The 229,226-nt window shown below is 38.4% G+C and overlaps 1 protein-coding gene across 1 annotated transcript; it reads left to right on the forward strand.

Moving 5' to 3' along the window:
* Nucleotides 1–3,049: 3,049 nt before the first annotated feature.
* On the forward strand, nucleotides 3,050–228,486 carry LOC150097118 (dynein beta chain, ciliary-like). Its single transcript, XM_090407588.1, has 13 exons — nucleotides 3,050–3,193; nucleotides 40,362–40,558; nucleotides 40,610–40,725; nucleotides 53,005–53,240; nucleotides 80,408–80,507; nucleotides 94,742–94,956; nucleotides 115,298–115,444; nucleotides 123,458–123,625; nucleotides 177,464–177,723; nucleotides 185,893–185,964; nucleotides 200,805–200,931; nucleotides 227,549–227,801; nucleotides 228,476–228,486. The coding sequence occupies exons 1-13, from the start codon at nucleotides 3,050–3,052 to the stop codon at nucleotides 228,484–228,486; spliced, it is 2,046 nt and encodes a 681-aa protein (XP_090263714.1).
* Nucleotides 228,487–229,226: the final 740 nt, after the last annotated feature.

A 229,226-nucleotide genomic window follows, 5' to 3' on the forward strand; every position in this document is an offset into this window, starting at 1 on the left:
CCGCATCTGCTCTAGTTTGACTGTAAACTTATCATGAGGTACTCTATCAAAAGCTTTTGCAAAATCCAAGTATATTACTCTGTATCGTTCTCCTCTGTCCAAGGAAGCAGTCACTTTATTGTAATAAGTAAGTAGATTACTAAAACATGACCTCCCTTTAGCAGATCCATGCTGTCCATCAAAGATAATACCATTGTTGTCAACCCAACTCTGGATTCTAGTTCTCACAAGCTTCTCCAACAACTTAACCACAATACCTGACACAGAGATATACCTATGGTTTGATGCTTGAGTTCGATCACCTCCTTTATGAAGTGGCACAATCTTGCCCTCCTTCTACTCTTTAGGAACTTGACCAAGTGAAAGACTCATATTAAAAAAATATGTCAAGGCAGGTGTCAACTCTCTGGTCCATTCCTTCAGAATATGCGGTGATATATTATTGAGTCCCACAGCCTTATTACATCTAGTTTACTCAACTCCCCCAATCACCTCTTGCTCACTTACAGTCAGTCTCTCCTCCCCATCATCAACTGCTCTCAATCTCTCCTTGAAGTCACATTCACAAGATTAAAAGATCTTTATGAACTGCTCATTAAGTATCTCCACCACACATTCTGCAACAGCTGTCTTTATACCATTTTCTCCAGTCAGTTTCATCCTTCCATAATCATTCTTTCTTTTGCTAGCTACATATCGAAAGAACTCCCTAGGATTCTTTCTGCCTTCATTAGCTAACTGCTGTTCATACCTCTCTTTAGCTACTCTCACCAACCAAGTCACCCTCCTTGCCTGGTCTTTGTAGACCTCGTGAAATTGGTTATTTCCACTACTCTTATGCTGCCTCCACAATGCCCTTTTTCTCTGTATCGCATGCTTAATCTCTTTATTCATCCATCTCACACCTACCTTATTTAACCTTCTCACCCTTGGAATACATTTAGACATTGCATCTACTAGATAGTTTTTGAAAATCCCCCAAGCTGCATTGAGCTCTTTTCCAGCTAACTCCTCATTCCACGCTACACCTGCAAGCTGTCTCCTGAGCTCTTCATAATCACCCCCCCCCTTGTAGTTCCACATATACCCTTTTCTCACAGGGGTTCTTGCACTACTGGCACCCACCCTAGGTAATCACCTCATAGTCACTCTCACCAATTGGTGGATGAATTGACACCTCATTTATAATTACATCCTCTGATGAGATGACCAAATCCAAGACCCTTAATCCTCGTGTGCCCTCTGTTACATACTGTCTGAGGTAGTTATCCCTCAAAATCTCAAGAAACTCATTTTCTTTACTTCCAGTTGCTATCTCATCATTCCAGTCTATATTGCCATAATTAAAATTGCCCATAATGATCACTCTTTTCTTATTTGCTTGACTAATTTGACTTTACATTTCACTATCACCACCATCCACATTACCAGGTCTATTACAACATCCCACCAAGTATTTGATTCTATTCACCTCTATCTCACACCATACTGCCTCAAAACCACTGGCCCTATTTCCCCTCTTGGATCTGTACTTTGTATGGACATAACTCTTTCTCTATCATCATTAGCACTCCCCCTCCCTTTTTACCCCTTCTATCCTCATGAAACATATCATACCCTTCCATCTCTATTCCTGTGAGGATGTCGTCCTCATCTAACGATCTCTCACTTATTCCGACAATCTTTGGGTGAACAGATGCAATTTGTGCAACCATTTCATCTGCCTTGTTTCTTATACTTCTAGCATTGGTATACCAACACAACAGCTCATTTCTGAATCTATAGCTAGTTCCACAGATACCACACACTCAATGTGATCTCTCCATGCTAGGCAGGGGCCATTTCCCTTTCTTCTTCTTCATTTTAGAACCCTTTTCAATTCCAACTGTTTCCTCTTGATCCCTGGTCATTCCATTCCTTTCCTGCCTATACATGCTCTCACTTCCTCTTGGAGTATCCACCTTTCTGACACTGTGTACCCCTGTCCACCCTGAGCGTCCCCGTTTCCCTGCTCCTCTTGCACACCCATTCTATCATTTTCTATACTCATACCACTCACTATCCCATTCATATCCACTTCTTCAATCTCTCCTGTCTTACTCTCCTGCTCTTCTACATCACTCCTCTCTTGATCTGATTCATTCTCTCTATTCACTTCTCTACCTTCCAGCAGCAGTCTCTCCAAGCGACTCACACCATAACCACTCAAATGCAGTCTATTGCTCCCATACAGCTCGCTTCATCCCTCAAACTCATTCCACTCATTAACAAACTGTATTCCCATCTCCTCACACATTTCAGCTCACATATCATTCATAATCCATGCTCCCCACCTCATCTCACCACAGTCATACCAAGGCAACATACTTACTACCCTTCCTGTTACACTTTTCTGTTTTATCCTTCCAAGCAGCCTCCTGATATACATTCTGACATGCTCTTTGTTCTCTCTCAAATCATTTGTACCAATTAATACTATTAACTCTTTTGCTCGCTCCCGCCTCATATCCAATGCCTCAATCACTCTACTCATTTTACTGCCTGTAAAACATACCTTTAATAATGGAGTCACCATACTACGCCACTAGCTCATCTTTCGTTAACTCTTTCATGCCATCATGATTTATTTTAATAATTTTGTCCTGAATTCTCTTAATTTCATTCCGCCTCCATTTCATTTCTTGCCTCATCCAATCCAATTCAACTTCGGAATCTCACGACACATTCTCTCTATCATTAAATCTTTCTAACTTTCTAACTCTCGACCCCCTCTTCTCACTTTCACTCTCATTCATCCTTCTTTGTTTCCGTACTTTCGGTTCAACATACGTCCAACTTTTGCTATCATTCTTCTCACTTTCACTCTCATTTACCTTTCTTTGTTTTCATACTTTCGGTCTAACATGCATCCAACTTTTATGTTCTGACATTGCTGTGTGTGGGAAGATGTTGCAGATATTTATGTAGTAAATTAGAAATTTTGATGGGCCATGAGGCTTGCTTAAATATGAGTTTAAATACAAGTAGGGAACATGGTGTCATAACTGACATGGCATTTGAAGATTATACAAATGTTCAGAGCGTGTGTGGAAGTGACAGAGAGAAAAAAAGTTCTATTGATGATAAATCAGGGGATAATGATGTTGAAAAATATAATGAAATTAATGATAAAATGGGCAGAGTGCAATTATTGGTAAGGTGGTGAGTACGGTTAACAAGTGTGTGTGACTGGCAATAAAATATGAGAGTGAATGATAGTGATAAAAGGATGCAAGATTTTAAAAAGCTGAGTTGGGGAAGATGTGGCAAGAGATGAGGTGGATGCAGAGTGAAATAAAGAGAATTGGAGATATGTATGGAAGAGTGAAGAAGATGAAAACAGATGCTGTTGGTATGAAAAAAAGGTCACAAAAGACCTCTGAGTGGCACTGTATGGCAATTCAGTTATTAGAAGTGTGGTAAATGAGAAGTTGTATAAGGTTTGTTCTCCTGGAGGTAAAATGAATAAAGTGATTAAGACAGTAGATATGAGCAGTAAGCAAGCAAGCAAAGGAGTCGGTAGTGGTAATAGGGACAAATGACTTGACGGGAAACAAGGAAAGCGTAAGACTGAATATCAGGAGGTTGTTCAGAAGGATAAATGATGATAGTGTGATAGGAAAGGTAGTAAGTGTGTTGCACGTAAGATGAGGCAGAGAGCAAAAGTTATTAATGATATTTTAACAGAAATGTATGAAGAAAAAGGTGTGCAGTTTGTTAATGTGTGGAATGAGTTTAAAGAAAGAATTGAACTGTTATAAGTGATGCACTTGAATGGTTTTGGTATGTCATTTCCGAGACTGCTGCTTCTGGAAGGGAGAGTAATGAGTGCAGAGAATGAATCTAAGCAAGTAAGTGATGTGAAATGGCAGGAGAATAAGCAAGGAGAGATAGAAGTGGTGGTTATGAATGAACAGGTGAATAGCATGAGTGTAGAGAATGATAGAACAAGCGTGCAAGACAAACGGTGTAATGGTGAGACCCAGGATGGAAAGAGGAAAACAGTGTGAGAAAGGTTGATGCTACAAGAGTATATGAATGCTGCTTGTGTAGACAAAAAGGAAAGGGGATAATCTGGAATGTAGGGAAAACAGCCAGATTTGAAGAAGGTTCTGTGATGAGTAAGGAGAAAAAGAAATGGCTCAAGGAAAGTATAGAGAAGTCACATCAAATAAGTGGTGTCATTGAAACTTGTTATAGATCCAGTAATGAGCTGTTATGTTTGTATACAAATTCTGGAAGTGTAAAAACAAGGCGATGAAATGTTTGCATTGATTGAATCGGTAGATACTTACTAATTGAAATTAGTAGGTATCTATTGGATACTGCATGAACAAGGATGGGCTGGCAATTTGGGACTTAGCTGAATTGTACTCTCTATTGGCTTAAACCACAATGCACATGATGATACAGCATGATGAGATTTCATGCTGGCTGGGGCATTCCTGGTTAAACAAGGCCCCACTGTTTTCATCAGGGAATCAGGGTGAACAGTGAAAAGTCAGCTACTTGAACATGTTCCGACTCTACATCTAGAAGAAGAAGAAGAATAAAACTGTATAAGGAGGGTGTGAGTAAGGGAGTGAGAGGCAGGTTTTTTTCGTGCAGAGTTGTGAGTGATTGGAATGCCTTGCCTGAGAGCGTGGTGTCTGCAAGTAGTTTGAATGTGTTTAAGACACGGTATGATGAGATGTGTGTGTAAGATAAAAGGACCTCCTAGATGAGTCTTTGACTCCATGAGGTCTTGTTTAATAATAATAATAATAAACCCAACATCAGAACTGAAGATAGGAACCATCGTTATAAGGAGTATTAATGGAAAGGAAATCAAACTTGCAGAGCACTTGAAAAAGTACCATGTGGACATAATTGGCATTACTGAGACAAAGAAGACAAAAACAGGTGAGATCTTATTAAATAATAAGCATAGGACATCATTTTCAGGCAATAATGATCAAGGAAAGGAAGGATTAGTGATAACTTTCAACATCAAACATGAAGATAAACTTCTTAATTGAAAGGAAGATTCAAGTTATGTGGGCAAACTTCAAAATGGGGACATGGACAATGAAACATATTTGTGCTTATCGTCCCACAGAAGTTTCTTCTAAGGAAGAAGTGGAAATTTTTTGAGTCATTAGAACAGATAGCTGACATAAAGAAAATGATAAAAGTGGTCCTTGTTGAAGATTTGAATAGCAGAGTAGGAAATGAATCCCACCAAGCATGTAGGAACATTTTGGGAAAATTTGGAGAAAAAGGGCAAAGCTAATAATAATGGTAAGTATTTACCGGACTTCTGCACAGGACATGAACTAGTCATTTACTAACACCATGTTTCAACAACAACAACAACAAAAAAAAAAAATGCACTGATTCACATGGAGAGAAGATTCAAGAAATAAGAAAAGCCTCATTGAATGTCATGTTCTTTCAGGATACAAGAGTGTACAGAGGATTTGAAATTGAAAGTTACCAATAATTAGTACTAAGCAGGATAAAAATGGATATCACATTGAAAAGAACACTATGTAAGAAAATTTTAAAAAGAATTAAAGTTGAGCTGCTTTGCAAGTAAATTGTCGACTTGACTATACAAACATTATTGAAGAAAAAAATGAAACAAATTGAAAACAAGAACCAAACCTTGGAGTCTCAGTGGCAAACTCTGAAAAGACATTGATTTATTCAGCTAGGGAGGTAAGTGGTGAAATTGTCTGCAAGGATGGGAAAAAAAGAACACCATGATGGAGACAAGAAGCAGTCCTAGAAAAGAAGAAAGTATACCAAAAGTTTCTAGCAAATAAGTTGGCAGATTCCCTAAAAGAATACAGAGAAAAATGGAAGAGAACAAAGTAGCTAAACAAAAGACATGGGAAAAATTTGGTAAGAATATGGAAAATAAGTATCAGGAAGGTGGCAAAATGTTCTGGAGGCTACTGAAGTAGCTTATAAATGGAGGAAAGAGTGCTGTAAAAGGAATCAAACTAGATCAGCATTTCTCAACCTTTCTAAGCTCAAAGGACCAGTAAAATGCCTAAAACAATTCTATGAACCACTAAGTTATAGAGGCATAGCTGGGGGATGGGGGGGCATCCGCCCCGGGTGACACTTTTTTTGTGTTTAAGAAATCTTGCCATACTGTCCTATAGCAATAAAACTATATTGTTGTTCACTTCACCCCTCTTTATTATCAGCCATTTTGCCGCTACAAATTTAGCAGCAGAATGACGAATAATAAAAGATGGATGTAGTGAACAACAATATAGTTTTATTGCTTCTGCCTTTGAACATTCTGATGATATTTGTTGGGCTTTTTTAAGTCTCCATTTGATTTCAATAATTTTTACTTATTTATTCAATTTTAATTTGTTTTGTTTGGATATTTTAAAATATATATTTATTTAATTAGCCACCTGTCTCATTGTCATGGACCACAGGTTGAGAAACACTGCACTAGATGATAAAGGTGACATAAAAGCTGACAATAAGGATGTTGGAAGTTTATTTTTCACTTGGTTAGACTAACCCCCCTCCCCAGCAGCATCCCAGGCGACAGGTTGGTTGGGAGTAGTACTAACAAGAAGTCGCATCTAAGTAACACGCGGACCCTGCATAGGAAGCGGGAATAACGCGTAGTGGAAGAAGAAGATGGTTAGACTATAATAAATTTAGTTTAATCCTTTATCCAAGTGTAAGCAAACAAAGTTTGTGCCTGTTGCACTATCTTACCTCAGTCCTGAAGATACTTTCAGGTGCAAACTTTGTTTGCTTACACTTGGATAAAGGATTAAACTAAATTTATTATGACAATAAGGATATCCTAGATGTCTGGAGTAATTACTTTGAAAGACTGTTAAACAAACTAAGCAGTGACAGAACAGCAGTAGAAAATTTGCAGGAGGAATGGAAAGAAGGATACATATCAATACTTGAATAGAAAAAGCTGTCAAAAACTTGAAAGTGGAAAGGCAGATGGAGTAGATGATATTAAACCAGAAATGCTTAAATATGGAGGTATAAAGGTTTTGCAGTGGCCACACTGCATAATTCAGAGAGCCTGGTGAGAAGGTTGAATTTCCAATGACTGGAGTAAAGTTCTCATAGAGCCATTTATAAAAAAAGGGAATAAAACTGCATGTGAGAATTACAGAGGAATTTCTCTAGGAAGTGTTCCAGGCAAGATTTATGCAAGCACACTTGAAAAGAGGCTGAGAAAAATTACAGAAGAGAAATGGGAGAAGAAAAAGCTGGATTCAAGCCAAATAGAGGTTGTCAGGATCAGATTTTTACTTTACAGCAAATAGTTGAGAAAGCATGGGGAATATGACAAAGATCTGTACTTAAGTTTTGTAGATCTGGAAAGGGCATACAATAAGGTGTCCAGGGAAAATATTTTCAAAACACTAGTTATATAGGGTAAATGAAAGATTATTATTATTATTATTATCCAGGCCTCCATGAAGTCAAAAGACTCATCGTGGGAGATCCCCCCTAAGAAACACAAAGTCTATCATACAAGACAATATATAGTTTATATTTAAGTTGTAAATAAGTAGTTAGAACTGAATGTAATGGAAGATGGTTTGATGTAAAATCAAGTGTAAGACAAGGATGCACATTATCTCTACTCTTATTTATTATCTATATGGATAACATTATGAAAGAAAGTGGCCTGATATTCAATCTCAGGAGAGTGGTTAAGTTATTGGAGAAAGACAGAATTCAAGACTTTCTGGATTGGAATATGATATTCTATAAGAGACAACATGGTTTTGTGAAGGGAGGTCTTGCCTTAGTAACTTGCTTACTTTTTATAATAAAGTGACAATGAAATTACATAAAGGAAATGGCTACTTGGTGATATTGCTAGATTTTGCAAAGGCATTTGACAGCATTCCATAATGAACTCTGGATATGAATCTGATGATTTGGACTAGTGGGTAGCTGATAGAAAGATATCAGTGTGGTTTATGGAGGTCTTGAGTCTAAGAGAAGGCAGTTGTTTGCCATTGAAGTTTAGGAAGCATATTGCCAAGATAGCCAAACAGCACATCAGAATATGTGCTTGTTGAAGAATGCGCTAACAAGCAGAGATGTTATCATTCTCTGATATATGGCTTTAATAAGGCTACATTTGGATTACTATGTAGATCCGGACCTAGATTTCATGTGGATGAAGATGTGGTGGAGAGGATCCAGATGCACATTGACAAAGATTGTGGCAGGTCCATGAAATGCTCCCTATGAGAACAGATTGATGATTTTTGGGATTCAAAAATTAGCTGATAGGAAAACAAGGAGTTATGATAGAAGCATATAAGTTATTAATAAGGTTTTATAGGATTGGCACACTAATGACTTTTTTTTTCAATAGATGGCAGGAAGAGAGAGGACAAGGATGGGGGATCACACATTGAAATTATGTGAGAGCATGGTTAGCAAGGGTGTTGGGACCCATTTTTTTTTGCTTGTAGGTGGTGAATGGTTTGCGAGAAGTGATTGTGAGTTTCATCAGTGACAGATTGCAAAAACCTGACCTATCTCTAACAAATCCATCCTGCTAACTATCATAGAAAATATTGCTATTATCAACCCATTTCTGAATACTAAGTATCACCAACCTCTCTAACACTTTCCAGAACACAGATTGATCTATAATTTGTACTATCAAGCTTATCCCTCATTTTTGAAGTCAAACAATTTTTCCCACTTTCCACTCCTTTTGGACTTGTCCTGTTGCATGACTTATGTTAAGCAGGTGTGCAAAAGGTGCCATTAATTCCCTAGAGCAGCGATTTTCAACCGGTGTGCCACGAGAGGTCTACAAATGTGTCACGAGATTTATGAAAACAAATTAATTGAAAGAAATAATTTCAGATAATAATTTCAGAAGGGCATTTCAGATATGTGGTGATATTTGTTGTCTTACTGCCTTATTAACATTGATTGATTCTGATTCTCTTCTGTCAAGACAGGTTGAGTACTTCATGAGTCAGCATCAGAAGAGTTGATAATAACCGATATGACATCTTTCCCACCAGTTGGAGACAGTGACCATGTGCTTTTGACTTGGAAGATGAATAGACATGCAGGGGTATCAAAGAGATGGGAAAATGGAATTATAATAACGTGTGGAATTATAAGGCGGGTGATTATAATAGTCTTAGACATGAACTTGGGAAAGTTTCATGGAGGGAGGAATTGGAAGGCGGGATATCATTAGTGCTTGGGAAATCGTGAAGGAATAGTAAGTTGTATTCCACAGGTGAAGAAGTGGACACAATTTGGTGCAAAGTGGATGACAAACGATATCAAACAGGAACTGCATGTGAAGAAGAGGCAGTGGAAGTGATATAAGGAGACAGGTGAAGAGCAGATGCATGAAGAATATAAGACACAGGCCAGGAAAGTGACTAGTATGGTAAGGAAGGCAAAACTGGAATATGAGAAGAAATTGGCCCTAAGATCCAAAGAAAATCTTATGGAATGTTTTAGCTCTGTGGCCAGTAGGAAGAGAAATGACTGTGGAAGAATGACATTTTGGGATAAAAATGGGAATAGAGTAACTGATCCAGAGGACATAGCTGAATTGTTCAATGAACACTTTATTGGAGTATTTCATCCTGGAGGAGTCAATTCGAATACTAGAGGGGTAGGGCAGGTTCGAAGTTTAGAAGTGCAGGAGGAGAGTGTGTTCCAAATATTGAGTACTCTGGATGTCAGTAGAACTGTGGAACTGATGGTATTTCACCATGAGTTTTTAGAGAATGTGCTAAAGAGCTGACAGTTCCTTTGACCTGGCTTTTCAGTGAAAGTCTGGCTACGGGAAAGGTGCACAGGAAATAGAAGGAAGGTAAGATACTGCCATTGATTAGACTTCCAGTCTAATTGCAATAATTCAACTTCCCTTATGCCATTGCATAAGGGAGGTAGCAGACTGGAAGTATCTAATTATAGGTGAGTTTGTGTGTCATCAGTAGTTGTTAAGATCTTGGAGAAATAAGTGAGAGACCGTATACAGCATTGGGCAGATGAGGGTAATGTTATCTGTGAGAGAGTCAACATTGAATTTTGAAGGGGCGCTCTTGTTTTAGTAATATGCTAGCCTTTTATAATTTACAAGAGCGGTAGATGACGGAAAGGCATATACTGCCATTTTCTTGGATTTAGCGAAGGCATTTGACAGGGTGCCACATGATAAGCTGATATTTAAGTTGCAGCACATGGGTTTGGATGTCAGGTTCGTCAACTGCATTCAGGATTGGCTGTCCGATAGGTATCAGAGAGTTGTGTATGGTGGGGCAGTTTCAAGGAGACAGAGGGTTACAAGTGGAGTCCACAGTGCTCAGTACTGAACCTATATTGTTTAACCTTTATATCAATGACATTGTTAGTGGATTGCAGGGGGGATATTCAGTTGTTTGCTGATGATGTGAAGCTGGTAAGGGTTATTAGTAATAGTGCAAATAGTGCAGATGTGGTAACCCTGCAAGAAGATTTGAATAAGTTAGACAGATGAGCAAATGATTGGGGGTTCGGTTTAATGCAGCAAAATGTAAGGTCTAGCGGTTTGGGACACTTCGTTAGGTTGCTGCATACTCTATTGGAGGAGCTCTACTGGAGGAAGTAGGGAAGACAAGAGATCTGGGGTTGATGATTGATAGAAACCTGAAATTCAGGGGACATATTGCAAAGGTGGTGAAAGTAACACAGAGGATTGCTGCAGTAATGAGAAGGATTCTGACCTGCAGAGATAAAAGAGTTATTGTTCCATTGTATATGAGCCTGATCAGACTACACTTAGACTATTGTTCTCAAATTTGATCCGCAGGATTTGAAGGGGATAAATTAACTGTTGAAAGGGTACAAATGTGGATAACAAAGATGGTTTCAGGACTGTACAATGTTAGTTATGAGGATCGGCTGAGGGAATGTGGGCTGCAGAGTTTGGTGAATAGAAAAAGGAGAGGTGATATAATTGAGAATTTTAAACTGTTGAGAGGTGGTCACAGGGTTGACACTGTGGAGTTCTTGCACTTGGTTGATCAGCAGGAAGGAGTCATGACAAGGGGCCATCCCTGGAAGTTACAAAAGGGAATTGTGAGCAAGAGGGTGGTTTCTTTGTATGGAGGGTGGTTGAACCATGGAATGCATTGCCTGATAGAGTGATGAGAGAGAGAGATCGGTCAATGAGTTTAAGGAGTGGTATGATAGACTTTGTGTTCTAGGAGGGACCTCCCATGATGAGTCTTGATAGATTTTGCGTTTCCTAGGAAGGACCTCCTGCGATGAGTCTTTTGACTCCATGGTGGCCTGAATAATAATAATGTTTTTCACTCTTCTCTTAATAAAGTCTTTCTTGAAAGATCTTGGAGGCTGTTGATCTTAGCAGCTTTCTTGATATTAATGATCCAGCTTATCCTTGGTCTGACCCTTGTCCATTTGGTGGTTTTCCATTCCTTACTGATAAAAGATAATCTCTGTTGGTTCATTCTGTTTACATGCCCATACCATTTTAAACGCTTTTTATTTAATTTGTTTAGTATTAGTCTAGTATTCTTTATAATTTAGTTCATTCCTCATTATTTGATTGGTCTTTTTCTCAGTCCAATTAGTTTGGTTTATTTTTCGTAAGTTTTTGGATTCAAACGCTTGTAATTTTATTTCTTCTTTTTTCTTTGTTATCCAACTTTCAGATCTGTAGAGGACCACAGGCAGTACCATCGAGTTGTATATTTTTAGTTTCAGCTGTTTACTTATTTTATTACTATTCCAAATTTTATTTAGCTTTCCTATTACAGACCAGCCTAAACCTGTTCTATTTATCAATCTTAACTAGAGTCTATTCTTTTCCTATTATTATTATTTTAGTTTTAGTGAAATTTATGAAATTCTAGATATTCTTCTTCATGTGATTGATCAGGTGCATATACTTGAATTATTTTTAGGTATATGTTCTGCTCTTTTGTTTTGAATCTAGCTGCTATTATTCTAGAAGCTATTGGTCTGATTTCTAGGAGAGAAAATCAGATGCTTCTTAATAATTAATGCAACTCCTTCTCTATGTTGTTGATCTTTTCTACCTGTATGATATATTGTGATATATATCACATTTTAGCTCTAACGTTCCTTCAGCAATTCTGATTACATTCTATTTAAATTGTAGAATTGAAGAAAAAAATCAGAATGGAATGTGATGGGTGCAGTATTTTCATGGAGGATAGAGAAGATAGAACATGGGAGGAGTACTGTTGATGATAGCTGACGTGTTGCAGCCAAAGAAAGTAGTATATCAAGATGATAGACATGTGAATGGAGGTCCATTTACGGTTTGGTGTGAAATAGTGACCAACCAAACCAGATATACAGTTGGATGCTGCTATAGACCAGGGGGTACAGGGGGAGATATTGAATTCATGCATCAGCAAATTAGTGCAATGAGTGCAGGTTTAGTGATTATTATGAGGATTTTAATTATGGTGATATCATTTGGAAGGAGGAAATATCACGTAGCAAAAAGTAAATGGAGTTCATACATCTTCTATGAGATAATTACTTGAAACAGCACATAACTGAAGGGACGCATGGTGTGAGAGTGTTGGACCTGGTTATTGGTTCAGAGGATATATGCATAAGTAAGGTGTCCTCGTTACCTCCAATTGGTGAAAGTGATCATGTGGTATTGACTTGGGAGGTTGCAAAATCTGTGGATTTTTCTGTTAAGAAGGGGTATATACAGAACTACAGGTTAGGCAATTATAACAAGCTTCAGAGTGAGCTTGCAGCCATCCCATGGCAGAACATATTGCAGAGGAAAGATGTTAGCAGTGCATGGGATTAAATCAGCGGGTATCTGAGGAAAGCAATATCAGATTGTGTCCCCATGGTCAGGAAGACAAACAAGGTAGGCATTAGATGGATGAACAGTAGTATCAAGCTTGATCTGCAAAAAAAAAAATGTTATGGAGAATGTACAAGGAGAAATGCGATCAGTACACCCATGAGCAGTACAAGGCTCAAGCTAGGAAGGTTACCAGCATAGTAAGAAATGCTAAATCAGATTATGAGAAGACTTTAGCCAATGAGATCAAGGGTAATCCCAAAGAGTTCTTCCACTATGTGGCAAGTAAAAAGAAGAATGACTTTGGAAGGATAACTTTAGTGGGTGCTGACAAGACTTTGGAAGGATAACTTTAGTAGGTGACAAAATCAGATGTAATAGTCAAGTTACTGAGTGATCACTTCTCAAAAGTCTATCACCCAAGTGAGGATATCTCTGTACCTGTAGTAATAACTAATGTGAGAATTGAAGTTAAGAAATCAGAGGTATTTAATATATTGCAAAATTTAAATGTAAACATTGCTGTAGGTTTAGATGGAATATCAGCTCAGGTGTTGCATGAATGTGCAAAGGAATTGTCAATTCCTCTTACTTGGATATTTAACTTAAGTTTGAACTCTGGTATGGTCCCTAGGGAGTGGAAGTTAGGCAAAGTGGTTCCTTTGCATAAAGGTGGCTATAAAATTGCCGTAGTTAATTTCAGACCAATCACCATCTCAGGAGTAATGGTAAAAGTATTGGAAAAGTTGGCTAAAGACAAAATTCAAGAATGGGTGGATCAGGATATTATTATTATTATTATTATTATTATTATTATTAAACAAGACCTCATGGAGTCAAAGACTCATCTAGGAGGTCCTTTTATCTCACACACATCTCATCATACCGGGTCTTAAACACATTCAAACTCCTTGCAGACACCACACTCTCAGGCAAGGCATTCCAATCATTCACAACTCTGCACGAAAAAAACCTACCTCTCACTCCCCTACTCACACCCTCTTTATACAGTTTCCAGGGATGACCTCTGGTTCACCCCTGATCTCCCACTATTCACTGTAGAACTTCTCCACCATTGATCCTATAACAACCCCTTACCAACTTGTAGGTCTCTATCATATCTCCCCTCTTCCTTCTCTCCACTAGACTCTGCAAATTACATCTTTTCAATCTTTCCTCATACTCGACATTCCAGAGGTCAGAAACTACCTTAGTCAGTCGCCTTTGGACCCTTTCCAACATCTCTTCATCCTTCTGAAAACCAGGTGACCAAATCTGGGCACAATAGTCCATATGTGGCCTAATCAAAGCCTTATACAATGGAACAAGAATCTCCCTACTTCTACACGTCAGTGTCCTCCTCATCATTCCCAGAAGTCTTTGTGTTGTCTTCACAATTTTGGCGATGTGTCCCCTAAATTTTAGATCCTTATCCACTATCACTCCCAGATCTCTTATTTCCTCTACTTCCAACAATATATTCTCACCAAGTATAAATTCTGCATCCCATCTTTGTTTTCCAAATTTTAAAACCTTACATTTTGCAACATTGAACTCACATCCCCATTTGCTTGCCCAATCACTCAATTTATTCAAGTCTTTTTGCAAGGCCACAACATCTTCACTACTCTTTATGGTTCGTCCCAACTTTGCATCATCTGCAAACAACTGAATATCTCCATCCAAATCTTTGCCAATATCATTAATATACAAGTTAAATAGTAATGGCCCTAAAACAGACCCCTGAGGCACTCCACTAGTGACTTTCCTTTTCCTGGATATTGCACCCCCATACACAACTTGTTGATACCTATCAGATAGCCAGTCTCCAATCCAATGCACTAATCTAATATCCAACCCCATCTGCTCTAGTTTGACTGTCAGCTTATCATGAGGTACTCTATCAAAAGCTTTTGCGAAATCCAAGTATATTACTGTGTATCCTTCTCCTCTGTCCAAGGAAGCAGTCACTTTATTGTAATAAGTAAGTAGATTACTAAAACACGACCTCCCTTTAGCAAATCCATGCTGTCCCTCAAAGATTATACCATTGTTGTCAACCCAACTCTGGATCCTAGTTCTCACAAGCTTCTCCAACAACTTAACCACAACACCTGACACACAGATAGGCCTATAGTTTGATGCTTGAGTTCGATCACCTCCTTTATGAAGTGGCACAATCTTGCCCTCCTTCCACTCTTTAGGGACTTGACCAAGTGCAACACTCGTATTAAAAAAATATGTCAAGGCAGGTGTCAACTCTCTGACACATTCCTTCAGAATACGCGGTGATATATTATCAAGTCCCACAGCCTTATTTACATCCAGTTTACTCAACTCCCCAAACACCTCTTGCTCACTTACAGTCAGTCTCTCCTCCCCATCATCAACTGCTCTCAATCTCTCCATGAAGTCACATTCACAAGATTGAAAGATCTTTATGAACTGCTCATTAAGTATCTCCACCACACATTCTGCAACAGCTGTCTTTATACCATTTCCTCCAATCAATGTCATCCTTCCATAATCATTCTTTCTTTTGCTGGCTATATATCGAAAGAACTCCCTAGGATTCTTTTTAGCTTCATTAGCTAACTGCTGTTCATACCTCTCTTTAGCTACTCTCACCAACCAAGTCACTCTCCTTGCCTGGTCTTTGTAGAACTCATGAAATTGGTTACTTCCACTTCTCTTATGCTGCCTCCACAATGCCCTTTTTCTCTGTATTGCATGCTTAATCTCTTTATTCATCCATCTCACACCTAACTTATTTAACCTTCTCACCCATGGTATACATTTAGACATTGCATCCACTAAATATTTTTTGAAAATCCCCCAAGCTGCATTGATCTCTTTTCCAGCTAACTCCTCATTCCATGCTACACCTGCAAGCTGTCTCCTGAGCTCTTCATAATCACTCCCCTTGTAGTTCCACATATACCCTTTTTTCACAAGGTTCCTTGCACTGCTGGCAACCACCCATGGTTGCCAGCAGTGCAAAGTAATCACCTCATGGTCACTTACACCAATTGGTGGATGATTTGATACCTCATTGATAATTACATCCTCCGATGAGATGACCAAATCCAAGACCCTTAATCCTCTTGTGCCCTCTGTTACATACTGTCTGAGGTAGTTATCCCTCAAAAACTCAAGAAACTCCTTTTCTTTACTTCCAGTTGCCATCTCTTCATTCCAGTCTATATTGCCATAATTAAAATCACCCATAATGATCACCCCTCTATATGATACTCTATAGAGGCCAACATGGTTTTGTTAAAGGTAGATCCTGCCTTAGCAATCTATTAACTTTTTATAATAGAATGACATCTGAGTTGGACAAAGGAAATGACTACACAGTGGTTCTCTTGGATTTTGCTAAGGCCTTTGACAGGATACCCCATACCCCATGGAACACTGTTACGCAAATTGGAGCAGATGGGAATGGATACTAAATTGGTGATATGGATAGGAGAATGGCTCAGGGAGAGATACCAGAAGGTGATGTATGGAGGAGCAGAGTCCAGGATGAGGCAGGTGACCAGTGGTGTGCCTCAGGGCTCTGTGCTTGGACCATTGTTGTTTAATTTGTATATAAATGATATACGAAATGGCTTAAAGCGAGATATTCAGTTGTTTGCTGATGATGCAAAGTTGGGCAGCGCAATAAAAAATCAAGCTGATGTTGAAAGTTTGCAGGATGATTTAAATAAGCTGGTAGAATGGGCAAAAGGTAATGGATGTCAGTTTAATGTGGAAAAGTGTAAAGTTATGCATTTTGGGATTAAAAGATTACCAGCTGTGTACTACATTGATGGAACATTACTCCAAGAGATTGATGAGGCTAGGGACTTAGGGGTATTGGTAGATAGGGAGATGAAGTTCAGAGGACACATTGCTAAGGTGTCCAAGATTGCACATAGGATTACTTGGTTGTTGAGGAACACACTGACATCGAGAGATAAAGAGGTTATTATTCCCCTTTATAAAGCATTGATACTTCCATATTTGGATTACTGTGCTCAGGTCTGGTCACCTGGATTACTTGGAGATGAGGAGGCTGTGGAGAGGGTTCAGAGAAGAGTGACTAAGTTGGTGAGCGATGTAAAAAATGCTCCCTACATTGATAGATTAAGAGCTTGTGGATTGCAGAGGTTGGTTGATAGTTAGAGAAATGGGGATATGATAGAAACATTTAAATTACTGAAAGGTTTTTATAGGATTGATGCAGGGGAAATGTTTCAGCAATGTGATAGTGATGGAAGAACAAGAGGTCATCTCTGGAAATTAAAGAAGAGTGTGGTTAACAAGGGTGTGAGAACAAGGTTTTTTGCCTGGAGGGTGGCGAATGAGTGGAATTCATTGCCTGACTTAGTTGTGAGTTCTTCGTCTGTAAATGAATTCCAGAAGAGATATGACAGATATTGTTTTGCTAGTTTGGGTCTCCCGCAATGAGCCTACTGACTCCATGGAGATACCCGTAATAATAATAATAATAATAATAATAAATCTTTCCAATTCTTTCTCAATCATTATTAATTTTCCAGGTTTCAATAGTGTCCGAACATTAATTGTTGATATATGGCTAATAGTTTTGGCAGACCAGATTGTAAACTTCTCAATTGCCTTATGTGGTATTAGAGCAGGCATGTCGATTATCCTGTATGCAGTAGGATTTTTCAAATCTCTTCTAGCTGAACTACTCTTGAAGTTTCAAGGCATGTACTGCAGCTGGCTTGCCACTCCTTTGCTGCGGTGTCCATAATTAAGGTAGGACAGGCACCTGGGAGAGAACGCAGACTGCATTAGGTGGAAAAATAAGAAAACAGGGAAGAATCACCCCTGGCCCTCGAATCCTCTAATGGCATTGAGGGAAGGAGCAAGAACAGAAGAAATACAGGGGGGAAAGAAGAGTAGGGACCGGTCCATAGATAATATAACAGATGTATATTACATGAAGTAAGGCATGGTCCAGATTCAGGTGCCTCAGATTTGCCATGCCTGTACTCACTAAAGTGAGCCCTTGAGGTTTATTAACATTATGTTTACTTAATTCCTCATACATCTATGTTCACTCACAATTAATCCTTCCACCATACACTCTACACTCTCTAGTTTCTTATGATGTTGCCTTCACACAGATGAAATACATTCATAAACTGCTTATTGAATATTTTAGCTACATCCACCCCATCGGTTACCAATCTAGCACACCCATCAATCAACATCATCCTCCCCTAGTCATTTTTTCTTATACTTACCATGTCTCACTAGGATTTTTCTTGGCTTTATTAGCTAGTTTCTGCTCATATTGCACTTTTGTTGTCTATCAGCCAAGTGACCTTCTTGACCTGCTCTTTGTGCCCTGCATGCAACTCATTATTACCAGCATTCATCATATGTCACCTACATAGTGTCTTCTTCTGGATTTCATGCTTAACTTCTTTCATCCATTTTACTCCTGCATTATTTAGGCTTTTCACCTTTGGAATACACTCAGACATTGCTGTTATTACATAGCTCTTGATCAATGGCAAGGAGAATCTGTCTCGTTTCCATTCAATTGCTCTTTCTATGCTATAGCCCCTAGTTGTCAGCTTTTCATAATCACCTGCCCTGTAGTTCTACAATATTCCTTCTTCACATAAATTTTCATACGACTGGCAACAATCCAGATGATCACTTTCTGGTCATTATCACCAACTGGAGGATCATTAGACAGTAGATTCACAAGCACATCCTCTGATCATATGACCGAGTCTAATATTCTCAACCTCCTGTGCCCTGTCTTACATTCTTAACACGTTCATTGCCAATCACGCGATATCGCGTGGACGTCACTATCAAGTTTCTAAGCGGAATAGTATAGCGGCCACAGTGAAATGGCACATAATATTTATATTGGCCACTCAGGAAGGGATTGACTTTCGTGGAGTCGGGATGGCCGCCAGCCATTGTCTTTTGTTTATGTTAGCCAGTGCGCACAGTGGCGGCGTTCAGACAAGGCGATGACGCGACGATTTTGTTTAGTTATTCGTTGATTTAGCGTGCTTGAAGTTTGGTTTTTATTTATTTTGAGTATTGTTTTTGTTTTTTTTTTAGTAAGTTCCCTATAAATGTTGATTTTTGATAATTATTTTTTTCTATTTGTACGTTATTTTTAAAAATTCTATGTGATTATAAAAGACTGATAATTAAAGTTATAATTATTATATTTAAATGTTTTTTATTTGTAAAATATATAACTTATTTGACCGAATTACATATCACGCGATATCGCGTAATAGATATTTAGAGTACATAAATCCTATGCACATAATAATAAAAGCATATAAATAATATATTAACTTATTTTGAGCGCAATAAAAACTAAATAAAAAAATAAAAAAAATTTGGCCACCACACGAAATTCCAATTTTCAGCTTGGCAATGAACATGTTAAGACAGCAGTCCCATAAGAACAAAAAAAAAATAATTTTCCTTCTTCAATGATGATAGCTTTTCATTCTAAACAGTATCACCATAATTATCACTCATAATGATTTACCTTCTAGTCTCCGTAGCTCAGTCAGTATTGACGAAGCTCTTTGGTCGGAAAGATCAGGGTTCAATTCCAGTCCATGACATGAGGAATCTTTATCTAGTCCTTTTCGAAGGTGAGTTAGCAGGTCTCATACAGAGATTGAGGGTTTTTCTTCCCGGTAACATGGGGTTTTCATCCCTCAAAACGTACCCCATGAACACACATCTACAGACATAAACAGGAATTGCATGCAAAAAAGAGGCTTTGGAAGAGATATAAGGAGACAGGTGAAGAGAAGCTGCATGAAAAGTATAAGACACAGGCCAGGAAAGTGACTAGTATGGTAAGACGAAACTGGAATATGAGAGGAGATTGGCCCTAAGATCCAAAGAAAATCCTAGGGAATTTTTTAGATATGTGGCCAGTAGGAGGAGAAATGATTGTGGGAGAATGATATTGTCGGATAAAAATTGGAATAGAGTGACTGATGCAAAGGACATTGCGGAATTATTCAATGAACACTTTATTGGAGTACTTCATCCTGGTGGAGTCAATTTTAATGCTAGAGGAATAGAGCAGGTTCGAGGTTTAGAGGTACAGGAGGAGAGTGTGTTTCAAACACTGAGTACTCTGGATGTCAGTAAAGCTGTGGGACTAGATGGTATTTCACCACGAGTTTTGAGAGAATGTGCTAGGGAACTGACAGTGCCTTTGACTTGGCTTTTCAATGAAAGTCTGGCTGCGGGAAAGGTGCCCATGGAATGGAAGGAAGGTAAGATAGTGCCATTGCATAAGAGCAGTAGCAGACTGGAAGTGTCTAATTATAGGCTCGTTTGTGTGTCATCAGTAGTTGTTAAGATCTTGGAGAAAGTAGTGAAGGACCGTATACAGCATTGGGCAGATGAGGGTAATGTTATCTGTGAGACTCAACATGGATTTGTGAAGGGGTGCTCTTGTTTTAGCAATATGCTAGCCTTTTATGATAAAGTTACAAGAGCATTAGATGAGGGAAAGGCATATACTGCCATTTTCTTAGACTTAGCGAAGGCATTTGATAGGGTGCCACATGATGATAAGCTGATTGTTTAACCTTTATATCAATGGCATTGTCAGTGGATTGCAAGGGGATATTCAGTTGTTTGTGAATGATGTGAAGCTGGGAAGGATTATTAGTAATAGTGCAAATGTAGCAGCCCTGCAAGAGGATTTGAGTAAGCTAGATAGATGGGAAAATAAATGGGGATGTTGGTTTAATGCAGCAAAATGTCAGTTCTTGAGGTTTGGGAAACATCGATGGGACACTGCATACTCTATGGGAGGAGTTATACTGGAGGAAGTAGGAAAGACAAGAGATATGGGGTTGATGATCGATAGAAACCTGAAATTTAGGGGACATATTGCAAAGGTGGTGAAGGTAACACAGAGGATTGCTACAATAATGAGAAGGATGCTGACCTGCAGAGATAAAACAGTTATTATTCCATTGTATAAGACCCTGATCAGACCACACTTGGACCATTGTTGTCAGATTTGGTCCCCAGGATTTGAAGGAGATAAATTAACTATGATAAGGGTACAAAGGCAGATAACAAAGATGGTTTCAGGACTGTACAATGATAGTTATGAGGATCGGCTGAGGGATTGTGAACTGCAAAGTTTGGTGAATAGAAGACGGAGAGGTGATATGATCGAGACTTTTAAACTGTTGAGAGGTGGTTACAGGGTTGACACTGGGGAGTTCTTTTGCTTGGTTGAACAGTGGGAAGGAGTCACGACAAGGGGCCATCTCTGGAAGTTACAAAAGGAAACTGTGAGCAAGAGGGTGAGGAGTGGTTTCTTTGCATGGAGGGTGGTCGAACCATGGAATGCATTGCCTGATGGAGTGGTGAGAGCCAGGACGATCTATGAGTTTAAGGAGTGGTATGATAGACTTTGTGTTTCTTGGGGAGGTCTTAGGAAGGACCTCCCACGATGAGTCTTTTGATTCCATGGAAGCCTGAATAATAATAAAAAAAATAATAATAATAATAAATAGATTTCCCCCAATGTCAGGCTCTGCGACGTCGCGTCATGTAAAATAGCAGACAATGCACCAAGCAGGATACAACATGAGGAAGAATGATCAAACTTCTTTTGTTGACTAAGTCAAGTTGTGTGTACATTTCTTTGTCTTCACCCTCAACATTCCCTGGCCTATAGCAACACTCAACTAAATAAGCATTCAAAATCCAAATAACACCATTCATCTATTTTCAACCTGTATCTCAACCTTTGGTTAACATTATTCCTCCACTATCATCAGTAGCACTCTTTCTTCCTTCCTTCTTGCCCTCTTATCCTCGTGAAAAACATCACACCTTTTCGTTTCTATTCTCATCACTCAGGATATCACACTCACCAAACCACTTCATTTATTTTAACTTTTTCCAACTATATTTATTTTCTGAAAAGTAGATAGGTACAAATAGCAATCAGAGTCAGGATCAGGGAAATGGGATAGCTAGAATAGAGAATGTTAGTACTGGTAAAATGGCCTCTAACACACTGCCATTGTTATGTTTATATACAAATGTAAGGAGTATTTGAAATAAGAGAGTTGAATTTGTTGCATTGATTGAGTCAGTATGTCCGAAGAGAACTGGTACAAGTGAAACTTTGTTGTTTGAGGATGATGTGATGTCAGGAATAGAAATGGAAGGATGTATAGGAAGGTGATGGAAGGGGGGGGGGAGATGCTGTTAATGATTGCAGAGGAATTGTGTGTAAAAGTGTGGAAATTGCATATGCACTGTGGAAATTACATATGCATAAGCATGTTAATTTCAAGTTCACACTTGAAATTAACATGCTAGTATATGTGATAGGATGCTGTTATAGGACAGGAAATAGAGTATATTGATTATGAAAGGTTTGGGTAAATTGCTTGGGCATGTAAAAAGAAGGTGATCTTGATGGAAGACTTTAATTACAGAATATAGAATGGAAGGAGGAGATTGTATATAGGAACAAGGAGAGTGATTTTTTGTTGAAGGACAAATATCTTAAGCAGCATCTGAGTGGAGCAACTAGTGGCTTTAGTGTTTTGGATTTCATGATGTAGTTGTTAATGTTTATATGTTTATATGTTTATACTTCCATTTGGTGAGAGTGATCATAATGTACTTGTTTGGGAAGCGGTGAAACAACAAAAGGTTACTGCTAAAAACGGATATATGTGGAAGTATAAAGTGGATGATTATATAAGTTCTGTAGTTAACTAGCATCAATATGTTGGGTATGAGCTGTGCAGAAATGATGCTGACAGTGCATGGGAATTCATGAGACAGTACATGACACAAGCAATGTATGACTGTATACCCAGAGTGAAATGATGAACAGTGAAATTATTATTATTATTATTATTATTAAACAAGACCTCATGGAGTCAAAGACTCATCTAGGTGGTCCTTTTATCTCACACACACCTCATCATACTGTGTCTTAAACACATTCAAACTCCTTGCAGACACCACACTCTCAGGCAAGGCATTCCAATCACAACTCTGCATGAAAAAAACCTGCCTCTCACACCCTCTTTATACAGTTTCTAGGGATGACCTCTGGTTCTCCCCTAATCTCCCACTATTCTCTGTAGAACTTCTCCACCATTGATCCTATAACAATCCCTTACCAACTTGTAGGTCTCTATCATATCTCCCCTCTTCCTTCTCTCCACTAGACTCTGCAAATTACATCTTTTCAATCTTTCCTCATACTCGACATTCCAGAGGTCAGAAACTACCTTAGTCAGTCGCCTTTGGACCCTTTCCAACATCTCTTCATCCTTCTGAAAACCAGGTGACCAAATCTGGGCACAATAGTCCATGTGTGGCCTAATAAAAGCCTTATACAATGGAACAAGAATCTCCCTACTTCTACACGTCGGTGTTCAACGCATCATTCCCAGAAGTCTTTGTGTTGTCTTCACAATTTTGGCGATGTGTCCCCGAAATTTTTGATCCTTATCCACTATCACCCCCAGATCTCTTATTTCCTCTACTTCCAACAATATATTCTCACCAAGCATAAATTCTGCATCCCATCTTTGTTTCCCAAATTTTAAAACCTTACATTTTGCAACATTGAACTCACATCCCCATTTGCTTGCCCCTAATCACTCAATTTATTCAAGTCTTTTTGCAAGGCCACAACATCTTCACTACTCTTTATGGTTCGTCCCAACTTTGCATCATCTGCAAACAACTGAATATCTCCATCCAAATCTTTGCCAATATCATTAATATACAAGTTAAATAGTAATGGCCCTAAAACAGACCCCTGAGGCACTCCACTAGTAACTTTCCTTTTCCTGGATATCGCACCCCCATACACAACTTGTTCATACCTATCAGATAGCCAGTCTCCAATACAATGCACTAATCTAATATCCAACCCCATCTGCTCTAGTTTGACTGTCAACTTATCATGAGGTACTCTATCAAAAGCTTTTGCGAAATCCAAGTATACTGTGTATCCATCTCCTGTGTCCAAGGAAGCAGTCACTTTATTGTAATAAGTAAGTAGATTACTAAAACATGACCTCCCTTTAGCAAATCCATGCTGTCCATCAAAGATTATACCATTGTTGTCAACCCAACTCTGGATCCTAGTTCTCACAAGCTTCTCCAACAACTTAACCACAACACCTAACACACATATAGGCCTATAGTTTGATGCTTGAGTTCGATCACCTCCTTTATGAAGTGGCACAATCTTGCCCTTCTTCCATTCTTTAGGAACTTGAGCAAGTGCAAGACTCGTATTAAAAAAATATGTCAAGGCAGGTGTGAACTCTCTGGCACATTCCTTCAGAATACCTGGTGATATATTATCAAGTCTCACAGCCTTATTTACATCTAGTTTACTCAACTCCCCAAACACCTCTTGCTCACTTACAGTCAGTCTCTCCTCCCCATCATCAACTGCTCTTAATCTCTCTATGAAGTCACATTCACAAGATTGAAAGATCTTTATGAACTGCTCATTAAGTATCTCCACCACACATTCTGCAACAGCTGTCTTTATACCATTTTCTCCAATCAATGTCATCCTTCTATAATCATTCTTTCTTTTGCTGGCTACATATTGAAAGAACTCCATAGGATTCTTTCTGGCTTCATTAGCTAACTGCTGTTCATACCTCTCTTTAGCTACTCTCACCAACCAAGTCACCCTCCTTGCCTGGTCTTTGTAGACCTCCTGAAATTGGTTACTTCCACTTGTCTTATGCTGCATCCACAATGCCCTTTTTCTCTGTATCGCATGCTCAATCTCTTTATTCATCCATCTCACACCTACCTTATTTAACCTTCTCACCCATGGTATACATTTAGACATTGCATCTACTAAATATTTTTTGAAAATCCCCCAAGCTGCATTGAGCTCTTTTCCAGCTAACTCCTCATTCCATGCTACACCTGCAAGCTGTCTCCTGAGTTCTTCATAATCAGCCCCCCCCCCCCCTTGTAGTTCCACATATACCCTTTTTTCACAAGGGTCCTTGCACTGCTGGCAACCACCCAGGTAATCACCTCATGGTCACTTTCACCAATTGGTGGATGATTTGACATCTCATTGATAATTACATCCTCCGATGAGATGACCAAATCCAAGACCCTTAATCCTTGTGTGCCCTCTGTTACATACTGTCTGAGGTAGTTATCCCTCAAAAACTCAAGAAACTCATTTTCTTTACTTCCAGTTGCTATCTCTTCATTCCAGTCTATATTTCTATAATTAAAATCACCCATAATGATCACCCTTTTCTTATTTGCTTGGATTATTTGATTATACATTTCACTATCACCACCATCCACATTACCAGGTCTATAACAACATCCCACCAAGTATTTGATTCTATTCACCTCTATCTCACACCATACTGCCTCAAAACCACTGGCCCTATTTCCCTCTTGCATCTCTACTTTATATGGACATAACTCTTTCTCTATCATAAATAGCACTCCCCCTCCCTTTTTACCCCTTCTATCCTCACGAAACACATCATACCTTTCCATCTCTATTCCTATCAGGATGTCACCCTCATCTAACCATGTCTCACTTATTCCAACAATCTCTGGGTGCACAGATGCAATTAGTGCAACCGTTTCATCCACCTTGTTTCTTATACTTCTAGCATTGGTATACAAACACAACAACTCATTTCTGGATCTACAGCTAGTTCTACTGATACCACTCACTCAATGTGATCTCTAAATGCTGGACTGGGGCCATTTCCCTTTCTGCTTCTTCATTTTAGAACCCTTTGCAACTCCATCTGTTTTGTCTTGATCCCTGGTCATCCCATTACTTTCCTGTCTATACATGCTCTCACCTCCCCTTGCAGCATCCACCTTTCTCATGCTGTGTACCCCTGTCCACCCTGAGCCTCCCCATTCCCCTGCTCCTCTTGCACACCCATTCTGTCATTTTCTATACTCATACCACTCACTATCCCATTCATATCCACTTCTTCAATCTGTCCTGTCTTACTCTGCTGCTCTTCCACATCACTCCCCTCTCGATCTGATTCATTCTCTCTATTCACTTCTCTACTTTCCAGCAGCAGTCTCTCCAAGCGACTCACACCATAACCACTCAAATGCAGTCCATCGCTCCCATACAGCTCACTTCATCCCTCAAACTCATTCCACACATTAACAAACTGTATTCCCATCTCCTCACACATTTCAGCCAGAATATCATTCATAATCCTTGCTCTCCGCCTCATTTCACCACAATCATACTTAGGCAACACACTGACTACCCTTCCTATTACACTATTCTCTTTTATCTTTCCAAGCAGTCTCCTGAAATTCATTTTGACATGCTCTTTGTTCTCTCTCAAATCATTTGTACCAATTAATACAATTAGCTCTTTTGCTCGCTCCCACCTCATATTCAATACCTCAATCACTCTACTCATTTTACCGCCTGGAAAACATACCTTGTGCATTTTATCCTCTAGCACACCTTTAATAATAGAGTCACCATACAACGCCACTCGCTCATCTTTTGTTAACTCTTTCATGCCATCATGATTTATTTTAATAGTTTTGACCTGAATTCTCTTAATTTCATTCCGCATCCATTTCATTTCTTGCTTCATCCAATCCAATTCACCTTCCGAACCTCGCGACACATTCTCTCTATCATTAAATCTTTCTAACTTTCTAACTCTCGACCCCCTCTTTTTACTTTCCCTCTCATTCATCCTTCTTTGTTTCCGTACTTTCGCTCCTACATAAGTCCAACTTTCACTATCATTCTTCTCACTTTCACTCTCATTTATCTTTCTTTGTTTCCGTACTTTCAGAGTAACATGCATCCAACTTTCGCTATCATTCTTCTCACTTTTACTGTCATTCATCTTTCTTTGGTTCAGTACTTTCGTTCCAACATGCATCCAACTTTCACCATCATTCATTCTTTTTTCGCTATCATTTATTCTTTCGATTTTTTTTACTTGCGATTTCTGCATCACACCATTTCTACTTTCATTCGTTCTCTCAATTTCGTTTCTTTCCGCCTCACTTTCGTCCCTTTTAACATCCGTTACGGTTGCCAAATTGCTCTTTTTCTTTTTTCCTGATTTTTTAACATTTTTTTGCCTCCCTTCCTCACCATCCTTCTCTTTCAAACTTGCACTCGCGACATAATCGGTACTAGCACTTTCTGCCATCAATTTCATATTCGCATTCATCAGTTCCTTGTTCAGGTCACACTTAGCACACACAATTCTTCCATCTGCACTAAACATCCACAAATCATTTATGTAATCGAAGGAATACAATAACAGACCTCACACTTAACGAAACGACTGAAATCTAAATTAGAATCATGGAATGACAATGCCGCTGCCATTTTTTTTTTTCCTCTGCAGGTTACTAGGTCTAATAATAACGATTTTGTAATTTAGTTTAGGCAAGAAAAAACCCCCACACTAATAATATCGGTAGCGTACAACGTTTTCAGCCACTCTTACTTAAACAATTACGCATATATACTTAATTATTTCTAGTAAAACTTATCTGAATCAGGAGTTCTTCAAATCGCATCCGCAGCGCTTGGCCCACTCAAGGGAAATCAAGAAAGAATGTTAAAAAATGAGATCTTATGGAGGAGTTACAAGATAGTCAGTGGCAATCAGATGCACAAGGAGTATAAAGTGCAGACCATTAAGGTGATAAGCATGACAAAGAAAGATAAAGTGCACTAATAGAGGAGATTGGCCATTCAGACCAAAGATAATTAAAGGAAATTTTTCTGCTATATGCCAAGTAAGAGGAAGAATAATTATGGTCAGTTGATGCTGAGGAATAGTTATGAGAGCAGAGCGACCATTGCAAAGAGGTAGTGAAATTATGAAATTATTTAATGAGTCCTTATCATACCAGTGTAAACGATACTATGTAACACGTAGAAGTAAGGCAAGTATTAGAGGTTATAAGAAATAGAGGTGTATTTGGTGTTGATTGGACTAGATGTTATTATTTATTATTATTATTATTATTATCCTAAGACCCCATTGAGTCAAAGACTCATCTAGAAAGTCCTTTTGTCATACACGAAGCTCATTATATCATGCCTTAAACACACTCAAATTCTCTACAGACACCTCCCTTTCTGGCAAGGCATTCCAATCATTCACAACTCTGCATGCAAAAAACCTTTTTCTCACCCCCCTGCTCACACACTCCTTATATGGCCAGGATGCTCTCTGGTTATACCCTGATCTCCCATGTTTGTTGTAAAATCTCTCCAACATTGATCCTATAACAACCCCTTACTAACTTGTAGATCTGTATCATATCACCCCTCTTCCTCCTATTCACTAGACTCTGTAAATTGCATTTTCTCAACATTTCCTCATATTCAACATTCCAGATATCAGAAAATACCTTAGTCAGTTGCCTCTGGACCCTTTCCAACACCTCTTCATCCTTTTGAAAATCATGTGACCAAATCTGTGCACAATCCATGTGTGGCCTAAACAATGGAACAAGAATCTCCTTATTTCTACAAGTCAGTGTAGTTCGCATCATTCCCAGAATTCGTTGTGTTGTCCTTACAGTTTTGGAAGTGTGTCCCCTAAATTTCAAATCCTTATCAACTATCACCCCAAGATCTCTTATGTCCTCCACCTCCAACAATATATCCCACCAAGCGTAAATTCTGTATTCCATCTTTGTTTCCCAAATTTTAAAACTTTACATTTCACAACATTCAACTGGCATCCCCATTCCCATTCACCCAATCTATTCAAGTCTTTTTGTAAAACCACATCATCTTCTCTATTCTTCATAGTTTGTCCCAACTTTGCATCATCTGCGAACAACTGAATATCCCCATCCAAATCTTCACCAATATCATTAATATACAGGTTAAACAGCAATGGCCCTGGTGATGTTCCTCTTCTGGAATATTGCTTACCATATACAACTTGCTGATACCTGTGATATAGCCAATCTCCAATTCAATGCACTAATCTAATAATATCCAACCCCATCCTCTAGTTTGACTAGCAACTTATTGTGCAGTAATCTATCAAAAGCTTTTGCAAAATCTAAGTATACTACCCTGTATCTTTCTCCTCTGTCCACGGAAACCATCACCTTATTGTAATAAGTAGATTATTAAAATATGACCTCCTTTTAGCAAATCCATGCTGTCCATCAAAGATAATGCCGTTGTTGTCAACCAAATTCTGGATCCTAGTTCTCACCAGCTTCTCCAACACCTTAACCAACATCTGACATACAGATAGGCCTATAATTTAATGCTTGAGTCCTATCAGCTCCCTTATAAAGCAGTATAATCTTGCTCTCCTTCCACTTCTTTGAAAGTCGACCCAGTGCAAGACTCATATTAAAATGTCAAGGCAGATGCCAACTCCCTGGCACATTCCTTCAAAATACGTGGTGATATATTATCAAGTCCCGCAGCCTTATTAACATCAAGTTTTCTCAATTCCCCATACTCCTCTTGCTCACTTAGAGGTCAAACTTTCCTACCCATCATCAACTACTCTCAATCTCTCCACGATATCACATTCACAAGAATGAAAGACCTTTATGAACTGCTCATTATCTCCCCTATATCTTCCGCATTAGTTGTCTTTATACCATTTTCTCCAATTAATTTCATCTTTCCATAATTATTATTTTTTTGGCTGGCTACTTATTGAAAGAACTCCCTAGGATTCTTTTTAGCTTCATTAGCTAACTGCTGCTCATTCTTTATTTTTACATTCCTTACCAACCAAGTCACCCTCCTTGCTTATTGTTTGTAATCTTCATGGAATTGATTATTACCACGTCTCTCATGCTGCCTCCATAATGCATTTTTTCCTCTGTATCACATGCTTAATTTCTTTATTCATCCATTTCTCATCTACCTTATTTAACCTTCTGACCCTTCTGCTATACCTGCAAGCTGTCTCCTGAGATCCTCATAATCACCAGCCTTGTAGTTTTCCAAATATACCCTTTTCTCACAACAGTCCTCACACTTCTTTCAACCACCCAGGTAATCACCTCATGGTCACTCTCACCAACTGGTGGATGATTTGACACTTCATTTATAATTACATCTTCTGATGAGGTGATCAAATACAAAACCCTCAATCCTTGCATGCTCTCTGTTACATACTGTCTGAAGTAATTATCCCTCAAAAACTCAAGAAACTCATTTTCTTTACTTTCAGTTGCTATCTCATCATCCCAGTCTATATTGCCATAATTAAAATCGCCCATGATGATCACCCTTTTCTTATTCGTTTGACTAGTTTGATTATACAGATTTGGTCACCGGGTTTTCAGAAGGATGAAGAGATGTTGGAAAGGGTCCAAAGGCGACTGACTAAGATAGTTTCTGACCTCTGGAATGTTGAGTATGAGGAAAGATTGAAAAGATGTAATTTGCAGAGTCTCGTGGAGAGAAGGAAGAGGGGAGATATGATAGAGACCTACAAGTTGGTAAGGGGTTGTTATAGGATCAATGGTGGAGAAGTTCTACAGAGAATAGTGGGAGATCAGGGGAGAACCAGAGGTCATCCCTGGAAACTGTATAAGGAGGGTGTGAGTAAGGGAGTGAGAGGCAGGTTTTTTTCGTGCAGAGTTGTGAGTGATTGGAATGCCTTGCCTGAGAGCGTGGTGTCTGCAAGTAGTTTGAATGTGTTTAAGACACGGTATGATGAGATATGTGTGTAAGATAAAAGGACCTCCTAGATGAGTCTTTGACTCCATGAGGTCTTGTTTAATAATAATAATAATAATAATAATAATAATAATACGTTTCATAGACACTTCCATCCACATTACCAGGTCTATAACACCATCTGACTAAGTATTTCATTATATCCACCTCTATCTCACACCATACTGCCTCAAAACCACTGGCGCTGTTTACCTCTTGCATCTCTTTGCCGGCCTGGTTGGCCGAGTGGTCAGTTTATCTGCTCTCCAGCCAAAAGGCTGCGGATTCGAATCCCACTGTGGGCATGGATGTTTGTGATTGTATGGAAAATACTAGTGGTGATGATGGGTGGTTGATGGTGTTGGTGTAGATGATGATGATGGTAGTTGTGGTTCATTGTAGTTGTTGGATTGAGTGGTGGAGAGAATTGTAGAGTAGGTGCCCTTCCTCGATGAGTCTTTGGATTCCCTGGAAGTGTTAAGTAATAACAATAATCTCTACTTTGTATGGATATAACTCTTTTCTCTATCATGAATAGCCCTCTCCTTCCCTTTTTACCCTTTCTATCCTCACAAAATACACCATACCTTCCTGTCAATATGTCATCCTCATCCAACCATGCTTCACTTATTCCAACAATTCTTGGGTGAACAGACTCAATTAATGCAACCATTTCATTTGTCTTGTTTCCTACACTTTTAGCATTTGTATACAAAGAAAGCAGCTCATTCCTGGATCTATAGCTAGTTCCTCTGATGCCACTTATTTGATATGAGTTCTCTGTGATTAACTTGAGCCATTTCTTTTTCTCCTTATTCATCTTAGAACCTTCTTCAAATCCAACTGTTTGCCCTTGATCCTAGGTCATCCCCTTCTCTTGTTGTCTGCACACATATTCACATCCTTTTGGAGCATCAACCTTTCTCACGGTGTGTTTCCCTGTCCACCATGAGCCTCCCTGTTTCCATGTCTCTCTTGCACACCTGTTCTCTCATTCTCTATATTCATGCCATTCACTTCTTCATTCATAACCACCTCTTTAATCTGTCCTGTCTTACTCTACCATTCTTCCACATCACTTCCCATTTGATTAGATTCATTCTCTGCACCCACTTCTCTACCTTAAAGCAGCAGTCTCTCCAAGTGACTCACACCAAAACCATTCAAATGCAGTCCATTACTCTTATACAGTTCACTTCGTCCTCCTTCAAACTCATTCCACATATTAACAAACTGTACTCCTTTCTCCTCACACATTTCCACTAGCACATCATTCATAATCCTTACTCTCTGCCTCATCTCACCACTGTCATACCTGGTCAACATGCAGCAACCTCCTGATATCCAATCGGACATGTTCTTTGTTCCCAGTCAAGTCATTTGCCTGTATTGCAACTACCAACTCTTGCTTACTTCTCATATTCAATGTCTCAATCACTCTACTCATTCTACCTCCAGGAAAGCAAACCTTTTTGCATCCTCTTGTCCAGCACACCTTTAATAATTGAATCACCATACACCATTCACAGGCCTTTCATTACCTCTTTTACCAATATTATTTGTTTTCATCATTTTCACTCTTCCATACATATGTTGTATTCTCATAACTTCATTCCATATCCATTTCATCTCTTACCTCATCTTAACCAACTCAACTTTCAAATCTTGTATCACATTTTCATTCTCATTTACTCTCAATTTTGTTGCCAGTCATACACACTTGTTTGCAGTCAATGCCACTCGTCACCTTGCCTTTTACTGCATTTTGTTTTTTAACTTCTGCTACATTCATATAATTTTCGTCTTTTCTACCATCAATTGTTAAGTTTACCAGATCGCTCATTCTCTTTTTAAAAACTTTTTTACTATGTTTTCGCTTCTGTTTTACACCATCCTTTTCTATCAGACAAGTCCTCATCTTCCTTGCAGCATTCTTGATACTAACACTTTCAGTTATCAACATATTAGTACTGATCAAATCCTCATTCAGTTCACACTTTGCGCACACACCCTCCTTCCATCCCCTTTAAATTAACACAATTTTTCTATATAATCGAACAAATACATTTTGTTCGCTTTCAGTTTGATTTCAGTCACAAAGTGACTGAAATCAAAATTGAATTCCTGCATGGAGAAAGCAACCACCATCTTTTCTATGCCGGTTACTCTACTAAGTTCTAATTTTAATCAATCCATAAACAAACTTAAACAAAAAATCCCACACCCTAATAATACTGCAAGCACACAAATTTTAAAACAATCTCTTACTCATAAACACACACTTATTTACAACAAATTATTCCAAAAAAAAATTATCTGAAATGGAGAACCTTCCTTTCACATCGGTACTTCTCTTGTGAAGTCTGTGGGAATTGATGACATATCGGCACATTTTTTAAGGAATATGTAAAACAGTTAGTTATACCATTGATCTGGTTATTTAATGAAAGTTTTGCAGTGAGTAAGGTTCCTGAGGAGCGAAAAAAATAGCAAAATAGTATGGCTCCACAGGAATGGCTTTGGGACAGAAGTTTTCACTTATAGATTATTGTATATCTGCAGTTGTAATCAAAGTATTGAAGCAGTTGGTTAGAAATAGAACACAGGATTATATTATTATTATTATTATCAACACCTGACCTTCATGGACTCAGAGACTCATCGTGGGAGGTACTCACTATTGCATACAATGCTCATCCAACTGCGTCTTAAACTGATTCAATGTGTCCACATCCACAACACACTCAGGCAATGCATTCCACATACCAACCACCCTCCATGCAAAGAACCTGCTTCTCACTCCTTTGCTCACACCCTCCTTATACAGTCTCCAGCAATGGGCTCTTGTTCTACTTCTCTCTCCAGTTCTATGAAAAATCTCTTACATGTCTACCTGATAACAACTACTGACCACTTTATACGCCTCAATCATATCCCCCCACTTCCTCCTATTCATGAGGCTCTGCAACTTACATTATCTCAATCTGTCCTCGTACTCCACATTCCAAAGACCACTGACTACCTTTGTAAATCTTCTCTGTACTCTTTGCAACATATCCTCGTCACCATGAAAACCTGGCAACCAAATCTGTGCACAGTAATCCATATGAGGCCTGATCAAGGCCTTATACAATGGGATTATAACCTCTCTATTTCTGCATGTCAGTGTTCTCTGCATCATTGCCATTATTCGATGTGATGTCTTTACAACTTGTTCTTCGTCTATGATCTCTTATGCTTTTAAGCGTCGAGATTTTGCCAAAGAGATTTCCATGCTGTCCTGTCCAAGGTTTGTTGTTTTGCTTCTTTCCAGTTAATTCCCTTCTTTTCCAATTTTTCTTTAATTTCCTTTTGCCAACCTTTCCTGGGTCTGCCTATGTTTCTTTTTCCTATTTTCTGGCTTTCATATACAGTTTTTACTATTCTTCCTTCTTCCATTTGATTAAGATATCCAAACCATCTCATTTGGGCTTGTGTTATGAATGGATTCAGAGGTGCAACTTGAAGACTGTCTCTTATGGTTTGATTTCTTATTCAGTCTAGTCTTGTTTTTTGTGCCACTTTCCTAAGATATTTCATTTCAATTGTTTGCAGTTTATTTGTGTTTCCTGTTGTTAAACACCAAGACTCACAACTGTATGTTAATGTTGGTAGAAACACTGAACGGTACACTGCCATTTTGGTATTCTGGGTGACTTCTTTCTTATCTAGGAGTGGGCCTTTCATTGCATAGAATAGCTTTGTTTCCCCTTTTATCCTGTTGTTAATTTCTGTGTCTAGTCTACCATCTTCTTGTATATATGATCCCAAGTATTTAAAGGAGTGGACTTGTTCCAGTTGGTGATTCTCTATTTTTATTAGGTGTTTTTGTTGGTTTCTAGATATGATCATTGTTTTAGTTTTATTTATATTTCTGGTCATATTCCTTTTCTTTATTTCTTCATACCAAATGTTGATATTGTACTGCAGATCTTCAGCTGTATTTGCTAGAATCACTACATGATCTGCAAAAGCCATTTGCGAAATCCTGGTTTCTTTCAGTTTCCTGTATCCTAGGTGGAATTTTTTTGTTTTTGTTTTGCATGCCTTTAAAATTTCATCCATTACTATGATGAAGAGAAGAGGGCTGAGGAAATACAGCCTTGCCTCGCTCCTACATTTGTTTCAAATTCTTTTGATCTATTATTACAGGTTCTTACATAATTTCTATTACTTTTGTAGAGGCTTTGTATGGCTGCTATTAAGTTATCTTGTATCTTGTTTTTCTTTAATGTTTGCCATATTAAGTGTCTGGGAACTTGGTCAAAGGCCTTTTCAAAATCTATAAAACATGAATGTAGTTCTTTTCCATATTCCAATGTTTTCTCTGATATTTGTCTAAGACTGAAGATAAGATCCTGCATGCTTCTATTTTTTCAAAAGCCATATTGCATTTCATCCAGTGTGTCCTCTATTTGATTCCTAAGCCTCGCTTCTAAAATAAGGGTATATAATTTTCCTGGAATGCTTAAAAGCAAAATTCCTCTATGGTTTTCACATTTGCGGTTGTCTCCTTTCTTAAATATATGGATTATTATAGCTACTTCCCAGTCTTTGGGAATAATTTTCTTTTTCCATACAACATTGAATAGGTGTAAAAGAAATTTTATGGCTTTCGTTCCTAAATTCTTTACCATTTCTGGTGTTATTTGGTCATGGCCTGCTGATTTGCCCAGTTTTATTTTATTTATTGCTGCTAACAGTTCATTTGCATGAATTTCTTCACTCTGATCTTCTATTTTGCTTGTGTGTCTTGCTCTTAGGGTTCTATTTTTTCCGTGTCCTGCATCTTCCAATAATTCTTGAAAGTACTGTTTCCATCTTTCCATGATGTCTTCGGAATTTGTGAGTAACTTTCCATCCTTATTTTTGATAAACTTTATGGGGCATTCTTTCTCTGACCTCATTCTTCTTAAAACTTTTTGTATGAATGTATGAATTCATGTATGAATTCAAGAAGAGATATGACAGATATTGTTTTGCTAGCTTGGGTCTCCCGCGATGAGTCTACTGACTCCATGGAGATACCCGTAATAATAATAATAAATAATAATAATAATAATAATAAAAAAACATTATAGAAGAGTTTTTGATTTCTTTTAAAATTTTGTTCTAAAGTATGTCCAAAGTCTTCCCAACATTTTCTTTTCTCTGCTTTCACTAAGGTTTTAACTTTATTTCTTTGGTTGTTGTATAGTTCTCTATCAACCTGCAGCTTTGATGTTATAATATCTCTTCCGTAATTGCTTTTTCTTTTTAATTTCTTCTTTTAGTTCTTCAGTCCACCAGGGTGTTTTATGTTTCTTCTGTTTATTATTTAATGATACACCACAAATTTCTTTGCTTGTTTCTAGAAGAAGTGTTTTGAACCTGTACCATAGGTTTTCTACATCTTGGTCTTCATATATCTCTTTTTCTACTTCTTTCATCTTCTCTTCTATTTTACTTTTATACTCAATGGCTGTTTCTTCTTTCTTTAGTTTGTAGTTCTTTATGTTAACATTTATTTCCTTTTTCTACATTTTTCAACTTTTATTTTATGGATTGTTTCCAATACTAATAAGTAGTGGTCACTGCCTATTTCAGGACCTCTGTAGACTCTTGCATTTTTTGTATACTTCCAGTATGATCTGCTTATGATGGTGTAGTCGATTATAGATTTTTCATTTCTATTAGGCTCTTCCCTGGTAAATTTATGGATTTCTTTATGCTTGAACATAGTATTCGCTATTACTAAATTATTTGTAAGGCAAAGATTTATTATTCTTTCTCCATTATTATTCCAGGCTATTTCTCCTTGTGATCCCAACACTTGTTTCGTTTCTTCATCTACTTGATTCCCTACCCGGCCATTAAGGTCTCCTAGTAGTATGATATGCCCTTGAACTTCTTCAATTGTTTTTTGTAAGTGTTCGAAGAATTCATCTTTAATTTCTTTATTGGCATTATCGTTTGGGCCATATGCAACAATTACAGTGAATACTTGGTTGTCTGATTTAAAATCTATAGTAATTGTCAACAACTTTTCGTTTATTAGTTGCCATTTAGTAATATATTCTTTGAGATCTGGTTTAATTATGCAAGCTACCCCTTGTTTTCCCCATTCTCTTGGATTTACTCCTGAATAGAAAAGTATATACCCATCTTTCATTTTCTGGAAACCTTGACCTTTCTTTTTTGTTTCTGTGACTGCTAGAAAATCCAATCTTGATTTTTTAAATTCATCTATTAATTCGTTTTCTTTTCCATGTAGACTTTTAACGTTCCATGTTCAGTATCTCATGTACCTTTTTCCTTGCTTTGTCATTAACCATTTAGGCAGTTCGGCTATCTCTTTGTTATTTCTTTTAATGAGTGAAATTTTAAGGTGTGCAGGGGAATAGCCTTCAGCACCCGAGTCTAGTGAGGGTAGCACTATAAACAGGATAGCACTTCCTATGAGGGAAGTGCTATCCTGTTGGTCCCGGGAGGTATTTTATTTCCCTCCTACCCTTCATAGTAAACTATGACGAGCATTCCCCGATCCGCCAACATGGATGTGCCCGATGGGGGTTACAGGTATCCCCACACGGGTTGTGCAATGTGGACCCTGAATTTCAGGTCCTTGTCCACCATCACACCTAGATCTCTCATCTCCTCTACTTCTGTTAAAGTTTCCCTACCAAGTGTATACTTGGCATCTCATCGTTGCTTACCAAATCTTGAAACCTTACACTTGGCAACATTGAACTGACAGTTCTACCTGTCCATTCGTGCAATCTATTCAAGTCCTCTTGTAAGGTATTAACATCAGCCTGACTGTGCATTTCTCTCCCCAGTTTTGCATCATCTGCAAACAGCTGGATATCACTAGTTAAACCCAAACCAATATCATTAACATACAAATTGAACAACAATGGCCCCAAATCTGACCCCTGTGGCACACCACTGATGACCTTTTTCTTTCGAGATACTGCACCCAACTATACAACTTTGTGATACCTATCTGACAGCCAGTCACTGATCCAACACAAAAATCTGATGATGGCCATAGATGGTCAGCATGGGTTTTATGAAGATTAGATTTTGTTTTTATAAATCTAAATGCGCTTTATGGTAAGGTGATGAATGTGTTGGATAAGGGAGATTCATGTGTCATATTCTTGGGCTTTGCAAAAGCATTTAATAGATTATGGTGGGTTAGTGTAGAAACTGCAGAGAATGGGTGATCATTATGGGTGATTTTAATTATTACAATACAGACTGGAATGATGAGATAGCAACTGGATGTAAAGAAAATGAGTTTCTTGAGTTTTTGAGGGATAACTACCTCAGACAGTATGTAACAGAGGGCACAAGAGGATTAAGGGTCTTGGATTTGGTCATCTCATCGGAGGATGTAATTATCAATGAGGTATCAAATCATCCGCCAATTGGTGAGAGTGACCATGAGGTGATTACCTGGGTGGTTGCCCGCAGTGCGAGGACCCCTGTGAGAAAAGGGTATATGTGGAACTACAAGGGGGGGAGGATGATTATGAAGAGCTCAGGAGACAGCTTGCGGGTGTAGCGTGGAATGAGGAGTTATCTGGAAAAGAGATCAATGCAGCTTGGGGGATTTTCAAAAACTATCTAGTAGATGCAATGTCTAAATCTATTCCAAGGGTGAGAAGGTTAAATAAGGTAGATGTGATGGATGAATAAAGAGATTAAGCATGCGATACAGAGAAAAAGGGCATTGTGGAGGCAGCATAATGGAAGTGGAAATAACCAATTTCATGAGGTCTACAAAGACCAGGCAAGGAAGGTGACTTGGTTGGTGAGAGTAGCTAAAGAGAGGTATGAACAGCAGTTAGCTAATGAAGCCAAAAAGAATCCTAGGGAGTTCTTTCAATATGTAGCTAACAAAAGAAAGACTGATTATGGAAGGATGACATTGATTGGAGAAAATGGTATAAAGACAGCTGTTGCAGAATGTGTGGTGGAGATACTAAATGAGCAGTTCATAAAGATCTTTCAATCTTGTGAATGTGACTTCATGGAGAGATTGAGAGCAGTTGATGATAGGGGGGGAGAGACAGACTGTAAGTGAGTGTTTGGGGAGTTGAGTCAAGTAGATGTAAATAAGGCTGTGGGACTTGATAATATATCACCGCATATTCTGACGAAATGTGCCAGGGAGTTGACACCTGCATTGACATATTTTTTTTATACGAGTCTTGCACTCGGTCAAGTTCCTAAGGAGTGGAAGGAAGGCAAGATTGTGCCACTTCATAAAGGAGGTGATCAAACTCAAGCATCAAACTATAGGCCTATCTGTGTGTCAGGTGTTGTGGTTAAGTTGTTGGAGAAGCTTGTGAGAACTAGGATCCAGAGTTGGGTTGATAACAATGGTATTATCTTTGATGGACAGCATGGATTTGCTAAAGGGAGGTCATGTTTTAGTAATCTACTTACTTATTACAGTAACGTGACTGCTTCCTTGGACAGAGGAGAAGGATACACAGTAATATACTTGGATTTTGCAAAGGCGTTTGATAGAGTACCTCATGATAAGTTGACAGTCAAACTAGAGCAGTTGGGGTTGGATATTAGATTAGTGCATTGGATTGGAGAATGGCTATCTGATAGATATCAACAACTTGTGTATGGGGGTGTGATATCCAGGAAAAGGAAAGTCACTAGTGGAGTGCCTCAGGGGTCTGTTTTAGAGCCATTACTGTTTAACTTGTACATTAATGATATTGGCAAAGAAATTGGATGGAGATATTCAGTTGTTTGCAGATGATGCAAAGTTGGGACGAACCATAAAGAGTAGTGAAGATGTTGTGGCCTTGCAAGAAGACTTGAATAAATTGAGTGGTTGGGCATGGAAATGGGGATGTGAGTTCAATGTTGCAAAATGTAAGGTTTTAACATTTGGAAAACAAAGATGGGATGCAGAATTTATGCTTGGTGAGAATATATTGTTGGAGGTAGAGGAAATAAGAGATCTGGGGGTGATAGTGGCTAAGGTTCTAAAATTTAGGGGACACATTGCCAAAATTGTGAAGACAACACAAAGGCTTCTGGGAATGAAGCAGAGGACACTGATGTGTAGAAGTAGGGAGATTCTTGTTCCGTTGTAAGGCTTTGATTAGGCCACACATGGACTATTGTGCCCAGATTTGGTCACCGGATTTTCAGAAGGATAAAGAGATGTTGGAAAGGGGCCAAAGGCAACTGACTAAGGTAGTTTCTGACCTCTGGAATGTTGAGTATGAGGAAAGATTGAGAAGATGTAATTTGCAGAGTCTGGTGGACAGGAGGAAGAGGGAAGATATGATAGAAGCCTACAAGTTAGTAAGGGGTTGTTATATGATCAATGCTGGAGAAGTTCTACAGGGAATAGTGGGAGATCAGGGGAGAACCAGAGGTCATCCCTGGAAACTGTATAAAGAGGGTGTGAGTAAGGGAGTGAGAGGCAGGGTTTTTCATGCAGAGTTGTGAATGATTGGTATGTCTTGCCTGAGAGTGTGGTGTCTGCAAGGAGTTTGAGTGTGTTTAAGACACGGTATGATGAGATGTGTGTGTGATAAAAGGACTTCTCAGATGAGCCTTTGACTCCATGAGGTCTTGGGGTAATAATAATAATAATAATAGTTCATAGTAGTAGCAGCCATTTTTAATACTGAAATCATTTAATTTTCCCATTTTATACAGGTATTATTGCCCATCTTGTGCAATCGAAAAAATCATGATTGCTTGTCAAATGATGTGTCTGAAGATGTAATACACCACATTCAAGATTTTAGGACAGTTCTTTATAGAGCTGTTGGCCAAGCACAAGGAAAAACTGTGTTACCATATCCAAATGACATTCAGATGGTGGAAAACTGCAACTTGGCTATGCTAAACAGGTGTAGTATACTGAATTATATATTTCTGAATGTGTAATTTTATTTTTTAAGTCCAGAAGACAAACTTGCAGCTCTTATTCTTAAAACTAGTATTAATATTAATTTAGACCCTCATGAAGTGATGGCATTATTTGCAGGAGGTGCCCATTCTAGCTGTCATGATGTCTGTCAGTATTGTTTGAATTCTTTTAGTGTTACTGCATTTATAATTTCTTCCTGCATTTTTTGTTTCAAGGGAAAAAATTCTGCTTTTCACCTTAGTCTGGAATGATGTTTTAACTATATAGGAATAATATATTTATGTGGTGAGTATTTCTGTCTGGTAACCAGAAGGTAAATGATGACCAAAATGCTAACGAAAGGAGATAAAGGTGGAAAAAAAAAAAGGAAAGAAGCAATAGTAGATTAGAAGAATGATGAGGTAGTACTGATGAAAGAAATAATGCTCTTAGACAGGCTTACACAGGGTAAACCATAAGTCTGATTGACTGAAGAAACATCTGGTAAGTGAGGTAATGGAGAAGAGAAAGAAAGAAGAATTGCAAAGAAGGAGAAAGGACTATTTGCAGGCTATTTATATGATGGTGTTTATTTGACAAATTGTATGATTCAAATTAAGTGGATAATGAATCCAGCATTATTTCAAAGCCGAATATAGAAACTATAAAGTTTTGGCAGATCCAAGTGTAAGCAAACCTTTCAGGACAGGCAACTCATAGCAAAGGTGGATTAAGCTCTGTTCACTATCCTTAGTATTACCCATAATGTAAAACACATCACCTAAGAGATGTATGATGTTATACGAGTGACCAAGATGATAGCAGGTCTATGGAATGAACCTTATGAGAACAGGTTGAAGATTTGTGGGTTGCAGAAATTAGTTGATAGGCAGAAAAGGGGAGATATGATTGAGACATTCAAATTCTGAAAGGTTTCTATAGGATTAAATCAGAGGATATTTTTGAGATCAGGACTGATGGTGGGAGAACTAGGGGACACCTATGGTAGCTGGGCAAGAGTGTGGTTAGCAAGGGTGTTAGAGCTGGGTTCTTTACTTTTAGAGTGGTAAATGAGTGGGTCTAAAAAACCGGAATAAGCTGCCAGAGTCTGTTGTGGGTGCTATGACGGTGAGTGAGTTCAAGGCAAGGTATGATAGATACTGTGAGAATGTCGTATAGTTGTGATGGACATGATGTTTAGGGCCTCTCTCGATGAGTCTAAGGACTCCCTGGGGTCTCCTGTAATAATAATAATAATACATTATGGGGGAGGTCACTACCCAATTTGGCTCTCTTTTTCAGTTATATGATGGTGTTTATTGTCAAAATCATATACAGTGGTGCCTTGGTTAACAACGGCCTCAGATAACGACAAGTGGCTGTAATAAAAAAAATCTCTTGGTTAATGACACAAGCTTTGTTTGATGACTCTCGATTATGTGAACCTCTATCCAATCTAAAAAACCGGAATTTTCCGATCGCACTCAGCCACGCGCAGGAAGACATTGTCGAATAGAGAATGGCATAGCTGTGAAGCTCAGATATGTTTGACCCATCATAGCCAGTTGTTTACGTTTATCATTTCTTTTCTTGTAGTGTACTGTGCTTTATTTTAAATTTTGCAGTTATAAATGCGTTTTATGATGAAAACGAGTATTTAATCATTTATTTTTTGTATTGGTTCATATAGACAATAAATCGGCTGGTGCGTGTCACTCTTCATTCGCCATCAAAAGGCAAAATCAAATCTCATCTGTATAATAATTGTTGTATCTATAAGCTGCTAATCAGTGTATGTTATGGTAAGTACTATCTAATATCGTCACCTTACATGCAAAATGCAAAGTCTTGCCTGAGAATGTTGCCTGAGAAAAAAAATTGCAGGTTTTGAATTTAACTGTTAACTTTTATTTCCGAAAGTTTTTTTTTGAACTTTTACCTTTATTTTCAGGTGATGATATGTTCTTTGTATCCCTTATCTTAGTGTTGTACAATTTGTAATAATACCGTATTTTACGTATCTTTTTTTTATAGAGTGAATTTTTTTAGCATGTGACAAAATGGGTCCCAAAAAGAAAGCTAGTGAGGGAAAAAAAAAAACAGAAAAATTTTCTCTATTGAACAGAAGAAAGAAATATTATTATTATTATTATTACCACCCCAAGACCTCATGGAGTCAAAGACTCATCTGGGAGGTCCTTGTATCACACACACACACACACACACAGCTCATCATACCGTGTTTTAAACACATTCAAACTTTTTGCAGACACCACATTCTCAGGCAAGGCATTCCAGTCATTCACAACTCTGCACAAAAAAAACCTGCCTCTTACTCCCCTACTCACACCCTCTTCATACAGTTTCCAGGGATGACCTCTGGTTCTCCCCTGATCTCCCACTATTCTCTGTAAAACTTCTCCAGCATTGATCCTATAACAACCCCCTTACCAACTTGTAGGTCTCTATAATATCTTCCCTCTTCTTCAAGAATAGCAAAACATCAATAATAGCAAATAGCAATAATAGCAAAACATCATGAAGGTGTGAAAGTTATGCAGCTAGCTCAAATATATGAAATCTATCATTCTACAATCAACCATTTTGGCTAAGAAAAAAGAACTTATGGTAGCTAAGGTTGCTATGGGAACTTCAAGGTTGAATGTCAGAGTGCTTCTTTTTGAGCAAATGGAAAATCTATTACTAATTTGGATCAAAGAAAGAGAAATGGCATGCAATACTACATCTCAAAATGCAATCTGTCAGAAAGCTAAACAGATTTATATCAAGATTTGAAAAAGAAGACTTCGGGATCAAGTTCTGAGATAGATGATGATTTCAAAGGTAGCAGAGGTTGGTTTGATAACTTTAAAAAAAGAACAGGAATTCATAGTGTGGTCAGATACGGAGAGGCAGCAGCAGATAAATTTGTCAATTTACAAGAATTTTAGAAGAAGGAGAATACCTACCTCAAAAGTCTTCAATTGTGATGAGACGAGATTATTTTGGAAGGAAATGCCCAACAGGACATTTATCACAAAAGAAGAAAAAACGCTTCCTGGGCATAAATCAATGAATGATAGATTAACATTGCTTTTAGCATCAAATGCAAGTGGAGACTGCAAGGTAAAACCAATGTTAATCTACCACTCAGAGAATCCCCGAGCATTCAAAAAGTTCATTGTCTCTAAATCCAATCTCGGTGTTTTGTGGAAGTCTAACAGCAAAGCCTGGGTCACAAGAATAGAATTTAGAGACTGGATTCGCGAATTTGTTTGGACTAACTGTCAAAGCCTATCTTAAACAAAAACAATCTGCCTATAAAAGCCATTTTAACCTTGGATAATGCACCTGGCCATCCAACAGGCATACAAGAAGAGCTACCAGAGGAATTAGATTTTATCAAGGTGATTTCTTCCTCCCAAGATGGATCAGCTGATAATTGCAAATTTTAAAAAACTTTACACAACAGCACTTTTTCCAGGTGCTTTGAAATGTGTGAGGCTACCAACATAACCATAAGAAAATTTTGGAAGGAAGAATTCAACATTGTCATAGCAATTAGGCTAATTGTAAAGGCTTGGCAAGAAGTAACAATATGTCTCAAAGCAGCATGGAGGAAACTGTGTACTTTCTTTGGTAATGAAGAAACTTCAGATGAAGGACACAAATTGGTAAAGAATATTGTGGCAACTGCTCATGATCTTAACTTGGAAGTAGAGGAAGAAGATGTTGAAGAATTATTGGAGATGCATGACCGAGAACTGATTACTGACGAGCTAAAAGAACTTTTCAAGCAGCAATGTGAAGAAAAGGAAATGAAAATTTCATCTGCAGATGAGGATGGAGAGAAAGAACAAATTACGACTGCTGAAATCAAAAATGTTTTGGCAAAGTGGGAGGAAGTTCAAAATGTTGCTATGAAATGGAATCCAAACAAATCATAGCTGCAGATCTATTTAATGAAAAGTCCATGCAGTTTTTCAGAAACATTTTAAAAAAGAGGCAGAAGCAAATAACCCTGGACATGTTTTTTAAAGGTCCATTTGTCAAAAAACTTCGAAGTTAAGCTCAATTGTCCTTCTGGTGAAGATTGATAATTAAAAACTGTTTTCATGAACAATTCATTTTATTAATGTTAATTTTTTTGTAGCTAATACATATACTGTATAATAAATAAATGATATTTATCATATTTTTATGACATTTAAATGAGTTTTATCTGCATTTTAATATGTACTATGGTTGGGGGAGGAGCCGGAACAAATTAATTGATTTTCAATTAAATCGTATGGGGAATTACACCTTGGTTAACGACAGCAATCCTGGAACGGATTACCGTCGTTAACTAAGGCACCACTATATTCTGTAAATGAAGACTGTCATAGCATCAGATGAGTAGATAATAACTGAGATGACATCTTTCCCACCAGTTGGAGAGAGCGAATATGCGGTTTTGACTTGGAAGATGTACAGACATGCAGGAGTATCAAAGAGACAGGAACATATGTGGAATTATAAGGCAGGTGATTATAATAGTCTTAGATATCAACTTGGGGAAGTTTCATGAAGGGAGGAATTGGCAGGATGGAATATCATTAATGTTTGGGAAATTGGGAAGGAATATTTGTTAGCAGCAATAGTAAGCTGTATTCCACGAGTGAAGAAGAGGACACAATTTGAAGTAAAGTGGATGACAAACAATATTAAACAGGAACTGCATACGAAAAAGAGGCTATGGAAGAAATATAAGGAGACGGGTGAAGAGAAGATGCATGAAGAATATAAGACACAGGCCAGGAGAGTGACTAGTATGGTAAGGAAGGCGAAACTGGAATATGAGAAAAGATTGACCCTTAGATTCAAGGAAAATCCTAGGGAAGTTTTAGCTATGTGGCCAGTAGGAGGAGAAATGACTGTGGAAGAATGATATTGTGGGATAAAAATGGAAATAGAGGGACTGATGCAGAGGACATAATGGAATTGTTCAATGAACACTTTATTGGAGTATTTCATCCTAAAGGAGTCAGTATTAATGCTAGAGGGATAGGGCTGGTTCGAGGTTTAGAGGTACAGGAGGAGAGTGTGTTTCAGATACTGAGTACTCTGGATGTCAGTAAAACTTTGGGACTGGATGGTATTTCACCACGAGTTTTGAGAGAATGTGCTAGGGAACTGACAGTGCCTTTGATCTGGCACTTCAATGAAAGTCCGGCTGCAGGAAAGGTGCCCATAGAATGGAAGGAAGGGAAGATAGTGCCATTGCATAAGGGCGGTAATACACTGGAAGTGTCTAATTATAGGCCAGTTTGTGTGTCATCAGTAGTTAGTAAGATCTTGGAGAAAGTAGTGAAGGACTGTATACATCATTGCGCAGATGAGGGTAATGTTATCTGTTAGAGTCAACATGGATTTGTGAAGGGATGCTCCATCTGCAAGCTGTCTCCTGAGCTCTTCATAATCATCCCCCCCCCCCTTGTAGTTCTGCATATATGTTCTAATGCACTAATCTATCTGTCCTCACACTGCTGGCAACCACCCAGGTAATCACCTCATGGTCACTCTCTCACCAATTGATGGATGATTTGACATCTCATTTATAATTACATCCTGTGGTGAGATGATCAAATCCAAGACCCTCAATCCTATCATCCCCCTCTGTTACATACTGTCTGAGGTAGTTATCCCTCAAAAACTCATGAACCTCATTTTCTTTACTTCCAGTTGCTATCTCCTCATTCCAGTCTATATTGCCATAATTAAAATTGCCCATAACGGTCACCCATTTATTAATTGCTTGGCTAATTTGATCATACATTTCATTATCACCACCATCCACATTACCTGGTCTATAACAACATCCCACCAAGTATTTGATTCCATTCACCTCTATCTCACACCATACTGCCTCAAAACCACTGACACTATTTCCCTCTTGCATCTGTACTTTGTATGGACATAACTCTTTCTCTATCATCAATAGCACTCCCCCTCCCTTTTTACCCCTTCTATCCTCACGAAATACATCATATCCTTCCATCTCTAATTACTGTCAGGATTTCGTCCTCTTCCAACCATGTCTCACTTATTCCAACAATCCTTGGGTGAACATATGCAATTAGTGCAACCATTTCATCTGCCTTGCTTCTTATACTTTTTGCATTTGTATACAAACACAACAGGCATCTCTCCAAAAACGGGGTGCATCTTATACGCCAATACTCAGTTTTTTATTACTTTCATTTCTGGAAATTTTCTGTCTTCCAAGTTATGTGGTTTCTTTCTTGTTTCCTTGCAGTGTGTGAGAACATTCCAATTACATTAGTTATGTATTCCAGTTACTGGAATACATTCTAGTATTCCAGTTGTGGATAGATAACATTTGGTCTAGGTGCTCTGGTGGACTGTTGAAGAAGCCTGCCCTGCTAGTAATGGGATCAGTTTCACTCTCACAGAACAGAAGATGTTAAAAATAAACTCAAGGAATTGAAAACTCAGTTAGCTGTAATTCCAGGAGGTCTAACTAGTCAGCTTCAACCTTTTGATGTCTGTATTAATAAACCATTTAAGGGATTTATGAAGGAGAAGTGGAACACTGTATCCAGAAGACTGCTGGATGCAGTCTTCAGATTTTGAGGTTACGCCATCAGGAAGAAGCCTAGCATTTCGCAAGTTTGTGAGTGGGTCAAAGCTTCATGGGATGCTGTGAAAACTGAGACAGTGTTTAAATCATTTAAGAAGTGTGGCATTAGTAATGCACTGGATGGTACAGAGGATAATTTGTTGTATGAGGACTCAGATTCTGATTTAGAAGAGGTTTCAAGTGTCTCTTATTTAGCTCTGGAGATGGATTTCTCAGATTTAACGAAGAAGATTAAAAGGTACTCTTTCCTAGTTGAAAGTAGACCTAATTATTACTTCATATTTGAGATATTGTAAATTCATTATAATATTATATTCAGTAATCAAGTTTTTTTCCTAAAAAATGAGTACAAAAAAGGGGGTGCATCTTATATGCTGGCAAATATGGTAATTCGTAACTAAGTTTAGGCAAAATATCCCACACTCTAATCATACTAGTAGTGCACAACTTTTATAGCAGCTCTTACTCAAACAAATACTCATATACAATTAATTATTTCAAGAATAACTTATCTCAATCCGGAGCTCTTCTTACACACATCTGCCATGCTTGCCTCACGAGCGCCTTCCCATAATGCACAGCATTATGGGAAAGATCACTACCCAGACTGGTTTCGACCTTTATTGAGGTCTCTTCAGTATAACCCAGAAGTTATACCAAGCTTGAAGTAATAGAGAAGTCATTAGCCTCTATATACAAGTTGCCCAGTCATGAAGATACTTCATATGCAATCTTTGTTTGCCTACACTTGGATAAAGGATTAAACCAAGAATATAATTTCTTGGCATATTTAATTTACAGATGGGATGTAGAATTTACATTTATTGGGAATATATTGCTGGAGATGGAGGAAATGAAAGATCTTAGAATGATAGTGGATAAAGATCTAAAATTTAGAGGACACATTGCTGAAATTGTGAGGACAACACAACAAATCTTGGGAATAATGTAGAGGACACTGACTTGTAGAAGTTCTATTGTATAAGGCTAGGCCACACATGGACTACTGTGTGCAGATTTGGTTGCCTGGATTTCAAAAGGACAATGAGATGTTGGAAAGGGTCCAGAGGCAACTGATAATGTTGTGGCTGATCTCTAGAATGTTGATTATGAAGAAAGGTTGAGAAAATGCAATTTACAGAGTCTAGTGAATAGGAGGAAGTGGGGGTGATATGATACAGATCTACAAGCTAGTAAAGGTTGTTATATGATCAATGTTGGAGAGGTTTTGCAGCAAACATGGGAGAACCAGAGGACATCCCTGGAAGCTGTGGGAGTGAGAAGCAGGTTTTTTGCATGCAGAGTTGTGAATGCCTTACATGAGAATGTGGTATCTGTGGAGAATTTGAGTGTGTTTAAACACAGTATGATGAGCTGTGTGTATGACAAAGGGACTTCCTAGATGTGTCTTTGACTCCAGGGGGTCTTGGGATAATAATGATAATAATAATGATATACGCTGATAAAGTGCTTGTTCAATAATTCCACTATATCCTTTGCAACTGTTAATCTGCTGCTGCCAAGATTATCCACCAGTGTTAATTATTATTATTATTATTATTATTATTATTATTATTATGTAACACCTCCAGGGAGTCCAAAGACTCATATAGGGATGGCACCTACTCTACCAACTACAACTAACTGCAACTACACCATTGCCTTCTACTGCCTAAGACAACCACTAGTAGTTAATGTGCCATAATTATTCTTCCTCATGCTTGCCATATAGCAAAAAAATTTCCTTGAGTTAACCTTGGCCTGATCATCCAATCTCCTCTCATAATGCACCTTTTCTTTTTTTATCATGCTTGTCACCTTTCTAACCTGTGCTTTATACTTTTAATGAGTCCGATCACAACTAATTGTCTTGTATCTTCTTCATGGCATTTTCTTTTGCAGCACAGCTTGCTTGTTTTCACTGTTCATCCATTCTACTCCTACTCTATATACTCTCTTAACGCATGGTATGCAGTCATACTTTGATTTTGTGAGATACTGCCTTGTGAATTTCTATGCATTGTCAACATCTTTTTCACTCAGCTCATCTACCTAACATACTGATGCTAACAGACTACAGCACTTTATATAATCACCTGCTTTATACTTCCACATGTATCCATTTTTGTCAGTAACCTTTTCTTGTTTCATCACTTCCCAAACTAGTACCGCGTGATCACTCTCACTAACTGGCAGCAGTGTTAACACTTCATTTAACAACTAGATCTTGTGAAGTTATCACCAAATCCAAGACATTAAAGCCTCTAGTTGCTTCAGTCACATGCTGCTTAAGATACTTATCTCTCAGAAATTCAGCAAACTCTTGTTCTTCTTATTCCCATACACTATCTCCACCATTCTATTCTATGTTCTGTAATTAAAATCTCCCATCAAGATCACCTTCTTTTTACATTCATATTAATTTGCCTAAACATTTCACAATCGGTATCCTCTGCATTCCCTGGCCTATAACAGCATCCTGTCAGATATTCTAACATATTTATTTCAACTTCACACCAGACAGATTCAAAATGTGTGTATGCACTATTAACTTTCACACTTTGCAGACACAATGATTTAACAGCACCCCCCCCACACACACACACATCTTGAAAATTACATATCCTTCTAATTCTATTCCCAACATCACATTCTCCTCAGACAAACAAGTTTCACTTATTCCAATTATCTTTGGGCATACTGCCTCAATCAATGGAACAAACTCAGCTCTCTTGTTTTGAATACTCTTTACATTTGTGTATAAATATAACAGTCCATTTGCCCATGGTATGCATTTCCTACATCAGCAAACTGTGCTCCATTCTTGTTATACTGTTCTGCTAAATACCATTCATGATTTTTGCTCATCACTTCAACTCATCATCGTTATACCTGGGCAACACACCAATTACCCTTCCTACCACACTCACTGCCTTTCACTCTCAATAATCCTATGATATCCATCCTCACATTTTCTCTCTCTCTCTCTCTCTCTCTCGCTTTCTCTCTTGCATGTTTACATCTCATATCCAAAGCATTAATCACACTGGTCATCCTTCCTACTGTTATAATAAATTTAGTTTAATCCTTTATCTAAGTGCAAGAGCCTGAAGTATCTTCAGGACTGAGGCAACTCATGGTAAAGGTGGAACAAGCTCTCATCACTCCTTGCCTCAGTATCTCTCATAATGCAAAGCACATCTCCTTGCAGACATGCATAATGCTATGTATTAAGGGAAGGGCCACTACCCAAACCGGTTTCGACCTTTATTGAGGTCTCGTCAGTGGGAGCCAGACCCAGAAGTGGTGATACTAAGGCAGAAGCAATGGAGAAGTCATATTTACCTATACGAGTTGCCAAAAGGTGCACCACCTTATTATTAAATTACTCTGGATTTAGAGAAAGATGTTGGAAGTTTTTTTTCACTTGGTTAGACTATAATAAATTTAGTTTAATCCTTTATCCAAGTGTAAGCAAACAAAGTTTTCGCCTGAAGTATCTTCAGGACTGAGGCAACTTGTGGTAAAGGTGGACCAAGTTCTCATCACTCCTTGTCTCAGTATCTCCCATAATGCAAAGCACATCTCCTTGCAGACATGCATAATGCTATGTATTAAGGGAAGGGCCACTACCCAAACCGGTTTCGACCTTTATTGAGGTCTCGTCAGTGGGAGCCAGACCCAGAAGTGGTGATACTAAGGCAGAAGCAATGGAGAAGTCATATTTACCTATACGAGTTGCCAAAAGGTGCACCACCTTATTATTAAATTACTCTGGATTTAGAGAAAGATGTTGGAAGTTTTTTTTCACTTGGTTAGACTATAATAAATTTAGTTTAATCCTTTATCCAAGTGTAAGCAAACAAAGTTTTCGCCTGAAGTATCTTCAGGACTGAGGCAACTTGTGGTAAAGGTGGACCAAGTTCTCATCACTCCTTGTCTCAGTATCTCCCATAATGCAAAACACATCTCCTTGCAGACATGTATAATGCTATGCATTAAGGGAAGGGCCACTACCCAGACTGGTTTCGGTCTTGAATGTTCAAGTACAGGTCAAACTCCAAAAATCAGCATTGTTCCCTTCAGTAACAGGCTCACTCTGCCACTGAGAAGAACTCTCAGAACCGGTTGGCTCTACATTGTGAAAGGCTCACCTCACCACCAAGCAGAGCCACTTATTTGCTCATATCTCATCTGAGGGGTAACAGCAACAGCCATGCCTCAGTTAACTTCATGGGCTATAGCATTGCCAATCATTACCCCCCACCTGCCCTGGACCTGGGTGACATCAGCAGCCGAGCCTCAGTTAAAACTTCATGGGCTACAGCATTGCCATTTATCACCCAAGCTTCCAACCAGTTTTGACCTTTATTGAGGCCTTGTCAGTGGAAGCCAGACCCAGAAGTGGTGATGCTAAAGCAGAAGCAATGGAGAAGTCATATTTACCTATACAAGTTTCCAAAAGGTGTACCACCTTATTATTAAATTACTCTGGATTTAGAGAAAGATGGAAGTTTTTTTCCACTTAGTTAGACTATAATAAATTTAGTTTAAGCCTTTATCCAAGTGTAAGCAAGCAAAGTTTGCGCCTGAAGTATCTTTAGGACTGATGCAACTCGTGGTAAAGGTGGACCAAGCTCTCATCACTCCTTGTCTCAGTATCTCCCATAATGCAAGGCACATCTCCTTGCGGACATGTATAATGCTATGCATTAAAGGAAGGGCTACTACCCAGACCGGTTTCGACCTTTATTGAGGTCTCATCAGTGGGAGCCAGACTCAAAAGTGGTGATACTAAAGCAGAAGCAATGGAGAAGTCATATTTACCTATGAGAGCTTTGTCCACCTTTACCACGAGTTGCCTCAATCCTGAAGATACTTCAGGCACAAACTTTGTTTGCTTACACTTGGTTAAACTAAATTTCTTATAGTCTAACCAAGTGGGAAAAAACTTCCAACATCTTTCTCTTAATCTAGAGTAATTTAATATGAAGGTGGTACACCTTTTGGCAACTCATATAGGTAAATATGACTTCTCCATTGCTTCTGCCTTAGTATCACCACTTCTGGGTCTGGCTCCAACTAACGAGACCTCAATAAAGGTCAAAACTGGTTGGAAGTTTGGGTAATGAATGGCAATGCTGTAGCCATGAAGTTTTAACTGAGGCTCACCTGTTGCCGTCACCCAGGTCCTGGGTGGGGCGGGGGTAATAAATGGCAATGCTGTAGCCTGTGAAGTTAACTGAGGCACGGCTTTTGCTGTTACCCTCGAATAAGATATGAGCACATAAATGGCTCTGCTCGGTGCTGGGGTGCGCCTGCCATGTGTAGAGCCAACTGGTTCTGAGAGTTCTTCTCAGTGGCAGGGTGATCCTGTTACCGAGGTGAACAACACTGAGTTTTTGGAGTTTGACCTGTAGGTGAACATTCAATAAAGGTCGAAACCGCTCTCCGTAGTGCCCCTTCCCTTAATGCATAGCATTATACATGTCTGCAAGGAGATGTGCTTTGCATTATGGGAAATACTGAGACAGGCAGTAATGAGAGCTTGGTCCACCATTACCACGAGTTGCCTCAGTCCTGAAGATACTTCAGGCACAAACTTTGTTTGCTTACACTTGGATCAAGGATTAAACTAAATTTATTATAGTCTAACCAAGTGGGAAAAAACTTCCAGCATCTTCCTACTGTTAAATAAATATCATGCATTTTCTCATCCACCATACGTTTAATACTGCGAACTCTATAGAGTGTCACTCCTGAGTTATTCACTACTTCTTTTTAATCACTTTCATTTTTATTAGTTCTCTCTCTCCTAATAGAAACTAAAAACATTTTTAGGAGCAGTATCGCTGATAATCAACTATGTAAGCTAATCTTTTCTATTGAGAGTGTAATCATTGATTGGACTCAAGAAGTGAATGCAGTAAAGCAAATGACATCTGAAGAACCATTTCATGATGGGAAGTTTCTAGAACCTCTGACTGAATTGGAATTTTGGCACAAACATCAGGAAAATTTGGACTTCATTTATGAGCAGGTATGTCTATAAATGTCTTGCATTAGTTTTTGAATTAGAATAACTGAGTGCTGAGTTTTGTTGTCACAGATTTCACATGCATTGATTACCAATATGTTTCACCCAATATAACAGTTTTATCAAGATATTATGCATATAGGCAAGGAAAAATTACTATGTATATATAAATGCAATATAATAAACAACAGGTGTGCTGGGAAAATCACATCCAACAAGTTGCTTGGGTAGGGCTGCTTATAGACTCGAAAGTAAACTGCTGTGTTTATTTACAAATGCCAGGTGTATCAGATATGGAGATGAAATTGTTTCATTGATTGAATTTATTTGCCCCAAAATCATTGGAATAAGTGAAAAATGGCTGAATGAAGATGATATCCTAATGGGAATAGAAATGGAAGGGTTTTTCTCAAGAATAGAAAGGACAGGAAGGGGGGGGGGGGTCTGCTGATGATAGCAAGAGAATTATGTCCACATAAGGTAGACATGAAAGGGGTAAACAGTGAAAATGGTTATTATTATTATTATTATTATTATTATTATTATTTCCCCAAGACCTCATGGAGTCAAAGACTCATCTGGGAGGTTCTTTTATCACATACACATCTCATCATACCATGTCTTAAACACACTCAAACTCCTTGCAGACACGACACTCTCAGGCAATGCATTCCAATCATTCACAACTCTGCAGGAAAAAAACCTGCCTCTCACACCCTCTTTATACAGTTTCCAGGGATGACCTCTGGTTCTCCCCTTATCTCTCACTATTCTCTGTAGAACTTCTCCACCATTGATCTCATAAAAACTGTTTACCAACTTGTAGGTCTCTATCATATCTCCCCTCTTCCTCCTCTACACCAGACTCTGCAAATTACATCTTCTCAATCTTTCCTCATATTCAACATTCCAGAGGTCAGAAACTGCCTTAGTCAGTCGCCTTTGGACCCTTTCCAACATCTTTTCATCCTTCTGAAAACCCGGTGACCAAATCTGGGCACAATAGTCCATGTGTGGCCTAATCAAAGCCTTATACAACGGAACAAGAATCTCCCTACTTCTACGCATCAGTATCCTCTGCATCATTCCCAGAAGCCTTTGTGTTGTCTTCATAATTTTGGCGATGTGTCCCCTAAATTTTAGATCCTTATCCACTATCACCCCCAGATCTCTTATTTCCTCTACTTCCAACAATATATTCTCACCAAGCATAAATTCTGCGTCCCATCTTTGTTTTCCAAATGTTAAAACCTTACATTCTGCAACATTGAACTCACATCCCCATTTCCGTGCCCAATCACTCAATTTATTCAAGTCTTCTTGCAAGGCCACAACATCTTCACTACTCTTTATGGTTCGTCCCAACTTTGCATCATCTGCAAACAACTGAATATCTCCATCCAAATCTTCACCAATATCATTAATATACAAGTTAAATAGTAATGGCCCTAAAACAGACCCCTGAGGCACTCCACTAGTGACTTTCCTTTTCCTGGATATTGCACCCCCATACACAACTTGTTGATACCTATCAGATAGCCAGTCTCCAATCCAATGCACTAATCTAATATCCAACCCCATATGCTCTAGTTTGACTGTCAACTTATCATGAGGTACTCTATCAAAAGCTTTTGCGAAATCCAAGTATACTGTGTATCCTTCTTCTCTGTCCAAAGAAGCAGTCACTTTATTGTAATAAGTAAGTAGATTACTAAAACATGACCTCACTTTAGCAAATCCATGCTGTCCATCAAAGATAATACCATTGTTGTCAAACCAATTCTGGATCCTAGTTCCCACAAGCTTCTCCAACAACTTAACCACAACACCTGACACACGGATAGGCCTATAATTTGAGTTCGATCACCTCCTTTATGAAGCACAATCTTGCCTTCCTTCCACTCCTTAGGAACTTGACCAAGTGCAAGACTCATATTAAAAATTATGAGGTAGTGCAGAGTGAGGTGGAGGTTGACAGGCAGGTATATTTAGTTGGATGTTGCCATAGGCCAGGGAATGTGGAGGATGTCAATGAAGAAAGGTATAAGCAACTCCGGTTAGTGAACAAGGAACAATGGTGAATATTATGAGCAAATTTAATGTCAGTATAGATTGGAATTAAGAGATCGTATTTGGGAATATGGAAATTGAATTTCTCTAGTTGTCTTCTGTGAGGAAAGGATCTATGAGTAAGTACAAGGCTGATGATTATATCAAGCTTAGCAGACAGCTTGGAGGTAGAGCATTAAATGAGGAGTTGAGCACTAGGGAAATAAATGCTGCTTGGGAACTGACAAAGAAATTCATACCAGTATCGATGTATGAATGTATTCCAAAAGTCAAAAGGCTGAGTAAGGTAAGTGTAAAATGGATGAATGAGGGGATTAAGCATAACTCTGGAAGAAGAAGCATAAGATATTTTAGAGGCAGTACAAGATGAATGATGATGATAATCAGTTGCATGAAGAGTATAAAGAGCAGGCTAGAAGAGTAACTCATTTGGTAAGGACAACAAAAGTGCACTACGAGGAAAAATTAGCAAATCAGGCCAAGAAAAATTCTCATCTGTTTTTTCAATATGTGCAAGTAGAAGGAAGAATGATTATTGTAAGATGACGTTAATGGATGAAAGTGGGAGATTAGACATAGTTGAGGTGTTCAGTGAGCAGGATGTTTCATCAATGTGAAATTAGAAACTCAAATGTAGAGAATGAAATGAATGAAGACTTAATGATGAGTGAGCAAGATGTATATGAGGAGTTAAATAAGCTGGATGTCAGTAAGGCAATAGGACTTGATGACATATTATTATTATTATTAAGAGAGACCTTGAGGGAGGCCACATACTACACATATCAGCTATCATACTTGTTCTATATCATACCCTGACCTCATATTTGTTAGCTCAAAAATATCCAACATCTGTGTTAAATAGGTTTTAAATCCGATTCCACATACTCAACATAGACCTATAATGCTTCAATTCAACCCAGCAATTATGCCTTACAGACGATGATTTAATTTCCAAAAAGCTAATTGGAAGGGTTTCATAGAAGATCTTGACTGCTTCATAGAATAAGTCCCTCCAAACCCTCAAGAATAACCCGAATTCATAAAAATACTGAGGAAAATCTACACCAAACACATCCCACGAGGATGCCACACAAACTACATTCCAGGCCTTTCTAGTGACATATAAGCCTGGTATGCTGATTACTTACAACTTTACAACACCAACCCCTTCTCAGAAGAGACTATCCAAGCAAGAGAAAAATTATGCTCAAGATGGCAGAGGAAAAGCATTCCTCATGGAAAAAAGAAATAGAAGCCCTTGATATGACCCATAGTAGCAGAAAGGCATGGAACTTTATCAACAGAATTAGGAAGGATTTCACTAAGCCATATGAGCATCTGCAGGTAACAGCCAATCAAATTGCTCACCAGCTGCTGCTGAATGGAAAATTCCCTAAAAAGCACACAAAAAAGAAGATACTTAGAACCCCAAGTGAGGAACAAAATATGATTAACTCAGATTTCACCATCACTGAACTCAACACTGCCATAAACCTATTAAAACCTAGAAAAGCTGCAGGCCTTGTTGATGTCTGTAATGAACAGATTAAACATTTTGGAACCAGCACTAAAGAGTGGTTATTAAACTTATACAACACTTGTCTCAGAACCCTAAGGATACCAACTATCTGGAGGCATGCCAAAGTGGTGGCCTTGCTGAAACTAGGGAAAACTCCAACAGAAGCAAAAAATTACAGACCTATATCACTACTCAGCAACCTCTTTAAACTCTATGAACGATTAATTTTGAATAGGCTACAACCCCTAATCGAACCCCCATCTTATTGCTGAGCAGACTGGCTTTAGACCAGGCAAATCCTGCACATCACAAATTCTTAACCTCACTCAATATATAGAAAATGGTTATGATCAAAAACTAGCCACAGGAGCAGTCTTTGTAGACCTAACTGCAGCATATGATACCATAAACCATCTCACACTCAGAAATAAAATATACAGAATAACTAGAGACTCTCGCCTTGTCCTCCTGATCCAACGACTCTTGGAAAACAGACGCTTTTATTGAGACCTGGGGATTAGAGAAGTGTGTTATCACCATTACTTTTCAACATCTATGTCAGTGATCTCCCCATCTTTCCAGGAACTAGAAATTTTATCTATGCTGATGACCTTGCCATAGCTACTCAGTCAAAAAATTTCAAGTCCATTGAAACTACTCTATCACTTGCCTTAAATAGTCTAACCACATACTATACCAGCAGTCAACTAAAACCAAACCCCTTGAAAACCCAGACTGGCCCTTTCCACCTTAACAATAAGGAAGCCAACAGAAAGCTACAGATTTCTTGGGAAGGCTCTAATATAAAACATTCCTGGAACCCAATCTACCTCGGTGTGACTCTCAATCACACTCTCATATAAAACCCACATAGAAAAAACAAAGGCAAAAGTGAATGCATGAAACAACATACTAAGAAAGGTTACCTCCTCCAAATGGGGTGCAGAGTCTAGCACACTGAGATCTTATGCCTTGGCCCTTTGCTATTCTTCTGCTGAATACCCCTGCCCAGTATGGTCCAGATCCTGCCATGCTGAAAAACTTGATCCAGCATTGAATGAAAGCTGCTGCTTAATTACAGGATGCCTGAAACCAACACCACTAAAAGACCTGTATACGTTGACTGGTATTGCACTTCCCTTCAATTCAAAGAGCTGCATTCTCAGCTGATGAAAGAAGCAGACAAATGAATGATGAACGCCATCCACTATTCGGCCAGACCGCAGTGCCCCAAAGACTAAGATCCCGACATAGCTTCCTGGCAACTGTTGAACCAACTAAAAACCTCCCAGAGACAAGACTTCAACAATGGCTTGCACTATACCCTGAAAATAATACTGGTATTCCAACAGCCGAACATCTTCCACATGGTGCCCACTTGGACTGGAATACTTGGAAAAGCCTCAACAGACTTCGAATGACAGGACACTGCAAACAAAACCTCATCAAAAGGCTACCTCACTGGCCCAGACAATTCTGAGTGTGGGACAACCCAGTCCATGGAACACCTTCTTTCTTGTCCCTTTCTTCCATTGCCTTGCACAAAAGAGGAGCTTATATCCTGCACAGAAAGAGCAATTGATTGTGCAAGATAATGGAGGAACATCTGACCATATTTATTATATATAAGTTATGTATAGTTTCCTTTTTTTCATATTTAATTATTATTCCCTGTATAATTCACCTACCAAATTTAAGCTGATCTCATTGTAATGTATCCTAATTTGTTGTAAATCATGTTGTACCACTTACTTACTACTGTACTACTTGTGTTTGGATATGAAATACTGAGGCAAGATCTACCTTTTACAAAGCCATGCTTCCCCTATAAAGTATCATATTCCTATCTATCCATTCCTGAATTTCACTTTTTACCAACTTTTCCAGCATCACTCCAGAGATACCAATTGGTCTGTAATTTGCTACTTCTGTCTTGATGCCACTTTTATGTATGTTTCCACTCATTTGGAACTTTGCCAGGGCTGAGACTTAGATTAAAGAACTTCATCAAAGACACTACTAGTCCACTTGCACATTCTTGTAGCACGTAAGCTGACATACTGTCCAGGTCTACTACTGTATTCACATTGGTATTTTTCAATATACAGAAAAACCTCACTTAATGCAATTAATTAATCCCTCAATTAATGCATGCTAAGTGAAATCGCGTTAAGCAAATACAATAAACAATAGGCATAATTATAATTCATTCATCAGTTAGTGTAAATTTGAAAAAAAAAATTATAAGCTATATTAGAGATAAAAGCATCAAAGTTAATAAAAATCAATTGCTTAAAAATTTATTTAATATCTAAGCATTTGATTAAGCTACTATTTTTTTTACAAAAAAAATAAGTAAAGATGTTTGAATAGTGCTCGGCTTTTTCACCTTGTCATGCAATTTGTTCCATATCAGGATCAGCATCAAACAAAATTTCCTTAGCATGCTCAATGTGATTGGAAACTAGCTCAAGTTTGTTTGCAGTTAGCTTCTTAGTCATAACAGTTTGTTCTTGTTTGCACTCCTTATCTTCTTCTTCTTCTTCTTCATATGCACTTTGTTCTTCTAGTTGAAGATCATTCTTACTGAACTGTTCTGAATGGAAATCAAGCAAGTTTCTCACATCTTCATCAAGGTCATTAAATCCAAGTTCTTTTCCAATTGTGCTGATTTCTTCAATAATGTTATCAGATGGGTTATTAAAACCAATGAACTCATTTACACAGTGAAGTAAGACCTTCTGTCACATGGCTGTCATATTGCTGGCAGTGACTTCTTTCCATGCTAAATGAATATTTTCTACTGCTTTTACCCAGGCTCTTGAAGCAATGAGTAAAGAGAATGCAACAAGAGCCTGGGTAAAGGTTCTACAAAGGTAGTATGCTTTAAACGATGATATGACCCCTTGGTCCATTGACTGAAGTAAAGAAATTGTATTTCGGGGCAAAAAAAAACAATCTTCACATTTTCATTAAGATCAGCAAGTTCCCTAGGATGACTGGGAGCATTATCCAATAACAAAAGGACTTTAAAGGTAAGATTATTTTTCTTTTTTTGGTTATAGACTACTGCAACTGAAGGACAAAAATAAGTTGAATCACTCCTTTAAAAGAGTTTTGGTCACCCAAGTCTTCTCATTTGATTTCCAAATTATTGGCAGTTTTTGTTGGTTACATTCTCTTCATGATCTTGGATTTTGTGCATGATAAACTAACATAGGCTTGAGTTTAAAGTAGCTTTCTGCATTGTCTCCTAATAAAAAGTGTAAGATGATCTTTAGATACTTTGTATCCTGGTTGAGATACTTTAGTTTTAGCTAGGAAAGTTTTTGTTGGCATATGCTTCTAGAAGAGACCAGTTTCGTCGAGGTTAAATATGATGATCGTCATAATCATCCTCCTGAATTATTATTATTATTATTATTATTATTATTATTATTAAACAAGACCTCATGGAGTCAAAGACTCATCTAGGAGGTCCTTTTATCTCACACACATCTCATCATACCGGGTCTTAAACACATTCAAACTCCCTGCAGACACCACACTCTCAGGCAAGGCATTCCAATCATTCACAACTCTGCACGAAAAAAACCTGCCTCTCACTCCCCTACTCACACCCTCTTTATACAGTTTCCAGGGATGACCTCTGGTTCTCCCCTGATCTCCCACTAACCCCTTACCAACTTGTAGGTCTCTATCATATCTCCCCTCTTCCTTCTCTCCACTAGACTCTGCAAATTACATCTTTTCAATCTTTCCTCATACTCGACATTCCAGAGGTCAGAAACTACCTTAGTCAGTCGCCTTTGGACCCTTTCCAACATCTCTTCATCCTTCTGAAAACCAGGTGACCAAATCTGGGCACAATAGTCCATGTGTGGCCTAATCAAAGCCTTATACAATGGAACAAGAATCTCCCTACTTCTACATGTCAGTGTCCTCCTCATCATTCCCAGAAGTCTTTGTGTTGTCTTCACAATTTTGGCGATGTGACCCCTAAATTTTAGATCCTTATCCACTATCACTCCCAGATCTCTTATTTCCTCTACTTCCAACAATATATTTTCACCAAGCATAAATTCTGCATCCCATCTTTGTTTTCCAAATTTTAAAACCTTACATTTTGCAACATTGAACTCACATCCCCATTTGCTTGCCCAATCACTCAATTTATTCAAGTCTTCTTGCAAGGCCACAACATCTTCACTACTCTTTATGGTTCGTCCCAACTTTGCATCATCTGCAAACAACTGAATATCTCCATCCAAATCTTCGCCAATATCATTAATATACAAGTTAAATAGTAATGGCCCTAAAACAGATCCCTGAGGCACTCCACTAGTGACTTTCCTTTTCCTGGATATTGCACCCCCATACACAACTTGTTGATACCTATCAGATAGCCAGTCTCCAATCCAATGCACTAATCTAATATCCAACCCCATCTGCTCTAGTTTGACTGTCAACTTATCATGAGGCACTCTATCAAAAGCTTTTGCGAAATCCAAGTATATTACTGTGTATCCTTCTCCTCTGTCCAAGGAAGCAGTCACTTTATTGTAATAAGTAAGTAGATTACTAAAACACGACCTCCCTTTAGCAAATCCATGCTGTCCATCAAAGATTATACCACTGTTGTCAACCCAACTCTGGATCCTAGTTCTCACAAGCTTCTCCAACAACTTAACCACAACACGTGACACACAGATAGGCCTATAGTTTGATGCTTGAGTTCGATCACCTCCTTTATGAAGTGGCACAATCTTGCCCTCCTTTCTTCAGGAAAATTGACTGCAAAATCTTTATCAGCACTAGCAGATTCCTCAGTTATTCTTACGTTATGATGCAATCCATCTCGATTTCTAAAACGGTCAAACTATCCTTAAACTCGCAGTAAAGCTTTCACATTCCTCTTGAAATTTGGTCTCTTTCAGTGATGCAAAAATATTTAGCGTTTTTGCCTGAATATACCGTGTACTAAGAAGTATTCTTTTTTTGGTTACAATCCTCAATCTAGAGTGATAGAAAACGTTCCATCTTGATCATTAAATGGCTTCTATTTCTGGTATCTGCATTCTCAAAGAAGCAGTAGTAACTTTTCCTTGTTCTTTTATTCTTTGCACTTATTTAATATAGTCAAAACTGTAGACTCGCTGTATCCCAGGTCTTGCACAATCTTTGTATTACCAGTGCCAATTTCATGTCTCTTAATGACTTCCAGCTTTTCCTCTAACGTAATTACTTTTCTTCTCTTTTTATTACTGCTGCTTTCTTTATCAGTCTTTCTCTTTTCCATATTTCTCTTTCTTTCTCTTTTTTTTGAGTAGTGAAGATGTTGTGGCCTTGCAAGAAGACTTGAATAAATTGAGTGATTGGGCACAGAAATGGGGATGTGAGTTCAATGTTGCAGAATGTAAGGTTTTAACATTTGGAAAACAAAGATGGGATGCAGAATTTATGCTTGGTGAAAATATATTGTTGGACGTAGAGGAAATAAGAGATCTGGGGGTGATAGTCAATAAGGATCTAAAATTAAGGGGACACATCGCCAAAATTGTGAAGGCAACACAAAGACTTCTGGGAATGATGCGGAGGACACTAACGTGTAGAAGTAGGGAGATTCTTGTTCCATTGTATAAGGCTTTGATTAGGCCACACATGGACTATTGTGCCCAGATTTGGTCACCGGGTTTTCAGAAGAATGAAGAGATGTTGGAAAGGGGCCAAAGGCGACTGACTAAGGTAGTTTCTGACCTCTGGAATGTTGAATATGAGGAAAGATTGAGAAGATGTAATTTGCAGAGTCTGGTGGAGAGAAGGAAGAGGGGAGATATGATAGAGACCTACAAGTTGGTAAGGGGTTGTTATAGGATCAATGGTGGAGAAGTTCTACAGAGAATAGTGGGAGATCAGGGGAAAACCAGAGGTCATCCCTGGAAACTGTATAAAGAGGGTGTGAGTAGGGGAGTGACAGGCAGATTTTTTCCGTGCAGGGTTGTGAATGATTGGAATGCCTTGCCCGAGAGTGTGTTGTCTGCAAGGAGTTTGAGTGTGTTTAAGACACGGTATGATGAGACACGGTGTGTGTGTGTGATAAAAGGACCTCCCAGATGAGTCTTTGACTCCATGAGGTCTTGGGAAATAATAATAATAATAATAATAATATCATGGGTTGAATATAATAAAGCCTTATAGGTATCTAAATTAAAGCAAAAATAAGGAAAGAAAAGTGATTGAGCAAGAGAACAAAGTTTGCACTTGTGTATGCAATGATCATTCCGTTGTATAAGACTCTGATCAGACCACACTTAGACTATTGTTCTCAGATCTGGCCCCAGGATTTGAAGGCAATAAATTAACTGTTGAAAGGGTACAAAGGTGGATAACAAAGATGGTGTCAGGACTGTACAATGTTAGTTATGAGGATTAGCTGAGGGAGTGTGGACTGCAGAGTTTGGTGAATAGAAGAAGGAGAGGTGATATGATTGAGACTTTTAAACTGTTGAGAGGTGGTTACAGGGTTGACACCGGGGGAGTTCTTTCGCTTCGTTGAACAGTGGGAAGGAGTCATGACAAGGGGTCATCCCTGGAAGTTATGAAAGGAAACTGTGAGAAAGAGGGTGAGGTGTGGTTTCTTTGCATGGAGGGTGGTTGAACCATGGACTGCATTGCGTGATAGAGTGGTGAGAGCGAGAACGGTCAATGCGTTTAAGAGTAGTATGATAGACTTAGTGTTTGCTAGGAGGGACCTCCCTCGATGAGTCTTGATTGACTTGTGTTTCTTAGATAGGACCTTCCACAATGAATCTTTTGACTCCATGGAGGCCTGAATAATAATAATAATAACTTTGAGTCAACTGCCGAGTGTCGCCATTCACTTCAGATCAAAAAATCAGCTAACACTTTTTTGTTCCCGTATATAGGGAGTAGGCGAGGCCATTTAGCCCTATCTAACTTTTGGAGACTGAGTGGGCAGTTCAATCTCCACTGGTACCCAATCAGAGATAGCTGGCCCAAAATTATCACTAATTAATCGGTATGCAGTGAAGAAGGTGGCTAGCAAGTGTCGCCATCTCGTGGTGCCTAACCCTAACACAATATTTTTAATGTCTGAAAATAGTGTGGATTCGATGGGCGATTTTCTTGAGTTAGCTGGACGAAAAGCCTGAGTTTCCAGGAGGAAAAAATCCGCTAGCCCGTGACGCAGATCGACTAACTTGGGAACCGGTCGAGAAAAGACCTTGAAAAAGTTCCTCTAGTCTCCGACTAGATTTGAATGCCTTTCGTTGTGTGGTCAAGTGCCGTAGAGTGCAAACGCCACTTCTACTGAGCTACACAGGCTCTTTCAGATTGGTGCCAAAAAATTTCGCGTAATATAAAAAAATCGCATTAACTGATTAATCATTCACTTAAAGTGGGAAATAGTATCATTTCACTCAATCGCGTTAACTGATTATCATGCATATCGAATTCGTATTAAGTGAAGTTTTCCTGTACTGAATACCTCTAGTTCATATACCTCAATGCTCACATCAGTCTCTGTCACCTCAGTAACTGCAAAGTCACCACCTGGATGATATGCCATTGCAAAAGTGATCACTTAGTAACTGAACTATTTCTTCTGCTTCTCTCACATTCCTGCCATCAGCACTGAGTAAAGTTATCTTTCTATAATCATTCTTTCTTTTACTTGCTACATAGAAAAAAATTCTTTTGGATTTGCTTTGGCCTGCTTAGCTAATTTTCTCTCAATCTCATTTAGCCTTCCTCACCATACTAGTTACCTTTCGCTTTTGCTTTATATTGCTCATGGATATGCTAATAAGCTTGTTGTTTATATTCCTTCCACAATGTTTTTTTTTTTTCAGCTCTTGCTTTATATTGCTAGTCACAGTGGCGTAGCTAGAGGGGGCGGTCCGCCCCGGGCGGCACTTTGAATCTTTTTGAACTTTTGCAGTTAATTCTAAAATACAGACTCGAGAACTCAGTTCCAAATATTGTAATACTGCTGTGAATTTTCCTCACAATTGCTGTAAGTGTTGCTAGTTTTGAGAGGAGTTTTTCTACATAAAATTGATTAAGAATTGATTGATTGATTAAGCCTACATTACTATGAAATAGATTTCGCCAATGTCATCGACGATTTTGCTAACAGAAAAGCAAGAAAAATAACATTTTACAATGTTGAAATTAAAGTTTTACTTCAAAAATAAAGATAGTGTTTTAATTTTTTTTCCTTTAAGTCATTTTGACTTTTTGTAGTATTTTTGGTATTGAGAGGGGCTGCAAACTCACGGACCACCCTGGGTGGTAACAGCTCTAGCTATGCTACTGGCTAGTCATCTACTTAATCCATACTCGGTTTATCCTTCTGCCCCTGGGTATACACTCTGATACTTCTTCACTCAAATACTCCTTGACCTTTCCTATGCACTAATGACATTCATTCCATGTTGTTTCATATGCCACGACACTGCTTCAAGTTGACTCCTAAACTTCTCATAATTGTGCTAGCTTTGTAGTTCTGCATAAGCCTTTTCTTGACTGAAATTTCCACATGTTGAGCAACCTCCCAGGACAAGACTGCATGGTCACTTTCCCCGATTGGAGATAGAAACTCTATCTCCAATCGGGGATATAGTCATAGACAGATCTTCTGATGCTATTAACAGATCCAGAGCTCTCAAACCACTGGTCCTTTCCAATACGTGCCTTCTCAGGTAATTATCCCTTAGTAACTATAAATTCCATTTCCATTTCCATTTTGCCATGTGCCCTTTCCTCCTTCCAATCTATATTGTTATAGTTGAAGTCTAATATGATAATTGCTCAACTTGTGCTAATCTGTTGATGCATGCCATTCACATCTTCTTCTGGACTCCCAGGTGTATAGCAGCAACCAACAATATATTTCATTTTATTGGCCTCTATCTCAACACCAGACAGCCTCAAGTGAACCATTTCCATCAAATCTACAATCTAACTTAACTTTTAATTTTAATTTTGTTGGTTGAGGTTCTTCAACTATCATTAATAATACCCCCTCCTCCTGCCCTATTTCTTCTTTCTTCTCTGAAAATGTAACATCCATTACATTCTATCCCTGTAACTACATCATTCTCTGACAACCAGGTCTTGCTGATTCCAATAAATTTTGGCCAATTTGTACTGATCAATTCCAAAAACTCCTCTCTTTTATTTCTGATACTTCAGGTATTCGTTTACATGCATTTCAACATCTCCATGGGCCCTCAGTTACCCTTACCTGTCCATTCAGATTCGAAACCTGGGAAAGATTCACAATCACAAAGAATGATTGTGAATCTAGCTCTTCATAATCATTCCTGCAGTCATGCTTATCTCTCTCAGGGTTGGCTATTTCTGCGCAATCATTCCTGCACTTGGTCACATGGGTTGCTAAGCACATTCTTGATTGTTCCCCCCCACCACACACAATATCTCTGATTTCCCTGGTTTTCCACTTCCGAACTCTTGCTGAACAACTTTCTTGAAGCACAAACTCCAAAACCATTTAAGTGTACTCCATCAGGCATATACAGATTCTTGTGTCCATCAAATTCACTCCGCACATCTATAACTGCACAACATTCCTCCTTCATGATCTTCTCATTGACTCATTAGTAATCATGGCCCTTCTTCTTCTTAATTCTGTCTTATCAAACGGGGAAGCAGACTTTCAATTTTTATTTACTTTTTTACTCTTCATTTTTGCTTCTTCTAACTCTTTCATATGTGGGTGGTAGATGGCGTTGGTGTAGATGATGCCGATGGTAGTTGAGTGGCGGAGACGGAGTTGTAGAGTAGGTGCCCTCCCTCGATGAGTCTTTGGGCTCCCTGGAAGTGTCACATAATAATAATAATAATAATATTTTCTCTGATTGAATATTTCTCACCTTTCAAATCATTTGTGTCTGTCAAAATAATTAACTTGCTTGCTTCTTTCTTCTGCAAACATACAGTTTCACTAACATCCTTTATCTTTGCAACTGGAAATCATGCTTTTTTCACTTTCTCAATTAAGTATGCTTCCTATCATTGAATCTTCATACAGTACTATCACTTTTCTCCCAGTTTCTCACATTTTTTATGCTTTTCCCATTCACTCTCTCTTTCATTTTCTGCCCTTCTGTACTGCACACTAATCATTTCTACAGTTGCTTGATTTCACATTTTGTCCTGTGATGGAGTCTGCATAAGCATGTGATTTCTTTCTGCACTGGCATCTCATCATCCACATTATTACTTTCAACCACGTCCTTCAAACTCTCATTCATATTTCATGCACTATCATTCACTGATTCTATAATATTCTCCATAACACTTCCATAATTCTACCTTATATCCATATTATCAGTCACTTCATTCTTCCATTCTCAACATGACTCGCATTTCTTACACTCACTTATGAAACATTTCTGACAAATATTCTCTCCATTCCCCCTCTCATACCACAAACCATTCACACTATTCATTCATGATCGAAGTTCTTCGTCTATCATTAATAATACCCCTCCTCTCCTCCTGCCTTATTTCCTTTGTCTTCACTGAATATACAATATCCATTATATTCTATCCTTGTAACTACATCATTTTCTAACTGTGGTCTTGCTGATGCCAATAATTTCTGGCCAAGTTGAGTTAACCAATGCCAAAAACTCTCCTTTATTTCTGATACTTCAGCAGATCAGGTTGGTAAAGGGTTGTTATTATTATTATAATTATTAACGTCCGACTTCTTTGGAGTCAGAAGCTCATTGTGGGAGATTCACACTATTGCAGACAATGCTCATCCAACCGTGCCTTAAAATGATTCAATGTGTCTACATTCACAACACACTCAGGCAATGCATTCCACTCACCAGCCACTCTCCATGCAAAGAACCTGCTCCTCACTCCTCTGATCACACCCCCTTTATACAGTTCCCAGTGATGGCCTCTTGTTCTATCCCCCTCTTCCATTCTATGAAAAATCTCTTCCACGTCAACCTGATAATAACCCATGACTAGCTTACGTCTCAATCATATCCTACCTCTTCTTCCTATTCAGGAAGTTTTGCAATTTACATTCTCTCAGTCTGCTCTCATACTCTGCATTCCAAAGACCACTGACAACCTTTGCTAATCTTCTCTGAGCCCTTTTTAACATATCCTCATCACCATGAAAACCTGGTCACCAGAATGCGGAAGAAATTTTTTTTAGAATGGAGAAGGAGATAGAACTAGGGAACATGCTTGATAGTTGTATAAAAGGGTGTGAGCAGGGGGATAAGGAATAAGTTCTTTGTTGCCTGACATTTTGGTGAATGTGGATACATTGAATGAGTTTAAAGCATGGTTTGATGAACTTTTTGTGTGTGTGTGTGTGTGTGTGTGTGTGTGTGTGTGTGTGTGTGTGTGTGTGTGTGTGTGTGTGTGTGCATGCATGCGTGCATGCGCACGTGAGAGAGAGGGAGAGAGAGAGTGTTTGCCTCCTACAATGAATCTTTTCATTCTATGGAGATCTGATGTTAATAATAATAATAATAATATACAAATTCACCAGGAAATTGATATAGTAACTGCCTATGTTTATCCAGAACAAAAGTTCACAGTAGAAGGAGGCTGTGAAGAAGAAATTATACGTAGAATTCAACTTGGTTGGATAGCCTTTGGAAAATTCCATAAAGCACTCAAGGAAACATCCCATAATGTCAAGTGTTATTTCTTTTCATTTTCCAAAGATTCCATTTTGAATCTTTGGAAATTGAAAAATGAAAAGGTGAGAACTAGGATGCAGAATTGGGCTGACAACAATGGTATTATCTTTGATGGAAAGCATGGATTTGTTATAGGGAGATCATGCTTTAGTAATCTACTTACCTATCACAATTAGGTGATGGCTTTATTGGACAGAGGAGAGGGATGCACAGTAGCAGACGTAGATTTTGCAAAAGCTTTTGATAGATTACTGCATGATAATTTGATGGTCAAACTAGAATGAATGAGAAATTGAAAGAAAAAAAAGGTGGCAAACCTTTTGGCAACTCCTATAGGTAAAGATGACCTTGCTATTGCTTCTGCCTGGTATCTCCAACTCTAGGCCTGGCTCCCACTGAAGAGATCTCAATAAAGGTTGAAACTAGTCTGGGTAGTGGCCAATCCCTTAATGCATAACAGTATACATATCCACAAGGAGATGTGTTTTGCATTATGGGAGATACTGAGATAGGAGTGTTGGTTGCTTGCTCCACCTTTGCTACGAGTTGCTTGGTGTTGTACTACTTACCCAGGTAAGATAGTACAACACTGTATTCAGTCCTGAAGATATTTTCAGGCACAAACTTTGTTTGCTCTCACTGGGATAAAGGATTAAACTAAATTTATTATAGAATGGATGAGGTTGGATATTGGATTAATGCATTGGATTGGAGACTGGCTATCTGCTATGTATCAGCAAGTTGTGTATGGGGGGAGCAATATCCCGGAAGAGGAAAGTCACCCATTACATATTTGGTTTAATCCTTTATCCAAGTGTCAGGAAACAAAGTTTGTGCCTGAAATATTTTCAGGACTGGGGCAACTTGTGGTAAAGGTGGTATAAGTTCTGATCACTTGCCTTAGTATCTCTCATAATGCAAAGCACTCCCCTTGAGAACATGTATGATGCTTTGCATTAAGGGAAGGGCCACTACCCAGACCAGTTTCTACCTTTATTGAGATGCTGTTTAAGCAAAGACCTCTCTAAAAATGTCCCACTCCCCACTAGTGACCAAAGGACCATTCATCTCAACGGTGGCTCCACTCAGTTACAGGCTCACCCAACCACCAAGCAGATCCATAATCTCAGCAGTGGCCCAACTCAGAGACAGTCAAAAACCTATCCCCGAGCAGAGATTCTCACATCTCAGGGAAAGCAACCACTTCTGCACAAAAGCACATCAGTGGGGGCCAGACCCAGAGGTGGTGATACTAAGGTGAAAGTAATGCAAAAGTCATATCACCATATACCTGTTACCAAAAGGTGTCAACACCTTATTATTAAAATTCTCTGGATTAGAGATAGTTGATGGAAGTGTTTTCACTTGGCTATGCTACCGATTACATATTTGGTTTATTCTTTATCCAAATGTAAGCAAACAAAGTTTGCACCTGAAATATTTTGACACCTTTTGGCAACTGGTATATAGTGATATGACTTTTGCATTACTTAGACCTTAGTATCACCACCTCTGGGTCTAGCTCCCACTGACAAGACCTCAATAACGGTCAAAACCAGTCTAGGTAGTGGCCCTTAATGCATATCATCATACATGTCTGCAAGGGGATGTACTTTGCATTATGGGAGATACTAAGGCAAGTGATCAGAACTTATACCACCTTTACCATGAGTTGTCCCAGTCCTGAAAATATTGCAGGCACAAACTTTGTTTGCTTACACTTGAATAAAGGATTAAACCAAATATGTATTCGGTAGCATAGCCAAGTGAAAAAACTCCACTAGTGACTTTTAGTGACTGTTTTAGAACCATTGCTGTTTAACCTGTATGTTAATGATATTTGTGAAGATTTGGATGGGATGTTCAGTTGTTTGCAGATAATGCAAAGGTGGGAAGAACTATGAAAAGTAGAGAAGATGTTGTGGCCTTACAAGAAGACTTGAATAGATTGAGTGAATGGGCATGGGAATGGGAATGCAAGTTCAATGTTGCAAAATGTAAGATTTTAAAATTTGGGAAACAAAGACGCGATAGAATTTATGCTTGGTGGTAATATATTGTTGGAGATGAAGGAAATAAAAAATATTGGGGTAATAATGCATAAGGATCTGAAATTTAGGAAGCACATTGTCAAAATTGTGAGGACAACACAAAGAATTCTGGGAATGATGCAGAGGACACTGTCTTGTACAATTAAGGAGATTCTTGTTCTATTGTATAAGGCTCTGATTAAGTCACACATCGACTACTGTGCACAAATTTGGTCACCTGGTTTTGAAAAGGATGAAGAGATGTTGGAAAGGGTCAGAAGTGACTGACTAAGGTAGTTTCTGATTTCTGGAATGTTGGATATGAGGAAAGGTTGAGAAGATGCATATTACAGAGTCTAGTGGATAGGAGGAAGGGGGGTGATATGATAGAGACCTTCAAGTTAGTAAGAGGTTGTTATAGGATCTGTGTTGGAAAAGTTTTACAGAAAATGGTGGGAGTTCATATAAGGAGGGAGTGAGTAGCGGAATGAGAATTAGGTTCTTTTCATGCAGAGTTGTGAATGATTAAAATGCCTTGCCCTTGTGTGTGTGTGTGTGTGTCACAAAAGGACCTCCTAGATGAGTCTTTGACTCCATCTTGTCTTATGATAATAATAATAATAATAAGATCTGGATTACTTAGTAATACCATTCTATCTAGAATGTTATTACAGAAAGTGCCATACTTGGATCAGAGGTCAGAACAAAAAGGGTGATATGATTGAGACATACAATTACCAAAGGGTTTTTACAAGATTAATACGTAGGCAAGTTTTTGGATCAGGTCTGGTTGTGGGAGAACTAGGACGATACTTGAAACTGAGCAAGGGTGCAGTTAGTAGGGTGGGGTGAGGGATCAGGACTAGATTTTTTGCTTGAAGGGTGGTGAATGAATGGAATAGGTTGCCAGAGTCTGTTGTGGGTGCCATGACTGTGAATGAGTGCCGAACAAAGTATGATAGATACTGTGCAAATGTTTGATAGTGCTTGTCACATTGTTTACATTCTCTGTTGATCGGAACAGGTCTATGGCCTCCATGAAGTATTTCATAATAATAATAATGTCTGTTAATCTTCTAAGTCAAAACCACTTGGCCACTCTTTCCAGCAGGAGGCATAACTGTTATCTTAGTTATAATCAAATTATAAGATTATAATCTAAAGTTATACTCAAATTACCATTGTGAAGAACATAATCTTCACAATGGTAATCTTGTTAATAAAAACTGGATAAATCTAACATAAGCATTTAACCCATATCCAGTATGATTAAGTTTACTAAGGAACAAACAAATGTTGTCAGTGGTTGAGTTAGGATAGTCAAAATTCTGAAAACAACTTTACTAATGACAAATATATATATATATATATATATAATTTTTTTTTAAAATAGATGTAATGACTTAAAAATCCGAGATAACTTATAAAGATTTTAATGAGAATAATACAACTAAGAGTGGTACTCTCCTAAGCACAGTGACATTTATAAAAAGAGCTCCTGATTGGGATAAGTTTTCTAGGAATAATTAAATATATATGCGTAATTTTTTGAGTAAGAGAGGCTGTAAACGTTGTGCGCTACCGGTTTTATTAGTGTGGGGGAATTTTTTTGTCAAAACTTAATTACGAAATCTTTATTATTAGACTTAGTAACCTGCAAAAAATGGTGGTGGCATTGTTATTCCATGACTTTAATTTAGATTTCAGTCGTTTCGTTAAGTGTGAGGTCTGTTATATGTATTCTTTCGATTACATAAATGATTTGTGGATATTTGGTGAGGATGGAAGGAGGGTGTGTGCGAAGTGTGACCTGAATGAGGAATTGATGAATGCAAATATGAAATTGATGACAGAAAGTATTAGTAGCGATACTGTCACAGGGAAAATGGGTGCACGTTTGAAAGAGAGGCGAAAAAATGTTACAAAATCAGTAAAAAAAAAAAGAGCAATTTGAAAACCGTAATGGATGTTAAAAGGGACGAAAGTGAGGTGAGAGTGGCGGAAGGAAACGAAATTGAGAGAACGAATGAAACTAGAAATGGCGTGATGCAGAAATCGAAAGTGAAAAAAATCGAAAGAATGGATGATAGCGAAAAAAGAATGAATGATAGCGAAAGTTCGACGCATGCTAGACTGAAAGAACAGAAACAAAGAAAGATGAATGAGTGTGAAAATGGGAAGAATGATAGCGAAAGTTGGATGCATGTTGGACTGAAAGTACAAAAACAAAGAAAGATGAATGAGTGTGAAAATGGGAAGAATGATAGCGAAAGTTGGATGCATGTTGGACCGAAAGTACGGAAACAAAGAAGGATGAATGAGAGTGAAAGTGAGAAGAGGGGGTTGAGAGTTAGAAAGTTAGAAAGATTGAATAATAGAGAGAGAATGGGTCGTGAGATTCGTAAGTTGAATTGGATTGGATGAGGCAAGAATTGAAATGGTGCGGAATGAAATTAAGAAAATTCAGGTAAAAACTATTAAAATAAATAATGATGGAATGAAAGAGTTAACGAAAGATGAGCAAGTGACGTTGTATGGCGACTCCATTATTAAAGGTGTGCTGGAGGATAGAATGCACAAGGTATGTTTTCCAGGCACTAAAATGAGTAGAGTGATTGAGGCATAGGATATGAGGCAGGAGCGAGTAAAAGAGTTAATAGTATTAATAGGTACGAATGATTTGACAGCAATATGAGAGGAAGGGTAGTTAGCGTGTTGCCTAGGTATGACTGTGGTGAAATGAGGCGGAGAGCAAGGATTATGAATAATATGCTGACTGAAATGTGTTAGAAGATGGGAGTACAGTTTGCTAATGTGTGGAATGAGTTTGAGGGACGAAGTCAGCTGTATAGGAGCGATGGACTGCATTTGAGTGGTTATGGTGTGAGTCGTTTGGAGAGACTGCTGCTGGAAGGTAGAGAAGTGAATAGAGAGAATGAATCAGATCGAGAGGGGACTGATGTAGAAGAGCAGGAGAGTAAGACAGGAGAAATTGAAGAAATGGATATGAATGGCGAAGTGAGTGGTATGAGTATAGAAAATGAGAGAATGGGTGTGCAAGAGGAGCAGGGAAACGGGGAGGCTCAGGGTGGACAGGGGTACACAGCGTGAGAAAGGTGGATGCTCCAAGAGGTGGTGAGAGCATGTGAAAGCAGGAAAGTAACGGGATGACCAGGGATCAAGAGGAAACAGATGGAATCGCAAAGGGTTCTAAAATGAAGAAGCAGAAAGGGAAATGGCCCCAGTCGAGCATGGAGAGATCACATCAAGTGAGTGGTAGTATCAGTGGAACTAGCTGTAGATCCAGAAATGAGCTGTTATGTTTGTATACAAATGCTAGAAGTATAAGAAACAAGGCAGATGATATGGTTGCACTAATTGCTTCTGTTCACCCAAAGATTGTCGGAATAAGTGAGACATGATTGGAAGAGGATTACATCCTGACATGAATAGAGATGGAAGGATATGATGTGTTTCGTGAGGACAGAGGGGGTAAAAAGGGAGGGGAAAGTGTTATTGATCATAGAGAAAGAGTTATGTCCATATAAAGTGGAGATGAGATGCAAGAGGGAAATAGTGCCAGTGGTTTTATTATTATTATTATTATTATTATTATTATTATTAAACAAGACCTCATGGAGTCGAAGACTCATCTAGCAGGTCCTTTTATCTCACACACATCTCATCATACCGTGTCTTAAACACATTCAAACTCCTTGCAGACACCATACTCTCAGGCAAGGCATTCCAATCACTCACAACTCTGCACGAAAAAAACCTGCCTCTCACACCCTCTTTATACAGTTTCCAGGGATGACCTCTGGTTCTCCCCTGATCTCCCACTATTCGCTGTAGAACTTCTCCACCATTGATCCTATAACAACCCCTTACCAACTTGTAGGTCTCTATCATATCTCCCCTCTTCCTTCTCTCCACTAGACTCTGCAAATTACATCTTTTCAATCTTTCCTCATACTCGACATTCCAGAGGTCAGAAACTACTTTAGTCAGTCGCCTTTGGACCCTTTCCAACATCTCTTCATCCTTCTAAAAACCAGGTGACCAAATCTGGGCACAATAGTCCATGTGTGGCCTAATCAAAGCCTTATACAATTGAACAAGAATCTCCCTACTTCTACATGTCAGTGATCTCTGCATTATTCCCAAAAGTCTTTGTGTTGTCTTCATAATTTTGGCAATGTCCCCTCGAAATTTTAGATCCTTATCCACTATCACCTCCAGATCTCTTATTTCCTCTACTTCCAACAATATATTCTCACCAAGCATAAATTCTGCATCCCATCTTTGTTTTCCAAATTTTAAAACCTTACATTTTGCAACATTGAACTCACATCCCCATTTGCTTGCCCAATCACCCAATTTATTCAAGTCTTCTTGCAAGGCCACAACATCTTCACTACTCTTTATGGTTCGTCCCAACTTTGCATCATCTGCAAACAACTGAATATCTCCATCCAAATCTTCACCAATATCATTAATATACAAGTTAAATAGTAATGGCCCTAAAACAGACCCCTGAGGCACTCCACTAGTGACTTTCCTTTTCCTGGATATTGCACCCCCATACACAACTTGTTGATACCTATCAGATAGCCAGTCTCCAATCCAATGCACTTATCTAATATCCAACCCCATCTGTTCTAGTTTGACTGTCAACTTATCATGAGGTACTCTATCAAAAGCTTTTGCGAAATCCAAGTATATTACTGTGTATCCATCTCCTGTGTCCAAGGAAGCAGTCACTTTATTGTAATAAGAAAGTAGATTACTAAAACATGACCTCCCTTTAGCAAATCCATGCTGTCCATCAAAGATTATACCATTGTTGTCAACCCAACTCTGGATCCTAGTTCTCACAAGCTTCTCCAACAACTTAACCACAACACCTGACACACAGATAGGCCTATAGTTTGATGCTTGAGTTCGATCATCTCCTTTATGAAGTGGCACAATCTTGCCCTCCTTCCACTCTTTAGGAACTTGACAAGTGCAACACTCATATTAAAAAAATATGTCAAGGCAGGTGTCAACTCTCTGGTACATTCCTTCAGAATACACGGTGATATATTATCAAGTCCCACAGCCTTATTTACATTTAGTTTACTCAACTCCTTAAACACCTCTTGCTTACTTACAGTCAGTCTCTCCTTCCCATCATCAGCTGCTCTTAATCTCTCCATGAACTCACATTCACAAGATTGAAAGATCTTTATGAACTGCTCTTTAAGTATCTCCACCACATATTCTGCAACAGCTGTCTTTATACCATTTTCTCCAATCAATGTCATCCTTCCATAATCATTCTTTCTTTTGCTGGCTACATATCGAAAGAACTTTATTGGATTCTTTTTGGCTTCATTAGCTAACTGCTGTTCATACATCTCTTTAGCTACTCTCACCAACCAAGTCACCCTTCTTGCCTGGTCTTTGTAGACCTTATGAAATTGGTTACTTCCACTTCTCTTATGCTGCCTCCACAATGCCCTTTTTCTCTGTATTGCATGCTTAATCTCTTTATTCATCCATCTCACACCTACCTTATTTAGCCTTCTCACCCATGGTATACATTTAGACATTGCATCTACTAAGTAGTTTTTGAAAATCCCCCAAGCTGCATTGATCTCTTTTCCAGCTAACTCCCCATTCCATGCTACACCTGCAAGCTGTCCAATGAGCTCTTCGTAATCACCCCCCCCCTTGTAGTTCCACATATACCCTTTTTTCACAGGGGTCCTTGCACTGCTCGCAACCACCCAGGTAATCACCTCATGGTCACTTTCACCAATTGGTGGATGATTTGACACCTGATTGATAATTACATCCTCCGATGAGATGACCAAATCCAAGACCCTTAATCCTAGTGTGCCCTCTGTTACATACTGTCTGAGGTAGTTATCCCTCAAAAACTCAAGAAAGTCATTTTCTTTACTTCCAGTTGCTATCTCATCATTCCAGTCTATATTGCCATAATTAAAATCACCCATAATGATCACCCTTTTCTTACTTGCTTGGCTTATTTGACTATACATTTCACTATCACCACCATCCACATTACCAGGTCTATAACAACATCCCACCAAGTATTTGATTCTATTCACCTCTATCTCACACCATACTGCCTCAAAACCACTGGCCCTATTTCCCTCTTGCATCTCTACCCTGTTGGACATAATTCTTTCTCTATCATCAATAGCACTCCCCCTACCTTTTTACCCCTTCTATCCTCACGAAACACATCATACCTTTCCATCTCTATTCCTTTCAGGATGTTGTCCTCAACTAACCATGTCTCACTTATTCTGACAATCTCTGGGTGCACAGACGCAATTAGTGCAACCATTTCATCCGCCTTGTTTCTTATACTTCTAACATTGGTATACAAACACATCAACTCATTTATGGATTGACAGCTAGTTCCACTGATATCACTCACTCGATGTGATCTCTCCATGCTGGACTGGGGCCATTTCCCTTTCTGCTTTTTCATTTTAGAACCCTTTGCAATTGCATCTGTTTCCTCTTGATCCCTGGTCATCCCGTTACTTTCCTGCCTTCACATGCTCTCTCCACCTCTTGGAGCATCCACCTTTCTCATGCTGTGTACCCCTGTCCACCTTGAGCCTCCCTGTTTCCCGCCTCCTCTTGCACACCCATTATCTCATTTTCTATACTCATACCGCTCACTTCCCCATTCATTTCCACTTCTTAAATCTCTCCTGTCTTACTCTCCTGCTCTTCCACATCACTCCCCTCTCGATCTGATTCATTCTCTCTATTCACTTCTCTACTTTCCAGCGGCAGTCTCTCGAAGCGACTCACACCAAGTGAGGTAGTATGGTGTGTGAGATAGAGGTGAATGGAATTGAATACTTGGTAGGATGTTGTTATAGACCAGGTAATGTGGATGGTGGTGATAATGAAATGTACAATCAAATTAGCCAAGTAAATAAGAAAAGGTGATTATTATGGGTGATTTTGATTATTGCAATATAGACTGGAATGATGAGATAGCAACTGGAATTAAAGAAAAGGAGTTTCTTGAGTTTTTGTGGGATAACTACATCAGACAGTATGTAACAGAGGGCACACGAGGATTAAGGGTCTTGGATTTGATCATCTCATCGGAGGATGTAATTATCAATGAGGTGTCAAATCATCCACCAATTGGTGAAAGTAACCACGAGGTGATTACCTGGGTGGTTGCCAGCAATGCAAGGACCCCTGTGAAAAAAGGGTATATGTGGAACTACAAGGGGGGGGGGGGGTGATTACGAAGAGCTCAGGAGACAGCTTGCAGGTGTAGCACGAAATGAGGAGTTAGCTGGAAAAGAGATCAATGCAGCTTGGGGGATTTTCAAAAACCACTTTGTAGATGCAATGTCTAAATGTAGACCATGGGTGAGAAGGTTAAATAAGGTAGTTGTGAGATGGATGAATAAAGAGATTAAGCATGCTATACAGAGAAAAAGGGCATTGTGGAGGCAGCATAAGAGAAGTGGAAGTAACCAATTTCACGAGGTCTACAAAGACCAGGCAAGGAGGGTGACTTGGTTGGTGAGAGTGGCTAAAGAGAGGTATGAACAGCAGTTAACTAATGAAGCCAAAAAGAATCCTAGGGAGTTCTTTCGATATTAGCCAGCAAAAGAAAGAATGATTATGGAAGGATGACATTGATTGGAGAAAATGGTATAAAGACAGCTGTTGCAGAATGTGTGGTGGAGATGAGACTTAATGAGCAGTTCATAAAGATCTTTCAATCTTGTGAATGTGACTTCATTGAGCGATTGAGAGCAGTTGATGATGGGGAGGAGCGACTGACTGTAGGTGAGCAAGAGGTTTATGGGGAGTTGAATAAATTAGATGTTAATAAGGCTGTGGGACTTGATAATATATCACCACGTATTCTGAAAGAATTTGCCAGGGAGTTGACATCTGCCTTGACATATTTTTTAGTATAAGTCTTGCACTCAGACAAGTTCCTAAGGAGTGGAAGGAAGGCAAGATTGTGCCACTTCATAAAGGAGGTGATCGAACTCAAGCATCAAACTATAGGCCTATCTGTGTGTCAGTTCTTGTGGTTAAGTTGTTGGAGAAGCTTGTGAAAACTTGGATCCAGAATTGGGTTAACAACAATGGGATTATATTTGATGGACAGTATGAATGCTAAAAAGAGGTCATGTTTTAGAAATCTACTTACTTATTACAATAAAGTGACTGCTTCCTTGGACAGAGGAAAAGGATACAGAGTAATATACTTGGATTTCGCAAAGGCTTTTGATAGAGTACCTCATGATAGGTTAACAGTCAAACTAGAACAGATCGGGTTGGATATTATATTGGTCCATTGGATTGGAGTCTGGCTATCTGATAGGTATCAACAAGCTGTGTATGGGAGTGAGGTTCACATAAGGAAAAGGAAAGTCACTAGTGGAGTGCCTCAGGGGTCTGTTTGAGGTCCATTGCTGTTTTACTTGTATATTAATGATATAGGTGAAGATTTGGATGGAGATTTTCAGTTGTTTGCAACTGAAGATCTCCATCCAAATGCAAAGTTGGGATGAACCATGAAGAGTAGTGAAGATGTTGTGGCCTTACAGGAAGACTTCAATAGATTGAGTGATTGGGCAAGCAAATGGGGATGTGAGATCAATGTTGCAAAATGTAAGGTTTTAAAATTTGGAAAACAAAGATGGGATGCAGAATTTATGCTTTGTGAGAATATATTGTTGGAGGTATAGGAAATAAGAGATCTGGGGGTGATAGTGGATAAGGATGTAAAATTTAGGGGTCACATCGCCAAAATTGTGAAGACAACAGAAAGGCTTCTGGGAATGATGCAGTAGACACTAACGTGTAGAAGTAGGGAGATTCTTGTTCCATTGTATAAGACTTTGATTAGGCCACACATGGACTATTGTGCGCAGATTGGGTCACCGAGTTTTCAGAAGGATGAAGAGATGTTGGAAAGAGTCCAAAGGAGACTGACTAAGGTAGTTTCTGACCTCTGGAATGTCGAATATGAGGAAAGATTGAGAAGATGTAATTTGCAGAGTCTGGTGGACAGGAGGAAAAGGGGGGGGGGTCTATGATAGAGACCTACAAGTTGGTAAGGGTTTGTTATAGGATCAATGCTGGAAAAGTTTTACAGAGAATAGTGGGAGATCAGGGGAGAACCAGAGGTCATCCCTGGAAACTGTATAAAGAGGGTGTGTGCAGGGGAGTAAGAGGCAGGTTTTTTTCTTGCAGAGTTGTGAATGATTGGAATGCCTTGCCTGAGAATGTGATGTCTGCAAAGTGTTTGAATGTGTTTAAAACATGGTATGATGAGCTGTGTGTGTGTGTGTGTGATAAAAGGACCTCCCAGATGAGTCTTTGACTCCATGAGGTCTTGTGGTGGTAATAATAATAATAGTAATAATAATAACTAGTTTCGGCTTATAACAGCCTTCATCAGGTATTCATAAAGTTAGAGAATAGTAATAAACATTGAAGTATTTAAAAAAGATACTTCAATGTTTATTACTATTCTCTTCCTTTATGTATAACTGATTACAGCCTGTTATAAGTCGAAAATAGTTGTATTATTCTTATTAAAATCTTCCTAAGTTATCTCGGTTTTTTAAGTCATTAAATCTGTTTTTAAAATGTATCACAACAACTGAGTAGAAGCCTATGATCACACACACACACACACACACACACACACACACACACACACACACACACACATATATATATATATATATATATATTCATAGTGAGATGGAAAAATACTGTTACTTTTGAAGCACTTTTTTTTATTTTTAGATGAAGGATCCTAAAATAATTAAAATGGCCAAAATTTTAGAGAAAACTGGTAGCTGTTATCTACCTATCTTCAAGAATTTATTCAGAGATGTTGTAGGAGGTAAGGTATAAATAATAGTGGAAAAAATATGAATTTTTTTTTATTTCTAAGTGTGAAAACTTTTATCTGTTTCCTCCAAAAGAAGATAATCAGTAATTTTTTAGTTTGTACATCAGTAAAAATTTTTATATGATGTGCTAACCAAAAGTTTTGGGAATTTGAATAGCACACGTGAGCTGCTTGTGGTACCACCCTCTGCCACTATCCTGCAGTGCCCTTTGTGAATCACTGTGCAACAGCCAGCTGTGTTCTTGAGTTACGCATGTTTTTGTAACCTCATGATTTAGTGGTTTGTGAATTTTCTTCTTCAAATGAAATGGTGAATTTTAGGAGCAAAGAATCTACATCAAATTTTGCTTTGTCCTTGATAAAACCGATGCAGAAACCCACAGACTAGTTAAGGAAGTGTTTAATGATAAGGCTATGAACCAAAGCAAAACTTGTTTGCTGTACAAATACTTTAAGGATTGACAAAGATGTACGTTCTGAATGACTGTCAACAAGCACAACACCAGAAAAACATATCAAAAGTGCACGAGGCTATTGTAGGAATGTTGTACAGGACCATTCAGTGCATTTTGTTGGACACTTTGAACATGAGAAGCGTTATTATAAAATTTGAACTGAGACTGCTGGATGACGACTAGAAAACACATCGCATTGCTGTTTGCAGGGAGATGACCCCAACTTCATATCCAAGGTCATAATCAGTCATAAATCATGGATTTATGGTTATGACCAGATAAAGCAACAGTTGTCACAGTGGAAGTTGCCAAATTCACCACAGCCAAAAAAAAAAAAAAAAAAAAAAAAAGCATGTCAAGTTTGCAGTAATGTCAAGTTAATGTTGATTTTTTTTTTTTTTTTTTTTTTTGACATTCAAGGCATTGCCCACAAGGAATTTTTCTCCTCTAATCAAACTGTCAACAGCAAGTTTTACTATGAGGTTTTGAAATGGCTAAGGGAGCATTCAACACACAAATGTCCAGACAAATGGAAGCACAACAAGCACTTCCAGGGATGCATGGAGTTATGGAAAGACACTTGATCACTATATACATGTCCAAAGGGACTACTTCGAGGGAGCTGGTAGAAACTAGGGTAAGTAATTTTTTTGCCAGATTCCCCAAACTTTTGGAGCACCTTGTAAGTTGTGTATGGTGGGGGGGGGGGGAGCAGGAGATGAGACTGTCCAGAAAATAATGGTAATTTTAATATATGCTAATGATATTTCTTGTAGTTTTGGTGAGTGTTATAGAGAACGGTATTAATGTTAACTCCCCATGAGGAAATTTTAAATAGACTTTTATCTTTTACAAATTGAGTTAGTATTTCATGAGATTTGGAATCTGAGAGCGATAGTTGGCAATAACCTGTCATAATAAGGAATGGATGCACTGAAAAAAGTAGAGATAAAGATGTGGTTGTACCCCTCTACATGGCATTATTAAGGCCACACAGTGACTATTGTGTGAAAATTTGGTTTCCATTGATGTGAAAACTCTAGATATAGTCCAGAGATAGGTCAATAGGTGATGTCAGAAATCTGGAATATTGGTTATTGAGAAAGATTGAAAGAATCAAAATTTCTTTTTATAGAAGATAGCCTGGAAAGAGTGATATGACAGAGATGTTTGAGTTTGACGAGAGGATTTTATAAACAGGGATTATATGCAGGGTGAAGAATAAGAGTTTTGGCATGAGAGGCTCTCTTCTAAGTTTATAACGTGTGGTGAAGAATTATTATTATTATTATTATTATTATTATTATTATTATTATTATTATTATTATTATTCAGGCCTCCATGGAGTCAAAAGACTCATCATGGGAGGTCCTTTCTAAGAAACGCAAGTCTATCAAGACTCATTGAGGGCAGTTCTTCCCAGGAAACACAAAGTCCATTACACCACTCCTCAAAAAAAATAATGGGAGTGAGAAGTAGATATTTTACATGGAGAGTAGTGAAATGAGTAGAATGCCATAATATTATGAATGTTAGAAACATGAATGAGTTTAATGTTCAATGTTCAGATCTCTGTTCAGATAATCATTGCAGATGACTAAGTATTTGTATAAGAAATTAATTACAGAGATCGTGTTATGAATATATGCTGCTCTGTAAAAAATCTTAGTATTGTCGTCATCATCATCCTTTCAGGAATTTAGGCTGAATGGCCTCTTCCAGTCTTATTCCATCTTTTCCTTGGATGTCTCTGACTTTTATATCCTCCAACAGGATGGTATTGGAGTATTTATTTTCTTTGGGTAGTCTCGAACTGTCCATTCTTTCAATATGTTCAATCCAGTTCTTTCGGTATTCATATACTTTGTCTGATACTGAGTCTGTTGTTAGTTATGTATTTCTTGCCTCTTTTTTTGTCCCAGAGAGTATAGCCTTGTCCTCTGTAGGAATTTAATTTCTCCAGTTTCTATTATTTTCTTCTGCAGCTTTTATTATTATTATTATTATTATGTGACACTATAATATATTTAGTTTAATCCTTTATCCAAGTGTGAGCAAACAAAGTTTGCGCCTGAAAATATCTTCAGGACTGAGGTAAGGCAGTACAACACTGGGAAACTCGCAGCAAAGGTGAATCAAGCTCTCAACTCTGTGTCTCAGTATCTCCCATAATGCACAGCACATCTCCTTGCGGACATGTACACTGCTGTGCATTAAGGGAAGGACCACTACCCATACCGGTTTCGACCTTTATTGAGGTCTCGTCAGTGGGAGCCAGTATTGGTAGTGGCCCTCCCCTTAATGCGTAGCAGTATACATGTCTGCAAGGAGATGTGCTGTGCATTATGGGAGATACTGAGACAAGGAGTTGAGAGCTTGATCCACCTTTGCTGTGAGTTGCCAGTGTTGTACTACCTTACCTCAGTCCTGAAGATTTTCTCAGGTGCAAACTTTGTTTGCTCACACTTGGATAAAGGATTAAACTAAATTTATTATAGTCTAACCAAGTGAAAAATAATCTTTCAAACATCTTTCTCTAAATCCAGAGTAATTTAATAATATGGTGGCCCACCTTTTGGCAACTCCTATAGGTAAGAATGACCTCTCCTGTTGCTTCTGCCTTAGTATCTCCACTCTGGGCTTGGCTCCTGCTGACGAGACCTCAATAAAGGTCGAAACCAGTATGGGTAGTGGCCCTTCCCTTAATACATAGCAGTATACATGTCCACAAGGAGATGTGCTTTGCATTATGGGAGATACTGAGACAAGGAGTTGAGAGCTTGATCCACCTTTGCTGTGAGTTGCCTGGTGTTGTACTACCTTACCTCAGTCCTGAAGATATTTTCAGGTGCAAACTTTGTTTGCTCACACTTGGATAAAGGATTAAACTAAATTTATTATAGTCTAACCAAGTGAAAAATAAACTTTCAAATATTATGGGACACCTCCAGGGTGTCTAAAGACTCACAGGGAGGGTGTGCCAGCAGCATTGAACGATTGAACCTCTTCCAACTACTAACTGTGCTCAAACTTGCTTAACTTTTTGCATGAGCCATTAGTAGCAGAGGCTCTACCATTCGACAAACCTTTGCTGGCACCCTTTATGATCCATAATTTTCTTCCATATAGTAGTAAAGATCTTGCAAAAACTTTATAAACACTTATTCTTGTATGCTTTTGAACTTGGTTAGGTTTGAAATATTACTGATCATTCCTGTTATCTTTAGAAAATTTGAAATTTTGATATCAATGTCAGTTTCTTTTGTATATGATACAGCATATTTAAGTTCTAAATCCAAGTTCATATCCAAGTTGTTCTAAAATTTTATTTTCATTCATGATTTTACTTATGACTGGAGATGGCCTTTAAAAGCCATGATTTTTATTTTATCTGTTGATATTTGCATTCCAATTTTTTGAGCAATTATGTTTAAGGAGTATATTGATTTTTGGAGTTCATCTTCACTCCTTGCAATGATTATCTGGTCATCTGCAAACAAATGGGTATTAAATGTTGAAAGTTTATTTTTCACTAGGTTAGACTATAATCAATTTAGTTTAATCCTTTATCCCAGTGAGAGCAAACAAAGATTGTTGTTTGCTCTCACAGGTGAGAGCAAACAAAGATGTTGAAAGAAAACTTTCAACATCTTTCGCTAAATCCAGAGTAATTTAATAAAAAAAGGTGGCAAACCTTTTGGCAACTCCTATAGGTAAAGATGACCTTGCTACTGCTTCTGCTTGGTATCTCCAACTCTGGGCCTGGCTCCCACTGAAGAGACCTCAATAAAAGTCGAAACTAGTCTGGGTAGTGGCCAATCCCTTAATGCATAACAGTATACATATCCACAAGGAGATGTGTTTTGCATTATGGGAGATACCAGGATAGGAATGTTGGTAGCTTGCTCCACCTTTGCTACGAGTTGCCCTGGTGTTGTACTACTTACCCAGGTAAGATAGTACAACACTATATTCAGTCCTGAAGATATTTTCAGGTGCAAACTTTGTTTGCTCTCACTGGGATAAAGGATTAAACTAAATTTATTATAAAAGGGTATTAAGTACAGCTAGATTGCGATTAAAGCAAGTTTGAATAATGCGATATTCGATTTAGCAAATTGTGAAATGATTCCAGGTTGTATTTAATGTGAACCAAAATTTAGCTAACAGAAGACTAGCACATGTACAGTTCAGGTTAAGAGTTAATATTACCATTACACTGCTACTTCGGACTGCTCATTAGCTTTTGTGATTTGTTTTACCATTTAAGTAGTACCCTGAAAGAATGGACAAAAGCGAGATTCTTTCAGATAAAAACACTATGCTCACCAAAAAGAAGAGGCTTGTTATTACATGAGAGCAAAAATTTGATGTGATTGAATGATATCAATATGGTCATAGGAGCTCTAAAATAGGACGAGATAGCAGAATGCCTAAATCTACAGTATGGAATATTTTAAAACATGCAGGGGAAATAAAAGAAAAAGGTAAATTTGCATCAGTTTTTAGTAGACAAAAAATTTATTTAAGATTGTGAAAGCAAAAAAAAAAAAAAATGAGGTATAAGAAACATTTAATGCAACTGTTGGTTTGATCGATTTAAAAATCAGGTTCAGCTGCATAATGTTAAAAATTATGTAGCCATTAAAAAAAAAATGATTACGGAAGGATGACATTGATTGGAGAAAATAGTATAAAGACTGTTGCAGAAGGTGTGGTGGAGATACTTAATGAGCAGTTCATAAAGGTCTTTCAATCTTGTGAATGTGATCTCATGGAGACATTAAGATGATGGTGATATAATATATCACCACGTATTCTGAAGAAATGTGCCAAGGAGTTGACGCTGTTTTTTTAATACAAGTCTTGCACTCGGTCAAGTTCCTAAGGAGTGGAAGGAGGGCAAGATTGTGCCACTCCATAAAGGAGGTGATAGAACTCAAGCATCAAACTATAGCCTATCTGTGTATCAGATGTTGTGGTTAATTGGAGAAGCCTGTGAGAACTAGGATCCAGAATTGGGTTGACAACAATGGTATGTTGGTTGATAGGTGGAGAAGAGGGGATATGATAGAAACATTTAAATTACTGGGAAAGGTTTTTATAGGATTGATGCAGGGGAAATGTTTCAGCTGTGTGATAGTGATGGAAGAATAAGAGGTCATCCCTGGAAATTAAAGAAGTGTGTGGTTAACAACGGTGTGAGAACAAGGTTTTTTGCCTGGAGGGTGGTGAATTAGTGGAATTCATTGCCTGACTTAGTTGTGAGCTCTTCGTCTGTAAATGAATTCAAGAAGAGATATGACAGATATTGTTTTGCTAGTTTTGGTCTCCCATGATGAGTCTACTGACTCCATGGAGATACCCTGGAGATACCCGTAATAATAATAATAATAATAATTATTATTATTATTATCTTTGATGGACAGCATGGATTTGCTCAAGGGAGATTATGTTTAGTAATCTACTTACTTATTACAATAAGGTGACTGCTTCCAGGAGAAAGATACACAGTAACATACTTAGATTTTGCAAAGGCTTTTGATAGATTACCGGATCATAAGTTGATAGTCAAACTGGAGTGGATGGAGTTGGATATTAGATTGGTGCATTGGATTAGAGACTGGCTATGTGATAGGTGAAAATTTATTTATCACTAGGTTAGACTATAATAGATTTAGTTTAATCATTTATCCCAGTGTGAGCAAACAAAGTTTGCGCCTGAAAATATCTTCAGGACTAAATATAGTGTTGTACTATCTTATCCAGTAAGTAGTGCAACACCAAGGCAACTCGTGGCAAAGGTGGAGCAAGCTACCAGGCACTTCTTACCCAGTATCTCCCATAATGCAAAACACATTTCCTATGTGGATATGTGTTTATGTGATAGGTATCAACAAGTTGTGTATGGGAAGGGATATCCAGGAAAAGGAAAAGTACTAGCGGTGTGCCTCAGGGGTCTGTTTTAGGGTTATTGCTGTTTAACTTCTATATATTAATGATATTGGTGACGATTTGGATGGAGATATTCAGTTGTTTGCATATGATGCAAGGCTGGAACAAACCGTGAAGAGTAGAGAAGATGTTGTCACCTTACAAGAAGACCTGAATAATTTGAGTGATTGGGCACAGGAATTGGGATTTCAGATCAATGTTGCAAAATGTAAGGTTTTAAAATTTGGAAAACAAAAATGGGATGCAGAATTTATGCTTGGTGAAGATATATTGTAAGAGGTGGAGGAAATAAGAGATCTTGGGGTGATAGTGGATAAGGATCTGAAATTTAGGGGACACATAGCCAAAACTGTGAAGACAACACAAAGACTTCTGGGAATGATGCAGAGGACATTGACTTGTAGAGGTAGGGAGATTCTTGTTCCATTGTATAAGGCTTTCATTAGGCCACACATGGACTAATGTTCAATATTTGGTCACCTGGTTTTCAGAAGGATGAAGAGATGTTGGAGAGGGTCCAGAGGCAACTGACTAAGGTAATTTCTAACCTCTGTAATGTCGAGTATGATGAAAGATTGAGAAGGTGCAACTTGCAGAATCTGGTAGAGAGGAGGAGCAGGGGAGAATTGATAGAGACGTGCAAGTTATTAAGGGGTTGTTATAGGATCAATGCTGGAGAGGTTCTATAAAAAATAATGGGAGATCAGGGAAGAAACAGAGGTCATTCCTGGAAGGAGGGTGTGAGTAGGGGAGTGAGAAGCAGGTTTTTTTCATGCAGAGTTGTGAATGATTGGAATGCTTTGCCTGAGAGTGTGGTGTCTGCAGAAAATTTGAGTGTGCTTAAAGCTTGGTATGATGAGCTGTGAGTTTGATAAAAGGACCTCCTAGATGAGTCTTTGACTCCATGGGGGTCTTGGGTAATAATAATAATAATCATCATCATCATACGTATCAAGTATTTAGGCCTAGCATGGCCTGTTCCGGCCTTAGAAGTCATCGTTGAATCATTTAAGAGGACATCCTGGTTTTCGTTTTCTTAATGGCTTGTACTTTAAGGCTTGTTTTGGTAATCTTTCTGTTTTCATTCTTTGAACGTGTTCCATCCATTTATGTTTATATTTTTTAATTTTTTCTATTACTGGTTCTTGGTTTAATTCTTTCATAATATCTTCGTTTCTTTTGTGATCAAATAGGGTATACTTTGCAGTTTTTCTCATAAACTTCATTTCTGCTGTTGTTAATCTTTGTTTGTCTTTTTGTTTTATTGTCCAGATTTCGCTTCCATACATTAAGACTGGTAAGGCTAATGTATTGTATACTTTTAGCCTGGTTTGTTTTTGAACTAGGTTTGGTTTAAATATAGAGTTAATTACACCTGTTATTTTTAAATATTTTGCAATTTTTACGTTTATATCTTTTTCATTTTCATATGTGATCATACATCCTAGGTAGTTAAATGAATTCACCTGTTCTAAGGAGTGTTGGTGGATAGGGAGTTGAAGTTTAGGGGGCACATTGCAAAAGTGGCTAAATCAGCTCATCAAATCACTTGGATGCTGAAGAATACTTTGATGGCAGAGATAAGCAAGTTATTGTTCCTCTGTATCGAGCTTTGATAAGACCCCATCTTGATTACTGTGCCCAGATTTGGTCACCTCGGTTCCTTCTTGATGGGGAAGAGGTGGAGAGGATTCAGAGGTGAGTGACTAAGATGATAGCAGGTCTATGGAATGAACCATATGTTCATTCCATAGACCTGAACCAGTGAACATTCAATGAACCAGACTAGTTTCGACCTTTCTCTAAATCCAGAGTAATTTATTAAAAAAGGGTGGCACACCATTTAGTAACTCCTATAAGTAGAGATGACCTGCTAATGCTTCTGCCTGGTATCTCCACTTGGGCCTGGCTCCCACTGAAGAGACCTCAATAAAGATCGAAACTAGTCTGGGTAGTGGCCCTTCCCTTAATGCATAACATTAGACATATCCGCAAGGAGATGTGTTTTGCATTATAGGAGATACTGAGATAGGGTTGTTGGTAGCTTGCTCCACCTTTGCAACGATTTGCCCTAGTGTTGTACCACCTTACCCCAGTCCTGAAGATACTTTCAGGCACAAACTTTGTTTGCTCACACTTGGATAAAGGATTAAACTAATTTTATTATACTCTAACCAAGTGAAAAATAAACTTTCAACATCGTTTGAATGGAGAGTTATGAATGATTGTAATGCATTGTCTGAGAGAATGGTGTCTGTAGAGAATTGGAATATAATTAAGGGGAAGTATGATGAGCTGTGTGTATGACAAAACAGACCTCCTAGATGAGTCTGTGACTCATCTAGAAGGTCTGAGGATAATAATAATAATAATAATAATTTTAATATTAATTCTTTCCAAGTTCTATGGTTATTTCATTTCCTTCAAATTTCTGTGATGAGATCTGAGTACGTAACCAGATGGTGGCATTATCAAAGCTTTATTGAAACTAACCAGTGCTCTCTTAGCTGTCTACATCATTGTCATTATTGCAGAAATCTTCCTAGCTACTTCCATTGCCTTTGTAATGTGTTCCTTAAACTTAAAATTTCTATTAACTATCACCTTCTAGATCTTTTGACTCCTCTCCTTCGTCCAGTATAATTTCATGACTAGTGTAATCTGCCTTCCAACTGTCAATATGAAATTTCACGACCTTTCATTTATTGCATTAAATTGAAATCCTTGTTAAAGATACCAAGTTATTTTAAATGTAACCTGGTTTTTTTACTCCATTTCCCAAGTAAGCAAACAGACAAGTCAGTCAAGTTTGCGCCTGCAAGTGTTGCAAGTCTAGCTGACCCTGCAGATAGTTCAAGACCAAGGCAACTTGTGGTAAAGGTAGAATAAGCTCTGATCACTATTCTTAATATTTACCCTTAATGCAAAGCACATCTCCGGAGGAGATGTATGATGCTATGTATTAAAGGCAAGGGGCCACTACCCAGACCGGTTTCGACCTTTATTGAGGTCTCATCAGTGGGAGCCAGGCTAAGAAATATTAAGTTTTAAGTAATACAAGAGCTTATAAATATTTTACCAACACAAGTTACCATAAGGTGCTTTGACCTTATTAAATAAAAATCTCAGGATGAGAGATAGATGTAGAAAGTTTTTTACCTTGGGTATAATATATGTTAAAGATACCAAGTTATTTTAAATGTAAACCTGGTTTTTTTACTCCATTTCCCAAGTAAGCAAACAGACAAGTCAGTCAAGTTTGAACCTGCAAGTGTTGCAAGTCTAGCTGACCCTGCACGCAGTGCAAGACCAAGGCCACTTGCAGGCGCAAACTTAACTGACTCATCTGGTTGCTTACTTGGGAAATGGAGTAAAAAAACCAGGTTTACATTTAAAATAACTTGGTATCTTTAACATATATTATACCCAAGGTAAAAAACTTTCTACATCTATCTCTCATCCTAAGATTTTTAAATTGAAATCCTTATTCATTCACTCACATTTTAGCTTATTCAGATCCTCCTGAAAAGCAACAATACTTGCTAGCACCATTACTAATAATCTTCTTCAGCTCACATCATTTTCAAATGATTGAACTGACCAGGGCTTCTGACCTACTGTCCAGTCCTCACCTTCTCGTGGTGCACCCTGTTAGGTATCTACCTGGATACTGAATGAATGAGGATGGGCTGGCAATTTGGGATTTAACAATTTAGGATTGAAATTGTGTTCTTATTGGCTTAACAGAATTAAAAATAATGATACAACATGACAGAATTTCATGCTGGATGGGGTATCACCAGGTTAAACAAGCCCTCCTCCCTTTGTTTTCGCCAGGGAATCAGGGCAAACAGCAAAAAGTCAGCTACTAGAACAAATCCTGAAACACATCTCAACTTAACATCGCCGGATTTCAAAATGAGTACTATCAACATAAGAAGCCTGAATGCTGAAGAAATGGAGCTAGCTGAGGAATTGGATAAGTACCAGATCGACATAATAGGGGTGACTGAAACAAAAAAGACAAAAACTGGTGAGACCTTTCTGAGCAATAAATACAAAATGTTATATTCAGGTAATAACAATCAGGGAAAAGAAGTAGTAGCTATGGTATTCAACACTAAATAGGAGGCTAATCTTCTTGAATGGCAGATAGTATCAAGTAGAGTAATGTGGGCAAATATCAGAATGGGGAACTGGACAATGAGACATATTTGTTCCTATGATCCTGCAAGAAGGTTCTACTAAGGTAGAAGTGGAGGAATTTTTTGAGGCTTAGAGAAAGCAAATCACAAAATGAAAAAGCAAAAGTTGGTCCTTGTTAGGGATATAAATAGCAGAGTAGAAAATAATTTTATGAAAATTTGGAGAAAAGAGCAAAGCTAATAATAATGGCAAATACCTGTTGGATTTCTGCTCAGGATAGACTGGTTATTACTAACATGATATTGCAACATAAGAAAAATGAAGGAATAAGAAAAGACTCATTGACTATGCTATTGCTAATAGTGATGTTTTCTCACTGGTGCAGGATACTAGAGTGTTCAGAGGATTTGAAATGGGAAGTGATCACCATTTATTCTTGAGCAGGATAAAATTGAATTCCATTTTGAAACGAAGAACATGTAAGAAAATTTTAAAGTGAATGAAAGTTGAGCAGCTCTTAGATCTGAAGCATAGACTAAAATACACAAACATTATTCAAGGAAAAATGAAAGAGTTTGAGAAAAACAAAAAATAGGAACCAAACCTTGGAGATTCATTGGCAAGCGCTAAAGAAAACATTGATTGATTCAGCCAGAGAGGCATGTGGTGAGGTTGTCTAGAAGGATAGAAAATCAGAACTCCATGGTGGACATAGGAAGTTAAAGAGGCAGTGAAGGAAAAGAAAAAAAGCATATCAAAAGTTCCTGGCAAAAAATTCAGCTTGTGTTCTTAGAGAATACAGAGTCAAATATAAGAAAGCTAAACACTGTGTAAAACTAGCTAAACAAAACTCATGGTAGGGCTTTGGTAAGAACATGGAAAATAAATATCAGCAAGATGGTAAAATATTCTGGAGGCTGTTAAAAAAGTTCAGAAATTATTATTATTATTATTATTATTATTATTATTACATAACACCTCCATGCCGTCCAAAGACTCATCGAGGGAGGGCACCTACTCTACAACTCTCTGTCTCCACCACTCCTCCAACCACAACTACCTTCATCATCCACATCAATGCCATCTACTGCCAACCACCACCACTAGTATTTTCAGAGACAATCACAAACATCCATGCCCACGGCAGGATTTGAACCCACAACCTTTTGGCTGGAGAGCAGATATGCTAACCACTCAGCCAACCAAGCCGGCAAATGGAGGAAAGAGTGCTGTAAGAGGAATTCGAGATGATAAAGATGACATGAAAACAGCAGAAAAAGATATCCTTAATGTATGGAGTAATTACTTCAAAAAATTGCTAAATGAAATAATCAGTGACAGCCCAGTGGTAAAAAAACACTCAATAGGCATGCAATCAGAAATATATATCCATTCTTGAAGTAGAAAAAGCCATCAAAAACCTGAAATGGAAAAGCAGGAGTAGATGATATTCGACCAGAAATGCTCAAGTATGGAGGTATAAAAGTCTTGCAGTGGCTGCACTCCATATTTCAGAAAGCCTGTACAGAGGGGCGAATTCCAGATGATTGCAGTAAAGCTCTCATAGTACCCATATATAAAAAAGGAAATAAAACTGAATGTGAGAATGACAGAGGTATTTCCCTACTGAGTGTTCCTGGTAAGATTTATGCAAGTGTACTTGAGAAATGGTTGAGAAGGATTGTGGAGGGAAGCTTGGTGAAAAACAATCTGGATTCAGGCCAAATAGAGGCTGTCGGGATCAAATTTTCCCTTTACGACATATGTCATAGAAAAATGTGTAAAATAATTTTTATGCATGTTATCTTATTTTTAGTGTAATGTATTTTTTTTTCCTCCAGATATATTTTCATTTAATTCTATAACATGCTACTGCACACATATTGGGATTCCATCGTAATCATGCACCCTAACTTTATGTTATTATTATTATTATTATTATTTTATTATTATTATTAAAACAAGACCTCATGGAGTCAAAGACTCATCTAGGAGGTCCTTTTATCTCACACACATCTCATCATACCGGGTCTTAAACACATTCAAACTCCTTGCAGACACCACACTCTCAGGCAAGGCATTCCAATCATTCACAACTCTGCACGAAAAAAACCTGCCTCTCACTCCCCTACTCACACCCTCTTTATACAGTTTCCAGGTATGACCTCTGGTTCTGGTTCTATTCCTAGTATTGTTTGAATTAACTGTACTGACGATGTCCTAAGTTACTTAGGATGAAATATTTACTTATTAAAACTTATTACTGAGGTGATTACGTGTGTTTGTTTAGTCATGCATCTCCCTGTTGCATCCCAAAAGTGTTCTATGGGATTGAGATCTGGAGAGCATGCTGGCTGGGCGATTTGATTAATATCCACAGTACAATGTGGAGTGACATTGTTATACATAAAAAAGAATTCTTTGCCTTTCACCACAGAACAATTGAACATGATGTGGAAGAACTTCATTGCAATATTTTCACCAGTTGTAATCCATTTTTCCAGCACTTGCTGCTCAGTGCATCCATTAAGCATAACCTTCCCACACCATTATCCCAGTAACACTGTATCTATCCCGATTGCTATCTTGTCCAATTTTTATGGATACAACACCACTGAAAACATGCTCTACAGTGAGCTGGATACAGGGATGCAAGCCTTCAGTCATATAGGCCTACTTGTCACAGTTTGTCGAGATATCAGCATACCTGTGCTTGAATGGAGCCAACTTGCAAGTTGACGTGCCATAGCATGTCAATTATGTTTGGCTGTTATAACTAAAAATCTGTCATCATGCTACATAGTAGAGTGAGGGGTACCTCTTAGCACCATCTGAAACACATTCTATTAGTTTGAAATGCTGCCTAGAGCTGATGCAATGATATGTGAGATTCCAAACTCTCTGGCAATATCAGTAATTCTGCGACCTTCTTCAAACTTTCCAACAATATTTCTCTGCTAGATGATGTCTTTGAGGCATTACTAAACATCCAAGTTTGCAACTTTATTTATTCATAAAAAAAAGAGCTTCCTTCAAACATAATTTGCTTGGCACAACCTTTTGTCTTTTATCCTGTTGACTGCTACCATGTGACCTCTTTGCACGGAATTAGAAAATTTGAATGTGCACCCACTTTCTACTAGAAATCATCAGTTACAGAAATTTCCACAAGCTGATTTGCCTGAATTTGTAGTTCCAGAAATAATCATCAGAAATAGTGTTTGTTCTTAGGTTTTGGACACCAGTCTATATCCTCAAGAAATAAAATCTGCTTCAGGATAAATACTCCAATGAAGTGATCAATAAACAGATTCACTGTTTAGTAATCTGCATTGGTCACTCAACCACCATTTCAATCGAACAGGGGTCAAATCAGCAAGAAGGAAAGAGCATATTGAGGGGGAAGGAAATTTATGCAATTGCTAATGGAGTTCTAAAGTGTTTTATTGGATGACAACATCAGAGAGGAATTGTCTTCATTTATGCAGTTCGATACCTTGTTAATCTCTAGATAGAATGAAATTTGTACTAGTTAAAAATGACTTCCTATCACTTTTAATGCAAATTTCATCTTATCTAGAGATCACAATATGTATTTTTTTACATATTTAAAAGAAAGAATAAAGTTTTCTAGATAAGTATTGTTTTATATGTATTTATTTTATTTAGCACTAGCTGAAGCTGAAGATATATGTATATATCTTGAACATCTTCGAGAGCATCTTCTTATCATTGAAAATACACACTATATGGACCTACTAAATAATTTAAAAGAAGTGTTTTATGCAATAAGTGTTTGTTGTGCAAATTCAAAATATTTTAGTACTTCATCTACCAGAATTGCTGTTCTTCTTCAGAAGATATGTAATCAGATTGTTAACAAGGTAAGGAAGAAATTCTTTGTAGTTAATAACAATTATGCTAAAATTCATGAAATTTCTATTCTAGCCTCTTTCAAGCCTTATTAACTCATTAAAGTAACTAATGAATAAGGGTGTCATTCCAAATGAAATCATCAGGAGAATGAAAGCTGCATACTTTTTGATTTTATTAAAAGCAAGTTATTGTCTGCATGGTTAGCATATTGACGGCCTGGTTGGCCAAGTGGTTAGCATATCTGCTCTTCAGCCAAAAGGCTGTGGGTTCAAATCCCACTGTGGGCATGGATGTTTGTGATTGTCTGTGAAAATATTAGTGGTGATGGTGGGCAATAGGTCACATTGGTTTTGATGATGCAGTTCACTGTAGTTGGTGAGTTGAGTAGTGGAGACAGAGAGTTTTAAAGTAGGTGCCCTCCCTCGATGAGTCTTTGGACTCCTTGTAGGTGTCATGTAATAATAAAAAAATAAAATAAAATATCTGCTCTCCAGCCAAAAGGCTGTGGGTTCGAATCTGTGGGCATGGATGTTTGTGATTGTCAGTGAAACTAGTGGTGGTGGTGGGTGGTAGATGGCATTGATGTAGATGATGATGATGGTAGTTGTGATTTGTTGTAGTTGGTGGATTGAGTGGTGGAAATGGAGAGTTGTAGAGTAGTGCCCTCCCTCGATGAGTCTTTGGACTCTTTGGAGGTGTCATGTAATAATAATAATAATAATTTTCTTAACCTATCCTTTAGATCAGTTTTTTCTCAAACTTTTTATAACTGCTTACTGCTTTTAATATTTTAATATCACCACCATATGCCCTCTCAGACAGTCAGCTTGGGAAATGTTGTAATAATATTTTATTAAACACATAAGTTTTAAAGGTATTATTTTTCAGCATTTGCATTATAATAAATTACAAACATGCAAAAAATTTGAATTATTTTTTTAATTATTATTATTTTGTGACACCTGCAATGAATACAAGGACTCGTTGAGGTAGGGCGCCTGTTCTACAACTCGCCGTCTCCCTCATCTACACCAACGCTATCTACTGCTCACCACCAGCACCACTACTAGTATTTTTTTCTGTAAATTGCATGTGTCCCAAAGGTCAATTTGTCTGTATAAAATGCATTTTTAGTTATACAAATCCAATATACATATATATATATATATATTAGATTTGTGTCATATATATATATATATATATATATATATATATATATATATATATATATATATATATATATATATATATATATATATATATATATATATATATATATATATATATGTGTGTGTGTGTGTGTATGTGTGTGTGTGTATGTATGTATATATATATATATATATATATGAAAAAATTAGTTTGAATGACTATAATACCGAGAATAAAAAGAATAAAGTTTAATGCTGAGATACTACTAGTTTCGTTGAACAAAATTCAACTTCTTCAGGTATCAAAGACAAAGAATTATGTAAAATAACAGAGACATAATAAAATTCCATCAACAGAACTAATATAAAAGACCGAAGTACAGTTTAAATTAGGAATGCGTGCTGGAATTCCAATTAAAGTTGACTACATGCGAGAGTTGTCACGAGAGCACCAGTTTTGGATAGTGGCAATGTGTGCGTCAGAAAGATTGTAGCTATGGCTGTTGTTTATATGAGATGAAACAAGGGATATTTCTTGAGATTCGACTATCTTCCTTTCGAGCTCATCATAACACCTATGAATATTAGAAGTTTGCGGCCAGTCTACGAGGTGTTAAAGGCCTTCATCCGAGTTAACAGAGAAGAGAACGTGGCTTGAGAGAGCGCTGGCCCTGGTTCTATTGTAGGAAATGTCTCTCCTGTGTTCCTCAATACATGAAAGGATTGATTTAGCCGTCTGACTGTAATATGGTTTGCCACATTCACACAAGATCTTGTAGACTCCTGGATACTGGAGAGGGAGATGTTTTATTTTAGGTCTACTTAGTATCGATCAAAGTTTTGGAAACATAGTGAAACAAGTTCTAATGTTGAATTTCCTAAGAATTTTCGCAGTTTTGGGGAGAGAGAGAGCTGATGTATGGTAAAGATATGAATGCTCTTGGGGAAGAAGAATTTTCAATGGTAGGAGAACGATGGTGAGACGTAAATTTATCAATTTTCTTAAGAGAGAAACCACTGTTAACAAAAGTCCATTTTAGTAAATTAAGCTCATTTTCAATCTCTGTTTCATCTGTTAGTAAAGATCTCTCAAACCACGTTCTCTTCTCTGTTAACTTCTCTATTAACTTGTGGAAAGGTGGATGCTCCAAGAGGAGGTGAGAAAATGTGTAGGCAGGAAAGTAATGGGATGATCAGGGATCAAAAGGAAACAGATGGAATTGCAAAGGGTTCTAAAATGAAGAAGCAGAAAGGGAAATGGCCCCAGTCCAGCATGGAGAGATCACATCGAGTGAGTGGTATCAGTGGAATTAGCTGTAGATCCAGAAATGAGTTGATGTGTTTGTATACCAATGCTAGAAGTATAAGAAACAAGGCGGATGAAACGGTTGCACTAATTGCGTCTGTGCACCCAGAGATTGTCGGAATAAGTGAGACATGGTTAGATGAGGATGACATCCTGACAGGAATAGAGATGGAAAGGTATGATGTGTTTCGTGAGGATAGAAGGGGTAAAAAGGGAGGGGGAGTGCTATTGATGATAGAGAAAGAGTTATGTCCATACAAGGTAGAGATGCAAGAGGGAAATGGGGCCAGTGGTTTTGAGGCAGTATGGTGTGAGATAGAGGTGGATAGAATCAAATACTTGGTGGGATGTTGTTATAGACCTGGTAATGTGGATGGTGGTGATAGTGTAATGTATAGTCAACTAAGCCAAGCAAATAAGAAAAGGGTGATCATTATGGGTGATTTTAATTATGGCAATATAGACTGGAATGAAGAGATAGCAACTGGAAGTAAAGAAAATGAGTTTCTTGAGTTTTTGAGGGATAACTACCTCAGACAGTATGTAACAGAGGGCACAAGAGGATTAAGGGTCTTGGATTTGGTCATCTCATCGGAGGATGTAATTATCAATGAGGTATCAAATCATCCACCAATTGGTGAAAGTGACCATGAAGTGATTACTTGGGTGGTAGCCAGCAGTGCAAGGACCCCTGTGAAAAAAGGGTATATGTGGAACTACAAGGGGGGTGATTATGAAGAGCTCAGGAGACAGCTTGCAGGTGTAGCATGGAATGAGGAGTTAGCTGGAAAAGAGATCAATGCAGCTTGGGGGATTTTCAAAAAATATTTAGTGGATGCAATGTCTAAATGTATACCACGGGTGAGAAGGTTAAATAAGTTAGGTGTGAGATGGATGAATAAAGAGATTAAGCATGCAATACAGAGAAAAAGGGCATTGTGGAGGCAGCATAAGAGAAGTGGAAGTAACCAATTTCATGAGTTCTACAAAGACCAGGCAAGGAGAGTGACTTGGTTGGTGAGAGTAGCTAAAGAGAGGTATGAACAGCAGTTAGCTAATGAAGCTAAAAAGAATCCTAGGGAGTTCTTTCGATATGTAGCCAGCAAAAGAAAGAATGATTATGGAAGGATGACATTGAGTGGAGGAAATGGTATAAAGACAGCTGTTGCAGAATGTGTGGTGGAGATACTTAATGAGCAGTTCATAAAGATCTTTCAATCTTGTGAATGTGACTTCATGGAGAGATTAAGAGCAGTTGATGATGGGGAGGAGAGACTGACTGTAAGTGAGGAAGAGGTGTTTGGGGAGTTGAGTAAACTAGATGTAAATAAGGCTGTGGGACTTGATAATATATCACCGCGTATTCTGAAGGAATGTGCCAGAGAGTTGACACCTGCCTTGACATATTTTTTTAATACGAGTCTTGCACTTGGTCAAGTCCCTAAAGAGTGGAAGGAGGGCAAGATTGTACCACTTCATAAAGGAGGTGATCGAACTCAAGCATCAAACTATAGGCCTATCTGTGTGTCAGGTGTTGTGGTTAAGTTGTTGGAGAAGCTTGTAAGAACTAGGATCCAGAGTTGGGTTGACAACAATGGTATAATCTTTGATGGACAGCATGGATTTGCTAAAAGGGAGGTCGTGTTTTAGTAATCTACTTACTTATTACAATAAAGTGACTGCTTCCTTGGACAGAGGAGAAGGATACACAGTAATATATTTGGATTTTGCAAAAGCTTTTGATAGAGTACCTCATGATAAGTTGACAGTCAAACTAGAGCAGATGGGGTTGGATATTAGATTAGTGCATTGGATTGGAGACTGGCTATCTGATAGGTATCAACAAGTTGTGTATGGGGGTGCAATATCCAGGAAAAGGAAAGTCACTAGTGGAGTGCCTCAGGGATCTGTTTTAGGGCCATTACTATTTAACTTGTATATTAATGATATTGGTGAAGATTTGGATGGAGATATTCAGTTGTTTGCAGATGATGCAAAGTTGGGACGAACCATAAAGAGTAGTGAAGATGTTGTGGCCTTGCAAGAAGACTTGAATAAATTCAGTGATTGGGCAAGCAAATGGGGATGTGAGTTCAATGTTGCAAAATGTAAGGTTTTAAAATTTGGAAAACAAAGATGGGATGCAGAATTTATGCTTGGTGAGAATATATTGTTGGAAGTAGAGGAAATAAGAGATCTGGGAGTGATAGTGGATAAGGATCTAAAATTTAGGGGACACATCGCCAAAATTGTGAAGACAACACAAAGACTTCTGGGAATGATGAGGAGGACACTGACGTGTAGAAGTAGGGAGATTCTTGTTCCATTGTATAAGGCTTTGATTAGGCCACACATGGACTATTGTGCCCAGATTTGGTCACCTGGTTTTCAGAAGGATGAAGAGATGTTGGAAAGGGTCCAAAGGCGACTGACTAAGGTAGTTTCTGACCTCTGGAATGTCGAGTATGAGGAAAGATTGAAAAGATGTAATTTGCAGAGTCTAGTGGAGAGAAGGAAGAGGGGAGATATGATAGAGACCTACAAGTTGGTGAGGGGTTGTTATAGGATCAATGGTGGAGAAGCTCTACAGAGAATAGTGGGAGATCAGGGGAGAACCAGAGGTCATGCCTGGAAACTGTATAAAGAGGGTGTGAGTAGGGGAGTGAGAGGCAGGTTTTTTTCGTGCAGAGTTGTGAATGATTGGAATGCCTTGCCTGAGAGTGTGGTGTCTGCAAGGAGTTTGAATGTGTTTAAGACCCGGTATGATGAGATGTGTGTGAGATAAAAGGACCTCCAAGATGAGTCTTTGACTCCATGAGGTCTTGTTTTAATAATAATAATAATAATAATAACTTGGATGAAGGCCTTCAACACCTCGTAGACTAGACCCAAACTTCTAATATTCATAGGTGTTATGATGAGCTCAAAAGGAAGATAGTCAAATCTAAAGAAATATCCCTTGATTCATCCCATATAAACAACAGCCTGGCTACAATCTTTCTGACGCACAGATTGCCACTGTCCAATATTGGTGCTCTCGTGACAACTCTAGCATGTAGTCAACTTTAATTGGAATTCCAGCATGCATGCCTGTTTGAAACTTACTTCAGTCTTTTATATTACTTCTGTGGATGTAATTTTATTATGTCTGTTATTTTACATAATTCTTTGTCTTTGATACCTGAAGAAGTTGAATTTTCAGTCTTCAACTTCAACTGTACTTCAGTCTTTTATATTACTTCTGTTGATGTAATTTTATTATGTCTCTGTTATTTTACATAATACTTTGTCTTTGATACCTGAAGAAGTTGAATTTTTTTCAACGAAACTAGTAGTATCTTAGCATTAAACTTTATTCTTTTTATTCTCGGTATTATAGTCATTCAAACTAATTTTTTAATAACATTATCTACTGAGTAAATATGTATGCCAATATATATATATATATACTACTAACTCGGGGTTGTGATATGTTCATTTTTCTAAATTAACTGACTTAAAACCCGAGAATTATAACACAATGACATTTATTTGAAAAAACGCAACATGTTTCTTCAAGAATGACTTCATCAGGTGATAAGAACATAGAAAGATATTAAAAGACACTGAAATTAACATTGACACACTCTAAAGCTATACAATTATAAAGCCATAATATTCGACTGTAAATTACAGTTATTATGAGCTTGAACTACAGTCCGAGTTAAAGTTCTATTGTTGTACACCTGTGTGTGTGTGGAATCACGTGATCTCCAGTATCTAATAGTAGAGTTGAAAGAGGCAGGCAAATTATAACTAAGATTGTTATTCATGTGAAAAGGGTCCAAGGTGATTTCCTTTGACTCGACAATGCGGCGCTCTACCTCATCATGGCAGATGTGTAGGTTTGAAGTTGATGTCCAATTTATTTCATGTTGGTGGCTTTCGTTGTTCATGTTTATTGAAAGCAGGACATGGCTTGACAGAGCAGTTGCTCTGGTTCTTTTATAAGCATTGTCGCGCTGGTGCTCTTCGAGACGTAGTAAGATAGATTTCTCTGTCTGCCCATAGTAAGGCTTTCTGCATTCACAAGTAACCTTGTATACACCTGGGAATTGTAGAAGGTTGTGAGGTTGTTTATAGTTGTTGAAGCGTGATCATATTTTTGGCATAGTCGAGAGGCACGTTTTTATGTTAAAAACGTGCTTCTCGACTATGCCTAAAATATTGGATAGTGTGCTGATATATGGCAAGACCATATGACCTTTGGAGTCGTCCTGTGTCTCTACATTGCTACGTTGACGGTGGGATAATTGGTTGTTAATATTTTTAGTAGTAGCCATTGTTTTTAAAGGTCTATTTAAGATGTTGTAGTTCCTTTTTCAGTTCTTCTTCATCTGACAGTACAGATCTTGCACGATTTGCTAGAGTTGATATAATACCCAACTTTTGCCCTGGATGATGATGGGAGGACGCATGCAAATATCTGTCTGTGTTGGCTTTCTAAAAATAGAGACTTTAATTGATTCAGGCGTCTTGGTGAGTTTAACATCTAGGAAACAGATGGAACTATTTTCTTCAATCTCCATAGTCAATTTTATATCTTGATGGCGGTTGTTTAAGTGGTCGAGAAACTAGTGAAGATTCTCAGTACCATGCTCCCATATTAGGAATATATTGTCCACATATCTAAGCCAAATTTTCGGTTTTAAAGTAAAAGAGGAGATTGCTTTTTGTTCAAAGTCCTCAAAAAAAATGTTGGCTAACACAGGAGAGAGGGGGCTTCTCATAGCTAATCCTTTGAAGTGTTTGTATAGTTTACCTTCGAATTCAAAATAGCCAGAGTTTACACAGTGAGCTAACAGAGAGAACATTTTATTTGAAATCTTGTTTTTTAAAATATGGAGAAAGAACGTCCTGTGTCGGAATGTTGGTAAAGAGTGCTACCACGTCAAAGCTCACCATGATGTCAGAAGATTTTAGTTTTAGGTCCTTTATTTTAGAGACAAAATCTGTTGAGTTTTTAATATAAGAAGAAGATTTTCCCGCATAAGCTTTTAACGATGACGCCAAATATTTGGATAACCTGTATGTGGGTGAGTCAATGCTGTCTACTATAGGTCTCAGTGGATAGTTTTCTTTGTGCACCTTCGGGAGACCACATAACTATCCACTGAGACCTATAGTAGACAGCATTGACTCACCCACATACAGGTTATCCAAATATTTGGCGTCATCGTTAAAAGCTTATGCAGGAAAATCTTCTTCTTATATTAAAACCTCAACAGATTTTGTCTCTAAAATAAAGGACCTAAAACTAAAATCTTCTGACATCATGGTGAGCTTTGACGTGGTAGCACTCTTTACCAACGTTCCGACACATGACGTTCTCCATATTTTAAAAAACAAGATTTCAAATAAAATGTTCTCTCTGTTATCTCACTGTGTAAACTTTGGCTATTTTGAATTCGAAGGTAAACTATACAAACAGGTCAAAGGATTAGCTATGGGAAGCTCCCTCTCTTCTGTGTTAGCCAACATTTTTTTCGAGGACTTTGAACAAAAAGCAATCTCCTCTTTTACTTTAAAACCGAAAATTTGGCTTAGATATGTGGACGATATATTCCTCATATGGGAGCATGGTACTGAGAATCTTCACAAGTTTCTTGACCACTTAAACAAAACAACTGCCATCAAGATATAAAATTGACTATGGAGATTGAAGAAAATAGTTCCATCTGTTTCCTAGATGTTAAACTCACCAAGACACCTGAATCAATTAAAGTCTCTATATTTAGAAAGCCAACTCATACAGACAGATATTTGCATGCATCATCCCATCACCATCCAACGCAAAAGTTGGGTATTATATCAACTCTGGCGAATCGTGCAAGATCTGTACTATCAGATGAAGAAGAACTGAAAAAGGAACTACAACATCTTAAATGGACCTTTAAAAACAATGGCTACTCTCTAAAAAATATTAACAACCAATTATCCCACCGTCAACGTAGCAATGTAGAGACACAGGACGACTCCAAAGGTCATATCGTCTTGCCATATATCAGCACACTATCCAAAAAGCTGAGTAGAATTCTAAAGAAGTTTAACATAAAAACGTGCTTCTCGACTATGCCAAAAATAAGATCACGCTTCAACAACTATAAACAACCTCACAACCTTCTACAATTCCCAGGTGTATACAAGGTCACTTGTGAATGCAGAAAGCCTTACTATGGGCAGACAGAGAAATCTATCTTACTACGGCTCGAAGAGCACCAGCGCGACATTGCTTATAAAAGAACCAGAGCAACTGCTCTGTCAAGCCATGTCCTGCTTTCAATAAACACCAACAACGAAAGCCACCAACATGAAATAAATTGGACATCAACTTCAAACCTACACATCTGCCATGATGAGGTAGAGCGCCGCATTGTCGAGTCAAAGGAAATCACCTTGGACCCTTTTCACATGAATAACAATCTTAGCTATAATTTGCCTGACTCTTTCAACTCTACTATTAGATACTGGAGATCGCGTGATTCCACACACGCACAGGTGTACAACAATAGAACTTTAACTCGGACTGTAGTTCAAGCTCATAATAACTGTAATTTACAATCGAATATTATGGCTTTATAATTGTATAGCTTTAGAGTGTGTCAATGTTAATTTCAGTGTCTTTTAATATCTTTCTATGTTCTTATCGCCTGATGAAGTCATTCTTGACGAAACATGTTACGTTTTTTCAAATAAATGTCATTGTGTTATAATTCTCGGGTTTTAAGTCAGTTAATTTAAAAAAATGAATATATATATACATATATATATATACATACACATATTATCCAGTAATAAAAAAGGAAAGGTTTGAACATTTTGAATTTAAGCTTTCAATGCAAGCAGTTTTACTCACGTGGCTGGAACCAGTGCGATCATGCCATCAACTAGATGCTGCCCCAATGGAGGTCATGTGATACATGTTAAGACACACATTTTGTTTAAAACTTCCTTTAGTTTTTTTAGTTATTGTGAAATGATTTATAGATTAGACCTGCACTATCTTCTGTGACAATACAGCAACAACAGAAAAAAGGCAATCAAATTTTTTTTTTTTTAATTGCTTTGTATCTCAAAAGACATTTTGAGATACAAAGGATACTCTTTAGATTGGATTTTTTCAAGGCTTATATGTTGGGATACTCTTTAGATTGAAGTAATTTTTTTTTTAGATTTTTTTCTGTCATCCTCTTAATTATTGCAGCTATCTTTATTTGACAGATCCACATTTTTCACAATCATCATTATTATTATTATTATTATTATTATTATTATTATTATTATTATTATTATTACCCAAGACTGATAAATAGAACACACAACCCAAATATAGTACAAAAAGAAACACACTTGAAAATATACAATACTTTAGCAGTGTCCATATTATTATATGGCAGTGAAATTTGGGCAATAAACAAACAAGATAAACAAAGAATAAAAACAAGTGAAATGAGATTTATGAGAAGAACTGGAAAATACACATTATTAGATCAAAAAAGGAACGAAGACATTTTAAAAGAATTAAAAACAAAATCAAGAGAAGAAAAACTAAACAATTATAAACAAAAATGGATTGAGCATGTAAACCAAATGGCCAACACCCGACATCCTAAACAAATGATGATGATGATGATGTGAAACTAGGAAGGATTATTAGTAATAGTGCAGATGCGGCAGCCCTGCAAGAGGATTTGAATAAGCTAGATAGATGGTACAAATGAATGGGGGTGTCGGTTTAATGCAGCAAAATGTAAGGTCTTGAGGTTTGGGACACATCGATGGGACACTGCATACTCTATGGGAGGAGTTAAACCAGAGGAAGTAGGGTGGAGACAAGAGATCTGGGGTTGATGATTGATAGAAACCTGAAATTTAGGGGACATATTGCAAAGATGGTGAAGGTAACACAGAGAATTGCTGCAATAATGAGAAGGACACTTTCCTGCAGAGATAAAAGAGTTATCATTCTGTTGTATAAGACCCTGATCATAACCACACTTGGACTACTGTTCTCAGATTTGGTCCCCAGGATTTGAAGGGGACCAAATTTTGAAATTAACTGTGGAAAGGGTACAAAGGCAGATAACAAAGATGGTTTCAGGACTGTATAATGTTAGTTATGAGGATTGGCCGAGGGAATGTGGACCGCAGAGTTTGGTGAATAGAAGGAGAGGTGATATGATTGGGACTTTTAAACTGTTGAGAGGTGGTTACAGGGTTGACACTGGGGAGTTCTTTCACTTGGTTGAACAGCGGGAAGGAGTGATGACAAGGGGCCATCCCTGGAAGTTACGAAAGGAAACTGTTAGCAAGAGAGTGAGGAGTGGTTTCTTTGCATGGAGTGTGTTGAACTGTGAATGCTTTGCCTGATAGAGTGGTGAGAGTGAGAACAGTCAATGAGTTTAAGGAGTGGTATGATAGACTTTGTGTTTCCTAGGAGGGACCGCCCACGATGAGTCGTGATAGACTTGTGTTTCCTAGGAAGAACGTCCCACGATGAGTCTTTTGACTGCTTGGAGGCCAAAATAATAATAATAATAATTATAAAATATAAGCCAATTGGAAAGGGAATGCAGGGCAGACTCAAAAATGGATATTGGATGGATTATGAGACCGGAACAGACATATGATCTATACCCGTAATTAGTTATGATGATGAACTAAATAATTACCAACTATTGAATAACTTTATGTGAAACTTTTTATTTAGCATAAAATTTTCATCTGTATCTGGAGTATTATTCAGTATGACTCAAATTAAACAAGTAGAATAGATAACCAGATGACCCAAAAATGAAAACGTGAGTGCACATAGATAACATAGTGTGGTATTGTCCAAAATGCACTAAGGTCCTAATTGCATAAATTGAAATAAGAGATAATTATTAATTTAAAAAAAAACAAAAAACTATTGACTGTGGAATTTATGAAGAAAATTATTTCCCATTGTAGGAATAACTTTTAGACCATCATTTATGTTTAGATGTGGATGATGAAGCAAGGTTTCACAACTTTTTTTGCATATAATCTTTGATGGACAGCATGGATTTGCTAAAAGGAGGTCGTGTTTTAATAATCTACTTACTTATTACAATAAAGTGACTGCTTCCTTGGACAGAGTTGAAGGATACACAGTAATATACTTGGATTTTGCAAAAGCTTTTGATAGAGTACCTCCTGATAAGTTGAAAGTCAAACTAGAGCAGATGGGGTTGGATATTAGATTAGTGCATTGGATTGGAGACTGGCTATCTGATAGGTATCAACAAGTTGTGTATGGGGGTGCAATATCCAGGAAAAGGAAAGTCACTAGTGGAGTGCCTCAGGGATCTGTTTTAGGGCCATTACTATTTAACTTGTATATTAATGATATTGGCGAAGATTTGGATGGAGATATTCAGTTGTTTGCAGATGATGCAAAGTTGGGACGAACCATAAAGAGTAGTGAAGATGTTGTGGCCTTGCAAGAAGACTTGAATAAATTGAGTGATTGGGCAAGCAAATGGGGATGCGAGTTCAATGTTGCAAAATGTAAGGTTTTAAAATTTGGAAAACAAAGATGGGATGCAGAATTTATGCTTGGTGAGAATATATTGTTGGAAGTAGAGGAAATAAGAGATCTTAGGGTGATAGTGGATAAGGATCTAAAATTTAGGGGACACATTGCCAAAATTGTGAAGACAACACAAAGACTTCTGGGAATGATGCGGAAGACACTGACGTGTAGAAGTAGGGAGATTCTTGTTCCATTGTATAAGGCTTTGATTAGGCCACACATGGACTATTGTGCCCAGATTTGGTCACCTGGTTTTCAGAAGGATGAAGAGATGTTGGAAAGGGTCCAAAGGCGACTGACTAAGGTAGTTTCTGACCTCTGGAATGTCGAGTATGAGGAAAGACTGAAAAGATGTAATTTGCAGAGTCTAGTTGAGAGAAGGAAGAGGGGAGATATGATAGAGACCTACAAGTTGGTAAGGGGTTGTTATAGGATCAATGGTGGAGAAGTTCTACAGGGAATAGTGGGAGATCAGGGGAGAACCAGAGGTCATCCCTGGAAACTGTATAAAGAGGGTGTGAGAGGCAGGTTTTTTTCGTGCAGAGTTGTGAGTGATTGGAATGCCTTGCCTGAGAGTGTGGTGTCTGCAAGGAGTTTGAATGTGTTTAAGACGCGGTATGATGAGATGTGTGTGAGATAAAAGGACCTCCTAGATGAGTCTTTGACTCCATGAGGTCTTGTTTAATAATAATAATAATAATAATAATAATAATAATAATAATAATAATAATAATAATAAGCATCCCATGGGATAAATGCTTTTGTGCAGGACCTTAATCTTTTTCAAAGGATACAATGTTTCTTGGAGATGACATGTTCTGCTAGTCCAGACTGTTCCAGTTCATGGAATTTAATATAACTGATATGTTCATCATGTTGAACAGCCAATCCTCTCCAATCCTCTTCTGCTGATGTTCTGCTGCCCACAATGAGCTTTACAACTCCATGGAGATGCCTGTGCAATAATAATAATAATAATGCATGATAATCCCCACTGGTATGGTATTTGATCAACTTCAAGGTGTGCAAAAGGTGGACTTTTATCTTTTGCAGGATACAAAAAAAAGCAGAAATGTTTCAATAGGATAAGGGGAGATACCTGCAGGTGAACAGATCTAAACAATTTATCTATTCTTTCAGAAACATCCTTAACATAAAGAATGGTAACATTATAGATGTCAACAATTTTGTAACTGATCTCTGCAAATTTCTGCAGAGATGCCAGTACAAAATTACAATATTCACATGCACACAACAAATTTCTTTTAGGCAGCATAATAAATCTAACTATAGGTTCTGGGTTTAAAACACAGAGTAGCAAGGATGATTGTGAATGTCTAAACTTAAGTCATTGATGATTTTCCATTGTGATACTACTATCCTTTAATAGATATAACTTGCATCTATAGACATTGTTTAGAGCAGGGTCTTTTGAATTATCAAACCATACACCTAGTAACACCATATGATAGGCTGTATACTTATCATGGGATTATTAGTAGTAGTAGTATTAGTATTATTACAAAAGTCATGGGAAGACTTTGGTAAGAATATAGAAAATAAATATCATGAAAGTGGCAAGATATTCTGGAGGTTGTTGAAGAAGCTCAGAAATAGAGGAAAGAGTGCTGTAAAAAGAATTAGAGATGATAAAGGTGATATGAAAACTGGAGAAAAAGATATCCTTGAAGTATGGAGTAATGACTTAGAAAATTTGCTAAATGGAACAACCAGTGACAGCACAGTGGTAAAAAACACTAACCAGGCATACAATCAGGAATATACATCCATACTAGAAGTAGGAAAGGCCATCAAAAGCCTGAAATGTGGAACTGCAGCTGGAGTAGATGATATTGACCAGAAATGCTAAAGTATGGAGGTATAAAAGTCTTACAGTGGCTGCATTGCATAGTTCAGAAGGCCTGGGCAGAAGGGTGAATTCCAGATGATTAGAGTAGAGCTCTCGTATTACCCATATATAAAAAGGGAAATAAAAACTGAATGTGAGAATTACAGAGGTATTTCCATACTGTTTTCCTGGTAAGATTTATACAAATATACTTCAGAAATTAAATCTGATATCAAAATCAGGTTTAATACCTGATATCAAAATTGGAAATGCTGATGACAGCTCTTTGCTTTATGCGGATTATGTTATACTTCTATATAAATCCACTACAAGTCTGCAAGATTCCATGACTAAATTGAATAACTGTTGTAATAGATATGGTATCAAGATCAGCAATAACAAGACAAAGACAATGAAAATATTCAGAAGCATTGCAAATATCAACTGCATTGTAAATGGAGAACCTATAGATTATCAGATTATCTAAGTAAAACATTTCAGCTACTTAGAAATGATTTTTAGTGAAGATTCTTGTAGAAAGGCTTATATATGATTACTAAATAACTTAAGGAATTCACAATGTATGCTAGAATATAAATTAAATTAAACTTTAATATATATTTTGAATATTTCGGCAACGTCATGCTGCCATCTTCATTGTAACTTAAGATAAAGACACGTGTATGCAGGCACTACACACAGCAAATGAGGAAGAAGCGAGGAAGCTACTGTTTTTTCTAAAGTCCTGATGGTGCCCCCCCCCCCTAGCAGGCTATATTAGGTATTCTTGGCCATTGGGCTGAAGTTCTCCTGATGTACATCTCTCTCCCAAATTTGACGCAGTGTCATGCATCCAAATTTGTTGAGGTTTGGCATGTTTTTTAGGGCTGAGGCTGATTCCATGAATAGTCTTTCAAATTTGAACTTGCTGTGGTGTATTATTGTGACTGAATTACTTCCACCATATTCTGTGGCATGTATCCAGAGCATGGTCTGCTAGCCCAGAGTGGCTGTATTGGTGAAACCGGATGTAGTCCTTTTCAGAACACAAGTTTCAGAACAAAATTTCAGAACACAAGGACTAATCCAGTTTCACCAGTTCAGTTACTCTGAGCTGGCAGACCATGCTCTGGATACACGCCACAGAATACGGTGGAAGAAAGCCACAATAATACACCACAGCAAGTTGAAATTTGAAAGACTATTACTATTCATGGAATCAGCCTCAGCCCTAAGAAACATGCCAAACCTCAACAAATTTGGATGCGTGAGACTGCCCCAAATTTGAGAGACGTACATCGGGAGAACTTGAGCCCAATGGCCAAGAATATCTAATATAGCCCACTAGATAAAGATATCTGCATGCATGTGTCTTTATCTTAAGTTCCCATGAAGATGGCAGCGTGACGTTGCCGAAATATTGGAAATATATATTAAAGTTTAATTTAATTTAATTTATATTCTAGCATACGTTGTGAAATTTTAGTGAAGATAGTAAATTAAATATGGAAATGGACAACAGAATCAACAAAGCTGGTATGGTAGAAAGTCAACTGAATAAATTTATGTGGAATAAGAGAGAAATTAGTCAAAACACTAAATTAGCTGTATATAAGACAGTGTTCAAACCAATTTTAACTTATGGATTTGAGAACTGAGTTAGAAGTAAAACAATTAACCAAAGACTAGAGACTGCAGATATGAAGGTCCTGAGAAAGATTAGGGGCATGAACAGATGGTATCAATGGCAGTATCATATTAAAAACAGGGATATTATTAAAGAACTTGACATTGTTAGCATTCAGGAATGTGTTAGCAGACCTAATCTCAGGTGGTATGGGCACTTAAGTAAAATGGGAGAGGAAAGATTAGCAAAACAAGTGTTCCCTGCCAGGTTGGTAGACAAAAGACTCAGAGCCGGACCAAGATATAAGCAGATTGATACAGTAAAAAGTGCCTTAGAAAATAGAAACATAAAATCTGATAAAAATGCTGGAGTCTTGACAGGTAACAGATTGATTTGGAGGAAAATTGTAGATAGGAAGTTAGTAATGATATAAATTTTTCATGTAGTATTATCATATTCTGTACACCCCTTGAGGGGATATAAATTTTTCATGTAGTACTATCATATTCTGTACATCCCTTGAGGGTACATATCAGGAATTTGATGATGATGATGATTATTTTTACTATTACATGACACCTCCAAGGAGCCAAATGACTCATTGTGGGTGGGCACTCTACTCTGCTGTACACATCTCACTGTCTCCCCTACTAATTCCTATGATCCCCAGTCAAGATCAGTTTTCTTCTTTTGGGTTTACTTTCATATCTAGCTTTCCTGGAACAAATACATCACATCCATAGTCTCCTCAGCCTCAAAAAAAAAAAAAAAATTATAGTATAACCAAGTTAAAAAACTTCCAACTTCCAACAAAAATAACTTTTATTAGTCATTGCAATATACACTTAGATGAATCAAAACAACTAGTTTTGCAAAAATCTGTCTGTAGCTTCATCAGAGCTTTCTATGGAAGAAATGAAGAAAGCAGTTGATGTTACAAAAAAAAAAAGCTAAGTAAATCTTTAGAGAAGCACAGTTCAATATCATTATTATTATTAATTTTTATTATTATTAATACATAGCACCTCCAAGGAGTCCAAAGACTCATCGAGGGAGGGCATCTGCTCTACAACTCATCGTCTCACTACTCCACCAACCTTCATCATCCAACACCATCATCCCCACAGCGGGATTCGAACCCTCAGCCTTTGGTGTGGCGAGTGGATACGCTAACCACTCGGCCAACCAGGCTGACATTAAATGCACTATGCTGATAAAAGTATTTGGAAACCTTACATGCTATGCAAATTTTGGATCCTACCACATGCAAATATTCTCTGTATTTGGAGTGTCTGCATAAGTCTTGTAACAAAAGGTGATGCTGCATGTTTTGCATTGTAGTACTCGATATCAAGATGCTGCATTCAACTGAAATGACATGTTCGTAATTCTAGTAGCAAGGCTTATACGTTGGTCATACATAACTGGTAATTAGTTTATGGAATTAACAACACATATAAAGGATATTAATTAAAGGCAACTTCATTAAAGTTGCCTTTAATTAATATCCTTTATTTGCATTGTTAATTCCATAAACTAATTACCAGTTATGAAATGACATGGTGTGAAAGACACCAGTCCAAATGTTGTTTGGCTTTGAGGGGAGGGGGGGGAATGTCTAATGTGTAGCTTGTTTGCAGCAGCTCTGCTATGGTAACTTAAGGCATGCAACTCTTTTTGGACAGTTCTAGTGCTGGCAGATACCCCTGCAGCATTTCTAGGTTGACTGCAAGGCCTGCTGCTGATGACATGTGGAATGCACAAACATTCCGAGACAGAGTTTGAATGTTGCCTCCCAGGGCAATTTCCTGCTATGGTAGGACCAACAACTTTCCATCAAAGAATGACATAACTAACAGTGAATTTCGGTATACTGAGATGGGTAAGAATGTCATGAACAGAAAGACCACAAATTCTGTTTTACTGCTTTAGAATTACTGCCACTATTTCCTCTCTTAAACCTCCAGCTTTTACTGGTTCAATTCTTCTACTATCATCAACAGCATTTCTCCCGCTCCACTCCAGTTATTGTGCAAAATCCCATGCCTCTCCATTTCTATTCCTATTAACATAAAGCAGTACTGTACTAAGGAGTAAAAAGAACAGACTAGGAAGATTATTTAGTTGGCATTATCTTGTTTACTGAAGGTGAGGTGGGAAGTGGCTTGAATTGGTTTCAACTATTCATGATTTCTAGAGCAGGGCCTCCAGATATCTAACCAAAAGTGATAAGAGAACTGGGTTTATTATTATTATTAACATTTGACCTCCATGGAGTCAGAGATGTATCATGAAAGGTACACACTATTGCACACAATGCTCATCCAACTGATTCAAAGTGACTACATTCACAATACACTCAGGTAATGCATTTCACTCTCTAACCACTCTCCATGCAAAGAACCTTCTCCTCATTCCTCTGTTCATACCTCCTTATACAGTTTCCAGGGATAGCCTCTTGTTCTACCCCACCTCTCCCATTCTATGAAAAATCTCTTCCATGTCAACCTGATAACAGTCCTGACTAACTTATATGTCTCAATCATATCTCCCCTTTTCCTCCTATTCACGAGGCTCTGCAACTTACATTCCCTCAATCTGTCTTCGTACTCCACATTCCAAAGACCACTGACTATCTTTGTGAATGTTCTCTGCACAAGAATCCATATGAGGCCTGATGAAGACCTTATACAATGGCATCATAACCTCTTTATTTTGCATGTCAGGGTCCTCTCCATCATTACCATTATCCGATGTGATATCTTCATAATTTGTGCAATATGGCCCCTGAATTTCAGGTCACCATCACTCCAAGATTTCTCATATCCTCTAATTCCTTTAAAGTTCCCTACCAAGTGTATACTTTGCATCCCATTGTTGCTTACCAAATCTCAAAACCTTATACTTTGCAACATTGAACTGAAAGTTCCACTTCTCTCCCCATTCATGTCATCTATTCAAGTCCTCCTGTAAGACCTCAACGACTGCTTGAATCTGCATTGTTCCTCCCGATTTTGCATCATCTGCAAACAGCTGCATATCACTAGTTAAACCCATCCCAATATCATTAATACGATCCTAGTTAAACCCATCCCAATATCATTAATATGATCCTAGTTAAACCCATCCCAATATCATTAATATGATCCTAGTTAAACCCATCCCAATATGATCTTCCTCTTTCGGGATTCTGAACCACCATATACAACTTTTAGATACTTCCAGGGATGACCTCTTGTCATGACTCCTTCCTGCTGTTCAACCAAGCGAAAGAACTCCCCAGTGTCAACCCTGTAACCACTTCTCAACACTTTAAAAGTCTCAATCATATCACCCCCTCCTTCTTCTATCTACCAAACTCTACAGTCCACACTCCCTCAGCTGATCCTCATAACTAACATTGTACAGCAATCCTCTGCGTTACCTTCACTACCTTTGCAATATGTCCTCTAAATTTCAGGTTTCTATCAATCATCAAACCCAGATCTCTTGTCTCTCCTACTTCCTCCAGTTTAACTCCTCCCATAGAGTATGCAGCATCTCATCGATGTGTCTCAAACCTCAAGACCTTAAATTTTGCTACATTAAACTGAGACCCCATTCATTTGTCCATCTATCTAGCTTATTCAAATCCTCTTGCAGGGCTACCACATCTGCACTATTACTAATAACCCTTCCCAGCTTTGCATCATCCGCAAACAACCGAATATCCCCTTGCAATCCACGGACAATGTCATTGATATAAAGGTTAAACAATATAAGTCCCAGTACTGAGCCCTGTGGAACCCCACTTGTAACTGCCTCTTTGATATTGCTCCATGTACACAACTTTCTGATACCTATCAGACAGCCAATCCTGAATCCAGTTGACCAATCTGACATTCAGACCCATGTGCTGCAACTTGAATATCAGCTTATCATGTGGCACCCTGCAAATGCCTTTGCTAAGTCTAGGAAAATGGCACTATATGCCTTTCCCTCATCTAATGCTCTTGTAACTTTATTATAAAAGGCTAACATATTGCTAAAACAAGAGTGCTCCTTCACAAATTCATGTTGACTTTCAGAGATAACAATACCTTCATCTGCCCAATGGTGTATACGGTCCCTCACTACTTTCTCCAAGATCTTACTAACTACTTGTGACATACAAACTGGCCTGTAATTAGACACTTCTAGTCTGCTACCATCCTTATGCAATGGCACTATCTTACCTTCCTTCCATTCCATGGGCACCTTTCCCACAGCCAGACTTTCATTGAAAAGCCAGGTCAAAGGCACTAAGTTCCCTAGCACATTCTCTCAAAACTCGTGGTGAAATACCATCCAGTCTCACTACTTTACTGAGATCCAGAGTACTCAGTATTTGGAACACACACTCTCCTCCTGCACCTCTAAACCTCGAACCTGCCCTATCCGTCTAGTATTCAAATTGACTCCTCCAGGATGAAATACTCCAATAAAGTGTTCATTGAACAATTCCACTATGTCCTCTGCATCAGTCACTCCATTCCCATTTTTATCCCACAATGCCATTCTTCCACAGCCATTTCAGGTTTTAAAGTAATATGCAGGTTTAAATTTAAGAGGTGAATGTTTCCGACATGGACAGTTACATGTAGCATGTTCTCGAGTTAGTAGTCCTGAGAAATAATTATTTAGTTGCTAATTACTTATTTTGTTTCAGCACTCTGTTGTAAAAGATTGATACTCTTATCATTAGAGATGTAACTACTTTTATTATGACATTTTTATAATATGAGTGATTTCCTTAGCAGTGTTTGATCTTACCAAGTTTCTAATTTTTTTTTCTTCTGTGTTTAGTGTTATCACTATATGGATACCCAGTATCTCTTTCGTGTGGACCTGCAGACAAGCCTAGAGAAAGTCAGAAATGCACTACAGGTTCAAAACCACTTTATTGAAGCATATAATGAATGTCGAGAAAAAATTCTTGCTTATTCTAAATTGGTAAAATTCTACACTTGGGAATTCCCAGACAGTCGAGTGTTTGACCACTTTATGAGATTTCTTGAGAGATTAAAAACTGTCGAGGTGTGTTTTATCTGTTTTATTCTTATTCCTGTTACTATTAATTTTAGTTGAAAACTCAATGTGTAGGTTCACGCTAACTATTATTCACACATGCCTATCATTCCTGAAGTGTGAATGATAGGCATTTTGAATAATAGTTAGGCAAATTCCTATTAGGCAAATAATGATAGTTGCTATTGTGAGTGTGCTATCATACTGATGTACATTCATCATCACAGCTACTACCAACTCAATTTGTCTGTTTCACTACTCTCCTTGCAGTAAATCTAGTCCTCATATTCTTCATAACAGCATTTAATTTCCAGAGACAAGACCTCTCCCTCTCTCTCTCTCTCTCTCTCCTCCTATAATGTAGGAAAAATTACTTCTGCATCAGAAGAGAGGTCTGGAATATGTGGGTGCTTGCAGTGTATTTGAGGACAGAAGAAAGCTGTATGCAAGAGATGGACTGCATTTGAACATGGAAAGGCATTGAAGGGAGAGATTGTTGTTCTTGGGACAAGTAAAAGTATTAGGACAGGGAAACTAGAGATACCAGGGTACATGGTAGCCTCTTGTGGGGATAATCACTTGGGAGATGGAAGAATGTACGTTGCTGAGTTAAGTGTAATCTAGAGGGAATAATACTAGGTATAGAAATGATCACACTGCATTGATGTTTCTTTATAGAAATGCCAGGTGTGTTGGGAATAAAGGAAGTTTATTCTAAGATCTCTAAGATTTACTCTGATATCATTGAAATCAGTGAAACATGGTTGACTGAAGATGATGTCCTGACAGGAATAGAAGTAAAATGGTACAGCATATTTTGGCAGAATAGGAAGGGCAAATAGGATCATGGAGTGTTACTTGTACTAAGTGATGAGTTGAGTCCTCTCATAGTGGAGTAATTGGAAGAAAATGGTACCAATAACTTTGAAAATATATATAGTGTGAGAGGTGGAGGTGGGCAATACAAGATATTTAGTGGAATGTTGCTATAGGCCAGGGAACACAAAGGATAATGAGTAAGAAATGTTTAGGCTGATCAGTTCGATCAGTTTGATGAGTGCAAAGTGAGTGATCATTATAAGGATTGAGAGGTTTAGATTTGGTGCTTGCATCAGAGGAGCTCATTATAACTGAGATGTCAATCTTGCAACTATTAGTGAGAGTGACCATACAGTCTTGACTTTGAGGCTGTATAGACATGCAGTAGTTTCAAGAAGAAAGGAAGTTATGTGGAATTATAAGGTAAGCAACTATAATAATCTTAGAAATTAGCAAAGAAAAGAATTTCTTTGGATTTTCCTTGAACTGTAGATAAGCTCTCCTCATATTCCATTTTTGCCTTCCTTACCATATTAGTCACTTTCCTGGCCTGAATCTTATACTCCTCATGCAATTCCATATCTCTCTCTCTCTTTACACATTTTCAATGTTTTCATGTTTGAATTCATTAATCATTCACTTTAAAAATGTGTAAAGAGAGATAGAGAGATGGAAGGCAGTTGCATGAGGAATATAAGACTCAGGCCAGGAAAGTGACTAGTATGGTAAGGAAGGCAAAAATGGAATATGAGGAGAGATTATCTACAGTCCAAGGAAAATCCAAAGAAATTCTTTTGTTATGTGGCCAGTAGGAGAAGAAGTATTGTAGTCGAATTACCCTATTAGATGGAAAAGGGGGTAAAGTGACCAGTGTAGATGATATAGTGGAGCTGTTTAATGATCAGTTCAGTGGGGCATTTCATCCTGAAAAAGCAGGTTTTATTCCTGGAGGAATGGGAAGAATTGATGGCTTAGAAGTATATTATTATTATTATTATTTGACACCTCCAGGGAGTCCAAGGACTCATCGAGGGAGGGCACGTGCTCTACAACTTTGTCTCCACTGCTCAATCCACCAACACCATCTACTTCCGACCACCACCACTAGTATTTCCACAGACACAAACATCCATGCCCAAGGCAGGATTCGAACCCGCAACCTTTTGGCTGGAGAGCAGATATGCTAACCACTCAGCCAGCCAGGCTGGCAAAGGAGGAGAGTGTGTTTCAAATACTAATAAATACATCAATAAGGCAGTGGGACTAGATGGGATTTCACTGCATGTGTTAAGAGAATGTGAACTAAGTGCTCCATTGACCTGGCTGCTCAATGAAAGCCCAGTGAGTAGAAGGAGGGTAAGATAGTGCCATTGCACAAGGGTGGTGGTAGAATGCAGGCATCATACTATACACCAGTTTGTATTTCTTCTTGTATTTCAATTTCTCCAAAACTTTAACAAGTTTTGGAGAAATTGGTAAGAGATAATATACAAAATTGGGGGGGGGGGAGGCAGAGGAGGATAATATTATCTATGAAAGTCAGCATGGATTTGTTAAAGGATACTCTTGTTTTGGTAATTTGCTTGCAACTTTTATAATAAAGTGACAAGAGCAGTTGACAAAGGAAGGCATATTTTTGCATCATGCAAAGGCATTTGTTAGGGTGCCACATGATCAGTTGATATTTAAGCTGTAACACATGGTATTAGATATCAGATTAGCGAAATGGATAGGAAATTTGCAATACATAATCCTCTGATATCTGATAGATATCAGAGGGTTATGTATTGGCGAGCTGCATCAAGGTAGGTCATCAGAAGTGGAGTTCCACATAGCTCAGTAACTGGACCTTTGCTTTTTAACTTTTATGTCAATGATATTGTCACTGGATTGCAGGGAGATATTCAGTCATTTGCAGATGATCTGAAGTTAGGGTGTATTTTTCAGTTTAATGCAATTAAATGTAAAGTCTTTAAATTTGGGATCCACAGATTGGAGGCCGCGTACTTTTATTGGTGGATCTCTAATAGAACAAGTGGATGAGGCAAAAAATCTTGAGGTGATTGTAAATAAAAATTTGAAGTTTTGGGCCATATTGCAAAGGTCATGAAGGCAACCCAGAGAACTGCTCAGGGGTGTGCCGGCCATATGTGCAATATGTCTGACGGACACAGGCGCCAGGTTAGTAAAGGCACCAAAGAAGAGGAAATAATTAAAAAAAAACGTTTTTTTAAAGTGATTTTTTTATTGGAGGGAGGGGGATATTTGTATATATGTTACATTAGTTTTTTTATAATCCCTGAAGATGTCTGTAACTGAGTCGAAATATATTATTATTATTATTATTATTATTATTATTATTTCGGGCAACTCCAATGAGTCGACAGACTCATCGAGGGAGGCCCTAACATCATGTCAAGAACAACTATTCGACATTCACACAGTATCTATCATACCTTGCCTTAAACTCATATACAGTCATGGCACCCACAACCGACTCTGGCAGCTTATTTCACTCATTTACCACTCTCCAAGTAAAAAACCTAGTGCTAACACCCTTGTTAACCACATTCTTGCCCAGGTTCCATGTATGGCCCTAGTTCTCCCACCACCAGTCCTATTCTCAAAAATATCTTCTGGATTGATCTTATAGAAACCCTTCAGTAATTTGAATGTCTCAATCATATCACCCCTTTTCCGCCTATCAACCAATTTTTGCAACCCACAAATCTTCAATCTGTTCTCATAAGGTTCATTCCACAGACCTGCCACCATCTTGGTCACTCGTCTCTGGATCCTCTCCACTTCCTCACCATCAAAAAGAAACTCTGGAGCCCATATCTGGGCACAGTAGTCCAGATGGGGTCTTATCAGGGCTCGATATGGAGGAACAATAACTTGTTTGTCTCTGCTTGTTAAAGTATTTCTCAGTAACCAAGTGATTTGATGAGCTGATATAGGAAGTATTAAATTCTGTTTTAATCCTTTCTGAGTGCTGTATACAATCCATTAAGCCTCCAACATGATATGTTACATAACATTCACTTTTGAAGTTGCTTGTGCTCATATTTTATCATACTTGTGCTTTTTTTTCATCGTATTTTATTGTTTTGTAATGTGAAGGAGTTAGTGGAAGTGTGCTATTTCTCTCCTCATTGCCACATCATCATTCACAATACCTTCAATCACTCCTTTAATACTCTCATTTGTATTTCATTCACTATTACTCACTCCTTCACTCTGAATTTCACACCTTCATTATTAGAATTTATCACTTCATTTTCCCACTTTCACGCAGCTCACATTTCTGTTGCTCACTCATGAAACATTTCCAATGTACCCTTTCTCTCCCCCCTTCTCATTTTTATACCACTGTTGGTAATGCATACATTGTTATTATTGTTATGTGACCGAAAGAAATCCCTCATGTCAAACTTTTGACTTCTTATTTGTAACTTTGCCAAGTAAAAACACTATTACATTATTATTATTATTAAGGGACACCTCCAAGGAGTCTAAAGACTCATCAAGGGAGGGCACCTACTCTACAACTCTTCATCTCCACCAACTACAGCGATCTGTAACTACCATCATCACCTACACCTACTGCATACAATATAAAGTTAAAATACCATATAAAAATTCCTTTCATCATGACGAGAATCGAATATAGACCTTTTCAATCAAAGGGTGCAACATACTTTTTACTTCACCTTCACCATACCTCTAATAAATGCATCCCCAATGTTACTCACAAATCATTGTTATTATTATTATTACAGGCCACTCCAAGGAGTCCTTAGACTCATCTACGGAGGCCCTGAATATCATGTCAAGAACTATCCAGCATTTGTGCAGTATCCATCATACTTTGCTTTGAACTCATTCACAGTCATGGCAACCTATTCCGCTCATTCACCACTCTGCAAGCAATAAACCTAGTTCTAACACCCTGTTCTAGCATCACCTTTTTCATTTAGTTTTTTACTACACCCTTCCATTCATATCCATCAGTCTTCTAATTTCATTCTGCATGTTCTTTAACCACACCTGCCTGAACCTGACAATGTCTGCTCAGGTGGGTGTGGAGATACTCACAAGCCTCCAGCTGTCAGACTGTGTTGCTGAGTGGATCCCATTGGGGGGACGGGTATGTGTGTTAAGGCTTCAGATGAAAAACCATGATTTGGCTGTGGTGCCAGAATACTCTGCCTTCCTAGAGGAAGTGGATGCTGCTTTTGACAGGGTGGCAGACATGGAATCAGTCCTGCTAATGGGTGACTTCAATGCACATGTTGGAACAGATGACTAGACATGGAGGGATGTGGTCAGGAGGAACGGTGCCCCTGACTTTAAAGTGAATGGGTTGAAATTATTGGACTTCTGCTGTACTAACAGCTTGTCCATAATGAATACCTTCATCCAGCACCGAGAAGTCCATAAGTATACCGGTACAGGGATACACTAGAACAAAGGTCTCTGATTGACTTCTTTATAGTCTCAGCAGACCTATTTTCCTCAGTGTTGGACATTCATGTGAGAAGAGGGGCAGAACTGTCAACTGACCACCACATTGTTGTGTGCACTCTACGGCTTCAGAAACCAGATGCTACCATCAATGCTGGTAGGCCTAAGCAGCTATACCGCATGAAATGGGAGACATTGGAAAATAAGGCTGTGAGGAAGAATTTTGCAGATGACATTTCCTCCAGGTTCAAAGAGATTCCCAAGCATACTGCAGATGTTGAGGAGGAGTGGAAGCTGTTCAGAACAGCTGTCACTGCCTCTGCACTCTCATGCTGTGGCAAAAAGTGGTTCGGCATGGCAACGGGCAGTGAGAAAAGGACACCTTAGTGGAACCAAGAAGTCCAAAAACTGTCCGGGCAAAAAAAAGAATCCTACCTAACATGGCTTACGGTCAGGTCACCTGAGATGCATTTGCAGTATGCTGAGGCATGAAAAGCTGCTGCTGAGGCAGTAAAGACAGCAAAGCAGAAGGCTTGGGAATCCTTTGGAGAAAGATTAGACTCATCCTATGCAAATGCAAACAAAGTATTCTGGCAGACCATCTGCCACCTTCGAGGGAGGAAATCGTGCACAGCAAGGGCAATTAAGGCCACTGATGGTGCACTTTTAACAACCGAGAAGGATATCCTCCACAGATGGAGGGAATACTTTGAGAGCCTTCTTAATTCGGGTGGCCCAGCAGTTGTGGACATCCAAGAGGTGCAGATCGGGGCATTGACTAGTCTCACAGCATAAGAGGTCCATTTAGCAATAAAATCGCTAAAATCGGGCAAGGCTGCTGGCGATGATGAAATTCGGCCCAAAATGCTAAAAGCCTTAAATCGAGACGGCATTCACTGGCTGACTTGAGTGTGTCAGGCTGCTTGAATATCTTTGCGAGCACCAAAGCAATGGCAGACAGGCATAATAATACCAGTCTTCAAGAAGGGAGACCAGAAGGATTGCAGTAACTATCGTGGCATCTCTCTGCTCAGCCTGCCTGGGAAAATGTATGCTAGGTGCTTGGAAAGCCGGTGCAGGAGCATAGTTGAGTCAAAGTTCCAGGAAGAACAATGTGGCTTTCGTCCTGGTAGAAGCACAACTGACCAAATCTTCACTTTTAGGCAAGTCTTTGAGAAATCTTGGGAATATGCCAGGAATGTCTACACATGTTTTGTGGACTTGGAGAAGGCATATGACCGAGTTCCTCGGGATAAGCTTTGGCAAGTAGTACAGGAGTATGGAGTGGATGGCCAACTATTAGTTGCCATCAAGTCCCTGTATGAATGCCCAGAGTTTTGTGTCAGCGTAAGCAGCACAAACTCTGAACCTTTCACAGTCTCCATTGGTCTCCGCCAAGGGTGTATGTCACCCCTCCTTTTCATAATATTTATGGACTGGATTGATAGGCACAGCCGAGGCAGTGAGTGTGTCAGAATTGGAAGATGTAGCATTGGACGTCTGCTTTTTGCAGATGACCTAGTTCTGCTTAGCTCTTCTACAGATGACCTCCAGCAGACCCTGGATAGGTTTGTAGCTGTTTGTGCAGACGCCGGAATGAAGATCAGTGTGGCCAAAACTGAAACATTTGTGGTCTCAAGACAACCATCCCAGTGCACTCTACATGTATGTGGATATGGACCCAAGGTATTTAAACTTCTCCACCTGCCAATGAGGCAGGTGGAGAAGTTTAAATACCTTGGGTCCATATTCACAAATGATGGAAAATGGGACGTAGAGCTAGAATTAGCTTAGCAAGCTCAATATTGCAGGAGCTTGGCCATCCGGTAGTATTGAAGCGGGAGTTAAGCCAGAAGGCAAAGCTGGCTGTCTTCAATACAGTCTATGTCCCCATCCTCACCTATGGTCATGAGAGTTGGGTAATGACCGAAAGAATGCGGACATGAATCCAAGTGGCTGAAATGAGTTTCCTTCGAGGAGTTGCGGGGCTGACAATACTCGAAAGAGTCAGAAGCTCTGCAATTCGGGAAACCCTCAATACTCAACCGCTGCTTCTCCATGTTGAGAGATCACAGTTACATTGGTACAGGCACCTGGTCAGAATGCCACAAGAGAGGCTCCCTCAGCAGGCCCTCTTTGCCAAGCCAGAGGTTGGGAGGCCACGTCGAAGGCCAAGGACTCACTGGATAGATTTTATTCAAAACCTTGGGTGGACACGTTTAGGAATCCCACCAGAACACCTGAGCTTGGTGGCAGAGGATCATAACCATTGAAAGTTCCTCTTGCAGCTGTTGCCCCCACAACCCAGTTAGGAAAGGTGGGCCTTGAAGATGTATGTATGTTCTTTATTGCTTTCCTTACCTTCACCAATATAGCTGTTAAATCTTTCATCTTCTTGTAGTTATTCACTCTCAACTTATCATGGCATTTGCCACACTCACTTTCTCACTGTCAGTTTTACTCCTTTCATTGTGTCAGTCTTGCTCATTTTTACATTCTCAGTCTTCTGCTATCTATTGCTCATATTCTTACACTCCAAGCTGCTTTTCACTCTTGAATAGCATAAGTTTATTTTATTTTATTATTTTTTAAAAAAATATTTGTCTGAAGATTAACACAATGAAATATGAACTGAAATATTTATTATTCCAGAATATATTTAAGACAGCAGAAGAATATATTCCACTAGATAAAATTGAAATAATAGGAGTAGGAAACAGGTGCTTAAGAATTGAATTGAAAGCAATCAATGGAGAGTTTCATGAAGTATACAGCATCTTTTCAACAAGGAGTTATGACGTTCTTGATCTCAGAGATGAGGTATGTTACATTTATAACAATGAAGTTGAACTTTTTGTTATTATTATTATTATTATTCTAACACGAGCATCACCATGGAGTCTGAAGATCATTCACATAATGCCTGTCATACTTCTTAAATTAATTAACTGACAAAGCATTCACGGCTGCTTATTGCAAACTATTGTACTTATTGACCATTCTCTAATCAAAACATCTATTCCTGCTGCTCTTGCTAACTACACTTTCACACCACTTCCAAAAATGATAATCTACTTTTCTTCCCTCCTGTCATCTATCAAAAAATTTCTTCATTATTTGCTGATAAATATCCCTTTAGTAACTTATATTTCTGTCATATGATCTCTTTTATCTCCATGAACTAAAATTTATAATCACAAACTTTCAGCTTATTTTCAGAGAGAACACAGAGTATGATTGCTCTGTGAAGAGCTCAACACCACCCCAACCAGAGGTAAGTGACTGTCATTTTGTTCACTTTTTTCTGGTTCCTCTCCACCATTTCCTCATCCCCAAGAAACACAAGTGACTAATTCTGTACTGTAACACACATGGTCATATCAAACCTTAAAGGAGGAATATAACTTCTTTATTCCATCCAAGAGAGCCTTTGAACTGTTTTGTCCATTTGCATATGTCCTCTAACTCCAGCTCCCCCCCCCCCTCACCCCCATCCCTGACTCATTTTCTTGCAATATGGTTTCTTCTTTCTTATATATACAGGGTGTTCGGGATAAATTTGACAGTTTCGTAAGGAAAAAGAAAATCTTCTTTGTATCTATTAAATTTAATGAATTGACAAAAAAACATTACAGGCAGAGTTAATTACAATACTATCAACAAGATTTACTCAAAATAACCACCATTAGCATCGATCACAGCTTCAATTCTGCTTCGGAACCTCGAACAAGCTGATGCTACAGTCTCCCTGGGAAGGGCCGCAAAAACTGTTTTAATTTTATCCATTAACTGGGCTTTTGTATTACTGGAAGTGCGATTGGTGTCTTTTTCAACTGCGCTCCATACAAAATAATCCATGGGGTTAAGGTCTGGGGAGTTTGGAGGCCAAACATTTGGACTGGTGAAGTCGTAGAAATTTTCAGACAACCATTTTTGACTTTTCCCAGAGGTGTGGCAAGGGGCCGAATCCTGCTGCCATACATACGGCCTACCATTGACTACCCTTGTTATCCAGGGCTTGACTACAGTTAGCAACTCCACGAACAAATCCCGAATTCCAATGCCAGGGTTCTTCAACACCTGTTCCTGCAGATTTGCGAGGAATTCTGCTGTACGAACGCAATCAGATCGTCTGCTAGGGATCTTTCTTCTTGCTACATCCTCGTAGTCACCATTGCAAGTCTCTAGTTCATGCCTGGTTGTTTTTACTGTATTCAGGGAGCATTGGGCAGCAGTCGTAATATCCTTATTTTGATGGCGGGCACGAATCATCATGATACAAGTTATTCTCTTCCATGATTCAGGTGGGTTCCAGCTATCCATCCTTTCTGACATCTTGTATATGAATGAAGAAGGGTCCAAACTTTTAAATGAAGAGAAGTGTGTGTTAATACATGTAACTTACGGAAAAATATAATTAATTATAAATATGTCAAATTTATCCCGAACACCCTGTAGCTTATAGGCTTTTCATTCCAAAGCACAGACCTTTACACTTGAGTATACTGAACTGGTATATCCATTATCCTTTGCCCAACTATAAAAGGAAATTCACAAGGCAGTATCTGCAGGATCTGTTTATCATCTTTATTATCCATTGAGCTTCCCAGTTTATTATTATTATTATTATTATTATTATTATTATTATTATTATTATTATTAAACAAGACCTCATGGAGTCAAAGACTCATCTAGGAGGTCCTTTTATCTTACACACACATCTCATCATACCGTGTCTTAAACACATTCAAACTACTTGCAGACACCACGCTCTCAGGCAAGGCATTCCAATCACTCACAACTCTGCACGAAAAAAACCTGCCTCTCACTCCCTTACTCACACCCTCCTTATACAGTTTCCAGGGATGACCTCTGGTTCTCCCCTGATCTCCCACTATTCTCTGTAGAACTTCTCCACCATTGATCCTATAACAACCCCTTTCCAACTTGTAGGTCTCTATCATATCTCCCCTCTTCCTTCTCTCCACGAGACTCTGCAAATTACATCTTTTCAATCTTTTCTCATACTCAACATTCCAGAGGTCAGAAACTATCTTAGTCAGTCGCCTTTGGACCCTTTCCAACATCTCTTCATCCTTCTGAAAACCTGGTGACCAAATCTGGGCACAATAGTCCAAGTGTGGCCTAATCAAAGCCTTATACATTGGAACAAGTATCTCCCTACTTCTACATGTCAGTGTCCTCCGCATCATTCCCAGAAGTCTTTGTGTTGTCTTCACAATTTTGGCGATGTGTCCCCTAAATTTTAGATCCTTATCCACTATCACCCCCAGATCTCTTATTTCCTCTACTTCCAACAATATATTCTCACCAAGCATAAATTCTGCATCCCATCTTTGTTTTCCAAATTTTAAAACTTTACATTTTGCAACATTGAACTCACATCCCCATTTGCTTGCCCAATCACTCAATTTATTCAAGTCTTCTTGCAAGGCCACAACATCTTCACTACTCTTTATGGTTCGTCCCAACTTTGCATCATCTGCAAACAACTGAATATCTCCATCCAAATCTTCACCAATATCATTAATATATAAGTTAAATAGTAATGGCCCTAAAACAGACCCCTGAGGCACTCCACTAGTGACTTTCCTTTTCCTGGATATTGCACCCCCATACACAACTTGTTGATAAAACTTGTTTAGCATACCATAAGATGTATTTGAAACAAGAGCTCTGAATTTGTTGCATTGATTGAGTCAGTACCCAGCTTAGCACAGCATAATGAGTATTTGAAACAAGAGAGCTGAGTTTGTTGCATTGATTGAGTCAGTATGCCAAAGATAATTGAAATAAGTGAAATGTCGATGTCTGATGAGGATGTGATGTTTGGAATAGAAATGGAAGGATATATAATTTTCAAGAAGGATAGAAATGTGAAAAGAGGAGGTGAAGTGCTGTTAATGACTGCACAGGAATTATGCATCTGATAGGATGCTGTTATATGACAGGGAATGTAGAGAATACTGATTGTAAAATGTTTAAGCAAATTGGTTGGGCATGAAAAAATATGATCCTGATGACAGACTTTAATTACAGGAATTATAGAATGGAAGGAAGGGATACTGTATGGGAAAGAGGAGAGTGAGTTTGTTGAGTTTCTGAGAGATTATTATTATTATTATTTTTAATTACGTGACGCCTCCAGCAAGTCCAAAGACTCATTGAGGGAGGGCAGCTACTCTACAACTCTTCATCTCTGCCACTCAATCCACCAACCATGCGGCTGAAGCAACTGGAGACTTTAATGTTTTGGACTTGGTTATAACTTCACTGATCATCATGTACTTGTTTTGAAAGTGGCGAAACAAGAGGTATAAAATGGGTGATTATAGGAAGCTTTGTAGTGAGTTAGTTAGCATCAGTATATTGAGTAGATGAGCTGACCAGAAAAGATATTGAAAGTGCATGGAAATTCACAAGGCAGTATCTGACACAAACAATATATAACTGCATACCAAGAGTTAAGCAAGTAAATAAAGTAGGAGTGAAATGGATGAACAGTGAAATCAAGCAAGCTGTGCTGCAAAAGAAAATGATGTGGAGGAGGTATAAAACAGTTGGTAGTGATAGGATCCATGAAGAGTATAAAGTGCAGGCTAGAAAGGTGATGAGCATGGTAAAGAAAGAAAAGGTGAAGTATGAGAGGAGATTTGCTGGTCAAGCCAAGGTTAACTCAAGGGAATTTTTCCACTATATTGCAAACGAGAGAAGGAATGATTATGGAAGATTGACACTGGTGGGTAGTTATGGCAGCAAAATAACAGTTGCAAAGGTTATAGTGGAATTATTGAATGAGCAGTTTATCAGTTGATCATGCTGGTGTAAATGATGTGGTGTAATATATATAGAAGGGAGGCAAGTATTAGAAGAATTGTAAGTGAAAGAATCAGAGGTGTATCAGGTATTGATTGGGTTAGATGTTAATAAGGCTGTGAGAATGGATGACATATCACCATGTGCTATTAAGGAATGTGCACCACAGTTGGTTATACCCTTGACCTGGTTATTTAATGAAAGTCTTGCAGTGGGTAGGTTTCATAAAGAGTGGAAAGAAAGCAAAATAGTACCTCTGAACAAAGCATGGTTCTAAGACAGATCTCCAACTATAGGCCAGTCTGTATAACTGCAGTTGTGGTTAAGTTGTTGGAAAGATTGGTTAGGAATAGAATACAGGATTGGTTTGATGGACAAAGCATTCTTTATGATGGTCAGAATGGATTTGTAAAGGATAGGGCCTGTTTTAGCAATTTACTTGCATTTTATGATAAGGTAACAAGTGTGTTAGATAAGGGAGAATAACATACAGTGATATTCTTGGATTTTGCAAACGTGTTTGATAGATTATTAAGTTGGTGTACAAACTTCAGAGGATAGTAATAAATAATAAATTGGTTAGGTGTATCGGAGATTGGCTCTCTGAATGATATCAGCATGTTGTGTGATGGAGCAGTGTCTTAGAAACGGAGGTTAATCAGTGGTGTGCCCCAGGGGTCTATGCTTGGGCTCCTGCTGTTTAACTTGTTTGTAAATGATATATCATGTTGACTTATTGAGGATCTTCAGTTGTTTGCTGATGATGCAAAGTTGTGGAGAATTATAAGTAGCTTTACTGATGTTAAATCCTTTCACGAAGAATTGAATAGACTTTTGACTCGGATAAAGGAGTGGGATGTAGTTTTAATATTAAAAGTGAAAGGTGTTGCATATTGGAGTGAAAAAATATAAGGTTGTGTACAAGTGGTGGCTCGTCCATAAGGGCTGCAACCCCTCCAGTATAAAATGATAGTTCCTGTTTTCTTATCACCATTCTTAAATGTTTATATATTTATCTAAAAACTGTTATTTTCTTATTTGTAATGCAATACTGCTCAATAGTATTTTATATAATTCATTTTGTAGCAATAGTGGCATTTTGCAATCATAAATGTGCTGTGCGGGCTAGGGCTAGTATCAATACTGGCTAGTATACTCAATGCTGGAGCTGCATTCAATACAGACTGTACCAAACTGCTACCTAGTGGGGATAACGTAGTGGGAGTAACGTGTAATTTATGGGCAGTTTGGGCTGGTAGCATTGCAGCCCCACCATTACAAATTCTTATGAGCCACCACTGCTATGTACTATATTGACGGTGCCATACTGGAGGAAGTGAAGGAGATTCGAGATTTGGAAATTATGACTGACAGGTGACTGAAGTTTAGAAGGCATATTGCAAGAGTTGCAATGGCTGCACATTGTAGTGCTGCTATGATAAGAAGTACTCTAACATGTAGGGATATGGAAGTGGTTGTGCTATTGTATAAAGGACTGGTCAGACCATACTTAGACTATTTTACTCAAATTTGGTCATCTGATTTTCAGTGTGATGTGGAAACATTGGCGAGGGTCCAGAGATGAGTGAGTAAGACAATATCAGGTCTTTGGAATGCTAGCTATGGAGAGAGATTTAAGAAATATGGATTGCAGAGTTTGGTGTATAGGAAAAGAGATGATATGATAGAGACATTTAAGTTAGTGAGAGGATTTTATCAGATTAATCCAGATGGGATTATAAAAAGAGTAGGGTTGTGTCGGAAATAGCTGGCCCACTATCCATAGGCCATTTGTTTCCGACCTAACATAGAGAGAATAAAAACTTAAGGAAAGGACATGCTTATACTTCCAAGAACAGGGCTGAGGGAGTACTGTACATATTATAATTCCAAGGTATATCAACTCGACTAAAATTATTATTGTAAAATAAGGAAAACTGTGTTTCAGAACCAAAATTATTGTTGTACAATATGCTAAGGAGATCTGTGTTTTAGAACCAGGTTAAACAGTTCAGAGTTAAGTTAACCAATCGGCTATAGCTAAGGGTATGACGTAGACAACGAAAGAGGGTGCCTGCAAGGAAGATATAAAGAGCGGCGTGCAGTCAAACACTCTCTTGTTTTCTGTTCCTGCGTTCCCGCCCAAGCCTAGATAGCTGAGGAAGCTTGTTGCCGGTGCCCAGCAACAATCTCCCGGTTGCTGTTATAACCGAGTCGAACAAAAGCTACCTATGGAATGAAGTCAGAATTTCAATAAGGAGTCATTGGTAAACCACGGCAATGTAAAGTTAGCGAAGGGCAACCTTCGAAGAAAGAATAAGTAAGTCGCAGTAGCCATAGAAGCAAGTAGCTAGTGGATACGGAAGTCTTGCCATATCTGAAATGAGAGCATGGGGGGAGTCACGGAAACCCCATTAGTAAAGACAAGATGGTAAAGTACAACCTTTTTATCTATCTTATATAATATAAGATAGATAAAATAGGTAAAACTATAACAGGTTACTCACATTTGCTAATACACTGAGTGTACCTGACGATGAGAAACACCATCTGAACTGGGCCGTGTTCCAACATTTCAGAGTTGGCTTAAGACAAGAACTAAGGGAGGCAGCATTTGCAAAGGAGATATCTAACCTAAAAGAATGCTATGATGCCATTATAGAAAGGGAACAGCTGCTTGGGGACATCTGTCCCGCAGCCACTGTAAGCCACATAAATGTTGTGAAGGATAGTAAAGAAAATAATAGGAGCCCAAGTGAAACAAGGGAGGGAAGAGAAAAAGAAAAGGAGAAATGTCAGGAAGTGCAGGAAAATGCTGAAGGAAACAAAATTGAATCAGTCTGTAATGTCGCTATTGATGCCTGTAACTTTAGTGAAATTCGCTCCTTGGTCAGACAGGAGGTAGAAAAGTTACAACAGCTGCTCATAGAATGACTTGACTCAGTAATCAGTCAGTTAACGCTAAGTCCTCCCAATGGTCAGAATACTCAAATGTTTCAAGAAGAAAAATTACCAATCTCATTCATCGAGAAGTAGAAAAATTGCAACAGCCAGTGCTCGATAGAATAGAGTCCCTGCTGGAAAGGTTAACGGAAATGTCTGCCAAAAGTGGATCGAACTCTCCTTTGTCTTCGGACCGAGAGGCTAGACGAGGTTACCACTGAGAGATTCCTAGGTGCTACAGGTGTAACAAATTAGAGCACATTGCCCGTGACTGCTTTATTGCACCAGGAATCTCAAGAGCCAGGTATCAACCTGAAACTACATCATACGTTTGTGCAAAACCAACCAATAAAAAGGAAGGGAGAAAATTCCCTGGGATGACCATAAAAACAAGGATATGCAGAAGGGATATCAATACACTCATAGACACCGGCTCTTAGGTTTCTATAATTTCTGAGAACTGTCTCAGGGAACTGGGGACCTGGGTGAATAGAAGAACTAAGAGATTGAGGTAATCCATCAGACTCTTAGGGATATCCCCCTCCAAGACTCATGCCCAAAAGCATGTGCGATTAAGAGTAGAATTGATAGGATTAGATTTATATGCCTGGCATAACTTCCTAGTTCTACCCAAGAGCTCGCTCTCTCGCATGGGGCTGATTTTAGGAGAGGACTTCTTAAAGAAGCACAGATTCTCATGTGACTATCCCAAAGAGACCATTCAGTTCCGAGGAAGAAGGGATAATAGAATAGAGAATCAGAAATTCAAAGATCAAGGAAAGGAGGACAAACCCTTGCTGAGCGAACCTCAATGCAGAAAGGAAGCAGAACTGATGAGAGGAAGGGAAGACCCCATAACTGACACTTAGTCTAAAATTGAAATCATTGCAGTCGAGAAAACAGATGATAATTTGGTCACAGGTGAAGTGCAAAGCAAGGAGATAGTAGAAGATGATTTGGCTGAAAGTAAGAGCACACATCTGAGTGAGCAGCATGTGTGGATCAAAACCACCCACATATATCATGTTACTGCCGAAGGTCAATGTGCATTGGAAAGATCGCATCACCGAGGAAAACTGAGGATGAAAATTTTCTTGAGGAGAAATTCTTGTTATAGAGAGGAAGGGGGGGAATGAAATGTAAGAAACAGGAAATTTTTTCAGTAAGTCCATTAAAGAAAAATTTTAATTAAAGGGGGGGGGCCTTTGTTGTGTCGGAATAGCTGACCCACTACCGTGGGCCATTTGTTTCCGACCCAACATAGAGAGAATAAAAACTTAAGGAAAGGACATGCTTATACTTCCAAGAACAGGGCTGAGGGAATACTGTACATATTATAATTCAAAGGTATATCAACTCGACTAAAATTATTATTGTAAAATAAGCTAAGGATATCTGTGTTTTAGAACTAAAATTATTGTTGTAAAATAAGCCAAGGAAAACTGTGTTTCAGAACCAAAATTATTGTTGTACAATATGCTAAGGAGATCTATGTTTTAGAACCAGTTAAACAGTTCAGAGTTAAGGTAACCAATCGGCTATAGCTAAGGGTATGATGTTGACAACAAGAGAGGGTGCCCGCAAGGAAGATATAAGGAGTGATGCATGGTTAAAACGCTCTCTTGTTTTCTGTTCCTGCATTCCCGTCCAAGCCTGGATAGCTGAGGAAGCTTGTCGCCGGTGCCCAGCAACAATCTCCCGATAGCTGTTATAACCAAGTCGAACAAAGCTACCTGTGGAATTAAGTCAGAATTTCAATAAGGAGCCATTGGTGAACCACGGCAATGTAAAGTTAGCGAAGGGCAACCTTCGAAGAAAGAATAAGTAAGTCACAGTAGCCATAGAAGCAAGTGGCTAGTGAATACGGAAGTCTTGCCATATCCGAAATGAGAGCGTGGGGGAAGTCACGGAAACCCCATTAGTAAAGACAAGATGGTAAAGTACAACCTTTTTATCTATCTTATATAATTGTAAACGTAAAGAAGAAAAGGGGGCAAGAATTTGAAGACCTCCATACATTTACTTGCTCATAGTGCCTTAGTGACTGTGTTGGACTAATTGTCTGTGTCAAGAAGACTCATGCTAATCCAAGTTTGTGCCGAAAAGGGAACATAACTCATGAACAGTTTGTTAGGAAGAAGCTAATAGCTGTAGTGTTAAATATTAGCCTGACTTACACTTAAAGTGTGGGGCATAGAAACTTTGCAGAATTGAACTTTGTTTTCCATGTTAGAGTATAAATTAGTGTGAGTTCGATATGCCATGTGTAAACCTTATATTCAATTGTACATAGGAAATGAGTATTGAATAATCCTGTAAATATAAACCGAGTCTGAGCTTAATTGTAATGCAGAGATATATACGTGGGCTGTTCAATAAGTAATAAGACTAATTTTACTGTGGTGAAACCACTCATCACAATATTAATTTCTGTGGAATAAAGAAATGTTTCTGTCTGTATTAACAAAAGAGGTTGATAGATGGCACACTCTGGCTGATGTGCCAGAGTGTCACGTGACTAAACGCAAGTGCTCATCGGCACGCCTATGAGGCACGATCAGTCTTCGAAATGGAAGCGTCCTTGGAACAGTGTTATGCGATTAAATTTTGTGTGTGTTTGCAAAAATCAGCATCGAACACTTTTAATATGATACGTGAAGCTTTGTACGATGAAGCAATGTCGAGGGCAAATGTTTTTCGCTGGCATAAAACTTTTAAGGAAGGAAGGCAAAATGTGGAAGATCTTAAACATGAGGGAAGACCTTCAGCGTCCATCACAGAGACAATGATCAACACAGCAGCGATTATCATTAAGCATGTCAGAAGGAAGCGTCCATTGCTGAAGAATGGCTTCTTATTGCACCACGATAATGCAAGGCCACATATTGCTGGTTGTGTAGTGGACGTTTTGCAGAACAACACAGATATCTTACCCTCCCTCCATACAGTCCTGATCTCGCACCGTGTGATTTCTGGCTGTTTCCTTAGCTCAAGAAACCACTAAGAGGCCACCATTTCGAAAGCAACAAAGCATGTGTAAAAGCTGCGGAGACGGTTTTGAAAGAAACTCTCAAAAAATGGACTCTCACATGTGTTTAAGAAGTGGACGCAATGTTGGGACAAATGCATAGAGTCTCACGGTAATTACTTTGAAAAAAGACCATGTAAATGATGACGATTAAAGGTAATCTGTTTTCTGTATAAATATAGTCTTATTACTTATTGAACAGCCTACCTAGTTGAAATATTTAAGCTTAGAGAATGAAATTTTGGACCACTTAATCTAAAAGGGGGGAGAAGTTCAGACTCTCAATTTTGAACAAGCAGTAACTTGGCATTGAAGTTATTATTTAAAGTATATTTAGAATGACTATTCAAATGTGTATCTATTCTAGTGTTATAATAAATGTATTCTTTTAAACCAAAGCTTATGAATTCTGTTGTTCTGAGACTGACCTACCACTTATAAAAACTTTCAGACCTGTCTGAGTGAGGGGGAACATTTCATGCAAGATAGAAGGGGGAACCACGACTGCTCACCACATGATCCCTATGTTAATTAATGTTATCAAGATAATCAATTAAGTATCAGAAATTAGTTACCGGCTGGCGCAGTCGTTTCTCAAATAAATTTGTCGGAAATGTAATCTCTGATACGCAGGAATACAGAATAAAAAAATAATAAGAAAGAGAGAGAGAGATAAAGTAGTGAAATGAGAGAAATAACTAGACGTAACAAAGGCACAGTCAAAAGACATAACAGTAGAGAGTAGAAGGTGAGAGGGAAAAAACCAGTGGCCATTCTTGGAAGTTATGTTAGAGCATGGTGAAGAGGGTGTGATGAGTAGATTGTTTACATGGAGAATTGTCAGTGAATGGAACACATTACCAGAATGAGTTGTTAATGGAAGGAGTGTTAAGGATTTTAAGATTTGTTATGGTAAATGTGCTGTCATTTGAATGAACCTCCCATGATGAGTCAGCCAACTTTATGGAGGGTGCAATAATAATAATAATAATAATCAGAAAAAGAACTGGATATTCCTCCTCAAATTATTCCCAGTATCTTTTATCTACAAATCATATACCATCTGTCCAAGTACAGTTCCCTAAGGCTCAACTCTGATCACTTGCATCTTCCATGATTTTATTTCATATATACTATGCTTTCATGTCTCTTCATCAGCTGCCCTCTTATCCAAGTTATCAGCTTCACATACATTCCCATTTGCTCCAGTTTTCATAATAGTGTTCTATATGGTATCCTCTCAATTGTCATATGCTAATTTAATGGTATTGCAGCATAGCAATGTCTCTTATCCATTTCAAATATCACTTTATCATAATGAATAAATTACAAAGGAAAAACTTAGCCTTTATAAAACTGTACCACTTCTCATAGAATATAATATCCTTATTCCTCCAATTTTGAATTCTATCTTTAACCAACTTTTTCCAATACCTTAGTTATACCTTCTGAGATATATATTGATCAGTTTGTAATTTGCTACCTTTCTCTTGGAATTCCGCTTCAAATAACAGACCTATCTTGGGCTCCTTCCACTCCTTTGGGACCCTGCCAGTGCTGAGACTTTAGCAATCTAGTTAGAGCACTGCCATTTCTCTTGCATATTCACATAATTCATAGGCTGATATCATACCCCATTTTAAAGCTATAATCATATTGAGATTTCCTAATATCCCAAACAGTTCAGTTCAGCTACTTGTCTCCTCCCTGTGGGGCACCTGTTCATGGTGGAGGGGACTTCCAAGTGATGGTACTGGCTTTTTTCATTCTTCCTCTTTTTCTTTACTTTTCTTCCTGGATTCTCTGCTCTACTTTTCCTGAGTATTTTTACTATCCTTTTTTCCAGACCACCATCATCAGATTCAACACCCTGCCACCACATTTATCCAGAAAAGGGGATCTTGGTAGTCTTGCACTACTTTGGCCTCTGCTTCGGCAAGATGGGTGTTGGTCTTGGATAGCCTGGCCAGGATCAATTAATCTAGTGGGCTTGCCTGCAAAGGTCACCAGAGTTGCAGTGAGTCTCTCACTCCATGGTCCAGGGTCAGGATCCAAGAATTGCTGTAATGCCGTATAGCATCTGTGGTAGCCGTAGCATTCCACTCCCGAATTCAGTCATTGTTTGCCAGTCAGTGGGAATCCATGTGTGGCTCTGTGGTGTGCAGGGAGTTCTGGTGGCAAACCAAAAATCCCTTGAACATGAATTCTTCATCCTCAAACATTTCAGGGGCTCTAACAAAGTACCAACCAAGTACTGATACTGTAGATGCAATGTTTGGTAATAGAAGAGTGAAAGAAAAGATATATGATACTAGTATAAATGTACCAGTGTTTTTGATCATTCATGCAACAGGTGAAAAGCCAATAGAAGCATTTAGGACCGGCAGGATCTCCCAAAACTGTTAAAAAATTACATTCTGGTGATATCCTTGGAGAAACATCATGTCAGCAACATTCCTAGAAACTACTGGGAGCAACATTGATGGATGGAATAACAATCACAGTAACACCTCATAAAACACTCAACTCTTGAAGAGGAGTGATATCCGAATGGGATCTCTTTGATGTTCCTGATGAGGAGATATGTTCAGAGAGTGACATTTGTGAGGTGCATCCTGATACATAGGGATGGTCACCCGGTTCCAACCAGGAACATCATTCTTATTTTTAATACACTTAAGCTTCCAGCATCTGTAAAAGCAGAATATCTCAACTTCTTGTTAGAGTGTACATTTCTGATCCACTAAGATGCTTTAAATGTCAGAAATATTAGCATGCCCAAACTGCCTGTTGTAGCCTCTATCACCTTTTGTAGAACCACTATAGGCAATTTGTTTATTATTTGCTATAATGGTTATCATTTGTTATATTTGTTATGATGCTCTTGACTACCGTGATGTGGTAGTTAAAAGCATGATATCAAATCTTGCTCTACGTTATGTCCAGCTAAATGTCTCATCTGTCAGGGAGATCATCCAGCTTACTCTTGTAGAAAGTATTTTTAACTTGGGTATAGTTATGTTAAAGATACCAAGCAATTTTAAACTTGACATTTTGTCTGTTTGCTTACTTGGAAAAAATGGAGTAAAACCAGGTTTAAAATTGCTTGGTATCTTTAACACAGCTTACTCTTGTGCATATCAGAAGTGGTTGAAAAAGAAATATAAAATTTAAAACCAAACAAAATATATCAGGATGCAAATAGGAAATTAACCATTGCTACACTTGTTTTGAGATCCACTTATGCTGAGAGAGTGACAACTGAGAAAATATCAACAGCATCTGAAACATGTATGTCTATTCCACCATCTGATAATTTCACCACACCTGAACTTTATGATCGCAAGTGCTTTTCTGTTATGTCTCATCAATTGCATGACAATTGCAGTCTTACTCCAGAGACAACTCCAAAAAGGGTTGCATTCAATGAGAACCCACTTGTCAAAAAAATTATGGCAAAGATATCTGGTGGGTTTAAAGATAAACCACTAGACACTCCCACAGAAAAAATGGATATTTCAGTATCCACTGAAAGTAAATTAAATTGCTAACTGACCCTGACACATCAGATGTATTGAATATTTTACCAGAGGAAGAGATGAAGACTCACCATCCATACTTCTCAAAAACAATTGATAAATATAAACCTGACAAGGGTAAGCTCTTAGCCTCCCAAAAACCAGACATGTCTGTAAAGCCAAAACAATAGGAAATTTTTTACAGTGGAACTGTCATGGGTTTTGCCAGAATATCGATGATGTCAAGATTTTGCTCCAGAAACACAAACCTTTCTGTTTCCGTCTACAGGAAACACACTTAAAACCCAATGAGGACCCTACCTTAAAATCACTGTTGTATGCAATGACAGAACTGGAGGTGGGTATGCTCATGGTGGAGTAGCTACCCTAGTAGGCATTCATACTCCTTTCCATCATGCCCAGCTCAATACTGGTCTGGAAGCAGTAACAATTCACCTATCTGTGGGATTTCTTGTTAGAGTATGTTCAATTTATTTACCACTGAGTGCTGAGTTAAATGCAATTGATCTTGATAACCTTATCTTGCAACTGCCTGAACCCATGCTTCTTATGAGTGGCTCTTTTCATTCTTCCTCTTTTTCTTTACTTTCCTTCTTCCCCTACACAAATGCCCGTATGGAAAATGGACCAGGTTGAGTGGAACACTTTTTCCCATCTTGCAAATTTTAATACTGATACACTCAGTCAAACACCCATCAGTGAAGCAGAAAAGTATGTAACAAAATGCATTGTCCAGGCAGTAACAGCCTCTATTCCAAAAACATCATCTTGATTTCCACTCTATCCAAAGCCTTGAGTGGAACCTAGAATGCCAGGCAGTCACAAAAGATCAACACAGAGCATGGGGTATATTTCATAGATACCTCACCACATCAAATTTTTGCTTGGGACAAAGCACATTATGTGACACATCCGAATCAAAAACAATCTTGGATCCAATTTACCTCATCAATTAATCCAATGACCAGTGCAAAAATTGTATGGGATGAAATCTGGAAAATGAAAGGTAGATGTAGAACACACTGTGGTCTACCATAGACCTTAATGGATATGTTTTTGCTTATCCCAAAGCTATTGCAGACACTTTGGGAGAAAATTTTGTCAGGCAAGAGCAAAAGCTAAATTCCAACAGGCTTGAACCATACAATCAGACATCTGTTAAGGAAACTAAAAAGAGCTCTTTTACTGTCTCAGCATAGTGCAGTAGGGGGATCTGATGACATCCATTATGAAATGATAACCATTATCTTCTATGGATCTCTTTCTCTTAATATACACCAGAATATTTACACAGGAAGAGTTTCCAGATTCTTGGCATAAGTCAGTTGTCATTACTGTCCTAAAACAAGGAGAGGATCCAACACAACAGTATAATTTAATTATCGACCTATTGCTCTTACCAGTCTTTGTAAGATATTAGAGAAAATTTTTGATGTCTGACTTCTCTAGTATTTAGAAAGCACCGATCTTCTCTCCAATACACAATGTGGTTTTGTAGACATTGTTCAACTTTAGGCAATTTGGTCCGATTAGATACTTGTATAAGAGATACATTTCTGAAGAAAGAACATCTGGTTTCAGTTTTATTTGACATGTAAAAAGCTTATGACATATCCTGGAGATATGGCATATTAAAAGACCTCTATAACCTAGGTCTCAGAGGACACTTTCCTATATTTATTAAATACTTTCTGTGCTAGTAAACTTTCCAGGTCAGAGTGGAAAGTGCATTATCTTTAGGATTTAAGTTTTCAACAGAAAAAAGTTTACTAGCAAGAAGACACATTCTTAACCCAGATCCTGAATTAAGAATGTGATGAACTGTTATTCCAGTAGCAACAGAAACCAAGTCCTTGGGACTCATCTTTGGGAGAAAACTTACATTCTTTGCACAACCTCAACTAAGAGAAAAGTGCAAGAGAATGAATCTCTTGCACTTTTCTTATGGGTCTCAAGTCAACCTGGAATGGTAGGAACCCATCCATCATCAGTATATATGAATATCTACTGGTGTCTTTGTCTTGAAGCAAATGAACCAGCTCTCTCTCACTTAGATGGAAATAGTTGTCTCTTAATTATGCCCTAAAGATAAAGTGTCTTCCAGATCACCATACATGGACTAGTCTCTTTTCTCTGTATTGGGAAGCTCAATCTCACAGAGTCAGACTGCCATACATTCTTTTGGTATGAGTGTTAAAGCGACTATGCAAGCTTTTGGCATGAATGTTCACAACATTGCCTACACCAAACATAACAACATCTCTCTCTCTCTCTCTCTCTCTCTCTCTCTCTCTCTATATATATATATATATATATATATATATATATTAAAAACATAGATTTAATGATTAAACCGAGATAACTTATAAAGATTTTAATAAGAATAATACGACTAGTTTCGGCTTATAACAGCCTTCCTCAGGTATTCTTAAAGGAAAAGAATAGTAATAAACATTGAAGTATCTAAACAAACTGGAAATTACAGGTAAAAATTGCCACACATAATTGATACACAAAAAACGTTGTATTTTTTCAAGTTGCTCTAACAGGCGTGCCATTGTTTATTGCTAGTGTGCGTGCAGGCTCACGTGAACACCAATATTGAATAACTGCAGCATGGCTATCTGGGATGTTATAACTCAAATTGTTGTTTAAGTGGACAGGGTTCAGCAGGATTTCCCTTGATTCTACAATTTTCCTCTCCTCATCATCACAGCGAAAGATATTTTCTGATCTATCCCAGTAAACGGAGTGGCTTTGTTGATCATCATTAGGATTATTTGAAAAAAGAACATGACTGGATAACGCAGTTGCATGAGATCTTTTGTAAGAGATGTTTCTCTTATCTATTCTATACGTTGTTCAATAGATTTGTTAGTTTGTCCAAAATAAGGGATATTACAATCGCACCATAATTTATATACACCTGGATATTTTAGGTTGTGATGAGTAGGCTTTGGATGGCTGATTAGAGAACGGATTTTAGGAAGTGTGGTGAAGAATGTCCCGATATTATATTTTTTAAGGACTTTAGCTAATTTTTTAGAGACTGTGCTAATGTATGGAATGGAGATGCTACCTTGAAAATTAATAGTTTTTGTTGTGCACTGCCTAGGAGGATCCAGAAGAAATTTCTTAATTTTTTTCAGAGTATCCATTTTGTTTAAAGATAAGAGTGAGGTGATTTATTTCTTTTTGTAGTTCATCTGGTTCATTCAAGAGAGAGCATGCTCTGTATCCTAAGGTAGATATGGTTCCAAGTTTTTGTGGTGGAAAATGAAAGATTATACAGATATCTATTAGTATGAGTAGGTTTTCTGTACATAGAGATTTTTAATCTTTCAGAGCATCGTGTAAGCATGACATCCAGGAAAGCTAAGGAGTTATTATTTTCTAGATCAGCAGTAAATTTTATATTAGGATGTTGGATGGTTAGATGATGAAGAAAATCTGTGAGAGATGTGTGCCCGTGATTCCAAATAATGAATATATCATCAACATATCATTTCCAAACTTCTGGTTTAAATGAGAAGGAAGCTATGGCTTTCGTTTCAAAATCTTCAAGGAAGATGTTAGCTAGAACTGGGGACAAAGGATTGCCCATTGCCAGGCCTTGTTTTTGTTGGTAAACGGTGTCCTGATATCTGAAGTAACCAGAATGAATGCAATGTTTTAATAAAGTAAACATTTTTTTGGATAATTTGTCCTTTAGTAATGTAAGTACCTCGTCCGTAGGAACGTTAGTAAATAAAGATATAATGTCAAAACTTGCTAGAATGTCATTTTCATTGATGGGAATATCTTTTATATGAGAAACAAAATCTGTGTTGTTTTCGATGAAAGATGAAGATTTATTGGAGAAACACTTGAGGTACTTTGCTAGATATTTTGAAAGTTTATACGTAGGTGAGTCAATTCCTTCTACAATTGGGCGAAGAGGGATGTTTTCTTTATGTATTTTGGGAACTCCATAGATGCATGGGATAAGAGGATGTAGAGAGCATAAAGAGAGGTGAACATTATGAGGAAGTTCACTCACAGTCTTTAACAAGTTGTTTGTACGGTTTTGTAATTCTCTTGTAGGATCTTTCTGAAGAATTGAATATGTCGAACTATCTCCAAGTAATTGAAGCATTTTGTTGTGGTAATCTTGTTATATATATATATATATATATATATAACAGGTTTGCACTACATCCTGCATCCTCTCACTTTGTCAACTACAAAAGTCTCGTACTCCATCATTTGTCTACCTGCAATTGTTGAATGCACAGACTCTATACAGACTCATTGAGCTCTTCATGGGCTATCTCCTCTACTATGCAGTGCTGAATGAAATGTTACACCTGTTATACAAAATAAAAATCCTTAATTTTAATATTTGGTTGTGCTGTATTCCCAGCCACATTGGAATTAAGGGAAATGAGACTGCAGCTGCTCGATCAGCTGATACTTTCTTTACATACTCTTTGACAGTACCATATATAGATTACAGACAGTTTATAAGATGAAACTAATTGCTCAATGGCAATCATCATGGCAGGAAGCATTGACAAACAAATTATATGACATTAACCTAAAATTAAGCATTGGCATTCTAGTCAACGTAGAAAGAGAAGAGAGGAAGTTGTTCTTGCTGACACTCCACCAGGATATGTCTCACTAATTGTCATATCCTGGTGGTGTGTCAGCATATTTCATGAGAGAGGAATGAAATTTTTACCTATCTAGCCAAGTCATATACACTCAGGAAGTTGTTTTCAGACTCAGACAGATTGCATGATGTTTTTACCTTTCTACAGATAATTAATTTGTACAAAAACATTTGACTGTAATTTTCTTTATATGTAGATACTACATTGCTTAATATAATTTTTGTACATATTATTTTCTAGTTTATCTTTGACTATTTATGTACTACTGTAACCTTTGACATTGCGTATTGCTGTAATTTTGTTCATATGTAGATATTGCATTGTTAAACTTAATTTTTATGCATGTATGCATATTGTTTACTAATTTTATTATTATTATTATTATTATTATTATTCGTGACACCTCCAAGGAGTCCAAAGACTCATCGTGGGAGGACATCTATTGTACAACTTGTCTTTGACTATTTCTGTACTGCTTGTACCTTTGCTGCAATTTTATTTATATGTGGATGCTGCATTGCTTGGCTTGGTTTTTGTAACTTTTGACCCTGTATATTGCTGTAACTGTGGTTGTATTTTTATTTATATGTATGCATTGCTTAACTTAATTTTGTACATAATTTATGTAAATAATATGCATCTTTGACTACTTATGTATTACTGTAACCTTTTCCTTGTGTATTGCTATGGCCTTTGCTATGGTACAGTATGACCTTTGCTGTTCTTCTTCTTATTATTATTATGATTCAGGCCTCCATGGAGTCAAAAGACTCGTCGTGGTAGGTCCTTCCTAAAAAATACAAAGTCTATCATACCACTCCTTGAATTCATGAATAGCATGAATTGGTGGCGCAGATAGGATCTGCACCAGCAATTCATCTCCTTTATTCCAGATACTCCTGGCATTAGTATAAAGCATAAAAATGTCACTTTTCTATTCCTATCCCATCCTAACTCCACTGGACTCATTGTTACCTATGTATTCTCCCTTCTCCCAAGCACCTATTCCTACAAGAGGCCACCCCTTTTATCATCCACCCTTGTGATTCTAGTTTCCTTGCATTGACACACTGACTCATTTCAGAAAAAAGCAATCTCTCCAGCTGCCTACATCATTCAAATGCAAATGGTCTGTTGCATACAATTCCTTTCTGTTCTCAAATGCCTTTCAAGCATCCATGTATTTCAAGCCTCTCTTCTGACACATTCTGGGTATCATGCTGTTCATTATTAATGCTCTTCTACTCAGCTCTTCATTATCATACCTGGGAGAGAAAACACACACACACACGCACGCATGCACGCACACAAACAAACAAACAAAAATCTTCCCTCTCTGAGTTCTCTTCTGCTCAACCTCAATCATGAATCTCAGATCTCTTGCCACCCAATTTACACTGCCTCTCAACTCATTCATGTCAACCATCACAATCATCTCATCCACCCTTTCATCCCACTTAATTGCCATGGCTACACTTTCTATTGTGTAGTGAACCTCCAGGCGTGCATTCCTCTGGCATCCTATGTTGCATGCTGCGGATCATCACGTCTCCATATACACACACACACACACACCTCTTAGTACTCTGTTCCTTGATTGTTCACTTGCAACCCTCACTCTCTCTCTCTCTCTCTCTCTCTCTCTCTCTCTCTCTCTCTCTCTCTCTCTCTCTCTCTCCTCTAACACTTTCTTTCTGTGTTCCCCTACTTACCTGCCATCTTGGCATCTCTCTATACCTAGTTCCAGCACTCCCTTGCATTCTTCTCATTCCCTCTCTCCTACTCTTTCTATTCTCTCCTCTTCTATCATTCCCATAACCCCTCTCTCATTCCCTCTCTTCTACTGTTTCAATTCTTTCCTCTTCTATCATTTCCATACCTCTCTCTTATTCCCTCTCTTCTGTTTACTATTTCTATTCTGTCCCCTTCTATCCTTCCCATGTTTCTCTCTTATTCTCTCTCTTCTACTGCTCCATAACTCTCTCTCTCTCCTACTCTGATTTGTTTTGTATTCATTGTTTTAAATCTCCTAATCTCTTCTTTCACACTTCTTAACTCATTTCTTTCATTCCATTTCTTTTAGTGCTCTGCAAACTACCTATTCCTACTCGACATTCATCCTCTCAGTCAACACCATCTTCGAAAACTTCACAATATTTCAAACCTACTACACTCCCTATTTTTATATTTTCATTCATATTCTACTCGTTTTCATCACCCTCAGTCATGCTACTAGTCTCTCTCAGTTGGTATTCAACCATTTCTGGTGTAACACTGCCGAGGTCCATTACGTCCATTAAATTATGAAGTCCTTTTCATTTTTTACACTTCCAGGCCTCTCACCTTCCATATTTCTAACTGCCCAGTTGATGAGTACATGCCAGAGACATCTTAAACCACAAAATCCCATAGTATGCTATTTAAAATGTAGTCCTTGAATGTGAGGACTCAGCTATAAGCCATCAGCAAACTGAATTGTGGCTGCAACCATTATTCAAACACTGCATAAGGAATTCTAACAAAATATACTACCAATGGAATATCATGAAATTATGAAAAAAATACAGGTCCAACTGCATGCCATTTAAGAGTTTGATTATTATTATTATTATTATTATTATTATTATTATTCAGGCTATTATTATTCATGGAGTCAAAAGACTCATCGTGGAAGGTCCTTCCTAAGAACATAAAGTCTGTCAAGACTCATCGAGGGGAGGTCCCCCCCTAAGAAACACAAAGTATATCATACCACTCCTTAAACTCATTGACCGTTCTCGCCCTCACCACTCTATCAGGCAATGCATTCCACTGCTCAACCACCTTCCATGCAAAGAAACCACTCCTGACCCTCTTGCTCACAGTTTCCTTTCATAACTTCCAGGGATGGCCTCTTATCATCACTCCTTCCTGCTGTTCAACCAAGTGAAAGAACTCCCCAGTGTCAACCCTGTAACCACCTCTCAACAGTTTAAAAGTCTCAATCATATATTATTATTATTATTAAACAAGACCTCATGGAGTCAAAGACTCATCTAGGAGAATTTCAAATCTAGGAGAATATCACCTCTCCTTCTTCTATCTGCCAAACTCTGCAGTCCACATTCACTCAGCCGATTCTCATAACTATCCTTGTACAGTCCTGAGACCATCTTTGTCATCCATCTTTGTATCTTTTCCACAGTTAAAATATCCCCTTCAAATCCTGGGGACCAAATATGAGAAAATAATCCAAGTGTGGTCTGATCAGAGACTTATACAACGGAATAATAACCCTCTTATTTCTGCAGGTAAGTGTCCTTCTCATAATTGCAGCAATTCTCTGTGTTACCTTCACCACCTTTGCAACATGTCCCCTAAACTTCAGGTTTCTATCAATCATCAACCCCAGATCTCCTGTCTCTCCTACTTCCTCCAGTATAACTCCTCCCATAGAGTATGCAGCATCCCATCGATGTTTGCAAAACCTCAAGACCTTACATTTTGCTGCATTAAACTGAGACCCCCATTCATTTACCCATCTATCTAGCTTATTCAAATCCTCTTGCAGGGCTTCCACATCTGCACTATTACTAATAATCTTTCCCAGCTTCGCATCATCCGCAAACAACTGAATTTCCCCTTGCAGTCCACTGGCAATGTCATTGATAATAAAGGTTAAACAATATAGGTCCTAGTACTGAGCCCTGTGGAACCCCACTTGTAACCCTCTGTCTCCTTGAAACTGCTCCACCATACACAACTCTCTGATACCTATCAGACAGCCAATCCTGAATCCAGTTGACCAATTTGACATCCAGACCCATGTGTTGCAACTTAAATATCAGCTTATCATGTGGCACCCTGTCAAATGCCTTCGCTAAGTCTAAGAAAATTACAGTATATGCCTTTTCCTCATCTAATGTTCTTGTAACTTTATTATAAAAGGCTAGCATATTGCTAAAACAAGAACGTCCTTTCACAAATCCATGTTGACTCTCACAGATAACATTACCCTCATCTGCCTAATGCTGTATACGGTCCCTCACTACTTTCTCCAAGATCTTAACAACTACTGATGACACACAGACTGGTCTATAATTAGACACTTCCAGTCTGTTACCACCCTTATGCAATGGCACTATCTTATCTTCCTTCCATTCCCTGTTTGCCTAAGCCAGGCTTTCATTGAAAAGCCAGGTTAAAGGCACTGACAGTTCCCTAGCACATTCTCTCAAAACTCGTGGTGAAATACCATCCAGTCCCAAAGCTTTATTGACATCCAGAGTTCTCAGTATCTGAAACGCACTCTCTTCCTGTACCTCTAAACCTTGAACCTGCCTTATCCCTCTAGCATTAAAACTGACTCCTCCAGGATGAAATACTCCAATAAAGTGGTCATTGAACAATTCCACTATGTCCTCTGCATCAGTCACTCTATTCCCATTTTTATCCCACAATATCATTCTTCCACAGTCATTTCTCCTCCTACTGGCCACATAGATAAAAAATTCCTTAGGATTTTCTTTGGATCTTAGGGCCAATCTCCTCTCATATTCCAGTTTCGCTTTCCTTACCACACTAGTCACTCTTCTGGCCTGTGTCTTATATTCTTCACCCATTCTCTCTTCACCTGTCTCCTTATATCTCTTCCATAGCCTCTTTTTCACATGCAATTCCTGCTTAATATTGTTTGTCATCCACTTTACTCCAAATCGTGTCCTCTTCTTCACGAGTGAAGAAGAGGACGCAATTATGATTATTATTATTAACATCAGATTTAAAACACAATTATGATTATTATTATTATAATAATAATCATAATTGTGTCTTAAATCTGATGTTAATAACAATAATCATAATTGTGTTTTAAATCTGTGTTTTAAATTATAATAATAATCATAATTGTGTCTTAAATCTGATGTTAATAACAATAATCATAATTGTGTCTTAAATCTGATGTTAATAATAATAATCATAATTGTGTTTTAAATCTGATGTTAATAATAATAATCATAATTAACATCAGATATAATAATAATCATTAAATTATGATTATTATTATTAACATCAGATTTCCATGGAGTCAAAAAACTGATGTCTTTTGAAAGAAAATACGATTAGTACAGTTTCGGTAATCACCATACTTTCAGGCAATGCATTCCATTCACCAACCACTCTGGATACAAAGATCCTGCCTTGCTAACACACACACACACACACATTCCAGCTTCCTGGAATGGCATGCAAGCTATATCTGTTCAACTGGAACCTGCTCTACCCTTTTCACCTTATACTGTCCGAAAAATCTCCTCCTCTACACTAACAACTCTTGACTTGTGTTTCAATCATATGCTGTCTTCTTCTATTCAGAAGGTTTGGCAAATTGCATTTCCTCCATCTGTCTTTATATCCCACATTTCATAGACACTGACTCAGTGCATCTTCTCTTGGTCCTCTCTAAGATATCCTCATCCCTTTCAAAAACAGTTATGGACTCTGTCCACCATCACTTTCAGATCTCTTATCTCTTCCACCTCCTTTAAAATTTTCCACTTAACTGTATATTTTGCATCCAATTATTGCCTACCAAATGTCAAAACCGTACAGTCTTTGCAACAGTAAATGAATAGCTCCACTCACACAATCAATTATGATTATCCTATAAGTTACACGTCTGCTCTGCCCCTCATAGTTTTCTGAACTCATCTGAAAACAGCCATATCACTAGTCAATATGTCCTGATATTGTTAACATACAAGCTAAACAATAATGGCCTCATACAGACCCATGAAGCACTCCACTTTCCCATACAAAGCCTGGTAATACCTAAGTAACAGCCATTCACCTATCCAACTCACTAGTCTCATGTTCAATCCATTTCTTACTACTCAGTTTCGTTACCAGCTTGTTGTGTGGCAGTCTATCAATAGCCTTTGAAAAATCCAAGTAAACCATTTTTATATATAATGCTTTAAGTATACCACTTTATACATTATAAAATACACAAACTGGTCTATATGTGGACTGTGTTATCCCCCTCCCCTCCAGTTGGTAAATTGAGTATTTTTCTCCACTTTCCACTCCTTTGGGACTGGCCGTGTTGCAAGATTAATGTCAAACAGGGATGCCAAGCATGTCATCAATTCCCTGGAGCACTCCTTCAATTATACAGTGATATATTGTCAATTCCAACTGACTTATTAACACTTCCTCTTCTTGAGTATTTTGCACTTGAGCAGATTCTTCTCTCTTAGTAGCAAAAACTTTCCTTCCACTCTCTGCTGTTCTGAGCCTTCTCTTTCAAGCTTGTGTGCCTGTCTCCATTCAGCATGTCATCTAGCATTGTTTTCCTTATTCTTCCGCTGGGTCTTTTTCCATCTATTTTTCCTTCAAAAGCATCTCTGATGATTCCATTCCGTCTAAGAATATGTCCAATCTAGTTTCCCTTTCTTCTTTTTTTCCTCCTTAACTGACTTCTTTCTTTTTCTACTCTTTTTAAGACCTCTTCATTAGTTGTTTTATTATTATTATTACCCGAGACTTCATGGAGTCAGAGACTCAACTAGGAAGTCCTTTTATCAAACACACAGCTCATCATACCATGCTTTAAATACACACAAATTCTCTGCAGACACCACACTCTCAGGCAAGGCATTCCAATCATTCACAATTCCGTATGAAAAAAACCTGCTTCTCACTCCCCTACTCACACCCTCCTTATACAGCTTCCAGGGATGACCTCTGTTTCTCCCCCCAATCTCCCACTATTTTCTGTAGAACTTCTCCAGCATTGATCCTATAACAACACTTAATAACTTGTAGGTCTCTATCATATCTCCCCTCCTCCTCCTATCCACCAGATTCTGCAAGTTGCATCTTCTCAATCTTTCCTCATACTCAACATTCCAGAGATCAGAAACTACCTTAGCCAGTCACCTCTGGTTCCTCTCCAACATCTCTTCATCCTTCTGAAAACCAGGTGACCAAATCTAGGCACAATAGTCCATGTGTGGCCTAATCAAAGCCTTATAAAATGGAACAAGAATCTCCCTTCTTCTACAAGTGAGTGTCCTTTGCATCATTCCCAGAAACCTTTGTGTTGTCTTCACAATTTTGGCTATGTGTCCACTAAGTTTCAGATCCTTATCCACTATCACCCTAAGATCTCTTATTTCCTCCACCTCTGATAATATATCCTTACCAAGCATAAATTCTGCATCCCATTTTTGTTTTCCAAATTTTAAAACCTTACATTTTGCAACATTGAACTCACATCCCATTCCTGTCCCCCAATCACTCAATTTATTCAAGTCTTCTTGTAAGGTAACAACATCTTCTCTACTCTTCATGGTTTATCCCAACTTTGCATCATCTGCAAACAACTGAATATTTCCATACAAATCTTCATCAATGCCATTAATATACAAGTTAAACAGCAATTGCCTTAAAACAGACCCCTGAGGCACACCACTAGTAACTTTCCTTTTCCTGGATATCACTCCACCATACACAACTTTTTGATACCTATCAGATAGCCAGTCTCCAATCCAATGCACCAATCTAATATCCAACCCCATCCACTCCAGTTTGACTAACAACTTATCATGCAGTAATCTATCAAAAACCTTTGCAAAATCTAAGTGATTTTGTATCCTTCTCCTCTGTCCATAGAAGCAGTCACCTTGTTGTAATAAGTAAGTAGATTACTAAAACATGACCTCAGTTTAGCAAATCCATGCTGTCCATCAAAGATAATCCCATTGTTGTCAACCCAATTCTGGATCCTAGTTCTCACAAGCTTCTCCAACAACTTAACTACAACACCTGACACACAGATGGGCCTATAGTTTGATGCTAGAGTTCTATCACCTCCTTTATGAAGTGCCACAATCTTGCCCTCCCCCCCCTTCCACTCCTTAGGAACTTGACCCAGTGCAAGACTCATATTAAAAAAAATATGTTAATGCCGGCATCAACTCCCTGGCACATTCCTTCAGAAAATGTGGTGATATATTATCAATTCCCACAGCCTTATTTACATCTAGTTTGCTCAACTCCCCATACACCTCTTGCTCACTTACAGACAGTCTCTCTCTTCCCATCATCAACTGCTCTCAATCTCTCCATGAAGTCACATTCATATTATTGAAAGGCTTTTATGAACTGCTCATTAAGTATCTCCACCACACTTTCTGCAACAGCTATTTTTATACCATTTTCTCCAATCAATGTCATTCTTCCATAATCATTCTTTCTTTTGCTGGCTACATTATTATTATTATTATTATTATTATTATTATTATTATTATTATTATTATTATTATGGGTAACTCCAAGGAGTCAATAGACTCATCGAGGGAGGCCTTAACATCATGTCAACAACAAGTATTCGACATTCACACAGTATCTATCATACTTCACCTTGAACTTACCCACAATAGACTCTGGCAGCGTATTCCACTCATTCACCACTCTCCAAGTAAAACCTAGCTCTAACACCCTTGCTAACCATACTCTTGCCCAGCTTCCATGTATGGCCCCTAGTCTTCCCGCCACTAGTCCTATTCTCAAACATATCGAAAAAACTCCTTAGGATTGTTTTTGGCTTCATTAGCTAACTACTGTTCATATCTCTCTTTAGCTACCCTCGCCGACCAAGTCACCTGCCTTGCCTGATCTTTGCAGTCCTCATGGAATTGGTTATTTCCACTTCTCTCATTCTGCCTTCATAATGCCCTTTTTCTCTGTATCGCATGCTTAATCTCTTTATTCATCCAATCCACTCCTACCTTATTTAAAATTTTCACCCTTGGTATACATTTAGACATTGTATCTACTAGATAGTTTTTGAAAATCCCCCAAGCTGCATTGATCTCTTTCCCAGCTAACTCCTCATTCCATGCTACACCTGCAAGCTGACTCCTGAGCTCTTCATAATCCTCCCCCCCCCCATTGTAGTTCGACATACACCCTTTTCTTACAGAGGTCGTCACACTGCTGGCAACCACCCAGTGTTGTGTCCCTTTTTCATTAATTACTTTGTTAATTATGCTCTATACGTTATATTCGCCCTATGGTGTCACGTGGTACAGTCTAAGTACAAAGGCATTACCTCGGGGTTGAGCCAAAATCCAAATGCAACAAAGCTTCTGAGGTTCTTCTTCTCTTAAGGTCCTAAGACATTTATTTGTTAACATTGCACCACTTAGGACAATTAGTTTAAAAGAGGAAATCTTAAACAAGAAGAAGATACTCAGATATACCTCAATAACTAACAACTTTGCAATCGTGACCATAAATTCACTGCTTAAATCTCCCACCTAGGTTCGTATATTTAACAAGTGGTGCATTGGATAATACATACAGATAACTGAATTAGAAGAAAGAAAAGGTTTATTCAACATACTAACATTTGTACCATGCATGGAAATTTGGTAAAATTCAATTCAATACTACAAAATATTGTATAAACATTATCAGAAAATGTGAGCGTTAAATCACGTAACTCATATAGGATTGACAATCATGCTGCTCCAACCTATATCACACATAAATTCTTCAAATTCCTCTCTAATAAAATCTAGATAACATGCATTAGCTCCTTATAGACACACATCCTTAGTTTAACACTCTTATATTTACACTCATTTCCTTTCACAGTTTATAATATGTTACAGTCCTATTCTATCTCTGTTTAAGTCCTCAGATTTTGAATTACATATCATTCATTCACATTCATTAACAAGAAAATTTCATGATACCGTTTTACAGTGGGTTCCTACACTTGTTATTTTCTTTACTCATCTCTGGATCCTCGAAATGATTTCTTCTTGCTGGGGAAAGTATCTGGGATTTCTCGATTTATGTATAGGCCTACTCGTTTCCTATAGGTCATGCACCTTTTTTCAGGGAGATACTTGGGGTAAAGTAACTCCTTTGACATGAAGCATTCTACATAGACTCTGAGTTTTTTCACAGACTACCTTGTCTTTTCCGAAATAATGTTATTCTCCTCTGGTTCACGATACATAACCTTTCCTATAGATACGTGGTTCTTTCGGTTCTCTTCTGCCGGGAATCGGGGCAGAGATTCCCCTCCCATTCTGGAACCGTAGCTCCACTTGTGAAGTCCACACACTGAAGAAAAAAACTAAAAAGGCCTCGTTGGGGGGGGGGGTGTTCCTAACCTTTTTATTACCTCACCCTATTGGCACCTTACGTAACCTTCTCCCCCCCCCACGCATAGACAGCGCTCAACGTGGTGTCTTTTGGTGACGGTTTTCTTCCTTTTTTGCTTATTCATCGTGTGCCGTGTGCACATGATATGCTTGCAACAACTTCTTTTAATCCTGTGCTTTGGCCTTGGATCAAGCCTTAATTATCACTAACAAAATGTGAATCATTTAGCCATGCTTTGTCTGTCTAACTTTAAGGAATTTTATACTATTTCAATTACATTAACGTTCTTTTCCTAGAAAATTCACAGCCAAATTCAACTAGCTCAAGTGTCCTATTTATATAATGGGATAACAATCTTTTCTTATACATTTTCACAATTACTTTCTCTTTGCTTAAAATATCCTAATTTTGTTCACATATATAATTCACACACTTTGATGCAAGCAATTTTGTTTTATAGGGTCATTGCTTTTTAAATTATGAAGGAATAAATTCTTTTAAGAAATTTATTAATCACAATTTAACACTAGGTATTCACTTCATGGTCACTCTCACCAATTGGGTGGTGATTTGATACTTCATTTATAATTACATCCACTGATGAGATAACCAAATCCAATACCCTCAATCCTCGTGTGTCCTCTGTTACATACTGTCTAAGATAGTTATCCCTCAAAAATTCAAGAAACTCATTTTCTTTACTTCCAGTTGCTATCTCACCATTCCAGTCTATATTGCCATAATTAAAATCACCCATAATGATCACTTTTTTCTTATTTGCTTGGCAAATTTGATTATACATTTCATAGTCACTACCATCCACGTTTCCTGGTCTATAACAACATCCAACCAAGTATTTCATTCCCTTCACATCTATCTCACACCATACTGCCTCAAAACCACTGGCACTATTTCCCTCTTGCATCTCTACTTTGTATGGATATAACTATTTCTCTATCATCAATAGCACTTCCCCCTCCCTTTTTACCTCTTCTATCCTCAAGAAACACATCATAACCCTCCATCTCTATTCCTGTCAGGATGTCATCCTCATCTAATCATGTCTCACTTATTCCAACAATTTTTGGGTGAACAGACTCCATCTTTCAAATCCACATCTCAATTAGTGCAACCGTTTCATCTGCCTTGTTTCTTACACTTCTAGCATTTGTATATAAACACAACAGCTAGTTCCACTGATAACACTCATTCAATGTGATCTCTCCATCCTCGACTAGGGCCATTTCCCTTTCTGTATTCATTTTAGAACCCTTTTCAATTCCAACTGTTTCCTCTTGATCTTAGGTCATCCCATTCCTTTACTGTCTACACATGCTCTCACATCCTCTTGGAGCATCCACCTTTCTCATGCTGTGTATCCCTGTCCACCCTGAGTCTCCCTGTTTCCCTGTTCATCTTGCACACTCATTCAATAATTTTCCACACTCATGCCACTTACTTCCTCATTCATAGCCACCTCTTCAATCTCTCTCCTGTCGTACTCTCCTGCTCTTCCACATCACTTCCCACTTGATCTGATTCATTCTCTATACTCACTTCTCTACCTTCCAGCAACAGTCTCTCCAAATGACTCACACCATAACCACTCAAATGCAGTCCATCGCTCCTATACAGTTCACTTTATCCTTCAAACTCATTGCACATATTAACAAATTGTACTCCCCTCTCCTCACACATTTCAGCCAACATACCATTCATAATCCTTGCTCTCTGCCTCATCTCACCACAGTTATACCTAAGCAACACACTCACTATCCTTCCTGTCACACTATTCTCTTTTATCCATCTAAGCAGCCTCCTGATATCCATTCTGACATGCTCTTTGTCCTCTGTCAAGTCATTCGTACCTATTAAAACCATCAACTCCTTCACTAGCTCTCCTCATATCCAATGCCTCAATCACTCTACTCATTTTACCTCCTGGAAAACATACTTGTACATTCTTTCATCTTTATCTGTCCATTTGATTTTTTCCATCCTTCTCCAAATCCACATCTCAGAGCTTTCCAAAATCTTATTTTCTTCTTTCTTCAATGTCCAAGTTTCAGCTGCATAGAGGGCAACACTCCACACATAACATTTTATTAGTCTTTTCTTTAGGTTTCTATCCATTTTACTTCTGAATAAATTCCATTTTCTCTTAAAAACATGTCTTCCCATCGCTATTCTTGCTTTTATGTCACTTTCGCATCTTCCATCGCTGCTAATAACACTTCCTAGATATTTAAATGTCTTTACTTGATTCAATTTTTTCCTATTTATTCTGATATCCATATTTGCCTTTTTCCTTGCTATTTTCATTACCTTTGTGTTTCTGATATTAATTCATTCCATAATTGATACAGGATTCCAGTAATCTGTTCAATAGATGTTGTAGTCCTGTTTCAGTATTTGATAATGATGCCTTGTCATCTGCGTATCTTATTGCAAATATATATGTCTACCTCCAATCTTTATCCCTTCTTCCGAATTCTCCAGTGCTTCTTTTAGCATTGCTTCAGAATACATGTTAAACAAAACTGGTGACAGAGAAAAGCCTTGTCTTATTTCTTGTCCAATGATACCTTGTTCTGTTGTACCATATATGTCTCTCACCATGGCAGTTTGTCCCATATATAGTGAAATAATTAGCCTTTTGTCTTTCCAATCTATACCAATTTATTAACACTAAGTCTACTTAATTTCTCATATACCTTCGACTCACTTTCTGTCAGTCCCTCCTCCACCAAACATTCTTTGTTCAAGATTATCGTGATGTTGCATTCTTGTGGATGAAATACTTTGATAAGCTGCTCATTTAATACCTCAATTGTATTCTATGCAGCAGTTACCAACCTACTGTTGACATCCACTAACATTAATCCCCCCCCCCCTTAGTCATTCTTTCTCCTATTTGCCACATATTGAAAGAACTCACTGGGAATTTTAAGAGGTTGATTGTCTAATTTCTGTTCATACTGCACTTTTGCTGTATGAACAGAAATTAGACAATTTCTGTTCATAGTAAGTTTACCTAGCAAGTCCACTTCTTGGCCTTCATGCAATGGATTATTACCAATATTCAGCTTGTATTGTCTTCATGGTGCCTTGTTCTTTCTGATCTGATTTCATTCTTAATCCCTTTATTCATCCATTATACAACCTACCTTATTTTGCCATTTCACATTTGGAATACACTCAGTAATTGCTGCTGAGCAGTACTGTTTCGATTCCTCTTGATCAATGCTTAAGCAGCATATGTCTCCTTTCTGTTCAACTTCTCTTTCCATGCTATAGCTCCCAGCTGTCTCCTGAGCTTTTCATAATCATCGACCTTGTCATTCCACATATACGTACATCACTTCACAGAAGTTCTCACACAACTGACTACATACAACCCAAATCATAACCCCATGGTCACTCTCACTAAGTGGGGGGATTAGACACCCTAATTACACTCACATCCTTTGATGATATAATCAGATCTAAAAGGCTGTCAACACTTGTGTGCCGTCTGTTACATATTGCCTAAGACAGTTGTCCATTAAGAACTGAAGAAAATCGTTCTCCTAGTTCCTGATGCTGTATCTTCATTTTAATCAATGCTGTCATAACTTAAATCACCCTTGATCAACCTTTGCTTGCTCACTAAGCAATTTCTGTAAGAAATGCCTATACATTTCTTAGTCTCCACCCTCCACATTCACTGGCCTATGGCAGCACCCAACTAAATATCTCATTCTATCAACTTCTTCCTCACACCTTACTGCTTTGTAACTATTTTACTGCCACTATTTTACCTTTGTATCTGAACCTTGTTCAGATATAATTCCTCTGTTATCATCAGCAGCATTCCCACTCCTTTCTACCTTCTTGTCATTGCTGTCCTCACAAAAAACATCATATCCTTCCATTTCTGTTACCGTCAGTATATCATTCTAATCCAGGCATGTTTCACTTATCCAACTATTTGTGGCAATTAAACTCAATTAACACAAAAATCTGATTTCCCTCATTTGTGATACTCCTGGCACATAAGCATAGTAATTCTTCTCTATAACCGGTCCTACTCATGCCACATCTCATCTGCATCTGCTAACTTGCTCACCTTCATTACCCTTTATCCAATACATTTCCATATCTTCAACTTCTCCCTATGTGTCCTAGGCCATTTCATTCTTATGTTGATCATCCTCATACATGCATTCATTACTGCTGCCAGAATTTGCTCTCCTTATATTGTATTTCCCTTACCTCCCCTGGTCCAGCTTACATTCCTGTTCTCATCTTGTCATCTACTCTCCTTTCCTTTCACACACACACACACACACACACACACACACACATGTTGGTCTCACTTCATCCACTCACCTGCTTGTTCACATAACCTCTGACTTCCTCTGATTCTTTGTTCACATCACTCCTTTCTTCCTTTGAGCAAGAGTCTCTCCAGTTGATTCATACCAAATCTGTTTAAATGCAATATATTTCTTTTATACAATTCCATTTGCCCATCAAATGTACTCTCACTTCAACAAACTGCACCCTTTTCTCCTCACATACTCTGATAACATGCTCTTACAAAAAGATAGTATGTTAGAGTTAAGTTAAGGGAATAATAAATCCCTCATTATTTCAAAGCCAAATACGAAACTCGAAGATTGAAATCTAAGAGTTTCATGCCGAAGAACTTCCGGTGAGTCCAAGCGTAAATCAACACCTGGTAGTACAACACTAGGGCAACTCAAATCAAAGGTGGAGCAAGCTTCGATCACTGTCCTTAATATTTTCTCATAATGTAAAACACACTGTTTTACCTCATAATGTAAAACATTACTGTTTTACATTATGAAGTAAGGTCACTACCCAGACCGGTTTCAACCTTTATTGAGGTCTCATCAGTGAGCAGGTAGACCTGGATAATACCAAGGTTTAAGTGAACCGAACTTACATACTTTTACTAGCCTCTTGGCTCTTGATTGTATTATGTTAGAGTGTTTGTATTATATATTCATTATATGTGTTCTTTTTAAATATTTTAAAATTATTTGCATTTATAGAGTTTTATAAAAGATGTTGAAGATTTTGAAAAAAGATTTTTGAATTGGATAATCGATTAGGTGATGCAATCTGTATGGGATGTATGGAATGTCCTGATGCTCGTACCACCTTTCAGGTATGTTCAGTATGTTTTTTTTTTTTCTAAATTAATAAAAGGAACATCTAAAAAGTTATTATTATTGTTATCATTTTCATGCCTCTGTGGACAATCATTGGAGGAGGTTCTCATTAATGATCACTATGTTTTTCAGATTAGCATACATTGAACTCAACTATTTGCTAAACTCACAAAACTCTTCAACATTGCACTCCACTTACAATTACTCTCCAAGTCAAAATTTTTTCCTTACATCCTCACACACAATGCCTTTATGTGCAACTTTCCAGGACAATCTCTTGTTCTGCTACATTCACAATGTGATTAATCTCCTCCATATTAACCCAGTAAAACCTCTCAGATGTATATGTATTTCTGTCACTCCTTTTCCTCCTATCTGCTAAGGTCTGTAGACTCCATCCTCTCAATCTATCCTTTTTCATAGCTTACATCGCAGAGTCTATTCATCTCTGTAGAATTTATACTAAAGAAATTTTTAAATACACAACAAACAAGAATGGAGAGAACAAGGGTTATCCCTGGAATCTGTATAAGAGCATGCATTGTTATCAAATATGTGAGCAGTAGAATTTTTGCTTGGAGAGTAGTGAAAGGGTGGAAATGGATTATTATAGATAGCTATAGAGTGCCTTGTAAGTGAATGAGTTCAAGAAGAATTGTAGGTATTGTATGAATAATGGCTAGTGTAGACCTATCACAATGAGCTCAGGACACCATGGAGCTGTCCAAGAAAATAGTAATAATAATAATAATTTTGCAAACCCAACTGGTTTTCAAAATGATTTGGGTGTGGTGTGATTAAGGGTTTGTTGAGTGGAACATTAATCTTGTTATTTCTGCTTACATGTATTCTTCTCATTCCACTGGAATGTTCATGCATTTCCCCAAATGCAGTGGGATGAGAAGAATCCCTTAAATTTATCTTTTATCCTTCTATGAACTTCTATAAATAAGGGATATATGTGATACAAGGCTGGTTATTATGGAAAGGTTAGGAGATAACTGGGAACTATAGTGTGGAAACAGGAGCTAAGTAGGAAGCATGTAGATGCTGTGTGGGCATTGATCAAGAGATATTTAACAGCAGAAATGTATGAGTGTATTTCAAAGGTAAAAAGGCTAAACAAAGGATAAAATGGATAAATGAAAAGATTAAGCATGAAATCTGGAAGAAGGAGAAAGTACTGTGGAAGCTACACAAGATGAATATTGGTAATTATCAGCTGCATGAAGAGTACAAAGAGCAGGCTAGGAAGGTGGCTTGGTTGGTAAAGGCAACAAAAGTAGAGTATGAGAAAAAATTAGTCCATCAAGCTAAGAAAAATCTTAGTGAGTTCTTTCAATATTTGGCCAGTAGAAGGTAAAATGACTGTGGGATGATGATGCTGGTTGATGATACTGACAGATTAGTAATCAATATGGAGGATAAACTTGAAGTATTCAATAATCAGTTTATCAGCATATATCATCCTCGTGAAGGCAACATCAGAAGAAGCTGGAGTGTCGAGGATATGGTGGAGGAGGGACTGATGGTAAATGAGCAGGAAGTATTTGAGGAATTAAGTTAATTTGATATTAATAAGGACATAAGACTTGACAATATATTGCCACATGTCTTGAGGGAATGCTCTATGGATTTAATGGCACCTTTGGCATAACTATTTAACATGAGTCTTGCAACAGGGAAAGTCCCAAAGGAATGGAAGGTGTTAAAAATTGTTCCACTTCACAAAGGGAGGGGGATAAAACTAAAGCTACAAATTATAGGCCAATCTGTGTATCTGGAGTTGTTAAGGTATTAGAGAGGTTGGTGAGGACTATGATTCAGAAGTGGGTTGATAATAGCAGTACTCCTTATAATGGTCAGCATGGGTTTGTTAGGGGGGGGGGGTTTCATGATTCAGCAATCTGCTTACATATTACAACACAGTGACAAATTCACTTGAAAAAGGAGATGCACATACAGTGGTATTCTTGGATTTTTCAAAGGCCTTTGAGATAATGCCACATGACAAGTAATTAATGCTGCATCAGCTGTCATGCAGAATAATCAGAGCCGCATTCAGGGCTTCAGGCAGAGGTTCCTATTCGAGAAGTATATTATAGTCTCCATCAAAAGTCAGTGATACTGTGAATGAGCAACACAGAATATAAGATTAATCTTAGAAAAGGAATTTTACATAGGCACATGAAATGTCTGGGGTTTACAGATGGGTACTCTTGAGATTGTCTGTAAAGAGATGGATGACATCTTGGGAATTATAAAGGCCAGATGGAATGGAGAAGGTCACTTCAAAAGACAGGATGGTAAGCTAATTATTTACTCAGGTGGTGACTCAAAACATCATGGGATAGCTGTGATACTGAAGACAGCTCAGGCAATAAGCCTTCTTGGTTATAACCCCATTAATGATAGGATATTTTCTATTAGACTTAAGGCTCAGATTCCCAGTGTGTCAATTGTGGTAGTTTATGCACCCCACACGGATATACCTGAAGAAGAGAGTGAGGAATTCTACGAAAACTTACAAACTATTTTGGACTGTCTACCAAGGAGAGACATACTGTACATCTTAGGGGACCTCAATGCAAAAGTGGGAAAGAGTATGAGAGTCAGGCCGGAGTGTGGCATGTTTGGTCTGGATGAATGTAACACCTGTGGTGAAAGACTGTTGTAATTTGCCCATGCTAACAGATTAGTTATTATTATTATTATTATGGGTATCTCCATGGAGTCAGTAGACTCATCGTGGGAGACCCAAACTAGCAAAACAATATCTGTCATATCTCTTCTTGAATTCATTTACAGACCAAGAGCTCACAACTAAGTCAGGCAATGAATTCCACTCATTCACCACCCTCCAAGCAAAAAACCTTGTTCTTACACCCTTGTTAACTACACTCTTCTTTAATTTCCAAGGATGACCTCTTATTCTTCCATCACTATAACACAGCTGAAACATTTCCCCTGCATCAATCCTATAAGAACCCTTCAGTAATTTAAATGTTTCTATCATATCCCCTCTTCTCCGCCTATCAACCAATCTCTGCAATCCACAAGCTCTCAATCTATCAATGTAGGGAGCATTTTTTACATCACTCACCAACTTAGTCACTCTTCTCTGAACCCTCTCCACAGCCTCCTCATATCCAAGGTATCCAGGTGACCAGACCTGAGCACAGTAATCCAAATGTGTCCTCTGAACTTAATCTCCCTATCTACCAACACCCCTAAGTCCCTAGCCTCATCAATCTCTTGGAGTACTGTTCCATCAATGTAGTACACAGCTGGTAATCTTTTATCCCAAAATGCATGACTTTACACTTTTCCACATTAAACTGACATCCATTATCATTTGCCCATTCTACCAGCTTATTTAAATCATCCTGCAAACTTTCAACATCAGCTTGATTTTTTATTGCACTACCCAACTTTGCATCATCAGCAAACAACTGAATATCTCCCTGTAAGCACTTTCCTATATCATTTATATACAAATTAAACAACAATGCCCCAAGCACAGAGCCCTGAGGCACACCACTGGTCACCTGCCTCATTCTGGACTCGGCTCCTCCATACACCACCTTATGGTATCTCTCCCTGAGCCATTCTCCTATCCATATCACCAATTTAGTATCTATTCCCATCTGCTCCAATTTGCATAATAGTGTTCCATGGGGTATCCTGTCAAACAGCTTAGCAAAATCCAGAAGTACCACTGTGTAGCCAGTTCCTTTGTCCAACTCAGGTGTCATTCTATTATGAAAAGTTAATAAATTGCTAAGGCAGGATCTACCTTTAACAAAACCATGTTGGCCTCCATCTATAGAGTATCATATCCTGATCCACCCATTCTTGAGTTTTGTCTTTAACCAACTTTTCCAATACTTTTACCACTACTCCTGATGGTGATTGGTCTGTAATTAACTACCACAGTTTTAGAGCCACCCTTATGCAAAGGAACCACTTTGCCTAACTTCCACTCCCTAGGGACCATACCAGAGTTCAAACTTAAATTAAATATCCAAGTAAGAGGGGTTAACAATTCATTTGCACATTATTCTTACCAATACCTGCTTCTAGAAACATCCACACGGACCTATACTTGGACATTTAACATTGATTGGTCAAGGCACCAGATTGATTACATCCTGGCTCTCCAGCAGTGGAAGACAAGCATCTCTGATTTGCATACTTGTCCTGGAGAAGATTGTGGTACAGACCATCAGCTAGTAAGAGCCAAAGTAAGACTAAGACTCCAAAAACTTCCAGGTCAGGCACATCCCACTAGATTCAATGTTAGAGTAATTCCTAGTGGATTCACAGAAGAAACATCAACTTGGCTGGATAATTTTTTGGAGACCAATGAGGAAAACTCACCAGAAATGCTTTGGGAAGGAGTCGAGGTGATCATACAGGATACAACGAAGAAGTATCTCAGCCCAATAAGAAAACCAAGAGACCCATGCATATCATATTCAACATGGAGAACTAATCAAAAGAAGATGGTTGGAAAAACAAGCAGACACAGGGACTGAAGAATACCAGAGATTACATAGAGAAATCAGAAGACCCATCAAGCAGGACAAGGAAAAGTTCTATACAGTCATACCTCGACTTACGCGAATCCCGAGTTACGTGGTTTCTTATATGTACGTGTTCCCATCACGCCTCACCACTAGTTGTATCTTTCCGGTGCCGGCCACATTCTCCAGTGTCGCACATGCTGTGAACAAGCACTAACGTGTTTCGCGCAGTCTCCATTCATACACAATTTTTATAGTCTACAAACCTTGTGATTGTTTAATGGTATGTTCTTGATAAAAATTTTATCACATAAAAAATAATAATGTCGCCTAAAAGAAGCAAGTCCGATTCTTCTACAGGTTGCAAGAAAAGAAAAACATTCAAAGCGTACTACACACGGCATTCGTTTGCAAGTCTGAATGAAGCTATGTGGCAAAATGAGCAACTGTCTGTTAAAGAGTTTGGAAACAGTTTAATGTTTTATATGCTGTAAGGATTATTGGAGATTCTTTGGGTGTCTCTGATATCAGAGACACCCTTCAGTAGCGAAGAGTCTCCAATATCAGAGACTCTTCTCTAATGAAGAGACAGAAACCTCAGATCCAGTTTTACCAGAAAAGCACATGACAATTGCAAAATTAACAGAGGATCTCAGCTTAATTAAGAAAGGTTTACAGATTTTGGAGGACATAGATTCTAACGAGGAATGAATTGTAGCCACAAGGCAAGGAATAAAAAAATCACTGGCTTGCTACGAAGAAATTTTGCATGACAAGAAAAAGACATTATGCCGTCAGATGAATCTATTAGATTTTATGACACCATCGACATTGAAATAACTCTTTTTTTTATATACGAAAAACTACAATTATGATTATATTTTTTAAAAAATATAGGTGTTTTTGTAAACCTTTGGTCCCAATTGTATGTTTGTATATATAAATTGCATGCAAAATTATACCACGAGTTACGCGAATTTGACTTACACGCTTTTCGTTGGTCCCACCGCATAACTTCGGGGTATCACTGTACTAATAAATGTGAAGAAATAGAGTTCCAGATGAGAAGGCATAATTATAAAAGGATGTTTTATTTAGTTTGTGACTTAAAGCACAAGTTTAAGCCTAAATCGAATGTCATCAAACACAGGATCATTACTAACAAAAGTTGGAAATCAAAAACAGATGGAAAGAATACTATGAGGAACTGTACAGCAGAGTGGATAAAGAAAATGTAGAGCCATCCCACAAAGAAAATTTTGATTTGGAACCTCCTCCACTTAGGCATGAAGTTGAAAGAGCAGTTAAGCAGCTTAACAGCAATAAGGCCCCAGGTGCAGATGAAATCCCAGCAGAGTTAATTAAGGCCATAGAGGATGGAGGCATAAGAGCATTTCATAAATTGATTACAAGGATATGGGAGATAGGATCATGGCCTAGAGACTGGAAGAAGTCAGTTTTCATACCACTGCATAAGAAAGGGGATATGAATGCATGCAAGAATTATAGAACTATTAGTTTGATATCACATGCAAGCAATATTTTTATTAAAGATCATGCTAAATAGGATTGAGGCCAAAATTGAGGCAGAGATGCCCGAGGAACAAGCAGGTTTTAGGAAAGGTAAAGGCACCAGATATCAGATCATTTGCCTTAGATAGATCATAGAAAAATATAAAGAATTTAGGCTCCCTCTGGTAATGTGTTTCTTACACTACCACTACTCTAAAGCTTTTGACTGTGTTCAGCATGTGAAACTGTCAGAAGTAATGAAAAGAATGGGTTTTCCTCAACATAGCCCTACAAGAGGATTTGAATAAGCTAGTTAGATGGGCAAAGAATGGGTGTGTCAGTTTAATGCAGCAAAATGTAAATTCTTGAGTTTTGGGACACATTGATGAGATGCTGCATACTCTATGGGAGGAGTTAAACTGGAGGAAGTAGGGGAGACAAGGGATCTGGGTTTGATGATTGATAGAAACCTGATTAGGGGATATATTGCAAAAGTAGTGAAGGTAACCCAGAGGATTGCTGCAATAATGAGAAGGACACTGACCTGCAGAGATAAAATGGTTATCATTCCGTTGTATAAGACTCTGATCAGACCACACTTAGACTATTGTTCTTGGATCTGGTCCCCAGGATTTGAATTGGATAAATTAACTGTGGAAAGGATAGAAAGGCAGATAACAAAGATAGTTTCAGGACTGTACAATGTTAGTTATTAGGATCGGCTGAGGGAGTGTAGACTGCAGAGTTTGGTGGATAGAAGGAGAGGTGATATGATTGAGACTTTTAAACTGTTGAAAGGTGGTTACAGGGTTGACACTTGGGAGTTCTTTTGCTTGGTTGAAGAGCAGGTAGAAGGCATGACAAGGGGACCATCCCTGGAAGTTATGAAAGGAAACTGTGAGAAAGAGGGTGAGGAGTGGTTTCTTTGCGTGGAGGGTGGTTGAACCATGGAATGCATTGCCTGATGGAGTAGTGAGAGCGAGAACGGTCAATGCATTTAATGAGTGGTATGATAGACTTTTTGTTTCCTAGGAGGGACTTCCCTCGATGAGTTTTGATAGACTTGTGTTTCTTAGAAAGGACCTCCCACGATGAGTCTTTTGACTCCATGGAGGCCTGAATAACAATAACAACAATAATAATAATAATACTAACAGGTTGATAGCCAACTTGTATAAGGAGAAAGAAGCCATGGTAAGAACAGGTGTTGAATTGACTGACTAGCTTCAAGTTGGAAAAGGAGTTAGGCAAGGATGTTTACTTTCTCCTCACTTGTTTAGTATATATGCAGAGGACATCAAGCGTGAAGCATTGGATGAGCTCAGGACAGGAATTAGGGTAGGAGGTAGATTGATCAGTAATCTGAGGTATGCTGATGATACAGTACTCCTTTGTAATGACATGGATGAACTAGGACTAATTATTGACAAAGTTAACAAGATCAGTAATAACAGAGGACTTCAACTCAATCCTAGCAAGACAAACATCATGGTTCTCAAAGGAAAAAGAAACAGAGAAGCTCTTGAGAAACAAGTATACCTTAATGGAGAAAGAATTGAGGAAGTCAGCAAGTTTGGGTATCTGGGATTCATTATTAATGTGAAGAATTGCTGTTCAGAAGATGTCAGAAAAAGGCTAAAACACCAGTCTGAGACCTGTCTAAAATCTGGAAGGATGGATCTATCTCCATGGGAACAAAGTTGAGGATTTTGGATGCAGTTGTTTTTCCAACAGTGACTTATGGATGTGGGACTTGGAACTTAAAGAAGTCAGATAAGAAACGGATATCTGCTTTTGAGATGTGGTGTTACAGAAGGCTGTTGAGGATATCATATACTGAAAGGCGTACTAATGAATGGGTGTTAGACAAGATTAGTAGAACATTAAGGCTCCTTAAGGATATTGACAAAGGAAAGTTGAGATACTTTGGACACATAGAAAGGATGGAAGGAGGACTTCTCAGAACAGTAATAGAAGGTAAAGTTCCTGGAAAAAGATGCAGGGGTAGACCATCAATGAGATGGATGAATGGTGTGTGTGGAATGACTGATTTTCAGAGAGTTGAGGCCATCAGAAAAGCAAAGCAAACAACAGGACTACATGGCGAGGCCTGGTATGGAACATCACCGAGCATTGGAGTGACCATTCGGCATCGGTAGATACCCAGTGAATATAGTAGTCGTGAGCAAGCACTGCATCCATCTTGCGCAAATCTTTTTCATTTGCAATTCTTCATGCAAAATACACATTCTTTTGAAATGCCTATAGTCTCAGCAATTTCACACACTTTGACTCGCCGGTCATTCTCTACCATAATGTGCACTCGATCAATGATTTCTGTTGTTGCTACACTTTTTGGACGTCCTTCATGTGGATCATCTTCAAGGCTGGTACGGCTGTGTTTAAACTCGACAGCCCATTTCTTAATTATCGAAAACGAAGGAGAAGAGTGCCCATAAACTTTTATGAACTTCGAATGAATTTCTTTTTGAGTTAAACCTTCTTTTACAATACTCAATACTCAATTTTATCTATTTCAAACGATACAGACAGAGTTGGGTTGACAACAGTGGTTATAATCTTTGATGGAAAGCATGGATTTGCTAAAGGGAGGACATGCTTTAGTAATCTACTTACTTATTACAATAAAGTGACTGCTTCCTTGGACAGAGGAGAAGGATACACAGTAATATACTTGGATTTCACAAAATCTTTTGATAGAGTACCTCATGATAAGTTGACAGTCAAACTAGAGCAGATGGGGTTGGATATTAGATTAGTGCATTGGATTGTAGACTGGCTATCTGATAGGTATCAACAACTTGTGTACAGGGGTGTGATATCCAGGAAAAGGAAAGTCACTAGTGGAGTGCCTCGGGGGTCTGTTTTAGGGTCATTACTATTTAACTTGTATATTAATGATATTGGCGAAGATTTGGATGGAGATATTCTGTTGTTTGCAGATGATGCAAAGTTGGGATGAACCATAAAGAGTAGTGAAGATGTTGTGGCCTTGCAAGAAGACTTGAATAAATTGAGTGATTGGGCAAGCAAATGGGGATGTGAGTTCAATGTTGTAAAATGTAAGGTTTTATAATTTGGAAAACAAAGATTGGATGCAGAATTTATGCTTGGTGAGAATATATTGTTGGAAGTAGAGGAAATAAGAGATCTGGAGGTGATAGTGGATAAGGATCTTAAATTTCGAGGGGACATTGCCAAAATTATGAAGACAACACAAAGACTTTTGGGAATAATGCAGAGATCACTGACATGTAGAAGTAGGGAGATTCTTGTTCAATTGTATAAGGCTTTGATTAGGCCACACATGGACTATTGTGCCCAGATTTGGTCACCTGGTTTTCAGAAGGATGAAGAGATGTTGGAAAGGGTCCAAAGGCGACTGACTAAGGTAGTTTCTGACCTCTGGAATGTGGAGTATGAGGAAAGATTGAAAAGATGTAATTTGCAGAGTCTAGTGGAGAGAAGGAAGAGGGGAGATATGATAGAGACCTACAAGTTGGTAAGGGGTTGTTATAGGATCAATGGTGGAGAAGTTCTACAGAGAATAGTGGGAGATCAGGGGAGAACCAGAGGTCATCCCTGGAAACTGTGTAAAGAGGGTGTGAGTAGGGGAGTGAGAGGCAGGTTTTTTCGTGCAGAGTTGTGAGTGATTGGAATGCCTTGCCTGAGAGTGTGGTGTCTGCAAGGAGTTTGAATGTGTTTAAGATGTGGTATGATGAGATGTGTGTGAGATAAAAGGACCTCCTAGATGAGTCTTTGACTCCATGAGGTCTTGTTTAATAATAATAATAATAATAATAATAATAATAATATGCAATATTACATGTGTGATAATATTAGGTAACTTAGTTATAAGAGTCTGAGAATAGATGTACGTATAGAAGTGAGAAATTTATGTCAAGTAAGGGACTATAACATAGAAATTTTGGATGTGATTAATTAAGTAAAGGGAACCCAGACTCTTTTAAGATTAAGGATTTGATTAACATGTATACTTGTGTTTCTGCCATAATAAATGTGTTTCTTTATATACAATCAAATGAGTTTGTCATCCTTTCTGCGGATTGAGCTACCGTTTGAAAACTTACGTACCGTGCATTAAGGGTGAAACCAATAGTGATATAAGAATCGGGACCACGACTGCATGCCTCATGATCCCTATATTTTCTTTACGTATTCTTGGATAATGTATCAGAGTTTAGTTGCTGGCTGGTGCAGTCTTTAATCAATACAAATTTGTCGGCAAACAATATCTGATATTAAGTGATACAAAAAATTTATGTTAACTGTAAAGTTAGAGTTAAGACAGTTAGAGATATAACAATAAGGCAGTCACATGGTCACACAGACCACAGCATACAGAGAATATAAAACAACAAACATATAACAATGGCGCAGTCGACAGGATGTGCTGAAAGAGATTAATTTGCACACCAAAGTGGTCTCAATCCCAGAAACAAACTCAGTTGTGAAAGGTATAATAGTGAAATTAAGTTTTTTTTTTTAGATTTATCTGAATTTGAGCTGTGGTAATCAGAGAGCGTAAGTATGTCCCTACCCAATACGACCACCAAGATGAGCGACCCAGAGTTCTTTAGGACCATAAACCCCCAACCAATTTTCCCTCAATTCTCTGGTGAAGATTCTGATGATGTGGGGGCTTATTTTGAATATGTAGAAGAACTTAGGAAAATAGGGAGATGGAGTGACTTCCAGTTACTCATTTTGCTTCGCAGGAAGTTAACTGGAAGGGCAAAAAGCTACTTCTACTCCTCTCCCCTATTGAAAAATACAATGGACTACCAGAGGTTTAGGCAAATTCTAACCTCACATTTCTCAAAGACCAAGACAGTGGGGCCTAACCTCTGGAAGCTCCAAAGTATAAGGCAAAAGGAAAAAGAAAGTGTAAATGAGTATTACAACAGGTTACTCATGTGTGCTAACACACTAAGTGTACAGGAGGAGGAGAGACGACATCTAGATTGGACAGTATTTCAAGAATTCAGAGCAAGCCTGAGACAGGAATTGAAGGAGGTGGCGTTTGCAAAAAACATATTCAACCTGAAGGAATGCATTAATGCCACCACAGAAAAAGAGCAACTGCTTGGGGACATCTACCCTGCCTCCACTGCAAACTATGTAAACGTAGTGAATGATAGTAAAGAAAATAATAGGTGTTTGAATCAAAGAAAGGAAGGGAGAGAAAAGGAAGTAGAAAAGTGCCAAGAAGTACAAGAAGGCATAGAAAGAAACAAAGTGAAATCTGTTTGTAAGATCGATAGTGCCACGTGTAACCTCAACGAAGTCCACTCCTTAATCAAAATGGAGGTTGAAAAACTTCAACAACCACTCATGGAATGACTTGACTTAATAGCAAGCCAGTTAATGGAAAATCGTACTAACAGCAGGAGTTCTCAAGTGATCCCGGAGGAGGAAGTAACAGATCTCATAAGACAAGAAGGAAATAAGTTACAACAGCCAGTACTTGACAAATTAGAATCCCTAATGGACAGGTTAGCAAAAATGTCTATCCAATGTGGCTCGAGCCCTCCTTTGTCTGTAGACGGAGAGGTTAGATGAGATTTCTGACGTGAAAACCCGAGATGTTATCGTTGTAACAAACTAGGACACATTGCCCGCAACTGTTTTACCACACAGGGAAACCCAAGGGTTAGGCACCAACCTGAAACCACATCTTACGTCTGTGCCAAACAGTTTGAAAAGGGAAAGGAAAACCTCACAGGTATGAAAATAACAACGAGAATAGGCAGGAAGGGTTTAGACGCACTCTTAGACACAGGATCCCAGGTTTCCACTATATCTGAAAACTGCATCAGGGAACTGAGTACATTCATAAAAATGAGAACTAAGAGACTGAGGAAGCCAATTAGACTATTAGGGATATCACCCCCTGTGATTTATGCCCGAAGGCAGGTAAGGTTAAGGATAGAATTGGTAGGACTAGGCCTACATGCATGACATAACTTCCTTGTACTGCCCAGAAACGCGTGCCCACACGTGGAAATGATTTTAGGTGAGGATTTCCTGAAGAAACATGGTTTTTCCTCTAACTATCCCAAAGCAACTGTGCTGTTCCATGGAGGAAAGAATGATTCAAAGAACAATCAAGAACTTGTAAGCAGAGGAGTAGAATCAGAAAGCATAATTGAAAGTCAGAACACACGTCATAATGAGCAGCATATTCAGACCAAAGGGACACCTACAGATATCATGCCATTACAAAAGGGTAGTGTGGAAAACAGAAAGGTATCACCCCACCGAGGAGAACTGAGAGAAAAAATTCCTTCGGGAGGGACCTCTAATAAGAAAAAAAAAAAGGGGAAACAAAGGGGAAGAGGGCAAAGAAATTTTGTAATAACTTAGTTAAGAAAAAATTTTAATTAAAGGGGGGGGCCTTTGTTGTGTTGGAAAAAAAATGATGAGTCGCCTTTTTTCCCATCCAACATTAAGTTATCTCAGAAGGAGTGGATAAGGACATGCTTATGCCTCTGGATGGGAAATGTACCGACTAATGTCCCAAGAACATGTAAATATCCAAGTGTGTAAGCTCTGAAGAATGTTAAAATAACCCATGAGTTTAATAGAGAATAGTTGTAAATGAATTAGAATATAAAATCATGTATAAATTGCCAAGTAAATATGTATAAGCTAGAGCATGTTTTAAGCCATGTAAAAACAGTCCGTGGCTACGGCGTCCAATCGGCAGTTGCCGTATGCGTGACGACACCGCCGAGTGAGGGAGCTGTTTTGAGGTATAAAGGTTTCGGCAGGGATTCGAATCGCTCTCTTGTCTCTTGTCTCCGGGTTTCATCGGCACCTAGTTCCTGTCGGAGAGCCGTGTAGAGTCTGCCGCCACGTGTAGCAAGAATCCCCCCTTGCTATGTATGCTACATGGGCCAAGGCTGCAACTACAATGTATTCAGATCCATAAGAAGAAAGAGCCACTGATGAAATCAACGTCAGTGTTCAAATCTATGTATGAGTGTTTTCAGTTTGTGTGGAAACAAAGGAATAGCAAGGCCACCATCAGTGAAGACACTGTAAGCAGACCAGTATATCCAGTTCAAGGCAAGAACGGTAAGCGTAAGATTTTCTTATGTTAAATGTTGGATTAAAGTAACCGTGGGGTAAGGAATCAGAAGTTAAGGAAACATGCTATTTCCGTGTGGTGGTATAAGAACAGTCTGCGATTTGGACACTTTTGTTTGCAGTTGAGAAGAAAGCATATTAGGCTCCAGGCGAACAGGAGGCCGAGGCCCGAACTGTTTGTGTGATGTAGGAACAGTAATATTATATGGTCAGAACGAAATTAAATGTTAGCTAAAAATTTTGGAGGGAGGATTAAGTAATAATAAGAAGTATTACCCTAGAGAAGTTCATGTCAGAATTATTGAGTTGTCTTGTGTATATATGCAATATTACATGTGTGATAATATTAGGTAACTTAGTTATAAGAGTCTGAGAATAGATGTACTTATAGAAGTGAGAAATTTATGTCAAGTAAGGGACTATAACATAGAAATTTTGGATGTGATTAATTAAGTAAAGGGAACCCAGACTCTTTTAAGATTAAGGATTTGATTAACATGTATACTTGTCTTTGTGCCATAATAAATGTGTTTCTTTATATACAATCAAATGAGTTTGTCATCCTTTCTGCAGATTGAGCTACCGTTTGAAAACTTACATACCGTGCATTAAGGGTGAAACCAATAGTGATATAAGAATCGGGACCACGACTGTATGCCTCATGATCCCTATATTTTCTTTAAGTATTCTTGGATAATGTATCAGAGTTTAGTTGCCAGCTGGCGCAGTCTTTAATCAATACAAATTTGTCGGCAAACAATATCTGATATTAAGTGATACAAAAAATTTATATTAACTGTAAAGTTAAAGTTAAGACAGATAGAGATATAACAATAAGGAGTCACATGGTCACACAACGTTCGCTTGGTTTAACAGTGGGAAGGAGTCCTGACAAGGGGGCCATCCCTGGAAGTTACGAAAGGAAACTGTGAGAAAGAGGGTGAGGAGTGGTTTCTTGGCATGGAGGGTGGTTGAACCATGGAATGCATTGCCTGATGGAGTGGTGAGAGCGAGAATGGTCAATGGATTTAAGGAGTAGTATGATAGACTTTGTGTTTCCTAGGAGGGACCTCCTTCGACGAGTCTTGATAGACTTGTATTTCTTAGAAAGGACCTCCCACGACGAGTCTTTTGACTCCATGGAGGCCTGAATAATAATAATAATAATAATAATATAAAAGTTAGCAGTTGGGGATAGGGGGGATAGTAGATTCTCTCTTATGCAGTGGCACTATTTTTCCTTCTTTCAACTGTTCTGGGACTGTTCTTATGCCAGGCTTGTTGTACAACCAAATCAAGTTACAGCCAGCTCTTTTGCACATTCCCTTAATATACACAGTGATATATCATCCCATCATGCAGTCTTATTAATATCAAGATTATTTAAAATTCTAAACACCTGCCATTCTTGTACTGTCAATTTACATTATGGAAAATTATGGAGACAACTACCGTGTTAGAGCAAAACTTTAGTTTAATATAAGCCAAAATGAACACTCGACGTTTCGGCCTTCATACCAAAAAAATGTTAGCCTTGCTTACAAATTGCATCAGGTCCGGTTACTTCAAATTTCAAGATAATATATACAAACAAAATCATGGACTAGCTATGGGTAATCCTTTATCTCCGGTTCTTGCAAATATTTACTTAGAAGATTTTGAAACCAAGGCTATCTCTTCCTTTATTTTAACACCTAAAGTTTGGAAACGTTATGTGGATGATGTCTTCATTGTTTGGAGCCATGGACATGAATCCCTTATGGTTTTCCTCGAACATCTCAATAGCCGACATCAAAGTATTAAGTTTACTGCTGAGCTTGAAACGGATAATTCCTTGCCTTTTCTTGATGTCAAACTGACTCGCTCTTCTGGAAAACTAAAAATATCGATATATAGAAAACCCACACATACCAACAGATATCTGCACAGTCAGTCCCATCATTTCCCTCCTCATAAGCTTGGAATAATTTCCACCTTGGGACATAGAGCCCGTTCTCTTCTTGATGATCCAAATGAACTGCTTACAGAAATAAACCATCTGAAAACTTCTTTCGAAGTTAATGGATATTCCAAGAAAATCATTAACAAATTCCTTCTTAATCCTCCTAGACATCACTCAGAAGAAACAAATAGATTCAAAAGCAATATATCTATTCCTTACATAAGTACTGTTTCACATAAATTAGCTAAAGTTCTAAAAAATACAATATCAGAACCTTGTTCACTCCACTTCCAAAGATCCGTTCCTTAATTAGCCACCCAAAACCTTGTCATCATCAACTCAAATACCCTGGCGTATATAAAATATTATGTGACTACGATATTCCTTATTTCGGGCAGACAGACAAATCTGTCGAAATGCGTATGGAAGAACACATGAGAGACATTACTTACAAGAGACAGCGAGCAAGTGCATTATCAAGTCATATCCTTTTCTTGGCTAATCCTAATGGTGATAACCAAAGTCACAAAGTCTGCTGGGAAAAATCTACAAACATCTTCCGTTGCAGTGACGAAATAGAGAGAAAAATTGTGGAATCGAGAGAAATCATCTTCAATCCTGTTCATCTAAATAACAACTTAAGCTACAACCTCCCAGATAGTCATTCAGCTGTAATCGTGTACTGGCGTTCACGTGATGCAGCAAGCACGCACTCTCCCAACAATGCACAAATGAAAGAACAGCTTCAAATACAACTACAACGTTTTCATGCTAATTATGTATAAAGACTGTCTATGTTGTTCATAGTCTTTTAACCCTCAATGTTTAGTGTTTTTTCTTTTATAATGTCACCTGAAGAAGGCTGTTACAGGCCGAAACTAGTAGTGTATTTATATTAAAACCTTTTTAATTAAATCTCGGTTCTAGTCATTCAATTTTTTCATAAAATATATATATATACATATATATATATATATGATTCACACACAAAAGGCCACAAGATCTACAGTGCCATGTGTGGGCAAAAAGAATAGAAGAGAGGAGAAGTCTGTTCACATTTTTCTTGAACAGCTGAGTGTTGTAAGAAGGCAGAGTTGGGGACACTGTTCCATAGGACAGAAGTAGATGGAATGAAAAAGAAGGCAGTGAAGTTGGTTCAGTGAATTTCAAAATGGGCTGTAAAAGGGTGTTGGTTAGCAGTGGCTCTTGCTTTAATGATTTTGGACGAGAGTGGAGGAATAATAGTGGCCAATTCAGCAGAGCACTGTCCACGAAAGTATCTATAGGGCTCTATAGAGGCACAAGGCCGAAACTGAATTTTTGTGAAAGAGAGAGAGAGACTGAAGTGGGTTTGTGAGAGAGCAATCATTAATTAGCCAGATTACCCTCTTCTGGGTAGAATTGAGCAATCTTAGAGAGAATTTTGGTGCATCACCCCAAATATGAGAGCAATATTCCATGGCTCGGCAGATTTGGTCTTTGTATAGAGTTAGCAGCTGTGAAGTTGTGAAGTAGTGTTTTGTACAAAAAAATACACCAAGTTTTTTGGCAGCTGCACAAAAGCTATAGTTGAAATATGGTTTTGCCAGGAAAGATTAGATGTAGAGTTCAGTCCAAGAAGAGAAATCTGATCATGTTTGGATATCTCAGTATTACTGAAAGTAAGGATGAAGGAGGGATGTGAACTCTTTCTTGCAAGAGATCAGAGAGAACTGAGTTTTGGTGGTATTGAAGCTTACAAGGTTGTCTTTGCCCCACTGGGATATTGCTAGGAGATCTGAATCCCTGGTCATGTTATTAGACCTTTAGGATTCTAATACTTGAGCACTAATGGTTTTGTCAAATGAAAAGTAAGAATGAAGTGTATTGTCTTCAGCAAAGCTATGAATAGGAATGGAAGTTTGTGAGAGCAAGTCATTTATATACAAGAGGAAGAGACTAGGTGAAAGAACAGAACTCTGGGGTACCCCTGCATTGGTGGAGAAATCCGAAAAGAGTAAACTATCCACCATTACTCATAGCGAGCAACCAGTGAGAAAGTTGGCAATAACAGTTGCAGAGTGAGGAATGCAGACCATAGGATGTTAATTAGGTGAGTAGGTCCCTGTGCCAAACCTGATCAAATGCCTTTGAAATGTCAAGGGCATCCACATGAGTTTCTCCAAATTTCTCCATGGCCTGATTCCATAGGTGGGTTGTGAAAGCAAGATGATCAGCTGCAGATTGCGAATGGCAGAATCCATACTGCTGGCCATTGATTAGTTGCTATGACTCTAAATGAGTCAAAAGCTGGTTGTTAATTGCGAATGGCAGAATCTATACTGCTGGCCATTGATTAGTTGCTATGACTCTGAATGAGTCAAAAGCTGGTTGTTAATGACCTTCTCCATAATTTTTGAGAGAACCGAAGTGAGAGCAATTGGATGGTAGTTCATTGGTTGACTTTTATCACCTTTCTTTGGCTGGATGTGGACCTGTTTCCATGTTGTAGGGTAGATGCCAGTTGAATAGGAGAGATTGATACAGGATAGGTGTTAGTACTGGTGCACAGTTTTTTAACACAATAAGTGGGATACCATCAGGACCAGATACCTTGTTGGTGTTCAGGTTATTAAGGACTCTTGAGATTTCTTTTTGTTGGAAGACTATGGGAGACATGAAGGAAGCTGTTCTTTGTGGAGTAGAGAGAACTTTGCCCAGCTCATCAATGTAGGAATTCGAAGTGAAGAGTGAGGCCAGTAAGTTGATATTTATGTTTTGTTAAGGTGACTATCAGAAGGTGAGAGTGGTGGAAACCTGGATGGGCAGAAATTGCACCCAATGGCCTTTACAAGGGATCAGAAAGAGTGACTGCGATTTGGCCAGGAGGCAAGTTTGCACCATTTGGCCCTTTCAAAGACTGACTTGGTGTCTTTTGCAACTGTTGCAAGCTGCAGTATAGGCAGAGAAGGCAGTTGGAATTTTGGTCTTGAGCCAACTGTGGTAAACAGAGGTGTTTTTTCTTTTACAGCATTGGCACACTTTTTTGAGAACCAAGGCTTCGATGATGGTTGAGAATTTGGAGTGGAATAAGGGATGAATGCCTTCATTCCTGTGAGGATGATTTCTGTTATTTGGTCAGAGCAGGTGTTTGAATCAGAAGAACTGAAGCTGTAGTCAGACCATGGGAAGGAGGAATAGAAGTCACAAGAATAGAAGTCTTATTCCGCCAAAAGGACATGAGACTGTAGACTGATGGGTGAAGGTTGTTCTGTGGGAAAAGCAACTTTTATGAGATTGTGGTCTGTGTTTCCAAAAAGAGAACCAACAACCACAGTATACCTGGAAGGGGAGCTTGTTAGGAAGAGGTCAGGTGTGTTGGCAAATTATAGGAGTTTGTCTGGTATTCCGGTAAGAAAATTAACGATCTGAGATGGGTCATTGCTGATGGCAAACACTTCAGCATCCTTGCCTGCTTGATTGGCGAAACTGGAGAAGGTCAGTCAATATGAGTTGGGGACATTGAAGTCCCTAAGAAGGATGACCTCACTATTGGGGTCTTTAGACTGCAGAAAGTCAAGCTTTAGAGAGAGAGAAAGTTGAAGCCTTCAGAGCGGTTGATGCAGTTTGGAGAGTGATAGAGGGAGCATGTGAAAAGGGCAGGTTGATTTGGTAGAGAAATTTTGAGCCAAAGCAGATCAAACAGTGGGTATTCAAGGATTTGCAGTTTCTGGCATGGTATGTCAGTTCTGATGAATACACAAGTGCCCCCTCACCCCTCTTTAGCAGAAAGAGCTGTGCAATGTGTAGTTTGGGCAGTTGAGGTTCTGAAAGGAATAGTACTTCTGGTTTAGATGACTGTAAGTGATGGTGCATATTGTTTATATTGCTGTTTAGGTCATGGATGTTGGTGAAGTGGATGTGGAAGTTTTTTGGGGGGGGAGGGGGAAGAATTAGTATTTGTGGGTTGTTTGTAGGATTTCTGTTGTCTTTTATGATTTTTTTTGGTTGGATTCTTGATGTTTTCTAGGTTTTTTTTTTTTTTTTTACTACTTTGTGTGGGAGAATTTTTGAGATCTGCAGTAGAAATGCATTTCTTGTCTGCGCGGTTAGCCTAGTGGCTTTGCGCTTCATAACCATATGCCTGGGGAAGGAGTATCCTAGGTTTGATTCCCGTCAATGACGTGAGGAGCTTAAGGATCTTCCTCAGCCATAGCCAAGTTAGCCGGTCTTCGGCGTGGACAGCAGGGTTTATTCCGCCAGTTTATCTGGTGTTTTTCATCCTGCAAGCAGACAAACCGGTCTGAGGACACACGGATTACAGTCAGCAATACTGACCCAGCCATAGGTCTGATTCATCAGCCTATGCCGGTTCCGGAGACCGGATAAAATTTGGCAGGACTAGATGATACTGCGTTCCTCCCGTAAAAAGGGGGAACGCAGTATCATCACACGAAATTTATTTAATGCATTTCTTTTGGTTGTGGTTCATTGTGTTTGGTGAGGAAGAGATAAAAAAAAAAAAGAAGTGGGGCATGCAGTGAGAGGTGACAGACTCACAAACATACTGCCCACATAGAGGAGAGTCAGTCTCTTGTCCATACATGATTGCAGGATTTGTCACTAGCTGATCAGGAAGCCTCCAGGTTTGTTACTACCTCATGTGGTCCCATGTACTAACCAGTGGCAGGCCTGCAGAACCGTTTTACTGCTATACCCTTGAATGGTAGAGGGTCCGAGCCCCTACAGTGAGATTGGTATGTCATTGAGGTTATCACTCTCACTGCATGTGGGAAGAGTGGGGGGGGGACAGGTTAGATTGAATGTAATACTGTAAAGTTATTCAAAAATAATATTATGCTGGGAGGTAGATTAATTCCCAAAATTGCAGTAATCAAATAATAGTTTAAAATTTCAGAATAGTAATTAAATAATGGGTATTTCTCTCACTTTCTATGCATGGCTATGTAGCTTTGTGTGTGTGTGTGTGTGTGTGTGTGTGTGTGTGTGTGTGTGTGTGTGTGTGTGTGTGTGTGTGTGTGTGTGTGTGTGTGTGTGTGTGTGTGTGTGTGTGTGTGTGTGTGTGTGTGTGTGTGTGTGTGTGTGTGTGTGTGTGTGTGTGTGTGTGTGTGTGTGTGTGTGTGTGTGTGTGTGTGTGTGTGTGTGTGCGTGCGTGCATGCGTGCGTGCAGCATGTAATTTATTTTATTATGTTTTTTAAAGCTTGCAAAAAGGTTTGATATCCAGCTACATCGTCCTGTTGTGAAAGCAAAATTTGTAACATGCCATTCATACATAATATCCAAGGTGGTTGCTGAATTGAATCTTACAAAGAATCTCCTTGCTCAACATGAGGCTTCTTGGAATATTACAGGAAAAGGTGCCGTGTATAGATGTGTTCCTCCTGTTTCAGGTGCTCTTCAGTGGATAAGCCATCTTAAAGAGAGGATTACCATATCTATTAATACACTGGAGGTTTATGTGTAAGTATACATTATTTAATTCTGAATAATTTAAAGCAAGAGATATCCATCCATCCTGTGGAAGAATAAATACAGTTGGAAAGTTTCTTTTTTATTGAGATATTAAAAGTCAATTTGAATTTCCTCAGAATATTATTTCTTAAAAGAAAAAAAAAATGACATTTCCACAACATTACATACACTTGCACTTCTGATTTAACTTTAGCAATTAAAATTTAGTCTTCATTATTATACAAGGCATTCATTAGACCTAGTGTTTTATGTGTAGCAGAAACTTGGAGCATAATAGACCAAGATGCAAAAGCATTGCAGATCTTTGAAAATAAAATCCTCAGAAAAGTCTATGGACCTGTAAGAGATAACACAACAGGTGAATGGAGAAGAAGACATAATCCAGAACTATATGAACTCTATAGATCCACAGTTCTAGTTGATGAAATCAGAGCTTTCAAATTGAGTGGCTTGGTCATGTGGAAAGAATGGGTGAGGAAAGGATGGCTAAGCAAGCATTAAAGATGAAGCCTGATGGAAAGCAACTTAGAGTTAGATCACATATGTGCTGGAAGGATAAAAGCCAAAAAGACTTAACTGAGATGGGAATCTATGACCAGAATGAAAGAGTTCAAGACAGACAGGAATGGAGGAAGATGATACGTGCAACAAAGAACGTTAGTGGTTCAGTAAGTTGAAGAAGAAGAAGTCTTCATTATTATAAACACGTTTTCATAAAGGAATTACTTTTATATGGTCAAGTGTAAAGCTTCCCCCCCCTCCCTAAAAATGCATGTATGTTATAATATTATGTTGCGTTTGGATGTGAGTGAGTGCGATGTAGTTAAGTGAATTTTTCACAATTCAGGCTAATTTTTTTTTTGTTCTCTTAGGGACAGTTGATTATCCTAAGAAAACCCTAGCCACCTTAAAATAATTGATTGATGATGTCTACATGACACTGTTTTCATTTTGAGTGTCTGATACAACTTTGTCTTATCTATTTAAGGACATTTCCAGAATTATATGTTGTTGAATTCTGTGAATCCAATAAATGCTTTTGTCTCTTTATACCTGGGGAGATGTAGATGCAGGTAGGTTGGGTGGAATTAATAATTAATATTATTATTTATTATTATTACATGACACTTCCATGGAGTCCAAGGACTTACTTGGGAGTGCACACTACTCTACGTTGCTAAATACATCTTACCCTCTCCACCACTATCCAATTCTCCAACTACAACACTACTTCCATCAATGGCATCTATCGCCATCATCACCAACAACAGCATATTTTGTCTGTAAATTGTGTTTGTTCTGAAGGCTGATTTGTCTGTACCCTGGATGAAAAACCTGAGTTTCTGGGAGAAAAAACCCTATTACCAGGGTTATCATATCTTAAAAATACACTGAGTAACACAGAGAGGAAAAAAGAAGTTTTGCAGACACAAGGGATACCACTGTGGATGCAGTGAGTGTAACAGATATGCAGCTGAATAAGGAAAATGGCACTAGTGTTGCAAGTGAGCATAGTGGTAGTTTTGAGCTATGATAAAAAAAAGTATTTTAAATAGTGTATAGTGACTTTTTGTCGCAAATTGTGCTGCATTTTTTCAGTTTGGATATGTATCCTTCAGTGTTGTTGAAATCCTTTTGTTGTTTATATTGTGTTTTGCTACTTGTTTGTTGTACCTTCAGCTTCTAAAGATGGTGTCCATAAAGAAACGTATGTCAGTGGCATGGAAGACTTCTGTATGAAAGTCTGGCTTTGCCTTGGATTTTTTGCAGTGGATGCATTGCAAAAACTGCTATGTGTACGCCCTGAAAATTGTGAAAAATTGTTTGGTTAAACAAGAAGAAGGAAAGTGTTAATGTATGTGAAAAGTGTTTGGATAGTTTAGAGTGATTAGAAATGGGAGCAAACATCAGGACCATAGTAGAAGAGCTTTGGCAGGAGTTAATGAAAATGAAAAGTGAAATGAAACATCTGGAAGAGGATAGTAAACAGCTAAAGGAGAGATGATAAGGAGAAGGAGGAAGTTCATGTTATAAAGAAAGAAGCAAAGGATAGTCATATATCAGTGTATGGGGACCTGATCATTAGAGGTGTAATTACTAATAAAGTGCACAAAACATGTATTCCTGGTGGAACAATAACTGATGCATTGCAGAAAAGGAAATACCGGATGTCAAAATTAGTGGTAGTTGTGAACACAAATGACTTAGTTGGGGAGAAGAAGAATGTTGATAGAAACTTAAGTTGTTGCAGCAGGTAAAAAGAATAGTGTTGGGAAAATCATAGATGTGTTTCCCAGATATGATAACAGTGAATTGAGAAGGAGAGCAGAGATAATAAATAGTAAGTTGGCTGAGATGTGTGAGGCAAAAAGGATTCAATTTGTAAATCTGTGGAGTGAATATGAAGGGAAGTTCAAATGGTATAAAGCTGATAGATTACATTTCAATGCACGTGGATAGGCTTATGTGTTCGTCAGACATGTTGTAATAGGTTTCACGGTATAAAAAGAACACAGATGGTTAAGAAAATAACTATTTATTAACTTAAAAGCTAATATTTCGCTGGTATTATATTCAGCATCTTCAGAGCACACAACACAAAGTTTGTTACAAGGGCAAGACAACCACAATCTGGTGTAACAGTGGGGACAGTATAAGTGATTGCAGCGTGCAACACAAGACTAAAGTCCTAATATGGCGCCATCTAGGTTAAAAAAAAAAAAAAATTCAAAGTTTTGAAATAGTAGTCCAAATGATAAAAAATAAAAGTAATAAATATTAATTTGGTCTTAGGATGACTATCTCCCAAATCTTTGGTAGATTTATACAGTGATACTTGTTAAGGTTTGGAGTATGTTTCAAGGCTTCTGTTGATTCCAGGAACAACCTCTCTGACTTGTAGAAGCTTCTGTGCATTACTTTTGTTTCTTTCTAATTGATCCTGTGTTCAGGGGTATCCAAAGCATGGTCTGCCAGTCCCGACTTACCATAGCAAAAGTGTCGGATATATTTTTTATGTTCTCTGAGGCAGATGTCCACATTTCTTCCTGTCTGTCCGTAGTAGGCTTGATGGCAAGAACAGGGCACTTCATAGACACCTGGATGTGATAAAAGAGTGCATTTGTCCTTAGGTGAACGGATGAGAGTTGCTAATTTTATGTAAGGTTTAAATACTGTGTGTAATTGGTGTTTGATAAGCACCCTAGATATCTTTTCAGATGTGCCTTTAATGTATGGGATGGTGATGGTTTTGTTGTAGTCTTCTGTGGTAGATAGAGGGGATTTATGGGTAGCATTTAGTATGTTATCTATTTTACGGGGATTATAACCATTGTTTAAAAAGGTTTGACGTAGGTGAGAAAGTTCAGCAGTGAGAGCAATGTCATTGTAACAGATTGCTCTAGCTCTATGGGTTAGTGTTTTTAAGATACCATATTGTTGAGAAGGGTGATGGTGTGATTGTTTGTGTAAGTATCTCCCTGTATGTGTGGGTTTTCTGTAAACAGAAAATGATAAGGAACCTTCTGGAAGACGTGTGATCAGTGTATCCAAGAAAGGCAGGCAGTCATTGGCTTCTAGTTCCATTGTAAAGTGGATTTTAGGATGCTGGCTATTTAGATGCACTAAAAATGTATTCAATGTGTCTGGGCCATGTGGCCAAATGGCAAACACATCGTCAACATAGCGTAGCCAGAGACCAGGTTTGAGAGTGGCTGTGTTGATAGCTAATTTTTCCAGATGTTCTATGTAGAAGTTGGCTAAGGGGGAGAAAGAGGTGAACCCATAGCTGTCCCATCTAACTGTTTGTATATTTTCCCTTTCCATGTAAAATAACCTGCCTATACTGTGAATTTAAATAGCTGGAATATATCTGGGGGAAATTGTGAATTTAGTAAGTTAAGTGTTTCAATCAGTGGTACATTAGTGAATAATGAGGTGATATCAAAACTCACCATAGAGCTAGAGCAAACTAACCCATAGAGCTAGAGCAATCTGTTCCAATGACATTGCTCTCGCTGCTGAACTTTCTCACCTACGTCAAACCTTCTTAAACAATGGTTATAATCCCCGTAAAATAGATAACATAATAAATGCTACCCATAAATCCCCTCTATCTACTACAGAAGACTACAACAAAACCATCACCATCCCATACATTAAAGGCACATCTGAAAAGATATCTAGGGTGCTTAACAAACACCAATTATGCACAGTATTTAAACCTTATATAAAATTAGCAACTCTCATCCGTTCACCTAAGGCACTCCTTTATCACATCCAGGTGTCTATTAGGTGCCCTGTTCTTGCCATCAAGCCTACTACGGACAGACAGGAAGAAATGTGGCCATTCGCCTCAGTGAACACAAAAAATATATCTGACACTTTCGCTATGGTAAGTCGGGTCTGGCAGACCATGCTTTGGATACCCCTGCACACAGGATCAATTGGAAAGAAACAAAAGTAATGCACAGAAGCTTCTACAAGTCAGAGAGGTTGTTCCTGGAATCAACAGAAGCCTTGAAACATACTCCAAACCTTAACAAGTATGGCTGTATAAATCTACCAAAGATTTGGGAGACAGTCATCCTAAGACCAAATTAATATTTATTACTTTTATTTTTTGTCATTTGGACTACTATTTCAAAACTTTGAATTTTTTTTTTTTTTTAACCTAGATGGTGCCATATTAGGACTTTAGTCTTGTGTTGCATGCTGCAATCACTTATACTGTCCCCACTGTTACACCGGATTGTGGTTGTCTTGCCCTTGTAACAAACTTTGTGTTGTGTGCTCTGAAGATGCTGGATATAATACCAGCAAAATATTAGCTTTTAAGTTAATAAATAGTTATTTTCTTAACCATCTGCGTTCTTTTTATACATTTCAATGGGTTTGGTGTTAGGCATTTAGAAAGGCTATTGTTTTCTGAGAAGGCACAGAGTCAAGAAGTTAATGTAGCAAATGATCAGAGTCTACCTGTGAAACAGGATAGCACAAATCAACAGATTGTACAGTAGGAGGAAGATGGATATGAAGTTGAAGATGTGGTTGTGGCAGCACAAGGTGACGGAATGCATAGAGGTGAGGATGAGACAGGTAAGAATTTAAATCATGGTCAGGATCAGAGTAACAGGAGTGGTCAAACTGAAGAGAGAGGTGTAGTATAGCAGCTAGAATAGAGAATGTTGGTGCTGGTAGGATGGCCTCAAACACACAGTGATTTATGTTTATACACAAATGTAAGGTGTATTCAAAACAAGAGAGCTAAGTTTCTGGCATTGATTGAAACGGCATGCCCAAAAGTAATAGGAATAAGTGAAACTTGTTGTTTGAGGAGGATGTGATGTCAGGGATAGAATTAGAAGGATATATAATTTTCCGGAAGGATAGAGATGTGAAAAGAAGAAGGGGAATGCTGTTAATGATTGCAGAGGAATTGTGTTTGCAAAGTGCAGAAGTTGATGGTGCATGCAGTTTTAATATCAATAAGTGCAAGGTGTTGCATTTTGGAGTGCAGATATATAAGGCTGTGTACTATATATCGATGGTGTCGTACTGCAGGAAGTGGATAAGATTAGAAATTTGGGAGTGATGGTTGACAGAAGACTGAAGTTTAGAGGGCATATTGCTAGTGTTGCAAAGATTGCACATCTTAGTGCTGCTATGATAAGAAGTACTCTAACATGCAAGGATAAGGAAGTGGTTGTGCCACTGTATAAGGCACTGGTCAGACCACACTTGGACTATTGTGCTCAGATCTGGTCACCTGGTTTTCAATGTATTGTGGAGACATCGGAGAGGTCCAGAAACGAGTGACTAAGACAAAGACAATAACAGGAGTTTGGAATGCTGGCTATGGAGAGAGGTTGAAGAGATGTGGATTGCAGAGTTTTGTGGATAGGAGGATGAAAGGTGATATGATAGAGACGTTTAAGTTAGTGAGAGGATTTTATCAGATTAATCCGGAGGGGATTATAAAAAGAGCAGAAGATGAGAGGGGAAGACCAGAGGTCATTCCTGGAAGTTATGTAAAAGTGTGGTGAAGAAGGGTGTGAGGAGTATATTTTTTACATGGAGAACTGTCAGTGAATGGGATGCATTACCAGAATGTGTTATTAATGCAAGGCATTTTAAGGACTTTAAGATTCTATATGATAAATATATTGTCAGTTGAATGAACCTCCCACGATGAGTCTATCGACTCCATGGAGGGTGTAATAATAATAAGCATTGCAGGAGAATTGCAGCAGTTGTATTTGAATTTGGTGTGAATCAACAAGTCGGTTACTACAGGAGAGTGTAATGAATGATGTGAACAAGCGACCTGGAGGAAGTTAGAGGTGATGTGGAAGGGGAGAGACTGAAGTGTTTGTGATTGGAGAGGAGAGTAATGTAATATGCAGAGAGAAATAGGGGGATTCAGGTTGGGTATAAGAAGAGTGGATTCTGGAAGTAATGCTTATAAGTATTGTTATTATTATTATTATTATTATTATTATTATCATGTCTCCATGAAGTCAAAAGACTCATTGTGGGAGGTGTCAACACTCTCATTAAATAAGGTCATCAAACTGTGCCTTAAACCCATTCACAATTTCTGCACTCGCACACTTTCAGGCAATCAATGCAAAGAACCTGCTCCTTACTCCCTTGTTCACACTCTACTTATACAGCTTCCAGAGTTGGCCTCTTATTCTCTCCTTGTCTCTCTCTCTCTCTCTCTCTCTCTCTCTCTCTCTCTCTCTCCCTGCCTCTCTCTACCTGCTATTCTATGAAAAATCCCTTCCACATTAATCTGGTAACAGTCCCTTACCAACTTACGTATCTCAATCATATCCCTCCCCCACTGCTGTTCACAAGGCTTTGCAAATTTCATTCCCTCAATCTCATGTTCTCATGTCTTGCATTCTATAGACCTCACAACAACTTAGCGAACCTTCTGTGGAACCTCTCTCCAATATTGTCATCTCCTTGAAAACCAGATAACCAAATCTGCATAAAGTAGTCCATAATGTGACCAGATCAAGGCCTTATACAAGGAAACCATAACCTCTTTGCTTCTATGTCAAGGTTTCCCTTATCATTGCTATAAACCATTGTGATGTTCTTAGTTTTCACAATGTTACCCCTAAACTTTGATTCTCTGTCCATCATCACTCCCAGAACTCTCATCTCTTTCACCTCTTCAAAAGTTCTCATTAATTGTATAACTCTGCATCTCAACCTTGCCTGCCAGATTTCAAGAACTTGCATTTTGCAACATTAAACTGATAGCTCCACACACTAGCCTACTCACATAGTCTATTGAGATCCTCCTGAAAAGCCACAAGATATGCTCTCTTCCCAAATTTGCATCACCCAAAACGAGCTGCATATCACCAGATAAACCTGTTGTAATATCACAAGTTAATCAATAAAATAAATAAAACAAAATCCCTGTAGCACTAAGCTTGGGATATCACTCTCTCCTACACATAACCTGCTGATATCTATTATTAAACAAGACCTCATGGAGTCAAAGACTCATCTAGGATATCTATCTAATAGTCATTCACTTATCCAACTCACTAGTCTGTTATCCAATCTCAACTGTTTTAATTTAGTTACCAGCTTGTCATGGTAACTAAATTTATGTAATCAGGTAACTAAATGTTATGGTAATCGAATGCCTTGGAAAATCTAAGAACTATGAATCATCTCTGGGAATTGAGCAAGAGTTAGCAAGGTACGAGGCCTAGATTATTTTATTAGAGAGTAGCAAATTAGTGAAATAAGTTGCCAGCAATGCTGGTGAATGAATTCAAAGAAGTAAGACATACTTGACATAATGTTCAGGGCCTCACGCAACGATTCTACAGATTCTGTGGAGTTGCTCATGTAGTAATAATAATAATTATAATGATGAATATAGTACAGTGTACCATTTTGAGAAAGGATAGATTTTAATTAAATTGTTAAAGTTTTTGTTTCATTTCCCATATAATTACAGTTTGCTAGAAGAAATTTCAAACATTTTAATTATAATTTAAGGTTACTGAAAAAATAATTTAAATGCTCATATATTTTAATAGAGTGCCATAAATTTTATTAATGCTTTATAAGATCTAATATTAGATATAATACTTCAGAAGATCAATTCTTTTTTTTTTTCATTAGATCACCTGAAACTAATGATGATGTCAAGCTCACACACAAGATGTATACTGATATGTTAAATTTCCTCACCAAGTAAGATGTTGATAAATTGAATAAAATATGCACTTTCATTATATGAAATTAATTTTTATTTATTTAGTTTTTGTTGTAGAAATTAGTGTTGATGCCAAAAATGCTAATTGGTTTCACACATTAAGTATATTTTTCAACAATATAGTACTTATTAGTTTTATTTTATTTTAGCGCGCGCGCGCGCGCGCGTGTGTGTGTGTGTGTGTGTGTGTGTGTGTGTGTGTGTGTGTGTGTGTGTGTGTGTGTGTGTGTGTGTGTGTGTGTGTGTGTGTGTGTGTGTGTGTGTGTGTGCAAATAAAGCTTAACATGACTGAAGCATTTAATGAAATTTGTATTTGAAATAATTATTAAAATTTGTATCTGAATTTTTATTAAATTTGGCTATAATTTAGCACAAAATTATGCAAGCCAACTTGAAATGATAAAAACTTCATTACAACTAATGATGTCAACAAAATGATTCTGCAAATGAATAGTTGGTAGTAACTAATTTTCATGACATGGTAAGAGAGTATCACCTTATTTATAAGAGATCTGAAGTTGCTTAAAAAAGTTCCATGTTTAGTATTGCAGGCGAGATCAGTGTTAGATAATCTGATTCCTCTTCTCTAGAAAAGAGCAACCAGATTATCTAACATTGATCTCACTGACAATACTAAATGTACAATAATTCGCAGTAGCACGTGGCGGTGAATTTGAGCTGTGCAGAAAAAAAAAGTGATTTTTAATCAGTGAATATTCCGGTTTTTTTCCCTGTTTTTCTACGTTTTTGAGTGCTAAATTGTTTCTCTAAATATGAGTGTACTTCAGTGGTTGTTTTTTGGAAGTTGGTTGCTGTCGCAATATAATATATTTTGTAATTAAAATGAAAAGCCAAACGGCTAGTTTTCTGGCAACTTAATAGATATTAAAGTAATAAAAATCCTATGTTGTTATATAGCCAGTAAGTGAAACTCAAGATTGAGAACTATGATCTATGAGTTTTTCAGCATTGAAACTCATAGATCGTTGTTCTCGATCTTGAGTTTCACTTACTGGCTTTATAACAACATAGGATTTTTATCCCTATAATATATTTTGGTTACCGACGGAAGCGAATGCCTAACGGTGGAAGACAAAACGAAGCTAAGTTTTCATTACTGTATTTAGTTATATTTCATTTTATTTAATTATATTTAGTGTACTTAAATGTTTTTTTGCTTGTAATTGTTTGTACTTTTTTTTCTTATTTATTTAACGGAATTTATTAATTGAATAATTATTAAAGATTACGCTACTCGACAGTAAGGAATGATGGCGGATTCAGCTGCAGTCGCAAGTGGCGTATCGCCAAGTCTTCTGCCATTTAAGAAGTCTATTATAAGCAATATCATAAGGGATTTGTGGCATGCAGTACTTGCGGCATGTATGCGTCTCGGGAATTGGATATGTGGCTTGTGAAAGAGAGCGGAGAGCGTATGCGCGCAAAATGCAGGCAGTGGGAGGAAATAAGTGCATTCGAAATATCAATATCCGACTTTGTTGCTCCAGGAACGGGGAATGAATGTAGGAAGACAAGTAGTGTGATAGGAGAGAATGAAAAAAATATATATATGAATGAGAAAATAATAGTTGATAGTGTGGAAGGCGTGAGTGACTGTGAAAGTTTAGGAGTGGTTTTGTTTGGGAGAGTGAATTTAGATTAAGAGTGACTGACTTGCAAAGGGAGACAGATGAGCTGAAAGAGGAGGTGGAATGTCTTGTGAATGAGAGCAGAAGTATGAAAGATAAGATTAGGAGAATGGAAGAGATAAATGCAAGGCGAATCAGAGTGGGGGGGAGAGAGAATTTAGGGAGTATGAGTGAGAGGTATGGGATTGCTAGAAGAGGAGAGAATGGAAACGGTAGGAGAGATAGAATGAGAGAGAGGTATGGGATTGCTAGAAGAAGAGAGGATGGAAACAGTAGGAGAGACAGAATGAGAGAGGGATATGGAAGTGCTAGAAGTGGTGAAAATGGAAACAGTAGGAGAGAGGGAATGAAAGAGATGTATGGGAGTGCTAGAAGAGGAGAGAATGGAAACAGTAGGCGAGAGAGGTATGGGAATGCTAGAAGAGAGAATAGCAGTAGAGGAGAGGGAATGAGAGAGACCTATGGGAATGAAAGAACAGGAGAGAATGGAAACAATAGGAGAGAGGGAATGGTAAAAGGTGTAATGTAATGTGGTGACTCAATGATCCGTGGTGTTCAAGATAGGATGCGTGAGGAGTGTTTGCCAGGAGGAACAATAGAAAGGGTGGCTATGGCAATTAAGAGAGGTGAAAGGGTGGATGAGATGATTGTGATGGTAGGAACGAATGACTTGAGTGGTAATGTAAGTCGGGCAGCGAGAGATATGAGATTTTTATTTCAGACTGTAAGGAAGAAGACAGAGAGAGGAAAAATAGTGTGCAGGTTGCCTAGGTATGATAATGATGAGCTGAGCAGAAGAACGGTGATATTGAATGGCATAATAGCAAGAATGTGTGACAAGAGAGGACTGGTATATGTGGATGCTTGGAGTGTATTTGAGGAAAGAGAGGAATTGTATGTGAGAGACCATTTACATTTGAATGATGAAGGACGTAGGCATCTGGAGAGATTACTGTTCTGAACTTGTCAGTGTGTCCCAGGGAGGATGATAGCAGGGGTGGCCTCTTGTGGGAATGGATACTAGGGAGAAGGGAGACGATGTCAGGAAACACTGGGCCCAGTGGAGTCTAGAAGGGATAATGCTGGGTATAGAAACAATGGCATTTATATGCTTTATACTAATGCCTGGAATATCCGGAATAAGGGAGAGGAATTGGTGATGCAGATAGCATCAGCCTGGCCAAAAATTATTGCGATCACTGAGACATGGTTGACAGAAGGGGATATAACAACAGGAATAGAAGTCGCTGGGTATAGCATTTTTCGTCAGGATAGGAGAGGAAAGCGTGGTGGTGGTGGGGTACTGCTTATGATAAATGATGACCTATGTCCTCTAAGAGTGGAGGCTTTGGAAGGAAGTGAGACAAATGATTTTGAGAGCGTATGGTGTGAGGTAGAGGTAGGCAAGACAGGATATTTAGTAGCATGTTGCTACAGACCCAGGAGCACAGAGGATGGAGACCAGGAGATGGTTAGACAGCTAAGTTTGGCAAGTGCAAGAAGAATAATTGTTATGGGAGATTTTAACTACAATAGTATAAATTGGAGAGAGGTAGATGCATGTATCAATAGGAGAATGGAATTTCTAGAATTCTTGAGGGACAAATGTCTTAGGCAACATGTAACAGAGGGAACAAGAGGTTCAAGAGTTTTGGATTTAGTTATAGCATCAGAAGAGTTGATAATAACTAAGTTGACATTTCTCCCACCAGTTGGAGAGAGTGACCACATGGTTTTGACTTGGAAAATGAATAGACATGCAGGAGTATCAAAGAGATGGGAACTTATGTGGAATTATAATGCAGGTGATTATAATAGTCTTAGACGTCAACTTCGGGAAGTTTCATGGAGGGAGGAATTGGAAGGCCGGGATATCATTAATGCGTGGAAATTGTGAAAGAATATTTGTTAGCAGCAATGGTAAGTTGTATACTACAAGTAAAGAAGAGGACACAATTTGGAGTAAAGTGGATGACAAACAATATTAAACAGGAATTGCATGCGAAAAACAGGCTATGGAAGAGATATAAGGATACAGGTGAAGAGAAGATGCATGAAGAATATAAGAGACAGGCCAGAAGAGTGACTAGTGTGGTAAGGAAAGCGAAACTGGAATATGAGATGACATTGGCCCTAAGATCCAAAGAAAATCCTAGGGAACTTTCCTAGGGAAATCCTAGGGAAATTCCCATTTTTATCCCACAATGATATTGTGGGATAAAAATGGGAATAGAGTGACTGATGCAGAGGACATAGTGGAATTGTTCAATGAACACTTTATTGGAGTATTTCATCCTAGAGGAGTCAGTTTTAATGCTAGAGGGATAAGGCTGGTTTGAGGTTTAGAGGTACAGGAGGAGTGTGTGTTTCAGAAACTGAGTACTCTGGATGTCAGTAAAGCTTTGGGACTGGATGGTATTTCACAATGAGTTTTGAGAGAATGTGCTAGGTAACTGACAGTGCCTTTAACCTGGCTTTTCAATGAAAGTCTGACTTCGGCAAAGGTGCCCAGGGAATGGAAGGAAGGTAAGATTGTGCCATTGCATAAGGGTGGTAACAGACTGGAAGTGTCTAATTATAGGCCAGTCTGTGTGTCATCAGTAGTTGTTAAGATCTTGGAGAAAGCAGTGAGGGACCATATACAGCATTGGGCAGATGAGGGTAATGTTATCTGTGAGAGTCAACATGGATTTGTGAAAGGGCGCTCTTGTTTTAGCAATATCCTAGCCTTTTATAATAAAGTTACAAGAACATTAGATGAGGGAAAGGCATATACTGCAATTTTCTTAGACTTGACGAAGGCATTTGACAGGGTGCCACATGATAAGCTGATATTTAAGTTGCAGCACATGGGTCTGGATGTTACATTGGTCAACTGGATTCAGGATTGGCTGGCTGATAGGTATCAGAGTTGTGTATGGTGGAGCAGTTGCAAGCAGGCAGAGGGTTACAAGTGGGATCCCACATGGCTCAGTACTAGGACCTATATTGTTTAACCTTTATATCAGTGACATTGCCAGTGGATTGCAAGGGGATATTCAGTTGTTTGTGGTTGATGCGAAGCTGGGAAGGATTATTAGTAATAGTGCAGATGTGGTAGCCCTGCAAGAGGATTTGAAAAAGCTAGATAGATGGGAAATGAATGGGGGTCTCAGTTTAATGCAGCAAAATGTAAGGTCTTGAGGTTTGGGAAACATCGATGGAATGCTGTATACTCTATGGGAGGAGTTATACTGGAGAAAGTAAGGTTGAAGAGATCTGGGGTTGATGATTAGTAGAAACCTGAATTTTAGGGGACATATTGCAAAGGTGGTAAAGGTAACACAGAGGATTGCTGCAATTATGAGAAGGACACTGACCTGCAGAGATAAGAGTTATCATTCCATTGTATAAGTCTCTGATCAGACCACACTTGGACTATTGTTCTCAGATTTGGTCCCCAGGATTTGAAGGGGGTTAATTAACTGTGGAAAGGATACAAAGACGGATGACAAAGATGGTTTCAGGACTGTACAAGGATAGTTATGAGGATCGGCTGAGGGAATGTGGATTGCAGAGTTTGGTGGATAGAAGAAGGAGAGGTGATATGATTGAGTCTTTTAAACTGTTGAGAGGTGGTTACATGGTTGACATTGGGGAGTTCTTTTGCTTGGTTGAACAGCGGGAAGGAGTGATGACAAGAGGCCATCCCTGGAAGTTACGAAAGGAAACTATGAGCAAGAGTTTAAGGAGTGGTTTCTTTGAGTGGAGGGTGGTTGAACCGTGGAATGCATTGCCTGATGGAGTGGTGGGAGCAAGAACGGTCAATGAGTTTAAAGAGTGGTATGATAGAATTTGTGTTTCTTAGGGGGGGGGGCCCTCCCCCTCGATGAGTCTTGACAGACTTTATGTTCTTAGGAAGGACCTCCCACGATGAGTCTTTTGACTCCATGGAGGCCTGAATAATAATAATAATAATAATAATAATAATAATTTGCAAATTTCTGTGGGTAGATTTGGATTAAAAAAAACATAAACAAAAAAAATGGTTCTTATATAAAAAATGATGTGATAATGAATGACATCAGTATATACAAATGCTGTCATGTTATTGACTAAACTAATCAGCTAATCTAATAGCATATTTTGGGAAGACTGAGGAGAGTATTATCATTGATCCCTACTATCTTAGGGGTGAGCTAGGAAGAAAATTGGCCCTGACGGTTTTGAAAGTGTTCGTGTGTGAGGAAAAGATGAGCTGTTCAGGAAATTTAGTAGGATATTGCTATAGGTTGGAGAACATGAATGATAATGTGCCAGAAATGTTTAGACAACTATGGTAATATTTCTTATCTTATTTTAATGTTATCAAACAAATTAAATTATAAAAAAAAATTTTTTAACTGGTTATATTTCACTGGATTTCAGACCAGCATCTTGAAAAGTGAATAACATGTTACACTTTACACGTCACAATGAGTAAGTGAAACAATTCAAATTCTAATGGATAAAAATCTAAAGTCCTAATTTGGCACCCTCTAATATTGTAAAAAAGAAAAAAGTATTATAGGTGTATAAGAGTTGATTTTAGGATAATAGTCTGCCACATTTTTGGCAAACTGCTGTGGAAGATATAGTAGAGATACTTAATAAGCAGTTCATAAAGGTCTTTCATTCTTGTGACATCATGAAGAGATTGAGAGCAGTTGATGATGGGGAGGAGAGACTGATGTTAAGTGAGGAAGAGGTGTATGGGGGAATTGAGCAAACTTCATGTTAATAATTATTATTATTATTATTATTCTTATTCAGGCCTCCAAGGAGTCAAAAGACTCATCGAGGGAGGTCCTTTCTAAGACCTAAAGTCTGTCAAGACTCATCGAGGGGAGGTCCCCCCCCTGAGAAACACAAAGTTTATCATACCACTCCTTAAACCCACTGACCGTTCTCGCTCCCACCACTCCATCAGGCAATGCATTCCACGGCTCAACCACCCTCCACAGAAAGAAACCAATCCTTACCCTCTTGCTCACAGTTTCCTTTCGTAACTTCCAGGGATGGCCTCTTGTCATCACTCCTTCCCGCTGATCAACCAAGCGAAAGAACTCCCCAGTGTCAACCCTGTAACCACCTCCCAACAGTTTAAAAGTCTCAATCATATCACCTCTCCTTCTTCTATCCACCAAACTCTACAGTCCACATTCTCTCAGCCGATCCTCATAACTATCCTTGTACAGTCCTGAAACCATCTTTGTCATCCGTCTTTGTATCCTTTCCACAGTTAATTTATCCCCTTCAAATCCTGGGGACCAAATCTGAGAACAATAGTCCAAGTGTGGTCTGATCAGAGACTTATACAACGGAATGATAACCCTCTTATCTCTGCAGGTCAGTGTCCTTCTCATAATAGCAGCAATCCTCTGTGTTACCTTCACCACCTTTGCAATATGTCCCCAAAACTTCAGGTTTCTATCAATCATCAACCCCAGATCTCTTGTCTCCCCTACTTCCTCCAGTATAACTCCTCCCATAGAGTATGTAGCATCCCATCGATGTTTCCCAAACCTCAAGACCTTACATTTTGCTGCATTAATCTTAACAACTACTGAATATCCCCCTGCAATCCACTGGCTATGTCATTGATATAAAGGTTAAACAATATAGGTCCTAGTACTGAGCCCTGTGGGACCCCACTTGTAACCCTCTGCCTCCTGGAAACTGCTCCACCATACACAACTCTCTGATACCTATCAGACAGCCAATCCTGAATCCAGTTGACCAATCTGACATCCAGACCCATGTGCTGCAACTTAAATATCAGCTTATCATGTGGCACCCTGGTAAATGCCTTCGCCAAGTCTAAGAAAATTGCAGTATATGCCATTCCCTCATCTAATGCTCTTGTAACTTTATTATAAAAGGCTAGCATATTGCTAAAACAAGAGCGTCCTTTCACAAATCCATGTTGATTCTCACAGATAACATTACCCTCATCTGCCCAATGCTGTACACGGTCCCTCACTACTTTCTCCAAGATCTTAACAACTACTGATGACACACAGACTGGCCTATAATTAGACACTTCCAGTCTGTTACCACCCTTATGCAATGGCACTATCTTACCTTCCTTCCATTCCCTGGGCACCTTTGCCAAAGCCAGACTTTCATTGAAAAGCCACGTTAAAGGTATTGTCAATTCCCTAGCACATTCTCTCAAAACTCGTGGCGAAATACCATCCAGTCCCACAGCTTTACTGACATCCAGAGTACTCAGTGTCTGAAACACACTCTCCTCCTGTACCTCCAGACCTCGTACCAGTCCTATCCCTCTAGCATTAAAACTGACTCCTCTAGGATGAAATACTCCAATAAAGTGTTCATTGAACAATTCCACTATGTCCTCTGCATCAGTCACTCTATTCCTATTTTTATCCCACAATATCATTCTTCCACAGTCATTTCTCCTCCTACTGGCCACATAGCTAAAAAATTCCCTAGGATTTTCTTTGGATCTTAGGGCCAATCTCCTCTCATATTCCAGTTTCGCTTTCCTTACCACACGAGTCACTCTTCTGGCCTGTGTCTTATATTCCTCATGCATCTCTTCACCTGTCTCCTTATATCTCTTCCATAGCCTCTTTTTCGCATGCAATTCCCGTTTAATATTGTTTGTCATCCACTTTACTCCAAATTGCGCCCTCTTCTTCACTCGTGGTATACAACTTACCATTGCTGATAACAAATATTCTTTCACAATTTCCCACGCACTGGTGATATCCCGGCCTTCCAATTCCTCCCTCCATGAAACTTCCCGAAGTTGACGTCTAAGACTATTATAATCACCTGCCTTATAATTCCACATAAGTTCCCGTCTCTTTGATACTCCTGCATGTATATTCATTTTCCAAGTCAAAACCATATGGTCACTCTCTCCAACTGGTGGGAGAGACGTCAACTCAGTTATTATCAACTCTTCTGATGCTATAACCAAATCCAAAATTTTTGAACCTCTTGTTCCCTCTGTTACATGTTGCCTAAGACATTTGTCCCTCAAGAATTCTAGAAATTCCATTCCCCTATTGTTACATGCATCTTCCTCTCTCCAATTTATACTACTGAAGTTAAAATCTCCCATAACAATCATTCTTCTTGCACTTGCCAAACTTAGCTGTCTAACCATCTCCTGGTCTCCATCCTCTGTGCTCCTGGGTCTGTAGCAACACGCTACTAAATATCCTGTCTTGCCTACCTCTACCTCACACCATACGCTCTCAAAATCATTTGTCTCACTTCCTTCCAAAGCCTCCACTCTTAGAGGACATAGGTCATCATTTATCATAAGCAGTACCCCACCACCACCACGCTTTCCTCTCCTATCCTGACGAAAAATGCTATACCCAGCGACTTCTATTCCTGTTGTTATATCCCCTTCTGTCAACCACGTCTCAGTGATCGCAATAATTTTTGGCCAGGCTGATGCTATCTGCGCCACCAATTCCTCTCCCTTATTCCAGATACTCCTGGCATTAGTATACAGCATATAAATGCCATTGTTTCTATACCCAGCATTATCCCTTCTAGACTCCACTGGGCTCAGTCTTACCTGACATTGTCTCCCTTCTCCCAAGTATCCATTCCCACAAGAGGCCACCCCTGCTATCATCCTCCCTGGGACACACTGACTCGTTCAGAACAGCAATCTCTCCAGATGCCTACGTCCTTCCTCATTCAAATGTAAACGGTCTCTCGCAAACAACTCCTCTCTTTCCTCAAATGCACTCCAAGCATCCACATGTACCAGTCCTCTCTTGTCACACATTCTCGCTATTATGCCATTCAATATCACCGCTCTTCTGCTCAGCTCATCATTATCATACCTAGGCAACACGCACACTATTTTTCCTCTCTCTGTCTTCTTCCGTACAGTCTCAAGCAAAAATCTCATATCTCTCGCTGCCCGACTTACATTACCACTCAAGTCATTCGTTCCTACCATCACAATCATCTCATCCACCCTTTCACTTCTCTTAATTGCCATAGCCACCCTTTCTATTGTTCCTCCTGGCAAACACTCCTCACGCATCCTATCTTGAACACCACGGATCATTGAGTCACCATACATTATACCTCTTACCCTTCCATCGCTCCTATATAATAAGGCTGTGGGACTTGATAATATATCACCACATATAATGAAGGAATATGCAGGCAGTTGACATCTGCTGGACATATTTTTTTAATATCAGTCTAGCACTGAGTCAAGTTCCAAAGGAGTGGGAGGAGGGCAAGATTGTGCGACTTCATAAGGGAGGTGATAGAACATAAGCATCAAATTATAGGCCTATCTCTGTGTCAGGTGTTGTGGTTAAGTTGCTGGAGAAGCAAGTGAAAACTAGGATCCAGAATTGGGTTGACAACAATCATATTATCTTTGATGGACAGCATTAATTTGCTAAAGGGAGGTCATGTAGTAATCTACTTACATATTACAATAAGGTGATGGAGAGGAGGAGAGGGATAAAAGTAGCATACTTAGATTTTGCAAAGGCTTTTGATAGATTACTGCGTGATAAGTTGATACTCAAACTAGTGCAGATGAGGTTGGATATTAGATTAGTGCATTGGATCATAAACTGGCTATCTGCTAGGTATCTGCAAGTTGTGCATGGGGGTATCAATATCCTGGAATAGGAAAGTCACTAGTGGTGTGCCTCAGGTGTCTATTTTAGGACCATTGCTGATTAACCTGTATGTTAATGGCATTGGGGAAGATTTCAATGGGGATATTCAGTTGTTTGCAGCTACCCTTGTTGTTTGCAGATACAAAGTTGGGACAAACTATGAAGAGTAGAGAAGATGTTGTAGCCTTACAAGAAGACTTTAATAGATATAGATATTAAGTGAATGGGAATGGGGGATGTGAGTTCAATGTTGCAAAATGCAATATTTTAAAATTTGGGAAACAAAAATGGGATGTAGAATTTATGCTTGGTGGGGATATATTGTTAGAGGTGGAGAAAATAAGAGATTTTGGGGTGATAATGGATAAGGATCTGAAATTTAGGAGAAACATTGCCAAAATTGTGAGGAAAACACCAAGAATTCTGGGAATGATTTGGAAGACATTGACTTGTAGAAGTAAGGTTCTTGTTCCATTGTATAAGGCCTCAATTAGGCCACATATGGACTACTATGCACAGATTTGGTCACCTGGTTTTAAAAGGATGAAGAGATAGAAATACAATTTTATTAATACAGACCAGTTTACAATAAAACTTATATTAAAACCTACCAGTTTTAATATAAGTATATTGATTATAATTTTAATATATAATACTACTGGAAGATATCTTCATTATACTTCAAACCATCACAAGACACACAAACTGAGCATTATCCACATGTTGAAACATAGAGCCAAAAGTTTATATCAGAAGAGGAGGATACACAGACTGAACTCTCACTAATAGCCAGCACATTATCACAAAATGGATATCCTCAAAACATCATCAAAAAATATCTATACAATGACAACCCCAGACAAGAAGAATCCGACTGTCAGCACATCTCTACTGTAGTGATACCTTTCATCAAGTCAATTTCTTATCAAATATCCAGAATACTAAGAGCCTACAACATCAGAGTAGTTTTCAAACCAACCACAAGCATCAGACAAGTTTTAGGATCCCCAAAAGATAAAGTGCCGTTCTACAAATATCCAGGGGTATATTACATTCCTGTTCCTGTGGTCTTGCCTACATCGGACAAACTTCACGAAGTTTAGAAATTAGACAAAAAGAACATGTTGGTGATGTAAACCACAACAGAAGCATCTCTTCCGGCTTAGCACATCATTTCTGTACGTCTAACCACACGATAGATTGGCAAAAACAGCTCCATGCCATATCTCGATGACGACTACAAGCATCGTTTATTTAAGGAAGCCACAATAGTGTCAATAACTAGTGGAAACCTCAACAGAAATCAGGGTGTAATTCTAAACAGTTCATGGAAAAACTTGATCCTCTCTCTCAATCAATCTGAACTACAGCTAGCCAGTAATCACATTACACGTCTACAACAGACACGCATGCGTGATAATGAATAAGAACAATAAGTCCTCTCTGTCACGCGAAACGTGTAACCATAGCTACTAGTTGGTTTACAACGTTTTTTATGTTCCTTTCAATTTGCATTTGCTAGTTTTCATATCTCCATAAACGCCTTGAAAAAGCCAGACAGTTTGCTGACGAAACTGGTAGGTTTTAATGTAAGTTTTATTGTAAACTGGTCTGTATTAATAAAATTGTATTTCTATTATAAAACAACCAAATATGTATAATTTAAATAGGATGAAGAGATGTTGAAAAGGTTCTAGAGGTAACTGACTAAAGTAGTCAGTCACCTCTCTGGAATGTCAAATATGAAGAAAGGTTGAGAAAATGCAATTTACGGAGTCTAGTGAATAGGAGGAAGAGGGATAACATGATAGAGACCTACAAGTTAGTAAGGGATTATTATAGAATCAATTGTTATTATACACTCAATGTTGGAGTGGTTTTACAGAAAACGGGTGTGAGCAGGGGAGTGAGAAGCAGTTTTTTTGCATGCAGAGTTGTGAATGATTGGAATGCCTTGCCTGAGAGTGTTGTGTGTGCAGAGAATTTGAGTGTGTTTAAGGCATGTTATGATGATCTGTGTGTATGACAAAAGGACCTCCTAGATGAGTCTTTGACTCCATGGGGTGTTGGGATAATAATAATAATAATTAATGCAGCCATATCGTTAATGCATTAATGCAGCCGTATTCTTCATAGTCATTGGTGTCTAAAAAATAATCTTTCCAACCTAATGACTTCTGTATAGCACATTGGTTTTCTTCCATCTTTCTGTGTGAAGGGATGTCCAAAGCATGGTCTGCCAATCCAGACTTAGCATAAAAACGGTAGCAGATGTTCTCCAAAGAGGATGTTAACAGATCTTCCTGTCTGTCAGTAGTAGGCTTAGTCAGAAAGAACTTCATGTACATCCATTATGAAAGAGGATGGAATTTTTCCTTAGAAGAGTGGATCAAAGTTGCTGATTTGGCTTGTGGTTTGAATGTGGTGTAAAGGTTGAAGATAGTTATGTTCTGTGTAAAGAGCTACATTATTAGAACAAATACCCCTAGCTCTGTGTGTAAGTGTTTTGAAAATTTCCCATTGTCGGGCTGGATGATGATGATGTGATTGTTTATATAGATATCTTCCTGTGTGTGTGTGTGTGTGTGTGTGTGTGTGTGTGTGTGTGTGTGTGTGTGTGTGTGTGTGTGTGTGTGTGTGTGTGTGTGTGTGTGTGTGTGTGTGTGTGCGCGCGCGCGTGCGTGCGTGCGTGCGTGCGTGTGTGTGTTGGCTTTCTATAAATGAAAATAAATAGTGAACCATCTGAAAGCAGAGTGACTAATGTTGTTATTATTCTTATTATCAACACCCGACCTCCATGGAGTCAGATACTCATCGTGGGAGGTACTTACTATTGCATACAATGCTCATCCAACTACGTCTTAAACTGATTCAATGTGTCCACATCCACAACATACTCAGGCAATGCATTCCACTCACTAACCACCTTCCATGCAAAGAACCTGCTTCTCACTCCTTTGCTCACACCATCCTTATACAGTTGTATATTTTTTTGGATTCAATCCATAATCTCTTACCCATAGGGACAAATGGGAAGCACATTATCATCCAAGTGTAACCACACCAAGGGTTTATAAATAACTGTAGTAAGTATTTTGTTTTCAAAGTGTTCCATGTAAAAGTTAACTAAAGGAGGGGGAGAGACAAGTGGAGAACCCACTGCAGTACAGTTAATCTGTTTTTAGATTTTACCTTACCAACTAGTGTTAACCTACAAATTTGAATAATTCAAAGATATCAATGGGGGAGGGGGGTAAACTTTAAATAATTTTTAACGAGTGATTTGAAATGGACAGAAATTTTTATAAAAGCAGAAGAGTTACTAGTAAGAGGAGCAAGTGACTTAGCTAATCATTATGCAGTGTCTATGTTATCAAATATAGGGTGTGAGGTTTATGGATTTATGGATTTTAAGTACCCCATAAATACAGGGTGGTTTAACATGAATATGTTTTATTTTGTTGATGATTCTTTGGGTCAAGAAGTTACTTTTTTCAATAATTTAAGAACTTTTTTCCTTTTGAGGCACAGTGATGTCTCAATTTATGATTCAGTAAGTAGAATTATCATCTAGGAGATCCTGCATTTTTTGTTTTTGTTGTTGTTGTTGTAATCTTCTTGATTAATGATAATTGTAGTTTTACCCATATCAGCTTTAGTAATCAGATATTCTTGTTTCTATATAACTTTTTTTAAATCAGATATATCATTCTGTGTTATATTACTTTTAGGTGGTTTAGATTTGTTTAGGATGCTTGCTGTGTCTAAACAAACATTATTGGCTGATAAGTATGTATTTTTTTCCAACCAAAAAACTAATTAAAAAATAACTAACACTTGGTTTATGGGTCATAAAGATTTAATAAACCTACTAGTTTCACCACTTAAGTTAGTGGCTTCATCTTGGTTGGGATGAACATACAAATATGCAACAATTCTTTTTTTTAAGTTTACATGCTTGTCAGCATTTATAGTGAAGAATTTATGGAGACACAACACACATATTAGAATAATTACTTTACTTAACATCAAGCAAATAACAAACTACACCCACTCTTATACTGTAGTATAAGCTATACTACAGATAATTGTTGGCTGCATATACAAGTGTTGGCTATAGTATATACAAATGTATATACTACAGACAATTATTGGCTGTTGTATGTGAGGATCCCAAATCACTGTTGAAATAATTTTCCAATGTAATGTTTCTATTTTTGCTAGATGGCTATTTGATGTGTTTACGTAGACTGTTATACCGTAGCTGAGTAGTGATTTGCAAATCCTTTGATACAGGAGTTTTTTTACATTATATAGAATCATATCTTTTACTTGGAAAAGTTTTGGTGCATTAATGCGAAGATTAGTATGTAGGTATTCTATATGTTTTGTCCATTTACAGTGGCAATCTATGTAATAATATGTAATAATAATAATATTAAATTTCGAAAGCAATTAAGGTATATGAATATATGACATAAATTGCATTTTTTCCTGTTTTATTTATAGATATGAAACAAATATTTATAAGAAATGGGCTCTGGGAGTTGAAGAATCTATAGCAAAAATGTTACTATGCACTGTTATTTGTTTTGATACTGAAACAAAAAAAATAAGCCTTTCTTTGGATCGAAATGTAAGTTGATATACTATCTTACAATGCTTTTTATTTTAAAAAAATATGTGCTGGTAGTTATTCTTTGCTAGCAAGAAAAATTGAAAGTGAAAAATATATGAAAAAAAAAACCCTAAAATCTGCTTACTGATAATTTTTCATGGTATAATAATGTTTTGGGAATAAGAACAACATATAACACTCAATGTATTAACCATAAATTCATTGTATAAGTTATAAAAAATAAGTAAAATGTATATGATAATTTTAATGAATATTTTATATATATCTAAGGAGTATTAGGAATGTTAAAGATACTAAGCTATTTTAAACCTGGTTTTACTCAATTTCCCAAGTAAGCAAACAGAGGATGCATCTTCTGAAATCATCAGTATTACTGATGATTTCAGAAGATGTATCCTCTAGATTTGGAACTTGAAGAAAGCAGTAATGATAATGATAATAATTAACGAAATAGACTTTTTGAAATTGATTCGATGTCATGAGTATAATATGTATGCATGGTGGAGTGTAAGAGATGTGTTTGTGAAGAGAATGGATGGAAGATAACAGAAGGTATGGATTTCTAGTAAATGCGATGTATTATTAGACCACTAGGCAATAAATATGAAGCAGATTAAAAAGATAAAAGATGGCGTAAATGAAAGAAACAGAAAGGAAACAAAAGCTAGTGAAACTGAGGGAATGAAAGAATGCAGGAATGTAGAATTGAAAGTTAGTGAAAGAAAGAATGTAGAAGAGAGAGAGAGAGAGTAAAAGTGTTGAACAAAAGAATAGTATGAATAATGTAAAGAATGAAGAGTTTGACTGCAATGAAGCAGATAGCTTGGTTGATCGGAGTGATACATAGGACAAAGCCAGAGCAGGAGTGAATGCAAAGTGTCTGATGAGTGGATCATCTGATAACAGAAAGAAAGAAATGCAAGATACAAAAAATGAGGGCTTGACCAAGAGAGAAAGAAAAATCAAGGAGCAAGTGTTGTACAGCGATCATTCATAAAAGCTCTGATCGATGAAAGGTTGATAAAACTGTGTTTTCCTGATGCAAAAATTAAGGATGTTAGTGAGGCTATTAAAGCACAAAAGGGTAGGGTGAATTAAATCAGGGTTTCCCCAAACTGTGTTCCACCAATTGTTCTGCAGAAAGTGAATAAGTGTTCCATGAAAAATTATCAAAATTAATATGAGCTTGGAATGATTTTAAATGCTGCGACAAGTTTAAACATGTTTGAAAATCAGATGGTCCTCACTTTGCATGTGGATTGTGCTATTAAGGCCAGTGCATGCTGGCCTTAATAGCACATGCAAAGAAATGCAAGTTATCAGTGGCTGTCAGCTGCTGGCTGACAGCCACCCATGGTTGTCGACATTTCCAAGTGTGAGTGACGTATGGAGGTTTCTATTCCAGGAAACGTGCAAAGCAAGGTCAATGCAATGTGCTGAGGCTCGGCACACCTGTGCTGTCGCATTTTTGCAATGTGATACAACCTGCTTCAGCGATAGTGTGTGCTTAGCTTTACATTGAATATGAGACCAATGATACTCAACTCTAACCAAGATATTCTGTTAAAATTTCGGGATTTGTGAAGTGTTTCGTCGTAAGAAAAGTTTGGGAAACTCTGAATTAAATGATCACACTGGCTGTAACAGATGATTTAAAAGGTGAAAAGTATGCATGAGAGAGGACATGAAAGAATTACTATACGTAGCAAACGAAAAGAATGATAGAGTTAAGATACTGAGTCTGTTGGCACAGTATGACAGAGTAGAACGGAGAAGGAGAGCTAAAATAGCGAATAAATCAATGCTTAAGTTATGCAGAAGGAGTGGTGTGCAGTTTCTGGATGTATGGAGTAAGTGTGATAGGCAAAAGGGCTTATACAAGAAGGATATTTGCATCTGAATGGATTTGGTGTTTGGACACCGTAAAAAGTGTTGCTGAATGAAGTGAAAGTGGATGTGCAGAATCAGGGGAAACTATGACTTTAAGGGGGGGGGGGGTAAGCTGTTGAATGGATACAAAGACATCAGTGAGGCAGTTGAGTATAAAAATGTGTATAATAATAATATTATTATCATCATTACTATGGGCTACTAAAGGAGTCCTTAGACTCATCGAGGGAGGCCCTAAACATCATGTTCACACAACTGTTCAACATTCTCACAGTATCTATCATACCTTGCCTTGAACTCGCTCACTGTCATAGCACCCACAACAGACTCTGGCAGCTTATTCCACTCATTTACCACTCTAAAAGTAAAGAATCCAGCTCTAACACCCCTGCTAACCACGCTCTTGCCCAGCTTCCATGGGTGTCCCTTAGTTCTCCCACCACCAGTCCTGATCTCAAAAATATCATCTGAATTAATCCTGTAGAATCCTTTTAGCAATTTGAATGTCTCAATCATATCTCCCCTCTTCCGCCTATCAACTAGTTTCTGCAACCCACAAATCTTCAACCTGTTCTCACATGGTTCATTCCATAGACCTGCTATCATCTTAGTCACTCGCCTCTGGATCCTCTCCACCTCCTCCCCATCAAGAAGGAACTGAGGTGACCAAATCTGGGCACAGTAGTCGAGATGAGGTCTTATCAGGGCTCGGTACAGAGGTACAATAACTTGCTTGTCTCTGCTCGTCAAGGTATTTTTCAACAACCAAGTGAGTTGATGAGCTGATTTAGCTACTTTTGCAATGTGCCCCCTAAACTTCATCTCCCTATCCACCAACACTCCCAAGTCCCTGGCCTCATCAATCTCATGGAGTACAGTTCCACCAATGTGGTATACTGCTGCTAATCTTTTCACTCCGAAATGCATAACCTTACATTTTGTCACATTAAATTGACATCCATTCTCCTTAGTCCAGAACTCCAATCTATCTAAGTCATTTTGCAAGACTTTGACATCTTCTGCGTTCACTATCACCCTACCCAACTTTGCATCATCAGCGAACAAATGAACTGTCCCACTTAGACCCTTCCCTATATCGTTAATGAACAGATTAAACAGCAGTGGTCCAAGAACAGAATCCTGTGGCACCCCACTAGTCACAGGCCGTCTTTTGGACTCTACTCCTGAATAAACTACTCTTTGATATCTCTCCATCAACCACTCAGCTATCCATCTCACCAACCCTATATCCATTCCCATATGTTGTAGTTTACGGATTAGAATTCCATGTGGTATCCTGTCAAACGCCTTTGCCAGGTCCAGCAGTATCACTGTAAACCCATTTCCCTTATCCAGTTCAGTTGTCACCTTGTTATAAAACTTGAGCAAGTTACTGAGGCATGATCTACCCTTCACAAAGCCATGCTGTCCTCTGTACAGTATCTCATTTTCATCAATCCATTCCTGTATTTTTCCCTTGACTACTTTCTCCAAGACCTTGACGACGACTCCTGATATGCTGATCGGTCGGTAATTTGCAACCATAGTCTTGGATCCTCCTTTATGCAGTGAAACTATTTTCCCCTCTTTCCACGCCTTCGGGACTAAGCCAGACCCGAGACTCAGATTAAACAACATGGTCAAGGGCACTGATAATTCATTAGCCGCTTCATGCAAGACCCGTGCCGGTATACCATCCAATCCCACAGATGTATTCACATTAAGGTTCTGTAATAGACTATTCACCTCCACTTCATTCATCACAATTCCCATATAAACTAATGGTTCCTTCATTTTTTCAACGTCACCACCTGGATGATATACTTTTGCAAAGTGCGCGCTCAGTAACTCCACTATATCGACTGGTTCAGTGAACTCTTTACCATCATCATTCCTTAAAATCATTTTGCCATGTACAGTTTTTTTCTTGCTTGCAGCATATTGAAAGAACTGTTTGGGATTCTCTTTTGCTTGCATAGCTAGTTTCCTTTCATAATCGGCTTTTGCTGTTTTTACCACACTCGTTACCCTTCTGGCCTGCACTTTATACCATTCGTGTGCCTGCAAGTCACCCTTTTCTTTAAATTCCCTCCACAGTTGTTTCTTTTTTTGCAGCTCAAGCTTAATGGTGTTATTCATCCATTTAACCCCTCCTTGTTTCACTATTCGGACCTTAGGTATACAATCAGCCATAACCTCCTGTAAATGCTCTTTGACCACTTCCCCTGCTCTATCGACGTCCAGCCCTTGCAGTTGTACATGCCATGGCACTGATCCAAGCAATCTCCTAAGCTTGTCATACTTGCCAGCACGGTAATTCCACATATACCCTGTCTTAATCACAAATTGCACACCTTTAGCCACCTCCCAGGTCAAGACCTTATGCTCACTCTCACCAATAGGTGGCAACATGGTCATATTCATTACAGTCAAATTCTCAGATACTATTACCAGGTCAAGCACTCTCACACCCCTAGTATTTTCAATTACATGCTGTTTCAGAGAGTTATCCCTTAATAATTGAATAAAATCCATTTCCTTCCTCACATGTGTCCTCTCCTCCTTCCAATCAATGTTACCATAGTTGAAATCCCCCATAATAATTACCCTCCTTCCACTCATTTCATCAATTTGTTTATGCATACTATCTCCACCATCTATTCCATCACCAGGTCTATAGCAGCACCCAACTGTCTATTTTATTCTGCCAGTCTCAATCTCGCACCAAATAGCCTCAAATGAGCTCCTTTCACTATCCTGCAATACAACTTCAATTCTCCTTGGCTGCAGTTCATCAGCTATCATCAATAACACCCCTCCCCCAATTTTATTCTCTCTGTCCCTCCTAAACATACTATAACCTAAACATTCTATCCCACTAACTATATCATCTTCCGTCAGCCATGTTTCACTAATGCCAATAACCTGTGGCCAGGAAGAGCCAATCAAGGCCAAAAATTCTTCATTCTTGTTCCTAATACTCCTGGCATTAGTATACATGAATTGCAGTGATCCCTTTGTCCCACCCCTATCTTGATGCATTATTCTAAATGTCCCATTCCCATTTTTTGTCCTTAGTGCTGGCTCAGGTACATTATATACTTTTTTACACTCAACTGTCTCACTGATGTCTGGATATCCACTTCCCCCCCCCTCCTTGGTAGTTCTAGTTTCTCTGGTTCTGCACATCCATTTTCACTTCATTCAGCAACACTTTTTCCAGTCTCCGCACACCAAGTCCATTCAAATGCAGGCCATCCATCTTGTATAAGTCCTTTCGCTCATCAAACTCATTCCACACGTCCACGAATTCCACACCACACCGTCCACATAACCTGCGCATAATGTCATTTGCGATTATGGCCCTCTTTCTAAACTCCTCTCTGTCATACCGCGGTAACAAACTCACCATTCTAACTCTGTCATTCTTTTCTTTCGCTACCTTTAACAATACTTTCAAGTCCTCTCTCATAAAAAATTTATCACCTTTCGATTCATTCGTACCTGCCACAATTGTTAATTCTTTCACCCTCTGTTTTTGCACTCTAATACTCTCACTTACATCCTTAAATTTCGCACCCGGTAAGTACGATTTAGTTACACTCCCATCTATTACTCCTCTTAATAACGAGTCAACATACACATAATATGCCTAAGTTAGCATCACTGGTGACAAACCAGAATGGGATAGTTAGTATCAACTGTCAGGATAGCAGTGGGCCTAAAGAGCCTTTACACTTTAAGAGGGTTGTTTGAAAAGTTTGGTAAAAAAATAAGTTAAACACATTTTTTTTGTAAAAAATCACCTTTATTTCTCAACATAGTCTCCATCAAGGTACCTATATTTGATCCAGCGAGTTTCCAATTTTTTCATCCCATCTAAAAAGTAGGATTTGTCAACTTGTGCAAAATAGTCATTGACAGCCTTGATGACATCCTTTTTTCCCACCGCGTCAAATTTTTAAGTTTTGGAACAAGAGGAAGTCGCACAGGACCAAGTCCGGAGAATACGGTGGATGTGGAACCAATTCAAACCTCAATTCATACAATTTTGCAATTGCAGTGGTTGATATTTGGGACGATGAATTGTCTTGATGAAAGAGTACTTTTTGTGCACAATCTTGGCTGTTTTTTCTTCAGTTCTTCTTTTAAACGGTCCAACAATGATGCATAACAGACTCCTGTTATTGTATTACACATCTTTTTCATGTGCAGTTTTTCATGCAGGATAATATACACCCATTTAGTTCAGATGCTTACAATCTCAGCTATCTCACACACTTTCACTCGGTGGTCTTCCATAACGATACCTTTGATTTGTCAATCATTTCCTTCGTAGTAATCTCAGTCGGGCATTCAGAGCATGCTTCATCTTTGATAGACTTAAGACCACATTTCAACTCATTTATCCAAAAATAAATAGTCTTTAATGCTGGTGCAGAGTCCTCATGAACTGCATCTCACTCAGCTTTGATCTGCAGAGCCGTCCACTTCTTCAAATAAGAGAGAGGACTTGGAAGGCCGGGATATCATTAGTGCGTGGGAAATTGTGAAAGAATATTTGTTAGCAGCAATGGTAAGTTGTACCACGAGTGAAGAAGAGGACACAATTTGGAGTAAAGTGGATGACAAACAATATTAAACAGGAATTGCATGCGAAAAAGAGGCTATGAAAGAGATATAAGGAGACAGGTGAAGAGAGGAAACATGAAGAATATAAGACACAGGCCAGAAGAGTGACTAGTGTGGTACGGAAAGCGAAACTGGAATATGAGAGGAGGTTGACCATAACATCCAAAGAAAATCCTAGGGAATTTTTTAGCTATGTGGCCAGTAGGAGGAGAAATGACTGTGGAAGAATGATATTATGGGATAAAAATGGGAATAGAGTGACTGATGCAGAGGACATAGTGGAATTGTTCAATTACCACTTTATTGGAGTATTTCATCCTGGAGGAGTCAGTTTTAATGCTAGAGGGATAGGGCAGGTTCAAGATTTAGAGGTACAGGAGGAGAGTGTGTTTCAGATACTGAGAACTCTGGATGTCAAGAAAGCTTTGGGACTGGATGGTATTTCACCACGAGTTTTGAGAGAATGTGCTAGGTAACTGACAGTGCCTTTAACCTGGCTTTTCAATGAAAGTCTGGCTTCGGCAATGGTGCCCAGGGAATGGAAGGAAGGTAAGATAGTGCCATTGCATAAGGGTGGTAACAGACTGGAAGTGTCTAATTATAGGCCAGTCTGTGTGTCATCAGTAGTTGTTAAGATCTTGGAAAAAGTAGTGAGGGACCGTATACAACATTGGGCAGATGAGGGTAATGTTATCTGTGAGAGTCAACATGGATTTGTGAAATGGCGCTCTTGTTTTAGTAATATGCTAGCCTTTTATAATAAAGTTACAAGAACATTAGATGAGGGAAAGGCATATACTGCAATTTTCTTACACTTAGCGAAGGCATTTGACAGGGTGCCACATGATAAGCTGATATTTAAGTTGCAGCACATGGGTCTGGATGTCAGATTGGTCAACTGGATTCAGGATTGGCTGTCTGATAGGTATCAGAGAGTTGTGTATGGTGGAGCAGTTTCAAGGAGGCAGAGGGTTACAAGCGGGATCCCACAGGGCTCAGTACTAGGACCTATATTGTTTAACCTTTATATCAATGACATTGCCAGTGGATTGCAAGGGGATATTCAGTTGTTTGCGGATGATGCGAAGCTAGGAAGGATCATTAGTAATAGTGCAGATGTGGTAGCCCTGCAAGAGGATTTGAATAAGCTAGATAGATGGGCAAATGAAACGGGGTCTCAGTTTAATGCAGCAAAATGTAAGGTCTTGAGGTTTGGGAAACATCGATGGGATGCAGCATACTCTATGGGAGGAGTTATGCTGGAGGAAGTAGAGGAGACATCTGAGGTTGATGGTTGATAGAAACCTGAAGTTTAGGGGACATATTGCAAAGGTGGTGAAGGTAACACAGAGGATTGCTGCAATTATGAGGACACTGACCTGCAGAGATAAGAGGGTTTTCATTCCGTTGTATAAGTCTCTGATCAGACCACACTTGGACTATTGTTCTCAGATTTGGTACCCAGGATTTGAAGAGGATAAATTAACTGTGGAAAGGATACAAAGACAGACGACAAAGATGATTTCAGGACTGTACAAGGATAGTTACGAGGATCAGCTGAGGGAATGTGGACTGCAGAGTTTGGTGGATAGAAGAAGGAGAGGTGATATGATTGAGACTTTTAAACTGTTGAGAGGTGGTTACAGGGTTGACACTGGGGAGTTCTTTCGCTTGGTTGAACAGCGGGAAGGAGTGATGACAAGAGGCCATCCCTGGAAGTTACGAAAGGAAACTGTGAGAAAGAGGGTGAGGAGTGGTTTCTTTGCATGGAGGGTGGTTGAACCGTGGAATGCATTGCCTGATGGAGTGGTGAGAGCAAGAATGGTCAATGAGTTTAAGGAGTGGTATGATAGACTTTGTGTTTCTTAGGGAGGGATCTCCCCTCGATGAGTCTTGACAGACTTTAAGTTCTTAGGAAGGACCTCCCACGATGAGTCTTTCGACTCCATGGAGGCCTGAATAATAATAATAATAATAATAAAAGTATTTTATCACTGCATGAAACTTGTTTTTCTCCATTTTTATGAAAAATGCAAACATGGTCATTTTAAATGTTTGTCTAACAAGAACAACATGTTGCTAAAATTTTGCCAGTGTTCATGAAAAAGATGATACATTCTGACACTGGTATGAATGAGTGAATCGTGTTGCAACCTATTGGAAATTTACCAAAAGTTTCAAACAACACTCATATGAATGTGGAAGAATGATATTGTGGGATAAAAATGGGAATAGAGTGACTGATGCAGAGGACATAGTGGAATTGTTCAATTAACACTTTATTGAAGTATTTAATCCTAGAGGAGTCAGTTTTAATGCTAGTGGGATTGGGTGGGTTCGAGGTTTAGAGGTGCAGGAGGAGAGGGTGTTCCAAATACTGAGGTACTCTGGATGTCAGTAAAACTGTGGGACTGGATGGTATTTCACCAAGAGTTTTGAGAGAATGTGCTAGGGAACTGATAGTGCCTTTAACCTGGCTTTTCAATGAAAGTCTGGCTTCGGCAAAGGTGCCCAGGGAATGGAAGGAAGGTAAGATAGTGCCATTGCATAAGGGTGGTAACAGACTGGAAGTGTCTAATTATAGGCCAGTCTGTGTGTCATCAGTAGTTGTTAAGATCTTGGAGAACGTAGTGAGGGACCGTATATAGCATTCGGCAGATAAGGGTAATGTTATCTGTGAGAGTCAACATGGATTTGTGAAAGGGCGCTCTTGTTTTAGCAATATGCTAGCCTTTTATAATAAAGTTACAAGAATATTAGATGAGGGAAAGGCATATACTGCAATTTTCTTAGACTTATCAAAGGCATTTGACAGGGTGCCTCATGATAAGCTGATATTTAAGTTGCAGCACATGGGTCTGGATGTCAGATTGGTCAACTGGATTCAGGATTGGCTGTCTGATAGGTATCAGAGAGTTGTGTATGGTGGAACAGTTTCAAGGAGGCAGAGGGTTACAAGTGGGATCCCACAGGGCTCAGTACTAGGACCTATATTGTTTAACCTTTATATCAATGACATTGCCAGTGGATTGCCAGGGGATATTCAGTTGTTTGTGGATGATGCAAAGCTGGGAAGGATTATTAGTAATCGTGCAGATGTGGTAGCCCTGCAAGAGGATTTAAATAAGCTAGATAGATGGGAAAATGAATGGGGGTCTCAGTTTAATGCAGCAAAATGTAAGGTCTTGAGGTTTGGGAAACATCGATGGGATGCTGCATTCTCTATGGGAGGAGTTATACTGGAGGAAGTAGGGGAGATAAGAGATATGGGGTTGATGATTGATAGAAACCTGAAGTTTAGGGGACATATTGCAAAGGTGGTGAAGGTAACACAGAGGATTGCTGCAATTATGAGAAGGACACTGACCTGCAGAGATAAGAGGGTTATCATTCCGTTGTATAAGTCTCTGATCAGACCACACTTGGATTATTGTTCTCAGATTTGGTACCCAGGATTTGAAGGGGGATAAGTTAACTGTGGAAAGGATACAAAGACGGATGATAAAGATGGTTTCAGGACTGTACAAGGATAGTTATGAGGATCGGCTGAGGGAATGTGGACTGCAGAGTTTTGTGGATAGAAGGAGAAGTGATATGATTGAGACTTTTAATCTGTTGAGAGGTGGTTACAGGGTTGACACTGGGGAGTTCTTTCGCTTGGTTGAACGAACAGCAGGAAGGAGTGATGACAAGATGCTATTCCTGGAAGTTACGAAAGGAAACAGTGAGCAAGAGAGTGAGGAGTGGTTTCTCTGCGTGGAGGGTGGTTGAACTGTGGAATGCATTGCATGATGGAGTGGTGAGAGCGAGAATGGTCAATGAGTTTAAGGAGTGGTATAATAGATTTTGTGTTCTTAGGGGGGACCTCCCCTCGATGAGTCTTTTGACTCCATGGATGCCTGAAGAATAATAATAATAATAATAATAATAATAATAATAATAATAATAATGATATGTACACTAATGCCAGGAACATTCGGAACAAGCAGGAGGAATTTATGGCATTGGTTGGTTCATCCTGACCAGAGGTTATTGGCATTAGTGAGACATGACTAACAGAAGGTGATATAGTTAGTGAGATAGAATGTGAAAGGTAAAGTGAGTTCATAGAGGATAGAGAAAAAAGAATGGCAACCAAAGAGAGTAGAAATTCTCACTAGAGAAGAATAGAGATCTGCAGGTTGTCCAACTGTGTCTTGCAGACAACAGAATACAAAAGAATATGCAGGTAGATTATTATGTCTGTACACAAATGCTAGAAGTATCAGAAATAAGGGGTAGAGTTTTTTTTGCCTTAGTCAATATGTTGGGACCTCAGATTCTAGGCATTAGTGAGACCTGGCTGTCAGAACCAGACGTTCTAACTGGTATTGAGTGTAAAGGGTTCAATATTTTTAGGAAGGATAGAGAGTATAGGAGAGGAGGGAGCATGCTGCTAATGATATCGAATGACTTGAATCCAGTTGGAGTTGAGACCCATGAAATACTACTAATAGTATTTCATGTGGAAGTGAGTTTGAAACCATCTGGTGTGAGGTGGAATCTAACAAAACTAATTACATAGTGGGGTGTTGTTACAGACCTGGTGGATCAGTTGCTAGTGGTGCAGAAATGCATTACCAAATAGAAAATATGAGTACAAAAAGAGTACTCATAATGGGAGGCTTTAATTATCCAAATATTGATTGTGTAGCAGTAGAATCTCATTAAAAGAATGAAAATGCATTTATTGAGCTGTTGCAGGACAACTTCCTCGAGCAGCATGTGACAGAAAGACTCGAGGTCAAAGAGTGTTAGATTTCATTATAGTGTCAGAGGATGTTTCAGTTAAAGATGTAACTATTCTGCCTCTGCTTGGTGACAGTGATCATGCGATACTCACTTGTGAAGTGAGTACCACATGATTACTGTCACCAAGTTCATGGATGTTCCATTCAGAAAAGGTTACATGCTGAACTACAAAGCAGGAAATTATCACCAACTGTGGAGTATACTGAGTTCAGTGGATTGGGATCAGCTGCAGGAAGGGAAGAATGTGGACAGTGCATGGGAAGTATTTAAATAATACTTAAATGGTGCAGTTTCAGAATGTGTCCCAAGAGTACGAAGAAGAAATAGGATAGGAGGCAAATGGATGTGTAATCTTAATAAGCAAGAGATTCGTAAGAAAAGGATGTTGTGGAAGGAATACCGTGTGCATAAGCCGGCGAAGGTTGGTCGATTGGTAGAGCCTCTGCTACTAATGGCTCAGTTAAGTATGTTTGAGCGCGGTTAGTAGTTGGAAGGGGACCAATCGTTCGATGCTGTCGGCACACTCTCCCTCGATGAGTCTTTGGACTCCCTGGAGGTGTCAAAATAATAATAATAATAATAATAAGAATGATATCTGTTGTGAAAATTATAAGCAGTAGGCCAAAATAATCACAACTGTTGTATGGAAGACAAAGTCTGAGTATAAAAAGAAACTGGCATGCTAAAGACAACCCACAGGAATTCTATCAGTATGCTGCAAGTAAAAGAAAGAATGAATATGAAAGAATAACTCTTCTATATGCAGTAGTAGTGTGAGTGTAACAGATGCAGAAGAGGTTGTTCAACTAATGAGTGCCCATTTTGTTAAAAGCTGTAACCCAGTGTATGCAATATTGAGCTCACTGCTACCTCTTCACTCTATCTCTGGGATTAAGAAACTGAAGTGTATGAGGATGAGGTACTAGAGTTGTTTCACAAAGAGCACATCAGATTGGAAATCAGGAGGTTGCTTAGACAGATAAAAGAGAATAGTGCGATAGGAAAGGTAATAAGCATGTTGCCTAGGTATGAGAGTGGTGAGATGAGGCAGAGAGCAAGGATTATGAATGATATGTTAGCTGAAATGGGTGAAGAGAAAGGAGTGCAGTTTGTTAATGTGTGGAATGAGTCTAAAGGACAAAGTGAACTATATAAGAGTGATGGACTGCATTTGAGTGGTTTTGGTGTGAGTTGCTTGGAGAGATTCTCCAATTCATTCTCTATACTCACTTCTCTGCTGGAAGGCAGAGAAGTGAGTATAGAGAATGAATCAGATCAAGTGGGAAGAGATGTGGAAGAGCGGAGGAGTAAGACAGGTGAGATGGAAGAGGTGGTTATGAATGAGGAAGTGAGTGGCATGAGTATAGAGAATGAGAGAATGGGTGTGCAAGAAACACAGGGAGGCTCAGGGTGGATAGTGGAACACAGTGTCAGAAAGGTGGATGCTTCAAGAGGATGTGAATGCATGTGTAGAGGAAAGAAATGGGATAATCTGGGATCAAGAGGAAACAGTTGGACTTGAAGAGGATTTTAAAATGAATAAGCAGAAAGGGAAATGGCTCTAGTTGAGTATGGAGAAATCACATCGAATGAGTGGTATAATCAGCGAAACTAGTTGTAGATCCAAGAATGAGCTTGTTTGTATACAAATGCTAGAAGTATAAGAAACAAGGCAAATGAAATGTTTGCATTAATTGGGTCTGTTCACCCAAAAATTGTTGGAATGAGTGAGACATGGTTAGATGAGGACGACGTCCTGACAGGAATAGAGATGGAAGGGTAGGATGTGTTTCATGAGGATAGAAAGGGAAGAGTGGTGCTATTGATGATAGAAAAAGAGTTGTGTCCATAAAAAGTAGAGATGCAAGAGGGAAATAGTGCCAGTGGTTTTGAGGCAGTATGGTGTAAGATAGAGGTGAAAAGAATGAAATACTTTATTGGATGTTGTTATAGAACTGGTAATGTGGATGATAGTGACTATGAAATGTATAATCAAATTAGCCAAGCAAATAAGAAAAGGGTGATCATTATGTGTAATATTAATTATTATTATTATTATTATGTGTTACCTCCAGGGAGTCCAAAGACTCATCAAGGGAGAGTGTGAAAACTATGGCAATATAGACTGGAATTATGAGATAGCAACTGGAAGTAAAGGAAATGAGTTTCTTGAGTTATTGAGGGACAACTACCTCAGACCGTATGTAACAGAGGGCACATGAGGATTGAGGGTCTTGGATTTGATCATGTCATTAGAGGATGTAATTATAAATGAAGTGTCAAATCACCCACCAATTGGTGAGAGTGACCATTAGGTGATTACCTGGGTGGTGGCCAGTAGTGTGAGGACCTCTGTGAGAAATGGGTATATGTGGAACTACAAGGGGGGGGGGGGGACAGTGATAATGAAGAGCTCAGGAGACAGCTTGCAGATGTAGCATGGAATGAGGAGTTAGCTGGAAAAGAGATCAATGCAACTTGGGGGATTTTCAAAAACTATCTAGTAGATACAATGTCTTAATGTATTCCAAGGGTAAGAAGATTAAATAAGGTAGGTGTGAAATGGATGAATAAAGAAATTAAGCATGTGATACAGAAAAAAAGGGCATTATGGAGGCAGCATAAGAGAAGTGACCAATTCCATGAGGATTACAAAGACCAGGTAAGGTGGGTGACTTGGTTGGTAAGGGTAGCAAAAGTGACGTATGAGCATCAGTTAGCTAATGAAGCCCAAAAGAATCCTAAGGAGTTCTTTTGATGTGTAGCCAGCAAAAAAAAAAAAAAAGAATTATTATGGAAGGATAACATTGATTGGGGAAAATGGTATAAAGACAGTTGTTGCAGAAGATAGTAGAGATACTTAATGAGCAGTTCATAAAAGTGTCTTTCAGTCTTGTGAATGTGTCTTCATGGAGAGATTGAGAGCAGTTGGTAAGTGAGCAAGAGGTGTACGAGTTGAGCAAACTAGATGTTAATAAGGCTGTGGGACTTGATAATATATCACCATTCTGAAGGAATGTGCCAGGGAGTTGACACTTGATTTGACATATTTTTTTAATATGAGTTCCACTCCTTAAGATTGGGCTGCTTCATAAGGGAAGTGATAGAACTCAATCTTCAAATTATATGCCTTGTCAGGTGTTGTGGTTAAGTTGTTGGATAAGCTTGTGCGAACTAGGATTCAGAATGGGGTTGTTGACAACAATGGTATTATCTTTGATGGATTGCACGGATTTGTTAACCTTCCTACCGGCTGAGGAGGATGAAATATCCAGCTCACCATAGCATTCTGCATGGATCAAAACTTCATCGGCATTGTACCCTTTATCGCCATTACCTTCCGCTGCCATTAATCCCTTTACGGCTATTTTAGAGGCCATTAGTGGATGAACTGTTAATACATGACTATTGTGTCACCTGTCTTTACCCGCACTGTTTTACTTGGAATTTCCTTAACTGGCCTAAGATATTTGACTTTTTTGCCTCTAAAATGATTTACTATGTTTCTTCCCAAAAATTGAAATGAATTTCACAAGCGCGAAAATAATCAATCCTGAAATGACCTTTGCAATGAATCTATTTAGTAATAGTAAATTTGCTGTATTATTCTGTTGTATTATAAATTTATTCTTAAAATCACTGCAACAGAACAGTTACGCTGGTTGTTCTTGCACTTTTCTCACAATATAGAAATGATGTTTTAGCAGGGATTCTTCACCTTCGTCTTTTTTTTTTTTTTTTTTTTTGTAGGATGCACATTACGATAATATCCAGTGTGTAACCACCGTAGATGTGTTGCAAATATAATATGAAGGATATCATATACAGAATGATTAAAAATTGATGCTCATTTTGAAAATTTTTTAATGCTTACACCTCCTCCCCTCCCCCCTCCTTATCCTCTCCTGGAATTCAATTACTCAACCACTCTAAATTTCTACAGGTTCGAAAACATTTCCAGACAGTATTAAAAATCTATTACTTCATTTTACCGTTTTGACAAAAGAAATAAGACAATAATATTGTTGTACCGTGAAGCTACTAATTCTGTACTATTTTTTGCAATCTAAAATCAGCTGTTCTACCGTCTGCTGAAATGATTTGAAATTTTAGAAATACTATGCTATATTTTCCCCACTTAAAACTGTTTATATGCATACCACACAAAAGAAAGTTCAATAGTATTATTTTTGTTTCTTTTTCTTAAAATAATCTAAATATTTTTACTTCTACTTATGCTTCTGGTTACTATCTCTAAAGTAATCTACATCTTAGAAATACTTGATAGTATTCCTCTTAGCTGGAGGAAAAGGTAAAGGCTTGGATTACTCTCAGTGCTATTAAGAAAGAAAAGAGAGAAAACTTAGCCAGAAGAGACACTAAAGTGCTTCAAGCTGTAGTGTGAGATACATCAACACTAAAGTGCTTCAAGCTGTAGTGTGAGATACATCAAGACTTATTATTATTATTATTATTATTATTATTATTATTATTCAGGCCTCCATGGAGTCAAAAGACTCATATTGGGAGGTCCTTTCTAAGAAACACAAGTCTATCCAGACTCATCGAAGGAGGTTCCTCCTAGGAAACACAGTCTATCATACCACTCCTTAAATGCATTGACCGTTCTCGCTCTCACTACTCCATCAGGCAATGCATTCCATGATTCAACCACCCTCCATGCAAAGAAACCACTCCTCATCCTCTTTCTCACTGTTTCCTTTCGTAACTTCCAGGGATAGCTCCTTCCTGCTGTTCAACCTAGCGAAAGCACTCTCCAGTGTCAACCCTGTAACCATCTCACAACAGTTTAAAAGTCTCAATCATATCCCTCCTTCTTCTATCCACTAAACTCTGCAGTCCACACTCTCTCAGCCGATCCTCATAACTAACATTGTACAGTCCCGACACCATCTTTGTTATCTGCCTTTGTACCCTTTCCACAGTTAATTTATCTCCTTCAAATCCTGGGGACCAGATCTGAGAACAATAGTGTAAGTATGGTCTGATCAGAGTCTTATACAACAGAATGATAACCATTTTATCTCTGCAGGTTAGTGTCCTTCTCATTATTGCAGCAATCCTCTGCATTACCTTTGCAATATGTCCCCTAAATTTTAGGTTTCTATCAATCATCAAACCCAGATCTCTGGTCTCTACTACTTTCTCCAGTTTAAGTCCTTCCATAGAATATGCAGCATCCCATCAATGTGTCCCAAACCTCAAGACCTTACATTTTGCTGCATTAAAGTGATACCCCCATTCATTTGCCCATCTACCTAGCTTATTAAAATTTTCTTGCAGGGCTACCACATCTACACCATTACTAATAACCCTTCCCAGCTTCACATGATCCGCAAACAACCGAATATCCCCTTGCAATCCACAGACAATGTCATTGATATAAAGGTTAAACAATATAGGTCCCAGTACTGAGCCCTGTGGAACCCCACTTGTAACTTTCTGGCTCTTTGATATTGCTCCACCATGCACAACTCTCTGATACCTATCGGACAGCTATCCTAAATCCAGTTGACCAATCTGACATCTAGACCCTGTGCTTCAACTTGAATATCAGCTTATCATGTGGCACCCTGTCAAATGCCTTTGCTAAGTCAAGGAAAATGGTAGTATATGCCTTTCCCTCATCTAATGCTCTTGTAACTTTATCATAAAAGGCTAGCATATTGCTAAAACAAGAGCATCCCTTCACAAATCCATGATGACTCTCACAGATAACATTACACTCATCTGCCCAATGCTGTGTATGGTCCCTCACTACTTTCTCCAAGATCTTACTCACTACTGATGACAAACAAACTGGCCTATAATTAGACACTTCCAGTCTGCTACCGCCCTTATGCAGTGGCACTATCTTACCCTCCTTCCATTCTATGGTCACCTTTCCTTCAGCCTGATTTTCATTGAACAGCCAGGTCAGGTGCACTGTCATTTCCCCAGTACATACTCTCAAAACTCATGGTGAAATACCATCCAGTCCCACAGCTTTACTAACATCCAGAGTACTCAGTATGTGGAACACACTCTCTTCCTGCACCTCTTCGTTTTCAATTGTTGATTAGTAGACATCCTAACATAGAAAAAAATACAGACATTTCTTTTACAGGCTGATTCAGTATTTATGGTAAAATAAGTTCTTAATTTATAATGATCAGTTTCATTTTTATTATCGAAAAATTATAAATTATTTCATGCAATTATCTTAAAAAAGAGCAGGGACTTGAATTATTTTAAAAGAAAAGCAGCATATGCTTTTCTTTTAAAAGCATATGCCGCTTTTAATCTTCACATAATCTTATTTTTTGCAGAGGGGGCAGGGAAGGTTATAGACTTATTCATCTGCAGATATTTCAGAGAATTTATTTTATAAATCGTTTGCAAGGCAACTGTTACAAACGTAAATCACTTGGGGAAACATGTCCATTCATTTTAGTGTAAATAGTAGCAAAGGTTTAGCTGCTTCAACAAACGTATCTAAACTAGAAGAAAATGTCGTTATATCTGTTGATGTTAGAACTCTTACATAAATAATTTTTTCTGACATGATTTCTCTATTAGTTATAATGTAATCAATCTACAGATTTTTGCCCTCTTGTATTCTACCATCTTATGGGCAGTGATTTCTTCTTTGTACTGCAAGAAAAAAAAATCGGATAACACAAGAAAAATATGTAGTATTTTCTTTTTCATTGGGTAATTCACCCAATGAAAAAGAAAATACTACATATTTTTTAAAATGTTGTTTTACAATGAATTTACAATGTTCATTCTTTGCGTTTTGAAAAGAAAGTACAAATGATTTTTTTCTTACTATTTTTGCCATTATAACATCTAATATAATTATAAGAGTGACATTTTACTGTTTTTCTTCCAGACGAAAAAAGAAATGTAACAATAATATTGTTGATTCTGTCGAACTTCTGTAGCAGAAATTTTTCATACAAAACTTTGTAATTTAAATATATATATATATATGTGTAGAAAATTTTTTACCTAGGGTATAATATATATTAAATTAAAGATGCCAAGCTATTTTAAACCTGGTTTTACTCCATTTCCCAAGTAAGCAAACAGACAAATAAGTCAGGTTTGTGCCTGCACATAGTGTAAGTCAAAGTGACCCGCAAAGTAGTGCAAGTCTAGGCAACTCGCAGTAAAGGTGGAATAAGCTCTGATCACTATATTTAATATTTTACCCTTAATGCAAAGCCCATCTCCTCGAGGATATGTATGATGCTATGCATTAAAGAAAGGGGGCCACTACCTTGCCTTTAATGTATTACTTAACCTTAATATTGCTAAGCCTGGCTCCCACTGATGAGACCTCAATAAAGGTTGAAATCGGTCTGGGTAGTCGCCTCTTGCCTTTAATGCATAGCATCATACATCTCCTCAAGGAGACGGGCTTTGCATTAAGGGTAAATATTAAGAATAGTGATCAGAGCTTATTCCACCTTTACCATGAGAGTTCTCGAAGGCAAGGCAATATTTAAGTGAAGAAACTATGCAAGGATCTTTATTTTGTCCAGGCATTAAAATTGTATTGTACAATAAAATGATTATTATTATTATTATTATTCAGGCCTCCATGGAGTGAAGAGACTCATCGTGGGAGGTCCTACCTAAGAACATAAAGTCTGTCAAGACTCATCGAAGGGAGGTCCCCCCTAAGAAACACAAAGTCTATCATACCACTCTTTAAACTCATTGACCGTTCTCGCTCCCACCACTCCATCAGGCAATGCATTCCACGGTTCAACCACCCTCCACGTAAAGAAACCACTCCTTACCCACTTGCTCACAGTTTCCTTTCGTAACTTCCAGGGTTGGCCTCTTGTCATCACTCCTTCCTGCTGTTCAACCAAGAGCGAAAAAAACTCCCCAGTGTCAAACCTGTAACCACCTCTCAACAGTTTAAAAGTCTCAGTCATATCACCTCACCTTCTTCTATCCACAAAACTCTACAGTCCACATTCCCTCAGCCGATCCTCATAAATATCCTTGTACAGTCCTGAAACCATCTTTGTCATCTGTCATTGTATCCTTTCCACAGTTAATTTATCCCCTTCAAATCCTGGGTACCAAATCTGAGAACAATAGTCCAAGTGTGGTCTGATCAGAGACTTTTACAACAGAATGATAACCCTCTTATCTCTGCAGGTCAGTGTCCCTCTCATAATTGCAGCAATCCTCTATGTTACCTTCACCACCTTTACAATATGTCCCATAAACGTCAGGTTTCTATCAATCATCAACCCCATATCTCTTGTCTCCCCTACTTCCTCCAGTATAACTCCTCCCATAGAGTATGCAGCATCCCATCGATGTTTCCCAAACCTCAAGACCTTACATTTTGCTACATTAAACTGAGACCCCCATTCATTTGCCCATCTATCTAGCTTATTCAAATCCTCTTGCAGGGCTATCACATCTGCACTATTACTAATAATCCTTCCCAGCTTTGCATCATCCACAAACAACTGAATATTCCCTTGCAATCCACTGGCAATGTCATTGATATAAAGGTTAAACAATATAGGTCCTAGTACTGAGCCCTGTGGGTCCCCACTTGTAACTCTCTGCCTCCTTGAAACTGCTCCACCATACACAACTCTCTGATACCTATCAGACAGCCAATCCTAAATCCAGTTGACCAATCTGACATCCAGACCCATGTGCTGCAACTTAAATATCAGCTTATCATGTGGCACCCTGTCAAATGCCTTTGCTAAGTCTAAGAAAATTGCAGTATATGCCTTTCCCTCATCTAATGTTCTTGTAACTTTATTATAAAAGCCTAGCATATTGGTAAAACAAGAGCGCCCTTTCACAAATCCATGTTGACGCTCACAGATAAAATTACCCTCATCTGCCCAATGCTGTATACGGTCCCTCACTACTTTCTCCAAGATCTTAACAACTACTGATGACACACAGACTGGCCTATAATTAGACACTTCCAGTCTGTTACCACCCTTATGCAGTAGCACTATCTTACCTTCCTTCCTTCCATTCCCTGGGCACCTTTGCCGAAGCCAGACTTTCATTGAAAAGTCAGGTTAAAGGCACTGTCAGTTCCCTGGCACATTCTCTCAAAACTCATGGTGAAATACCATCCAGTCCCAAAGTTTTACTGACATCCAGAGTACCCAGTATCTGACACACACTCTCCTCCTGTACCTCTAAACCTTGAACCAGCCCTATCGCTCTAGCATTAAAACTGACTCCTCTAGGATGAAACACTCCAATAAAGTGTTGATTGAACAATTCCACTATGTCCTCTGCGTCAGTCACTCTATTCCCGTTTTTATCCCACAATATCATTCTTCCACAGTCCTTTCTCCTCCTACTGACCACATAGCTAAAAAATTCCCTAGGATTTTCTTTGGATGTTATGGCCAATCTCATCTCATATTCCAGTTTCACTTTCCTTACCACACTAGTCACTCTTCTGGCCTGTTTCTTATATTCTTCATGCATCTTCTCTTCACCTGTCTCCTTATATCTATTCCATAGCCTCTTTTTCGCATGCAATTCCTGTTTAATATTGTTTTTCATCCACTTTACTCCAATTTGTGTCCTCTTCTTCACTCGTGGTATACAACTTACCATTGCTGCTAACAAATATTCTTTCACAATTTCCCATGCACTAATGATATCCTGGCCTTCCAATTCCTCCCTCCATGAAACTTCCTGAAGTTGATGTCTAAGACTATTATAATCACCTGCATTATAATTCCACATAATTTCCCATCTCTTTGATACTCCTGCATGTCTATTCATTATTCAAGTCAAAACCATATGGTTACTCTCTCTAACTGGTAGGAGAGATGTCAACTGAATGATTATCAACTCTTCTGATGCTATAACCAAATCTAAAACTCTTGAACCTCATGTTCCCTCATTTAGATGTTGCCTAGGACATTTGTCCCTCAAGAATTCTAGAAATTCCATTCCCCTATTGCTACATGCATCTTCCTCTCTCCAATTTATACTACTGTAGTTAAAATCTCCCATAACAATCATTCTTCTTGCACTTGCCAAACTTAACTGTCTAAACATCTCTTGGTCCCCATCCTCTGTGCTACTGGGTCTGTAGCAACACCCTACTAAATATCCTGTCTTGCCTACCTCTACCTCACACCATACGCTCTCAAAATCATTTTTCTCACTTCCTTCCAAAGCCTCCACTCTTAGAGGACATAGGTCATCACTTATCATAAGCAGAACCCCACCACCACGCTTTCCCCTCCTATTCTGGCGAAAAATGCTATACCCAGCAACTTCTATTCCTGTTGTTATATCCCCTTCTGTCAGCCACGTCTCAGTGATCCCAATTATTTTTAGCCAGGCTGATGCTATCTGCATCACCAATTCCTCTCTCTTATTCCGGATACTCCTGGCATTAGTATAAAGCATATAAATGCCATTGTTTCTATACCCAGCATTATCCCTTCTAGACACCACTGGGCTCAGTGTTACCTGACATCGTCTCCCTTCTCCCAAGTATCCATTCCCACAAGAAGCCACCCCTGCTATCATCCTCCCTGGGACACACTGACTTGTTCAAAACAGCAATCTCTCCAGATGCTTACGTCCTTCCTCATTCAAATGTAAGCGGTCTCTCGCATACAATTCCTCTTTCCTCAAATGCACTCCAAGCATCCACATATACCAGTCCTCTCTTGTCACACATTCTCGCTATTATGCCATTCAATATCACCGCTCTTCTGCTCAGCTCATCATTATCATACCTAGGCAACACGCACACTATTTTTCCTCTCTCTGTCTTCTTCCGTACAACCTCAAGCAAAAATCTCATATCTCTCGCTGCCCGACTTACATTACCACTCAAGTCATTCGTTCCTACCATCACAATCATCTCATCCACCCTTTCACCTCTCTTAATTCCCATAGCCACCCTTTCTATTTTTCCTCCTGGCAAACTTCTCATGCATCCTATCTTGAACACCACGGATCATTGAGTCACCATACATTACACCTTTTACCATTCCCTCTCTCCTATTGTTTCCATTCTCTCCTCTTCTTTCATTCCCATAGGTCTCTCTCATTCCCTCTCTTCTACTGCTATTCTCTCTTCTAGCATTCCCATACCTCTCTCTCATTCCATCTCTCCTACCGTTTCCATTCTCTCCTCTTCTAGCACTTCCATATCTCTCTCTCTCATTCCGTCTCTCCTACTGTTTCCATCCTCTCGTCTGCTAGCATTCCCATACCTCTCTCTCTCTCATTCCCTCTCTTCTACTGTTTCCATTCTCTCCTCTTCTAGCAACCCCATACCTCTCACTCATACTCCCTAAATTCTCTCTCTCCCCTACTCTGATTCGCCTTGCATTTATCTCTTCCATTCTCCTAATCTTATCTTTCATACTCCTGCTCTCATTCATAAGACATTCCACCTCCTCTTTCAGCTTATCTATCTCCCTCTGCAGGTCAGTCACTCTTAATCTAAATTCACTCTCCCAAACAAAACCATCTCCTAAACTTTCACAGTCAGTCACACCTTTTACACTATCAACTATTATTTTCTCATTCATATATATATATTTTTTTCATTCTTTCCTATCACACTACTTGTCTTCCTATATTCATTCCCCGTTCCTGGAGCAACAAGGTCGGATATCGATATTTCTAATGTACTTATTTCCTCCAACTGCCTGCATTTTGTGCACATACGCTCTCCGCTCTCTTTCACAAGCCACATATCCAATTCCCGAGACTCATACATGCTGCAAGTACTGCATGCCACAAAGTCCCTTATGATATTGCTTATAATAGAGTTCTTAAATGGCGGAGGACTTGGCGATACGCCACTTGCGACTGCAGCTGATCCATCATCATTCCTTACTACCAAGTAGCGTAATCTTTAATAATTATTCAATTAATAAATTCCGTTAAATAAATAAGAAAAAAAAAAGTACAAACAATTACAAGCAAAACAAAACATTTAAGTATACTAAATATAATTAAATAAAATGAAATATAACTAAATACAGTAATGAAAACTTAGCTTCGTTTTGTCTTCCACCGTTATGCATTCGATTCCGACGGTAACCAAATATATTATATCGCGACAGCAACTAACTTCCAAAATACAACCACTGAAGTACACTCGTATTCAGAGAAACAATTTAGCACTCAAAAACGTAGAAAAACGGGGGGGGGGGGGGAACTATTCAATTAAAAATCACTTTCTTTTGTACAGTTCAAATTCACCGCCATGTGCTACCAAAATGAGAAAATAAAAATAATTCCTATATTTTTAGTTTATCCAATATAACCAAGATTCAGTTACCCAGCACAGAACAAGGAACTGCATTTCTTGCTATAGGCAAACGAGTCACAGCTATGAGCCTGAGATAATCTGATTAAGTTCTCTCTTGAGCATGAGGGATTATCACACCTTCTAATGGACATGCCGGCTGTGCACTTCTTATCCGTGTTCTTTCAACAGACAGCATGCATTGTATCCAGATTTAGTTGGACGTCTGTAGACATCCTGGCCGGTTGGGGGGTTAAAGGGAGGTCATGTTTTAGTAATATATCTACTTACTACATTAAGGTGACTGCTTCATTGGACAGAGGAGTGGGATACAAAGTAATATATTTAGATTTCACAAAGGCTTTGATATATTATGCCATGATAAGTTGATAGTCAAACTAGAGCAGATGGGATTGGATATTAGATTAGTACATTGGATTGGAGACTAGCTTTTTGATAGGAATCAACAAGTTGTGTATGGGGGAGCGATATCAGGAAAAGGAAAGTTACTAGTGGAGTGCCTCAAAGGTCTGTTTTAGGGCCACTACTGTTTAACTTGTATATTAATGATATTAGCGAAGATTTGGATGGAGATATTTAGTTGTTTGCAGATGATGCAGAGTTGGGAGGGACCATGAAGGGTAGGGAAGATGTTGTGGCCTTACCAGAAGACTTGAATAAATTGAGTGATGGACACAGGAGTGGGGATGAGAGTTCAATGTTGCAGAATGTAAGGTTTTAAAATTTGGGAAACAAAGATGGGATGCAGAATTTATGCTTGGTGGGGATATATTGTTAGAGATTGAGAAAATAAGAGATCTTGGGGTGATAGTAGATAAGGGTCTGAAATTTAGGGGACACGTTGCCAAAATTGTGAAGAGAATATAAAGACTGCTGGGAATGATGCGAAGGACACTGACTTGTAGAAGTAGGGAGATTCTTGTTCCATTGTATAAGGCTTTGATTAGACCACACATGGACTACTGTGCCCAGATTTGGTCACCTGGTTTTCAAAAGAATGAAGAGATGTTGGAAAGAGTCCAGAGGCGACTGACTAAGGTAGTTTCTGACCTCTGGAATGTTGAATATGAGGAAAGATTGAGAAGATGCAATTTACAGTCTGGTGGATAGGAGGAAGAGGGGAGATATGATAGAGACCTACAAGTTAGTAAGGGGATGTAATTTTCTTTTTGCCCACTGTTTATATACAAAACACATATAAACTGGGTTTAATTAGTCGGAGGGTTTAAATAAAATAAAATATTTTTTTTTAAATCTCCGACCAGTTAAACCTAGTTTATATGTGTTTAGTAAGGGGTTGTTATAGGATCAATGTTGGAGTGGTTCTACAGAACACAGTGGAAGATCAAGGGAGAAGTAGAGGTCATCCCAGGAAACTGTATGTAGAAGTTGTGAGCAGGGGATTGATAAGCAAGTTTTTTTCATGCAGAGTTGTGAATGATTGGAATGCCTTTCTGAGAGTGTGGTGTCTGCAGAGAATTTGAGTGTGTTTCAAGTGTGATACGATGAGCTGTGTGTATGATAAAAGGACCTCCTAGATGAGTCTTTGATTCCATGAGATCTTGGGTAGTAATAATAATAATAATAATAATTATTTAAATTAAGGGGATATTAAATCCCACAATCCAGCCTCAAAAAAGGCTGAAACCGGTCTGGGTAGTGACCTCCCTACCATAATGTAATAACAGCATACATTTCCTCGGAAATGTGTTTTTACATTAATGAAAATACCTAAGAATAGCGATCAGAATTTCCGGACTTTGCTGCGAGTCTTCCGGTATTGCACTACGTGCTAGGGTCACTTGCATTTGCTCACGCCAGTGGTCGCCGATACTTTATAGTTTACTATATTCAGCAAGAAACTCTCTGATTCCAATCTTTGAGTTTCTTATTCGGTTTTAAAACTTTGTGGGATTTAATATCCCCTTAATTTAAATAATGTTTTCATTGCCGAAATGAAGCTTATTAGCTCTTTATACTTAAATAATAATAATAATAATATCAGCATGTGTGCTAAAAGTGTGTTCAGCTGAACTAGTTCCTTTGACCAGGCTGTTTAATGTGAGTCTCGGAACAGGGAAGTTTCACAGGAATGGAAAAAAGGTATGGGAATTCCATTGCACAAGGTTGATGCAAAGAACAATGTATCCAACTATCGACCAGGTAGTATCTCTGGAGTGGTGATGAATATTTTGGAAAAATTGGTTAATAATCCATATACAATGACATCAGAACCAGTTTATTTCTGCATATCAGGGTCCTCTGCATCATTGCCATTATCTGATGTGATGTCTTCACAACATTGTGCAATGTGGTCCCTGAATTTCAGGTCCTTGTCCACATCACTCTGAGATCTCTCATTCCTCTACTTCATTTAAACTTTTCCCACCAAGTGTGGGGAAATTTTAAAGAAAATCTCAAAACATCACACTTTGCAACATTGAACTGAAAGTTCCACTTACCTTCCCATTCATGCATTCTATTCACATCCTCTTGTAGGGCCATAACATCTGCTTTACTCTGCAGTGCTCTCCGCAGTTTTGCATAATCTGCAAACGGCCGCATATCACTAGCAAAACCCATCCCAATTTCATTAATATACAAATCGAACAACAATGGTCCTAAAACTGACCCCTTCAGAACGCCACTGGTGAACTTTCCCTTTTGGGATACCACACCCCCCCATATACAACTTTCTGATACCTATCTGACAGCCAGTCTCTAATCCAACTCAGAAGTCTTATCCAATCCCATCTGTTTCGATTTATTTACTAGCTTGTTATGTGGCATACTCAGTTTTAATAAATTCATTGTTTACTTTATTCTTGTATGCTATTGTGAGTTAATGGTGTTTTATAAAGTTGACATGGATGATATCAGATTGCATAAGTCCTGCTACAAATCAGTATTGATGTACATAATATTTTCATTTGTAATCATATTAAAATAAACTGATGTTTATAAAATATTTTGCAGTTTACAACGGCAATAAGAGAAGTAAAATACCTATTGAAATTAGAGAAGATTGATCTTCCTAGTGCTGCTGTTTCCCTCTATGCGAAATATGAGGATTTTCGGATATACAGCTCTTTTTTGCAGTCGGTTGTAAATTGGTACAGTAGTCTTAAAAATGAAAGTGATATTGAGTTAGCTCTTATTGGGAATCAGATAGAAAAAATCGAGCACCTCTTACTTCATGGAGTAGAACAATATACTTGGAATAGTGGAGGTAAGGAGAAATATGAATTGTTAGTTATACACAACAAGTATCTAGAAATAATAATAATAAATTTAGTTTAATCCTTTATCCAAGTGTGAGCAAACAAAGTTTGCACCTGAAATCTTCAGGACTGAATATAGTGTTACTACCTTACTGGGGTAAGGTAGTACAGCACCGGGCAACTCGTAGCAAAGGTGGACCAAGCTAACAACACTCCTATCCCAGTATCTCCCATAATGCAAAACACATCTTCTTGCAGATATGTAGAATGTATGCATTAAGGGATTGGCCACTACCCAGACTAGTTTCAACCTTTATTGAGGTCTCTTCAGTGGGAGCCAGGCCCAGAGGTGGAGATACCAGGCAGAAGCAATAGTGAGGTCATCTTTACCTATAGGAGTTTCCAAAAGGTTGCCACCTTTTTTTATTAAATTACTCTGGATTTAGAGAAAGATGTTGAAAGTTTATTTTTCACTTGGTTAGACTATAATCTTGGTCAGAATATAAACTTTCAACATCTTTCTCTAAAGCCAGAGTAATTTAATAAAAAAGGTGGCACATCTTTTGTTGCTGAGATTGTCGACTGTCATTCAAAAACGCATGTGAAAAGACATTTCAATGCAGTGTTTGGCAATGTTTAATCTCAATTTGCATGATTTTTTTGCATCAAATCGTGACTGTAGACAAAACTTAGATCCACCACTACACACCTGAGACCAAGCAGCAGTCAAAACAGTGGACAATACCCGGTGAAAGAGCACTGAAAAAAGTGAAGACTGTTTTGTTAGCTGGGAAGGTGATGGCCACTGTTTTTGGGATTCCGAAGGAATTATCGTGCTAGACTATTTGGTAAAGGGTAAGACAATAACAGGAGTCTATTATGCATCATGAAAGAGTTGAGTGCTTTTTCATGAACCGTTTAAAAGAAGAACTGAAGAACAAAAACGGCCAAGATTGGCTCACAAAAAAGCGCTCTTTCATCAAGACAATGCACTGTTGCACATATCAGCAAAATTGCACAAAATGGAGTTTAATTGGTTCCACATCCACCATATTCACCGGACTTGGCTCTGTGGGAAAAAATTTTCTTTGAACGAGGATGTCATCAAGGCTGTCAATGACTATTTTGTACAATTTGACAAATCCTACTTTTTAGATGGGATGAAAAAATTGGAAACTTGCTGGTCCAAATGTGTAGAACTTGATGGAGAGTATGTTGAGAAATAAAGGTGATTTTTTTCCAAAAAAAACTTGTTTAACTTATTTTTTTGCCAAACTTTTCAAATAACCCTCATACTACAGATAAATAGGGGTTATGAATAGGAACATTGTCCATTATCTTGTATACCATACGAATGCACTCAGACTCAACAATGGTGAGAGATCCACACACACCTGAGGAATTCTTGAAGAAATATTGGAGGAGATATACTG

The sequence above is a fragment of the Typopeltis vanoorti genome, chromosome 17 (assembly GCF_054136105.1).
Source record: "Typopeltis vanoorti isolate ZY-2024b chromosome 17, IOZ_Tvanoo_1.0, whole genome shotgun sequence".
Taxonomy (NCBI): domain Eukaryota; kingdom Metazoa; phylum Arthropoda; class Arachnida; order Uropygi; family Thelyphonidae; genus Typopeltis; species Typopeltis vanoorti.

Bases quoted from the DNA above. Each gene is read 5' to 3' on its own strand.
- LOC150097118 (XM_090407588.1), top strand. From the start codon at position 3,050: ATGGCATTTGAAGATTATACAAATGTTCAGAGCGTGTGTGGAAGTGAC. The intron at 40,559-40,609 runs GTGTAGTATACT...TTATTTTTTAAG, and splicing joins AACTTGGCTATGCTAAACAG to TCCAGAAGACAAACTTGCAG. The intron at 185,965-200,804 runs GTAAGATGTTGA...TTTTATTTATAG, and splicing joins ATGTTAAATTTCCTCACCAA to ATATGAAACAAATATTTATA.